This window comes from Zootoca vivipara, chromosome 14 (genome assembly GCF_963506605.1).
Source record: "Zootoca vivipara chromosome 14, rZooViv1.1, whole genome shotgun sequence".
In the NCBI taxonomy this organism is placed as follows: Eukaryota; Metazoa; Chordata; class Lepidosauria; order Squamata; family Lacertidae; genus Zootoca; species Zootoca vivipara.
This window is the reverse complement of record NC_083289.1, coordinates 12818983-13088887: the sequence shown is the minus strand read 5'-3', so window position 1 is coordinate 13088887 and position 269905 is coordinate 12818983. Positions and strand designations below refer to the sequence as shown.

Below are 269905 nucleotides of genomic sequence, written 5' to 3'. Positions count from 1 at the left end.
CTTCTTCTGAGGCATCCCTATTTTCTCTTGACAAATATTAATTTGAAACTGTGAAAAAATAATGCTAGGTGGCAGAACCCAAGGAGGAAATTATCTGTCGTTCCTATTCAGAACTACACATTTCATGCCAAATTGAAACCCGAGGTTCAGTTGAGCTGTTTTTGACGCTTCTCTGTGGCAGAAATGAAAAGAACCGGCCTCGCTCAAGGGTGGGTCTGTGACACTTAAGCGTGTCTCACAGCTACTGCGCTCATCCCAGATGTTCACATTGTCACAGCTGCTACCCATAGTGAGCTGGAGGGAGGGAAACCACACTCTTCTAGGCATATAACACAAAAGACATCTCACTTTCTTCCGTGCTCAGATGGGATTGCTTGTGACTCTCACTGAGCGGAAGCTACACAGAGAAGTGTTAACAGACTTGTGTTATCTTACATTTCTCCTACAATCTGATCCTTATATTATACAATTGCCTGCTTCCCATCTGTTTCTGGGGCCAATTCAAACTGCAGGTATTTACCATGAAAGTAGGGATTGGCAAACTCAGGCCCAGGGGCCAAATGTGCCCCCCACCTCCTTCTCTGGCCCCTTGGACTCTCCCAGATGCTCCAAATGTTCCTATTTTCCAGGGACAACCCCAGATTTACAAAAGCAGTCCCAGATTTTTTATTTGATCCTGGAATACCTCACTTTTCCGTAGGCCAATAAGGATGGTCTGGAAGCTCAGTCAGAACAGAATATGGTTGCCAGGTTGGGGAGTGGGGCATTCTGTGTATGTTTGCTTTTTTTGGTGCAGAAAGCATTGGTGTGATGTGTAGAGAACTATCCTATTCTAATTAATTCAAGAGGGTTCTGGAAGCTGCTCTGTGTGAAAGAAACAAGCAGAAGGTTCATGATGTTTGGGTTATTCCTTCAGAGAAGCAGAGTACAGCTGGCTTAAACTGGTTCTGTTATCTCTTCTGTCAAAGTCATGCTGACTATAATACAGGGGTACCTCGGGTTAAGAACTTAATTTGTTCCGGAGGTCCGTTCTTAACCTGAAACTGTTCTTAACCTGAGGTACCACTTTAGCTAATGAGCTCTCCCGCTGCCGCCACACTGCCGCCGCGTGATTTCCATTCTCATCCTGAGGTAAAGTTCTCAACCCGAGGTACTACTTCCAGGTTAGCAGAGTCTGTAACCTGGAAGTGTCTGTAACACGAGGTATCTGTAACTCGATGTACCACTGTAATAGGCCAGAAGGAGCCTAGGTTTCACTTTCTCTTTCTATCTCTTTTCCTTCTGGTGTGATGTTCCGTATATAGTGTTAAGGTTTAGTCTTATTATAAGTTATTGTAAGTTTAACTTAAGTCTGCTGCAACTGGATTTCTTATGGACAGTGCCAATCCTGAATGCATTGGATTTGCGACCGTTATGCTCATTTGCCTTCAGCAGCAGTAAAGCTGTGCTGGATGAAATACAATTGCCTCTGGTCTATTTTTTGGGGGGGAATCCTGCAATGTGTTTACGTTTTTACTCTGCTAACTACACACTGGAATCTGCTCTGGATCAATATTGAGTAGACTTCCATGACATTCTGACGGGATCATGCACCACTGGTCTTGAAAGTGCTGCACGGGCCAGCATAGAAATCCTTAAAAATCACCTTTCCAAGTCTAAAGCATATTGGGGCTTATGATTGCCTGGGGGAACCCTGCTGCTGGTGGTGATGGTGCTACTGTGTGTCGCCTGGCTGATGCTGACCCATAGCAGGGTCTTCTTCATAATGGCCCTCCACTTACGGAACACCATGTCTATTGTGCTGCATCTGTTCCCTTCATTATCAATGTTTCAGGTGAAATTTTAAAGCATTCCCATTCATCCAAGCATTTGGTGGCTTGATGGCAGTGAACTTTGAAATTAATGGATATGAGGATAAGATTTGGTTTGTTTTAAAAGTTTCTTTTTTAAAAAATAAATATTATAGTGGTACCTAGACTTATGAATGACTTGACCTACGAATGTTTCGAGTTACGAACAGAGTTCCGTCTGCCATTTTGGATGCGGTTTAGATAGGATTTTTTTGACTTACGAATTTTTAGAGAGGATTTTTTCAATTTACGATTTTTTAAAATTTTCCCCCCATTGGCTTCGACTTACGAATACAGAGGTACCACTGAATTATTATTATTGTTGTTATTATTATTATTCCCATTTGCCTGAGAAAATGCTCAATTGAATTCAATGGGATTTCCTTCTAAGCAGACACGTGCGGGACTGCCTTGTAAAAGTAAACTTTTACGTCAAGTGGAAACAATATAAAGTACATTTTTCAAATGAGATGGTCTTGTTTATGAGTTAAGTTCAACAAATACCTTCTTGAAGAACACAGAAACAAACTCAGTCCCACTAAGATAAATGAAAGCTGGCCTTTGGGGAGCTTTCAACCTGCTGCTTGAAGGATCCTGTTCCTGGATCCGAATCTCCCTCCCTCCCTCCTAATGCAATTGCTTCCTTCAGCACAGGTGTGGCTTCAAAGGCATCGATGGTTACTTTAGATGCTACACAGGAAGCAGAGCTGGTGGTTGTCTAGTGTATCAAACATCTGTGTGGAGCCTCTCTACCCCCACCTGCTTTCCTGGGGTGTATCCAAAGTGCTTTGAAATGAATCAGGAATCACATTATCTCAGATATAGTTGCCAGGTAATTTCGCCACTTTCCCAAATTATCCTCAGTTGTAGTGTAACTTTCAGCATTCCAGCTCTGTGGGACACCTCGTTCCCTTCAACATCTGACAGAAGAAAATAGGCCCATTTACTTGGCTTTAAGTAAAGTAATTATGATGGATGAGTGTCCCTCTTCTCATCTTGCATTTAATGTCACCTGCCCCATGCAAAGCTTTCTTCCACATATTGGGAGATGGGGGGGGGGAGCAGAGGTCTTTCTGAAGAAGTGCTGAATAGGGAAAGGCTATAGCAGGCATCCCCAAACTGCGGCCCTCCAGATGTTTTGGCCTACAACTCCCATGATCCCTAGTTAACAGGACCAGTTGTTGGGGAAGATGGGAATTGTAGTCCAAAACATCTGGAGGGCCGAAGTTTGGGGGTGCCTGGGCTATAGCCAAGTAACTTCTGCTCAAAGTAGACCCATTGCATTCAATGGACCCAAACTGGAAAAAATGAGGAACACTAAGGCTGGGTAGGCAGTATAACTTTAAAATACTACAGAAGCGTATTCTTTTCCTAAAAAAATAAAATAAAAATCATGAGCATGGAAGTTCACAGTTATAATTCCCAACAACTCTTAAACAAGCTACAGTACCCAGAATTCTTTGAGCGGGGAAATGTGTTTTGAATGTGTTTAAATGTATAACGGTAGTCTGTATGCAGCCTTAAATAGTAAATGACACATGAAAAGGGCAAATGCTCAGATAGATCAGTTTCTTCCCCCACACAACATACTCTAAGCATTCTATGACTACTGAGGATGCTTGGTCACGACTTTTCTTGGTACAGGTTTTTCTTTTCTTTCTTTCTACAGAATCCCTCCACTGAAGAAGATGATCTTTTTATATAGTACAGCTCTATGCATAGTTGAAATTGCACATGTGGTGTTCAGGGGGCAAGAGCAGCCAGCAAAATCCTGTCCCGCCCCCCAAAAAACATGTTCACTGAACATTTATTTACTTATTAGAAGATATATAAACTGCTTGTTTAAACAGCCCTCCAAGTGGTGTGCAAATAAGACTGAATAAAACACAGCTGAAATTAGAAACCTATTCAACATTTATATATTAAAACATCATCACTGAAGACAAAGATAAGACCGACATAACTTTTAATAACTAAATTATATATCTGGGCAAGACTTGCAGAAACAAAAAGGGTTTTCAACAGGTATCTAAAAACATACAGCAAGAGAGCCTGCCTAATTTATCTTATTTATTTTACATATGTATAAGCTGCTTCAGAACCTCAGGCCATCAAATTGGTGTGCAACAGAATCAAAATAATATAAAAGAAAAGAAATACAAATTATAACAACTGAAATCATTTATACCAACTCCAAAAAACAAAAACAAAAAAATCCCCACCATGTAAACCTTTCCTACAAGCTCTAAAGAGAATCAAACAATTCCTACAGATGTTAAATTAATATGCAGTTAATGACTGGGCCATACCTTAAACAAGAAATGTCAGCACATGTCTATCCACAATTATATGGGTTGTGAGCCTAATTTTGGCTTGTGACTTATTTCAGAGGGTTGGAGCTGCAACACCAAAAAAAGTCTGGTTTCTAGTACGAATTAAGAACACCTCTGGGGTACTCTCAGTGTTCCCAGAGGAGAGCAGGTGCTGATCAGGGACATGGGAGACAAGGCAGCCCCACCCCCCACCCCCGAAAAAAAAATCAATAGGCAGCCACAGGTGCTGCCCCACTGAAGGATCAACTGCTCACAATGTAGAACAGGTATGATGTACCTACCAATTTTTGTCAAATAGCTACGTAGGGGGAAAGGTAACCTTAAGTAAGCTGGCCCCAAACAAAAATGGCTCTTCTCTTAAGGTCATGGGATTGCAGAGACGGTAAAAAAGTAAAGGACCCCTGGAAAGTTAAGTCCAGTCAAAGGCGACTATGGGGTTGGGGCGCTCATCTTGCTTTCAGGCCAAGGGATCTGGCATTTGTCCACAGACAGCTTTCCAGGTCACGTGGCCAGCATGACTAAACCACTTCTGGCGCAACGGGACACCGCGATGGAAGCCAGAGCGCACGGAAACGCCATTTACCTTCCCATCGCAGCAATACCTATTTATCTACTTGCACTGGCATGCTTGCGAACTGCTAGGTTGGCAGGAGCTGGGACCGAGCAATGGGAGCTCACCCCGTTGTGGGGATTCGAACCACCGACCTTCTGATTCGCAAGCCCAAGAGGCTCAGTGGTTTAGACCACAGCACCACCTGCTGACCTGCAGAGATGGTAAGGGAGGGGGTATGTACCTTGTCCTCAGAGGCCCCTGTTTGCCTGGAAGCCTTGTGGCAGGACTCAGCCCTTCCCAAGACCAATGCAAACTCATCCGATCCCAGCTCCACTTTGAAGGAAGCCGCAATTCCATTTTGCGCACACAGAGATCAGGTTTGTGTTTAAGCTTCTAAATGCCGCCATAATATATATCTCACCCACTTTATCTTAATCATGGTATTTTGTGGAACAAAGGGGGAAAATGAATAAGTGGCACCATTTTCCCCATGCATCTTGAATTATCCCTTGTCAAAGGAAGTCTGCTTTCCCAGCCAGAGCTAATTTAAATCAATCTGTCATTAGACATGATAAATAATACTTACTGGGGGTGGGGTGGGGACTACAATGGTGGCTTAGAGAATTCTGCTTTCTTTCTTAAAAGTTCTCAAACAAGTACTCTGATGTAATTGCTGAAAGCCAACTTCAAACGGCTCCATTTTAATGCAGCTGCTGGCAAAATGTATAGCTCTCACCATCTTAATTATCTGCTCCCCCCCCCCGCCCCACTCCAATCTGTACTACAAGGCTTATATATGAATAGAGATAGTATTGTGAGGCAGATTTTGCGCTTTAACTGTAATAACTTAGAAGCAGGACAATCATTACAGAATAGGTTGAAGCCTGCTCAGCGGTGGGTTTAAGTCAAGTAGAACTGCAGGTGTTTCTGTTTTCCAAGTTCGATGATTAACTTTGCTTTAAACCCAAGCCCTCTGTGTGTGTTGATGGGAGGAAATACCTCTGGGGGCACAAATTACTTAATAGCAACACTTGGCATGTTCACTTCAGGCAAGAATCAAACACAACTGGGGTGGAGGATAACCGAGCACTGTTGAGAAGCTGCCTTTCTTGCCCACGGTAATATTTCACATTCATCTTTGTGCCGTGATGATTTCATCCCACTGAAGAATTAAGCTTCCATCGTTTAGAGATAGGTAAATCTGTTGATTTCAGATGCTTCCCAATTTATTTCAGTTCTCCACATTTCCAAAATCAGTATGCAATTTTTAAAGTCCCCTTGAACACCCAACAGCGTTGTACAGTCATACCTCGGTTTAAGTACGCCTCGGTTTGAGTATTTTCAGTTTAAGTACTCTGTGGACCTGTCAGGAACGGATTAATCCACTTTCCATTACTTTCCATGGGAAAGTTCGCTTCAGGTTAAGTACGCTTCAGGTTAAGTACAGACCTCCGGAACCAATTGTGTTTGTCAACCGAGGTACCACTGTAGTGCAAATTTCACCTTGTACACGTATTTGCTTTGTGCCTAATATATTTTGCTCTTGCCTAATATACACATTTTTGTAAAGAGATTTCCCCTAATAAAATGCTCCTTTACATGTTGTTTTCCCCTGCATTTTTATGCCCACTTCACTCCTGCACAAGCATTTTCTGTTACATGTTACTTGGCACTGCACGATTCTGAGAAGCATGGCTTTCTAAGGATGTCTGCATTTCGGTTCCAGTCCTGTTCCAGGAACTTCATATTCCATAGGTTCACCTTTTAATGAGAACTGAATCAAATTTCTTCCCCTCCCCATCCCCACTATTAAGGTTATAGTTCTAATCCCCTTGGCGCTATGCAGACTCCATTCAAGTCAATGACACAGACGCTGGTAATTTCATACACTTCGGGAATGATATCTCTAGAAATTAGGGATGGAAAATGTGGCCTTCATTTTTTTTAAGGAAAAACATCCAAATTATCATCATCTGGACTAATGCATGGATTGGAATGCAACATTGCAACAATCCTTTGGGTTTCATACTGTTCTGGATATTGTGGTATAAATTTCAGCCCCGAAATTCTAATAGAATGTGTAAAGAACTGCACCATACATCGAAAGCTCTTTTATACCACATGTTGAGGTGTGGCTTATCCAAAAGAAACACGGGAACCATAGTTTGTTAAGGGTGGCGGGAGAAATGTTAGGGTGCTGCTGTATTCTCCTCACAAAGCTATACTGTTCAGAGTGGTTTGGCAGTCCATCTCTCTTCTTACGGAACAGCTGTAGTTCTGTGAAGGTTGTAAGGCAGGCACCCCCAAACTCGGCCCTCCAGATGTTTTGGGACTACAACTCCCATCATCCCTAGCTAACAGGACCAGTGGTCAGGGATGATGGGAGTTGTAGTCCCAAAACATCTGGAGGGCCGAGTTTGGGGGTGCCTGTTGTAAGGGGTCTCCCGACAACTCCAAGCACCTTTAACAAACTACACCTCCCAGGATTCTTTGAGGGAAGTCATGACTGTTTAAAGTGGCATGCGATGGGGCCATTAATGCAAAAACAGAACAGACTTATGATTCACGTCAATTTGACACTGTCTGGAAATGGACAGATCCATGCATCCCTACGTAAAACTTTATTTTTTTTCCCCAGCAGTGCCAACCCCCCCCCCAACCCATTCTTTGAGGGGATATTTTGGGAGCTCTTCAAACAACCACAACAAAACCCACCTATCTATTTAAATAATTCTCATTTTCAGTTTCTCTTCCTGGTATGATGCAACCCTGTCTGTCTACATAGGGTCATGATATCATTACATTCACTTTGTGATCCTTAATTGGGTGGAATAACCCACATGACTGATTTAGGGGAAAGGAAGTAGCTACCCATATTTAAAAAGAAAGAAAAAAGGAGAGTGCTGAAGATGCATCAGGTTGGGGAGGCAATGGCACTGAATTGGACTGACAGGAGGGGCACAGTTGGCTGGGTTTTTTAACCTTGGAATAGGAAGTAAAGGAAATTGTAAGTGAAAGTGACATGCAATTTCCCCTACTTCCTATTTTCGGGTTTCAAAACCCAGCCAACAAAGTTCTGGTTGGCTCCCAACATTTTTATTTTTTAAATGGATCAGAATTCTTAGCACTTTTACTTAGAACTACCATAGAATGATCTGGCATTTTCAAAATCTTAAAGCAGAATGCTAAATTTGGAACCCTCTCTTTAAAAATGGCAGAAAGCAACTTTGCCATGTCTGCTAATTAGCAGTGTTGCACTTTCTGTTATCTCCAGCCCAGTCAAATACGTTATTTTATTCTTCTGTGCAGCCCAGAACTTCATTTTAGACAGAGATCAGGACACTGTGCCCTTTTGCGTGACCTGATTCTAATCATACACAATGAATTAATAATAAAAAAGAGATTTATATTGCCCAAGGAAACCCAATTTTCCCCAGAACATGACCACAGCCTAATTATACCACTCTTCCTCATTTCTCTCTGGTCATCTTGAAAAAGCCTTTTTCTCCAACCCTCCCTCCCAATCCCACCTCCTACTATTAAAAGATTTTTGTTTCGAGATGTGAACGATTTTTAAAAGCAAGGTAAGGCCATGACTTTTAAAGTCAGGATTAAACGTGTGGATACCGAAGTGTTTCTGAAAGTTTGACATGCATCTGGGATGAGGGGCAGAATATAAGAAGAGGGAAGGAACAAAAGTTATTCGGTTGGAACGAGGACAATGGGCTCAAAGGTATCAGCAATGCAAGGCAGTCGTCTGTAGTGTAGGGGTGAGGGACAAAATCAGGCCAGCTTGCATTTAAAGACAAGCATATGTAGTTTTCCCTTCCTGAAACCAAAACACACCCATCCTTTGAAAGCCAGCTTTCTCCGAATTTTGCTAATAATAATAATAATAATAATAATAATAATAATAATAATAAATTTATATACCACCCTATACCCGAAGGTCTCAGGGCAGTTCACAGAAAAGATCACAATATACTGTATAAAATAAAAACAATAACAATAACCTAATACCAACACCCCAGAAAAGAGCCACATTTTAAAAGGGTATAGGATGTCAATCAGGTCAACCAAAGACCTGGTTTAAAAGGAACATTTCCGCCTGGTGCCTAAAAGTATAAAATGAAGTGCCAGGCAAACTTCCCTGGGGAGAGCATTCCACAGATAGGGAGCCACTGCAGAGAAGGCCCATTCTTGTATTGCCACCCTCTGGACCTTTCGAGGAGGAGGCACACAAAGAAGGGCCTCAGAAGATAATAATAATAATAATAATAATAATAATAATAATAATAATAATAATAATATATTTATACCCTGCCCATCTGGCTGGGTTTCCACACCCACTCTTGGCGGCTTCCAACAGAAGTATTAAAATACAATAATCTATTAAACATTAAAAGCTTCCCTAAACAGGGCTGCCTTCAGATGTCCTCTAAAAGTCTGGTAGTTGTTTTTCTCTTTGACATCTGGTGGGAGGGCGTTCCACAAGGCGGGTGCCACTACCGATAAGGCCCTCTGCCTGGTTCCCTGCAACTTGGCTTCTCGCAGCGAGGGAACCACCAGAAGACCCTCGACACTGGACCTCAGTGTCCGGGCAGAACGATGGAGGTGGAGATGCTCCTTCAGGTATACTGGACCGAGGCCATTTAGGGCTTTAAAGGTCAGTACCAACACTTTGAATTGTGCTCGGAAATGTACTGGGAGCTAATGTAGATCTTTCAAGACCGGTGTTATGTGGCCTCGGCAGCCACTCCCAGTCACCAGTCTAGCTGTCACATTCTGGATTAGTTGTAGTTTCCGGGTCACCTTCAAAGGTAGCCCCACATAGAGCGCATTGCAGTAGTCCAAGCGAGAGATAAGGTAGCGCATGCACCACTCTGGCAAGACAGTCCACGGGCAGGTAGGGTCTCAGCCTGCGTACCAGATGGAGCTGATAAACAGCTGCCCTGTATTAACCTGCACCTCCATGGACAGCTGTGAGTCCAAAATGACTCCCAGGCTGCGCACCTGGTCCTTCAAGGGCACAGTTACCCCATTCAGGACCAGGGAGTCCTCCACACCTGCCCACCTCCTGTCCCCCACAAACAGTACTTCTGTCTTGTCAGTGTCCTGGTAGGCTCATATGAAAAAAGGCGGTCCTTGAGGTATCGCGGTCCTGAGCCGTTTAAGGATTTATAGGTCAAAGCCAGCACTTTGAATTGGTCCCGGAAACTAATTGGTAGCCAGTGCAGTCAGACCAGGATCGGTGTCATATGCTCAAACCTAGAAGGGCTCATCTTAGGCATTTAAGTGAATGTGCTCAAAGGAGGAGAGGCACCAGCAGGCTCCCTCCCTGATCTGTGAACATTCAGAGGAATATGTGAAGCGGCCCTTCGTGCATAAAAAATGGCATGCGTGGGTTTATCTACATAATTGCAGATCCTGCTCTCTTTAAAATTTTGGGTTGCAAAGCAGTTTGCACTTGCCCAGGGCCTACTCACAGTCTACTGAATGTGCACAATTCTGGGACACAGCCAACAGCTGCAATCTATCTCCCCTCCCCAGATCACTCACGGTACATTGGTTGTCTGAAAAGGGATAATGATCTCTTTGGCGAACACCAACACAGTTCTGTTCTGCTGTGCAAAAGACAAGTTCAGACTTCAACTGCCATCAGCGGGGTTAAAATGGGATCATACAGGTTTAATGTGCTTTTAGAGATAGGCCAGAGGTACGGCTAATGCAACTCAATATTATCTCTGCAAATATTAATTTAGCCCAACTCGTTACGCCACGGGAAAATCATGTACACATGCTGCACCCATCAATCTGATCCCACTATCGGGAAACACTCCCCACTCCCCACCGAAAAAAGACTCCCTCCTCAACAAAAAAAAATTCTATGGAAAAATAAATACGCCCAAGTTTGCTCTGTTTATGTGTTTAGTGAATTCATTGCTTTTTTCCTGCTCCAGTTTTATCAGCGTAAATAATCCATACAGTTTTCCTGGCTCAATTGCTTGACTGCATGCTGAGTTTCTAATAGCAAAAAACCTTTCTTCCACTTGAAGGAAATCTAAGCGCCAATCATTCAGGGATTCAGGCGGCAATCCTATACCCACTCACCTGGGAGTGAACCCTATTAAAACTCAATGGGATTTACTTTGCGCTGTGGATGTGCAAAATATTCAGCTCAGTCGGTAGACCACGAGACTCTTAATCTCAGGGTGGTGGGTTCGAGCCCCGCGTTGTACAAAAGATTCCTGCATTGCAGGGAGTTGATTAGATGACCAACTCTCATGGGAGTCTATGATTCTAGGAGGAACCTCTGGCCCATGGACCTAATTAGGTCCAGCAGTGGGGTCCTATTTGGACCTGAGGCAATTTCCCAGACACCACACCCATCTGCAACATCAGCTGTAGGTCAGGCAAGAACATGGCTGCAAAAGAACAGGGGCCTAAAGTGCTCTTCCAATTATTCCTCGGCAAGCAAACACTTGCCGACAGCTCTGACTGGCTGCGCTAGGGAGCTCCCCATTGGTTACAGCGTGGAGTCTGAACCCCTTTGAAGTTGCAGCCTTATTCATAATGGCGCCAGGTGGTTGGCAGGTGGGTATCCTTACCCACCTGTCAAAGTTGGCCCCATATTCAGTGTTTTCAGAGAGCGAACAGCATGTGGACCCTACATTCTCTCCCCCCCTTTTTATTAAGGATTTTCTCGATTTACAGAAATATGTGCAATGTCTCTCGTAACATTTTTACAGATCAGTTTCATTTCTTGAGACATTGGGAAGGAAAGGGGGGAAAGAGGTAGATGGGAGAAAGGTGAGTGGGGGTGAGTTCGGGTGACGGTGTTTCTATTTTACTTAATATATGTGGGGGGGGATTGTCAGCATCGCTTGTGCAGGTTCTCTGTTGTTCGCTTGTGTTCCTTTGGTGGTGAGAGATGGGGTTGGGCTACGGTATGATTATGCATTTGAGGTTGGCTGTGGTGGTTTTTGTTTCATGTGTGAGTGGGGTGGGTGTTTTGGATCAAGTTAGCCATATTGATTTGTACGCTGTTGGTGGATTTTGGTCACTGTCTTGTTGGGCTGTGTATGTGATAAAAGGGAGCCATACCGGGGTGAAGCCATCTTCTTCTATTTGTCCCCGTGTCAGTTTCAGCTTATTGGTTAATTTGTCTAGTAAGGCTGTTTCCCATATTATTTGGTACCATTGGTCCATGCTTACTCCTGACAGATCTTTCCAGTGTCTTGTTATGGTGTTTCTGTCTGCTGAGAGTAAGTGGGTTATGAGTTCTTTGTGGTGTAAGTGGGCATTGTTGTCTTGGAAGATGTTTAGTAAGGCCAATTCTGGGGTTATTTCTATTACTTGTTTGGTTATTTTACATATTTCTTGTATGGTTGTTGTCCAGAGTGATTTGATTTTGGGGCACTCCCACCACATGTGGAAATATGTGCCTGTTGGACCCTACATTCTTCTTCCTGGAAGAGGGCAATTCTTACAGATGTTGAGACTAGCCTGTTCTGCTTGCTTTAAAATACCCATGGAGAAAGCAGAGTCCCTCTGAGCAGCAACTGGAACATGTAGAGAAGAATGGACAGGGAAACCTCAGACCTGTTGTTACCTGTTGCGTTTCCCCAGGAGAAGTTGCTCCCAGTCACACACTGCTCTCTTGTCTATCATACTGCTTTAAATGTATAGCGCAGAAGGGCCCAAGGTTTCCCCATAAATGTTGCGCATAATGTTTCTGCGGAACCTCAGCTTTTACAGTATATAAAAAAGAAACTTTGCTATTATCTAAATGTGAGGGACAGGGGATATCGCGAAGTCCCTCCCCTCCTGAGTTCAAGCCCGTCCCCGAGCAAAGGGGAAAGCAGGGAGAGTTCCGATTCCAGTGGGGAAGCAGGAAGTCGTGTCCGAGGCTCAGGCAAGGTAGAGGAGCCAGGGTCCCAGGTGGGACAGGAAGGGGCAAGTAAGGGGGGAAGACCCATCCCCCCAACTCCAGAATTACGCAGGAAGAGGAGGGGCAAGAGGATGGGTCTGCCAAAGCTTTTGTGTTGGAGAAAGACGCGCCAAAAGCCATTAGGAGGTTCTGAAACCGACTGACAACGTCGCTCCGTGTAAATAGCAATGACTTGAGCACTGTAAATACGCAGCACCAATAAAAGAATAAAATGCAGAGCTGCGTAGCGTCGTTACTCTGAAGTAGTCCACTCCGGCCACTGTGACAGCAACCTCCTAATCATTTTTGGGCTACTTTGGAGTTGCCGGGATGAGCGTGTCAGAGGCGGAGAAGTGGCGGCAGATCGCTGAGCAAGCCCAGCTAGAACTGCAACAGCTGTCGCTGCAGGCGCAGGGAGAATTGAAGGCAGCTAAAGAGGAGACTAAGAAGGTCCAGGACGACCGGCTACAACTTGCGGAACAGGTGAGAGAGCTCCAGGAAAAAGAGCAGCATTTAAGGGCGGTGGCGGTAGACCTCCAAAACAAGCTGGATGCAGAGAAAAACAAGGCGGGAGGGGCACCCCAAGTCCAAGTGCTGCCAGGAAGGAGAGCCGGGACCCTAGTAAGCAAGTTCAATGGAGACCCGAAGGAGTTTCAGGGCTTTGAGACTGAGATTGTGTATGCTCTTGAGCTGCACCACGATGAGTTCCCTGATGATGAGCACAGAGTAGCGTTTATTGTGGAGCACCTTACAGGGGCGGCCAGGGAGTGGCTAAGACCGTTAATTGCAACAAGGAATCCTTGCATGAAGAATGTCAAACTATTTCTAGAAGGTTTGAAAACGATGTATTCGTCCGATAGTCATATGGACCAGACTAAGGAGGAACTTCATAATTTACGCCAAGGAAATATGACAGTTCGCGCGTATTGGGCGAAATTCACCATGCTGGTGCACAGATTGGGGTGGGATCTGGAGTCTGCCCCAATGCAAGCGGCGTTTTACTTGGGGTTGCATGAGGAGGTGAAGGATGAGCTCTCGAGAGGTCCAAAGCCCAGTAATATGGATCAACTGAGCAAAGCGGCTCTGGCGGTGGGGGTGAGGCAGGAATCCAGATGGAGCGACAAGCAAGCAACGCGCGCAAAGCGGGCTTGGTTCCCACGGTCGCAGGAGAAGCCACTCCCTCAACAACCCTTTCAAGCCACGCCTGGGGCCAGTCAGGACCAGGAACCCATGCAGATTGATAGCGCGCGCGCGCGGGCTTTTCAAACCCCAGCGGCGCCAAGACGCAAGGAGGGAAGGGGTGGGAATTGCTTTCTCTGCAACTCCCCCCAGCATCTCGTCAGAGACTGCCCACATCGCAGGGAGTGGCAAGGAAAGGCGGGAACGGTTGTGCCCTCCCCCACTGACGCAGCACCACAGCAGGGAAACGGGAAAGCCTGGCTGCAGGAGACAAGGGGCGGCAGCCAGGCACAGTCAGCAGACAACAGCCCCAGCCCACCCACCCGCACAGAGAGGAGCAGAGCCAGCCCACCCCTCCCAGAGCAGGAGTGGTTCTAGAAGTGACGCTCACGCTCCCAAATGGCTATCCATTGACGGTCCTCGCCCTAATTGACAGTGGTGCCTCAGCCAACTTCTTCTCGAGAAACTTTGCAGAAGAGCACCAGATCCAGCTTCTGCAGCTGGATTTTCCTCTGCACGTGGCAACCATTGACGGCAGAGAGCTGCTGGGAGGGGCCATCACTCATCAAACCCCCCCCATGAGAATGACGGTTGGAAGGCACTCAGAGACACTGGCATTCAACGTCACCACCATCTCAGACCCCCCAATCGTTTTGGGAATGAGCTGGCTGGCGCGCCACGACCCCTCCATAAGTTGGCATCAGAGATGCATCACTTTTGGATCGGACTTTTGCCTGGAACATTGCATGCAGCACCAACCAGGGGAGGGGCCTCCGATAGCCACGGTGGCCACCATGCACGTCAAAGGGGGTGAGGCGATACCCAAACCATACTGGGACCTGCAGGAGGTCTTCAGTGAAGCGGAGTCCGACCACCTGCCCCCACACAGGCCTTTTGACTGCCAGATCAACCTGGTGCCTGGGGCAACTATACCCCCAGCCAAGCTGTACGCCATGTCAGACCAGGAACTGGAGGATCTGCGCGCTTTTATCGACAAGAACCTCAAGCGGGGGTTCATCAGAGAAAGCAAGGCAGCAGGGGGCAGCCCGGTCTTCTGGGTGGACAAGAAAGACACGCAACAGCGCCGTCTTGTGGTGGATTTTAGACGGCTGAATTCGGTGACAGAGCCAGTGGCTTTCCCCATGCCCAGAGTGGATGATCTCCTGACAGCGGCACGCAGAGGCAAGATTTTCACCAAGCTAGACCTGAGGGGGGCGTACAACTTGATCAGGATCCGGGAAGGCGATGAGTGGAAAACCACGATGTTCACGCCTCTGGGCTCTTTTGAATATCTGGTGATGCCCTTCGGGTTGCAAGGGGGCTCAGCATGCTTCCAGGCCTTCATGCACCACGTCCTGGGGTCCCTACTCTTCAGGAAATGCTTGGTCTTTCTGGATGACATCCTTATTTACTCCAACGACCCAGTGCAGCACGTGAAGGACGTCAGGGAGGTGTTACAGCGCCTGAAGGAGAACCACCTGTATGTGAAGCTGGAGAAGTGCAAGTTTCACACCAAGGAGGTGGACTTCCTGGGCTACAAGCTGTCAGACAAGGGGCTGGCAATGGACAAGGACAAGGTGCAGACCATCCTGGACTGGCACAGCCCCAGGACGCGCAAAGATGCCCAACGCCTACTAGGCTTTGCCAACTTCTACAGGAAGTTCATCAAGAACTTCTCTCGAGTTACGGCTCCCATCACTGACTGCCTGAGAGGCAAGCAGAAGTTCAGGTGGACACCAGAGGCGCAAGCAGCGTTCGAAAGCCTCAAGAGGGTGTTCGCCTCAGACCAGAACCTGTTCCACGTGGTTCAGGACGCGCCCCTACGCATTGAAACAGATGCTTCTGATAAGGCTGTGGGCGCCATTTTGTTGCAACTGGACGCCAACAGAGAGTGGAGACCCTGTGCCTTCTTCTCCAGGAAGTTGACCCAGCCCGAGCGAAACTACACAGTTTTTGATCGGGAACTTCTTGCGATCCACGCGGCGTTCCAGCACTGGAGACACTTCCTGGTGGGCGCCAAGCACCCCATCCAGGTGTGCACAGACCACAAGAACCTGGAGTTCTGGAGAACTGCCAGGGTGCTCAACCAGCGGCAGATACGGTGGGCGGAGTTCTTCTCGAACTTCAACTTCTCCATACACTACATCCCAGGAGAGCAGAATGTCAGGGCGGATGCCCTCTCCCGCAAGCCAGAGTACATGGAGGAGGAGGCGCCACCAGCCCCAAGGCACATTTTCCCCCCGTCGGCATGGTCCTGCGGAGCAGCAGTGGTGAGCGAGGCAGAACTCACAGCACTGACGGCAGCGGATGAATTTGCCAACCGCATCTTCAGAGAACTGAGAGGGGGGAGGGAGCAGGCAAAAGACTTTGCAGAACGCAGAGGGCTGCTTTTCTACAAGGGTGCGCTGTACCTACCCACCACCCAGCTTCGACGTACGGTCCTCAAGCAGATGCACGACAACCCTACAGCGGGGCATTTTGGAAGGGACAAGACCACTCACCTAGTCATGAGACACTTCTGGTGGCCAGGGGTGAGGGAAGATGTTCGAGACTATGTAAGGGGCTGTACCACCTGCCAGCGGGCGAAGGTGGTCAGAGCAGCGCCAGCAGGGTTGCTGGAGCCCTTAGCCACACCACACAGGCCGTGGGAAGTGGTGTCCATGGACTTCATCACAGATCTGCCTTCGTCCAGGGGTAAGACTGCAGTGTTGGTGGTGGTGGACCTCATGTCCAAAATGTGTCACTTTATACCGTGTGCCAGGGCAGTCTCGGCAGAAGAGACAGCCAAACTGTTTGTTGATCACATTTTCAGACTGCATGGATTACCTTTAAGGGTTATTTCGGATCGTGGCCGCCAATTTGTTTCCAGGTTCTGGCGGCGGCTCATGAACCTCCTGCAGGTGGAGGTCAGCTTGTCGACGGCTAGACACCCGCAGACCAACGGACAAGCGGAGAGGGTCAACGCCATTCTGCAGCAGTACCTGAGATGCTACGTCAGCCAGCGGCAAACGGACTGGGTGGATCGCTTGCCACTAGCAGAATTTGCCTACAACAATGCGGTGCACGTCTCCACAGGGGTGTCGCCCTTTAAGGCCAATTACGGGCGCGACCTCAGATCTTTCCCAGAGAGGGAGAGGGAGGAGGAGGAGGAGGGCCCACAGGCTGAGGATTGGGCAGAGGAACTGGAGACGGTGCACCAGCAGCTCAGAGAACACTTGGAGAGGGCCAAGGAAGCGTACAAAAAGGGGGCAGATCGCCACAGGCGACAAGGGGAGGTCATCAGGGTGGGGGACAAGGTGTGGTTGTCCTCGGAGGGCCTTCCCACCAGAGGGAGGTGCAAAAAGCTGGCACCCAAATGGCTGGGCCCCTTCACGGTCACGCAACAGGTCAACCCGGTGGCATACAGGCTGGCACTGCCAGAGGACATGAGGGTGCATCCAGTGTTTCATAGATCGCTGCTGTCGCCGTACAGGGAAAGCAGCAGGCTCAGAGACAGCGAACAAACCCCCGAGGGAGGGGGGGAGAGGGAAAGCAGGGAGCAACTCAATGAGGCCACGGCCATCCTGGATTCAAGGTGGGGGGTGGGGGGCCTGGAGTACCTCATGGCATGGGAGGATGCTCCACCGTCCCAGAATGAATGGGTTCCCGCCACTCAGATACAGGAGGAATTCTTGGTGGAAGAATTTCACGCCCTCTTTCCCCACAGACCCAAGCCCTGGCACATGGAAAGGGAGGGGGAGGAGGAGGAGGCACGGGAGAACAGCTCACCATGGCGCTGGGAAGCGGAGTTTGAGGAACCAGAGGATGAGGTATGGGTGTCGCCAAGATCCACCCAGTCAGAGGAAGGAGCAGATTGGCAAAACATTTTTACCCCCACCAGCTCTGACGCCACGGACTTTTTGGGATTCCCGTCCTCCCAGGCGGAAGGGGGGGGCTCGCAGGACTGGGGGGAGGTGTTCACACCAACGGGCTCGGAGAGCACCGAGTTTTTAGGCTTCCAGTCGTCACCGACACATGGGGGGGGCCTGGGGAGGGGTGAAGGAGAGCTTGGGAGGGGGGTGGATGTGAGGGACAGGGGATATCGCGAAGTCCCTCCCCTCCTGAGTTCAAGCCCGTCCCCGAGCAAAGGGGAAAGCAGGGAGAGTTCCGATTCCAGTGGGGAAGCAGGAAGTCGTGTCCGAGGCTCAGGCAAGGTAGAGGAGCCAGGGTCCCAGGTGGGACAGGAAGGGGCAAGTAAGGGGGGAAGACCCATCCCCCCAACTCCAGAATTACGCAGGAAGAGGAGGGGCAAGAGGATGGGTCTGCCAAAGCTTTTGTGTTGGAGAAAGACGCGCCAAAAGCCATTAGGAGGTTCTGAAACCGACTGACAACGTCGCTCCGTGTAAATAGCAATGACTTGAGCACTGTAAATACGCAGCACCAATAAAAGAATAAAATGCAGAGCTGCGTAGCGTCGTTACTCTGAAGTAGTCCACTCCGGCCACTGTGACACTAAACAAATACGAATTCAAACAATTGCCATGTCAACAATTTCCATTTTTTTGTGTCGTCGTAGCGTAACTTGCTTCTTACACAGCTGTTCGACAATTTCCATTCACTCCCTGGCTCTGTAAAACTGCATTAACAAAAAATTGAAGTATTCATTTAAGAGGAGAGCAAGCTTTCACCCAATTAAGCTGTGTTCTGATTATTTTTCTTCCTTAAATTCTTGCCACGAGGTAGTTACATCAATTGCTTTGCTGATTATATTGTACCACAAAATGGAATTTAATAACATATTTCTGTTCTTTCCTTCCAAAACCAGATCTGGTTTTATAAACAGCAAAATAACTCTCTTTGGAAGTATCCAAGTGCTAAGGATATGTTTGCAGTAAATTTAATATCACTGTATAATTTGTATTAACTGGAAGGAAGAGGTAGTGGCATAATCATTTTTAGAGTGTTTAAATAGCGCTGGATATTGATTCTAGTTGGGCCAAACTTCTAGGCTTTAATGGCAAAGCACATAAGCGCATGCAGCCATACCTATGAAACCCGGTTCAATTATTACTATACAGTGGTACCTCGGTTTATGAACACAATTGGTTCCGAAAGTCTGTTCATAAACTGAAGTGTTCATAAACTGAAGCGAACTTTCCCATTGAAAGTAATGGAAAGTAGATTAATCTGTTCCAGACGGTCCGCGGAGTACTTAAACTGAAGCGTTCATAAACTGAAGCGAACTTTCCCATTGAAAGTAATGGAAAGTGGATTAATCTGTTCCAGATGGGTCCGCAGAGTACTCAACCTGAAGCGTACTTAACCCGAAGTATGCGTGTAATTGGTTCCGGAAGTCTGTTCATAAACTGAAGGGTTCATAAACTGAAGCGAACTTTCCCATTGAAAGTAATGGAAAGTGAATTAATCCGTTCCAGATGGGTCCGCGGCGTTCGTAAACCGAAAATTCATAAACCGAGGTGTTCATAAACCGAGGTTCCACTGTACTATATTTACTTAAAATATGTATATCTATACACTGCCTCTTTTCCTAAGAATGAATCTCCAAAATGGCTGGCAGTAAGAGAAAATTTAGACACACACACACACACACACACACACACACACACACACACACATATATATATATATATATATATATATATATATATATATATATATATATAAACAAGATTTTTTTTTAAAAAAAATAATAATAATAGAAGAAATGCAGTGATGACTTATGAAGGCACTGGACATTGATGGGGACTGGTGGGTAGGGGGGTGAGTGGAGTCAATCTGTGGGGAAGACACCTTGTCCAGGTCCCTCTCAAACCTGGTGGTGCCTCTGATAGCAATATCCCATGGAGCTGCTTTGAGCTCTATGGAGGGAAGAGGAAGGGTATAAATTAAAAACACTGGACAGGGGAGACCCAGGTTCAAATCTGCACTCACGACATGATGCTCAGTATGTGGCCTTAGCTAGCCTATTTTACAGGGTTGTTGTGAAGATATGGCAGAGGACGGGCAGGGCAAGGACTGTGCATGCCACCTTGAAAGGGTTATAAATATGAATAACCCATAGTGATTTATCATTGATATTATTTTGCAAATATTACTTTATACTTCCTTACAAGTCAGATTTCCGCCTTTAAGCCTCAGTGTCGAAGACTGCATTGATCAATCGGCCGAATATACATTTTATGCCCCAGGACTTCACTGGGAGCCTTAATGACAACAGACTGATGTTATATTTGGGGTACATTATTCATTGCATCATTCGCAGATTAAACACTTGGTATCAGCTCCACTCTCGAGAAGTGAAGGCATAAAGCGAACGTATTACACAAAGCAATAATCCTCTATTGAGACATCGCACAATAGCGTGGGTAACATTAGTAGGGAATATTTATTATAAACAAAAGCCACTATTGAGGTTTTCAACTCATTAGAGGGAGGTCCGGGCAGATGACTGCATTATGGGAAATCTAAAGGGTTATGAAAGGAAAGATCTGTTTATCCACAAATGCATCCTCATAGATAAATTTGGAAGATCATTAGGCTTTTTTTTTTAAGCAGCTGAGATATATATTTGTGTTCTTTATTGGTGATGCTGGATTTTTAGCAGGGGAACAGGGAATAAACACTGAAAAATAAGAAATGGTTTTTAGCTTGATGACACTGTGTAAACCACCGATTTCCAAACTGTTTCTGAGGTTTCCTGAGCAGCTTTAAAGGCAGCAGAGGAGAATCTGGGGCCCACTAGATGCTGTTGGGCTCCAACTCTCATTCGCCCCAGTCTGCATGGCCAAGGATGATGGGAGTAGAATCTGTCAAGTCCGGTCTCTATTTCCCCCATCTTAAATTCAGGTCTAATATGCATTTTGCTTGAAATGCACATTTTTGCAAAGCAATATTTGCTAGCATGATGCATTTTTTTGTACATTGTTTTCAGTAATATATGCCTTTCTACGCACTCTTTACGCCAGTATATGCATTTTGGCTAGAGAACTGTATTGCAAAATTTGGGGAAACACGGGCGACTGTTTCAGTTTGCCTATTGCTTTGGGAAGTGTGAGTTAGGTAGGTTTCCCTTTAATTGCAAACTGAATCAAATTTCTCCTCCATCTCTAAGTAGTCAACAAGCAAGAGTTAGAGGGCTGCAGACTGACCACTCCATTCACAAGTCTCCCTGTTTGTGATCTATGAATGGGGCCAAGAAATGGGTGGATTCCCTGTGATGCACTGCTGCAGAGGAATGTTGACGATGTAGTCTGGGGTTCACCCAAGAAAATGAAGTGGCCCTATAGGGGCTAGCTAACACGGTGTACGAATTGGCTGCACACCCTCAAAAAGACTTCAGAAGCGTTAAGCAAATCTATTATTTCTGCCTTTCAAGTCATGCTAGGCAAATTCATTTCCCAGGAGGTGGAGGATTAACTAGCAGACTGGGTTTTTCTTCATCTTCCTTTCAACACTGACTGCGCTGGAAGACATGTAATGAACTAATTATATAAATCAAGATTTTGGGGGCAGTCTACTTACTTTGTGTCTGGTTTACAGATACAGGAAATCTGGTGATGGAATGGCTTTGCCACTTCAAATACAGCTGGGGCTATGGGATACACTTTGAATGACTCCCTCCATGAAAAAAAAAACTCTCCCAAAAAGAAAAAAGTAGTCCAACAAGGAATGAGCTGGGCTGGGACAGATCCCCCAATATTCCTTTTTTTAAAAAAAAAACAAAAAACATGTTTACATTGTGAAATGTTCAAAATGGATCCAAAATGACAGGACAAGTATGACAGCCTCAGGATTCTGACCACCTCATTCTGCCACAGGTGGAGACTAGGGGTGCATTCAGAAATGGGCACTGTAGCATTCACGTTCCTGATTATAATGTCATTGCTTTCTTCCCAGATCCCAGTGCTCCCTTTTCACTTTATTTATGTGTTGTGCTGTGTTAACTGTGGCTCTTTGATCAATATACCACCATGTTACGCTAAAGTTCAAATGGTGGGAGGAAACTGCATGCCGGAATACAACCCCAGATTTTGTCGTATGAAATTACAATGCAAAACCTCTATGATTTTCCAGGTTTAACGGGTTTGCAAATGGATCTTTTTTTTAAATGGAAGCAAACAATACAGAAAGGAGCACTAAACTTCCTTTACATTCTACTAGGTTTCCAGGAGTAGCATTTACATTGTGTGAAAGATGACACAAACTGTGGGAATTGCCAGGTAAGGAAACATCAGGAAAACAGAATGAAGTGTTGCCTGCAAGCACCCTATGCCTTGACCCTCAAGAGCAGGAATGTACCATATCAGCAAGTACTACCTCCAACATGTTGTTGTTGTTGTTTAGTCGTTTAGTCGTGTCCGACTCTTCGTGACCCCATGGACCATAGCACGCCAGGCACTCCTGTCTTGCACTGCCTCCCGCAGTTTGGTCAAACTCCAACATAGGTTTTACCAATCAGATAGGACAAGGTTTCGCATTTCAAAGGCAGACAATAGCCTTCTTTAGTCATTCAACTTCCATGGAATGAGTGGGAGAACAGGGATAAGCTCAGTGGCCTTCTCCATTCTGTCAGTCTCCATGTGTATGCAAACGTGTGTTGGTGAGCAAAAGCAAAGATGTTTATTCGGCTGTACGCCCATCATAAAACACAACACAACACAACAAATCAAATAAAAACCGCAGACTCGTACAAACCACAGATAATATAACACAATTCACAGCTCACAAGGACAAATATTAACAATTCAAAAAACATATCTTGAAGGTTTAAGATTAGGATTAAAAATTTAGGCGCCTAACTAAAATCAATATCTGATGTCATTTTTTTAAAAAAAAAATATTATAACTATCAATAATCAGCTAACATTCCATTCCGTCTCTTGTACGAGAGGACGGCTGTTAGGAATTTAGCAACCTGTAGAGTAATATAAGGGTCCACATCTTGAAGAACCCAAACTAGCTGAAGGTCAACTGGATTGTCAGCCATAGGCTGGATTGACGTGTGTTGGTGTGCATGCTGAACTGAGTCTCTGACCCGAGTGAATGAAAGTCTAGTTTTGCTCTTGCCTGGGGGCCAGATAGAAAGGCTTAGAGGGCCACATTTGACCCCTGGACTTGATGTTTTCCAACCTTGGCATTGCTACAGTTAAGAAGAACCATCTCTGATTGGGAAGGCCGGTCATCTAAACTCATCACAAGTGCACCTAAATTCTAGTTTTGAACCAACTGTTAACTTCCAGAAAGTTCTAACACCACTCATTAATTTCAAACAACACACACCACATTCTAAGAGAATCCAGGATCCACCCTCCCCCCACTCCCATTAATGACAGAATAACCCACTACTGATTTGGCTTGGGACTGGAGCTCCAGTTGTTAACTTTTGCAAGTGGGCAAATATTAGAAAAGTTAAGATAAGAAAGTAGGGCTTGGAAGCCAATTTTCTTCTCATTTCTGCATTGCATGTGGCATAAAAATAGATTCCTTTTGTTTCCGTAATGGATTTTACAAAGCAATCGCAGTGGGCTGGGAGCTCTGCAATCTGACAAAACAAATATTTCTTTTCACAGAAAAGTACATATGAGTTCCCACCACCCCCATCACCCAAAAAATCTCGTGAAGCTTTTCAGAACCCAGCACACGTCCTTTCCTCTCCGCAACTCATTTTCCCCTCTTTTTGTGACAACCGAGGCAATAATTCACAGCTCACTGGGTCTCCTAAATAACCCCCTTTATATTTACATGGTAGGCATCCCCCCATTACCCAGCAGGGATCAGCTGTACTGGCAGTCAGTCATTACGCATTCTTAAGATGCTGGAAGTTTAACATACCCCTTCCCTAGTTAGCATCTCTCTTTTCTTTTCTTTTCTTTCTTTCTAATAGTAATAATAATAATAAAATCCCCCTCACGTGGTTACTGTCTTAAAACCAAACAACAACCTAACTGTGCCATTTTGCAATTTTCAAGTGCTTCCTTCTCTGGGCCTCATCCAGACTCCCACATTAAAGCTCAGATGTGTTTCATCATGCCAAGGACTGCTACTTTCCTTCCCTCTCTCCTCCCCCCCTTATAGGAGATTAAATGAGGCACTTGAGTTTCTTTGCGAAACTTTTCTAAGTGTCGACTTGCTCAGCCTTACGCACTGCAGTTAATTTAATCCAGAGGCATTCAGGAGTCTGGGAAAGAACAACACTTTCACCCGTCGCTAAATAACGAGAGCTTTCTTGAGAGGCCAAAAATGAACTTGAAAAGGAAAGGGGGGGAGGATATCTATCTGTATATACAGTAAATGAAAGATACATTGTTTGGTTCCAGAAGAGAGTTCTTTAAAAACCAATTTAGCAATTGGTATGGAGGATTAACTACTAAGATTCCTGGGTTCAGACAGATTTCTTATCAACCCTAATTTTGCCCTGGGTTTTTAAAAGGACCATAATTTAAACTGTATCTTGGTGTCTCCATATGTCTGCCAGCGTCAACTACCTGCCTCCTACATCTTGTATCAGCTGCACCAGGTGTCTAAAGCCACGTAATCCTCAGATCTTGGGGTGCAGCTCTACCCACTGAACCTGCACCCACTCCAGTGTCCATAAAAAGCCACTCGAAGGAAAGCATATTCTTTACTCCTCTCCCCACACCCTCCAATCAACTTAAGTGACTCCTATGAACCCATCTATCTGTAAGTTTGGAAGTTTTGTACCTAAGCGCCCCTTTCTCAGGCCTGGTATACCCATACCCACAAAACACAAGGGGGGGTTAAGGGTGTGTTAAAAAAACAAACAACCCTGTAATTGCTGCTGGGGGAGAACAAATGCAGCTATCATTCTGCAATTTGCTTCAATGCCTCAATAAGGACAACCATGCCTGAAAATTTCATCCACTTCTGCCAGAAAATTGAAAATCTTAAAGACACCCAACTGAAGAGCTCCTAGATGCATTTTCCTGTAATATGATAATCTACTATGGAGGGGCTACTATGCCTGCAAATTTCATCCATTTCTGTCCAAAGGGGGAAAAGAGACCTATTTTATTAGTGAACAGGGTGGGAACTGGAGCTTTGTTTTTCTTGAAGCGGAATTGACCCTGAGTCAAATTGAGCAGAATACAAAGCACCTGGGGAAGAGGCGAGCTGCTTCCCAAAGTGCAGATTCTAGGTCTGAAATGAATCTTGAGGTTGGTGTACAGTCACTCTTATTGAACAGTCCTCCGAGATACTAATTGCTTGAGTTACTAGTCATCCATGAAGCATATGCCGAGCACATTCAAAATGGTTCAGAATTATCTCCCCAAGTCATAAATCTTTCATAGGTACAATTATGAGTGAACAGTGGTAGAAAAAGCACATTCAACAGTTGAAGTCAGGTTGGTTTACTGAAATAAAATTGCAAAATTAAATTTAGATGAACTTAATTAAAAGGGGGAATTAATTTAATATGGACATTCATCACATGCCCATTGAAGCCCTTTCTTGTGTCAAGAAAATATATTGAAGCGTGAATTCAAAAGCCACATAAATGGTGAAGTGAAGTGTGAATGGATGGACAAATAATGTAGTCTTGCAACGAGCGCATGATGTGGGTGCCACTACCCCCAGTCAAGTTACTGAAGAAATAATGCCTTTTTAAAGAGACTGTGTGTGGTGGCTGGTGCCCATTGAGGGTGCTGCGGCAGAAGGCAGGGACACCAAACAGTAGGTGGAACCAGAGCCAATGAGAGGCAGAACCAACTCATTCTAGTTTTGTCCCCATCCTCCTTCCTGCTGAATACTACAAAGGCAACACTGAGACTAAGGAAAAGGAAGATGACACCCCCTGAGACTGATGGTAAGTAGGAAGGCAGGCAGGTGGGGGCTGGCTGATTGCAGAGTGAGGTCTTTGATACAAGCCTCCATTGATCTCAGTGGATGAGTTGCTAGGGAACATGGTGAAAGGCTAATTTTAAAAGTTAAAAACTGAAATGGTACAGTCCTTCCAAAATGGTACCATGCCAGTTTTCACTTGAAATCTTTTCATTGTTTGGAATGCCCATCCCGTGTTAATATCTACCGACTAAGAGAGAAGAGGTCCCCCACCACCACTTTACTTTCAGTTGTTAAGGTTTAACCTGGGTAGGAGAGGCCAGCATGGAGGGGATGGTGCAGCAGAACTGCAGCGGAAACGGGGCAGGACAGCAGTGGCATCGGGGTTGCAAAGATGCACCAGGGGAAGCAACGGATTAGCTCTGCTGGTGCCCCTGTACAGTCCTGACCTCACTGGTTCCCTACTGCCTGACTCTTGCACCATCCTGTTAAGTGGGAGTAATGCCAGAGTCAGGAGGGCGGCTCTGTAGCATCAAACCATTACACTGGCTGCTCCTGAACATGGGACATGATTCTCATAAGAGAGTGACCAATCACTCCATTTTTTCCCTTTATTCCAGCAGGGCTGTGGGTGTGGGTGTGAAGGGGAGGGGAGGGGGTTGTTGCCTCTTAAACAACTGGAAATGAGGTTGTTCCCCGCCTGTTAAATCTACTTAAGGTGACCACATACACACTTAGGGCGGACACATGGAAAAAAGGGGAATGTATCACACACACACACACCCAAAAAAGGGGAGTGCAGAATATGTTTTTGATTAGCATCCACTTTGCACATGCCAATTTACAGGTATATATTCAGGCACAGAACTACTGCTATAATTTAAATAGAAATAAAAGGCCCCTCACCCTAGAGGGGAAGACTGTGACTAGGCGAGCTGCTGAACTGGTGCTAACCAGCAGTTAAGACAACTTCAAGGCCCCTCCAGCAATCCCATCTTGGAGTTCCTGATCTCCAAACCAGAGAGCCAGAGAGCCCTTCAAACAGAGGACTCATTCAAACAGAGAATGCTCTCTGCACAGCAGGCCCCCTTGGATCTACTGCAACTCATCCAGAAACCTGCCAGCAGATCCTGATCTATCTTCTGTTGCTTGCCTCCAACTCAAGGTATATCCCGATAGACTTGGACCTCTTTTCAAAGTAAGGAAACGGGCAACTGAACTTCAATATTTTTATACTGTAAACCAGCCTGTGATCTTTAGATGAGTGGCGGTGTATAATTTGCATAAATAATAAGAATATTGGGGCTCAGACCTTAAAGAATTAGCAACAGATCAGCGCTGCAATGAAGGCATGCCATCTCGATCTGTCAAGGGGGAACATCGAATTTTCCATGTGTCTTTACTTCCCACAAGCACCAGGCATATATCTCTAATCTTACCACTGATCCTTAAGCGATTGGCGTTGATGCTCCCATACGGGCTGACCTTGGCTCAGATGCAGGCAAACCTGTTGAAGAGAGAGGAGAGAAGGTTGTTAATGAAATAGATGCTTGTTTTCAAACTTCAACAGGCTAGGTACACATGGGAAGTGTGGCCTGTCAATGGCTGGAAGGAAGTTTAATGATGAAACCAGGGCTGTCTAAAGCATATGCGTTGCTGGGGATCGGCCCAGCGCCCCCACCCAGGTTGCCTAGTCCCAGGCGCACAGGAGGGCGGAGCTGGCTGGCTGCCTCAGCGTCTTGCTGGCTCAGTCACCCCCGAACTCACGGCACAGAGCTGCCTGCAGAAGAAGAGCCCGTCACGGCGCTCCAATCGATGGATGGGCTCTTCCCCGGACTCAACTCTCGGGCCCCGGACTCTCGGCCTGGTGCCCCTAAGAGCCCGCCGCCCAGGTGCCCCGCACCGCAAGTGCCTATCGGTAAGTTGGCTCTGGATGAACTCACTAAAAGAGGGAAAGGAACACCTACAACACTCACACGCCAACTACAGAACCTGGCTACTGATTTCCCAGAGACAATTTTGATTAGAGGCATTGTGTCCTGATGATACAGTCACCAGCACTCAACCAGGAAGGAACAACAGAGCACGACATGGTTAGTTTTAATAAAGAGCACAAACACACATATAATTAAAGGTCAGCACAGGGAGGGACAATAAAGTACCAATTATTTCATTAAAATCCCCAAGATGCCTCCAAGTTCAGAGACATTTCATTCCTCTCAGTTCTCCTTCGGGAATCTTTCTTCAAATATCAGAAAACAAGGATAAAGATCTGGCATTTTGCATCTTTTAAAAACAAAAGCAAGGAGCATGCACTAAGCCAGATGCACATTCTAATAAAAGGATGTTTTGACATCTATAATTATGATCGTGTTATGTGGGGCCTACACACAGGCTGAGGGGTGCTGCTCATCCAACTAAGGTCACATCTGCACCATTTTTAAAGCACTCTCGCACCACTTTAACAGTCCTGGTTCCCGCTCGTGAGAATCTTGGGAACTGCACTTGGTTAAGGGTGTTGAGAGCTGTTAGGATAGCCCTCACAGAGCTACAGTTTCCAGCACCTTGGGGGAAGCTTACCTTCCAAGTCCCGGACTGCAGAATCCGGGACCGGCAGCTGTGTGACACCGGAAGTTGCGTCGACATAACTTCCGGTGTTGCTTTGCCCTTCTATGGGCACCAAAAATGTCCGCCGCTGGCCTCGAAAGTCGCTTGTATGCATGTCAGGAAGTGCGTCACGCAACTTCCGGTGTTGCTCTGCCCATCTATGGGCACCAAAAATAGCCGCCGCCTACACCAGAAGTCACGTCTATGCACTTCCGGACATGCGTAGATGTGACTTTTGAAGCCGGCGGCAGCCATTTTTGGTGCCCATAGAAGGGCGGAGCGACACCGGAAAGAAAAAAAATGGTCGCCGGCAGGAGAAAATAACGGAGAAAAATGGGAGACGAAGTGATACGGGGGTCCACCGGGAAAAGGTAAGTAAAAACGGGGGTTTCCCGAGGGAAATGGGGTACTTGGCAGCTATGGGGGGAAGTGCATTCTGTGGGTGTGATGTGGGTTCTCTGGGCATTCCACATAAACAATAAAACTCAATTCACAATAAAAGCGAACATGAAATAAACCACAAAAGCAAAAAAACCAGCAACTCGCCCACCCTTACCAGCTAAAATCAGCATAAATTCCTGCAGATAAAAGGATAAAACCAGCATGAAGCTGAGCCAAGGGACAACTGTGCAAAAAACCCGACGCAACCAGATTCTAATTCAAAGAGCAGTGGTTCTCTTCACCTGCTGCCTAAACAGGGTGCCACCACTCAAAAGGGCTTGTCCTTGGGAGCAATCCGCCTCACTTTATTAGACGGGGGGAACCTTAGACAGGCCTCCAAAGAAGATATCAAGATATCTGCACTATGAATCAATAGCTATAGCACAACAACTTTAAACAGTCAGGACTCCCCCCAAAGAATTCTGGGATCTAAAGGTTGTTATCCCTCCCCATTAGAAAAAAGTTAGTCTTAGAAAAGTTTCTACTGGTAGGATACAGTTGCTTACTGTTATTCGGAGCATGAGTCTTAGAGGCACAGACCTGCCTTTGGGTAGGAGTGAGAGTGAATATCCCCTTCATGGATCAATGCCTTGTCGTGGCGAAGGGGCTTGAATAACTCAGAGAAGCTATGAGCTATGCCATGCAGGGCCACCCAAGATGGACAGGTCATAGTGGAGAGTTTTGACTAAACGTGATCCACCTGGAGAAGGAACTGGCAAGCCACTCCAGTATCCCTGCCAAGAAAACTCCATGGACAAAGACAACAGGCATATAAAAGTTATGACGCTGGAAGATGAGCCCCTCAGGTCGGAAGGCGTCCAACATGCTACTGAGGAAGAGCGGAGGACAAGTACAAGTAGATTCAGAGCTGATGAAGCGGCTGGGCCAAAGCCGAAAGGACGCTCAGTTGCGGATATGCCTGGAAGCGAAAGGAAAGTCCGATGCTGTAAAGAAAAATATTGCATAGGAACCTGGAATGTAAGAACCATGAGTGGAGGTAAGCTGGATGTGGTCAAAAATGAGATGACAAGAATAAATATCGACATCCTGGGCATCAGTGAACTAAAATGGAAGGGAATGGGCGAATTCAGTTCGGGTGACTATCATATCTACTACTGTGGGCAAGAATCCTGTAGCAGAAATGGAGTGGCCCTCATAGTCAACAAAAGAGTGGCAAAAGCTGTAATGGGATGCAATCTCAAAAATGACAGAATGATCTCGATACGAATCCAAGGCAGACCTTTTAACATCACAGTAATCCAAGTTTATGCACCAACTACCAGTGCTGAAGAAAGTGAAATTGACCAATTCTATGAAGACCTACAACAACTTCTAGAAATGACACCAAAGAAGGATGTTCTTCTCATTACAGGGGATTGGAATGCTAAAGTAGGGAATCAAGAGATAAAAGGAACAACTGGCAAGTTTGGCCTTGGAGTTCAAAATGAAGCAGGGCAAAGGCTAATAGAGTTCTGTCAAGAGAACAAGCTGGTCATCACAAACACTCTCTTCCAACAACACAAGAGACGACTCTACATATGGATATCACCAAATGGGCAGCATCGAAATCAGATTGATTATATTCTCTGCAGCCAAAGATGGAGAAGCTCTATACAGTCAGCAAAAACAAGACCTGGAGCTGACTGTAACTCAGATCATCAGCTTCTTATAGCAAAATTCCAGCTTAAACTGAAGAAAGTAGGAAAAACCACTGGGCCAGTAAGATACAATCTGAATCAAATCCCTTATGAATACACAGTGGAAGTGAGGAACAGGTTTAAGGATTTAGATTTGGTGGACAGAGTGCCTGAAGAACTATGGATGGAGGCTCGTAACATTATACAGGAGGCAGCAACGAAAACCATCCCAAGGAAAAGGAAATGCAAGAAAGCAAAATGGCTATCCAACGAGGCCTTACAAATAGCGGAGGAGAGGAGGCAAGCAAAATGCAAGGGAGATAGGGAAAGATACAGGAAACTGAATACAGATTTCCAAAAAACAGCAAGGAGAGACAAGAGGGTCTTCTTAAATGAGCAATGCAAAGAAATAGAGGAAAACAATAGAATGGGGAAAACCAGAGATCTGTTCAAGAAAATTGGAGATATGAAAGGAACATTTCGTACAAAGATTACCATAATCAAGGACAAAAGTGGTAAGGACCTAACAGAAGCAGAAGACATCAAGAAGAGGTGGCAAGAATACACAGAGGAATTATACCAGAAAGATATGGAGGTCTCATACACCCCAGGTAGTGTGGTTGCTGACCTTGAGCCAGACATCTTGGAGAGTGAAGTCAAATGGGCCTTAGAAAGCATTGCTAATAACAAGGCCAGTGGAAGTGATGATATTCCAGCTGAACTATTTAAAATTTTAAAAGATGATGCTGTTAAGGTGCTACACCCAATATGCCAGCAAGTTTGGAAAACTCAGCAATGGCCAGAGGATTGGAAAAGATCAGTCTACATCCCAATTCCAAAGAAGGGCAGTGCCAAAGAATGCTCTAACTACCGCACAATTGCGCTCATTTCACACGCTAGCAAGGTTATGCTTAAAATTCTACAAGGCAGGCTTAGGCAGTATGTGGACCGAGAACTCCCAGAAGTGCAAGCTGGATTTCGAAAGGGCAGAGGAACCAGAGACCAAATAGCAAACATGCGCTGGATTATGGAGAAAGCTAGAGAGTTCCAGAAAAACGTCTACTTCTGCTTCATTGACTATGCAAAAGCCTTTGACTGTGTCGACCACAGCAAACTATGGCAAGTTCTTAAAGAAATGGGAGTGCCTGATCACCTCATCTGTCTCCTGAGAAATCTCTATGTGGGACAAGAAGCTACAGTTAGAACTGGATATGGAACAACTGATTGGTTCAAAATTGGGAAAGGAGTACGACAAGGTTGTATATTGTCTCCCTGCTTATTTAACTTATATGCAGAATTCATCATGCGAAAGGCTGGACTAGATGAATCCCAAGCCGGAATTAAGATTGCCGGAAGAAATATCAACAACCTCAGATATGCAGATGACACAACCTTGATGGCAGAAAGCGAGGAGGAATTAAAGAACCTTTTAATGAGGGTGAAAGAGGAGAGTGCAAAATATGGTCTGAAGCTCAACATCAAAAAAACTAAGATCATGGCCACTGGTCCCATCACCTCCTGGCAAATAGAAGGGGAAGAAATGGAGGCAGTGAGAGATTTTACTTTCTTGGGCTCCTTGATCACTGCAGATGGTGACAGCAGTCACGAAATTAAAAGACGCCTGCTTCTTGGGAGAAAAGCAATGACAAACCTAGACAGCATCTTAAAAAGCAGAGACATCACTTTGCCGACAAAGGTCCGTATAGTTAAAGCTATGGTTTTCCCAGTAGTGATGTATGGAAGTGAGAGCTGGACCATAAAGAAGGCTGATCGTCGAAGAATTGATGCTTTTGAATTATGGTGCTGGAGGAGACTCTTGAGAGTCCCATGGACTGCTAGAAGATCAAACCTATCCATTCTTAAGGAAATCAGCCCTGAGTGCTCCCTGGAAGGACAGATCGTGAAGCTGAGGCTCCAATACTTTGGCCACCTCATGAGAAGAGAAGAATCCTTGGAAAAGACCCTGATGTTGGGAAAGATTGAGGGCACTAGGAGAAGGGGACGACAGAGGACAAGATGGTTGGACAGTGTTCTCGAAGCTACGAACATGAGTTTGACCAAACTGCGGGAGGCAGTGCAAGACAGGAGTGCCTGGCGTGCTATGGTCCATGGGGTCACGAAGAGTCGGACACGACTAAACGACTAAATGACGACGACGAGAGTGAATATATCACTGGTTTATTTCTACTTCAATTCCAAGGCTACCTGGTCAGCTGTGCTTTGTTTTACAAAATGATTGGCTAGGATTTTGGAAGTGTTACTCATTCAATAGTAGAACGTCATTTTTTAAAAAGATTGGATTTTAATGTCAATGTTTGTACTGTATTTGATTTTTATTCTGTGTACTGTTCTGAAATTATTAATTTTGTTGTCTTTGAGTTCAGTTTGGTATATTGCTAGATCTGTTTTGTTTTGAATTGTATTCGACCTGCACTTTGTATGTTGCTTTGAGATTCCTTCCTACTGTGTTTTATTTTTATATTGTATATTGATTTGAGTTTTTGTTCGTTTGAAAATCGATCTTTGTATTGTATTGTATTGCATTGTATGTAGTTTTGATATTCTTTCGTACGGTACTTGTCCTCTGCTTTGTGCAATGTTCTGAAACTCTGTTATACTGTATTTGGTTTTGATTTTCTGTACATCACTTTGAGAGTCTTTTGAATATAAAGCAGTTAAGAAATTTACTAAATTTTACACACACACACACACACACACACACACACACACACACACACACCTTTTTCCATCCCTTGGTTTCCAAATACTGTAATGCCTTCAGCCAATCTGGAAGGAAAGTATAAAGAGATTCCTTATGCCGAGTGTGCATGTGTTTGTGATACTGAGGAGGTGGGAAATGTAGTAGCTCATATATATTTTTTGGAAGATCATTTGAGTGCAAGAGCTGGCTGGACCCTGACTGATTTTTGTGATCTGTTAACAGACCACAATGAAACATTTACAAACAAGGTGGCCCCCTTTATAGCAGCAGCTCAAGAAATTTGCCAGGATTTCCCAAAGATGTCTGCCATGGACTGCAAAGAGGGCCATCTGCAATAGTATTTTGATGCTGTAGTCAATCTTGGTTTGCACTGATAATTATGAGGGTTGCATGCTCTTGGTGTAATTATTAGTGCAATGTTTTGCCCCTGCTTTCCTGTTGCTTGTCCTGCTAGGAGTTCAGATTTGCTACCGATTTGTGATTGCTGGTACCTGCACTATCCCCATGTTTTGTGATGGCCACTGTGCCACAGTCAGCATCCCTGCCATCACGTCATCATAGCTTTTGAATAAAACCACCTGCAAAAATGGGGGGGGGGCAACCATAACCACTCAATCACCTGCCTTGCATGCAGAAGTTTGCAGGTTCATTCTCTAGCATCTCCACGTTGAGCTGGACTCATGCAGACACAGAAAGAAATTAATACCTTTTTAAAAATAAATAAATAAAAGCATTATTATACCGGTATGTGTGCTCTCAAAATCTGATATGACAAGAGCGGAGAGGAGCTGCACAGTCACAGTAAGAGAACTCTGCAATTTAAAACTTTCATGTGCCAGGGTGGTCGGGGAGCGAACTATGTTTAACATTGGATTGCTTTTAATGCTGTAATATATATAGCAGCTTTGAGGGCTTTGCTATCAAGAAGACATACATACAAGTGTAGAGGGTCATGTAAATCTCTGCAAGATCTGGTACGACGATGAGAGCCCTCCAACGAACAGCAATTTAAGCAAATGAACCAGGAGCTGTGGTCTGGTTTCATCAGCAGAGTGGTATATTTTGCCAGGGAACGGCATAGGAAGAGGAGGCAGCCGCAAGGGAACATTTTTGTAGACGAGTTCATCTTCATGCTCAAAAGACAGCAATATGGCCCACCAGTACAATTAGTGTTCCAGTGATCCGAATCTGCTTCTGCATCTCTGGAGATAACAGCTGACTCATCCCAGGCAAATGCAGGCAAAATGTGGGGCAAGTGAATTTACTTGCTTTACTTTGTCGTTGTAAGGCATATGTCGAAATAGATTCAATGCCAGTCCTGCTCAGAGAAGACTCATGGGAGTGAATGGATATGACAAGCTTAGGTTCATTACATGTATAAGTCGGTCTACTCTATTCTGGGTAGGATTTAGCTGCGGGAAAAAAACCTATTGTCCCTTCCTTTAGGAGATTCTTTTCAATTCTGAATATGCAGCTAGAGTAGATGTTGGCCTCCAGTTGTCTGCAGTGTCTGACTCTCATCAACCCCAACCAGCATGGCCAATGGTCACCACGACAGCTGTAGTCCTACATTGGAGGGGTACAGGTTAGCCAACACAATCTACATTGCATTACTAAGGGTTTTTATTGTTCTGGGGAAAGGGATTCAATAATATGGCTATAGCTCAAAGGATTTGTACCCCTGCACAAAGAGAATAATGTATTTGCTTGCTCTTTTAAAAAAAGTTATATTTTATTGAATTTCAATACATAGTAAATTTATCTTTTGTTTTTGTCGACTCCTCACCCCATTTTCCATTGTGTTTTTAGTTCTCCCTCCTTTGCTGTATCTTACTTTCTAACTCTTATATCATAACAACAATACTATAATCTCTAATTCCTTCTGTTGCTCATAGTTCAAATCCTACTTGCAAGTTCATCATACTGTAGTGTTTCTTTAAGTAATCCGAAAAAGGCTTCCTTTCTTCCACAAAGCAATCACCATTCAGTTCTCTTAATTTTGCTAGTAGCTTTGCAAATTCTGCATAGTTCATCACCTTATCATAGCTGCCAAGTTTTCCCTTTTCTCGCGAGGAAGCCTATTCAGCATAAGGGAAAATCCCTTAAAAAAGGGATAACTTGGCAGCTATGCACCTTATTTATCCATTTTTCTATGTGGGGAACTTCTTCCTTCCACTTCTGTGTGTAAACAATCCTAGCTGCTGTTGTTACATACACATTTGCTTACTATTTATATAGTCATTTTAGGAGAAGATTTCTTTGCATGCATTCTGTAATCACTTGCAAACAGGGTCAATTCCAGATTGGATATGTTTCCTCCTTTAAGGCAATCAATTGCAAAATCTGCTCTACTAGTTACAAAAACCCAGGCTCAACATATAAAAGTCAAGGAGGCACCTTGTATTTCTGGTCATCTTATTTGCTAGTCACCATCTTAGTCACATGTATGTATGAGTATTTTAAAATCCCTATTAATCTTTTTTATTGCTTTCCTTTTTAACTTTAGAGGAGCAAATGGGTGGTAGAGAAATTTGCTTTGCATTTCAATGTGAACCCACCTAATTCGCACTTTCTGAAACAACATGCAAACCAAAACACAGCCATCCTCTGAAATTTGCACTTCTTTAAATTTTGCAACTTAGTTCTCCAACCAGGTAACGTATCTAAAAATGCATATACTAGGGGAAAGTGTGCATATGAATGCAAATATTAGTGAAAATAACATACAAAAATGCATTATACTAAGGAAAATGTAACCAGAACCTTTAAGTGGTTTACACAAAACCCCAAACATTAGCGTTGTAATAAAAAGCAGCAGCTGAAAATAGGCGAAAATTCAAAAACCAATAATTAAGCTAACAGATTAAAACACATGCTAACTTCTACAGTCTAGATAGGCTTGTCTGTTTTATTTGGGAATAAAAGGTAAAGGGACCCCTGACCATTAGGTCCAGTCGTGACTGACTTGAGGTTGCGGCACTCACCTCGCATTATTGGCCAAGGGAGCTGGCGTACAGCTTCCAGGTCATGTGGCCAGCATGACAAAGCCGCTTCTGGCGAACCAGAGCAACACACGGAAACGCCATTTACCTTCCCGCTGGAGTGGTACCTATTTATCTACTTGCACTTTGACATGCTTTCGAACTGCTAGGTTGGCAGGAGCTGGGACCGAGCAATGGGAGCTCACCCCGTCGCGGGGATTCGAACCGCTGACCTTCTGATCAGCAAGCCCTAGGTTCTGTGGTTTAACCCACAGCACCACCCTGTTTTATTTAGGAATAAAATACCATAATTATGGGTTACAAACATTTGTGGGCCCTTCAACATTTCTCTCATGAAAATAGGGCCTCCTACCAAACCCTCCAATATTTCTCCAATGAAAATAGGGATGTCCTAAGGAAAAGTGGGACATTCCAGGATCAAATCAGAAACTGGGACAGCTTCTGTAGATATGGAACTGTCCCTGGGAAATAGGGACTCTTGGGAGGGTCTGCATACTGAATTTTGAGAAAGCGATGTGGGCACCAGGCAGAAAATGGCTGCTGTAGCACAAGATGGCTGTATTGTGCATGTAGCAAAATACAACATACCATAGCAGGAAAAGAGACAAGAGCATTATATGGTGCAGAAACGCCTCCCGGTTCTCTCCCCCCCCCATTAAAGGGAATAAAGACACCTATATCAGCCACTGCCAAGTTCAGTCACAGAGAGAAACTGGTATTCAGAAAGGAAAGTTGAATGGGTGGTCACTTTTGTCTTCCAATGAAATTGGGTATGTTTAAGGGAGCGTGTTCAATGCAAGAGACACAGCTAGTACAAACAGGAAGAGTCAGGAAGAGCAAACAGTCTCTGTGGATTTCTGAAGTGATGTTTACTGAGATCTTTCACAGGTGCCATGAGAGGAACTGGTGGTCATTCTCCTGGGCAGAACAGTGCCAGTCCCTGAAGTAAATAAATAGCACTCAGACCCAGCTATTTCCTTCTCATTTGATCTCAGAGCTGCTTAGCATGTTTTTCTAAACCTGTAAAAAGTTTTCATGGTCAGGGGTGGAGGTTTTCCCCACTGAGCTGAAGATTTGATTAACCTAAGTAAGATTTTATGTGGTATTAAATTAAAACCCTAGTGAGTTTTTAATACCCAATCTAGAAATTCTCTCTAGAGAGGGTTGAAGAATCTGATTATGTTACACATAAAAGGAGTTTATCACCCTGCTAGTGAAATCATATTATGTTATTCTTTCATTAGGGTGCAAATGAAGTGTCCTGTGCAAGTGGCCACAAGGTCAGGATGATTTAAGAATCTTGTGTTTGACAGCAGAAGGCAAATGAGCGGAGAAACTGAATTTAAGCAAGGGCCAATTTAAGGAAGCACATTCTATGTAGAATCGTTGGGGAGGTGGGGTAGAGAAGTAGTAGTAATGCAGTAGGAAAACAGGACACATCATGTGACAGGCTGAGGGAAGAGAACATAACTTGGTCAACTTCATGATGAATAAGGGATAAATAAGGGAGGAGTTAAAAATCAGAGGATACGGCCCCAAATTCTAAAGTATTTATTATGTGTAGGGGGACAGAAAGGGAGGTGGAAAGCAGTAGGGATGGGGAGAAATTCAACTGGGGACACATTTAAAGGTGAACCTACCTAATTCACACTTCCCAAAAGAATGCATTAACCACAACACAGTCATCCCTTAAAATTTGCCATTCTCCAAATTTTGCAGCCCAAAAATGCACATACAGTCGTACCTCGGAAGTCAAACAGAATCCGTTCCAGAAGACCGTTTGACTTCCAAAACGTTCAGGAACCAAGGCATGGCTTCCAATCGGAAGCCATGGCGGACGTTTGGGTTCCAAAGAACATTCGCAAATTGGAACAATCACTTCCAGGTTTGCGGCGTTCGGGAGCCAAAACATTCATCTCGCAAGGCGTTCGACTTCCAGGGTTTGAATGTACCAGGTACAGGCTGCACACAAAATGCACATATTAGTTTAAAAAAAAGCATACAGAAATGCATTATCTTAGGAACACAGCAAAGTGCCTTATACATACCAAGTCAGAGCATTGCTCCATCTAGCACAGTACTATATTCACTGCCTGCAGCTAGAGTCCAGGATTTCAGGCAGGACTCTCTCCCAACTCTACCTGGCAATGTTGGATTTTGAACCTGGGACCTACTGCATGCAAAGCAGATTCTCTAGCACTAGCTATGGCCCTTCCCCTTTCCCCCTTTAGGGAAAACCACTTTGCAAAAATGTGTATACTAGGATAAATATGCACTGAAACGATATGAAGAAAACAATTTGCAATCATATGTTTGCAATGTGGAGAGCAGGACTTAAGATGGGGAAAATGAGAAACCTGGAGAAACTGAAAAGGACAGATATGCTCATCCCTAAGTAAGAGTTGTATCGGGACGCGGGTGGCGCTGTGGTCTAAACCAGTGAACCTCTTGGGCAGGGGTCAGCAACCTTTTTCAGCCATGGGCCGGTCCACTGTCCCTCAGACCATGGGGTGGGCTGGACTATGTTTTTTTTTGGGGGGGGGAAACCTGAACAAATTCCTATGCCCCACAAATAACCCAGAGATGCATTTTAAATAAAAGGACACGTTCTACTCATGTAAAAACACGCTGGTTCCTGGACAGTCCGTGGGCCAGATTGAGAAGGTGATTGGGCCGCATCCGGCCCACAGGCCTTAGGTTGCCTACCCCTGCTCTTGGGCTTGCCGATCAGAAGGCTGGCGGTTCGAATCCCTGCAACGGGGTGAGCTCCCGTTGCTCGGACCCTGCTGCTGCCAACCTAGCAGTACGAAAGCACGCCAAAAAGTTCAAGTAGATAAATAGGTACAGCTCCAGCGGGAAGGTAAAAGGTTTCTGTGTGTTGCTCTGGTTTCAGTGTTCCGTTGCACCGGAAGTGGCTTAGTCATGCTGGCCACATGACCCGGAAAAACTGTCTGCGGACAAACGCCGGCTCCCTTGGCCTGTAAAGCGAGATGAGCATCGCAACCCCAGAGTCATCTGTGACTGGACTTAACTGTCAGGGGTCCTTTACCTTTACCTTTTTAAGCAAGAGTTGTAGGCTCAAGAAGAAAGCTGAAAATGTAGCTTCATTGGCCCCAATCCCTGCCTATGGACACAAGACACTTATGATTTCTTAAAAGCCAAAAAAACCCTCCCACTTCTTAACAAAGCTATGATTGCATATCATGAAATATAAACTGCTTTTGTGGACTATGGGAGAGAAGGGAACTGGGTATTTTGAGAACAATTTCAGGCCCTTGAAGCCCAGTCTTGATGGGTCTTAGAGAGGCAATTTCAATTTAATATGCTGCTGTTGTCAAAGGTAGCTAGCTTTGAGTTGTCTTTGAACCAGGCACACAATAATTCTTCAACAGTTGCAATTCCCCAAATTTTCTGATGCACTTTTACGATTGAACAGTATGTACAAAAATGCACATGTTAATGGGGAAATGTGAATAAATATTGCTGGCCCAGAGGGAAAAAAACATCCATGTGCTTTGTGCCCGCAGACTTTACCCACAAATGCTACACATGCAATCTGGGACTTCTGCGTTTTTTTCCAGGTCTCAGATCATGCAGGAAGAGTCTACAATTTCAGTGCATTCAGACTCTATGCACAAGGAATCATCAGGCATGAAATCCAAGAACGGGGACTTCTGCTGTAATCCCACTCCCCTCATTTGTTTATTTACACTAAAATCCTGTCTTTCTTTCCTCCAAGGATCTCCAGGTGGTTTGCATGACTCTTTCCTTCCCATTTCATCCTTTCAGCAGCCCAATAAGGCAGATTAAGCTGGACAATGGTGACTTTCCCAAGATTAGCATGGCTGAATGTGGATTTGAGCTTCAATCTCCCCAGTCTTTGTCTGACACTCTGACCACTGCACCACACTGCTTTCATGTCCAGCCCCCTGTTTTATCAGTGCATTCTGTTTCCGATTGTTGGAACAGGGTTTGTTGGAACACACCTGAAACCCACAGATGATGTTTCATCAAACCCACTTGAAAGCAATGATACATGACATGGAATAATAGAATCACAGAACTGTAGAACTGGATGAGATCTCGAGGGTCATCTAGCCCCTTCCCTTACATGGTCCTCAATCCAATTTGAAACCATAGCGGACCCCTGCTTCGCTTTGCAAATATGCTAGCAGAAAAGCATACAATGACTAACTATCCACAATTGGGAAAACCGCTCAAAATTATTATGGGCATTGCACATTAATGGTGCATTACTAATTTATGAAACCGTTATTGCTGTATGAGATTATACCCCATAAGTTATATTTTAATGCAATACTAAAATGGAACATCTTTCTTTTATCACTTCCATGTGAAAACGTACACACACACCCCACTTAAAAATGTATGGAGATATTATGCTCTCTTTTCTTTCTGCCAGATATGCAATGACAAAATATATACATAACGTTGAGACCGCAGCTCAGAAGTGGAGCAGGTGATCTGCTATCTGAAGGCCCATCCCTGGGAATTCTATGTAGGGCTAAGATGCTAAAGCCCTGGAGAAATGGTTGCTGGACCATGGGTCTGGCTCAGTGTGAGGCAGTTTCATATGGAGAACGTATGCAGTTAACCAGGAGCTATGTAATGTTTATGTGTTTGCTTCCTTTATGCATGCATGCGCCTCAATCCATGTGTGTACTCAGTCCAAGAGTACAAAAGGCTGATATGCAAACAGCACAACATATTGGCTTAAGAACCAGGTAAACATTTAATTTCCATTTGTCCCGCTCGCGTGCTAACACAAACACTGCACAAATCCTTCACTGCAAACAAAACAACCCTTAAATGTTTATATGCTGCACCCAATTCTCAGAGTGGTTTAACACTTCTCTTCTCAGGGAGCTCTGGGAATTGTAGCTCTCTCGGGGGGGGGGGGGGGTCCTAACAACTCTCAGCACCCTTAATATACTACAGTTCCCATGATTAGGGAAGATGTGACGGGTTTAAAGCAGCACGTCCATTAGAGCTGCCTCATCCTCTTTCTTCTCCACCAAAGCATATTGCATGTATCTCCAAATTAAAAACAAACCCTCAGCTTAATGCTAGACCTGAAGGAGTTTAACAGCAGGCTCTCACAGAAAACATCCCACTGAAGTGTGTGTGTAGGGAAGAAAGCTCATTCAGTGCTTGCCAGCTCTTTAATTGGGTAATGTTGTTGTGGATGTTCTGTGTGATGAGCTGTGTGTGGGTTTCTAAACATGTCATGGACTGAAATAATTTTCTTCTCCTCATAAAAATCCAAACCAGCATGGAGCAAAAACGGTCGCTTTTGGCGAGCGGGAGGCGATGCTGATCTGTAGAGATGGCCGGCTGAGGAGGAGGTGTCATTATCTTTCGGTCGGACCCAGCTTGGCAGTCGTGCCAAATGCAGTTTGCTTTTGCTTTAGACACAGCTGCCGACTTATCGAAAAGAGACGCACCGGTTCAGCACGTACCACAAAGGAGTCAGCCTGGAACAGGGTAGGCAAGGGGACAGACTTGAACCGAAAACATTCTTTTAAAGGAAGAACTAAGAGTTACAAGTGCTCCTGAGACCTCCTTTGAGAATGTAAAAGAGCTGAAGATTATTTCCAGTGGAAATGCAGAAATATATGAAAGCTAAGGGGGCTTATTTATTTTAATTATTCCTTGCCTTCTCTCACTAAGCCCCCAAGTCAGCTGGCAGAAATAAAACTCCAATAGAGTAGGGGAGCAAGTGAAGAAAGGTCACAGCCCAGTGGTCAATCAGCTGTCCGGCATGCAGAACGCCCCAGGTTCAATCCCTGTTATCTCCAAGTAGGGGAACCTGGAAAGCCACCGCCAATCCGTGCAAACAAGACTGAACTAGATGGACCTATTTTCTGGTTCGGTATAAGGCAGCTTCCTGTGTTCCTATGGACCTAACTAGTTTGTATTTAATTTATTTTGTCTCAGTCCCACAATTGTTAAGCCTAGTGCCTAACTACACCTACACTTTGCAACTCCCTGCTTCTTGACACCAGGCAGGCGTCCTTGCTGTACTCTTTCCGGTGCCTACTTAGAACATTTTTGATTGGGCAAATCTTTCCAGATGTGTAGAAGTTATACATTTTAACCTTTTTCTAGCTTATTGTTGATTTTAATCTGCTTTGACTTTTGCAAATAATGGTCTTTAAGTGTCTTTTATTGGATTTCTTTAAAAAAACAACAACCATAAACTACTTAGAGGTTTTATTACAATCAAGTGGTAGATCATTTTTGTGAAAGAAAGAAAAAAATATTGATTCTCAGGTGCAAACTTGGTTGCTAGTCTCTCTCTCTCTCTCTCTCTCTCTCTCTCTCGTTTAAGATATGGGCACATAAAGCAAAGCTGGCTTCATTCTTTCCTCCTAAGTGTTGACATTCACAATCCCAAACTGCAAAGAAGAAGCCAACCAAACTCTACATACTTGGAAGATGATCTCGATCTCGATCGCTTCCCCAGTAAACGAAGAAATTGGCCTTCAGCTGTTGTCTTTCTTTCTTTTTTAACATCAAGGCGGCATTTAAGCTCACCAGCTCCCAAAATAAAACATTGAATTTCTGAAAATGTTGCCAGCTGTTTCCTTATGTTGGACTTGGCAACTGCTTCTAGAACACAGTTAAGTACAATTTCTGGGCAAGAAAGGAAAGCATGAATTAAAACACACACACGCTCTCTCTCACTCTCTCCCTTTTGCTCCTTCTCCCAAGTAAAAAAGATGTGGCAGGAGTGGCAGCACTGAAAATGGCCCCAGATGAGGCGATGAGTCATGCAGGCGCTGGTATGCTAAGCTAACACCATGCAGGCACACCAGCTAGCACAGAGGCAGGATCCCATAGGCCGCCACATGTATTTCACTGTAGAGGGTAGTTCTCTCTTTCAAGAGCTGCCCAATCCAAGCCTGGTTTAAAGATAAGGAATGGCAGGACAGTGCCCAACGAGAGCCAGTTGTGGTATAGTGGTTAAGAGTATCGGAATAGACTTGGGAAACCAGGGTTCAAATCCCCACTCGGCCATGAAGCTCACTGGGTGTGACCCTGGGCCAGTCACTGCCTCTCAGACTAGCCTACCTCACAGGGGTGTTGGAACCTTGTGGTCCTTGGAGGAAAAGGAGGGACATAAATGCATCAAATAAATAAATAATGTCCTCTCTCCACTAGTGCAAGGGCTCTTTGCACCAGCAGGCTGCAACCCAACATCACAGCTGCAGCTGAAACAGACTGGGCAATCTATTGTGCAGCAAAATTACAAGCACAGCCACTTATGCATTCTGCCCGCACAAAACATCTCACCAGTGGAACAGGTATACCACTAAGTGCCTTTAACTTAGTGCTCCATTGGCAGATGGGAGTCATCAACCCGGGAAGGTAGCCCACCCAGCAGCAGGAAAACTCTGGTCCTAAACCTCCACTGCCTTGTGAGAAAGGCTTCGGGAGCAAACCCTGATAAAAAACCTGTACCCGCTGCCTTTTTGGACATTTTTTTTTTAAAAAAATAATATTTATTGAATTTTCCAACGTTACAAATCAATATACCTTCACATCAACTTTATATCTTCAGCAAAAAGAGAGAGAGAAAAAGAGCAAAACATACAAAAAAACAAAAACAAAGAATATCAAAGAAAAAAGATTTTTTTAAAAAAATTAAACATCTAATATATAGACCATTGTAATAGACTTTGACTTCCCCGTTCCATCCTTCCCAAGTCTTATTATATCCCATTTTGGCAATTTTCCTAATTCTTTACATTAATCCAAATATCTCAAATAAATTCTTATAATATCAAATTACATAAAATCCCATCAATTATACTCCCCACACTTTAATTCTATAATAATCCCCTTTAGCCTCCTGTTTTCCCTAAAAATCTCCTCAAATCTCTATTTCTAACAATTTCTAACAGAAAAGAACATTTATTATTTTAAATCAATACAGAAGATCACCCTCCTTCACCCGGGTGCCCTTCTCTGGACGACCCGACCAGCATCTTTAAACAGTCCGATTCGAAACCGTATTATCCGTCTCTTAGTTGTAATGTCCTCTGGCAATCAACTTACTCCGTCTCTTGCCCACTCCAACCCCATCTCTTCTTCCCAGCAACCCTTCTGTCGCCCCCATTGTTCATATCCTTCGCCTGGACCTACCCTCCCCTCTCTCACTGAGGAGGTTCGACTCCGGGCCATCACTTGATTGTTTTCCCCTGGAACCAGCTCTCCTCCTCTCACTAGGAGAGACAGCTCCTGGATTTCTTTGCACATTGGAGCTCCTTGGTAACAATCTAGGTCCTGCGCAACCTCTCTCACCGCTTGCGCTTCGATCCAAAACTTCTCCTCCTCTTGTTCTGTCACTTTTGTATCAGTATTCTTGTCATCCTCTAATTCGCCCTCTTGTTTTTCCTCATTGTCAATGGAGAGAAGTCGTTGCTGTGTCTCAAGGCATGACTTTGTAATCCTTTTGTATTCTTTTACTCCTTCAAAGATTTCGTAGATTTTTCCCCAGACTCTTAGTATCCCATTCTCTCCCATCTTGTGATGTTGTTTAGTCTAGGGATTTCCTTTGTCCTCTCCAATTTCAATATGGCGACCAGGCAGAAGTGTCGGAGACGTGTCTTAAACTTCACTAGCCGGGGCTCCAGATTCCCGCCACCCGGTTTCCGAAGGGGTCGTCAATTAGAAAAATAGAACCAGTTTTGCAGAAATCCAATCTTATAAAATAAAATCGTCTCCCCTTGGCTTTGCTAACCACAGGGGAGAGCTCCTGCTTGCTATTTTTAGGGAGATTCCAAGTCCCGTTCCAGCTTGATAGCTGCAGGCTCGGTAATTGCATCTAGGAAGTCTCAGTGAAGGGGGGGGGAACGACCTCCGTCTTCTTTAAATTCCACCCCCAAGTCCGAATTTTTCCCAAATTAAATATAGAATCTTACTTGTAAATCCAATTCTGATTTTGGAGGCATCTGGTGCTCAATTGGTGTCGGCTCGGAGCTTTGCGCCACAGAGTGAGCGTATCGTCCCGAGGCTCCGTCGCGCGCCGCCTGCTGACTTCACCCCCTAAAAAGGGGGGGTTACTCGCAGCGGCCGAGATTTTAAGGAGCTCTGTCGGGTGCCACATCCCTGGACAGCCCAGTCCAGGGGTTCTCCGGGGGGCCACCTCGCTCAGGTGGCATTCCCCCCCCCTCTGCAATGCCCGGGGATCTCGGAGATCGAGAATCCCCCGCCGATCCCAATGGCCGCCAGACCGGAAGTTTCGCCTTTTTGGACATCTTCAAGAGAAGAAAGGGCTAAGGAGTAAACCCTACACAAATCCAGAATGAAGTCCCTAAGGCAGTTGGACGGTGCCTGCTTCGGGGAACTCCCGCAGCTAGGTTGGTGCTGAACATATTGCTCTGCTTTCCTTTGGACCACATCAGCAAGCCTGAGAGAGCGGTCTTGTCGTCTGGCCAGCCCGGGATCTCCCTACACACTGCCCCGATTTGCGCATAGCAATGAAGCTCACTTGGAGACCTTGCCCCAGTCCCCTACTCTCAGCCTAACCCATGTCACAGGGTTGTTGTGGGGATGCGGGGAGGAGGAGAACTAGGTATGGAGAACTAGGTATGCCACCTAGAGTTCCTTAGAGGAAAGGTGCAACAACAACAACAACAACAACAAACGAACAACTTATTTATACCCCAGCCACTTTGGGCCGCTCCCAACAGAATATTAAAAACATGATAAAACATCAAACATTAAAAACTTCCCTAAACAGGGCTGCCTTCAGATGTCTTCTATAAGTCAGATAGTTGTTTATTTCCTTGACATCTGATGGGAGGGTGTTCCACAGGGAGGACACCACTATCAAGAAGGCCCTCTGCCTGGTTCCCTGTAACCTCACTTCTCGCAGTGAGGGAACCACCAAAAGGCCCTCAGTGGGTGTACTCTTGACCATGTCCAACACTGGATAAAACCCTAGGTGTCTGAAAGAGGAGGTCATGACCAACAGAGCCCATAAGAAAGCTAAGTGGTGTGAGATAACCTCAGGCAAAGGAGTCCTTTCCGGATTTTGAGGTGACAATTGAGGGGGAACGAGTAGAGAAGTGGAAGGAGGCCTCCTCATTGACCTATTTCAGCCCTCGTAAAGGAGGGGGTGAGTTGAGGTGGTGGTGGGGAAAGCCCTCCCTGCACTATACAGGGATGCATCCTGGAGGAGGTGGAGACATGCTGCAACATTTTTTTGCAGCTCCCCCCTTCCCAACACACGTACCTTGATGGACCCTACCTTGAAAAAACAGACTGGGGAAATTGCAGCTGCTTACCCAACAATATTAAGTTTGGAATTCTTTATCTCAAAGCCTGTTTTCTAATGCAAAATTACATTATTAATGATTTGAAAAATACTCATTGTGCCTTTAAAAAAAAACTTTGAAAAATATTCAGACAGCTCGCTAAATGATTGTATAGGAACCTGGACACTGACTCATGAGTTCTGCAGAGAAATATATTACCATCTGGTTCTATGAATGTAATTATGCTGTCGCTTAGACCTGACTGATCACCTTTCTGGAGCAAAAGAACCATGTGACCCGTCCTGCTATATAATCACTCTTAAAGCGTTTTTAAAATGCACGAAGGGAACGCGAGAGGCAAAAGAACAAATTATCTGACACGGAAGGCAGGAAACACACATTTAAAAATGAAAGTGGCTTTCTTAACAGATTGTTATTCAGAACTAGATAAACGGGGAAGGCAGCCACACTCTTTTATATGCTACGGGTGTTCTAATTATGTTATGTTTCTACCACCACCTGGGACTTGCGGTGGTTTCTTTCGCCCTTGTGAAGAGTGCCCCAATTCAACATTACAAGGAAGCAATGAATGAAGACAAGTCAGAGGTCAGTAGAAAAACAAACAAACAAAATCCCTGACTACATATTTTAATGATTTACTTTAGGGTCTTTTGGCAGGTATTAATACAACCTTTCAAAAGCCTCAGTGCATAGGAGAGGCATTGCACGACCACAGGTACAGGCCATTTCCCAGGAATCTGTACATTCCACCATGATTTATTTCAATGGTGGGAAGCCTCAGGCTCATGGGCTGAATTTGGCCCTCCTGGCCTCTCTATGTGGCCCCTGGGACTCTCCCCAGGCCAAACCCCTCTTTTGCTCTATTTCCCACCATCCTTTAATGGTTTTTTCCTGGCTAGAATATCTCCTTGCTCTCTGATCATGCCTCTTGCTTGCCCAGATCATAGCTGTCAAGTTTTCCCTTTTCTCACGAGGAAGCCTATTCAGCATAAGGGAATTTCCCTTAAAAAAGGGGAGAACTTGGCAGCTATGCCAGATGGAGGATAGAGGTGAGTGTTTGGTTGGGTGTAGAAACAAGCCTTCTATACTTAGGCAAAATTTACATATGTTGTCCCGCCCACTTTTGCCTCTGACCCTGCCTACTAAGATCATGTGACCCCCTGGAAGGTTAATGTAAAGGGAATGTGTTCCTTGGGCGGCTGGAAAAGTTTACTTGTTCCTGCTTTATTACTTACTCATAACTTGATTTATAGACCACCTTTCTGGGCACAGAAGATTTCATAAATATACAGAGTAATAATCATTATGAAACTGAACAAAGTAACAATCCATTTAATCGTGTCCTCCCTCAAAGAGGGCACGTCTTGCGGTGCGACCAAACCCTGTGTTGTGGGTGGGTACGATTGGATAGCCACAACACCCTATTGGTAGTCCCTTGATGCTGGATTGAATCAGGCAAATGGGGCGCAATCCAAACAGATCAAGGGACCTATATATGCCCATGCACATGACTCAGAGCTTCCTCTATTGGTCAATGCATTGGAACACCCACCCACCTCTCCCTACTTTTAGGGCTTGCATGCTTGACTTTGCTATGCCGTTGTTTGTCGTCTGTCATTGGGACAGGGGCACGGCAGGAATTTTCCCACTTGGCTGATTGGCTGGTGCCACTTGGGTTTTGCCTGCCGCGTAGCAAATCGTCACAACTTGTAAGGTTGTGGATAGGCTCTGGTTCAGGTGATAGGGATGGGGGAACCCTCTCGCCATCCCTATGTGAAGGGTATTCTGTTAAAGGATTCCAGGGACTCAATGGTTTGGTCAACCCTGCGAGGGGTTGTGCCCATGCCTGAGTCCAGGAGGACATATGGGTGGTGGACATAGCATGTCCCCGGCTTTCCGCCATTCCAGGTGTTCACCCTAGGCTGACCTATGGTAGAGCCCTGGGTCAGCGCTACCTGCAACGGTGCAGGGAGCTAGTTGAACCAGAGCCTATGCAACCACTCACCTGATGAATAAAGTTGTGGCCTAAATTCTGCCAAAAACCAAACCAAAAATTTGAGTCTTGTCTGAATTTATTTAAGGGGAGAGGTTTAAAGGTCTAAACATGCAAAAACTACATTACACCTCCCTTAAAACAGAGCAATTAATACCAACAGCAATTAATAAAAAACAGACTGGAATGAAAATATTTTGTAGGTTTCTTTCTTTCCTTAAAAGCTTCCAAAGATGGGGCCACTTGTACATCATCTCAAGGTTTATGAAAGCCCCTAAGCTGGTGAATTTGTGGTTGATACCCAACACCTATCTCTATTGGGTAACACCAGCAAACAGCTGTCTAATACTTTGTACACTGATAGGGTTATTCACATGTGACATGCAATGAGTATGCAGTTTGTGCACCTGTTGTGTACTAGGGCCGGACAATATATAAATACATCACCCCAAACCGGTTTGAAATCCATATCTTGATATTGGTTTCATTGACCTGGCAATATATTGCAAATCATGATATGTGTGTGTGTGGTATGCACACTCTATGCAAAAATCACAATACGGGAAAAACTGTGAAGCCAGCCAATGCCTCTACATAACTCCATCCATATTTCATAAGGTAAAGGTAAAGGGACCCCTGACCATTAGGTCCAGTCGTGATCGACTCTGGGGTCACGGCACTCATCTCGCGTTATTAGCCGAGGGAGCCGGCTTACAGCTTCCGGGTCATGTGGCCAGCATGACAAAGCCGCTTCTGGCGAACCAGAGCAGCTCATGGAAACGCCGTTTACCTTCCCGCTGTAGCGGTACCTATTTATCTACTTGCACTTTGATGTGCTTTCGAACTGCTAGGTGGGCAGGAGCTGGGATCGAGCAACGGGAGCTCACCCTGTCGCGGGGATTTGAACCGCCGACCTTCTGATCAGCAAGCCCTAGGCTCTGTGGTTTAACCCACAGCGCCACCCGCGTCCCCAAGCCACCCGCACCCCCAAGCCACCCACATCCCCAATTTCATACATTGTGATATATCAGTATATCACAATGTTTAGCTGGTGATATATCACAAAGTTGGAAATCAGGTATCGTTCAGCCCTACTGTGTACACAGCAAGTTTAGCTGTGGTTGCTGTGCTGTGACATAGTGGTTAGAGTTGTGGACTAGGGCCTGTGAGAGCAGAGTTCAACTACCTGCTCAGGCACAAAGCTCACTTGGTGACCATGGGCCTGTCACAGTCTCCCAACCGAACCTACCTCAAAGGGTTGTTGTGAGGATAAAAAATGGAGAGGTGGAAAAACCATGTGCAGCAACTAGAGTTCCTTGGAGGAAAGGAGGGGGGTATAAATGTTATAATAAGTAATAAAGGAAGCTAAAAGTGTATGCTGTCTTGCACAAACTCTTGTCCATCTGTAGAGACACCCTGAACCTTTGTTCAATGTAACATGTGAACAAGCTATCTACCACCCAGGAGCAGTAGCCTTCTGAATAAGATCTAACACTAGGTCTGATGTTCCTTGGAGGTTTTTAAGCAGGGATTGGATGGCCATCTGTCATGGATGCTTTCGCTGAGATTCCTGCATTGCAGGGGGTTGGACTTCCAACTCTACAATTCTATTATTATCAGCCACTCAGTATTTTGAAGACGGCCCTGGAAAGTTACTAGGAAAAAATGAAGCTCTCTCAGTGCTGACATTAGACATCATCCATAACTGGCTCTAGAAAGGCTGCCACATTCTTACTTGATTTGCATTTTCCAAATAGTCTGCAAGGACAGTCCCATATTGAACAGAGTAAAATAATCCCATCAGGACATTACCATCGCAGTTATGATTGTCACCAGAGCACATATGGAGCTCTGCATCAGGCTGATTTACTTCAGTGGAATTAATATACATTATTATGGGCACATTCTAGTGTTCAATCAGTGAGCGCTGTATGGCAACTTTATGCATTGTCAAGCCACTTTACAACTCGCAACACACTTACGACAATACTGTATCACGTGACTGCTCAGAATGCTTTCCGAACCATCTCGCTCAGTGTACTGTATAGCTGGGATGCTCTCGGCAGGCGGATAACTTAGTATTTCAATGCAGTTGCGATTTATTTTGCTAAAATATTTAAATCTGTGCTTAATAAAGCAAGGGATGTGTATGAACCAGAGAATCCAGGATTGTAATTTTAAATTTATGCTCTGAATAGAATAAATTATTAAGGCCACTGTAAGCTATTCTGCATGACAAGGGGTTGGGGTGTGTGAATAAGTTGCACTAAAAGTAGATCTCTCTCTCTCCCCCCCCCTTCTTGTAGGTCTTTCTATAAGCCATTTGACAATATAGAAGGGTTGAGCATTCCAGCCCCATGTAATGAGGATACATTTTTAATAGCTGCAATACAGAAGTCTCATTCTCATGCTAAATCAAGGTTAAAGTGTAACTGAGAAAAATCTGCTTATCTAATTAACTCTCTTTTGCCTAGAAAGTTATTGCAAGACCGCAGCATTAAAAATTATCATAACGTTCTTTAAATCATGTATTAATTAAGCCTTGGATTATATATGACTAAGAAACAGGGGAAAGAAACCATGTATATAGTAGTTCTATTAACTTCCTATTTGCGTAAATGCCAAACTACTGCCTAATGACTCTTCTCTCCCTTCCATTATACATCTGATTTCATTGCGTCACGTGAATTAATTTTCCAGGATTTATAAATGAAATATGGTCCCTTTATTTTGCTTTTGTTTGTCCTAGATGAGGGGTGAGGAACACGTGGCTCTCCAGATGTTCTCCAGTTGTGGAACTGGCACTTTTAGAAGTTCCACATAATGTTCATCCCACACTTACAAGGAATCAATCCTGAACCTACACGTTGGAACTCCCTGCCCCTTGACACCAGGCAGGCACCTGTGCTGTACTGTACAATAAAATTATGGAATTTTATTTCATAATGTATATGTTTGAAACTACTGGTTTTGTTTTGAAATTTTTTTAGGCTAACGCGTTTTCAATATCAGATTTTGTTAGTATTTTAATGTATGTTTTGTGTAAACCACTTTGAGGTTTTGATGATTAAGTTGTATATAAATTCTAAAAATAGATAAAAATGTTTGTTGGACTACAATTCTATGTCAGAGAGGGCTGATGGGAGATAGAGTCCAGTATTACCCAGAGTGCCCTGATTTGCTATCCCTGTCCTAGATGCGTAGCATCATCATTTTAGAAACAAGACATGTCCAATACCTAACATCATTTAACTTTAGCCTGAATTAGAAGCAAATGTCTGCCTGCTTGAACTCTATCCTGCCCCTGCGTACATATGCTCAGAATTGCATGGTTGAGTCATCACAGGCAAACCATGGTTTTGCTGCTGGGAATGTGTTGAAGACTCCTTTGTCCTTCATACACACTGATGTTCCCCTCTGCTTCCATGTTTAACCCAAGCTACAATTTGCTGTAAAAAGCAGAGACATCACCTTGCCAACAAAGGTCCATATAGTTAAAGCTATGGTTTTCCCAGTAGTGATGTATGGAAGTGAGAGCTGGACCATAAAGAAGGCTGATAGCCGAAGACTAGATGCTTTTGAATTATGGTGCTGGAGGAGACTCTTGAGAGTCCCATGGACTGCAAGAAGATCAAATCTATCCATTCTGAAGGAAGTCAGCCCTGAGTGCTCACTGGAAGGACAGATCGAGAAGCTGAGGCTCCAATACCTTGGCCACCTCATGAGAAGAAAAGACTCCCTGGAAAAGACCCTGATGTTGGGAAAGATGGAGGGCACAAGGAGAAGGGGATGACAGAAGACGAGGTGGTTAGACAGTGTTCTCGAAGCTATGAACATGAGTCTGACCAAACTGTGGGAGGCAGTGGAAGACATGGGGTCACGAAGAGTTGGACACGACTAAACGACTAAACAACAACAACAGTTTGCTTTAATCCAGTGGTTGCTGCTGTCCACTGGAGCTGGCAGGGTGGAAGGCAGGGAGCCCCAACAGTAGGCAGAGAAAGAGCCAATGATAGGCTGTGTAATTCCAGCTTCGTCACCATCCTCTCCCATGCTGAAATCAACTAGGGCGACACTGATACACAGAGGAAGAAGGTGACAGGTGGTGTCTCCTCACATATGACATCAGGGTTGAGACAGGTAGATGGGATTTTGGAAAAACAGCCCAGTGGAAGGCCTGGTGAACCAAGCTTGGCTCATGGCTTGAAGGCACATTAACCCCTAGTGTAAGGGAAGTTGAACACACCCTACAGGTATATTTTTTTACCTGCATGCATTTCCTCCTGTCCTGCATGAAATGGGCAGCTCTTGTATAGCCTAGTATAGTGGGTTTGAGCCTCACCATTTCCAGTTAAAAGCTTCCTTGGCAGCAGGGCTGGAAACCACAATAATCAGAGCAGGCAAATGATGAGGTGAAACTGTGGCCCTTCAGTATAAAGCCGATTCATATATTTCCTTAAGTTTACATTGACAAGGTTTTAGAGCATCACCTATTGGAAACTCTCCTCCTCCCCCTATACAACCCAATTACATATTTGAAATACATTTAAAATTGTTTGTAATTTGTGAATGCTGTTCCTAATTTGCAATGTCTTTCTGGCTCTGGACCAAATTAGCAAGATACTGCTGTGACTTCTCCTGTTAATTATATTCCCTAACATTTATAATTAAGGAAACAACAGCAGCAGCCGCCTCATTCCTTGCACATCTTCAGCAAAAGGTACGATGCAGATTTATTCCCCACTTCTTGCCCAAAGATTCAGCAAAATTCATTGCCTGTTTTGCATTACTGCAAGCCTCTGTTTTCCCTTACATAGGCAGGTTTGCTTGAGATAAGGCTTCACTATTTAGAGCTATAGATTCCTCTGCTTCTTGGCTTCAAAAAAATAAGTCTTGCCTTTTTAGAACAAGCATCTCTAAACCATCACCAGAAAATAATTATATGCTGGCTGGGAGGTAAATTAAATCAGAATTAGCACATGCTAAATATAAAATTGGTTTCTTACCCTGAATTCATTAATCTAGCATAAAAAAAAGGACAAGAAAAAAAAGTACATGAACACATATCTCTCCAGGGCAATGGAACTGCAATGGAAAGAGTAACTCATGAAATAAATGGAAGGTTTGTGGATTTCCAATACCATTTTGGAGAAACGGTTGCAATAATGCTATTATACAAATCTTTGGTGCAATCACACTTGGAATACTGTGTACAGTTCTGTTCGCCTCACCTAAAAAAGGATATCCTAGAGTTAGAGAAGAGTTTCAGAAAAGGGCAAGCAAAAGGATGGGGAAAGATCACAGCTTTTAGGACTTTTTAGTTTAGAGAAAAGATGATTATGAGTTGACATGGCATAAGTTTATAAAATTATGCATGGCATGCAGAAAGCAAATGGAGATTTCTCCCCTCCCTCTCTCATAGCAGTAGAACTCACGGAATTCCAATGAAGCTGAAATGTTGGGGGATTCAGGAAAGATAAAAGGAAGCCCTTCTTCACACAACACATAGTTTAAGCTATGGAATTTGATCCCTCCAGTGGGAGTGATGGCCACCAACTTGGGCGGCTTTAAAAGAAGATTAGACTAATTCATGCTCGATAAGGCTATCAATAGCTACTAACCATGTGGACTATGTTCTACTTCCGCTGTCAGAGGAAATACACTTCTGAATACCACTTGCTGGAAAATCGCAAGAGGGGCGAGTGTTGTTGCAGGGTACCCACAGGTTGGCCACTGTGAGAGCAGAATACTGAAACAGATGGGTTATGAGATTGATCTATGTTAGGTTCTTATGTTAGGAACATGGGAGCAGCCTGCTGGATTAAGCCAATGGTCCATCTACCCACCAGACACGCATGTGAAACCCAGAAACAGGATCTAAGCATTCTCCCTTCGTGCAGTTTTTAGATATGTTTATATAGTTAAACTAGTGGAATTCAGCCCGTTTAAAAACGGGCGCTAGAACGCTGCTGTCGTGCAGCGCCGGCATGGGACGGAGCTTCGGAGGTCTCCGAAGCCCCGTCTCATGCGGGAGGTGCGCGGCGAGGCGGCGGGGGGGGGGGGAGAGAGAAGCACTTCTCCCGCCCCCCCCCGCTGCGCACCTCCAGCATGAGACGGGGCTTCGGAGACCTTCTCCGAAACTCCGTCCCATGCCGGCGCTGCGTGCCGAGGCGGCGGGGGGGGAGGAGCGCTTCTCCCCCCCGCCACCGCCTCGCCGGACACCTCCCGCATGAGACGGGGCTTCGGAGAAGGTCTCTGAAGCCCCGTCCCATGTCGGCGCTGCGTGGTGAGGCGGCGGGGGGGAGGAGCGCTTCCCCCCCCGCCGCCTCGCCGCGCACCTCCCGCATGAGACGGGGCTTCGGAGAAGGTCTCCGAAGCCCCGTCCCATGTCGGCGCTGCGTGCCGAGTCGGCGGGGGGGAGCGCTTCTCCTCCCCCCCCGCCACCTCGCCGCGCACGCCAAGCCAGTCCCTGAGCCGAAGTGCGGCGCGGCGGGTGCTTTTCGCTGTTTGCCTCCCCCTTCGCTCCGGGAAGGCAAACGGCGAAAAGCCCCCGCCGCGCCGCACTTCGGCTCGGGGACTGGCTTGGCGGCGGCGGAAAAAAGGGGAGGAATTCCTCCCCTTCTTCCCGCCGCCGCCAAGTGAAAGCTGGCTTCCCTCGGCGCCCGCTGCCGCTTCGGCTTCCTCGGGGAAGCAAGCAGGCGGGCTGTCTGCCTGCTTGTGTTTGCCGAGGAAGCGCCGTCCCATGCCGGCGGTGCGCGGCAAGGCTGCCGGGGGAGCGCTTCTTTCCCCCGCCGCCTCCAGCATGAGACTGGGCTTCGGAGCGGCGGTTGGCGGAGCGGCGGTTGGCGGAGCGGCGGTTGGCTGTTGTCTCTCCGTCCAATCCCTGTGTCCCTGGGGCCCATGCGCAGTACCCCAGGGACACACGGGACAACTGGACGCAGGGACAACTTGGACATTATTATATAGGATTGGGAAGGGATCAAAATTATTGGGGGGAAAGGCAAAGCTCATTAACCCCATGAAGGGGAAATGAGGGTTGCTGAAGGGCTGGAAGAAATCCTCTTGGTGTTTAAGGGGTCGGGTTAGGAGTGACTGAGCCTGAGCGATTGGGGGTTGTGTGTTGCTGGGAGAAAAAGCATGTATCAATTTTTTGATTGGCAGGTCGAGTCACTTAAAATCTTAGCGTCCCTCCATTTTAGTTTCACTCCTGCAAGGTGTTCGAATCTCCCTCCTGCCCACCGCTATTTCTTAAGGTTTAGAGTGACATTGCTTTGCCTTTCATGGGGTCGCCTTTTGCAGGCGCCCAGTAGGAATTTGGCCATCTGGCTGATTGGCTGTTGCCATTTGGTTTTTGCCTACTGCTTAGCAAATCGTCACAACTTTGTTAGGATGGTGGTTAAGCTTTGGTTAATAAATTTGTTTGGTGGAGGGGTATGGCATGGGCGTGCCTGCCCCTCAATGCTGCTCCTTATAGGAGTATTCCGTTAAGGAATCCTGGGGCTCCGGGGCTCTAGTCCATACACCTCCGCAATGGTGCGGGGCTGGGGCCATTACAGAGCACGAGCCTTGGGGAACATTTCTGGTCGAGGGGAGACTGCCTGGGCACAGCTATCTCCTCTCCCATGGGGTGTTTACTTGACTTCCCTATTTAGTTAGGGAAGTCAGAGCTGGTCCTGTCCCAAACGGGGGACAGAAGATTAACCAAAGCCTAAGCCAACACTCAAATTTAAATTGTAATTTAAATAAAGTTGTGGCCAAATTAATGCCAAAAACCCAAACCAAAAATGATGTGTGTGGTGTGAGTTATTGGGGGGATTTCTGGTACCCTCAGCACGCAAATATATGTAATGTACGGCCTCTTCAACTTTCTTTTCTTTTTTTGCAAATCTTAAACAGCAAAGTATCAAACCCACAGTGCCACTAAGACCCAGACACAAAAACTTAAACATCACCCAGTAAACCTGTAATTGTTGTGCCAGAGAATAAGCTATTGTTTACCAGAAGGCATTTCATTTCCTTCAATTGCCAGCAAAGAGCTGGGCTCCATTCAGCATGCTTAAGGTCCATGTTCAGAAATAAAGTATATTGGGGAGAAGAGCAGCAGAGAGCAACAGATAGGCTCTCTCTCTCTCTCTCTCTCTCTCTCTCTCTCTCTCTCTCTCTCTCTCTCTCTCCTTCTCTCCCCCTCCCTTTCTCTCTCACACACACACAGCATAAGGCTGAGCATTATCAAGAATTGCCAGCTGTTCAGTGACTCGTGAGCCTGATAGGGATTAACAAGTGAGATCACTGCTTTGCAACTCTACCTTGTTGACTCCTGAAAAGCAAAACACAAACGTTTACAAATTTCATCCTCCAGAATCCTGAAGCATTCAGGATTTGGCAAAAAGTAGTCATCTTATTTGGATGAAAACAAAAGAAAAGAAAGAGTTGTGGATGGTGGGCGAGTCCTCAAGAGCACTGAATGAATGTCCACCACTAGAGCAATGCATTTAAAATGAATCAATCATTTTATTGTGGACAGAAGTCTTCAGGTTACGAACTAAGAACTGGTCCATTGAATCTGATGTTTCAGAGGAATGCCTGTCTTGTATGGTCTGCTTTGTAATCATGGAGGAGGGGTGGAGAAAGCCACCAGCCACATGCCCAGCAGTTCTGTAACCAAACCGCTGAAACTCTAATGATGGGGGTAGGCAACCTGTGGCCTTCCTGATGTTGGGGCTAAAGCTCCTATCATCCTTGACCATTGGGCATGCTGGCTGGTGGAGCTAGGGACAAAGGCCATGGGGTCTTCACCCCTGTCCTAATGAAAACAGTTCTTCAGAGGCAGAGAGCTAAGTGGTGTTGCTGCCACCATAACTGTGCCATTAGGGAAAATGTGTCTATATCTGACGCACTATGTTATGGGTGTGACGCCTATCAGTGGTATCATATGGAAGCCCCCATAAAACCTGGCACCATCCCTGGATCCAAGGTTCGGAGGTGCGGCAGAATTGATCAAAGCATTTAGGTGCCTGTAAAATTGCCAAACAGTCCCAAAGCTCTTAATTCACAAGCACTGGCAATTTAACTTCTGCTCATTAGGAACTCAACAGGTGTTCTCTTTCCGTTCTGTTGGGGATGAATGACAGGACGCGGAACAGCAAATGCAATTACTGGACTGGGGAGGGCGAGGGGAGTCGGGAAAGGCTCTTTCTGTACTCTTTCTACATCTCCTGTCAAATCTCCACTCCACTCCCACCCAAGTTAAGGTGGCTGGCTGTGCTTGCTTCTTCATGAGCCAAGAGAAAGGCAAAGGGTCTCCTCTGGTTTGCACACTGTGAGTCTGCAGAAAAGGGAGGAAGAAAACATGGCTATTCTCCACATTGCATGCTTCCATTATACACAGAGGGCCAGAGGAAGACAAAGTCTGCAAACCAGTGGAGAATAACGTTTAATGAGAAAATGACATCATTACTGGAATCATTGCACGGTTTCGCCCTGAATAAGTAACTTCCTTAAAAAACAGAACAAGCAAAAAGAAGAGAGAGGGGGAAAAATCCAGAGCTGGCACAGCTTTGCTCATTTCTATATTGTCTGCACACATTTGCTTACTGTCCCTTGACAAACTGTCCATACAGAGGCATAATAGCCTCCGCTCGAGTCAAACAATGATTTGGGTTTTGCAGATTAACATTTGTGTTTTCCTAAAAGCAGTAATTTTGCAAAGGACCAAGGACCAAGTTAGGAATTGGATAGGAATTAGCTGAGCACAAGCTAAAAACATGCATTCATATAAAGACTGGGTGGATGGTGTTTTCGGGCCAATGGCTGTTGCTGCCCATCCCTCTACTATGCAATTTTGTCAGGCTGTTTTCGTCAGAGGGCACGGCCTGAGTTTCTGTCGAAGGTACTGACAAACTGTTTGTTGCAGATCCAGCTGAATGTTTTGTTAAAATATAGGTCGCAAAACAACTCAGCATGACAAAATTAACACCTACCATGGGGAAAAGAGTGTCTGGGTTTTAATAGGAATTAATGAAAATAGAATAAAGAACTATGATTAGATAGAGAGGGAGGGAGATGGTGGGAATCTTCTTGGGAATACAAACCTTCTCATCTCATAGGTATGGTCTGTGATCATCCATTGGCAGAAGAAAGGCACTGTGCAAATCAATAAATGGTAGGAAATGAAGAAAAATGCTAAGGTAGCTAAGAAAATTGAGCTCTTAATGGGTTGACTTAGAACCCCAAGCATCAAGGATGTGAGAGGGTTGGCCCCTCATTCTATGTAGGATATTCAGTGTGGACCCTGCCTGCCCAACCAGGGTGAGAAGCTATCCTAGACTAAGTAACTGTTCCAACCAGCTTTGTCCAAAGTCAAGACCAATGAAAACTGTAGTCCAAGGGCATCTAGAGGGCCACAGGTTCCCTAACCCCTTCAAAGGCAGTCTCTAGTCCTCTGACTCTCAACTGATTTCCTTGACAATATGAAATGTTTGTATTGGCAGGGCTTTTTTCAGATGGAACTCGGCAGAACTCAGTTCCAGCACCTCACAGGTGGGCACCATTGCCATTTTTAAGAGATCACTGCACTGGGGGAAAGAAATCCCATTAACTTCCATGGGAGCTCCCCCCTCAAAAGCAAGCAGAAGGTGGAATGAGACACAGAGGAGGGCAAAAGGTTAAAGCCTCTTTACCTCCCATGCGAGAATTTCAACCCAAATTGATCCTGCCAGCCCTGTGACTGCTATTCGTAGAAGAAATGCACAGAAGTCCCAAATATTCTTCATCAAGCACCCAGACAATTGAGCTAACTCTGCACAGCTCTCATATGTCAGGAGCAGGGAAGTTCCTACTTCAGAAGGAAGACAGAATGAGAAGCTGTCTAACCCTGCGGAAGAAAGAGTTAGACAGAGCCCCTTGGGTGCTATGGACTTGCCAACTTCCAGAGCAATATGGCTGTCCAAGTCACATACCTGGCATAATTTCTACCAATTTCCAACCCTGTTAAAAGATTCTCCCTCATGGGAAACGCCGGTTCTTATGCAGAAAATGGTTTGGACAAAGTTACAAGTAAAAGAGTGGGGGAATAAAAATAGTGGTGGTGTTGGGTTAGATGGAATCATGGCTCTGGAAAGTGTGAATTCTGCCAATCACAATTTATCCTCACATGAATCTTTAGACATAGGCCATTTGTTATTCTATTTTACTGACAACAGGGGTTGTAACCGACTCTGAGAAATAATGAGTTGCCCAAAGCATATTGCCTTGACTCACCACCTATAGATTAAACCACTGTAACGATTCTTAAAATCATAGCAAACTGCACCAAAGTAGTGAAGAAGAAAAAAATACTATGCTAACAGAAAGATTTTGCGTTGAAAGAAACTGGGTGCCTTAATGGGTTCTATTGACTCAACCAATATATTAAATCACTGTAAAGATTTTTTTAAACCATAAAAAACACAACAAAGTAGGATAAAAACAGTATGCTAACAGAAGGGTTTTACTTCCAAAGAAAATGGGTGCCTTTCCATCCCTGTTTTAAAATAGGCATATAGGAAGCTGTGTTATACAGAGTCAGACCATTGGTCCATCTTGTTCAGTATTGTCTACACCAGGGTTTGGCAAACTTCAGCTGTTTTTGGACTACATCTCCCATCATCCCTGACCACTGGTCCTGCCAGCTAGAGATGATGGGAGTTGTAGTCTTGGTCTATACTGACAGGAGTTTCTCCTAGTCCTTTCAGGAGATGTTGGGGACTGAACCTGGGACCTTCTGTCAACAAAGCAGATGCTCTGCTGCCACTGAGCTACAGCCTTACTGAACCCCACTGACACTTTGCCAAGCCTGGCCATCATACATCTATGAGATAACTCTGCAGAATGCCCCAGCATGAATGAATTGCTTGCAGCGTTAAAGAGATGTCGCTGTTGGCAGCTTAAAATATGGGGGAGGCATTATTGTTTTCCTGAGATACAAGACATATTAACTACCACAGAAATTGCGACAGAGTTCTGGATTAGTGATTAGGGCTTAGTGATTTCATTCTAGAGAGATTTCCATTTTCCCTTCATTTCAAAAAAGCATAATGTGAAAAATCAGAAAATCGGCTTGAGGAAGCTGTCAATATCAGGAGAGAAATGGTGTTGGTGAGTATCTGGTGGTGGTAGAGATAGTCTACTTAAGACTTATCTCCTCCCTCTTAAAATTGCCCACAAGAGAAAAGATGGAGAGAGGGGGATCTGCTTCTTCTCCTGGTAGAAAAGCATTTCAGGGAAAAAGCAATTTTGGCCAAATATCCAAGAGGGGGCAGGATCCATCAGGCTTCTTGCCTTGGGATTTATCTGCCTTTCTGCTCTCAAATGCAGCCTTTTTGAGGGTGGTTTTCAGTTAAAAAAGCGTTTTTCTTCTTATTTTCTTTTGCGGGGGGCATATGGGCTGTTGAAACATATCATTCCCATTTGATCTAGCTAAGACCCAAATCCATATCCAGTGTGATTGTTGTGATTTTGCTTGAACTTTTGCTGTATCTTCCTTTTGGATTAATAACAATAATCCATTGGTTTGGGGGCCCTTTAGGCCAAAAAGCAGTATGTAAACAAACCATAACAGAACTCATTGAATGCAAGAGGAACAACATGCCTGCTACCGAAGCAGAACAGGGCTGTTGTTAAGAGTGTTCGGATGATGCATGTGGCTATCGTCAACGCAACACCTGCCCAATCTGGAGAGTCAACCAGAGACCTATCTCCCCCTCTAAGAAAGTGGGTAGATTTGTGTCTATAAAGATGAACGAGATGGTATTAAAAAAAAAAAAGGTGGCAAGAAACTTGCACTCTTTTTCTTGACTCTTCATTGCCCCCAAGGTTGAAAGATGTCAGCCTTTGCTAATGCTAGTTAAGGCGGGGGAAATCTGCAGAAGTGCTAATGACATGAAGCTTGTTTTAATTCTCACCCAACTTTCTCCCCCTCCTGCCTTTCATTTCCTTTTCATCTCCTTGCTTTCCACCTTCTCAGTTGCTGCTGCTTGATGGATGCTGGGGAGATAAAGAAAGGATAATTTCTTGCCTGCAACGCTTTCCGTGTGCTCTTCTGTGGTTTTATTTTTATACTAAAGCGTGAAATATTCCTACTGTGCTGCCAGATGTTCCATAATCCTATTTTTATACAGCCCAAAGGGCACGAATCTCAGGTAATGTCTGTCCTGCAATGCCTTGAATGATGGGCATAGTTGGTGCTAAGACACACAGGAGAGGAGGGCAGAGAGCAGCCAGGTTTCTGCTAACAAAAAAACAAACGCCTTGTCTCATGTTGTGTTAATGCAAACAATATATTTCAACCACAAACACTAGGTTCAGATTGGCTTACGCCTGCCAAAAAAAAGCTAAGCTGGCATGATAAAAGCACAATGACCCAGTATAGCAGACAATAGACTGTATCCTGCTAAATTATACTCGGAGTAGACTTATGGAAATGATGTGCTCTATATAGAGCTAACTTTGAAGGTGACTTGACAACTACTGTACAACTAATCCAGAATGCGGCAGCTACAATGGTGACTGGAAGTGGACGCCGGAACCACATAGCACTGGTCCTAAAAGATCTACATTGGCTCCCAGTACATTTCCGAGTACAATTCAAAGTGTTGGTGTTGACCTTTAAAGCCCTAAATGGCTTTGGCCCTGTATGCCTGAAGGAGCATCTCTCTCCCCCCCCCCCAATTACTGAGGTCCAGCTCTGAGGACCTTCTGGTTGTTCTTTATTGTGAGAAGTGAGGCGGCAGGGAAGCAGACAGAGGGCCTTTTTCACAATGGTGCCCTCCCATCAGATGTCAAAAAGATAAACAACTATATAACTTTCCATAGACATCTGAAGGCTACCCTGTTTCAGGAAGCTTTTGGTGTTTGATTCTTTCTTTCTTTCCCTCTGTATTTTTTTTGGAAACTGCTGAGAGTGGCTGGGGTAACCCAGTCTGATGGGTGGGGTATAAGAAATTAACTACTACTACTACAATTGGCCTATGGTAGTCATCAATGAGTCCTACTTTTTGAGTAGGACTAGCATTGGATACAACCCAATGTATTAATATCAATATTTTTTATAAAAAAAATTCCCCCTTTTTTTACGGGGAGAGCGCTATGTTTTCCATGTCAAGTTCTGCCCTGCTTTTTAAATATTTGAGGTGGTGTATTTAAGAACTACTGTGAAGCTGCCAAATACATACAAAATAACTCACCTGGAGATGCAAGTTTATTTCAGAAATGAAGTGCTAGGACAGAATAGCCAATGAAATACAAATGCTTCCCCAGATGACTATTGTCACCTTTTCACATACCGTGAGATTGGCTTTCAAATTTCCAAGAAATAAAATGTAAAATAACAACACAGGAAGTTGGTTTCTAAGTGTCCAAAGACAGAAGCGTATATTATCCCAAAGATTAGAAAGTTAAATGGTGCAGAGAAAGTAGACAGAGAGGTTTTCTTTGTTTCTTCCCTGTTTCCCCTATTTTAAGACATAGTCATAAAATAAGCCACAGCAGGATTTTTAAGCATTCAAGGAATATAAGCCATACCCCCAAAATAAGACATAGTGATAAGCAGCAGCAATGCCGGCCGCAGCAGCAGCAGGAGGAAAAAAACAAGACATCCCTTGAAAATAAGCCATAGTTGTTGTTTTTTTGAGGAAAAATAAATATAAGATGGTGTCTTATTTTCGGAGAAACACGGTTGTAACACTAGACTAGACAGGACACCCATTGAAGCTGAATGTTGGAAGATTCAGGAAAGAGAGCACTTTTTCACAAAGCACACAGTTAAACTAGGGAATTTGCAGTGATGGGCATCAACTTGGGTATCTTTAAAAGAATAGACAAATTAATGGAGGAAGCAATCGTTTTTTGCCTAAGTTTGGATACAACTGGATCTCATTGGGATTCAAGATGGTTGACTGAACACTTATTTTAACCACGGATTTCAAAAGTGCACTTTTTTGGGGGGGTCTTGAAATTCCTGAGCAATGCTGTGTACGAGGCTGCTAATTAAATGTGAAGTACGGTTATAAGATTTCTCAATGTAGTATGTAAAGGCGGAGCAGCTGTGAGGTCTTACATGTACCTTAATGCCATTTTGGAGAAAGTGTAACATTGATGGCACTAAGCACCTTTAAAATTTCACTTCTGTTCTATGCCATGTCAGACAGGTGGAATCTGTCATTAAATATGGCAACTTAATAATACTTAATTTAATATATTTCAGACTGCACTCATAATCTATCTATCTATCTATCTATCATCTATCTATCATCTATCTATCTATGTAAAAATCATGAAAGTGTGGGCTCCACTTTTCTCCGTAACCGCTTGACCGATCGTCCTGAAATTTTGACACAATGATGCAGACCACTCCCCGAGTGTTCTTAGAAAAAAAAAAACCCACACATCTCACACCTCCACAGGTACAAACCTCTTTTTCAGCTGAAATATTTTTTTTATTAATTTTACAGATTACAAAAAAGATATATACTGTATAAAAAAGACGCTTACATAGACAGATTTTCCACCTTCTTTCCACCCCCCTCCCATGGGCCCTCCCCTGCCACAGGAGAATCCCATGCAGGCGGGCAGTTGAAGATGGTCCATTTTGTGGTTGAGTTTATGTCCCCCCCCCCAGAGTTCCCTCCTGCCACCAGAGAGCTCCAGGGGCAGAAAGTAGAGAGACAACCACCCAGCTATCCAGAAAAAAAAGCAAAACTATAACTAAAAAAAAAAGAAAAAATTCCAGAAAAAATGATAAAAAAGAAAAAAGACAGAAAACAATAATAAAAACACTCTTTTTCAAATTTACATTAATAAACCATATTTTGTGGGCTTCCCCTACCTCCCCCCTTTCCCGGTTTTCATCCCTTTACTATCCTCTTTAACAGTTTCCTTATCTGTAAACTGCTTACTTTTCCTCTTCATAAAATTTTTAAACTTAGCTAATACCATTTTCACTAAATCTCTTAATCCCTATAATTCATAATCCAATTTTTCTTCCCTTGCCTAATTTTTCCCCCTCAATAGACTTCTTAGAATTTTTAAATCCCTAGACTTCTTTTATTTTAACTTTTCCCATAATCAACTCTTGCACTCTAACAAATCCCAATATAACCTTTCTTCCCCAAATTCCGGCTACCTCCCTCCACTCCAGCAAGTTCCGTAATCGACAATCCTAATTTGATCTTAATAATCCATCCTAATAATTACACTCCCATTCTTCCTTCACCCCACCCCCTTTTTCCAATGTTTTACCCCCCAAATATCCATGAGGGCCCCCTGAGTTTCTCCCCTTCTTAAGTTGTTCATGTCCTTCTCCTTGTGGGAAATCTGTAATTCCATTGGTTCCTGTCATTCCCTCCTCAAAGGAGGGGTACTCCGCTTCTCTTTTTGTAAAACAATGTCAACTTTTCCCTTGTGGTGTGCTTTATTTTGTGTTGTATTGTCCCAATCATCATCATTGTTACCTTCATGCTGCAAATCAGAATCCACCTCATTGTCAAAATCATCCAAATTGCTGTCGCTGTCATTGTCACTATCTTCCTCTTCCATTTCCATTTCTGTATCTTCATCATCTGGAAAATCATATTCAGCAATCACCATCTGAAATTGCTGCTTTAGTTCTTGCTGTTGAATCTCATCTCGGCATAGTCCTATTTTTAGTTCCCACATGGCTGTCAAAACAATCCGCTGGAACTCAGGCGAGTACCTTTTTGTTGACATAGTTCCGTCTTGTCAAGGTCACTACTTATCGTGTGGGGTGGAAAATGGTCGCTGCTTATTTTCCCAGTCTCAGCAAAGTAGTTGCATTTTCCAATTCCAAATTCACAAAGATCCAAACCAACATTTCACAATCCAAACATTTCAAAAGCATATACTTCTAACTTCTTAAAAGTCTAAATGAAATAAAGCTCATTTATAAATCCTCGTCAGCTCACTGGGTTGTCTGGGCTGCCAGCTCCCGGGGAAACAAAAGGCTTTCCTCATTCTTTTTCATCTTTCTGCAGGGAATCGTCCTTCTCCCCTTTTACCCTGCATCCAGGGGAGAACTTTTTTATGTCTTTGAGGATGAGGATACCTTTTAACCATTCAGTTCGTGGCTTCGGGTATTTATTTTACTGTTCCTTAGCTACCGGTGGGAGGGGGTGGCTTCCGTTTTGTCTCCTTCTCTCCCAAATCCAAATTAATCCAAATTAATGTTCAATATCCAATCCAAATTTGAGAGCTTACTTACAGTCTTGATTTCTAATTCTTTCTTTTGGAAGAATCCAGCGCTCTCCGCCTCCGGCTCGGAGCTTCTCTCCACTAGAGCGACGATGGTGCTCAAAATGGCCCCCGCGACTTCGACCCTTCTCACTCCGGCGCTCTTACTAGGGCAGCCGGATAGTTGGGGAGTCCGGTTTGGGGCTCTGCCGAGCAGTTTTGCCCCCGGGACGCTCGACCCGGGGTTCTATGGGGTGCAGCGTTGCTCTCGCTGCCCTCCCTCCTCTAGCAGAGACGGGCTGTCTCGGAGCGAGACAAAGACCCCGCCGATCGGTGCTGGCGCTGGACCGGAAGCCCCCAAACCTCTTTTTCAACAAAGTAAAACAGTGCCCTCAAGTGCATTTCCTCCCACAGTACACGCCCTCCCTTCCTGTGAAATCTACACCACACCCACAAACCCCGCCTCCACCATGAGATCCACCACTCACATACATCCATCCGGCAGAGGTGTTGAAGACCTCAACAGAACTGAAAACAGGCCTTTTGCAGCAACAAGGCCCAACATTGCCAAGTGGAGGTAGGGGCCTGCCTGGGGGGGGGCGAATAAAGGGCAGGGATAGGTAATGGATCAGAACAGGGTGTGGGGAGACACAGGGATGAAACCTGCTGTGACAAATTGACGCAGTTTTGAAATGTTTATTCCTACCTGGCTGGCAAAGAGTTAATCCACCTCCAGCCTGACTGACATAGAATTCTGATGGGGGCGGGACTGTTCCCAGTTTAAAAGGAGGGAGTGTCGGTTTGGTCAGTTAGGGGAGAGGGAGGAGGGTGTGGTGTGATGTGAAGAAAGTGGAGAGGTCAGGAGAGTGTGAATTTAGATAAGGTTTAGGGAAGCTTGAAGTTAAATGTTTGACAGAGTTATTGTACAACTGAAACAAAGCGGATAAACACATGAAACGTTAATGAAACACTTATGCTTTTAAGACAATAAAATTTCATCTCTGTTTTGCCAAGAAGGTTCGTCTTTATTGTTCCAGCGGGGTATCAGGACTCACAGCCGTGGTGGCTCAAGAGAGGGCAAAACTCACCTCAGGCAGAGAGGTGGCAGTTTGTGTCCTGGAGTTACACGGAGGAGGCTTAGTAGGATAAACCTGGGGTGCCACGAAGTTGCCAGAGTGGAAAGGGCAAGCTTTTACAGTGGGGAATCAAACTGAGTGAGACCCTTTACTGTAGGCAAGAGGTTATTCCGTTTAACAGCCTAGAGTTCCTTAAGATACCAGGCCACGTAAGCTGGAAGACACTCTTTACTAAGAAACCCACAAGTAAAAAGGGATTTATTTTAAGGCGGCAGGAGAAGAGGGTGGGTGGTTTCACCTCTAGTGTCCTGTACCGCATTTTTGTAGTAGAGAGTGAGACACTTCGTCACACCTGCCGTCTCCACAGTATCTCGCCTTGGCTCAGGGGGACTCTGAGGCTCAGGGGGATCTGAAGGGGGGCTAATACCCTCCATTTGACAGACTAACGCACAGCAACGCGTGCAGGGCAGGTAGTAGTTTATAAAACATTCTGATTTCTTTACTAACTTAATAGTAGCAACAACAACAACAACAACGAAAACACACAGATGTTGCAAGCGCCTAAGGGAAGTGGAAGAATAGGTTGCTGGGTTTTTAAAAATGTATTTAGAGTTATGTTTTCTAAAATAAAAAACTGGCTTTGATTTCACTTCTGAACATAGGATGATTCACTGCTTAGTTGAGCAATACAGCCTATGTTTCTAATTAATTCATTTTTAATTATATTCTGCCTCTTCCTTGGAAAACCCAAAGTGGCTTGCATGACTCTATCCAATGACCTTCCATGGTAAACGAACACTGTTTCAGTAATACAGGACTCCAAGAAGAGCCCCAAAATGCAGACAGCTCTGTTGTTATATTATTATATACATATGTATAAATATGGACATGTACATGCATACACACATACAGTGGTACCTCTACTTACAAATAATAATTCGTACAAACTTACGAATAATTCGTACAAACTTACGAATGTTTCTACTTACGAATAGAGCTCTGTCCGCCATCTTGGATGCGGTTTAGATAGGATTTTTTCTACTTACGAATTTTTAGATAGGGTTGCTTCTACTTACGAATTTTTTCTCCCAATGCATTCCTATGGGATTCGACTTACAATTTTTTTCTACTTACAAATGTGCGTTCGGAACGCATTAAATTCGTAAGTAGAGGTACCACTGTATAAAAGATCGTCAGTAGAGGGCATTATATGAGGCTGCCCTTGGGCTTCTTTTGGAAGTTGCAGCTGATGCAGAATGCGTCGGCCAGACTGCTGATGGAGGCACACAGCCGACGACATGTGACTCCATTGTTAAAACATTTGTACTGGCTGCCCATCTACTACTGAGCCAGATTCAAGGTCCTCGTATTAACATACAAAGCCCTGAACAACTTAGAGCCAAGTACCTTAGGGACTGGCTGATCACTTACTGTATACATATTCCAGCTTGATCACTGAGATCATCTGCCAAAGCAGCGCTGGTTGTTCCTTGAGTTGGTGAGGCTCGCTTGACATCTGCATGAAACTGAGCCTTTAGTCTAATTGGCCCAGCCCTGTGGGATGCTCTTCCAAGAGAAATTCAGCAGGTGTCATCTTATTAACCTTTAAATGCTTTTCTTTGCTGCCAGGTTTATATGGACCATTATGAAAAACTTTTTCCCCCTCGTAGTAGTTAGCATCTACTCCATTTTAACTTTTTATGTGGATGAATTTGTTGTAAACCACTGTGGTATTTCTTATGGAATTGCAATATACAAATTATAATAATAATAAATAAATAAAACTCAGCTTAACAGGCTCAAGATGAATGCAATCATATGCAGTTTCCTGGGAGTAAGCTTCACTGAACTCAGAGGGCTTACTTCTGACAGTATAGGTTAAAACACCCTGTGCTTTAGCAAAAGACCTTCAGCCAGCTGAAATGTAGTCTTCAACTCTTGATGAGAAATGGAACACAATTTTGCAAAGAAGTGTCATATTTAAGCCAGAGCTTTCCAAACTTTTCATGTTGGTGACACACTTTTTAGATATGCATCATTTCATGACACAGTAATTCAGTTTTACTAGCAAACCACAGGTTAAACTAACACCTTTCCAGCCCCGGAAGGAGCACAGGGAGCATTCTTATGACATACCTACACACAGCAGCCGACACACTAATGTGTCGCGACACACAGTTTGGAAAGCTCTGATTTAAGCTGATACAAAGGAAAAGAAAGTATCCAACTTCTGCTTGATCATTTCCCTCATTCTGACTTCTTCTGTGCTAACCCTCCACAAATAAACATGAAAGCTTCATTATCACTTGCCACAGGAGGAGGATCTGTCAATTGCCCAGCATTTTATCAGACAATGTAATCACTTCCATTCTGAGAAAGTCCTGGAGCAGCATTCCTTTGTGCTAGCTCCTGCTACACCGCCGACTAGGACCAGTGGAAGCCCCAGAGCCCCAAGAGGAACTCTCAGTCCAGGAAGATGACCCGATTCAAAGATCCTGGAGAAATGGGGTATCTATTGTGCCCTAACTGGACTCATTCCGCCCACTCTGGACCCCCTGATTCAGGACATCAAGAACAGGTTCCCAGGACATCAACAGCAGAGGTAGCAAACAACTGGAGCTGATGCTCAGACTAAAACAAACATTTGGCAGCATATAGCATCACATTTGAGAGCCCAACATCAAACCTAATAAAATGGGTCTTTTCTCCCTCCGGAGCACCACCACCTTAGAGTTCAGGTAAGAGGACGGCTCTGTTTTGTTTTGTTTTGTTTTGTTTCTTAAGACCTTCTTGCAATCATGGCACCTCGGAGAAGAGGCCCCTTTCTATGGTAATAAGAGGGTTTCCCTCTCCCTCTTTTCCCACCCCATCACAGTGCTATGGTGAGGAAGAAACCACCACTAGCCCAGCACTCTGCTGATTGACAGAAGTGTATTAATGTGTGTGTGTTATTGTGTGTGTGTGTGTGCGCGCGCATGCCTGCCTGCCTGCCTATTTGTGTGTTGTATGTGTGCATGCATGCTGCGGGCTTGCAGAGTGTGAATGTGGGTTTCTGTGCGCACACAAGGCATGTGGTCCTTGGTGGGATAGCCAACTCTCAGCTCTTGAAAAATATTAGCCACCCCTGCCCTAGAGGGTCCTTGAGAAGTGAGCATTCTGCTGCCACCACCTCCCCCTTCCTCAAGTCATAGACCATTACCTTAAGTAAATCTGAATAGACTTTGGGGGGCCCCCACCCCAATGATTCCCTGGAGATCAGAGCATAAGAATGAAAGAAGAGCCCTAAGGGATCAAACCAAACACACATCTGGTCTAACACCTTGTTTTCACACTGGCATATGAGATGACTCCAGGATATGCACAATGGGAACATGAGCACAGCAGCCCCGTCTCCGCCTACAATTCCCAGCACCTGGCATTCAGAGGCATGCTTGGGGAAAAGGTCCCATTTGGGGCTTGGGGCTCACAAAGTTCCCAACTGCTTCTTTTCTTGCCCCAGGTTCTATGGAGTTTGGGGGCAAGGAAAAGGGGGAGATCTTGGATTGCAGGACAACGGCAGCCCTACTTTGGAATGCTTTTGCAAGCATCCTACTGCTAGCAAAATCCCTTGAGGAGACGTGGGCTGGGCCTTGAGTTTCATTTATTTCAATTGTGAATCACTTCTGAAACATTTCAAAGCAATTTAACAATAAAAAACTACATATGATAGCAATTGCAACCTCAATGGAAAACGGATTTATAATTAATTTTGTGATTGCAGGATTCTTTATTTTGCTTTTGCCTTTAAGAGTTGAACGTGTCCTAAACCAGTAAGCCAAAGCTGTCCTACTGAAAGAAGGGTAGGATATACATATTTTTAAATAAACGGGTCAGTGGCATTTGTGAGATACTTCATAATTAGTGTCTGCAAAGTCTTTTTGAAAGGAAAAGCAGGGAACATGAAACTCTGTTGGCATCTTGGACTATGATCTGGGACAGTTCATGGGAACACCAGAACCTTTGCCACCTCTAATCAAATACTCAAACTTTGCTTTCATGTCCCCCATTGGCCTACTAAACAGACACTAAAGGATGTGCTCAAATATCTGACGATAAACTTATTTTGAAGAATCAAGAACCTTGTTCCCTGGTTGTTGTTGTTGTTTAACATTCCTGGGGATGGATAGTTGCATATGCAAATTTTAGACAGATTAGGCTGTTAAGTAAAATCCACTCTGTCAGTCTCTTCTATATGTCCCCTGCCAGCAAACAGAAGGACAATGTGGATTTAAAGCCCTTTTGAAAGCCACACAAAATTTTCTTTTAAACAGGATGGCAAACCGCCATTTCTAACCATCGCACCCGGCCTTTATCTTGAATGACAACCATGCAAGTCCTGTTCTGCCACCACAACACACAATTTCAAGTGTTGATGGCTACGTGTTTTCAGCAAAAATGTCACGTTTAAAGGAAACATTTCTCCAGACTCGTTTTGTGTGTGTGTGTGTGTGTGTAAAGTGGAAATAGTTTTCTGAGTGGAAAATCATGAAAAGACTTCACAAGAATAATTGCATGCCCACATGCACAAAAGCACACAGGATTATTAAATCTAACAAAATGGGTCTAAATGGAAGTGGAATTGAATGTGAAAGTGTAAGGAGTGCTATGAGGTGGTCTGTTTACATACACATTTGCAAAATCCCTTTTTCACCCTGCTGTTCAGTTATTTTGCACAGTGAATGCAAGGGTTTGGACTAGCCTACTAAAGGTGAAACCCCCAAAGGGAATTGCTACAATAGGGTTTCGCTTTTGGTTCTTGGAAATCCAGCTGCCCCTGAAGCTCCAGCCTTGTGTCAGTTCTACTGACAATGTGCTCAGCTATGTCTTGTTTAAAGCAAAAGGACAAGGCATGAACAGCAAGTTCTTGGAGGTAGGAGAAAGGAATAGGGGCGCAAAGCAGTTTTCCTTCATCCCTCTTCTTCCCACCCCCAAACAAACCACAAGATTGGATATCTGCAAACATTGGGCCACTGTGCAGACCTCCCAAATGTTATTTTGTGAACTGTGCCAAATCAGCCTATTGTAACTTTGCAGAATGTAGTGGATTATACTGATTAGCAAACACAGCAGTAAAGTGTTCTGGGGAAATAGGAACTACAGTCCAATACTTCAAATAGTTATAAAAAAAAAGATAGGATTTTGTTCTTGTTGTTTTAAAGTTGAACTTGACAAGCAGAGGAATGGGTAAATCATCAGCCGATTACTGATACATACCGTTTTTGCCTGTGTTTACTCATAAGCAGCAGTGGGGGGAGATAGTTTGGGCCCAACTTTTAATGTGAACCTACCAAATTCAATGGGAATGAATCTATACATGAACCAAAATGGGAGTCCGCCTCTGAAATTAGTACTTCTATGAATTTTGTGATACATGTCTCTGACACATTAACATGTACAAAAGTACAAGTATTGTTGTCACTATTATTATTGCTATTATCCTGCCTTTTCCCCATACTAGAACTCAAGGCAGCTTAATAAAATACAGAAACACAGATAAAATACAATAAGCTAAAAACATATCAAATGTAATAGTGTAAATGTAATTAAACTGTAATAGAATTAAAACATTGTAAGAATGGAATTATAAAAATGCAGATAATAAAAACAGCACAGCACGTTTGTGAGCCATTTACTTTAAAAACAGCCACTCCCCAAAGCCTAAAACAATATTCAACTTCTGGTAGAAGGAAAACAAGGAGGGAGCCAGTCTAGCTTCTCTGGGGAGTTCCAAAGTCTGGGAGCAGCCACCAAGAAGGCCCTCTCCTGTGTCCTAATCAAGGGTACCTATGTGGGTGGTGGGGCTGAGAGAAAGGCCTCCTCCAAAAATCCCAGAGCCTGGGCAGGTTTGTACGGGAGAATATAATCCTTCTCACAGCCTCAGTCTAAACTAGGCATCCCCAAACTTCGGCCCTCCAGATGTTTTGGACTACAATTCCCATCTTCCCCAACCCCTAGTCCTGTTAGCTAGGGATCATGGGAGTTGTAGGCCAAAACATCTGGAGGGCCGCAGTTTGGGGATGCCTGGTCTAAACTATATGCTGAAAGTATTCTGAAAAATGCATGCAATGCATTAGTCAGGGAAATGTGCTTGCAAAAACGTGTATGTGAGAAAAATTTCATATAAAAGAATGCATATTAGGAAATGAAATCTACACTAAAATGCTGGTGAATTTTCATGAGAGCTATAACAGCAGCAGCAGCAGCAGCAGCAGCAGCAGCAGCAAACTGGTTAAGAAATGAAGAGAACTAAAGACTGGAAAAAACTGAGCAAGTGAGAAAACCAGAAACTGGCAGATTCACACATCCAAACTAACAAGCCTGTTTCGTCCCATTTTTTGCATTTATCTGTGAATCCACAGAAACCTTCACATTTAAATGCTATTTGTAAACATATTTTCTCTCAACACATACATGTTTCTGTATGTATCTTTATAGCTTTTAGAGCCAAGAACTGTGTCAGAACATTTGGGAAGTTCAAAAGCCAAGACACAATTCTGTTCTGATCCATGCATTCATCCAAGGAGTGCGGATCAAGTCAGTTCATATCAGAACTGATGAAGATGAGATTCCTCAGCCGTCACTAAACAAGCAAGCTTTTATTAAGGCTCAAAGACATGGCATCGTATGTAGGGAGATGCAAACATTTCAACGTTTGGAGGGTTCCCCCCACCGAAAGGAAGTTTCCTACAAAGAAGCTTGTTTTAAAACGAGATCACAAAGAGGGAGTGGAAGAACTCTAGGAAGGCTAAAGCCGTCTTAGAAACCGTAAACAAAGAAGAGTTCTATCAGGAAGAAATACTTCAAGAATCCCATGGAAACAAGCCAATTGATAGTTTATGAATTGGCTCCTTTAACCTACATTCTGTAGGGCGGTCCAGCAGGCCTCTGCAATAACATGTTCTCGAGTTCTCCGATTCATAATAGTCAGCTTAACCTTTTCTCACTATGCTAATAGCCCAAATTAAGAGGAGCAAATTTGAATGCCTTTGTCTCAAGATGAACTCGCACAATGTCACACATGAGTTGCTCCACTTTGGTTTCATGGGATTTAAAATTCATTTTACCCGAATCCAATTTGCTTGCTCTTGCTCAGTTCTCAGAGTGAGCAGGGTTTCTAAGAGGGCTTGATCTGAACCCCCTCCCCTTCCAATTTAGCCCATTTGCCATTCAGAAACAGGGGCCTGTAGGCTCAGGGTAAAAAAGCAAGGGAATGTTATGCCTCTAGATAACCAACAGTGTCAGTAGGATGATTATCATCAAGGATATAGTAAACCACCTTGCTGAATCAGACCTTGGTGCTCTTGGAAAGCTCACAAACGTGGCACGGTGGGGATAGCCACAGCCTGACATTTGTCCCTTCCATGTGATAGCAGTAACTGGTGGAGAGCGGCCGTGCTGTGTGGACACAAAAGTATGCATGCTGCATTTGGCTCTGCTGGTGCACCCACACAGCACCAGCATGCCTGCCACCTCTCCCATCTCCATCCTACTTTGTTGTTGTTGACATCAGGCATTCCTGTCTTCCACTGCCTCCCGCAGTTTGGTCAAACTCATGTTTGTAGCTTCACACTGTCCAACCATCTCATCCTCTGTTGTCCCCTTGTCCTTGTGCCCTCAGTCTTTGCCAACATCAGGGTCTTTTCCAGGGAGTCTTCTCTTCTCATGAGGTGGCCAAAGTATTGGAGCCTCAGCTTCACGATCTGTCCTTCCAATGAGCACTCAAGGCTGATTTCCTTCAGAATGGATAGGTTTGATCTTCTTGCAGTCCATGGGTCTCTCAAGAGTCTCCTCCAGCACCATAATTCAAAAGCATCTAGTCTTCGGCGATCAGCCTTCTTTATGGTCCAGCTCTCACTTCCATACATCACTACTGGGAAAACCATAGCTTTAACTATACGGACCTTTGTCGGCAAGGTGATGTCTCTGCTTTTTAAGATGCTGTCTAGGTTTGTCATTGCTTTTCTCCCAAGAGGCAGGCGTCTTTTAATTTCGTGACTGCTGTTACCATCTGCAGTGATCATAGAGCCCAAGAAAGTAAAATCCATCCTACTAAATAGCACCAATTCTGCTGGTGGGAGGTCAGGTGCATAGCGGCTCCCCAACCTGGCAGCTGCTACCATCCCATAGTCAGAGATATGCTGCTTCTGAATCTGAAGCTTCCATTTAGCATGAGACCAGCAAAGGCAGGTTTAGGGCAGCACGACTGGTTCCCCTGCACAGGACGCTGAGCTGAGGGGGTGCCTTCCTGCCTCTTTCCCAAAGCCTTCTTAGCACATGCCTGGCTTTGGGAAGGAGATGGGGTGGGCTCTAGGACCTTGCCAGAGCCCCCGTGCATCCTTTCCCATGCCCAACACCTCACTTTGGGAAGGTGGCATGAGGGCTGGGTTGTCAAATTGCCATGGTCTTTTCCTGAGACTAGAAGAGGCTAATAGACCATGGATATGTATCACAAGTAGGGATGGGGGAGAAAATTTATTCAATTTGCATTTAAAGCCATGTCTATCAAATCCACTTTCTTGAAACAAACTGAGATTCGAAACATAGCCATCCTGCTACACCTGCACTGATCCAAACATTGTGATGAAGTTCTCGAACCATGCAGTGTTGACAAAAATAGAAAAATTGGGGGAGATTCCAGGGATTATACCTGAGACTTTCTGTGTGCAAAGCTGGTGCTCTACCCCTGAGCCTACATCCCTTCTCCCAAACTCATTATTTGACTGCCAGTTCCTATTTAGCCAAAATGGCACCACTGATGCACTAATGGGACCTATACAGCAGATGACCCCAAAGGTTTGTAGAAGCTCACAAAATCTTTAGGAGGGAAGTATCTGAAGGGGGAAGGGGAAGCCAGCAACAGTTCAATGAGGACTGAGCATGCTCAGTGGTCCTGTAAAGTTGGCTGAGTGTTGGAGGGGCAGGGAAAATGGGAGGTATGGAGGGAGGGTGTAATGGAGTATCCTGATAGAAGCCAAGACTGGTTGGTGGGAACCCTGAATAGGAGCACTCAATACTGTTGCAAGGCCTACTTATTTGGATCGATTTCTGAAGTTGTTGTAAAAATGAGCAGGGCCAGATTTAGGTTTGATGAAATACTAGGTTACTGAACGTAATGGGGCCCTTTATATGTCCAGCTGTCCATTGTCAACAACAAATTGGCGCCAATTTTTTTGTTGAATATATGCTATATGGTAATTTATGGACCTAATAGGTATCTAAAGCCATTTGCACATGCAGAATGTAGGCACCCTATATACAGAAATGAGCAAACCAGTGATATTTTAGTGAGCAGGCTAGCAGGCGGGGCCCATTACTTACATCATAGGAGCCTACACTACACTACACAACACAAAACAAAACAAAACACTGTTGCTGTGTGTAGGCTTTATTTTATTTGTTTTTTATCTTATATTTTGGAAATGTACATCCAGGTTTTTTTCCTTTAATTTTTTTGGGGGGTGGGTTGGGCAAGAGAGTGGGGCCCTAAGCTATAGCTTGTTTAGCTTATACTGTATGTAAACCTGGCTCTGATTATACCTCCCTGTTCACTTTTTGTTGTGGTTCTTCAACCACAGATACATTTCCCCATTATATGTTTAGCTACAGTTGTCTTGGATATCTGACAAACGCTTCTTCTTTCCTTTCCTTTTACATTTCTGCCCTAGCAATTACACAATGATTTTATTGTGAATGCTCACAATTATTTATGATAATGTGAACAACCCTATTTACGTGGGTACACATTCAGCGGCTACCAGGAAGATATCTAAAATACTTACATTTTTTAAATAATTGAATTAACAATCTGTCCCTTTCTTTATTCCCAGCCTGTAGGAGAAATCCCTTTAAAGTCTTTTCATTTCTTTGTTGGGAAAAGCAAGTGTCTGCATAAAAGAAATACTGAAGGAATGCTCAACCCACAGATGAAGCTCACTTACACTCAGCTAATCGTCAGTTTTCTCGTCATACTTCTCTCTTGTGGGAGTCAAGCTGTAGTCTTGGTCCAGATTCCAAACAATTTCTCAGGATGCTTAACCCCCTCGCTATTGATGGCAGCTGTGATAATAAAAACAAAAAGGAGTCTTGTGGCACCTTGAAGGCTAACGGATTTACAAATATGACCTACAACAAAAAGCTGCAATGTTGATTGTTCCTCTTCAGGAGTCTGGGAAGACAGTGATGCCCTTTTTCAGAATACTGCACTCTATTCTCCCCCATTATTTGTCTCCCCCACCCAACTGTCAAATGACATTCCATACCCACTGAACATGCTCAGTCCTCACCAAGTTTTTTTTGCTGCCCCCCCAATTTGGGCGCCCCTCCTGCTATTCTTATTTTTTTGTACCTATAGTATATAAACTTTGGGGTTCTCATAAGCCTGTTGATACCTCTGCCTTGTGCATTTTGTGTTCTATGTTTTGCTACAGGAAGATCAACACTTAGGAGAATGAGCTCACTATACATATATAAGATTGTAGTGTAAGCATGCATAGACTGGAGCCTACTGAAACAGGTGCATAAAGTATTACGCAAGTTAGCAGGCCAAGGCACTTAGATATGAGATTATTTTTCCCTCCTCCTCTTTTGCATAAATTTCATCTTCCATTCCAACCTGCAGATCTAACCTCAAATGGGATTTCAGCTGCAAAAATGGGATCGCTAATATCCGCAACCTGTGGCTCAACACCTACCATGGTTAGTGAAATGTCAGCATAGACATAAAGCTAACCTGGAATAACTCAGAAAATGGGTATCATTCATATCCAAGAAAAGAGGAAGTTGAGCAGTCCACAAGCCATTTCCTGTCCTTCAACCATGCAAAGACTGGAGTACTGCTGGAGTAAACTCGTCAGTCAGTGGAGCATGAGACTCTTAATCTCAATGTTGTGGGTTCGAGCCCCACATTGGGCAAAAGATCCTTGCATTGCAGGGGGTTGGACTAGATGATCCTCGTGGTCCTTCCCAACTCTACAATTCTATCATTCCATGATTCTTAGAAAAAGCTAACTATTTCCCATAACACAAAATAAAAAGTCTGGTGATACCAAAGCCAGTTTTTCGTGTCCTGCCACGTGTTGTCATGTGGAATGTGACAGGGTGTGTGATCCTTCCCACAACCACACTGGTGAGCCTCGACCACCCCTAGTCACCCACTGCCCTCCCTCCAAGCTTTCTTCCAACTTATCTTGCTTTCTGCTTCAGTGGAATAGGAAAAGACCCCTCTCCCTGCTTCTCTAACACCTGGAACACAGCTGCAGGTGTGCACACAGACATCAGGACCATAGGGATTTGTTTCCAAATCTATATTCTAAATCCACACTCTTGGTGCTTGGACCACAGCATGCCATGCACTGAAGAAGGGAGGGAAGAAGAAAGATCTCCCCATGGCCAGCACGTGGGCGAGATAGAGAGAGGGTGGAAGTTTTTCTCTGTCTTGCAAAAACATCTGAGCTGAAGAACTTTTGGGCCCATAATGTTCACCTTGTATTTGATTTGAGAATTACGAACCATTTCAATTCATTATCTCCAAGTCTGGGTATATTAACCTGATCAACCACTGGTAGCTAGACTGGGCTGCTTTACATCTGTGCCAGTCTCTATGTCACAGCTTACCTTCCAAGTCCTGGACTGCAGAATCCGGGACTGGCAGCCGTGTGACACTGGAAGTTGCATCGACATAACTTCCGGTGTCGCTTTGCCCTTCTATGGGCACAAAAAAATGGTCGCCGCCGGCTTCGAAAGTCGCTTGTACGCATGTCAGGAAGTGCATCGACGCAACTTTCGGTGTCGCTCCGCCCATCTATGGGCACCAAAAATGGCCGCCGCCGACAGAGAAAAACGGGAGACGAAGTGATACGGGGGACCACCGGGAAAAGGTAAGTAAAATCAGGGTTTTCCCGGAAAAAACGGGGTACTTGGCAGCTATGTGTCACAGCAACCTCTTTGATCTCTTGCACATATTTTGGCGCATTAGTGACATGAGCTTCTTTAGCTGCCAGCTTACATGCCACATAGCTTATGGGAACATGAAGTTCCTGAGACCTCCTGGCAGCCCCAACATGGCACACAAATTTGTCCTTGCCCCTTCTGTGTTTCCATCAAATCCTCGGCTTCCTTGCAACTACACTGGCGGAGGATGTCCTGGAAATATGTTATCAAAATAAACCAACATCACATCCCATGCCGGTATTTTTCCTGCTTGTTCTTTGCATTTCCAGATGAATGGTTTTTCAGAGCACAGCCAAGGAAGACGCCAGATTTTCCACCTGACCAACTCAATACAGACTTAATATCTCAATGGACTCCAGGCATACCTGTATATCATTTTAAGCTGAAATGTACTGCAACCCATCATGCTCTTTAGAACTCTCATCTCCGCTTTTTTGCCTTTCATTTTCCCCCAGTGAATTCTTATAAAACAGATGTTGCTATGCACGCAATAACCTAGTGTTTTCCCCCGCATAACCCTTTCCTCACCAATCTATTTTTCTGTTTTTAAAATTAAAACATCTTACTTGCCCACTGTTCTTACTCACCAGAGACAACACCTATTTCCTGGTCCCTGACCATGGAAAATCAGGCCCCTTAGTTTTGCATGTGTGTTCATTAATTAAAATATTGTCAGTGTTAGTTGCTAGTGCTGTCATTCTTCAAGGGTAGGAATGGAAGTGTGGGATCAGCCCAGCTGGGCCATCCAGTCCTGTTTGATGGATAAAAGCCACAACTAGAACTTCCACAACCAATGGTGGCTGATGCCCACTGGACTGGCAGAAGGCAGGGAGCTCAACAGTAGGTGGAGCCTCAGCCAATGATGGGCGGAGCCAACCAATTCTACCTTTGCTCCTATCCTCCTCTCTGCTCATTTCTATAATGGCAGCGCAAAGATTAAAGAAGAGGAAGATGGCAGGCAATGCCACCCCTTGAACTGGTTGTAAATAAAAGACCATATTTTCCACTGTCCTCCTTTGAATATTTCTATCCTTCTTAAGGTGTGAGAGAATAAAAATATCAGCGGCTACTAGGCATGATGTCCATATCCTTCTTAAGGTGTGATAGGAGAATAAAAATATCAGTGGCTACTAGGCATGATGTCTAAGTTCTACCTCCACTGAATACCAGCTGCAAGTGGGGAATCACAAGTGTTGCACTCGTCATGTCCTGTTTGCAGGCTTTCCATAGGCACCTGGTAGGGCACTGCGAGAACAGGATGCTGAACCAGATGGGCCACTGGCCTGATCAAGCAGGCTCTTCTTAAGTTCTTAGGTTATCCCTCCAAGTTATCCCCACTCCCCCACTTTGCGTGAGGGATTAGAACACCTAGATAGGGCTCCACTTGACCTTTAAAGTACTACTGGACTCATTCAGTAGTACTTTATCTACTGTTTAGGATCCAACCCACTCCTGTGATGTGGGGACTAACAGGTGGATAACGAAAGTGGATCCTACAAGCCCTTATGGTTGCAAAGGGTTGGAAGGATACTCCAAGGTTGGAAGGATAAACACCTACCATCCGTTGCTCAGTGGTCTGAAAACATCTTCCTGTCCTTCTCCTTTGATGGTGTTTCCTGCCTGGCAGGGGGTTGGACTGGATGGCCCTTGTGGTCTCTTCCAACTCTATGATTCTACGATTCTCTACATTTGAACATATAGCTCATAATCAACAATCTCAATATCTATTGGAAGATGTGGACTACTTAATATATATTCAATTTGGGATCAATGGATTATACTTATTGCTGATGTGAGTTGACATTGTTTCTATCTATCATCTATCTATCTATCTATCTATCTATCTATCATCTATTGTCTATCTGTATTATACACCTATATTAACACACACACACACACACACACACACACACACACACACAAATCTGGATTCAAACTAACTGCAAAAATTAAATCCTTTGGGTTTCATTGTCACCCACCAGCTCCTTATTAACTCACCCGATATATCCTTCACCCACTCTCTTCCATTTCGAGTTGTGCTCTCCAAAATTACTATTTTGTTAACATGCTGTTACATATCAGGCCACATTTTGCTCTTTCCTCTTTGCCATTCATGCGTCATTGCCAATCATCATTCCTCTCAATACCATACTAAAAACACACACCCAACTCTGTAGGATACAAGATATAGTGTGTTAAAAGCAGGCCATTATGATTTATTGTAGCAATAACACACCTTTTAATAATACAATTAGAGACATATTTCCTTAATGCCTTAGGATAACAGGATTTAGCCTCTTTTTAGTGAGCAAATGCTGTGTCTATTTGAAAAGTAGGGTGTGCAATTCGGCACCTAATAGATTCATATGGCTTTTCAGTAGCACTCAGGTGGGAAATGCAAATTTCTAATAATATATATTACCAATCGTTTTCTAGGAAAAACAGGCCACCTAAAACCCCTAATCTCCCAACCCTGATTTTCAAGCTCAATTCTTCTCTTATAGCTCTTCAAAGCTACAGTTAAAACGTAAGTGGGGGAAAAATATCTTCAGCCCATTATAAACAACAATAAAAGGCCACAGCACAGAGCAAGTTGATAGCAGTATATCACTCTCGGGACTCTGCTTTTGAACATAAACAACTCAAAACATTCTCATTGTAGGCAGAGCCCCTAGAGGGACTTGGAATTTGCTATTTGCGGTGACTATCCATTTTCCTATATATTTTAAAATGATGAAATTTACACCACACAGAGATCTCCCCCCCCCGTCCCCCCCTTCTTATTTCCGGAGGAGATGTTCAATGTCTTAGGGCAGCAACCACCATCGCTTTTAGTGGCATATATTGCTAAATCTTTTGGCTCCAACTTAGGAATTTACTGTCCTCTGTTTACTTGTGCGAAGCCACTGTTCCCCCATGAATATCCAGATGCATGGCTCACGCTACTCTGTGCTTCCAGAAACAAGTGCAATATAGTTGAGAAACACAGTGCTACAGCACATCAAAGCACATTGCAGCCACATGCTTACACCAGAAGAGAACCCACAGATGTCCCCACTAGGCAGCAGCAATTAAAGATAAGAATGTAGCAAAACATTTGCTCCCTTGGCTGCATAGAACCTCTTGAAACCTTCAAAATACGAGGTGCAAAAGGTGGCCTGCAATTCCAATGGAAAAATGGGGGTGGGGGACACACAGCAGAAGCCATTCGACTTCCGAGGCACATTCGAAAATGGAAGCATTTACTTCCAGGTTTTCGGCATTCGAAAACCCGAAACGTTCAGCTTCTGAGACGTTCGAAAACCAAGGTACCACTGTACATTTAAAGTACACCCCTCCCCCCCCCAAAAAAAATCATGGGAACTGTAGTCTGTTCTTGGAAGGGAGCTGGGAATTGTAGCTGTGTGGGGTGAACTACAGTTCCCAGGATTCTTGGGAGTGGGGAATGAGCTTTAAATACACGGTGTGTACACAATTCAACGCTAAACGGTGATCAGTTTAGCGGGCTGAGATTAGCACATCCGAGAACAGAAACCCACCAAATGCGATTCAACTGCCTTACCCAGAAACACATACATGTAATTAAGTCACCAGCCCTGTGTTTGTATGGTGAAAGGCAGTTTAAACATACACATAGTAAATGAACCTTTGCGCCAAGCGTGGGAAGCATGCACTGACAGGACTGCAACTGTGGTGGTCTCAGAAGTTCTCGAGGCAACGGTGACATTTCAGAAGTGACATTTGTATCCTCTCCAGCTCAAGCAAGAGTAATGCTGAGGAGCTATAAGACTCTCTCTAAAGAATATGTCTTTGGAGCAAGGCTGGCTCGAGATACTGTACTGCCTGAAGCAGGAGAGCAAATGGCACCTCTCTGCACTTAAGGATGCATAGTAGACTTGAACACAGGGAGAATGGGCTTCTGTCTATGGGAAGGACTGTAGCACAGTCCAGGAGTACTTCCATTGCAGGTCTCCGGTTAAATCCCTGGCATCTCCAGGTAGTTCTGGGAATGCCCCTTGCCTGAAACCCTGCACAGCCACTGCCAGTCAGAGTAGATAATACTGAACTAGATGGATCAATGGTCTGACTCAATAAGAAGGAGGTTGCTATGTTTAAAGGAGCATGTTATCTAAGATCCATACTATTATGCCATCTGCTTTCCTATACTAGCCCTCTTCCCATAAGATCTGGGGTGGGGGAGGCAAACCCAAAGAAATGAATAGGGATATATATAGATATAAAGATGCACACACACACACACACACACACACACACACACACACACACACACACATTTGTATATATGCTATGAATTTATGTGCCCTTTGAACCCTCCACTTTTTTGCTAGATCTACCCATTAACATTCTTGTGCAGCTTGCTTGTTGCTTGCTTGCTTATTTGTTTGTTTCCTTGTTTGATTTATCTTGCTCAGGGCAACCCAAAGTGACTTACAACCAAAGCTTATCTTACTTTATTCCATGTCAGGAGACATGGAGCGGGAATGCTGCTGCTGCTGCCACCAACTGCTGCCTGAGGCAAATGAGTCACTTTGCCTAATGGCAGGGCCAGTCCTGCTGAAGGAAGGGAACTCTAAAGCAAAGATGCACAACCCTCTTTCTGTTCCCCATCCAGGTAAGCAAGAGGCATCATCAGAGTTCAAGGACACATTTCAGCCAGACAAAGCAGGACTAATGCTAATACATCACCTGGTGAAGGGGTGTGTTTTGTGGCCAGGGGAGTGACCTGAGGGCTAGATACATAGGTCTGGAAGGCCACATTTGGCCCCCTGGTTGGAAGTTCCAACCATCACCCCTTTTAAGATTTCAGATGAGCCACTTAAGATCTTCTAGATGAGCTTATACACTCTCAGCTCAACAAAATGTTATCACCTTCCCACTTTTGTTTCTAAGGCTCCATATGTGCTACAAATTTAAAGCAGCAGCATGCCCACTTTAAACAGTCCAGAGTCCCCTCAAAGTCTGGGATGTGCAGTTTGTTAAAATTGAGGAGAGCTGCTAGGAGACCCCTATTTTCCTCACAGAGCTGCCATTCTCTGAGTCATTTAACAATCAATTCCTCTTATCAGGGACCCCTGGTAACTGTAGCTCACGGAGGCGAATAGGGGGTCTCCTAATTCTCCGTACCCATAATGAGATACCCTTCCCAGGATTCTTTGGTGGAAGGCATGGCTGTTTAGAGCGGCATGGCACTGCTTTCAATATATAGTGCAGATGGGACCTATGTCTCAGAGGCCCGAAGAGGTAACAAGTGGCTGAACTGAATAAACAAAAAGGGTACAGACCGCAAGAGGCAGCTGGACCACACATGCACTAACAGAGAAAGAGAGAAAGAGACAGACAGAGAGAGAAGTGAAAGCAAGAGTTCATGGACTCAATACTTCCCCCTCCGACCCATTCATTTTACAGATTCACCTATGCTTCAAAATAATGGATAAAAAGCACCAACAATTCAGGCGGAGGGGGATAAAGAGCTTCAGTATTAAAGAGCCTGACCTATACATAAAAGGACCCTGGGAATATGTCCAAAAAAAGTGGGGGCAGGAAGAAGAACAGCCATTTTAATAATTAACCGAAGTCAGTCGGTCTTCACAGATGAGTGGTTCTTTGCCTGCCAACTAAAACACTCACTCTCTGCTATAGAACTACATGGAACCTTGCCCGATGTAAAGCCACAGCATTTTGCCGAGTGAAAAACTAGGACAGTTTGTTAATGAGTGTAATAACATATCTGGAATGTACATGTTGCTTACACCACGTTAGCTACTTGTTGAAAAGGTTCCCAACTTCAGTGACTAGAGTCCGGCCATACTTCTCACCAGCCATCATTTTGCCTGGCAGTCTTCCCCAATTCAAATTCCACCTTGACACCATATCCCTCAAAGAGCTGATAGTGTCACTGGAGAGAGAGAGGGTGAAATAGTACAGTGGTGCCTCGCTTAACGAATGCCCTGATTAATGAAATTTCCGCTTAACGAAAGGATTTTTCGAGCGGAGCTTGCCTCGCTAGACGAATGCATTTTACGAAAAATTCGTCTAGCAAATCGCGGTTTCCCATAGGAATGCATTGAAATTCAATTAATGTGTTCCTATGGGCAAAAAAAAAAAAATCAAAAAAAAATATCAATGCATTCCTATGGGATTCGCTAGACGAATTTTTCGCTATAAGAAAAGACCCGTGGAACGAATTAATTTCGTCTAGCGAGGCACCACTGTACAATATACATCATACCACTTTCCTCTGAATGAGGCCATAGCCATCTTGTTTAGCAGGGGAGGGGGGCAATTTTGAGCAGTAATTCTGAGCCATGAAAGCTCTGAAAGAGATGTTGGGAACCCCAAACTTAGATCTCCCAGCGTCTCAGTATAGTACAGTCCCCCTCAAAAAACAGCTGTAAGCACATTCAAAACAATTCTATTTGCTCTAATGACATATTGTGAAACAGTTCCGCTCAGGTGTATGCAGCAGATTACATACTGGGTCTTTTTCACGAGATCAGATGAACAGCTGCACCAATTTGGGTGCCTAATGCTCAGAGTAATTTAACACCAATGAAATAAAAAATTCTAGCATGTCCCAGTTCAATTAACCTAGTAGGAGGCAGGGCAGCAGCTGCGAGCCTCGGAGAGCATGGAAGTGGCTGCAGAAGGTACAGCAGGGTCCCTGCCAGTTCCCAGAGGGCCGAGGATACTTCTCTGGTGGGAATAGCAATCATGGCAGTGGTGATTTGATCATTAGGAACATAGATAGTTGGGTTTGCAAAGGGCACACAGACCACAAGCTGAATTGCCTCCCCGGTGCAAAGACTGCAGGTGTTGCTCATCGCCTAGATACCCTGGTAGACAGTGAGAGAAATCAGTGGTTGTGGTGCATGTCAGTACCAATGACATGGGAAAATGTAGTCCAAAGGACCTGGAAGTCAAATTTAGGCTCCTAGGTAGGATGCTGAAAACGGGGACCTCTAAGATAAGACCACATAACACCGGTCTTGAAAGATCTACATTGGCTCCCAGTACGTTTCTGAGCACAATTCAAAGTGTTGGTGCTTACCTTTAAAGCCCTAAATGGCCTCGGTCCAGTATACCTGAAGGAGCATCTCCACCTCCATCATTCTGCCCGGACACTGAGGTCCAGCACTGAGGGCCTTCTGGCGGTTCCCTCGTTGCGAGAAGCCAAGTTGCAGGGAACTAGGCAGAGGGCCTTCTCGGTGGTGGCGCCTGCCCTGTGGAACGCCCTCCCAACAGATGTCAAAGAGGAAAACAACTACCAGACTTTTAGAAGACATCTGAAGGCCGCCCTGTTCAGGGAGGCTTTTAATGTTTAATAGATTATTGTGTTTTATTTTTCTGTTGGAAGCCACCCAGAGTGGCTGGGGAAACCCAGCCAGATGGGTGGGGTATACATAATAAATTATTATATTATTATTATTATTATTATTCTCTGATATGCTACTAGTTCCACATGCAAGGCCAGCCAGTCAGGTGCAGCTTTGTGCTCTCAATGGGTTTGGATTTGTTACACTGGGAAACATTATGGTAAAGGTAAAGGATCCCTGGATGGTTAAGTCCAATCAAAGACGACTATAGGGTTGCAGCACTCATCTTGCTTTTCAGGCTGAGGAAGCTGGCATTTGTCCACAGACAGTTTTCTGGGTCATGTGGCCAGCATGACTAAACCACTTTTGGTGCAATGGGACACTGTGATGGAAGCCAGGGTGCACAGAAACACAGTTTACCTTCCCGCCACAGTGGTACCTATCTATCTACTTGCACTGGCATGCTTTTGAACTTCTAGGTTGGCAGGAGCTGGGACAGAGCAACAGGAGCTCACCCTGCCGCACGGATTCAAACCATCAACCTTCCGATCGGCAAGCCCAAGAGGCTCAGTGGTTTAGACCACAGTGCCACCTGTGACCCTACAGGGAAACAATATGGGGCAAGCTGGGCCTATATAAATAGGATGGCATCCACTTGAACCAGATAGAACCAGAGGGTGGGCACTTAAAATCGATAAATCAGCTTTTAAGCTGATTGAGGGAGGGAAGCCAACAGGAGCTGAAAAGGCTCTAGTTTGGAACAAACCCCCCCCCCCCCCCCGGGATGTGGATGATAAAATTTGTGAACATTTCAATGGGAGTGGCAGAGAACTAGGCACCACGAGTGCTGGGGCACAAGAGAGGGCAAAGGACAACATGACCAAATGCAAATGCCAAAGACACTTGAAGAGAGATGGTCTACAAGTGAGTATACTAGGAGCCTCTTAGATAAGGACATTCATATAGTGAGCATCACAGAAACCTGGTGGAATGGAGAGAACCAGTGGGACATGGTTAATTCTGGATGTAAACTCTATAGGAAGGAAAGGGCATGTAGAGGTGGTGTCACTCTATACCTCAAAGACAGAATTATTATTATTATTATTATTATTATTATTATTATTATTATTATTATTTATACCCCGCCCATCTGGCGGGGTTTCCCCAGCCACTCTGGGTGGCTTCCAACAAAATATTAAAATAGTCCTTCAGATATTAAAAGCTTCCCTAAACAGGGCTGCCTTCAGATGTCTTCTAAAAGTCTGGTAGTTGTTTTTTTTCCCTTTGACATCTGGTGGGAGGGTGTTCCACAGGACGGGCACCACTACCAAGAAGGCCCTTTGAGTCCAGCAGGCTAGACATCCCAAAAAAGCAAGGAATCCTCCACAGATTCACTGTGGGCCCCAAAGCTAATTTAGTACTGGGGACATGCTCTCATACCCCTGATCAAAATGCTCAATAAGACCTTGAAATGATAAATGAAATCAAGGAAGCATCTAAAAGAGGAGACACTGTAGTAATGGGTAACTTCAACTACCATTCCCTGCTATGACAAAGATGTAAACTTTCTAGGTATCCTAAATGATTGTGCTCTAGAACAGTTGGTGTTGGAATTGACCAGAGGGGTGGCAACTCTGCACTTAATCTTGAGCAGCATCCAGGGCCTAGTGTGAGATGTAAGCATAACAAAATGATCAAGGGAATGGAGCAACTCCCCTATGAAGAAAGGATTAGACCAGGCATCCCCAAACTGCGGCCCTCCAGATGTTTTGGCCTACAACTCCCATGATCCCTAGCTAACAGGACCAGTGGTCGGGGAAGATGGGAATTGTAGTCCAAAACATCTGGAGGGCCGAAGTTTGGGGATGCCTAGATTGGACAAATTTATGGAGGAGAGGGCTATCAATGGCTACCAGGATGCTGGACTAGGTGGGCCACTGGCCTGATCCAGCAGGCTCTTCTTATGTTCTTACATCCTTCCTATGTTCTTGTTGTTGTTGTTTAGTCGTTTAGTCGTGTCCGACTCTTCGTGACCCCATGGACCATAGCACGCGAGGCACTCCTGTCTTGCACTGCCTCCCGCAGTTTGGTCAAACTCATGTCCGTAGCTTCGAGAACACTGTCCAACCATCTCGTCCTCTGTCATCCCCATCTCCTTGTGCCCTCCATCTTTCCCAACATCAGGGTCTTTTCCAAGGATTCTTCTCTTCTCATGAGGTGGCCAAAGTATTGGAGCCTCAGCTTCACGATCTGTCCTTCCAGTGAGCACTCAGGGCTGATTTCCTTAAGAATGGATAGGTTTGATCTTCTTGCAGTCCATGGGACTCTCAAGAGTCTCCTCCAGCACCATATGTTCTTATGATCTGGCTAAAAATCAATAGGAGTTTGGCTTGTGGATTTCATTAAGGATTGTGGATTTCAACATCTATACCCACAAACGAAGCAGTAATTATACCCCATGATGAGTCTGCGTACAATTATCACCTCAATATTACAGATAGGATTTCAAGAGTACATCATCCAGAAACCTTATAGCTGAGCTTTCTATATAGCTGAACCTAGCTTATGCTTTTAACCACTCCATTTGCACTAGTAGATAAAAGAAAAAATACAAATGGGAAGCAAAAGCAAGGCAGGCGGCTGAGGGGGAAGCAAATGTTGGATCAGGCACCATTTGTCATTGTCCAAGCTCATCAACAATATAGGAATATAGGACAGCACCGTTGGAAGAATAAAAGCTTTTGCGGAACATTTGTGAATCATATTAGAGTCGGATTTGTAGTAATACACTTAAAAGAAAATAAATCGTCTCCTCCACTTCCTGCCGCAGCACAGCTAGAGATTCAGATGCCATTTAATATCACAGCCATCTGAAGAGCTTAAATGCCTCCCGCACAAAGTCATCGTCTTCAGGGAACATCCCTTTCACCCCAGAGTTGCACTCGCTTTCAGTAGCCAACATAAATGTGAGACGGGGGCAGGGGGAGAGAATGGGAAAGACATTTCTAAATGGTCTTTTAAAATACAGGATTTATAAATGCCAAAAAAATGGTGTGTGTTTTTTTTTAAGTGTTTGGATTTGAGCTTTTTAGTTTGTTGTTTGGGGTAGGTGGCAAACAAGACGCAGCGTTTCCTTCTATTTCAGTGGAGGCAGGTTCATTTGGGCAAATGGTGCAATGCTGCAGGGAGCCCCAGGGGAACCTTGAAGGAGGCAAAATAGTAACCAAAATAACCCAATGAAGATGCTCAGGGGTAGGGCTGGGTAGTGATGTGAGCTGAGAATATTGTACATGGAATATTCTCAAAAATGAGAATATTCTCGAGAATATTATCTGCCGGAACGGGAGCTCATCCCGTCACAACACCACAACACCACCCGCTTCCCTTTTTCTATATTAGGCAGACCAAAAAATATATATCTTCAAGCAGTATACAGATCTCAGGCCCTCACAAACACATTTTAATGGAAAGTTTAGCTGCAATTGAAGTTAAAATTAGGGGGGTTGTACCAGCTGAGTTTTCAAAGGAAAGCTTAATGCTTTAGCATCACAAAGTTATTTGTATTTCAGCACAAGATTCCCTCCCGCTTTATTTCACAAAAGCATTCAACAAGAGAAATTCTCTTTCTTCGCCAATATATCCTCTGGGTTTAACACTAAAGATTTGAGCCCTGCAGGCCGCTCACGCATAGGAGTCTCAAGTTCATACTTTTCAAGCACTCGAGAGGATAAGGAGCTTGGAGGATATTTTCGCAAACCTACAGGAAATATTTAATCTCTCTGCATGATTTTTTTTTAAAAGAAAGCTTTCCCCGGAGATTCAATTGATCTTGTCTATTTATAAGAACAGCCTTGCTGGACCAGGACAACCACACGTCTATTGCAGATTTTGCCAACATGGTATCCTCAAAAGCCCATCTAGTCTAGCATCCTGTTCTCTCAATGGCCAATGGGATGCCTGTGGGCAACCTGCAAGCAAGGCTTGAGCACAAGAGCCCTCTCCCCTCCTGCCATGTATCACGGCTAGTAGTCATCACCAGTAGCCTTCTCCTCCATTAATTTGTCTAATCATCTTTTAAAGCCATCCAATCATTGCTTCCTATGGGAGTTCCATAGTTTAACTGTGCGCTGTGTGAATAAGTACTTTCGTTTATCTGTCCTGACTCTTCAAGCATTCATACTTCATTGGATGCCCATGAGCTGAGAGAGGAACATACACTTTCCTCTATCTACTGTCACCTTTATAAACTTCTATTGCAGGCTTCCTCAACCTTGGCCCTCCAGATGTTTTTGGCCTACAACTCCCATGAACCCTAGCTAGCAGGACAATTGGTCAGGGATGATGGGAATTGTAGTCTCAAAACATCTGGAGGGCCAAGGTTGAGGAAGCCTGTTCTATCATGTCAACTGTCACCCCTCTCTTTTCTTTTAACTAAAAAGTCCCTTTCCTCCTAGCAGAATTGCTCCATTCCCAAGACGGTGGCGTGTTTCTGAACCTATCTTGCAGACATTTGGACCACAACTTCCATCATCCCCAGCCTGGTGTAGTCGAAAACATCTAGAAGGCATCACATTGGTGAGGGATGATCTATTTCATCCAGTTTTGTATATCTTGTATATAGTACATTAGGGGAAACCACTTTGCAAAAATATGTCTATTAGGGAAAACTACACACAAACATGTATAAATTAAGAGAAAGTTGCACTAAAATGATGAATGTTCATAAGGGCTTTTTCTCCTTCAAAAACAAAAATGGCAAATTGCTGTGGAAATGTGGAGGTGGGAATTTAAGATTGGAAACCTGAGAAAACAAGAGAGAAAAAAATTAATGGGCTATCCCACCTCTAGTGCTGTGTAAAGAAATACTTTGTACCAAATTGCTCATCATTCAGCTTCTTCTAATGGCCCCTGAGGTTCTACTACCATGAGATAGGGAGAATAACCTCTCTGTGTCCACTTTCTTCACATTGTCTATTTTTAAAAATATTGTCTTCATATAAGTCAGCAGGGAAGAGGATGGGAACAACATGAGAATTAGTTGGCTCCATCTTTCATAGGCTCTAGCTCTGTTGACCACCACCACCAACAACAACAACAACAAATTATTTATACCCCGCCCATCTGGCTGGGTTTCCCCAGCCACTCTGGGCAGCTTCCATCAGAATATTAAAATACAATGATTCATCAAATCTTAAAAGCTTCCCTAAATAGGGCTGCCTTCAGATGTCTTCTAAAGTCAGATAGTTGTTTATTTCTTTGATATCTGATGGGAGGGTATTCCACAGGGCAGGCACCACCACCAAGAAGGCCCTCTGCCTGGTTACATTGGCTCTGGCTCCACCTACTGTTGGCCTCACCAACATCCACCCTACCAATCTCAATGGACATCAATCTTCACTGGTGTATGAGAACAAGAATGACATTCTCCTCAGAAACAATGGCCTGAAAGCACATGATGCAGCCACTTTGTTGAGGTTAAGCAAAGTTTTTTGTAGTCGGTGCCTGAATGGGAGACCATTGCTATACCACCCGGTGCCATATTATATATTTATTTATTTCATAAAATTCATATGGCGTTTGATTGTAATAACCAATCAACCTCAAAGATCTTTACAAAACTTAAAACAGTAAAACCAAGAAAAATCCACATGTTTTTGCCAGTTTGCATTTCTTAGTACAGATAGTATTGATCTGATGTGTAGAGATCTTTCCTGTTCTGCTTAGTTCAGGTTGAAAAAGCAAATCTTGTAGCAGGATTATGAAGGGTGTAAAAATAAAGAAAAGAAAAAGATAGAATAAAGTGTGCACAAAAATAAAGGAAGTAAAATCAGTTTATAGGAAAGGCTGGAAGTCACAAGTGGTGGAGGGGGGAGGAGAAAGGGTTAGTATTATATTTATGTTTAAATTATGGTGGAATTTGTGTTTGTTATTGTTTGGGTTTATGTTATTGGTGTATTATGATTTGAATGTTGTAGGTTATGATTTTGTTTTTATGTATTTTTAAAGAAAAAATAAATAAAGCTTTTAAATATTTTTTTTAAAAAGAGGGTTCTGGAAGCTTCTCTGTGTGACAGAAAGTTCATGATGTTTGGGTTATTGTTTGGGTTGTACCTTCAGAGAATCTGAGTACAGCTGGTTTAAACTGGTTCTCTTCATTCTTTCTGTCAAGGTCATGCTGAATAAAAATGTAGGGCCAGAAGGAGCCTGGGTTTCACTTTTTCTTTCTATCTCTTTGTTCTAGTGTGGTGTTCTGTTCTGTATGCTATAGTGTTAAGGTTTAGTTGTTAAATTTAACTTAAGTCTGCTGCAACTGGATTTCTAATAGACTGTGCCAATCCTGGATGTATTGGATTTGTGACCATTATGCTCATTTGCCTTCAGTAGCAGTAAAGCTCTGTTGGTTAAAGTACAATTGCCTCTGGTCTGTTTTGGGGAACTCTGCAACATATTTAAGTTTTTTCCTGCTACGGACGAGAGTTTTATGATGCAAGAAAAGGCAGGGCAGTAAGAGCTGTATTCCACTAAATTCTACTCAAGAGTACATCCACTTAAATGACTGGTCACAACTTATTCATGTCTATTAATGTCCATGGGTCTACTCTGAGTATAACTAATATTGGATACAACCCTGTGCGTACTGAACAAACAATGTATTTCTAAGCAATTTAGTGAGATGTGGAGGAGGTGAAAAGTGGAAGTGACACACAGAGTTTCTTTTACACTTCTACCCATGATGCCCTGTATGCAGAAAAACATTGTGCTCAGTTAGCTGCAAAATTGCTTCCCAGGTTTCTTGAGTCCCTTCTGTTGCTTAATCAGCACTCCTAGAAGCAATATTTTCTGTCAATTGATTGACAAGAAGGCACTGCTTTCAGAAATGCTGAATCCACAATGCAGAGAAACTTGGTAAGACTCGCTGTGACTATGACAAATATAAATGGCACAAAAGGGTTGCGCTGATGAGTTCCAGAGGCACGCTGCTTTCAAAAGAACGGTATCGGGTAGGGAGGCTTCTCGAAATCTGTTGGCAGGAGAGCTGAACTAGATCAGAGTATGGATCAACTGGTGCCCCTGGCTATGGCAGAAAAATAAAAATTGCCCAAAGGTCAGATGGAATTCCCAGGTTGCATCTACACAAACCATTCAAATACGAAGTAAGATGGAATTTGTAGAGAGGCTGCACTCACATATCCAGAGACAGGGGACATCGTTCAGGTGTTACTGCTGGGGTCAATGTTTAGTTTTGAAGGGCTATTATTTTTGCTGTCACTTGAATCATATTCTTGTATTTTAAGGTTGGACCTTATTTTGAATAATATGCATAATCGGTATATTATGTATGATTAGTGGAAAACATCTCATATTAATAAACATGCAATACAATCATTGTATATTACTAACCCAATATGTTTTCGTTAGGTTGCTGCTTATTAGGATTTGAATTGTGCTACATCTTGCAACTGCTAGCAAATTGTGTACATTTTTTTTTATCTTGTAAGTAGCTTTGAGCATGGATTACTATGGAGAAGTGGCATACAAATAAATGGTGATGAACTTAAATGACCTCATGAGTCCTCCTAGCAGTTACAGAAGGCTCTGCTTCAAATTTCATCAGATAGGAGCCCCACGAATCTTTACCTGGAGATGATGGGGACTGAACCTGGGACCTTCTGCATGCAAAGCATGTGGGCTACCTAAGGCCCTTGACCTCAATGAGAAACATGGCATTTTCAGCTGCAGCCCCAATGCTTTGAAATATTCTCTCCCACATCATCTGTGGATTGAAGTGCAACAACATCAGAGGATTCAAGGTTAGTGAAAGCTGCTATAGTCCTTAGGGACCAAATGGAGAATCTGCTCCATAGCGAGACTGTGTGTAAACCTACCAAAGCAATGTATTCTTTATGCTTCAGTGGAATATATTTCAGAGGTGTTTAGTATATTGTGTAGTAGCTTAGCAAACGAAGATTATCCCATGGGCCTCAAGTTCTTCAAGAAGCTTTCGTAAATCTAAGCGCCAGTAAGAAATGGGGATCTCCAGACAAAACTTATTGAACTGGATTTGTATTAGAATGATTATGGGTTGAAAATATTGTTGTCCTTTTGCAAACAACAAGAAACAGAAACACAACCCCATCTACTCTCCATTTGGGAAAATGTATTTGGACTTCAACTCCAATCACCCTCAAACTGAATAGTGCATAGGGTCAAGAATGATCGGAGTTGGAGTCTAAAACATCTGGACAGCATTGGATTGGGGAAGGTTGCTCAAAACATTTCCTAGCCTAAATCAACCCCCACTCCCCACGCAAAATATATAAACTAATATAGTGCTATATTCGCTGCAGTGTTGAGTGGCTTGTTCTGCCGGCACAATACTTCCTCCTTGTACAATGAAAAAAAAAATCTCCCCCTCTCTTTCCTTGACACCCCCCTTAATCTCTTATGGATTTCCCCCAATCCTCTGGAGCAGATTTAGGGATGGCATGGAGCACACACGTGGGGAGGAGAGGGGAGAAATCCCATTGCACTAGCTAGCACAGCTACTTAGTTGAATATCACCCCACATCACTAAAAATACCAGTATGTCTTCCTCTACAGCAGTGGCTCTCAAAGGGTGTGGCATGCCACAGTGCTGTGACACATATGATGGAAAGATTCAAACCCAACACAAGAAAGTTTTAAACATTTCAGTTTAGTATAGTAGTAGTAGTAGTAGTAGTAGTAATAATAATTTATTTATACCCCACCCATCTGGCCAGGTTCCCCCAGCCACTCTGGACGGCTTCCAACAAAATATTAAAATACAGAAATCCATCAAACATTAAAAGCTTCCCTAAACAGGGCTGCCTTAAGATGCCTTCTAAAGGTCTGGTAATTGTTGTTCTCTTTGACCTCTGGTGGGAAGGTATTCCACAGGGTGGGTGCCACTACCGAGAAGGCCCTCTGCCTGGTTCCCTGTAACTTGGCTTCTCGTAGCGAGGGAACCGCCAGAAGGCCCTTGGCGCTGGACCTCAGTGTCCGGGCAGAATGATGGGGGTGGAGACGCTCCTTCAGGTATACTGGACCGAGGCCATTTAGGGCTTTAAAGGTCAGCACCAACACTTTGAATTGTGCTTGGAAACGTCCTGGGAGCCAATGTAGGTCTCATTAGTATCTCAATAGTATCATTTTTATTTTATTTTTGCAGAAATATAGATACCTGTATTATCAAAACCAAACAATACTAGGAGTTGTTTCTTTTTGTTTTCCAATGTATTTCTTATCAATAAAAAAAAATTCAGTGTGGCACAAGCAATTTTTTATTCTGTAAAGTGTGGCTCAGAGAAAAAAGTTTGAGAACCACTGATCTACAGAGCTAATAGCAGAGAAGAAGGAAACCTTCCCTGGCGAGTCCACTGAGTGATGCTCCTGTAGTATCTCCCTCCGTTTTAAAGGGCCCTTGGTAAAAGCACAGTCGGCACCCCTAGGCAACAGGGCAAGATCTGAGAACGTAAGAACTGCCAGGCTGAAGAAATAGTCCATCTATCACCCAACAACTGATAATGGCCAGTACCAGCTTTCTCAAAGGAATGAAGCAGGGTAGGGCGATCCCACTCTAGCCTGAAGGATAAAGTTTCTTTCTATATACCTACAGTGAGCAGCTGTCTTATGCCCTGAAGCTATAGAATATCTATATCCCATAATTTATTTATTTATTTTACTCTGCTCATTGTAAGTGTGGAAGTTGTCATTCTACAAAGAAATGCTTAATCCGCTTTGGAATCCTGCTAAGCCTTTTTATAGAGCTCAGTGATATCATATGTCATTGAATGCTACCCACAGTTTATTTCACTGCCTCCCTGTATTTAGCCAGGTAATGTAGCCTCCGTTTATCAGTCTACTGGCAGGTAAGAGAGCACAGTGTTGGGCTCTATTCCCTGCTCATGCTATATGCCGAAATGAAAATGAACCTTTAATGGATTCCTTTACTACGTGGCATGGGTAGAATTTTGTCCGATTTGCATTATTAAGCAAATCAGCTAATTTGCAACTCCCAGGTGGGTAAAACACAGATTGGAATGTAATCATCCTTTGGGTTCTGCACTTTTCCAAGTTTTGCAATACTTTTCATGTCTCAGAAAATATATACCAAAATGCATATTTTATCCAAGAAGTGTGCGCATTGAGATAAAATATGTTAAAAGGTGAAATACATATACATATATATGAGATTTTCATTTTTAATTTTTCACTTCCTGCTGTTTATAGGACATATTTTGCTTACTTTTTAATGGCTTTTCTTTGCTTACTTTTTAATGTATTTTCTTTGTATTTTTGTAGCTGAGTTTTATATTGCATTGTTTATTTTCATATTAAATATGATATTTTAACTAGTTATTAGTTGCATTTTATAAACCATGGAAATTCTTGGGGGGAGGGGGTTGTATTTGCTTATTATTTCAGATTTTTCAAAACATGTTGTAGAACACTCAAACAGTTTTGCTTAAATGCAACCAATGCAGAAAGGTCCAAACAAACATTTTCTGATGAAATAGGTCATTGCAGAGTTGGAAGGGGTCCAAGGGTCATCTAGTCCAACCCCTCACAATGCAGACATCTCAACTGAAGCATACATGTCAAATGGCCATCCAACCTCTGCTTAAAAACTTCCAGCGAAGGAGAGTTCAGCACCATCTGAGGGAGTCCACTGCTGAACAGCTCTTACCATCAGAACGTCCTTCCTGATATTTAGTCAGAATCTCCTTTCTTGTAACCAGAACCAAGCTTGCTCCATCTTCCATGTGAAAGCCCTTTAGATATTTGAAGTTGGCCATCATTTTTCCTCTCAGTCTCCTCTTTCCCAGGCTGTCATTCCCAACTCCCTCAACTGTTCCTCATAAGTCTTGGTTTGCAGACCCAGATCATCTTGGTCACCCTCCTCTGCAGGCATTCCAGCTTGTCAATATCCTTCCTAAATTATGGTGCCCAGAACTGGGCACAGTACTCTAGGTGTGGCCAACTTGAAGGAATCGAGAGGATGATCATCAAATTTACCGATGACATTAAACTGGGAGGTGTAGCTAATGCCACAGAAGACAAAGTTGGGATTCAATATGACGCTAACAAATTGGGTAACTAGGCCAAAACTAACAAGATGAATTTCAATAGCGACTAATGTACAGTTCTGCACTTAGGCAGGAAGAACCAGCTGCACAAATGGGGAACACAGGTGAAAAGGATCCAAGCTAAAAATGAGTCAACAATGTGATGCAACTGCAAAAAAAAAAAGAACTAATGCTATTCTACGTTGCATCAGCAGAAGCATAGTTGCCAGATCAAGGGAAGTAATAGCACCACTCTATTCTGGCTTGGTGGGGAAAAAAAATCTATGGATTTTTTAAAAACACGCACACACACAGGGGGGGGGGGGCTAATGCAGAAACAGAATGCAACAAACGTATACTGTACATAAAAGTATCCAAACTAACACAGAACAGAAACAAACTAATCTATCCCAACCCTAATGAACACTACTAAGATTTAAGAATTTTTCTTAAGTGCCTGTCAAGCCATGTTTAAGATAATTTGGGGTACGGTGGGGTCTTTGGTCAGAATATGAATAACAGTGGACAAGCTTACCTAAAATAGAAGGCGTGGAGAGTATGTGTATGAATTTAATATTGCTTGGTTTATTTTTGGGTTGCTATTCTGTTAATGTTATTAATATTGTTTTCTATAGATTATAAATGCTGCATTGACTTATTAATCATATAACACAACTTTTGCTTTAATTGTGATCTTTAGCTTATTTTTTTGGTTTTCACTTTGTTAGCAGTGTTTTATAGATGTCACTGATGGTTTGCTAATTATTTTGTATGATTTATGCTGTTTTTTGTGATGTTCTATTATGTTCTGTCATGTAATTATGATTTATTGTTTGTTAGCCACTTTGGGATCCATTTGAATGAAAAGTGGCACAGAAATATAATAAATCAAAAGGCAACTTGGCTAGCATTTATCTTCTCATGCCATGCACAGTCCCTAAGAAGTGATGGGCAGTTTTCTATGTGACTCTCTCAGGTTGTGGCAGGCAAGGATGGAGGCCTGGTTTCTACAGGATGCATGCCAGAGGGGAAAAAATATTTACTGCACAAACATTTGGTACATGCTGGCCATGTTTAAACACACTTACCATACACTGGTCCAGTTGCACATTAATTTAGGAAAATAGGAAGCTGTTATATGCAGAGCCAGAAGATTAGTCCACCTAGCTTAGTATACAGTGTATACTGCTCTCAACAGAAACTAGGACATTTCGCTAAGCTATAGCTCCCAACCTAGAATTCCAAGTTAATGGCCTATGAGTGTGCAGTGGTAGCATGCTAATGATGCACGGTGCAAGTGGCAAGTGCAACTTTAAACATGTCCACATATTGGTGTCTTACACACATTAGGTCTAAGTCTAACAGACTGGACAAATCAATAATTCCTTTGAAACCAAGTACCTAAATCTTTTACAATGACACAGAGATTCCTTGGCAGACGAATCAGTACAGAAAAGGTTCCCAGAAGATTGGAAGCGTGAAACCCTAGTGGCCTAAAAAACTGAATATTCTAAAGTCATTTGCACATTTGAAACAGACAACCAGTCCAGTTCAAATCTCTGCAGGCACAGGCTGTATTCAGATGTGGGGTTTATTGCATTATTTTACTAGCTATTTTACTACAGCACTTCATTCACAATTTCTAGCACTCCTTTCACATTGCAGTACTTGTTGCATTGTGGAACTGTGATTTGATTTTTAAATCAATATGCCACCATGTTGCCTTAATTTCACACCATTGGCATGACATAACAATGAACATAGGACATGCTGCCACTCTCCCACCCTCTGTGTGCATGCACACTTCTGTTCCATAGTTTTGACCCAAACACCACCCAAAATTTCATTACATAAGTGATTGGGGTGTTCTCCATGAAAACGTACAACACAAAATTCCTATGATATTCTGGGTTTCCAGGACTGCAATCCCCCCCCCCCCCGGTAAACAATGAACACAGAAAAAAAATCACTAAACCCCTCTTACATTTCCAGAAGTGGATTTTATGTTGTGTGAAAGATAACATAACATGTAAAAATTAACAGATAAGCAAACTTCCGGAAAATTCCTCTGCTACATCTCACCACCCTGACAGCTACTAAAGCGCTTCAGGCACTTACAATGAGTTGCCTAAAAAACAGAATCAGGCAGTTTTACAGGATGGGGTACAATTAATTGAGACGCCAACAGTGTTTGCCGAAAAACATCCCTTCTAATCCAATTAGTGTTAGTTAATGCCAAAATGTCATCCGTCACTTTGCTGATCCTTTATTTTTTTATTTTTTGTCAGTTGTCTTTGAAGTTCCTTGTAGTCTTCCCCAGGACATTCCTAAATTCCTTGTCATTTGCAAAGTTTCACTAGCTCATTGTCCACTCAAGCTTTCATTCAAAACATGAAAAAATGTTTCGTCCCAATGTGCTGTGGTCAGAACTGCTAAAACCAAGAGGAATGATGGGAGGGGTGGGGAGAATAAAGCCAGTAATTAATTTAAAATATAGAACTTGTCCCCCCACCCAAACAGCCTCTGATCTGATTCGATGCAAAACCATTCTACGGAAGTGTTAATTAAATTTGGAGTGGGCAGGTATGTTTGCATGCGCTTGCACACCCATATATCAGGCTACATATTATAATTAGAATGTGCAACAAAATCTGACAGTGTTCCAGCCAACCAAACCTTCTTTCAGGATAAAAAAGGTAAAGGTCCCCTGACAGTTAAGTCCAGTTGCAGACGACTCTGGGGTTGCGGCGCTCATCTCACTTTACAGGCTGAGGGAGCTGGCATTTGTCCGCAGACAGTTTTTCCAAGTCATGTGGCCAGCATGACTAAGCCGCTTCTGGTGCAACGGAACACCGAAACCAGAGCAGCGCACAGAAATGCTATTTACATTCCTGCCGGAGCGGTACCTATTTATCTACTTGCACTTGTGTGTGTGTGTGTGTGTGTGTGTGTGCTTTCGAACTGCTACCGGTAGGTTGGCAGGAGCTGGGACCGAGCAACGGGAGCTCACCCCGTCGTGGGGATTCAAACCACCAACCTTCTGATTGGCAAGCCCAAGAAGCTCAGTGGTTTAGACCACAGCGCCACCCGCGCCCCTCTTTCAGGATATTCCACCCCATTTCTTGTTCCCCTGGGTTTTCACCCCCCACAGGACAGCATTATGTGACCAGTGAGCACACTCAGTCCTCATTATGTGTCTTTGCTGCTTTCTTAAGTTTTTGTTTATAAATATATATTTTTCTACATCTGCAAACTTTGAGGGTGCACTTGATGATGCACAGTTTTCAAACATTGTGGTCATTACAACTTAACACTTAAGTTCACTACTTAGGCTACATGAGGTTATTCCTCAGGAGCACCTGTGTTCCTGGCCATCTCACTAGCTCTATACACTGGGACTACCATTTCAGTTAAATGAGTCTGTGTATTAGACATGCATGCATGCCAAGATGGGCTCTCTTTGTATCATCAGCGAAGGTGGAGCATGGAGGAACTTAGGTGATTGATTCTTTATCAGTTTCAGTGTACTAAAGGCACACAGCTGATCTCAACTGATACAGGGACACAATGGAACATTCTTAGGACACCAGTCAACTGCATTTAAAAGTATATGCACAATATTTTCCACTCTGATTGTTGTTGGCATCTGTCTGTCTCAAGAGACAATGGAGTGTGCCTCCAGGGGGGAAGTCAACCCGCTACATTAGCAGCACCAAAGTGGGGGTGCTGTCAGAGACTGGGCAGATTTTGAGGAGTGGCTTAGAGAGGGGGGGGTAAGAGGAAGGGAGTATGGAACCAGGATCATGGTGGCTTGAGATGCACCCCAGAAGAAGAAAGGAGTTGGGAAATAATGGCTGATGAAGAACAAGAGCGAAATAGCAGGTGCACCAGCCCTGGAGTCAGATGTATGAGAAACAGTACAGCAGCCAAGAGACACGTTGTCTCCTGAGAGTATGCTAGAGCCCGCTCCTTCCCCTAGAACCAGGCATGCCCTTTGTGTCTCAGAGCAGAAAGCAAAACAGAGACAGAGGGATTTCCTTAGAAGACACCGTAGACAGTAGGAGGAGTCTGAGGGTTAGGAAGTAACTGCCGGGGGGTGGGGAGCATCATTCTGAGCAACGTCAGTTCAAGCATTGAGGTGTACATTCTATCTCTCTCTGTGTATTGATTGATTGAAATAAAAGCATTGAAAGATGCTCTCAGAGTCTCTGATTTTACCAGGCAGCTAGCCAGTGAGCTGCTGAAGGTGCAAGCCTGGCCATTGCGTATAGAAATCCTGGGCTGCCCAGACCACAAAACTTCCCCTCTTTGCCTCACTGATGAGGTCCAAAGGAAAGGAAAGCAATGTATTTGGCACCAGCTTGGCTGCAGGAGTTGCTGGAAGGAGGCGTACAAGTCACCACCCAACTGTCTTAGGGACTCCACTCCAGATTTGTATTGGGTTCACTCCGTAGCCTTTTTCTCTCCCAAAGATATCCCACAAGACAACAGAGGTTTAGGGTCAGGTGGGCTACCTTCCCAGGTTGATGAGCCCCATCTCCCCCTCACTTCCCTCTACAGCATGTGCAGAAATCACCTACTTGACTGTTGGGCCCACTATTGGTCTCATCCGCTCAATCCACTGGAGCCTGACTTCACATTCAGAGGAAAACCCTAACTCATCAAGGGTTTGAGAGCCATTAACTACTCTCACCTAGAGAGCCGAGTTTCTCAACACTCCCTTTTCCCTCACTGTCCTTCCCCTCATTTGTCCTGCTATTTCATCTGATTGGCAATTCATGTACTTGCCAATGATGTCACATTCTGATGGGATGATGTCATCTAGGCACAAAACCACCCCAGTGGATATGTTCAGATTAGACAGCCGTCATGGGTGAAGTGATGGATGGACAGTGAGGTCAGAGAGCAGCAGCAGCCGGGGCATCATGCAACACAGAAGCCATGCAAACATTTGACCAGCAGAGTATTTCAGGTAATTGGTTCAGCTGCATTGAATATACTAATTTGAAACAAATATCAGTATTAGTGAATATCTGGCACAGTCATTCAGTCTTCAGTGCCAAGCTGGGCATCACATAACAGCTGCGACTCAGCTGGCAAAAGGCTGAGCAGCGTCGTTACTACCTATGTATTGATATTACACTTCTTTACACAGATATTTTATTTGGCTTAGTTTCCAGGGGATCCTAAAATAATATGTACAGCATTTAACAAGCTGATTGAGGAACGGCACAGCATATTAATGATATTACTTCATTTATTTAGATTCCCCACCCCCACCCCTGCCCTGTGAGCTTACTTTATTCTCTGAAAAACTCTTGGAGGTAGGTACCAGGGCTGGTTCAAATGCAGGTCAGCACTCAAGATGCAGAGCCAAGCATAAAGGTTAGCTCTTCATTCAAGAAAATAGCATATCAGGCAGCAATGCCTACAAACAGGACTGGCCCCCATGAAACAGTTGCCAGGACTGAAGGTCTTTGCCTTCTACTTCCCACTCAGTCTTCTCTCCAGCCAGATGTCTCCCAAGCAGCCTTAAACTACATCAGGGAGGGGCCACCTCTGCTCTTTGTTCTGCTACACACAAAGTGCTCTGTGACCTTGGAGATAAGGGGGGAGAGGAGCTTACTACAGTAGGAAAGGCAAGCTCCACGGATGCTTCTGCAGCCTCTGCCCCCTCCTTCTCTGCTTCACATCCCGAGTCTGAATTGCTTTCTGCTTCTGGCTCTTCTCTCACACTCAAGCCTGTTGCTTCTTCAGCAACCATTCTGCACCCCTCCCTTCATCCTCTGGCCTGTCCTCAGTGTCCCACCAACCAGGCTTCCCTAAGGGGTTCCCTGGCTGGTGCCTCCCTGACAGTAGTTTGCTCAAGGGACCATCACCACACCCACACCCACACTTAATGCTTTTTGAAAACCGTGCACTGCTCTGGTTTGCCAGAAGCGGCTTAGTCATGCTGGCCAAATGACCCAGAAGCTGTACGCCAGCTCCCTTGGACAGTAAAGAGAGATGAGTGCTGCAACCCCAGAGTCATCCACGGCTGGACCTAACGGTCAGGGGTCCTTTTACCTTTACCTATACAAATGAAAACTATTATATTTTTTTAAGACTTAATGTCTGTACATGGATTTGCCCAGGAGGCTAAGGACGGAGTACACCTTTCACCCCAAGGAAACAACATTTGGTTAGGTGACATAATTAGGGGGTTGGAGCATTGGTTGCGGGTGTGAGGGTATTGGCGGCGAGCCTTTGGGGCTCGAGTGGCGGTTAGGCATTGGAAATTTGCATAAATAAAGAATGGGGGGCAGATTACGTCATCCTCTGCCCGAAATTGGAGATTTAATCCCGTTAAAGGGGTTCCGGGGGCGGTAGCTTTGTCCTGGGCCTACGGAGGTCAGGGCCTTATGGCACCCCCCAACGGTGGCCACAGGAGGTGTCTCAGTAGATGCATATCACTGGGCTCCTTTCTGGTGGTTAATTTCTCCCAGACTGTAACACACGGGTTACAGTCGGATATAGTCGGTTAGGGTCCAATGCCTAAGCCAATACCGCTCAACATCCTTAACCAATAAAGTTGTGGCCTTTTCACCCACTTAAACTTACTTCACTGTGTCTTGTTCCTTATTTCTGGGGAGGGAGGGACATTGCCACACAACACTTTGTGTTTAGTAATTATTTGTAAAAAAATAAATAAATCAATGGAGTTTATAAATAAAATAGCAACATTCCTGTGCAAAAGTTTTTCTCATGCTGAGAATGTGAAATCACTCCCTCTATTTCCGATCTTCAGAGATGAGTAGCACTGCCAATGGAGCCAAAACAGAAACCACACACACACAAAGGAAAAGGCATGGCCGTCTTAAGCATATCTGGCGCCCTGGCGCCGTGGTGCGGAGATCCCTCCGGCGCGCCCCCGCCACGTTTCCCTGCGCCACCCAGCCTTGCCATAGGGCCGGCCCTGGGAAAAGGGCATCAGCAGCCTTGAGAAAACTGTAAGATTTTCAGAGTTACATACATAGAAACTTTAGCAGGGGAACTAAGCAGGGGGAACAGAACCCCCCCCCCCAATACCACAAACATGAAGTCGGGTGTGGGGCAGGTAAGAGCAGTATTTCAAATGAATAATTGGGAGCTTAAAGTGGAAGAGAGAGAAAATGGGGCAGAGGGAATGGGAAAGTGGGCTCCTGGTTGTTCCTTTGCTGCAGCGAGTTACCAGAAAGGATGGTAATAACACATTTTATCCAAGGAGGAGTATGCAGTTTTCATTCACTGCCATTGCAAGCCTCCATAGCTGTCCGTTTAAACTTCTGGCATCAGGATTTTAAAGGAGCAGCATGAGAAGCCTTGCAACCCATATGGCTGGCCAAGCCCCTCATCCCTGTCCAAGGGCCCAACAGTCAGCTGATTGGGTACCACTCACAAGGGATTTTGATGAGTGTGATAGTACAATGACAGGCCACCTGTTAAACTGAGCCTCCTGCTGTATATTTTCCTCTAGGAGGTTTAGTTTGGTCAGAATCGAGTACCTGTATACACTTCCAGAGTTAATGCTAAACACATTACTTCTGGTAAATGAGCTGCCAGAGCCACTAAAGGGCCATGAAAATCTGTGTCCTGGGCTTGTTAGATTCATCTACCCATGTACTATTTGAAACCAAAGGGGTGCACTTGTTGCCAGCTCTCCTACTCGACTACAGTAGGTCAGGGACGACCGAGTTTCCTGGAGGGTTAAAAATCAGCCTTTGGAACTTTTACACAGCCCTACAATTCATGTTCAGACCCTGTGTGGGGCAGGGGAACAGATGAAATTTTTGAAGTGCGATTGAAAAAAATGCATATGCTACTTAAAACGTTACTTCCCATATTTATTACAGTACAGTGGTACCTCGGTTTATGAACACAATTGGTTCCGGAAGTCTGTTCATAAACTGAAGCGTTCATAAACTGAAGCGAACTTTCCCATTGAAAGTAATGGAAAGTGAATTAATCCGTTCCAGACGGTCCACAGAGTAAGCGTTCATAAACTGAAGCAAACTTTCCCATTGAAAGTAATGGAAAGTGGATTAATCCGTTCCAGACGGGTCCGCGGAGTACTTAAACTGAAGCGTTCATAAACTGAAGCATGGGTGTAATTGGTTCCGGAAGTCTGTTCATAAACTGAAGCGTTCATAAACTGAAGCAAACTTTCCCATTGAAAGTAATGGAAAATGAATTAATCCGTTCCAGATGGGTCCGCGACGTTCATAAACCGAAAATTCATAAACCGAGGTGTTCATAAACCGAGGTTCCACTGTATTTAGTTTTTCATTTAGAAAAAGTTTGAGTAAGAGATAATATGGTAGAGGGATACAAATTTATGTACAGAGCCAAGAAAGTGGAAAGAGGGAGAAGTTTGTTCTCCTCTTCCATCACAACTAGGGGACATTTAATGATGAAGAACAGAGCTCTACAAACTGTGTGTTGTGACACGTTAGTGTGTCAGCTGCAATGTGCAGGTGTTGCGCGAACGCTCCCCGTGCTCTTCTCGGGGCTGGAAAAGGGTTAGTTTAAACTCTGGTTTGCTAGTAAAATTAAATTCCGTGTCACGAAATGATGCATGTCTAAAAAGTGTGTCACGAACATGAAAAGTTTGTACGTAAAGCTCTGGTGTAGAATGTTGGAAGATTCGGGACAGACGAAAGGAAGTGTTCTTTAAACTCTGAAATTTGCTCCCATAAGTGGTATACATAGCCACCAATTGAAAAGAAGATTCAACAAATTCATGGAGGATAAGGCTATGATGGCTCTGTTCTACATCTGTTGCTGAAGGCAATATGCCTTTGAGAACAGGATGCTAGACTATTGCCCTGATCCAGCACCCAGGTTGTTCTTATAAGTAGTATGAGAAGAAGTAGTGGTAGTAGTAGTATTGTTCAGTACTCAATGTAGATTTGTAGTGGGTTGGGGGAGGGGAGGATATGCAAAGCTCTTGGAGATTTCTGCTGAAATGTAGAGGGATATACAAGTCAAACAAACAAACAGCAGAATTAAAGAGCACTTTTTAAACAAACAAAGCCAACTGTGCCAGCTTTGCGAGCTGGGAGAGAAAACAGAAGGGTCTTTTCCAAACACTTGCTGAGAATGGATGAGCCAATTCTGAAAGGCGCTGATGGGGATTTGCTCATCGCTGATACCAGCAGCTCCCACATGTGTAGGCTTGTGTACAGAGAGACACATGAAACTATTAACACATGAAACATCTTGCAGGGGTGAGGACAGAACCCAACACTTTCCTTAATAATTTCATTGTTATAACCCTAATTTGCCTGCAGGGAGACATCAATACAGATGCATATTATAAAAGCTTTCCAGCATTCCATTTTTTTTTTCTGGCAGGGAAATGCCACAATGATCTCACAAACAGTAGCACAGCAGTGTGATCATCGCATAAAGATCTATTTGTCCTCCCAGAAGTGCTCTGGAAAAGGGGGCACCGGGAGGGGCAAAGAGAGAGAGGGACCAGTGTTGTCTTTAATATATCTTCAGGCGCATGAGTCGCGTAGAAACTCATTAGAGCATCTCTCCTTATCATAAGAATTCCGATTAAGCTGAAAAACACGAAGTGCTTCAGGCCAAACAAGCAAGTGTGTCATCATGTATAGATCTCTTTTATGTAATTCTTGTAAATCATCTCCAGGAAGATGATTTTAAGTGGTGAAGTGTAATTAGGATAATTGCTGCTTTGCCGAAGTAGCAATAAGTTATACCCAGTAGGGACAGACAAAGGGAGCAGGGAATGCAGAAGGTGGCGCTTAAACCAATGCTGAGTTATTTCAACTTGAGCTTTGTTGGAATTATAGAGTCAGAGGGTGCCCCCAAAGGGTTATCTAGAACAACCCCCTGCAATGCAGGAATCTCAACTAAAGCATCCATGGATTCTAAAATGCAAAAGGTTTGTTGTACAACACTACTTGCTATACACCACAAAGACCGTCTGTCTGTCTGTCTGTCTGTCTGTCCATCATCTATTTTTATGTCTCCACTTTCTTCCAAGAACCTCAAAGCAGTGTATAATGATTTCCCCCCTACATTTTATCTTCACAGGATGGGCTGAGACATAATGAGAACATTCAGAAGCGCCCTGCGAGGTGAGACCAAAGGTCTATCTAATCCCACATCCTGTTTCCTACAGTGCACAACCAGATGCATCTGGGAAGCTCCCAATCAGGGGCACCAGCTCCTAGGGGCCGAGCCCTTTTGAGCCCCCCCCCAATATTTAGGGGTGGGGGCCAAGTCCCCCTCACATCAAAAAAGTATGGAGCTGATTTTGACGTTGCACAGGGCGCCATTGAAATTTGAGATGCCAAGGTCTACCACGGATATGAATGATAAAATATAAATCTCTTAATTCAATTGAATAAAAAAATGGCAAAATTTGAGGGTTCTTGGGGGCCATATGTGAATTATAGGTTGGCCACCCCTGCTTTAAAATGCAACGGTTCTTGATTGCCCTATGACATGTTTGGACTAAATTCCACCAACAAAGAACTGTAGCATACAGAAACCATAGAGGCCTTTTCAGCTGCAACTCCTCTCTTCAGAAACATGGGGCCTTTTTGTGAGGCTCTGATAATGGGGGGATTTGATAATGTACAAACACAGCATACAGCAGCCTAAAGATTCTGGTCTTGCGACTGCATACCAAAAAGCTGCTTATTCCACCACTACATTCTGCAGTTCTTTAACACTCCTCCGTTCTAATTTCCTGCTTCTCTCATACCATTACAACCTGAGGAGATTGGTTAGCTACCATTACTAATCACTGCTAAATACAGAACTAATGGGAAAATATCTCTGATCAGTTTCAGCGCTGATGTATCACACACACACCCAGCATATCTGCACATAATAGAAGAGCATCGAAGCCAGCACCGAGGTAGTTCATTTTGCGCATCGTTGCTTATCTTAAATAATACGTCAGAAAATAATATTATTATTCAAAGGAAGGGAAATGTTTGCATGTGGTTTGAGCATCCCAGGAGACCGGCATTTCTAATTATCCTTGATTTACTGCAGTCTCACTAAATATCACTTCACCTACCCTCAGCTTCCCAGATTAACCCCTGTCTCCCTAGATGTAGCTTTAATCATTTATCCACACCAAAGCACTCCTGAAAGTACAACAGAAACAACTGTTGCTTTTTTGCTGGGCTGATCAGCTTCCGTCTTAATGCCAAAGTTAAATATCCCAGAGCAGTCTAAAAATTACCCAGCATGAAAATCTGGATGTGCTTCATTTGCTCTTTAATTCGGGTAAATGTCCCCCCCCCCAATTTGCTTATCTGTCAGCAGTAGCCAGCAATAAGCTACTTTATGTTTTCCACTCCATCAGTATATTGTTGCATCTTCCTCACTAAGGAGATCAGCTTTCTTTCATTTCTCTCTCTCCCTACCCAATAAGAAATCTAGTTGAGAAGGTTTCTTTTAAGTTGCACAGATGGCTTAGAAGATGCTTGCTCAGATGAGTACTTGTAGCTACCTACCTACTTTGGTGTAAAAGTAGAGGGGGAAGAGGGGGAACCTGTTGCTTTTGAGATGTTGGTGGGCTAGAACCCTCCCCATTGTCCCTGAACACTAGCCATGCTGGCTGGGGCAGATGAGAGCTGATATCCAACAACATCTGGAGGGCCACTGGCTAGCCACACCTGCTCTAGAGGGAAAAAATCAATTGGGAGACTGGCCGATACTGTATAATCTGCCAAGGAAACAGAAGCCTGAGTTCTGCAGCTAAATGGCCAGAAGGATACCTGAGGCATTCCAGGAACGTGCTGTTTGTCTCTGGGAGCATAAATGGCGCCCCAAAGACTAGGATTGTGTCTCAGCTGACTGTCTGCTCCCCTATGCTCAGTTACAAATTCCTCAATAGCAGTGATCAGAATTTGGAAGCCAACAAACCCATTCATAACAAACATTTTTAAAGCCCCATCTGCCCTATAAGTTTAAAGCACTATTATAGCACTTTAAGCAGATAGGGTCTGCACCAAAGCATCCTGGGAATTATAGCTTCTGCTATAATTCCATAGTTCTCCAGAGTTCCATAGGGAAAGGGACTGACTGTTAAATTACTATGGGAACTGTAGCTCTGTGAGAGGAATATGGGTCTCCTAGCAACCCTCACCATCTTCCCATAATTCTTTGGGGAAAGCCACAATTGTTAAAAGAGGTATGATACTGCTTTAAATGCATATGGGGCCTAAATCTTTAGCACTTACTTGTTCCAAAGAGAGTCACTATGAACATTTCTACCATTTAAGGAAGTGGGGGAGTATGACACCTTATTTGTCCTTTCTTGTGGTCGTACACAACATTCCTACTTCAAAGGAAATGGGAAGAATGCCCCTCCCCCCCCAAACTGGATCAGATTGCAAGGATAGCCAGAGAGTGGCTTTAACCATTTCCCGCTGCTGCATTCCCAATGACAGAGCTCCACACACCAGCTCTTTGCATTTTGCATTTGGGGGGAGACAAATGGAAGCTTTTCTTTCAGAGCAATCAGCAGGGTTTACCGCCCATAGCAGTGAAAACATTTCAAGAACATATTCACATAGGAAACTGTCTTATCCTGAATCAAGTCACTCTAGCTTAGTATCGTCCAATGTGGATTGGAGCAGAGCAAAGTGTGAAATTGCCAAACACGCATCCAAGAGTTGGGTAATGGTAATAACAATAACAATAACAATATGGCACCTATCTGATGGGGTTTCCCCAGCCACTCTGGGTAGCTCCCCCCCAAAAAAATATTAAAACACAATAAAACATTAACAAAAACCTCCCAGAACAGATCTGCCTTCAGATGTCTTCTAAAAGTCAAATAGTTGTTTATCTGTTTGACATCTGATGGGAGGGCGTTCTACAGGAAGGGCACCGCTACCAAGAAGGCCCTCTGTTTTTAGGACCAGTGTTATATGGTCCCAATGGCTGCTCCCAATCACCAGCATAGCTGCAGCATTCAGAATTATTTGCAGTTTCCGAGTCACCTTCAAAGGTAGCCTCATGCGGAGCGCATTGCACTAATCCAATCAGGAGACAACCAGAGTATGGACGACTCTGTTGAGACAGTGTGCAGGCAGGTAGGGTTTCAGCCTATGCCTGCTTTCACTTTATAAAAGCTGTTCACATCATAGCTCATTATGTGAATAGTGACTCTACTAGTTTGGCCCTTAGAGGCTAGGCCAGCCTAGCTTCCATGACTTACTAATAAAAAACCACTTCATGCTAGAAGTAAATGGGGCTAAGTGCAATTTAAACAAGACACTGATCTGAAGTATCCAGCTCCTTGTAACTGACTTTTCCCAACTGAGATGGAATGGGGGTATTATGAGGGGAGGTTGGTGTGGGTGAGAAAACAGGTGTTTCAAAAAGAGGAGGAAGATATTTTGCAATACGTTTAAAAATTGCACCTGGTTCTCTGTGAGGACATGTACAGCACAATTTGCTCATTTATTATACAAAACGAAGCCTCCCTTGCCACCACAGTCCAGAATCATGATGATGAAATTTGGCCACTGCAATATATTATTTCTTTCTTAAAGAAACAGGCTTGTTGAAATACAGCACACAGGTCTGCAGCTTTTACACCGTTAAAACCCATAAATCCCATTTCCAATTAACATCTCTCCATTTATTTTGTTTCAGCTACAGAAAGCATCAATATATATTTGCATAAGGGGTTGGCTGATATCAGGCTGCTTTAGTCAGATTCACAAAGGTTGTGGGAATCCATCCCAAGAGAGGTTATTTAGACTGGCTCCCTCTCTGTTATCCTTCCACCAGCAGGAAAAGACCTACTGTACTTATTCAGACAGGCTTTGAAAACTAAGGTGCAGATACTGCTGGGCACTGGGCTGTTGTCAGGGCAAACTACCGGTATACTTTAAGGCTGGTTTTAAATATGTTTTAATATATCCCACCTATTTGTTTTTAAGTAGTCTGTTTCTATTACTGTGCATTTTGTAATGGTGTTTTTAAATGCTGTAAGTGGCCCTTGAATCTCCAGTTGGAAGAGAGGGGATATGAATACATTAAATAAATAGCACCCTTCTTTTTGTCAAGCCATAATCTGTCTTTGTACTCTGATAATGCCCCTTGCTTGAGTTGACGGAGGAGAAGGATTAGTGAGTAATTGATCCACCCACTTTTGATCCTGGCCCTGCCCACCACTGTCATATGGCCATAAGGAAGTGGGTTGGAAATTAATATGGCCCTCAGGCAAGTTCCTCACCCTTGCCTTGAGGGATTTCCGTCCCGTAAGGCACAACTAAGCAAATGTCATGGACTCTCTGGACACAGGAATGGTGGGAGGACCAGCTGGGGAACTCCCAAGATCAGAAGAAGGCTCAAACCCCAGGGAGTGGCGATGGGACAACAATGAGTGTTCAGAGGGAGAAGACCAGGAGGAGGAGGTGTTGGAAACTGAAGGGGTAACAGGGGTTTGTGAGCTGGGAGAATCTGTGGCAGAGAGAAGCCCAGAATCAGAGGGAGAAGCAGAAGAGTAGGATGAGGGAGGCCAAAAGGCTGAGATGAGTCAGACTGGTGTAGAGTCACTGGTGTCTCCTCCTGCTGCTGTGAAAAGCTCTCCTCCCTCCCGATCTCCCAGAAGCAGAAGAGGCATGAAAAGGGCAGGTGAGAGATTGGCTGAACACAGGTGCCATCTCCAATTGCTTGGGGAAAGCCCTGGTGAGAAGGTGAGAACTGTCACATCACAGCAAAACTCTGCTCTCAAACTCCTGCTTTTTCCTACTACCTGAGAGCTGGAACAATGCCCCTATTCCTTTGCTCTCTTAATGCACCATCACTTTTCCTTTGTTCTTCTTAATGGCCCATCACCCAGGCTGGCTTGGCTATTCCATCAATTGGATCCAGTGCTGGATCCAGGAATTAGAAAGGGGCCCAGGCCTTCAGCCGACCTTTCCCAATAACAATATATTTTTAAATAAACATAAATTCAAGTAAGGTCAGAGAACAAAACAGCATGGCACCTGCCATTAAAAATCAGGAGTGGTGGTGAGGGAACTGCATTTACCATCTTTATTTTCAATCACGCCAGCTTAAAATAGAAAGCAGGAGAGCTGCCAAAGTTTCCTTAAAGAAAGAAAGGAAAGAAAGAAAGAAACCTTGTGTGCAACTTATTTCATTTGCTGTACCTTAACTTGGCAGCTGTAAGGCAAAGTTTAATAAGCCTGTGTTTTATGAAGAACCATGAAATGGTGGAAAGGCAATTCTTTTATATGGCCAATAGGTGTTAAACCAACATGCCGCCACTGTAATTGACATTTACGTGGTCTGCGTCTGCTCTGATGGGACAATAACTTTACACTTCGCTTCGCTTCCCCCTTTTTTAAAAGAAAGAAAGAAAGAAATATAATTAGTTACTTATTATTGGAGCTAGATGTCTGTATGGCATCAGAAAAATCTCTAAAATGTTTTCATGATCAGAAGCTTTTTCAAAAAATTATTCATACAGATACAAAAATTACAGGCGTAAATCCACGTACAAAAACATAAAATCTCTAAATTGATTTAACAAATAGAGAAAGGAGAACAAAAGAGTGAGAGCTCAATAAAAACATAATTATCATCATGTTGTTTCAGTGTTCCCAACAGAATCTGGGGTTCAGCATTGTCCTGTATTTTATTACACGTCGCCATAAAATGACTCCACCCCTCGGCAAAAGCACCGTCCATCTACCTGCCTACACTTACTCTTACAACACTTGTTAATTTTACCAAATGAACATTACCTCATGCTTTTATAATCCCTTTGCCTAATGGGGGGGCATTTACATTTCTCCAATAACTGACAAGAGAGTTGAGCTGCTGTTAAACAAACAAACAAACAAACAAACAAACAAACAAACACGTTGCCATTTCTATTATTGGAAACTTACCAAACACAAACACACACTTGAGAGACCACCGGGCACATCCCTTCACACACACACTGACCCAGTTCACAACACAATAATACAATATGAGAGCACAAAATGCATAACAAAAACAAACCAATACCCTCCCCAAACACATTTGAAATGCCATAGATAGAACAAGCAAGTGGTAGGTCCTCTGCGTGGAGAAGATAGAGAAATACTATTGGGTGATAGAGACGAGGCAGAACTGCTCAGCACTTACTTTGCCTCTGTATTCACCCAAAAGGAAAGCGGTGAAAAAGGAAACCTGGTGATAACAGAATAAACAATGTCAGGAGGGATCTGCAGCGCAAGATCGGAAAGAAGGTGGTAAGGGAACACCTTGCTACTTTAAATGAATTCAAATCTCCGGGGCCTAATGAGTTGCACCCAAAGGCACTATAGGAGCTTGTGGGTGTCATCTCAGAGCCTCTGGCTATAATTCTTTGAGAATTCTTGCAGAACAGGTGATGTCCCTGCAGACTGTTGTCCCCATCTTCAAGGGAGGGGGGTGGAGGAAGAGAACCAGGTAACTACCAACCGGTGAGCTATAACAAACTTCTGAGAAGTGTTAGTTACAGGTAGGTAGTCATGTTGGTCTGACACAGTCAAAACAAAATACAATGGTACCTCTACTTATGAATAACTCTGCTTACGAATGTTTCTACTTACGAATGGAGCTCCGTCCACCATCTTGGGTGCGGTTTAGATAGGATTTTTTCTACTTACGAATTTTTAGATAGGGTTGCTTTGACTTACAATTTTTTTCTCCCAATGCATTCCTATGGGATTCGACATACAATTTTTTTTGACTTACGAACACATTAAAATTCGTAAGTAGAGGTACCACTGTAAAAAAAAAATCCTTCCAGTAGCACCTTAGAGACCAACTAAGTTTGTCATGGGGTCACGAAGAGTCGGACACGACTAAACAACTAAACAACAACAACAAGTTTGTCATAGGTATGAGCTTTCGTGTGCATGCACACTTCTTCAGATACCTGGCCTTCCATTTCATGTGGCTCAATGTAGTGCCTTCCATAGTACTAGTTACAGGTAGGTAGCTGTGTTGGTCTGACGCAGTCAAAACAAAATTTAAAAAATCATTCCAGTAGCACCAGACCAACTAAGTTTGTCATACGTATGAGCTTTCGTGTGCATGCACACTTCTTCAGATACACTGAAACAGAAGTCACCAGACCCTTATGTATAGTGGGAGGGTGGGGAGGGTTATTACTCAGAAGGGTGGTGGAAATGGGTGATTGGCTGATAGGTTTACCACTCCTATCAGCCAATCACACATTCCCACCACCCTTCTGAGTAAGACCCCTCCCCACCCTCTGACTATACATAAGGGTCTGGTGACTTCTGTTTCAGTGTATCTGAAGAAGTGTGCATGCACACGAAAGCTCAAAAGTATGACAAACTTAGTTGATCTCTAAGGTGCTACTGGAGGGATTTTTTTATTTTGTTTTTTCTGAGAAGTGTGTTTTTCAAAACTAAGCTGCATTTCGGTTTATATTTTTTGGGGGTGGGGAAGCACAAAGTATGTAGGTCAGGCTTCCTCAAACTCGGCCCTCCAGATGTTTTGAGACTACAATCCCCATCATCCCTGACCACTGGTCCTGCTAGCTAGGGATCATGGGAGTTGTAGGCCAAAAACATCTGGAGGGCTGAGTTTGAGGAAGCCTGATGTAGGTCGACATGAACATGGGAAGTGACCTGAATTTGTCTCCCACCCCTACTTAAAGTGTTCATGTGGGAAGGAGGTGACCATCCAGGTAACCTAGTCTCAATACTGAGCACAGGTGCCTGCACTTACTTCTGGTTTTAAAGTCTTTTTACACACATTTATTAGAAAAGGGGCAGGCAAGATGCAAAACGATGGATAACCTTCATCTGCAGAGATCTAGTGGCTGATATCCTTTGACATCCAGTCAGTTTAATTTCATTCCTTCCCTCCCTGAACAAACAAACAAACACTAGCTACAGAGGCTAAGATAGGCAGTCTGCAGGATTAGACATCGAGCCATCATTATAGTAATTAAAATGTCCAAGTTTTAACAATGTTCAAATGCCCAGTGGTTCGTGGCCCTGTTATAAGCCTCCAGTTTTACACAAACCCACCACATAAAGTCAATCAGATCACAGCCAGATAAACCAAATGAACTGGAAGAACTTTAAAATTAGTTGCTGCAGACTCTAAACATAGTATCAGATGGTATTTAATTGACGTGGGTGTTTTTTGAAATGATTTACTAAAGCAGCCACGGACAGTATCCCATAGCTCTCCAACCACAGCTCTTCAAAAGCCATACTTTACATTGGTCCTGACAGCTAACAAGGGAAAGATCACTATTTTAAAGCAGGCATATAAATGCCCATCTGCGGCTAGAATGAACTGCATCTATGTGCTCCCAGGAGGCAAACTCTCCCTGCTTTGTTTGCAGGGAGATTGGATGGTCTGGGCTTTTTAGTGAGCATTCAATCTGATCTGCTTGTGGGTGAGGGGAGAGGATGTTGCAGCAAAGCACCTGTTATCTGTCATGGCACTGTCAGTCAAGGAACATCCAGAGAAAGGAATTAACACATTGTTATCAAAAAGTACCCTTACAAGTTAGGAAAAGGCATGTCCACCAGTCCTACATCTCTCAGTACTCCTCGGTGTGCACATGATGAGGCAAAACCACTTCCACGCCTGCATCGGAGGTGGAGCTGTGGGCATCACAACCCGAACATGCGCGCAGGGGCTGAGAGCTCAGCCCCTGAGCAATTGGAGGGTTCCCGCCTGCATCATTAGAGGGCCAACCCATCCGGTCGGCCAGGGGGCATGTCCTGCTTTCTTTACGCAGGCATAAGGCGGGAACCTGCTCTCTTTCTCCCTGCTCACCAGCTGCATGGCCTGTTCGCCCATTTTAATCTATCACATGTGTCAAGTGTCTTCATTTTCACTGGGAGGGAGGGACATTGCCACACAATTCCAGCAACAGAGAGGCCCCGCCCAGACCTTGGTTTATGTATCTCACCCACCTGAGCTGCGTGCAAGCAGGTGAAGGCTCTACTTGTGTGTAACCCACTTCTGCTCCTCCCACTTCAATCCTCTTCTGGTCCTGGGAGGCAGCGGAGCAGGAGAAGGAGGTGTGCACTCTGTCTCCGTCCTCCTGCACGTGTTCTTTGCTTTCCAATCCTGCAGCTTCTGCTTCTGCCTCTCATCTCCCCCAGATCACTGATCCCTTCTTCCAAGTCAGTCTCCAACCGCTCTTTCCCCTGGTCCTCAGTCATCAGTATTCAGCCACCACTCCTCATAGTGTCCAGACACTCCCTGACATTATCCTACACTTTCCAGTGCATTTCCTTGTCATTTTTCTTATCGCAAAAAGGTTCAGTCTTTAGGGGAAGGGGATTTGCTGACCAAAGCCGTCCAACCGTTGATGACTGTGCAACATGAAGTTGCCAGCATGTGGCTGAATCCCACCCCAAAATAGCTGCAGCCTGAAAGCACCCTAGGCTTCCTAGACTGTGCCACTTCAGCCTACAGGAGGCATTGGAGAGGAATGTATGTTGGTATATTCCCCAGCCCACCCTTGGGAGAACCTCCCTGTAGGCCCTGGGTGGTACAGTGCACAGAAGGGATTGCTCCATGTTGAATGCTTCCACACCATACATTTAAAGTGCTATGATACCACTTTAAATAATCATGGCTTCCTGCAAAGAATTCTGAGAGCTGTCCTTTCTTAAGGGTGCTGAGAGTTGTTAGGAGATCCCTAGTTTCTTCATAGAGTGACATTTCTCAGAGTGGTTTAACAATCAACTCTTCTTCACAGCTCTGGGAAGGGAATAGGGGTCTCCGAACAACCCTCAGCACTCTTAAATTACAGCTTCTTTTACTGTTCAGGGTGGTATCACGGTGCTTGAAATGTATGGTATGAAGATGGCCTAGTTCTCATCCAGAAGAAGACAACCAGCTTGATGCTGAAAACTGCATGTAGTCAAGGTAGCTCAATTGCAAAGAGAATTCAAAAGCAGTAACTGTTTTAGAGCCAACTAAAATCTCACAAATTAATGAGCACGCTTTTGGCTCCACTGGAATGTTTAAGCAACAACAACAACAAACCACCAAAAAACCACAAATGTAGGTGGGTAGAAGGAGAATAGGTGTTGGGCAAAATAGAAGAGCCCGCACCTGTCAGCTTCAAATGTCCTAATGGAAGGATTTCTTTATTTGATTAAATATCTGTCACATCCTCCATCCAGGGCAGCAAACTTGAAAGCAGCAAAGCAATACAACAACAACAACCACTTAAGACATTAAGGACATTTAAAAACATTTTAAACCAGCTAATTATTTCTTGCAGCTAATTATTTCTGAATTGCTGGAAACAGTATCTTTCAGCCATCAAATGCCTGGGTGAACAGGAATGTTTTTGAATCCCTCCTGAAAGTCAATAATGAGGGAGACAGAAGACGCAGTTTACCAGAGGGGTGATTCCAGAAGAGCTGCCAAACATCAGACGCAACCCTACCAATCACAGGTCTTCGGATGGCTGATATTGGGGCAGATCCTCCCTTGGTTCCCAAGCTGTTTAGAGCTTTGTATGCTAGTACTAACACAACGCAGCACTTTCCAGGCCCAGTGACAGGATGAAATTTACAGTCAAGCAGTGCAACTCTATGCATGTCTTCTCAGATGTTAAGTTGAGTAGGATTTACTCCCAAGTAAGTGCATACAGGGACCCAGGTGAGGAATGTATGTTGGTATATTCACCCAGGTGGCGCTGTGGTTAAACCACTGAGCCTAGGGCTTGCTGATCAGAAGGTCGGCAGTTCGAATCCCTGTGACGGGGTGAGCTCCCGTTGCTTGGTCCCAGCTCCTGCCAACCTAGCAGTTTGAAAGCACGTCAAAATGCAAGTAGATAAATAGGAACCCCTACAGCGGGAAGGTAAACGGCGTTTCCATGTGCTGCTCTGGTTTGCCAGAAGCAGCTTTGTCATGCTGGCCACATGACCTGGAAGCTATACGCCGGCTCCCTTGGCTAATAATGTGAGATGAGCGCGCAACCCCAGAGTCGGTCACGACTGGACCTAATGGTCAGGGGTCCTTTACCTTTACCTTAAGTGCATACAGAACTGTAGCCTTGCAACACAATCTGATGCATGTTTACTCCACTGTGATTAGTAGGACTTTCTCCTAGGTAATCCTAGATATGTCTACGCAACGGTAAGACCAGTTGAGTTCAATGGGATTTACTCCTCGCTAAGTGTGTATAGGACTGCAGCCTCAGTGTGCTTAAAATTTCAACTTTACTCAGAGTAGACCATGCATAGTGCAAATCAGTTTTCAGTAGAAGTATGGCACGCTAGAATGCAGCAGCAATTGAAGTTTTTGCTCTGAAAATATAAAAGCTAAGGGTATTTCAGGTGTGGTTTGCAGCAATTCTGATGTTGTTGAAGGTACACAATGGGCCTAGTCCTTTCCATGCAAATGTTCCTGATACGTTTGAAGCAAACAACACAACAACAACAAGAAATCAAATCTGTGACGCACAAAAATATTATAGGCGAACCACAACAGCGGCCATCTTCCAGCTTACACAAGAAATCTCCTCTGTTGGTGAATGCATAACTCCTTTTGACAACAGCACGGAAAGGTCAATATGCTCTCCTCCTTTCAAATGATCTTTCTGATTAACTTGAAACAATGAGACACAAGCCAAGAATCAATCGCAGAACAATGCCAACCACCTGCTGTCATTGTTTCAGCTGAAATTTTCAGGTCACACTAAACAGAGCAATCGAACATCTTGAAACACTTGCTGCTCTGGATATCATCAAGTGAAAGTGAAGTGATTTTCACTGACATCATCGATCAGGAAGATGCTCTTATTAAACTTCAAGCTAGACTTGGATGTTTTGCAGAAAAAGAAAAATGAAACTTGGTCAGAAGTATTTGACTATACATTGCTCATAGTGGCTCCACACACCTGATTCCCTCAAAATGATCTGATCCTACCACAACAGTTTGCTTCGCTTGGAACCAACCTTCCATAACAATAATTATTGATTAGTTATATGCCGCCCATCAGATTGGGTTGCCCCAGCCACTCTGGTCAGCTTCTAACAAATTATAAAGCCACAGTAAAACATCAGACATTAAAAGCAGCACATATCCAACACGTAATCACCCCAATTGGGCCAGGCCTTATTGACACGACTGAATCTAATCATGATACTGCTTACAGTTCATGTATCAACACAGCTGCTATGGGTGGACAGATCTATTGACTTCAACTTCTCTTGTTACCAATGCTAAATTGGGTTCTCCACATTTCCATATCAGTTTATTTATTTTAAAAAGTCCTCATGAAAATTAATCAGCATTTGGGTGCAAATTTCACCTCATACAGGTAACTCTCGTCTTACGCTTATAATATGATTGCAGCTTTTCACAGGTGGGGGAAAAATAAATTTCAAATTGGAGAGAAGCGGAAGCCCACTCTCCATTTATTTATTTCCCCAGCCCACCTGTGCATAGCTGCGATCACAGGCTTCTCTGGCTGGGGGTGTGAGGCTCTGCCAGAGCCTGCACGCCCCCTTCCCAAAGCCAGGTAAGCAGCCCTTCACATTGTAGGGTGGGGGTGCTGGGGGTTCCTAGCATAGCTGTCAAGTTCTCCCTTTTTTTAAGGGAAATTCCCTTGTGCTGAATAGGCTTCCTCGTGAGAAAAGGGAAAACTTGACAGCTATGGTTCCTAGCTTTATGCAATTTTGTGTTTACGCATGGACCCCTGGAACTGAGCGCTTGTGTAAGGTGCAAGTTACCTGCATACACATTTTTTTGCACATTTAATACATCACTGTATGCTATTTTTTACTAACATATGCAGTTATATGCATAGTTTACCCCAGCATATCATTCCTGCACACAGAAGTTGGCTGGAGAACTGCACTGCGAAAGTTGGAGGTGTACAAATTTCAAACAACGTCTGTGTTTCGGTTCGTGTACTGTTTGGTTAAGTGTAAATTGGGTCAGCTCATCTTTAAATGCAAACAAAATCTATTTTCTCCCCTAACCGCAGCACCCCCACATTCTAAGGCTTGAGCTGCAACCATTTCTTTCTTTCCTTTCCTTTTTTTTTCAAAGCACCATTTCCCTTACTTTAAATTCAGTTAATGACACACAGAGTAATCATTCGTCAATCAGTGCAGTGTTTCTGAGTTAATGGTAATGCTGGCGACCATCCATTTCATTCACTCAGTAGCTGTGGGTGGGGAAGGATATATATATATATATATATATATATATATATATATATATATATATATATATATATACCATCAAGAATACATAATTCATATTTATTTAACCTCTCCATTGCCTGCAAAGCATGCCTTGTGACTCAAAATGGCTCGCAGTCTCCATATGAGAAATTGATGGTTATCATTTATTTAATACGCATTGCCACAGCCTGCGGAGGGAAAGTTTAAGAAGTAATGTCAACAGACAAAGGATCATTCTCAGAGCCATCTACCTAGGCTCGTGTTCCTCCCCGAGGCAAAAGCCTATGCGAATTCATTCAAGGCCCTTCTATTATTCATGCAAGAAAGTGCCGATCATAACTGCAATATGAAAACGGGGTGGTTCTGAACATGTGGTTTGAAATATCACGAAATTAAAACCACGGGTTATTAGCTGAGGTTTCTGGGATTCTCATTTAAAAGCACCTGGAGCAAAAAAAAAAGTCTAAAATGAGGGGGAGGGGAATGTGATAAAGGAAGTAATTGATGCCACAAGTTTGGAAAGCAAACCTTTACTTCAGCAAGAAAGAGAAATAAACTATGCCAGTCTGATAATATGGGGAATGATGGGAGATCAAAGCAGAACCAACAACACAATGGCAAAGAAGAACATCCCCAAGGAGACACATTCTACATGAGCTCACAGTTCCCTAGTCTTAAAAAAAAACCAGTCCACAGTCATTGTTGTTGTTTAGTCGTTTAGTCGTGTCCGACTCTTCGTGACCCCATGGACCATAGCACGCCAGGCACTCCTGTCTTCCACTGCCTCCCGCAGTTTGGTCAAACTCATGTTCGTAGCTTCGAGAACACTGCCCAAGATATCATCCTCTGTCGTCCCCTTCTCCTTGTGCCCTCCATCTTTCCCAACATCAGTGTCTTTTCTAGGGAGTCTTCTCTTCTCTTGAGGTGGCCAAAGTATTGGAGCCTCAGCTTCATGATCTGTCCTTCCAGTGAGCACTCAGGGCTGATTTCCTTCAGAATGGATAGGTTTGATCTTCTTGCAGTCCATGGGACTCTCAAGAGTCTCCTCCAGCACCATAATTCAAAAGCATCAATTCTTCGGCGATCAGCCAAAGTCCACAATCACACACTGCAGTAAATTAAATAGCAGGGATGTGAAACCTGTGGCCACTGGTAGATGGCCACTTGGGGTGAATGGGCCACTGTGAGTCCCTGCCTGGGGAAAAGTTGGGGTATAAATAAATGTAATGATGATAATATTAATAATGGGGCACTGCCCCACCACCCTCAGTCTGCCATTTGCCTGACTTCTTACTTTCAACTAGTTCAGGAGCAGAGGAAAGGAAGGGAGGGAGGGAGGGAGCCTGGTGTGATCAAGTATGTCATTCTTGTTTTGAAATTTTTGAAGACTGGTGAGTCCTCATGACTCACCGATATAGGAGAAGGTGATCTCAGTGTTGTGTTGTTGTTTTTAAACTTAAACATTAGTGGGGATTGATGAAGAGTTTTCTGAAGATCCAAGTATTTATTACCTCGCAGCTCTCAGAGCCAAGCTACCTGTTATGCTATTCTCATCCCTGGCCCAGATCTTCCAACGTTACACACTGCCAAAACTGCAGGCCAAAGCTCGTGTGCCAAAAGCAGCTGAAGAGAGACACTGTATATAAGTGTTTATATGGTTATGTTAGATGCCTCTGAGAGTCAAGATGGACAAGCTGGGGAGCTTGGTATTAAGAGGACAGCACTGATATAGGACCCAGGTGGCGCTGTGGGTTAAACCACTGAGCCTAGGGCTTGCTGATCAGAAGGTCGGCAGTTCAAATCCCTGTGACGGGGTGAGCTCTCGTTGCTTGGTCCCAGCTCCTGCCAACCTAGCAGTTCGAAAGCACGTCAAAATGCAAGTAGATAAATAGGAACCGCTACAGCGGGAAGGTAAACGGCGTTTCCATGTGCTGCTCTGGTTTGCCAGAAGCGGCTTTGTCATGCTGGCCACATGACCTGGAAGCTATACGCCGGCTCCCTCGGCCAATAATGCGAGATGAGCGCGCAACCCCAGAGTCGGTCACAACTGGACCTAATGGTCAGGGGTCCCTTTACCTTTACCTAGTAGGCATAATGGAAAACCTGGTGGGATCGAGAGAACCATGTCAGGGCAAAAAATAATAATCTTAATTTCACATTTTCACTCATGGAGGCTGGACTCGTGATGACCGACTAGCGATGAGACCTTGAGGTTGTAGTGGAAAGCTTGATGGAGATGTTGGTCCTGCAGTTGTGGAAAAGACAAATTCCATGCTCAGGATCCATTAGGAAAGGAATCATAAATAAAACTGTGAATACCACAATGCCATTGCGCAAATCTATGGCTTTCTGCTTTGGAATACTGCATTTGGAATTCTGGCTGCCTCACCTTGAAAATGATACTGCAGTGTTGGACAAATCCAAGGGCAGCCAAAAATTAACAAGGGGATGGAGCAACACCCTTAAAAGGAAAGGTTGGAGCAACATTTTGAGGCTTTTAAGTTTAGAGAAAAGGCAAGCCTGAGGAGAAATTATAGAAGTGTATTAAATTATGCATGGTATGAAGAAAGTGTATAGAGAAAAGGTTTTCTCCCTCTCTCATAACATGGACATTCAATGAAGCTGAATGCTGGGTGATTCAGGATGGAGAAAAGAAAGGACTTCTTCAAACAGTACATGGGTGAATTAAGAAAAAGCAGAAAAAGGAGCCACCAGTTTCCTGCTAAAAATGGCCCTGTTCTGTCTTCAGGGACAACCAACAACTGGGGGCAGGGGTGCGATTTTCAGCTGTAAATTGGCATGGACTGAATCATAGAATCATAGAGTTGGAAGGGACCCAAGGGTCATCTAGTCCAACCCCCTGCAATGCAGGAATCTCAACTAAAGCATCCATGACAGATGGCCATCCAATCTCTGCTAAAAAAAACCAAGGAAGGAGAGTCTAGCATTTCTCACGGGAGTCTGTTCCACTGCTGAACAGCTCTTACTATCAGAAAGTTTTTCCAAATGTTGAGTCAGAATCTCCTTTCTTGTAATTTGAAGCCATTGGTTCAAGTCCTACCCTCCAGAGCAGGAGAAAACAAGCATGCTCCCTCTTCCATGTGACAGCCCTTAAGATATTTGAAGATGGCTATTGTATCTCCTCTTGGTCTCCTCTTTTCCAAGCTAAACATACCCAGCTCTTAACTCCTTGTTAGGCTAAGTTTCCAGACATCTGATCATCTTTGTTGCCCTCCTCTGCACATGTTACAGCTTGTCAACATCCTTCTTAAATTGTGGTGCCCAGAATTCGACACAGTATTCCAGGTGTGGTCTGACGAAGGCAGAATGCAGTGGTACTATTACTTCCCTTGATGTGGACACTATACTTCTGTTGAAGTTGGGGCATGTTCTGGATCAGGCCTCCATAGCAAAGCATGAACATCGTAACATGAGAGGTGCTAAGTAAGATCTCCAGACATCTCCCTTCAATCCCCTGAAACCAGCATTTCAATTAACACACAGACACAAAATCACATTCTGTTTATCAGTGGTTCACAGGATTCACCAATCTTCCCTCTCAAGCCTGGTTCAAGATCAAAATTTCAAAAAATAAAAAAAAATTCAAACAAGAAGGACATCTCACATCATACCCCAAGAAAGCTTGGGCTCTTCTCTCTCTAGCAGAGATGTGGAAGTTATGGCCTTCAAGGTTTTGGTAGACTCCAACGCCCATCAACTACAACTAACCCAGAATGCGGCAGCTAGACTGGTGACTGGGAGTGGCCGCCGAGTCCACATAACACCGGTCCTGAAAGATCTACATTGGCTCCCAGTACGTTTCCGAGCACAATTCAAAGTGTTGGTGCTGACCTTTAAAGCCCTAAACAGCCTCGGTCCAGTATACCTGAAGGAGCATCTCCACCCCTATCATTCTGTCCGGACACTGAGGTCCAGCGCTGAGGGCCTTCTGGCGGTTCCCTCGCAATGAGAAGCCAAGTTACAGGCAACCAGGCAGAGGGCCTTCTCGGTAGTGGCATCCCACCCTGTGGAATACCCTCCCACCAGAGGTCAAAGAGAACAACAATTACCAGACCTTTAGAAGGCATCTCAAGGCAGCCCTGTTTAGGGAAGCTTTTAATGTTTGATGGATTTCTGTATGTTAATATTTTGTTGGAAGCCGCCCAGAGTGGCTGTGGGAACCTGGCCAGATGGGCGGGGTATAAATAATAAATTATTATTATTATTATTATTATTATTATTATTATTATTATTATTACCCCAGCCAGCATAGTCAGGGATGGTGGGAGTTGGAGTCCATCAGCATCATTTGCAGCATTTTCCCCTCCCTGTTCTAGAATATGGAGTTGTAAAAATTTTAATGGCCAAGACAGAAGGCGGCAGAGGAGATGATGTCAGAGGGCACAGACCCTGTGAATTCCTTTTTTAAGAAATCTGTCCCAGGATTGCAGCAGTACTTGTCTTTCCTCCAACAGATGCGTACCTCTTTAAAATCTTTACATTTGGGGCTTTCCTGCTTTATTAAAAGTAATGTGTATAATTAAGAACCCTTCTGGTCCGCTGGATAAATGTGGTACTTAATTATATGGAGTACTTAAATGACTAATTTTCTCAGCATACTACGAGTGCATCTATTATGCATGTGCCTATGTGCAAACCATTAAAAAAAAAGTTGGAGGAGCAACTTGGAGGGCAGGGAGGGAATATATAAATAGGAACATGAGGCTCTTTCTTTAGGTTATCTGCAACTCCTTCTTAATTGTACCCCCTCCCCAAATGTTCAATTGCCTGTGCCAACTCTGTGCCAATTCCAGCAGGATGCATATATACAGTGTGGGTCTATCAACTCACATCAGCTTCATACAAAAAAGTTCCGGCTCCTCCCCAACCTTCTTCTTTCCCACACGACGCGGGAGGAAACTGGAACCCCATCTTCCGGGGCTGCACTCCCACGTGACTGACATGACACATGTGAGATTGCAGCCTTGTGGGGGAAAGCACATTTTTCAGGGTGAGGACATGTCACAAAATCATGCAAGGGCATGGCTCCCAAAATGACCGCCAAGCTCTCACCAGGGGGACGGGACGAGACGGGATGTCCCGTTTTTTCCAGGACAGTTGCAAGATATTATATATCCAAAAGAAGCAGGGACAATGAAGGAGGTGAGAAATGATATTAGACATCTATGGCTGCCACCCTATTTAACAGGTGTGGGAAACCTGTGTCCCTCCAGATGTTGTTTGCCCCATCATTCCTAACCATTGTGCTGGCTGGGGCCGACGGGAGTTGGATCCAACAACATCCAGAAGACCGCAAGGTCCCCATAAATGATACAGACACACGTCCCTGGGAGTAACTCTGAACTCAGTGGGGCTTACTTCAGAGTAGACTCAGTAGCAGGATCACACCAAATAAGGTATTTTTTATGGTGCAACTCTATGCCTACCTAATCAGAGGCTCAACTGAACAGCAGGGAAGGGAAACCTATGGCCCTCCAGATATTGTTGCCACCCAACTCCTATCATCCCTGGCCACTGGCCAAGCCCCCTGGAGGTGATGGGTGCCCACAACATCCGGAGGCCCACAGGTTCCCCACGTAAGGCAGTCCTATCCATAATGGCAAAGGTGTTTCATTTCATTTTGAGAGCAGTTTGCACAGAGGAGAATGCAGGAAATGAAAGTGAATGTTCAATCAAGGCTCACTAAAATAACGGTTTCCCCCCACACAATAGGGCTGTGAATTATCTGCCATTACTACTATGGCTCCTGATAGCAGCTGTGATTAGGAAAAAAAGTACTTGCACTAATTTGCACTTGACTAATATGCAGAGCGCTTTGATAAATGTTTTGATAATATTATACGGTTCCATTTTAACCCCCCCCCGGCAATAATTATTCCTGCTTCACCAGGAGAAGACCTGGGGTTGGTAACAAGCAGGCAGGCATGGTAAAAAGGGGTTGCCTCTTTCATGAAATCATACAAAGCACAGACAAGCAAACCAGACTTTTAGTTTATTTCTGAAGGTGTTCAAATCCACTCCTAATAAATATATATAGCTGAACTAGACCACATCAACGATCCAGAATAAAATAGCAGGCACCTAGTAGAAGGCAAGATATATATATCAAGAAAAGTTATTCGTGAACATGCATGATAAATCATATTGGGTCATAAGAGACAGAGCTTCAGCTATGCTGCTGAATGGGTATAATAGCCTTTTTGCTACTGGTTAGGATTTCCTTCCATTTCGAAGAAACAACCGTGATTTGTGGTTTGAGAACAATATTTCAAGCAAATATGGCTAACTGCCTGACTCAAGCTGAATTCTTTCAAGTAGCATTAGGTAGTATAACCATCAGAAATATTATTGCAACCTCCCAGCGTATAAGTTCACTGCCTGCGTAAAAAAAGGTTCCGTAAGTGGGAGAATATACTGGCTTCAGTGTCAACCAACTGAAAGCAGCTGTGACTGAAGCAGTTGCATATTGAACGGAACTGAACAGCTTAGGCAGACCATAAGTGGTGTAGTAGGTTAATGAGTTGGGCTTGGAGACTACAAAGCCAGGTTCAGTTTTCACACCATATTCCCTTTACAGTCATACCAGTTACAGATAGGGTTGCCAGACTCTATAGAGGGCAGGACTTCTATGCCTTTAATTGCCCTGCTCTCTTTTGAGTCTGGAAACCTTAAAGCAGGGTGGATATGATTTAAATCAAACTGATTTAAATCACGATTTAAATCACTAGTCAGTAAGGCTTGATTTAAATCATAGTTTTCTACATAAAGACTAATTCTTGCTGGTATAACTTTAATATGCAAGTAGATGAAGATTTTTAGAAAAACAACTTTTCATTTTAGTTTTTTTATCCCCAGTTTAATAGGTTAATCATTCATATTTGGACAACTTTACTGTTGTACTTAGGAAGGAGAAAAATAATCACTACCTTAATAATAACAATTTAAATAGATTTATTCAACTGAAACAATAACATTACAGCATATGTTATTTGCTTCAACAAACATCCATGTTTGTTAACTAATTTAGCTAAACATAAACATAGATAGATAGATAGATAGATAGATAGAAAGATAGATAGATAGAAACTTAGACTGTCAGCCCAGCCTACACATGAAAAACTTAAATACTGTCCACTCCAAACAATCAGAAATATATTGTTTCTATTCTATTCACTGAACTTCTTGAAACTTAGCACTGAAGGGGTTGTTTCTGTATTCATAGGTTTGTAGAACAATAGGATTAAGGTCTTTTTCTCAACTGTTCATGTTATAACATTTTTGCTGTGAAGTAGAGGCATGTGGTCATATTAGGCAGAGAAACTGCCCAATAATCTTGCAAAAACCTCTGGAAGAGCATGACATTGTGAATGGATTAATGGAATTTATTTACCCCAAAAATTAAACATATAATAATAATAATAATAATAATAATAATAATAATAATAATAATAATAATTTATTATTTATACCCCGCCCATCTGGCCGGGTTCCCCCAGCCACTCTGGGCGGCTTCCAACAAAACAGAAATTCTAAAATACAAAAATCCATCAAACATTAAAATACAGAAATCCATCAAACATTAAAAGCTTCCCTAAACAGGGCTGCCTTGAGATGCCTTCTAAAGGTCTGGTAATTGTTGTTCTCTTTGACCTCTAGTGGGAGGGCATTCCACAGGGTGGGTGCCACTACCGAGAAGGCCCTCTGCCTGGTTCCCTGTAACTTGGCTTCTCGTAGTGAGGGAACCGCCAGAAGGCCCTCGGAGCTGGACCTCAGTGTCCGGGCAGTATGATGGGGGTGGAGACGCTCCTTCAGGTATACCGGACCGAGGCCGTTTAGGGCTTTAAAGGTCAACACCAACACTTTGAATTGTGCTCGGAAACGTACTGGGAGCCAATGTAGGTCTTTCAGGACCGGTGTTATGTGGTCTCGGCGGCCGCTCCCAGTCACCAGTCTAGCTGCCGCATTCTGGATTAGTTGTAGTTTCCGGGTCACCTTCAAAGGTAGCCCCACGTAGAGCGCATTGCAGTAGTCCAAGCGAGAGATAACTAGAGCATGCACCACTCTGGAGAGACAGTCAGCGGGCAGGTAGGGACTCAGCCTGCGTACCAGATGGAGCTGATAAACAGCTGCCTTGGACACAGAGTTGACCTGTGCCTCCATGGACAGCTGTGAGTCTAAGATGACTCCCAGGCTGCGCACCTGGTCTTTCAGGGGCACAGTTACCCCATTCAGGACCAGGGAGTCCTCCACACCCGCCCGCCTCCTGTCCCCCACAAACAGTACTTCTGTCTTGTCAGGATTCAATCTCAATCTGTTAGCCGCCATCCATCCTCCAACCGCCTCCAAGCACTCACACAGGACCTTCACCGCCTTCTCTGGTTCTGATTTAAAAGAGAGGTAGAGCTGGGTATCATCAGCATACTGATGGACACCCAGCCCAAACCCCCTGATGATCTCTCCCAGCGGCTGCATATAGATGTTAAAAAGCATGGGGGAGAGGACAGAACCCTGAGGCACCCCACAAGTGAGAGCCCAGGGGTCTGAACACTCATCCCCCACCACCACTTTCTGAACACGGCCCAGGAGGAAGGAGCGGAACCACTGCATGACAGTGCCCCCAGCTCCCAAGCCCTCTAGACGGTCCAGAAGGATGTTATGGTCGATGGTGTCAAAAGCTGCTGAGAGATCCAGCAGAACAAGGAAACAGCTGTTACCTTTGTCCCTAGCCCGCCGGAGATCATCGACCAGTGCGACCAAGGCAGTTTCAGTCCCATGATGAGGCCTGAATCCTGACTGGAAGGGATCCAAATGGTCCGCTTCATCCAGGCGTGCCTGAAGTTGTTCGGCAACCACTCGCTCAATCACCTTGCCCAAGAATGGAAGATTTGAAACTGGGCGATAGTTGGCCATATTGGCCGGATCTAAAGATGGTTTTTTAAGAAGCGGTTTAATAACCGCCTCTTTCAGCGGGTCTGGGAAGGCTCCTTCATGGAGAGAAGCATTTACCAACCCGCGAAGCCCATCGCCCAGCCCTTCCCGGCTAGCTTTTATAAGCCAGGATGGGCAAGGATCAAGGAGACAGGTGGTTGGTTTCACTCATCGAAGCAGCCTGTCCACATCCTCGGAGGTAACAGATTGAAATTGATCCCACAAAACTTGACTAGACAGGACTCTAGCACTCCCCCGCCCCGGCCCTGCTCCCACGGTGGAGTCTACCTCTTCCCGAATCTGAGCGACTTTATCTGCAAAAAACTTTGCAAAATCATTGCAGGAGATCATGTGGCCCGTACTGGGCCCGGATGGAGCAGGTGGTTCCGCTAAATTGCGAACCACCTGGAAGAGTCTCCTGCTGCTGTTTTCTGCAGATGCGATGGAGACGGCGAAGAAGGTCCTCTTCGCCGTCGCCATTGCCACTTGGTAGGCTCGAAGTTGAGCTCTAGCCTGTGTCCGGTCTGATTCAAAATGAGTTTTCCACCACCGGCGCTCTAGCCGTCTCAACGACTGTTTCATACAACCTTATTCTACATAATTAAAAAACTAATCTTTATATCATGATGGAATAACCTTTGGATAGTAATATATTTTCCTCAAAAAGCATTTTATTTATAAAAAATCCAATTAAAATAAAAAAATTTGATTTAAATCAAAAAAATCCAATTTAAATTAAAAAATCCGATTTTTTTATTTTTTTAAAAAAAATCATTGATTTTTATCCACCCTGCCTTAAAGTGAAACCAGCAGACCCTTTGCTTGGAAATTAAAGAAAGGGTCTGCTGGTTTCTCTTTAAGGCTTCCAGACTCAAAAGAGAGCATGGCAATTAAAGGCACAAAAGTCCTGTCCTCTAGTTACAGACGCTTCAGGTTGCGCATTTTCGGGTTGCGCACCACACCGAACCTAGAAGTACCGGAACAGGTTACTTCCGTGTTTTGGTGCTCATGCTTCCAATGTGCATTTTTCTTTCCGTTTTTCATTGAACTTGCTGACAGCCCTTTGAGTCACAGTTTTCGAACGTTTCGGAAATCAAACGGACTTCCGGAATGGATTACGATAAAAAAACTGAGGTTCCACTGTAAAGGGGTAGCAGACTGAGTGGGCACTCAGGGCACAGTATGATAAGATATGCTGTCTTTCTATTTAAATTACAGTGGCGATTTGTAAAATTTGCTTCCCTACATTACACACACACACACACACACACCCCAAATCTACCTTCTCTTGTTTGGTGATGCATTTTACTTCTTTTGACAATGAATAAGTGATTGCCCTACATGGAAATCAAATTATATATGTGGGGTGTGTGTGTGTGTGTGTGTGTCCGCACACACACTATTGGTGACATTCGGGATATTACAAGTGAGAACAAAATGAATGATGTTTCTCATACTATAATTAGACCACAGCTGAATCTTCTCAGCTAGGTTAATTAACACCCAACACATTTCACTATTCAAATAAGTTGAATCTGAATATAAAATCTGCTTTAATTCTGTAAGACCTGAGAGAGTTGTGGTATTTACCAAACAATCTCTCCTTGTGTGATGTGCACAAAATATTTGGTGCGCCCAAATATGTGCCATCAGCAGAAATTTCTTAAGGATAGAAACTGTTTCTATTTCAGGCCTGGCTTTCAGCTGGAACCTATTGGCTGTGATTTTTATCTTTGAAGGATATATTTCTCACTTGTTATATTTAGTGGGGAAAGGCGCTTCTATGAGCAGTGGGAGAATATTGCATTTCTGGCATATCTGTAAAATATGTCCCGCCTTGGGAAATAAGAAGGTGAAATCTGTTTTATTCCAATGGGCAAAGATACTGGGCCATAGCCCATGCTAGTCCTACTCAGTAAATTCACAAAAATTAATAAAGATAATGAACTCCATTAATTTCACTAGGCCTACTCTCAGTAGGACTTACGGTAGTTGGAATACAGCCTACTGATGATCAGACCTTTGCAACATCTGACCAGAAGATTTGTTCACCATTACATTTTTTAGGATTTATTATGGACCCACAAGGAAGCTGGGATGGTTCCTTGCAGTCATCATTTGTTTCAAAATGTAAGGAAGCATTTTCAATAATGACAGACAGCAAAACAAAGAAACAAAGAAACTCAGGACCCAGATTCTGCCACATTGGAATTGGACATGAAGCAGTGTTCTAACAGGGTTTACATACTATTCAATAATAAAAAATCGATAAGCAGTTTACATAAAATTCACATTAAAGTTAAAATAATTTGTCAAAAACAGCTTAACTGAACAATTTCCATAATATAAAAAATAGCAGTTTAAAAAATATGTACCATATATTTTGGAAAGTTGTTTGTTCACAATGCATTTGAACCCCTCTTAAGATATCAAAACCTGAGATCAAGGAACAAGTTTTTGTCTAAGTTAGGATACAATTGGACACCGCAGGGAATCAAGATGGCGGGCTGAAGCTTTCAAAACTGCACTGATTTTTGTCTCTGATTTCCATGGGTGCACTGCTGTGGTTGTGGCTTAGGGTTGCCAGACTCAATAGAGGACAGGACTTCTGTGCCTTTAATTGCCCTGCTCTCTTTTGAGTCTGGAAACCTTAAAGAGAAACCAGCAGACCCTTTGCTTGGAAATTAAACAAAGGGCCTGCTGGTTTCTCTTTAAGGTTTCCAGACTCAAAAGAGAGCAGGGCAATTAAAGGCACAGAAGTCCTGTCCTCTAATAGAGTCTGGCAGCCCTATTGTGGCTTAGAATTCCAGAGCAATGCCAAGTATGAAGCTGCTAGTACATTATAAAACAAAATTACATACTAAAGTACACGTCCAATTTACATGCCTGGTCAGGCTTCCTCTCACACATGAAGGCTTTCAGCAAGTGCTGGCAATAGTACAGCCAAGTGTGGGCGCTGCCCTACATCGTTGCATTATTGGATAGCTATCGCTGGATATTGTATTATACAAGGAGCTGTGGGCTTGTGAGCTCGGAGGGACTGAGATAGTTAAACACTGCCTTTACTGCAGCATAATGGGGGCCCAGGTGGCGCTGTGGGTTAAACCACAGAGCCTAGGGCTTGCTGATCAAAAGGTTGGCGGTTCGAATCCCTGCAATGGGGTGAGCTCCCATTGCTTGGTCCCAGCTCCTGCCCACCTAGCAGTTCGAAAGCACATCAAAATGCAAGTAGATAAATAGGGACCGCTCCGGCGGGAAGGTAAACGGCGTTTCCGTTCGCTGCTCTGGTTTGACGGAAGCAGCTTTGTCATGCTGGCCACATGACCCGGAAGCTGTCTGCAGACAAACGCTGGCTCCCTCGGCCTATAGAGCGAGATGAGTTGGACACGACTGGACCTGATGGTCAGGGGCCCCTTTACCTTTAATGTACATTCATATATACCATATGCCAAGAGTTTCCAAGCAGTGGTCAACGGTCCACCAGGGGTCCTTGAGCTTCACTGAGGCAGTCCGTGGCATGTCAGTGGGTTTGTGGTTGAAGATGGGAGGGTGGCACATTCCTTGCATTAAAAATCCATATTGAATTTTAATTGTACTTTCATTGCTTCTTTTATTTCATCGTGTTGCCATTTGATTTCTATAGCATTCAAATGGCAACACAGTGGAAAGCATTGTATATTGCAATTGCTACAAAAAGTAGAAAAATCATTAAGCAGTCCAGCAATAACCTAAAGCGGTCCATGGGGGTGGGGGGAGTTGGGAAATTACTGTCATTATGTATTAAGTGTTTGTGTGTGTGTGTGTGTGTGTGTGTGTGTGTGTGTGTGTGTGTACACATACAAAAACACATAAATATACAGTGGTACCTCGGTTTATGAACACAATTGGTTCCAGAAGTCTATTCATAAACTGATGTGAACTTTCCCATTGAAAATAATGGAAAGTGGATTAATCCGTTCCAGACGGGTCCGTGGAGTACTTAAACTGAAGCGAACTTTCCCATTGAAAGTAATGGAAAGTGGATTAATCCGTTCCAGACGGGTCCACGGAGTACTCAACCTGAAGCGTACTTAACCCAAAGCATGGATGTAATTGGTTTCGGAAGTCTGTTCATAAACTGAAGCGAACTTTCCCATTGAAAGTAATGGAAAGTGAATTAATCTGTTCCAGATGGGTTCGCGGCATTCGTAAACCAAAAATTCGTAAACCGAGGTGTTCATAAACCGAGGTTCCACTGTATACGCATATATAAAGGTAAAGGGACCCCTGACCATTAGCTCCAGTCGTGGATGACTCTGGGGTTGCGACGCTCATCTCATTTTATTGGCCGAGGGAGCTGGCGTACAGCTTCCGGGTCATGTGGCCAGCATGACTAAGCCACTTCTGGCGAACCAGAGCAGCACACGGAAATGCCGTTTACCTTCCTGCCAGAGCGGTACCTATTTATCTACTTGCACTTTGACATGCTTTCAAACTGCTAGGTTGGCAGGAGCAGGGACAGAGCAACGGGAGCTCACCCCGTCATGGGGATTCGAACTGCCAGCCTTCTGATCGGCAAGCCCTAGGCTCTGTGGTTTAACCCACAGCGCCACAGACTTCCCAGCACATACATATACATTGGAATCAAATCCCACTTTTAAAACTTGAACACTGCATCAGGTCCTGTAGAAAATTTTAGCTCTGAAGCCATACATTTGGCACGTGTGCCTAAACGCAGGTATGAGAAGGATTTTCAGGGCAGCGTAGAGCCATTAGAAAAGCTACTTCCAGATAATGCTCTTTGAGAACCTTGTCCGTGTATTCACTTAAAGAAAACGCCACTGCCGCCACATGTTGCTGTGACAATCCTCCTTGGAGGGCAGCTTTTGCCACAACCTGCCCTAATCTTCAGGGATTACGTCCCCCTTCTTCTTTTCCCAATTCTCCTTTCTTTTAAAATGCTCCCTGCTCGACCCAACCAAAAAGCCCTCTTAGCACCTCATGCACTTAACAGCATGCGAGTCCCTCCCAAGCTCCATGGAGGAGGGATGCCACCATTTGTTCTGTAAATGAATTAGAAGAAGTAGCTGAGGCAAAGCAGAGAACCAGCATGATGCACGGCACCTAATTATGCTCTGTCCATTACAAGCTCTTAACCATTTCTTCACTCCCCAAGAGGTGACGTGATTCAGAAACGATGGAGCAATTCTTAAGGGCCGCTGGCAAACCTCTAAGCATCAAACATTGCCTATTAAATGCACAACCCTGTGCCTGCTTACTGAGAAGCAAGTCTGTGCTTAGCAGGGGTGGGGAGAGAAGTCAAGTTACAGAACATATATTTATAAATTCAAATAGGGGGAAAAAATCAACCACAGGCTAGCTGACATAGAGCTGGCTCCCTCTTCTAACATCAGCAGAAAGAGAAATGCTGGCGGTGAGCAACAGAGGTGACTCCTCTTCTCCAGCCTTCTTGAAATCCTAACTGCTAATCCAGGTTTTATAGTACACCTTGCCTGGCCTTGCTACCTAAGCCAAAATTCTCTGCCTTACCTGCTTGGGGACATAGGAAACTGCCTCATACAGAGTCCCATTACTGGTCCACGCAGCTCAGTAAGGTTGATATTGATTGGAACTGGCTCTCCAGATTTTTTTATCAACTGTACCTGGAGAGTCTGGGGATTAAAACTGGTGGTGGTGGGGTGAACCACTTTGAGCTACTTGGAGGAAAGGTGGGATATAATTGTAGTAATTAATAAATGAATAAAATACTTGCCACGGGGCAATGCCACCCTGGCCAAGTATGGAAACAGGAAGGAAGACTTGCTCTTCTTTGCAAAATAAAAAAATTCCTTCAGTAGCACCTTAAACTAAGTTTTTATTTTGGTATGAGCTTTCGTGTGCATGCACACTTCTTCAGATACACTGAAACAGAAGAGCCAGACCCTTATGTATATTCAGAGGGTGGTGGGGGTGGGTGGGAATGGGTGATGGGCTGATAGGAGTGGTAAACCTGTTGATGGCTGTTAACGACTGCTGATAACTGCAATAGGTCCTGGGGAAAAGCAAGGGCTGAGGCACTAAAGAAAGCTTGGTCATGCATAATGAGATAAGAATCCTATCACCCATTCCCACCCATCTGAAGAAGTGTGCATGCACACGAAAGCTCATACCAAAATAAAAACTTAGTAGGTCTTTAAGGCTGAAGGAATTTTTTTATTTTGCTTCGACTCAGACCAACACGGCTACCTACCTGTAACTTGCTCTTCTTTGTCGTTTAACCTTGGGCAGACTTTTTTGTCTGATCAACCCCAGGGGCAGTCACTCTTGGGCGGGTAGGTCTCTAGCCTCCTCTGTTCCCCGTCCCCCCAATGCTACCACCTCTGACTTGCAATTGTGCAAACAACAACAACCTATTGCTTGGTTTTGCCAATTATGTTAGCTGGCTGTATCTGAAACTGGTCACATTTTTAATCAGAAAAAATGCAAGGTGAAATATACTTGTTATTTGAACTGGTCATGTGAACTCATCACGTGATTGTACAGAAAGATTGACACTCGTCATACTTGCAAGCATGGTGCTGCAGTTAGTTTGTTGGATTAGGAACTGGGAGACCAGAGTCCAAATACAAACTTAGCCATGAAGTTCACCAGGGTGGTTAGGGTCAGTCACTGTCTCTCAGTCTAAACTAACTCATAGGGTGGTTGTAAGGATAATACTGTACGGGGAAGAAGAGAACTATGCATGTTACCTTGAACTCCTTGGAGGACAGGAAGGATGCAAATGAAATGAAATGAGAATAATACCTTAATCACAAGAGTGTTCACCCTTTTCTCAAAATATCCTCGTTTGTTTGTTTTACAAAAAGCACTGAAATGCTCTCTTAAGAAAGTACCAGAAGTGTTTCACCCCCTCTAATCTTCTAAGGGCAAAGGAGTGAAAGAACTCGTATTATGAACCTCAATTATATACACTTTGAATTTAAAAAGGAGCACACAAGCATGACTACAATTTAAAGAAAAAAACACTTTGCTCAGCTAAACTCCTACGTAGCTAATCCTAATTTGCCACAGACATGATGGTTTATATCAATTAAAAAAGAAGTATGGAGGGGCTATTCATTCTTTTCTTTTGTGCTGCAAACAAACGGCAGGGTGCCCAAATCGTTACATCTCCAGGTACAACTACTGAACACACATAATTTAAGCAATACCAAGGCAATGAAGCTATGCAGAGGTAGAGAACGCTGTGGCAATCTGGCAGGTTGACTTGCCACTGCAGATATTGGAAAGAAGTTATTCAGCAAAGGGTCACAGTGTAGCAGCAGAGCATCTGCTTTGCATGCAGAACATCCCAGAGTCTATCCCTGGCATCTCCAGGTAGGGCTGGGAAAAATTCCTCTCTGAAGCCCCAGAGAGCCACTGCTGGTCACTGATGACAGGGCTGAGTTAGATGGATGAGTGGTCTGATTCAAAATAAAGGCAGCTTCCTGTGTCCCTGTATTGCAGTCCTGTTGGTGCATAGAAGTATCCCAGATCCTCCTTTCATTCAGTTCTAATCAATTTAATTTTCAAGTTCAATCTTTGGCATCTCCAGTTTTAAAAGGATATGGTGGTAGGTGATAGGAAAATCCTTCCTCCCCCCAAGACTCCACCATTGCCTGTTGCCAGGGACCAGCAAAGGTTTTGGATATACTACTAGTAAGCCAAGTGCCCCCACCCCCACCACATATTACATTTGTGCAGCTGGTTCTTCCAGCCTAAGTGGAGAACCTTAGATTTGTCCCTAGTTAAATTCATTTTTGCTAGTTTGGGCTCGGTTCTCCAATCTGTTAAGGTCGTTTTGGACCTTTATTCTGTCTTGCACCCCTCCCAGTTTGGTGTTATCTGCAAATTTGATGATCATCCCCTCAATTCCTTCATCCAATACATTTATAAAGACATTGAACAACCACTGGCACAGGGCAGAACCCTGCAGCACCCCACTTGTAACTTTTTCCTAGGATGACGAGGAACCATTAATGAGTTTTCTTTGGGTTCAGTCAGTCAACCAGCTACAAATCCACCTAACAGTTATTTGTCCAGCCCACATTTTACCAGCTTCCTCACAAGAATATCATGGTGACTTTGTCAAAAGCCGTGCTGAAATCAAGATACACTATGTCCACAGCATTCCCCTGATCCACCAAGCTTTATGTGGTTACACTCCCTCTGAAGGAGCGGGCATGTAGTTTGGGGTTACTTCTGGATCCTTTGCTGTCACTTGAGGCTCAGGTGGCCCTGGTAGCATGGACTGCTTTCCAACAGCTATTTGGACAGGGATAGCCTAACTTCTGTTGTCTATTCTCTTGTAACCTCTAGGCTAGCTTACTGCAAGGCACTATACACAGCGCTGCCTCTGAAGACAGTTTGGAAACTTCAGCTGGTGCAAATTCAGCAGCCAGGTTATTCACTGGGGCTAAGATGGTTTGAGCATATGACTCCAATCTTGGCCCAACTACAGTGGCTGCCAGTTAGTTTCCAGGCCCAGTGTAGGGCCAGGGGGGCAAATAATCTAACCTGATACAAGACAATTCCCAGGTTTGGCCTGGTATAAAGGAATTTCCCAAGTTCCTTTATATATATATATATATATATATATATATATATATATATATATATATATATATATACACACACACACACACACACACACACACACATAATCTTTATTTGTTTTCCTTTAAAATACTAAACATACAAAACAAAATCATGAAGTACAAAACAAAAACAAAATCATAAAAAGAAATCATAGAGAAAAAACAAAATAACAAAATCATAACAAAATCATAACCTACCATATTCAAATCATAACATAACATAACTTAATCCAATTAAAAAAAAATCTTAACATAAATACATACCTTAAAATAGCCACGAAAAGATACATAAATAAATATATACACACCAGAATAAACGAAAATAAACCGCCTTTAAACATACATAATAATAAAATCTTTATCTTCTTCCCCCCCACCACCACCTGTGACTTCCAGCCTTTCCTATAAACTGATTTTACTTCGTTTTGTGCACCCTTTATTCTATATTATTCCTTTTTATTTTATTTTATTTGCACCCTTCATAATTCTGCTATAAGAGTCGCTTTTTCAATCCACTTTCTTAAATATTGGTTGACTGGTTCCCATTCTTTTTCTATCCTTTTTTTTACCTAAATTTTTTGGGACCCCTTCTTTTATTGCCAAATTTTTATATGTAATTAATTTCCCAAGTTCCTATGTACCCAAGCCCGTGTCCCATAAACCCAAGATCAAATGTGTCTCTTGTCATTGTTATGAAGCTGTATTAGAGGCACATGTCGAAGCCACAGATTCCTTTGTTTTATAAAGCATTTGTGTGAATAAGAGAGAGTTTGGCAAAAGACCATGTCTTGCAGTTTGCGTGAGACATACCGTAGAAGAGAAGATAACAGCAAATCCTTTTAGCACATGCTGCTTTTCTTCCCCTTTGCTTGTAATTTAAAGATTCGAAAGAGGGCCTCTGCTCTGGACTTTGTGCATTCCACTCCACTCCATCCCCCAAATGCAACTAAATAACAAAACAAAAAAACAAAAAAGGCTTTCTAGTCTGCAGCAAAAACACAGGGAGGCTATTTTTAGCACTTACTGTAATTGTCACACTTCTGTCAAAGCCTACAATAAATACAAGAAAGGTGGTTGTTTCGGGATATATATTTTGAAAAAAAGACCCCATTACATCTCTTAAGAGCAATAAGGCACCCCATGTAATGCCTCTGAGAACAGATTATCCTTCTTTTCTGGTGGAGTTGTTCAACCCAACATTACCGATAATATACCCGAGGCAGATCTTAATCCACCTGAAAGAGACTTCATAGTGTGTGTCAATACTTAAAGATGTACACCGACTGGAGATATACAAATACCCCCTCAGACATTGCATGTACAGTCAGCTATTACGTCTGAAACCACCATTATTTAACTTTTACAAACCTCTACAATTTTGCAGCACCTTAATTTCCTTTAGAAAGGGTGGTGTATCATTGACAGAGAGGATGTTTAAGAAGAATTAACTTCAGCAATAATAATCCTCTTAAACAGAGTTGTGCTACTATAAAAAAAAGGATAAAATAAGTGGTTACAGGGCAGGGTGGGAGAGAACAAGTGATTTATTGCCTGGGGATTTGAATACTGTAATTCCTTATAACTAATGTGGAATCCTAATATCAGACGACAATAAGCCTGCAGCGTGCCTGTTACCAACGCACAATGGAAGAAGACGGGAGAGAAAGAGTAATGGTGGAAAGTTTATCTTTATTTTAAAATAACAGCAGAATAACCAAGGCAGGTGGGATTGAATTGACATATACGACAGAAGCACTCTTTGGGGCATGTAAATAGCTGCATTCCATGGCTCCTCAGAGACAGCATTTGGGGAAAATGTATCCCTCCCTTCTACAGGAGCCTTGGGTATGTGAACTCAACATGCAAACACAGGCAATTATGTCCACCAAGGTGAACACACCAGCCTCGCTCAGGGCATCATATTACCATAGTCCACCCCTGTTGTAGTCTAAGGCACCAGGTCGGGATATCATTTTTTATGCTAAAGTCAAGCCTATGAAGATAGGCCAAGTGTGAAGGAGACATGAACTAAGGCAACCCAGGAAGCTTCGTGCTGAAACAAGGTCCATCGGTTCCTAGGTCTATCAACGAAGAAGCATCTCAAATGCTCTGCCTAGGAGACTGTTTTGAATTATGGTGCTGGAGGAGACTCTTGAGAGTCCCATGGACTGCAAGAAGATCAAACCTATCCAATCTTAAGGAAATCAGCCCTGAGTGCTCGCTGGAAGGACAGATCCTGAAGCTGAAGCTCCAATACTTTGGCCACCTCATGAGAAGAGAAGACTCCCTGGAAAAGACCCTGATGTTGGGAAAGATTGAGGGCACAAGGAGGAGGGGACGACAGAGGACGAGATGGTTGGACAGTGTTCTCGAAGCTACGAACATGAGTTTGACCAAACTGTGGGACTCAGTGGAAGACAGGAGTGCCTGGCGTGCTATGGTCCATGGGGTCATGAAGAGTCAGACATGACTAAACAACAACAACAACAACAACAGTTTTAAGCCAGTGCCCTTGGGAAAGCTGAGCAGGGGTGAAGGTGACTCCTGCAAGTGAGCTTTTGTGGAGGGATGGTATTTTTGTCTCCCATTAACAGTTATCTAAGGACCAGTTCCAAGCCTGAGCTCAGTCTACGTAGACTTTCCTGGCTCCTTTTGTTTTTATTTTATGAGCGATTAAAACAACATTTTAATAAAAAATTATAGCAAAGACCAGTGGTGCCAACTTGAATAAAATATTGGGGGGGGGCAGGGAAGCCCCGCCCCACATAATCAATCACATGATGTGGCGCACACACCCCATTTGAATGTCAATGCCCAACAATGGGGGGAGAGGGGCTCAAATATTTTATTGGGGGGGGGGTTGAAGGCCCCTTGGCCCCTTGGAGATGGTGTTGAACTACAAATCCTATCATCCGTGACCACTGGACGTGATGTCTGGGGCTGATAGAACTTGGGAGTCCAGTAACATCAGGAGAGTGACAGGAACCCCCCGCCACTCGCCTTTAGTTATTTATACCCCATGTTTCTGTGAAAAAAAAAATCAAATTCAAGGTGGCCTATAACTGATATATCACAAGAGGCGAAAGAGGGACCTAAGTTTTGCCTGTGGTCTCTCTCTCTCTCTCTCTCTCTCTCTCTCTCTCTCTCTCTCTCTCTCTCTCTCTCTCTCTGTTTGTGTGTGTAGGGGACAAGCCTAACTGACACCCCCCTTGATGTTTATGCCCACCTTTGCCCCACACCTGCCTTGGATGATAATAACTGTATAATTATAATAAAGTTTCAGCAGAAAACCAGTGCTTACATCAGGAGCATGTCCTAGATCAGGGCCAGATGGGGGCATTGCTGACTTTTTTCCAAAATGAAAGTTAGCCTTGGATATCACACATAATTTGGCCCACCGTAATCCAGAAAGTGCCTTTAAAAACCAAGGTCAGGGTGAACTCTCGCAAACACTCCAGGCTGGTTTGGCCATCAGTCTGGTGGAGAGAGAAGCACTTCTCTGCCCGCCCCAGTCTCTCACACACAGACCCTTGCAAATATCCTTTCACCCAGAAAAAAATTAAGTCTACAGGACAATACTAAACATCTTTTGTTATAGCTTGCACACTCCAGGCATAGGAGAGAAATTGATATTAATACACGTTTCTCACCTTCACTATTTATTCCTATGAAACTTCCTGTGTAATACATAATGCTCTTTTTTTAAAAAAAAAAGGTGAAGGAAGAAAACCTGAAGTATCGTTCCAAAGGAGACAGAGACACTTAAACATTGTTTGGATATAAATCATAAAACAGTGGCAAATCGTATGCACTTCCAACAAAACAGATGGGGCAGATAAGGGAAGATGGAGAATATTCTCGGCGTAAAGAGGCATTGTCTTGAGGACACGCTGCGTACCAGCAGGAACCATTTCCACCCGCTAGTCACTCAGATCTGTCTCATTGCAACAATGATTTAAGCAGCTGCTTAAAATGGCTGTAGTGCAAAGATATATGCTGCAATTCAAGACCTAAATGGCCCAGGTGAATCCTGGGTCAAGCATTACTTTGGAGTTGCACTCCTTGAACAGCAGCACCCCACTCCCCTTACACGATACATGACTGCACAAAATGTAAAAGTGTCACACACAGAGGCATCAGGTCACATAATTAACATCTCCACACCACACCAGAGAGTTTAAATGAATAGCCTGTACATGTTCCCCTAAAGGTCAATGTCTGCATGAACTAGCTTTATGCAGGCTGTTTGTGGAGGTCTAATTCTGCCTGCTATCCTTTGTTGTTGTTTGTTGTTGTTTAGTCATTTAGTCGTGTCCGACTCTTCATGACTCCATGGACCAGAGCATGCCAGGCACTCCTGTCTTCCACTGCCTACTGCAAGATCTGTTTAATTCAGGAGAGAAAGTGCTATTAGGACTTAGCACTCGATCCTCAAAGACAGCAGCACTCACACAGTGTGGTTCTATGCCTCCTACACAGTTGGCTTGATCCACATACCCTCCAAAATTTCTCTGATGAAAATAGGAATGTCCTATTTCATAAACGTCATCAACATCATAATTTTATTATTCACCGTATATTTTCGTGTATAAGGCGAAAATAGAACCCAAAATTAAGACAACAATATTTTAAACTAGGGTTGCCAAAACACTGGTTGGCTGATGAGAGCAGCAGCAGCAGTGCTTGGGTTGGTGAAAGATTTTGCTCCTCATACTTCTCCTCCTGCTGCTGCCTGGGGTTTGAATGGTGGCACTGAGCATCTCGCTGCTGCCACAGTGGTAGCTGTTGAACAGTGACAGCTACTGGGCAAGCGCCATCTTTGGGGGTGATCAGCGGCAGCAGCAGAATGTTATTGAGCTTTTGGGGGGCAATTGCCCTCAAGGTTGTTAAGCTTTTTTGTCCAAACCACAACCCCCGATTGCCCCGCGGAATGCAGGGTCCAGCCTGCCCAACCCTGTGTATTAAACAACCATCTGTGTATGAGACAACCCCCAATTTTTTCCTATTGTTTTTTTCTTAGCAAAAAGCATAATCTGATACATGTAAAAATACGGTATACCTCACCCATATGACTGGGTTGCCCCAGCCAGTGTGGGTGGCTTCTAACATATAAAAACATGAAACATTACAGAACTTCCCTATACAGGGCTGCCTTCAGATGGCTTGGGGGTCAGGTAACTCCATATCCACCAACATTTCTCTGATGAAAATAGGGACATCCTAAGGAAAAGTGGGACATTCCTGGGTCAAATCAGAAGCTGGAATGGCTTCTGTCAATCCAGAACTGTCCCTGGAAAATAGGGACACTTGGAGAGTCTGCTCTCCATAGAACTGGGAAGGGGAATCTGTGGCCCTCCAAACATTGCTGAACTACAACTCCCATCATCCCTGGCTATTGACTATGTTGGCTTGACTGATGGGTGTGTGAGATCAACATCATCTGGAGGGCCATAAAGACAAGGACTTCCCTACCATAGAAAGACAAAAGCTGCATTTACAAAATGCATTTAAAGCACACGAATCCTGGGGACTGTAGTTTGGCAAGGGTGCTAGGAACTATAGTTCTGTGTGTGAAACCACCATTCCCAAAATTCTTCGGGAGAAGCGATGTGCTATCAATGTATGGTGTGTATGCTGCCAAAAGTTGCATCCAGGTGACCGTGGATGATGATCACCACTCACCTAAAGAAGTAGAAACTTGTTTCATCGCACTAAGCGATTGCATTGCCTTGAAACAAAGCAGTGCAGTGAGACCTTTTGATGGTGTGGCACGAAGTGTCAGCTGAATCAAGTTTTAAGAGCAAAGTGGTTGCCGTGCTACACTCACATACAGGCATATGCCCCCAGCTTGTAAGCCAGCAAAGGGTGAAGGGCCAAGAAGATCCACAGAGAGCACAGGAATGATACAGACACACATCAAACTTATGCACTCCTAGGCTCCCAGAGACTGTCAGTTTGAATCTATTTACATTTTCCCTTCTGGTGTTTTGAGGATTAATCCAAAGCTTCAAGCACTGTTCATAGATCCTTCTTTTTCTTTTTAAGGGCATCTGGGAAACCTAAAATAAAAAAATGACCAAAGGTCAGCTGAGTGAAGGGGTCGTTATTTCCCCCCTACACTTCACCCATGGGTGCGGTGTAGCTTAAGAGCTTCCAATCTGTTCTATCTTTACTAAAAAGACTATCATAGCTCTGCTGATCCAGAGACACTGTAGGACTACAGCTCAGCCAGCGCTAAAACCCAAGCCAACCTAGGCAAACAAAAAGTTTCATGGGATGGAGAATGAATGGGTGCTTGGGTGGGTGGATGGATTTATTATGGTCACAGACCAGAAATCATGGGATAGAGAGGATATGATACAAGGATAAGGAACCTGTGGCCCTCTAGATGTTGCTGGACTACAACTCCCATCATCCCTGGCTGTTGGTCATGCTGGCTGGGGCTTGAGAAAGTGGAGTCCCCCCCTTCCCTGAGGCAATGGTTCTTAGCCATAGGGCACATGTGTCAGGATCCCCACCCTTCCTAGTGTACAAGTGGCACTCAGGAACACCCAAGAACACCTGATGAAGTATTTCCTTCCTGGAGTTTACTACAGCCACTGAGATAGGCTAGTCCAGGCATCCCCAAACTGCAGCCCTCCAGATGTTTTGGCCTACAACTCCCATGATCCCTAGCTAAGAGGACCAGTGGTAAAGGATGAATGGAATTGTAGTCCAAAACATCTGGAGGGCAGAAGTTTAGGGGTGCCTGGGCTTAGTCTGAGACTGTGATTAGCCCCTTCACTTGGAGCAGGAATCCGAACACAGGTTTCTTACAAGGCAGGCTGTGCTGTGTCAGACAAAAGGCCCTTGTAGTTCAGCATGCTGCTGCTGGGAAACTCAGATGCAGGACAGAAGGGCAGTAGCCCTCATCTCAGGGACGTCTTACCCACAGGCGCTAGGGTTGCGGGGCACCCAGGCGCTGGGCTCTCAGGGGCACCAGTCCAGGGCCTGAGAGTTGAGTCTGGGGAAGAGCCTGCCCATCAGTTGGAGAGCCGCGTGTTCGGGGGCGACTGAGCCAGCAAGACGCTGAGGTGGCCGGCCAGCTCCACCTTCCTGCGTGCTTGGGACTGGGCAACCTGGGGGGAGCGGATCTTTGCACCCCAGCACTGCATGTGCTTAAGACAGCACTGCCTCATCTGTTTTGCCTCCTTTGTCTGGTATTCAGAGGTATACTGCCTTCGAGTTTGGAGGTTCTATTTAACCACCATTGCTAAAAGTTGCTGGTAGGTCTATCTTCCCTGGATTTCTCCAATACTTTCCTCACCCCAGGAACTGCTGGACCCATGTGCAGCTCCCCATGTGGTGAACCAGTGAACTGCAGGTGACATTGTCTCAATAAAAGCACCTTCAGGCCCTGGACCGATTCCACACACCCTGGCTGCCCATTGGATCCTCCTGGGCGGCCAGAAAAATAAAAGAGCTTCCTGTTTCAGTTGACCCTCGTCTAAGCAAAAGAGAGAGAGAAAGGGAAAGGAAAGGTCTTCTTGCACTTTGGTGTGTAGCTATATCATGATTGTTCTTCATATGCTCAAACTGTCTCATCCCACCTGGTGCTGATTTCTGCACCAGCTGAAGTTTCTGAACTGACTTCAGAGGCAGCCCCACGTATAACGTGTTGCGGTAATCTAACTTAGAGCTTACCAGAGCATAGATGACAGAAGTTAGGCTATCCTGGTCCAGATAGGGGTGTAGCTGGGCCCCGAGCCCAAGCTGATGCCATGGTATTCCATGCCATTGAGGCCACCTGAGCCTTAAGTGACAGCAATGGATCCAGAACTTCATCCTAGCTGTGTGTGTAGCTTGGATGGGAGGTGTAGCCCCATCAAGAGCAGTCAACTTTCCAACCATCTGGTCAAGGGTGTCTCAGTCTTATCTGGATTGAACTTCAGCTTGTTGGTTCTCATCCAGTCCATTAGTGAAGAAAGACATAGGATGATGAACTACATGGACCACTGGCCTGGCCCAACGGGGCTCTTTATACATATCTGTCTGATAGGAGTGATTTATACAAGTGTAGAACACGAAAACTTAATAAGAAAGCTTTGCAAATACTACAACAAATCCGTGCTTTCCACTGGTTACACTCAGAACTGGATATGAAGCTTAAAATCCATAACATTAGATCTATAATAGTTATAACTCCTTATGATCCTACCTAGTATAATTGATTTATATATGACTATTGACTTAACTGTAATAAGATTTGCTAAAATTGCAGAAAAGCCACCCAACGTTTCATGCAACAGCAAGGTCTGTTGATTAAAAATAAAGGAACTCGAAACATTTACGAATAGCGATGTACCAAAATAAACATTTGCAGAATGTTTAGAGACCAATGCCAGAAAATCCAGTAGACGGCACTATTAAAAAAAAGATGCCCCATTGAATGACTTTTGGCAGGTCAAGAAGAAAAGCGGTATTAAAGCAGAGAAATATACTATGTTATAAACCAAAGAGCCAAAATAGAAAGTGAAATCATTCCAGATTTCACACTTCTTTTATTAGGTATTTTTCATTTCACAAAGAACATAAAAACTTCCATCAGATATTGTAAAGCTATATAAAGAGACAGCCTTCTGAAAGACATTTTGTTGTTGTTGATGCCACTGCAAAGAGAGCAGCTTTTATATTTTATGAATCCTAACATTGACAAAAAGGACATTAGGCAGGCATTAGCAGTGTCGCAGACACCGCCAAGGACTGAATCGGAGACACTCCCTTGCTCCAGACTCGCTATAAATCCTGGGAAGACAGTGCCCCTGTTTGCACAGAATGCAAAGTCAAAAATCCTGGCTTGTGGCAGACTATGCATGAGAGCTCTGCATCAGCACTCAAACATGCCGTTCCTCCCTTTGCATGAGCAACTGATCAAGAACTGAATCCTAAGCAATTATTATGATATATTTATGCCCCACCTTTTTTTTCCCCTGACAGGGACTCGAGGCAGCTTACAAATGACATAAGAGCAGCTAAAAGCATAAGGGGGGTCATTTGAAAACAATTAAACATAAACAGAATTTAAAACGATCTGTTAAAAACATAAAGACACTCACAACACAAACAGCATGGCACTAGCCTCCTCATTAAAAGCAGTCAGTTTCCAAAAGCATGTTGGAACAAGAAGGTCTTCACCTGTCAGCAGAAGGACAAGGAGGGAGCAGCCACCAGGAAAGCCCTCTCCCACGTCCCTACCAAGAACACCTGTGAGGGTGGCAGGACCGAGAGAAGAGCCTCCCCGCAAAATCTCAGGACCCGGGCACCATCCAGCACTTAACTCTAGCTTCTGATTATGCCTTAGTCCTTAAATTATGGTTAATGGCTTCCAAACAAGTCAGTATATGAACCATTGTTTCCTTGTTCATATGGGGAAACTTCAGCTTAATTTGCCATCTTGGCTGTTTCAGCCAAGGTTTGAAGGGACTTCCAGACCATGGTTTGCAGAAGCAGCTTTCCAGATGCAGTGGAACAGCTACACTACTTTCTTAGAAGGTGAGTCACTGTTACATAACAGGTGGGTAGGTCATGCACTGCGCAAACCTCCTCACCACTACACCTCTCCCAGTAAGCAACTAGGACCCACCAGCCTGGAACCTAGCGTAGCAGCTGGCTTGTGTTACCCATTGTTGAGCTTTTTCTGCAGGAGCTAGGCAGTCTGATCATATCACACCATTCCTGCATCAGTTCCATTTAACCCATTTACAGGTTAAAATACAAGTGATAATCTTTGAAGCCTGAACAGCTTATTTGAAGGACCATCTGCACTGATATGCATATGCCCAGGTCCAAAAATCAGGCTCTGCTCTTAAGCTCACCACTAAAGTTAGTAAGGGACAAGGCCGTTACAGTGGTGGTACCACAACTTCGTAATCCCCTTCCCTGCGAACTTCACGTGGCCACCTCTCTTGTGGTCTTAAAGCACTCCCTAATAATGTCTTCATTTGTTTGGGGAGGATGAGACATCCTCACAACCACCAGGGAAGCCATCAGAGACTCTTTCGTTGCAAGGTCTGGTAAGTGGTCGCTCACTCACCTGGCCTAATGGAGTCAATACAACTCTTTGTTCTCTAGTCCCACCGGAGCCAGCATGCTCTCACACCACTGCAATGGAAGTTCCCCCTAGGATGTACTGGAATATTGAACGAACTTCAAAAGAGTTTTAGCAACACATGTCCAAATAATGACTCTCTGCAACACATCACAGTCCACCTTTCAGCATGGTGTTTTTGAAGCTTTTGCAAGTTGAATGTGTTAGCAGAGTCACTTGAATAATGCAGAGTCCAGAGATAAAAGGACTCCTAATAACAACTTTGTTGAGGAAATCTGAACAAAAACAGCATATAATTTGAGGAGAAAGGAACAGAGAAGTTTTGTCCGTCTAACTTAAAGCCTTATACATAGCAGGGAGACATCCTGTGTAAGCTGAGGAAAACACCCTCAGAACTACACAGCCAATCAGGGCACATACTACCTCAGCAAGCATCATGTTGCTCTACATGCTTGCTAAGCACCACCTCCACCAACCCCCTTGGTTAGCTGACTTACTGACAACGTAATTAACCCTTAAGTTACAAACCGAATGATCCCTTCTGTAGCGCTTCCAGCAGAAACTGAAGTTTGTTGTCACTCTTGTTCCTCTCTTAAGCAAGGATGTTTGGGCCCATTCTCCAGACACATGCATCCAACTGACACCACTCTTCTTGCAATCGTTCATCCCCTTTGGTTGTGCTGAAACTGCCACCACAAATACAGATATCTTAGTGTGGAGCTAGCTAGAGATTACATTGGACACCAGATGCCAAAAAAGGTGCAACAACGTTGCATTCTCTCTAGGTGTGCAAGGACGAAAGAAACAAAATTGAGGCACACTTTAGAATGGTAAAGTACTAGAAAATTATGAGGAACTCCCTCCCTGCTTGACCACACCTATTGCAGCAGGGATTTTAAGTTAATACAGTCATACCTCGGTATAAGTACACTTCGGTTTGAGTACTTTCAATTTAAGTACTCCGCGGACCCGCCTGGAACGGATTAATCCACTTTCCATTACTTTCAATGGGAAAGTTTGCTTCAGGTTAATTACACTTTAGGTTAAGTACAGACTTCCGGAACCAATTGTGTACTTATTCCAAGGTACCAGTTTAGTATTCTACTATGTTTATTTGCTGAATATATGTCTCTGCTGGCGGCTCCTGTTTGTTTTAAACCTGGTTTTATTTTGATTGTTCTATTATTTTATTTCTTATGTTTACAACACTCAATAACACAAACACACACACACACACACTCAATCCCAATGTGTTTCAGGGAAAAATCTTCCCACAGGGTACTCAAAGAACAAATTATAATTCAAAGTTTTAAATCTCATAAAATTCTCATCACATGCTGTATATAATAAGCAATTACGTAGTGACTTTGCATATTGCATACGTTTTGCATTATGATTTACCTTTTAAAAAACATATTGTCGCTTTCAATGTGCACAAGGAAGGTTTCAGTACCATTTTGAGGCTTGCCCTGGGTTTTTTCTCCCATTCTTTCTCTTTCGGTGCATACACACCATACATTTAAAGCACCATACAATTCCCCAAAAGAATTCTGGGAACTATAGTTTGTTGAGGGTCCTAGGAACTGTACCTCTTCATGGGGTTAACTACAGTTCCCAATATTCTTGGGGAGGAAGCCAGGTCCTTTAAAAAGTATGGTTTATATGCAGCCTCTCTTTGTATCTGATGCTCTCCTCTCTTTCTTCTTTATCTGCTCTTTCTGTGTAATGTTCAGGCATAACTACACGTAAATGTTGCATGCATCACCACCTTATGAGTTTTTGTACATCCCATTCCACACAACTGCCTGCTCTTTAGGGGGACAGGGAGAAGACAATTACAGTGCTACCTCGGTTTAGGAACAGCCCCGTTTACAAACTATTCGGTTTACGAACTCTGCAAAACCGGAAGTAGTGTCCTGGTTTGCAAACTTTACCTCGGTCTAAGAACGGAATCCGAACGGTGGAAGGGCACCACCGGCGGGAGGCCTTATTAGGGGAAGCGTGCCTCGGTTTAAGAACAGTTTCAGTTTAAGAACGGACTTCCGGAACGGATTAAGTTCGTAAACCGAGGTACCACTGTACAACAAATGGGGGAAGATAATAGAACATAAGGCTACTTTTCTCAGTGTCAGTCACATGCTTGTGTTAGTATCTTGTTCTGCCCTCACCAAATAGCAATAGAGAGCCTACCCAAAGAGGTATGTTTATTAGAAATGTAATAAACTCATGATCACCACCATTTCAGCTGATTGTGCAAGCGGGATCTCATTCTCTGAGACCTCCCTGCTATTAAATACTTTTAGAAAAACTACTTGTGTGTATATTTCAGGGTGGAGCGGAGGTGACATTTGCTGAACCACCAGAACAGCAAATGATGGAAAATGCAGTTCTCATCACAGCATTAGCTATTTTGTCTCTCAAGTTCCGACTGAACTGCAGTGACACCTCCTGGTAAGAGACAGAGGCTTAATAATGTTTTCATTCCCTCCTTGTGAACTTTCTTGTCCATTCGTGTGTGTTCCCCACCCACCCAAAGCAGGCAAGGGATCTTCTTCAGCCTTCTGGTGGAGACCAAAAAAGGGTTTTCTGCTGACTTTTAAAACAACAACAACAACAACAACAACAACTCACAATTTGTGTAGGAACTTGGGAATGTTCCAAAGCAAATAATCAACAGTAATAAAAAGCGCCCTAAACAAAATTAAAGCAGCAGTAGCAATAAACTAAACTTTTATGAAAGGCACAATTTCTAACACACGGCATCGGGAAATCCATGATGAACACTCCCACTTTTAAAGAAAAATAATACAGATTACAGAACAAAAAATTACAGTCGTGACCCATCAAACAAATTGATCCAATGTCTTTACAAAGAGTTGCATTTACCTTACACACACACACACACACACACACACAAACACACACACACAGTGTTACTAGTTTGATAGAACTTCAGGCCTAAAAATGTAACAGAAAGTCTTCAATTTCTTCTTGATAACAAGAAGAATTAGGGATATTTATATAGGCGGGGTCTGATCCTACAACAAACTGATTTGACCTTCTCTGTCCATCCATACACAACAACCCTAGGGATAGGTTCATCTGTCAATTTTGGTTTCTCTCTGTTTTTCACTTTTCAAATCTTAACTTCAGTTCTCCATAAGTTTCTGATTATTATTTTTTAAAGTCCTCATGAAAATGCATAAGCATCTTAGTACAAATTTCTCCTACCACACACACACACACACACACACACACACACACACACACACTGCTCTACGTAATTTTGGCTATGTATACAACTTTGCAAAGCAATTTTCTTTAATATAATGCATATGTGTATATGTCATTTTCACTAAATAATGCATTTATTTGCACACTTTAGTGCAGTGGTTTGCAAAGTGGGCGGTAAATGACTGCCAGACATTGAAAAGCCGGTATCACTGGATCAAGTTAATCCATTTTGCTGAATTAATTAAACTAAATAGTTTTAATTGGATTTTGAATAAATGTGCAATTAATTGTCACTGTTTTGAATTATCTTCCTTAGTAGGTCATGCAAACTGCTATTCCGAGTAATCCTCTTTACAGGGTTGGGGGAACTGGGGATGAGTTTATGGAACCAAGGGGCCAGCGACCAGAAAAAGTTTGGTAACCACTGCCCTGGTCTAAGCTTCTTTGTACATATGACTTGGCTGGAGAACTCACCTTCAAAATTCAGAGGAGTGCACATTTCAAAGGATGGTTGTGCTTTGGTTTGTGTATGGTTTGGGAGAGGATAGATTAGCCAAGTTTGCCTTTAAATGCACACTAAATTGAATCTCTCCCCCCTGTATCCCTGGAAAGAACTGAAGCAAAGCCATAACTCAAGGACTTAAACCAGTGGCACTTTCCTATTGCTGACGAGGAATTTCTGTAAATCATCAGAATGATTGCAAGATGGAAGAGGGGAAAGCACTGGTTAGAGTTTTATAGACATGAACCTGGCTCCAGGGTAGGGGTAACATAGCAAATTTATTTATTTGCTTTATACCCCACCCCTCTAGCACCAAAGCACAACTCATGGAGGCTTGCAACATTTTAAAATTACAGCTTCACAAAACACTACTGTAAAACAATAAGTGAATGAGACAGACAAGTTGTAAAAGCAGTCTGCCTGATAAAGAAGCCTGCCAGAATAAAAAGGCCTTTAGCAAACAGCAAAAAAGGAAAAGAAAAAGAGGAGGGAGGGAGGGAGGGAGGGAGGGAGGGAGGGAGGGAGGAAGGAAGGAAGGAAGGAAGGAAGGAAGGAAAACAGTGATGGAGGAGACCAATTGTACTTTGCAGGGCAAGATGTTTCATAATCTGGGTGAAGGCCCTGTCTCTTGTCCTACCGTAGGACAAGAGACAGGGCCTTCATGCCATCTCTCTAGGCAGGGAGGCAAAGAAAGAGGTTTCACCTTCTGATCTTAGGTAGCAGGTTGGATGATAAGAAACAGGTGGATCCTAAAGTATTTTGGACCTAAGCCATTTAGGGCATTAAAGGTAATCTGCCTGGTTTGATTTCCATTTCCCTGGATCTCCCTTATGGTCACTTCTATCAAAGTCAATAGTTCAGTGTCAAGCGACTGCATGCAGAAGGTCCCCAATGCATTCCTGGTATGTGTGCAGTTGGGAGCATCATATAGCAGGCAATAGGAATGGCACTTCTCTGCCAGAGACCCTGGAGAGACACTGCCAATCGGTTTTGAGATAGATGTGAAAGAGAGTTTCTTGTGTTCCTAATTTTCAGCATAGGAGGTGAGCAGGGGGCTGTCATTGGTATTGTCATTCTTCATCAATAAAAAGAAGCACTTTCACTGCAGAGGTGAAACTGATAAAGAACCAGAAACTCCCTTGTAAATTTCGCCTCTACAATGAAGGGACTTCTCTAATTTTGTTACCAGGAATGGAGAGATCCCTCTAATTCCACTCCCATCTCAGCTTCACATGTGACTGATTTCTGCATGCATCAAAAAAGGATATAACTTGTGCACATCTCCCCAAAACACCTTTCTGTATATATTTTTAAGCAGAGTACTGCACTGCAAAATTCAAAGATTTCAACCTACTAATTCATAAAAGGCAAATTGTTTCAGTTTGCTTAAAAGTGGAGACCAGACAAAATTTCTGCCATTCCTTCTTGCGGCAGACGCGGAGGGGAAAGCTTGATCATTTTACACCTATTCAGTCTTTGTAGTCTCCATAGGGGAAGCAGATAACACAAAACTAGTAATGAACATGTAAACCAGGCTTCCTACAACTCCCATGATCCCTAGCTAGCAGGACCCGTGGTCAGGGAGGATGGGAATTGTAATCTGAAAACATCTGGAGGGCCAAGGTTGAGGAAGCGACTAGTGATAGCAAGCAGAAGAGTCTCACAGCTGAGGTGGAGCTACTATACTAGCTTTCAAGCAGATGGAGAGCTTTCAGTTACTGGGAGGAAGAATGGGAAAGGTAAGACAGCGAGGAGATTAGCATCGTGCATATACATTAGTTGAGTCAAGCCAGTATTCCTGCTGGTGTGTTAAAAGGTAAAGGGACCCCTGACATTTTTCGGTCCAGTCGTGACCGACTCTGGGGTTGCGGCGCTCACCTCGCATTATTGGCCGAGGGAGCCGGTGTACAGATTGCAGGTCATGTGGCCAGCATGACAAAGCCGCTTCTGGCAAACCAGAGCAGCGCACGGAAACACCGTTTACCTTCCTACCTTACTTATTTATCTACTTGCACTTTGACGTGCTTTTGAACTTCTAGGTTGGCAGGAGCTGGGACCGAGCAACGAGAGCTCACCCCGTCGCAGGGATTCGAACCGCCGACCTTCTGATAAGCAAGCCCTAGGTTTAACCCGCTGGTGTGTTAGCACCATGCTAAACTCCCTCCCAACTTGTCCCTCTCCTTCCTGGTAAGCAACAGAGACCCACCTGCTAGGGAGATAGCTTGGTGGCTCCACCCTACTTGACAAACTGTTCTGGTATCAGGTTTGCATTTCTGCATATAGCCATACCTTGGTTTTCAAACAGCTTAGTTCACGAACAACTCAGAACTCAACCATCGCAAACCCGGAAGTAGGTGTTATGGTTTGCGAACTTTGCCTTGGAAGCCGAACGTCCAATCGGAAGCCACACCTTGGTTTCTGAACGTTTCGGAAGCTGAACGGACTTCCGGAACACATTCTGTTTGAAAACCAAGGTACGACTGCATAAGGTATCAAAATGCACAAGCCAACTCCACACTCTAATGCACGTTCATGTGCACAAATGCATTTTCTGGATTCTCTTATTTATCTATAGCTATCTATGCACAGACGTTGTTCACTATAAATTACAGCTCAGTGGTAGAGCATCCGTCTTGCATGCAGAAAGTCCCACGTTCAATCCCTGGCATCTCCAGGTAGGATTGGGAGGCACTCCTGCCTGAAACCCCAGAGTGTCATTGTAGACCAGTGTTTCCCAAACTTGGGTCTTCAGCTGGTTTTGGACTACAACTCCCATCACCCCTAGCTAGCAGGACTGGTGGTCAGGGATGATAGGAATTGTAGTTCAAAAACACCTTAAGACCCAAGTTTGTGAAACACCAGTGTAGACAATACTGAGCTAGATGGACCAGTTGTCTGACTAACTATAAAGCAGTTTCCTGTGCCCAGAAAACCAGTGATATGCAAGACACTCCCTGAGTATCCAAGAATTTAAGATGGATGCCCAGAAAGCTTTGTAAAAATAAAGGGGCTGGTTTTCCACAGCGATACAGCAGGTTTTGCTACCTGTCCAAGCATGCATGATGAGAGGAGAGGGATGCACTGGGGTAGAAAATACTTCCTTTTTTTAGAGGGGAGGGCTTTAATTAAAATCAACCAGTGGCAAGAATATGCTGACATGCACTTGTGGAAGGAACATCATGCCCCCAAACTCACTGATTTAAATTTGAGGTATGCCATAAGGTTCGGAGTTACTAACTCTGTGATGAACCTTTGGCAGCTTTGATTTCCCGGTCAAAACTAATTCTTTCAGCAGGAAGGAAATCATTTCACTGGGCAAACATTCACTGTTCTATGTAGTGTCTACTGTTTCAGTTCCTCCTCCTCCACCCCTCTCCCAGGTGCTGATCTTTTCTGGATTAGTGCCCTGGCTGATCCTCCCTTTTCAAGTGTCTGAGTAAATGGGATTTCATAATGCTCCAGAGTCAAATCTGATTCGGCTAGATGGCAATGCCACTGAGGGACATCTGTAGTGAGACCAGCCTGAAGAAGCAAGTCAACATTTCCGCACGAATTAAAAATAAAGGAAGGTGCTTTTCAGAACTGCCAAAAAGTCTGTTGACCACCTTAACCTGAAGCTGAAAATGACCTTTTCTTATGCATATTCATCTTCGTAAACTGCAGGCTGCTGAGATTAAAACTACTGCTCAGCATTTTCTAAATTCTGTTTGTTGCTAGGGCTGCAGTCTTTAATCAGCTTGGGCCATCAATCAAAAACAGTTTTAATAAACTAAAAAAGGAATCCCAGATTAACAGGGTGCTAACACTTTGCCTTTAAAATGTTGGTTGTTTTTTAATATTAGTACATTTAAACCAGGATTTCCTAAACTTCTGCATTCATTGTCCTCTTGATGAGTTTATAATGTGGTCGTTGACCCCCACACCCAAATTCTTAGCAATGTAAATGATATTAACTCGAGAAAAATCAATATATAATCAACATATATAATTACCTTAAAAACTGAAACTCTGCACTATATACAATTGCTTAACAATAAAGCAGTATGGCCTGAGAATTCTATTGTGGATTTTGTCTTATTAAATACATTGTGTCCTGGTTCTAGGGGAAAGATGGAAAATTAATGAAAATAAAAAGACATTGGTTCATCACAGGCAAAGGAGATGCACTCTGTACCTGTCCATGCTCTTGAATTCTGACTCATTTCATGAACCTCTTTTCCACCACAGGGCTATTTTTGACCCCCAGGGGGTCATCACCAACCACTTTGTGAAACCCTGGATTAGATAAACATTAATCAGATAAATTTTAAATCAAGTTGATAGCCTTACTTATTAGAGGATTTCATTTCTGCAAACATGCCAGCTAACTTTATATATTTCTCTTCTACACAAATGAAAATGAGGGGAGGGGAGATTATTGGCTTTTCTCCTCCTCTTCTTTAGAGAGGTAATTATGACATTTTAAAAACTACTTTGCACATCCGGCAAAGCAATCAAGAAAATTCATTTGACAGCCACTGTTTTTCCCCAGTGTCGAACTGTCTGCCAGAGTGTAGAAACGGTGGCAATACGTTCAGCAGAGCTCCTAGAGCAGGCACATCTGTTGAGCGACATGCTGCTGCACATTAAAAGCAATGCAAGAGGAGCAAGGGAGACGCACCATTTCACTTAAGAAGCAAGCAGAAAGCCAAACGAGCCGCGTTCCTCCTTCTGTTGCATGCAGAAATTAAAGAGTCTAATTGGAAAGCCATTTCTGCAGGTTTTAAGCACAGATAAAATGCGGGAGAAAGAACCACCACCACCCCAATTTGGGGACAAATAGAACCAAGTAAATTTTCAGAGGCAGCAAGGGGGGTTGGACTAGATGACCCTTGTGGTACCTTCCAACTCTAGAATGCTATGATTCTGGAAACTGCAAGAGAGCTGTTTTACTCAAGTCCTCTTTGAAGGCATCTCACAGGCATCTGGCTGGTCACTGTAAGAACAGGATGTTGCAGTAGGTGAGCCCCTGGTGTGATCCAGCAGGCTCTTCTTATCTTCACAACAAGCAGCAGCCCGGAAGTAGCCATCCCCCTATATCGCTTCCTAGATGGGACATTATGAGCCCCTCCAGACTAGTGGGGGGTTTCGCGGGTGGATTCTGCACCACGCCACAATAGTGGGGGACTGATACTGGATTGTCCACACATCACTCTGCTTTAGTTGTTCTGCAATGCTTCCCAGTATTGGCACATTATTGCCATCTGGATGGGAGCTCTTGCACTAGAGTGCAACAAAAGCAGGACAAAAACCCAACAACAACAAATCAGTTGTATGAGAAGCCAAAGGGTTTCAGCAGGAACCTACAGGACATGCGCCAGTTGAAAACCAAGCAGTATGTCCACCCACAGACTTTTGCAGGTGTAAACAGTATTGAAAAGAGGGATTGCCATGATGGGCACAAATAATCATGATTGCACAATAAAAGGAACATATGTCTTCTTGCAACACTGCTCCCAGGGTAAATTATGGGGACCTGAAGACCCACACTGACTTGCAGCTCGGTACAATTTTTGTTTACTTTTTAAAGGGGGAATTACTACACCTGCTTATTTCAGGAAACCGGTGCCCTCACTTGAAGAAAATTAGGAGCTTTCTCCCTCCCCCAATCAATTTATTTACCCTTCCTTTCACCTGACCCCTTCCAAAACCTTTTCCAGAGAAAACCACTGGTGAGATGAAAATTTCAGGCCACCTTTACTTGAGATACTAAACCTATTTGTTCCAGTGTTCACAGTAGCTTCCCTATCACACCATCAGCTTGATGCTCATGTGTGCCCTAAGTTTATAGTCTCAAAATCCCACCCCCACCATCTTAATACTGGCCTTGCCAAGAAACCAGTAATTAGGAACAGTCCCATCCAAAAGCAATGTGGAAGACGGCGTCCTTGCAACACCAACAGGACATTGCAAAAGCGTTTTTGGGTAAATTCAACAGCTGAAAATGCTGAGGATTAGGATGTTTATTCCTATACCTGGCAGGAACAGGATGGAACACCAGGATCCTTTCCGGCTGGTTGCCCACATCCATTACGGCCAGATGTTCATCTTTCCACGAGTTTGGGGCTGGAAGACAGATCAATTTCCCTGGAGCTTTTCCACCACTTAAAAACTAAACATGCAGCCGGCAGGAGAAGCCACAATATGGGAAGCAGCCTCAGGATGACTTCCAATTTTTAAATGACAAAAAAAAACCACACACACCTAATGATGGAGACAACTGAAAACTTTTTTAGAGAGGGGTGAAGGTAGCATGACAGAGGCATCATTGGTCAAGGAGTGCATGTGCATTCATGTGCATGCACACACACCCCCACAAGCACACCAGTTGCTCAGCCTGAAAAAGAAATAGCGTACCTCAATGGCAGAGCACACAAACTGCATACAGAAAGTCCCGGATTCAGTTCCTGACATTTCCTTTCAAAAGGACAATGACTGGTTGACTTAATTACATGCTTGTCCTGCCCCTTCTTCCAAGGATCTCAGTGCAGGTGTGTGTGTGTGTGTTTGTGTGTTTTAACCCTCACATTTTATCCAATGACACCTGCCTTTAAATAAGATATAAAGGGTGTGTGCACGTACACCAAGCCACACCATCACCTTCTCATTTTAGAAATGCACGCAAGCACCAAACTCACCCTTTCCCACTCACTGCCTATGTGTACATTTTAAAGAGGGAAAGGCAGTGATTTTAAGGATCCTCATGACATTCTCCCCCTCCCTAATTCCCTGAGGACTTCAGGGGATTTTTTTTTTTTTACAAATAAAATAAATTACCTGATGTCGTTTCCAGAGTGACACCAACCCTTTAGCTATCCGCCATTTTTCGTTTTCAAGTGCTGAACTTTGTTCAGGCTGTTCTGTGCATGCAGTTTTCAGCAATCACATCAAGGTGCCTTTTTTGGGGGGGGGGGTACTGTTTCGTTCAATGTCTGTTGGGTGCTCGTGGATGCATCAGTAGCCTGTGAGGAGAAAGGGGGAGGGAATGAAAGATGAAAACTGCAGGTAAATTGTGCATATGCACACCAGTGTTGAAATTATGTTAAGATGTTCTCCGAGTTAAACAAGAAGGCGAGCAAAGCAGAATTTAGGGACCATAGGTCAAGGGTAGAGCATCTGCCTTGCAAGCAGAAGGCCTCCGGTTCAATCCCTGGCATCTCCAGGTAGTGCTGAGTCTCCTGCCCCAAACCCTGGAAAGCCACTGCCCATCAGATGACACTTAGCTAGATAAACCAATGGTCTGGCTCATATTAAGACAGCTTCCCGTGTTCCTTTATTCCTATACTCCTGTAACAATAACGGGACAGAGAACGTACACTCAACCCTACATGATTTAAGCATGTGCCCTTTTTATCTGGCACAAGAATCATCTCAGCTATCATCTTTTTCAATTCTGTTTGTATTTTTCAGGGCACTGACGTGACATTTTAGCAAAGCACGGCTTGAATTATGTGACAAGATCCATAGAGGCACCAACTGGCATTGTTTTACTGCAGCTTGCAATATCTACTTAGTATAAAATGAAACTCCGTGCTCCTTATTCACTACAATGAGGAATATAAAGGGTAAGAAATTCACTACAGTGCACCCTCCAGATACGAATTAAATTCGTTCTGGGGGTCCGCCCACAAGCCGAAAAGTCCATAGGCGGAAGCGCTGCTTCTGCACACATGCGCAGCACCATTGAGCTCTTCTGCGCATGCATGCACGGCGAACCCCGGAAGTATCCACTTCTGGGTTTGCCACATTCGTAACCCGAAAGTTACGTATCCTGAGCAGTACGTAACTAGAGGGTCCACTGTACAATGAAGAAAACAAAGGCCATAACCTTTTTAACTTTTGGCCAAAGCAGATGGAATCCTCTAGATCAGGGATCCCCAAACTAAGGCCCGGGGGCCAGATGCGGCCCAATCGCCTTCTAAATCCGACCTGCGGACGGTCCGGGAATCAGCATGTTTTTACATGAGTAGAATGTGTCCTTTTATTTAAAATGCATCTCTGGGTTATTTGTGGGGCCTGCCTGGTGTTTTTACATGAGTAGAATGTGTCCTTTTATTTAAAAGGCATCTCTGGGTTATTTGTGGGGCATAGGAATTCGTTCATTTCCCACCCCAAAAAATATAGTCCCCCCACAAGGTCTGAGGGACAGTGGACCAGCCCCCTGCTGAAAAAGTTTGCTGACCCCTGATCTAGATGGATTACGTATGCTATATTTTCCAGATAGAGGAGCTACAGGGCAGAATACACCAGTGAGAGTGATACTAACTCAGGAAGCAACATGGTCCCCAGAGATATTATTGTGGGGAAAGATTGGTGCCCATTGGCCAATGAAGGCAACCATCTCCCTCCTCCCCCAAGAATACCCCAGGGAAGCCAGAGCTGCTGGGAGCAGCCAAGTTATACTGAAGTGATAAGGTGCTTTTCTGATAAAAGAGAGGGGGAAATGGGGAGAGAGAGGGAGAGGGGGAGAGGGAGGGAGGGAGGGAAAGAACCTTAGTCACCCACCTTTAAAAGTAATCCAGTGTTCCCTGTCTGCACAAGGGCTCTCACACTAATGGACAGGTGAGTTATAATGTTGTACAATGGGCGGATGTAATGCACCAGCAAGCAAAAACTCATTGTGCAAGTGAATGTGCAATTTGTTGTGCAACGAAGTTGCCAGCAACCTGCTAAACCAACAACATTTCACTGGCACAAAATGTTTTGCCGTCAGTATACTGCTTAGCACTACTTTGGATATATCCATTACAACTTCTCCTAAGATCAATCCAATCTTTGGGGTACCCCCCAATCCTTTGCCTTTAAAAAAAATTAAAGTCTGAACACTTCTTCCCAGCACTAGATGCAACATAAACAAGACAGACTAGTACTAATACCAACAGAAAAGATGTTTTGACACAATATGAAAGCCCGAGATTTCCCGATACAGTACATAGATTATTCACTTAGCTAAATCAGCTCTTATTATTTATTACTATTACCACTATACTACCAATGGGAGGCAGGCTGTGTGCACGTGCAAAGACAAGATTCAACTAAGGATTTCCCAATACATTGATCAATCTCTCAGCCATTATGCCAAATCAGCAATTATTACTGCTTATTATTAGCATCATGCTGCAAATGGGAGGGAGTCCAAGAGAATGCACAGAGAAAAGACTCAAACCAGGGATTTTCCGACACATAATTTTAGTCTTAGCAATTGTAGTAAATCAGCTAATAACAATATCAGCCACTGGCAGTTTACTGCCATTTCGTGTTTATCTCACACTAAGTAGCATTAGGGCCAGTGCTGCCTGGCTGCTGGGACATTAGGATGACATTTCTGCCATCTCACCTCTACTCCTTGCCAAGCTTGGGAGCCATGCCATGCACAGGACCCCAGCCAGTCGTTGCTACAGAGAAGCTCAGTTCAGCTGGAATTCTGCACATCCCCTGGACCCATGTGATGCTTTTGGCTTTGTTCTGAGCAATAAGCATGACACTATTGCAAAGAATCAGAGAAAGCTCAAGCCTTGAAGGCATCCTTTCTTTGGAGGAAGCACTACTGGTTTGTTCCAGATATCCTCTCCCTAGTAGCTGCTGCACAGATAAATTTCCCTGCGACAACATATATGCATAGTGGATCACCTCAGTGCAAAACTAATTAGTCAGTCCCTTGAACCTCTGCCATATTGAATGCAAGAAGATGGCTTTACTTAACATTCATTAACCCTGGACAGTAGCAATAAGGCATCCTTCAGAAAGCACTTCTCCCAGTGATTGGACCAAGTCTAAATCTACATTTTTTGGGGGAAATGCCTCCACTATTCTCTGTGAAAGACCCTTCAGTCACCTGGCTGTGAGTTCTTGTTGGCCAGACAACCCTCATGACTCCTCTGCCACTATGCAGCATGAAGGCTGTACTGGCATGACTGTAAAAACAGTACTTTGGATACATTACCATGAAATGTCCCTGTCACCCAGCCCTGTCCTTAAGGATATTGCCTTCTGTGTTAGAGCTAATACCCAACAGAATAAATCAGGCATGGCCAAACTTGGCCCTCCCTAGCTAACAGGACCAGTGGTCAGGGATGATGGGAATTGTAGTCCCAAAACAGCTGGAGGACCAAGTTTGACCATGCCTGCTATAAATGGATATCTCTCAGTACCTGGGAGAAGGTATTGTTTTTGTTTGTTACTATGTTACTATGTTATGTATTTTTTGTGTTTTATATGGTAAACCACCCTGTGATCACTGGATGAAGGGTAGTATGGAAATTAAATAAACAAATAGTACAATCTTTTCCACTCAGGCTGTTCCACGGCCCATCCTTCTTTCCAGAAGACAGCTCTGCATGATTCTTTTCCAAGCTTGCTCCAACCTTGTGGACAGAAAACCATTTTTCCTTCTGCCTAGCTATACCCCCTTATTCCAGTTCCACATCTCCTTGCTTCACATACTTGTTTTTTGTTTTTGTTTTTCCTTTTTTTGGATAGGCAGGATCCTTGCAAGGAAGCATAAGCCAGAGTCTCCTGAAAGGAATCTTCCCACTTCAAGAAACCCAGGATGGAACCAAGTATAGGTAGGATAACTCTGAGCCTTTCTGGCAAAGGAAGTCTGAAGGCCAGTTGGATCTGCATGGCAGGAAGCAGAAACAGATTCTTTCTAACTTTCAGAGATTCCACCACTCAAAACCATCACTAGGTCTTGGTCCCAACTTTGCCCATGTTGCCATAGATCAGAGGGACAAATCAAGGAACTGCTTCCTTTTGCTCCTCCTCAGTCAAGAGAGGTAACTATTGCATGCCAGACCCCTTGCTCACCTACAGTTCTAATGAGGCCCAAACCTCCACTATTTGCATGTGATACCCCCTCCCTTCCTGGTGTGCTGCAATTTCCCCATAGTCCTACTGAACTCCCAAGGGTCAACCTATATACAATACCTACCTGTATCCCTATTGGGAACTGTTTAAGCTTACGGTCAAGACAATGTGGTTTACATGTGTAATTTCTTAAAAAACTCGCCATTTTACTCCCCTACATTCCTGTAACTGGCACTCCGAGCCACTCACACTTATTTCACACCATTTTATGTACCACAGTATTTTTTAACATAAAAAGTATACTGTGCTGTTCTTGCTAATCCCCCAAAGCAAGCAAGATAGTATCAGCATTAATTAGTTTTCACCCATTTCCCCGAATTAAGCAAAGTCATATTGTTGTTTATAAAGCAACTGTCCCCATTGCAATAATGTTTTTGTGCTGGTTTATCGTAAAGATACATGCAAGGCATGCCCAAGGCAACATGGTGTTATAGGATATTATCTGCTGACACAGGGGTGTGGAACCTCTGGTTTTAGGGCTGCCTGGCCCTCGCGATTCACCCCTGAGCATATCCCTCACAAGCCCTGCTCCACAGCCTCCTTGAGTGCTTTAGCCTGCCTGGAATATGTCACTGAACTGTGACGCTGCCTCTTGTTTGACCAGATGGAAGGAGGTGTCTTTCCGCCTGCACAGCAGGCTTCATTCCAGCCATGCAAAGGGAAGTTTGCATTGGTTCTTCACTCACTTTTGCCTCTGCCCACACTAACATGCAGACTCCAAAAGGATGTCCATAAGGGAATGTGACCCTCATGCTTGAGAAGTATTGCCCACCCCTGGACGAACACAACCAATCATAAATAAGCACCAAATGTCGAAAATAACTATGAAGCTGTCCATAGCATCAACGCAACTCAAGTCACCATCACACCAAAGCACCCTTTGTTCAGTCCCATCACGGCACTAACTTAATTGTGCACGGTGGGAAAGTCACAGTGAGGAATGGTTGGCTATATTGGATACGGTTCCTATGTAATTAATGTTGTTCAAGGACTGAAAGGATGACCCAAGGCATGATTGATTGAGCAACGGAAGAAAGAATTGATCAAGTTAGCTATGGGAACTTGGGAGCAAATGGAACATTGGATTTGGAATTGATTAGATTGAAAATGAAATAATGATCAGTAGGAATAATATATTCAGAACGTCCAGGAATTGGCCTGATGCACCAAGGAGGAATCATAATGTAGGGCAAACTAGAAGATGACATTAAAAGGGGCAGTAAATAAAGAGGAGAGAGAAGAGGAGAGAGAAGAAAATATTATGATCTCTGAGATACTAAGAGAAAAGGGGGAGGGGGCAGAGAGGAGGATATTAAAAGCAAAGGGGAGATACAAGCATTGCACAACAACCCCAATGCTTTTATAAAATGTATTTGCAAGTTGGAATTAATAGCGTTATTTATTTATCTGATGTCCAGCTGACCTCTCAATCCTGAAAAATCATCCAGCACAACTTAGATAAAAATAATAATGCAACACAGAGGGCCCTTTGATGCCCCCCATGGGATAACAAATTCTCCCTCCCACACCCAAAACTGCAGGTCCTTTTAAGCACCCAAAAGCTGAGAGAGAGATGCAAGCTGTAACAGCTTGATACCAGGAGGTGGGTGTTTGGGTCTTCTACTGCCACCTCCGACCCCTCCCACTCTCCTCTTGGACACTAAAAGGACCCATAGCCCTGGGGCATAGGGAGTAAGGTACACAGAGCCAGGAAACAGAAAAGCCGGGCAATAAGATTAATCAGCAAAGCAAGGTGGTGTAGCACTGATAGAGGAAGGATCATAGCTCAGTGGTAGCACCCGTATTGACAACACTGAGCACAATTGACCAATAGCTTGACTCTGTAGAAAAAAGCTCCCCGTATTTCTGTGTTCTCAATGGTTCAAAAAATAAGCTGGAAGTAAAGGAGTCCCTAGTTCAAATATCGCTCAGCCATTGGTAACCTTAAGCATCTTACCACCTTAGCCCGGGTGGCCATCAAAATTTCATTTGTAACAATGGTATGAGCTTTGCTACTTGACAGGGGATTTGGTTTGATATTGTAACCTGCTCTAAGCCTTTCTGATCAGACAGAAAAAAGACCTAGTGTGTAAGCCAGAATAGGTGCATGTTACTGGTTCTACATGGACTAAAGATGAGCATTCTATCTTTAATGGTCACTGGGAATCTGGGCCTGGACATGGTGCAAATGGACACCAGTAGGTAAAACCCGACAATATAGCAACCCTGTGTTTATCTGCTGTTTGTTTGATTTATTTTGCATTTCATTGCAAGGTCCCACAAAGCTACAACATCGTAAGATACAATTAAAAAAACAAACCAGATAAAACTGTTACAATTATAAAACAAGGAAAATGGTTACAAGTGGAACCAAACCGTTAGCTGCCTTTCCTTGCTCTATCATTGCATTGTATGACATCTGTGGCTATGGCACTAAGCAAGTAACAAATTCCATCAAGAACATATTGCAAATGGGAGGGAAGCACTTTTGCTGGAAACGCATAAATTGAACTGTATTTCAAAAGGCTGAATATACTTTAACTATAAGTGACAGGGATTAATCTCAGTTGGTAAAGCAGAAGACTCTTGATCTCAGGGTTGTGGGTTCAAGCCCCATGTTGCACAAAAGATTCATACATTGCAGGGGGTTGGACTAGATGGCCCTCACAGTCCCTTCCAACTCTACAATTCTAGGATTCTATCATATAAATCATGCAGTCTACTACTGAGCCAAGGTGCATGCTCTTAGAATGTTTTAAGGAAACATATGGTATATGACAGCCTTTCTTAACCTGGTGTCTCCCCAACGGTGTTAGGACTCTAGTTCCTATCCTTCTTGACCTCTGGTAACCACCCTCAGAAGTTCAGGATATGGAAGCCCAAGAGAGGGCCTTCTTTGTGGCAGCCCCTAAGCTGTGGAATCCCTTCCCCACAGAAGGCACCTTCACTATGCAGTTTCTGCCATATGATGAATACACAGCTCATTACCCAGTCCTTTAAAAACTATATATTAGAGCCCACCATACTCACTGGACTAGAATTTATTTTAACCAACTGTATTTTTAAATTGTTGAAATTAGTCGGGGTCAGGGTGGATAAAAATCAATGATTTTTTTAAAAAAATCAAAAAAATCGGATTTTTTTGATTTAAATCGGATTTTTTTGATTTAAATCGGATTTTTTTGATTTAAATCGATTTTTTTGCTTTAAATTGGATTTTTTTAAATAAAATGCTTTTTGAGGAAAGAATATTACCATCCAAAGGTTATTCCATCATGAAATAAAGATTAGTTTTTTTTAATTATGTAGTATAAGGTTGTATATGTTTAATTTATGGGGTAAATAAATTCCATTAATCCATTCACCTCTTCCAGAGGTTTTTGTAAGATTATTGGGCAGTTTCTCTGCCTACAAGATATTATCACAGGTGCTTGGTTTACTTTTGCAGTTCTCAAAACTGAATTTGACTCAACAGAGATCACATGCCTCTTCTTCACAGCAAAAATGTTATAACATGAACAGAGTTGAGAAAAAGACCTTAATCCTATTGTTCTACAAACCTATGAATACAGAAGCAACCCCTTCAGTGCTAAGTTTCAAGAAGTTCAGTGAATAGAATAGAAACAATATTTTTCTGATTGTTTGGACAGTATTTAAGTTTTTCATGTGTAGGCTGGGCTGACAGTCTAAGTTTCTTAATATATATATATTTTGTTTTTGTTTAGCCAAATTAGTTAACAAACATGGATGTTTGTTTAAGCAAATAACATTTGCTGAAATGTTATTGTTTCAGTTGAATAAATCTATTTAAATTGTTATTATTAAGGTAATGATTATTTTTCTCCTTCCTAAGTACAACAGTAAAGTTGTCCAAATATGAATGATTAACCTATTAAACTAGGGATAAAAAAAGTAATATGAAAAGTTGTTATTCTAAAAATCTTCATCTACTTGCATAATAAAGTTATACCAGCAAGAATTAGTCTTTATGATTTAAATCAACTATGATTTAAATCAAGCCTTACTGACTAGTGATTTAAATTGTGATTTAAATCGTGATTTAAATCAGTTTGATTTAAATCAAATCCACCCTGGTCGGGGTTAGGATTAGGATTAGTGGTCCATCAGGATGACAGGTGGGAAAGAAGTCTATATAATTGACAACAACAACAACAACAACAACAAAATATCCCATTTACTTACTACATGGGAATTTAAAGATTATTAGCTCGCCCACGAGAACAGGCTGCTATGAGGAAGCTGTTGCACTTGTGGAGAAGCATTTCTACCCTAGGGATGGAAGTATCTGTCAATTTTGGTTCTCTTGGGTTCTAATTTTTTCAATCTTAAATTCAGTTCTCCACATTTTGCAGTTATTTGCATTAAAAAGTCCTCGTGAACATTCACCAGCATTTCAGTGCGAATTTCTCTTAATAGGCACGTTTTGTAGACAGCTCTGACTAATGCACATGCTTTTGCAAATAATGTTCCATAATATGAACTTTTGTCTGTCATTTTCACCAACATCTTCATTTATATGGACAACTACCCTTAAATTATGCATTTCTGTAAACAACGATTGGAGAACAGCATCGCAAAATTCAGATAAAGTGCAAATTTTGAAGGACAGTTGTGCTTCTGTTTCACATATTGTTTTGGGAAGTATGAATTTGACAGATTTGGCTTTATATGTGTGCTGAATCTAATTTCTCCACCAATCCTAACCTACCCATTGCCAGGCATGCATATATTGTTCACACTGTATAGTGCTACCCAGCGGGACCTTTAGATCAGAAGGATTATGTTTTACACAAATAAAAGCAGATGATTATTATTATTATTATTTTAAGAATACCTGCAAGTTAAAATGAAGCATTAAATAAATTGCTTTAACAATCCATTTCATAAAGAATTCTACCACCTTTACAATCCTGGCAACCGGCTCACTTAAGTTTTTCTCAGGTGCCCTTGAAAATCAGCACCTCACCGGATTTTGCAAGGTCAAAAGAAACAGGCAGCATTCTCATTTAGTTAATCCCAACCTCTCTTTGTGTATGTGACATGCCCTCTGCTCTTAAGCAGATTTAATCAGCACCAGAGCTCTTTCTCCACGCCCTGGTGCATGAGTCTCGGCATGCTCAACAGAAAGCTTCCAAACCCGAACTGCTTGGAAATGAATGCAAGACTTGCTCACATTCATTTTCTTATTAGTCTGACCTCTGATTCAAGGTTGCTAGTGGCTGGGGAGGAGAGGGGGAGAGTTTTGTGGTTTGTTTTGCTTATATAAACCAGTACCGTGGGTTGCATCCAATCCTAGTCCTAGACCCATTATCAACTTAACAACTCTGTATTTATATAAATGAGAATGGAGACCAGGTCTAGCTTTGGCTTATTGACATCCCATGCCCTTTTAAATATGTTATGGGAGGGGGTGAGGGTTAGTGATTTGTTTTTTGTACTTATTTTTATTATGTCTTTTGTGTTTTTTTATATTGTCATGTTATATTGTGAACCTTCCCGAGATCTACAGATGAAGGGTGGTATACCAATTTAAATAAATAAATAATAAATAAAATGTTTTGCCCATAGGCTGAGAGGGAGGGTGTGTCAGAAGGAAAATGAATTTATATTGATTTATATATACTAGCAATTACGTCTCAATGAAACATTTTTTATATGCAACTGTGTATTTTTAAAAGTTGTCTGCTGTTGCTTCAGTTTTTTGTATGCCACTCAAGAGTTATTTTTTTTTAATATACTAAGCAGTAAAGAAATTAAATAATCAATGAATCATCCTCAGTCACCCAAAAGTCTCTTGCCCTGTGTGTTTGGGGCTGCTTCCCAAAACACCTGTGGAACATCACGTCTCTTACTTTCCTCACACCCCTTCTCAAAACCCAACATTTCAATGAAAAATTAGCACCAGGGGCGGAGGAAGGGGGTGGGGTGCCCTGGGTGTCACCACTGCGGGGGGTGACAAAATGGTGGGCAGCACTCACCGCAGGGCCTGCAGCGCACCCGAGCCACGCGTCTCTCCTGGGAGTGATGTGGGGGCTTGGGCATCCGCAGGCTCCGCGGTGCCCCAAATGGTCCGCCCACCGCCTCCTCCTCAGCTGTAGGGTGGTTGAGTGGGAGGAGGCAGGCAGACTCCTCTGAGGCCCCGCAGAGCACCCTGCCCCACCCCTGGGTGCAGGGCATGCACACCGCCCCAGGCGCCCGATCGGCTTGCTCCACCGCTAGTTAGCACCAGACCTTAGTTCCTTCATAGAATCATAGAGTTGGAAGAGACCACAAGGGCCACCCAGTCCAACCCCCTGCCGAGCAGGAAACACCATCAAAGCATTCTTGACATATGCCTGTCAAGCCTCTGCTTAAATACCTCCAAAGAAGGAGACTCCACCACACTCCTTGGTAGCAAATTCCACTGCCGAACAGCTCTTACTGTCAGGAAGTTCTTTCTAATGTTTAGGTGGAATCTTCTTTCTTGTAGTTTGAATCCATTGCTCCGTGTCCGCTTCTCTGGAGCAGCAGAAAACAACCTTTCTCCCTCCTCTATATGACATCCTTTTATATATTTGAACATGGCTATCATATCACCCCTTAACCTTCTCTTCAGTCTACTGTAGGCTCAGATCACCTCCACAAATATACTTTTACAGCACTCTGAAAATAGTATAACAGTCATGGTTTCCCTCCCAAGAATCTTGGTAACTAGTTTGTCAAGGGGGCTGGCAACTGTAGCTATGTGAGGGGTCTGCTAACAACTCTCAGCTTCCTTAACCAATTATAGTTCCCAGGACACTTTTGACAAAGCCATAACCATTAAGTGATATAACAGTGCTTTAAATGTATGGTGCAGATGAGGCCAAAGTCACTGGGTGATTCCATCAGTCCAGGCAGGAACAGAAACAAGCATATATTGCTTCCCTATCTGATCTCTCCCAATATTTCCCGCCGTTGTTTCCTTTGTGCTGAATTTCAGGTTGTAAACTCTTTAGGGCAAGGACTCAGCAAAGCACTATACACAGTGGCAGAGGAGTTTTGTTTTGTTTACAAAACAAAGCACCCCAGAAATCTGCCTCCAGTGATCTGTGTAAGGTCGTGAGTTTAGACAAGAGCTGGGAGCTGAGCGGTGGGAGAAATGCCAAGGTGCTATGAAGGCAGACTGCTGGAGACTATGGAGTGTGTGATGTACATGGGTGAATCACCGAGTCGCCACCGTCGCAGCAAGATCAAGCACAAGAAAATATTCCCGTCCCTTTTGCACGTTTGTAAAATTTGCGCATTTTGCACAATTTGTGCATTTTTTTCGCCCTTCCTCACCCTCACTCTGAATGCTTCCAAGTAATTACTGTAGGTCGTGTAAAATGTATTAGTTTGCAATGTGGCTATTGTGGTAAAATGATTGGGGGGGGGAGGCAGAGATACAGTTCATGCCAAGGGCTTCCAAGGGCACAGCAGTCTCTCCAGTTATGGCTCTGACACCATACAAGTATACAAGCTGACCAGCTTATGTTGGGCCAGTCACGGTCCCTCAGCCTAATCTCCCTCACAGGGTTCCTGTGAGGATAAAATGGGGATGGGGAGAAGCATCCTTGAACTTCTTGGAGCAAAGGTGGGACATAAAGAATAAGCAAACAGCCAAGTAAAGTTTGACCAGGGATTCCAGCCTCTGCTATTAAGATATAAGAGACAGAATCTGCTTTATTTTTAGTTCCAGGTATGATAACCAGGCTATTCACCAAGAAAGAAGCAGCTTAGGAAATTCTCACAGACTGTAGTGGTTCAAGTATTACCTATTTACCAGGGAGTAAGCCTCAATGGCCACCTCATGAGAAGAGAAGACTCCCTGGAAAAGACCCTGATGTTGGGAAATATTGAGGGCACAAGGAGAAGGGGACGATAGAGGACGAGATGGTTGGACAGTGAATTATCGAAGCTACCTACATGGGTTTGACCAAACTGCGGGAGGCAGTGGAAGACAGGAGTGCCTGGCATTCTCTGGTCCATGGGCTCATGAAGAGTTGGACACCACTAAACACCAACAACAAATCCTCAATGAACCCAATGGCTTAGTTCAAAATAGACATATATAGGTCTACACTGTGAAGCATTTTGAACCCTGATGCACTTTCTTAGCCTTGCCCACCTTGCAGGTTGATGCAAGGATAGAATGGTTGGGTAGAGGAACCAGGAGTGTTTTTATCATTATTATTATTACAATAAAAATATAGTGAGGTACTTATGGAGGCATACATTCTTTTCCACTTTCCATCCTCACAAGAACCCAACAAATTAGGTTAGGCTGTGAGACTATGGATTCCTCAAGATCTCCCAGTGAGCTTCATGGCTGAGTGGGGTTTGAATCATGGCCTCCCACATTGGCCCAGGGTCATAGCTGCCAAGTTCTCCCTTTTTTTAAGGGAAATTCCCTCATGCTGAATAGGCTTCCTCGCGAGAAAAGGGAAAACTTGGCAGCTATGCCCAGGGTGAAATCAACAACTTCCTTGCTATCCACAAAAGCAGGCTGTCTTTCATACTATGTCCCAGGAAAAGCAGGAAGAAGAGAATATTCACAGGCTTACCTGCTTGAATTGTGCAATGGTTTGTTTGTTTTTAAGTGTCAATTGACCATATGAATAGCAGAAAATGTGATTGCCTGGGATCTGCTAATTATCTCAGTGAGTTCAATTGGGAGCAGACAACATAATGGCCAAAAAATGAACACTTTTGTGTATATAATTTAATAAGTAATAAAACTATCTCCTGCCCAAATTCTTTATGGATTGGCAATTTGTAACCTGTCAATCTCCCCATGGCTGCTAGATAATGAAAGTCAACAATGGTTCCTCTCTTCAAACAGAAGCACAAATCCAGTAACTGTTTCAGCAAAGGCACTTTTCCTACTTTCAACATGAGAACATTGTCAGAGTTAAGACAGAAATCCTAAATACACGTAGTAGGGAGCAAGCTCCACAGGCACGGAACAGCTTATTTCTGAGGAAACATGCATAGAATATCCTGGAAATATCTGGGAGCAGAGTTCAAATATCTCTTCAGCCGTGAAATCACTAGGTGGCCCTTATGCCAGTCACTATTCTCTCAGGTTCAGACACTTTCCCCCATCCTGTAGTCTGAAGGGAACAATATTGGCTGAAATTGCAGGGTGCAATGATAGCAAAAGTGCTTCAGAAACCTGAAGTGCACAGCTATGGATGGTGTAAGAACATTCAATTCTGCAATGTTTCTAAAGCCAAGCAGGTACTATATATATATATATATATATATATATATATATATATATATCCACGAGTGCCTTGATAGAACATGAAAGTAGAGTCCTACTGGATCAGACCAGCATATTGCATTCTATTTATGTTTCTATTTATCACTCCACCTGCTTCTGCCTCTGGCCCTGCTCTCTACTGGCATGTGGCTCCAAAAGCTTGCCCAGCAGTGAGTGCAGCCATTGGACGCGGAAAGGTTCTCCACAGAGGTTCCAGATAGCCTCTGAAGAACCTGTTGATAAAGATGTGATCCTATGCAATTAAGGCTGCTTTCCGCACTATACACTTAAAGCAGTACCATGCCACTTCAAACATTCCCGGCTTTCCCCAAAGAATCCTGGGAGCTGTCATTATTTAAGGTGCTGAGAGAGTTGTTGGGACACCCCTTTTAGCCTCACAGAGCTACCATTCCTGGAGCTTCTTAAAAAGAAGGATTGGTTGTTAAAACACTTTGGGAACTGTAACTCTGTGGTGGGAATGGGGGTCTCTGAAGAACTCTTGGCACCGTTAACAACCTACAGTTCCCAGAATTCTTTGTCAGGTGTCGAGGGGGAGCCATGGTTGTTTAAAGTGGTATACGACTGCTTGCAATGGAAAGTGCAGATGAGGTCAGAGTCACAGTGTGCTCGACTTCTGTCTGCTGCAGCGAAACAGCAAACAATATTTTCATTTCATTTCACTTTTAATTTGTATCCCGCCTTTCTATATTACTATACAAAAGGCAGTTTACAAACAACAAAATAGACAGCAAAAAGCTCACACCTAATAACAATCTGATCCAATACAGTAAATCTTAATAAAAAAAATAACTTTTAAATAAACAACTTGTATCAAAGAAAGCGATATTCAACAATCCATTAGAATAAACAGTAAAATAAAATATCAGCAAACAATAAACAGTATACACTTAACAATTACAAAAAAAAGAATTACTAAACAATAATCAATAAAAATAACAACCAGTCACAATGCATAAAATACCACAAAGCATGCAAAACCATCTAAAAGGATCAAATTGAGAAACGGGGGGGGGGGCACAATTTATAAAAATCATTTTTAAAAAATATCCCTGAACTCCACTTCTCTCTTCACAACTGCTTCTGCTGTTCTCAAAGTCATGGTCTGGGAAAGGCTCCTAGGGCAGGAGGGCGGGGGAAGGACAGGTGGAAAAAGCCATTGCCTGATGGCTGGCAAAGTCTCTCTCCTCTCACAGTTCTTCATCTGGAAACATCTCTCTTATGAAGACTCCTAGGGCCAAATTTCTTCCAGTTCAGTCTACTGATATACAGAATTTCTTCATTTTCACAAGACTAGTCGAACGCATTCAACTTGGGTGTAAGCTTCCACAGACTATCCCAGTGGAGGTTACTACCACTGACCTGTTCAATGCATTCATTCAGTGGTGCTCACTCCCAGGTCAGTATGCAGGGAAATGCTCCCCTAGCCTCTTTCATAAGTTGGGCCAACCACCTTTCACAGCTGCCTAAGCTAGCTGCCATCACATCATTTATAAACCCATTACAAATGACTTTCATCTGCCCAGATCTACTGCCAATCAATTTGGACAACCACTCAGCATTCTAGTATTATGAGAGAGGGGCGGAACATCTCTTTATCTAGATTTCCCAACAAGACCCATCATTTTATAAGCCTCTACATGTCTTTCTGTGCAATGCAATCCCAAACTCATCTACACCAAAGTACAACTCACTGAGTCCCATTGTAAAGATATCCTTATCAGTATGCAATGAACTGCAGTTTTTACAGTGGAATCGACCGGGGGGGGGGGGATAATCTCTATTAAATTCAATGGGGATTTCTCCAAGGGAAAAGGATTGCAGCAACCTAACATATACATAAATATGGAAATATCTGCAATGACTGGATTAAAGTAAAATGAATACTTTCTTTAAAACGTAGTTTATAACACAAGTACTAAGCACTGTTAGTTGACAAGTCTAAACATTTTGATCAGGTGCAGCTACACCACATTCTCGAAAGACGTACAGAACTTGCTGACTGAATTTTCCTATTTTAAAAAGCAAGAGAGAGACAGCAAACAGAAATAAAAGCTAGAAAAGTCCATTTTGCATTTCAAGCTGGAAATTCGGAAGTCAAAAGGTCATTCAGGCTGGGTAGTCATATGCATTTATGTCCCAGTTTCTCTCCTAATCAAAATCCACTTGAAAAAGAATCCATGTTATCGTTACATTCAAGCAGTGTGAATGCAGGGCCCAGACAGACACCGAAAAAAGATCAATAGCAAGTCAACCAAACGCTGTGATTTTAAAGTAAGAATGGCAGTGAAAATGGAAACCACCCAAATGCATACGATTTCAAACCAGTTTTAAGCGGTACTCAGCTTGGACAGTTAAGAAATCAGAGGACGATAGTAGGGGAGGTTTTACAGAACAGTCACCGCAAAAGAATCAAAGTGTGCATATATGCAAGCTTTGAAAAAATAAAATAAAAGAAGCTTTAACTCCTGTGAAATACTTCAAAAGGTATGGTGAACATCCAAAAGACTAAACACATTCATTATGGCATCAGCATTCAGGTACTAGAATCTACTTCACCAACCCTACAAAAAGGCTTCTGCCAACATAAATCGCTTGGGTCTTTACTCTTTAAGGTGAACAAAATCACGCATCTGCAAATTGTAACGTATTTATTTCCCATGTTAAGGGCAACCTCCAGCGGTGTTCTCCCCCACCCCCATTCTCCTTATAAAGTTAACAGCTCACTTGCAGCTTGCGCACGCACGCACACACACAAACAAGCTAAATTTCCCCTTTGAAATCAAGCTGGGACGTTCAACAGACATGTTCTGATGTACTATATCTCTCTAGGGAGGAAGGCCGGCTTAGGAACTCTCCGCCTCAGTAGACCAGCGAGCTTAGCAACTCCATCCACAACTGTCAAACTCAATATATATATATATGTCCCAGAAGGGCAGTTTGGTTGGATTTGAAGTCCTATGGCAGTCACAGACACTGTCACTTCTTGCAGACATGCTGGCTGAGCTGGGTTGCGTAATCATTTCCGCAATATTTTGGTCCAATACCATGTTCGGCTGAATACAAAGGCAAAGTAACAGAGGCAATAGAATTGTGGGTTAACAGCAAGGGAACACTGTCCAATGGGTGTTCTCAGTCACACCCTATTTGGAATGGTTGAACATGTGATGCAAAGGCAGTATTGATTATGTCTGAACTACCATAAGAGCTTTTCTCCCTTTAAGCTTTGGGGGATGGGGGCAGCCAGGGGAGAGAAGAGACCTTAAACAGCTCATCTCCAGGGTTCTTGGAAGGGATGGGGAATGTGAGAAGTGAAAAACCACCAGAGGAGGTGGGGGGGGAGCTTTGCATGAAGAAGGGAGAATAAGAGTTCTTCAGCCTATCAACCATACAGCTGCCGAGTACCCAGCTGGGAGAGTAATTGGAAAGTGGAAACATCCTTAAAAGAATTGCAAGAAAGGAGGCAGAAAGCACAGAAGATTTATTGGAACGAACTGCCTGGCTGAGAACAGTGCAGAGACATGGAAGGCAGCAATATACAGCATTAAAGAGGGTGGAGGTTTTGTAATTAGAGATGCTATAATACGATGTGGGGGGGAAACACACAAGGGGAAAAAACACCTCGCCCCCCACAAGGGGAGACACTTCTTTTTCTTGCCTCCCCACTTAAAAATAAGCTGGAAGTTTCCCCACTGCAAGTCAATTACTAGCAGATATTCTGGTATATACTATGCAACGTGTTCTATATGCAGCGTCCTATAGTTTCCAGATGCAGCGGAGAGGAAGGGAAGGTTAAGAAGCCACAGCTACCCCCCCACCCCTCTCCACGCAAGATGCACAAATCATGGCTGGTGAAGTCTGGAAAGAAGACAAAACGTCTCCCAACAGCTTCTGGAAGGGCAAGAATAACGCGACTGCGAAAAGAGAGAGCGAAACAATCACAAAGGAGAAAAGAAATAGGGCGGGGGAAGAGGGTCGCGCCGAGGAAAGAGCCGAGGGATGGGGTGGCGGTGGTGTCGTCTTATTAAAATCGCGCGTGGGTTCAGTTTTGCGGCAAATGGGACCGAAGCTTACGCGGCGGGAGGCAGTCCCATTGGACTTACTTCCGAGTAGACCCGGGCGTGTTCGCCTCGATATGGAGGCGCCGCCCAGCCCGAGTCCGGCGTGGAGACACTTTGGCCCTTTTCGTGCGGGCGGCTGCGTTGCGTTTAGAGAAGACTCCCCTCCCCGCCCGCCCGCGTTCAAACGCTTCTAGCGAGCATTCCCACGTAAGAATAGACCCAGGTGGGTGCCAAGCCAACCCCGCCTTTCGTGGTCCCCCCCGCCGGCCACACCCACAGCGCTGCCTCACCGGCTGGCCAGGTCCGCCTCGAAGCCCCGACGGCAGCGAGGGAAGAAAAGCAGCGGCAGCCGCGACGGGCAACCGGCCTCGCTCTCTCTCTCTCTGTTCCCCGGCGTCGTTGGGCTTTTCCCCGACCGCCCGGCGAGGTCTGTCTCCGCTGGCGACGAAGAGGCTCTCCGCCCGCGCCAAACTCCCCTCGCGGTTTCACTTCAGCCGAGCCCGCCTCCTCGGCCCTCCCACAGCCATTCGCGGCTGCCTCGCGGCTCCCGGCGAGGAGGGAGGCAGGCGAGCGGGCGCGCGGGCAGGAGACCCCTACCCCGCATGCGCTCTCCCTCGCCTGCCCGCCCGCGCGCTCCTAAGGTTGCCCGAGTTAGGCGCGCGCCTCAAGCTCTGGACTCCGGTGGACTTGATTCGGATCCGGCTGCGAAACGTGCGAGAGAGAGACATGCAAGAACATACACAGTGAGGGGCGATTTGAAGTCCTCTTGTTGCAGCTGCGGGGGACGCGTGGCCCTCCAGATACCGGAAGGCAGCCTGCTGCCTTATCCTGAGCATTGGTCACAAAACGTAACTCTAGAATTGTAAGGTTGGAAGGGACCCTGAGGAGCACCAATCCAGTGGTCCCCAACCACCACCACCTCCTCCTCCTCCTCCTCCTCCTCCTTTGCCATGCCCCACCTAAGCAGCTCTAAAATCCTGATCCCCCCCATATAATTCTTATTGTTAAAAAAGTGAACTCCTATTCCTGTGGAGGAAACCTAAAAGCTTCCAAATTGCCCCCCTTAAAAATCAAATTGCCCCCTCCCTGTGGGGCATGTGCCCCACTTTGGAAACCACAGATCTAATCCAACCCCCTGCAATGCAGGAATATGCAGCTGTCCCATATGGGGATCGAACCTGCAACCTTGGTGTCATCAGCACCATGAGCTGTCCAGGGGTCCATCTAGGAGGTCTGTGTAGACTGGCAGTGGCTCTCCAGGGTTTCAGGCAGGAATCTCTCCCACCTGGGAGCTTCTGTGTGCAAAACAGAAGCTCTAACCCAAGCCAAGTCCCTTCAAAGTGAAGAGACTTAATTTGTGCCTCCCAGGCTGATGCCAGTGAACCATGATTCATTCCTATGTCTGCCACCATCGTCAGCCATTGGCTATGCTGGCTGGGGCTGATGGAGGCAAAGTTAGGAGGCAAAGTGATGGAGGCAAAGTTAGGAGTGCCTACAGGCAGAAAAGGAGAGCAGCAGGAGCAGCCCACCTATGAGGCAAGGTGAGACACTGCTTCAGGCAGCAGGATCCACAGGGGCTTCACTGCAGGTCCCAATGTAGATCTTTATTCTGTCCTTGTTACCAATGTAAATCTTCACTCTTCACCCTTCACTCTTCAGATCTTCACCCTTGCGGGAAGCGGGGATGCCATTTTGTGGTTCACCTCAGGTGCCAAAATGTCTTGGGCCAGCCCTGAAGAAGAGACAATCAAGCCTTTGGAAATCCATGGGCTCACAATGCAATGCTGCTCATGCCTACTCAGAAGTAAGTCCCATTGGTGTTTAAATGGACCCCCCTCCAAAATAGAAAAGGTGTGTCTAAGCAGATTGCAATCTTAAAACCTGTGGACTTCAGAGAACCTGACTCATTCAAAACATAAGGATTTTTGCATGAACAACACAAGTGTAAATCGAGCCTGATGAAAAATCCATGGGCTGTCATCTTCTTTCAAAATTGTACTTCTGGGTTCTAGATGGGCCTTCCAGGCTGTTAAATCATCTTGTGTTTTGCAACAAGTACAGTATTCAGACTCTCAACAGAAATGGATGCATCTGAGCTAAATGGAGCTTGATGCTGCCCATTATTTCATTAAGATTTTTTATTTGCAAACATAACAAAGAGAAATGGTTGGAGAGATAAAGGCATTGCTAGCTGGCATTGTCAATAAGAAGATGCTATCATTCCTAATTTAAATGTCTAGATTAATATATGCAGTCCGTATGCCTAATGATGATGATTATCAGAAGTCTTCAGACCACTGGAGATGCAGGGATTGAACCTGGGACCTTCTGCATCCAAGGCAGAAGCTCTGCCACTGAGCCACAGCCCTCCCCCAGAGAAGCCCACAAGTTCCTCTTCAGGAGCCTGCAAATTCAGCCTTGGCATGCCATAGTGTGGCTTACCTTGTCTTCATATCAGACTGGCATCTATTTCCTATTGAACTGCACTATCTTCCCCTTAGATCCATGGGGAACCTTTATCTCCTTGTTCTCTCTTTACCTTTAATTTCTTTTCTAATCTTTTAGAAGCCTTTGTCCTCCAGATGTTCTTCTGAGAAGCACCACATGCCCTAAGATCCCTTCAATCGCTCCTTCCTCCTTCCTGTGCCCCCCAGAGTTTAATCTCACCTATTGTTTGCTTTCCTTGCCCTCCTCTCCTCATATATGAGGGTGTGTGGAAGGGTTTTTTTGCTTCTTCAAATCCTTGCAGTTCCCCTGAGCCTCCTCCCCTTCCTTTGTCTTTTCCAGTCCTCCCGTGTCTCTTTTGCCCTCCCTGTAATGCAATCCAATTCACTCTGCTTTTTTATTCATCTGAGGCTTAGGGACACCATCCATAATGAGGGTGCATTGACTTACTGCCTCCTCCCATCTCGGGATATTCAACAGTCTCTTGACTCCAAGCAACCCTCCCTCCCCCCCCCCTTTTCCCCAGTTCCCATCCCCAGCTGACACTGCAAATGCTCTTCAGCAATCAATAAAGAAGTGGTTTGCCTTAGCTGTGGGGGAAAGGTATCAAGCAGAGATTTTCCTCTTTAAAAATGAATTGTTTTGCTCGCTTTGCTCTGTGCTGTGCTAAGCTTCCTGTTCAGTTTAAACTTGGGAGGCTTCCCCTTTCTCCCCACCCCCTTCCTTGTTCTCATGGGCAAATGTGGGGTGGGGGAAGAATGACAGATTCCAGCTGGATTTGTGTTTTGGTGTGTAAAATGTATTACTTTATTGCAAAGTACAAAGGCAATTGGGACTCAAGGCTGCTGGGTTACAGCTGCTTTGTAGTACGCACTGCCAGAAAATCCACATGTGGGTTCAGAAGCAGTAGATGATAAGATCTGGATTGAAAGCAGCATTTGTGGATGGAGGAAGCAGGGGAGGAGGGGGGGGGGAGAAGAGAGGTATTGTATTTTCCAGGTTTGTAGAAAGGACAAAAGTCCAAGGAGAGGGCTAAGATTCATAGCACAAAGTTCCAAAGTCTGTTTCTTAGACACGTTCAAAACTAACCCAGCAAAGTAGAGATGGTATTTCAAGAGCACGTGAAATGATTCTCCCCCACCCTGTCTCAATCTGAGGAATAAGGGCCCTGAGGAATAACCACATTTTTTATTTAGGGACACAAGAAACCAGTTTATACTGAATCAGACCATTGGTCCCTCTACCTCAGCACACTAACTGGCAGAGGCTCTCCAGGGTCCCAGGCAGGAGACTATCCCAGCCCTGCCTGGAGATGCCAAGGATTGAATCTGGGCCTTCTGCATGCAAGGCAGATGTCCTAACCACTGAACCACAGCCCTTATTTATTTAGATGCCACTTGCTGCCAGAATAACCTTCTAAGCAGTTTGCAAGTATAAAAACCAGTTGCATTCACATATCAACAACCACAATTAAAATGCATAATAAAAGAATACCAGTCTGGGATGTGGGAATAAAAGCAACACCCATATCTCTAAATATTGTGTGTGTGTGTGTGTGTGAGAGAGAGAGAGAGAGAGGGAGAGAGAGAGAGAGAGAGAGAGAGAGAGAGAGAGAGAGAGAGAGGGAGCGCAATGGTGGAAAGCCACAGTTGTTGAATTTCTGAAAGGCTTGACTGGTTGTGACACTCTGGTGTATAGAGATCTGTGTCAGGCTATTACTGAGCTGGCCCCTATTCTAATCCCATCAGTCCTAAAGCTCATTGAGCCCATCATGAACTCTCAACCCAACCTTCCCCATCAGGTTGTTACAATGAAAAAAAAAATTATGCATGCTGCCTCGAGCTCCTTGGAAGAAAGGCAAGCAGCTAAAAACTCAGCAATTACTGTTGATTAGAATCCAGGTCATTAAAAATTCTAAACTTGGTACCTAAAGTGCTACAGTCAAACCTCGGTTCCCAAACATCTCTGTTTTGGAACATTTCGGCTCCCAAACACCAAAAACCCGGAAGTGTTCTGGTTTTCGAACGTTTTTCGGAACTCGCATGGCTTCCAAGGCGCGTTTCTCCTCCCTCCCCCCCATTGAAATTGCAGGCAGCCCTTTGATTTTCGGTTTTCAAATGTTTTGGAAGTTGAACAGTCTTCCGGAAAGGATTACATTCAAAAACCGAGGTTCTACTGTATATGGATTGTGCTCAGTAATTGCCTTAGAAAAAATATTGGTTGCTACTTGATTGACTTCAGATAATGTGGTTGAGTGATACCCAGAGAAGGGCACCTGATGGGAGATCTCAAGGTGTGGGCAGCTTTGCCTGGGGTGGCTGTCTTAATTGAAGGGCCATCAGCATTGGTGGGGTGTGTTGTTAAACCGAAATGTTTTAGGACCAAGGCCACTGGCTGGTACATTTTCTGCCATGAGAAACTGCAAGTGCTAATGTTTCACACATTTGCTTTGCCAGAGTCAAGCACATGACAAAATGCCTCCACTGATAAAGAAGTAAACACTGACAATTGTATTTTGGGTTGTTTAACAGCTGAGCAGCCCAGGGGCCTGATCTCCAAAACCGTTCAAGCAGAGTGCTTGGATTTAAACCACCCTCAACCCAATCTTATCAGGCTTATTAGGCAGCAAGTCCCACAGTGCTCACTGGTGCTTCCTCCCCAGTATCTGTGCACAGCAAGCTATATCCCATTTAAGTCTGTTGGATTATGCTGGCTTAGATCCAAAATGTATTTGGGGAGATATATAGATATATAACATAATGTTCTATTCATTCTCGCAACAGCCATGTGGGGTTGGCTGTAATCATTCTGAATTCACAGATTGGGGTGGGGGGAGAGACTAAGAACTGATAGCTCACTGAAAGTAACCGAAGGAATTCACAGCTGATCCAGATCCCCAAGCCCCTAGCCTTCCAGATGCCAGCCCGAAACTCTGGTCCAATGCCTGACTCAATTGTAATTTTCATATGTAGCAAAAAGACTCTGTTTCACTCCCCTAGCACCGACTGCCAAACTACACGTTAAATGTGTAACTGGGTATTGCATAGAGCTGTTTTCTCTTTTAAAATGTGCCAAATGCAGGTGTGTGATCAGGATGAGTTCCCCTGTTAGAGGGCTTTTAACTCTTTCCAGCCATGCTGCAACCCCCAGTGAAAATGCGTCTGCTATTGGAAACATGATGCTGGCTGAGACTGGCCCTAGGTTTGATCCGCCAGGCCTTTTCTTAAGGTTATAAGAAGAGCCCTTCTGGATCAGGCAAATGTCCATCATTTTGTCCCTTCATCCTGTTCTCACAGTGGCAATATGGAAAGTCTGCAAGCGGGCCATGAGTGCAGCAGCCCTCTCTCCTCTTGTGATTCCCAGCAACTGGTGTTCAGAAGCATACTGCTTCTGTCAGTGGAGGTAGGCTATAGCTGTCTTATGGCTGTGTGTTCCCCAAAAGCCTTCTGTACACTATACATGTCATGTACCTTGGTTCTCAAAACTCTCCTCTGGGCAACTCTTACCAGCTCTGCTCCACCTCCTATTGGAGGGCTTTCGCTGGGCTGGAAGGCAACCTTGGGTTCTGGTAAATGTCTTTCTTGCAGAAGAAGCTGCTCCTACTGGGAGCTGTCTCTGGTCCTGCAGAACTCACCCCCTCTTTTTTTTGCTGTGTAGCTCTCATTCCCAGGACCTTGCAATCCAGTCCTTGTACAATGCCGACTGTGGATCATGCTTTGATTCAGAAAGGAGATTGCCAAATGAAAAAGATTATTTTAAGCGTTACCTCTCTGCAGACATGTAACACGGGGCTTGTGGTTATAGCTCTGCTTTGGAACCCCTTTTCAAAACTGGAGTTCATGTGAACAGATCTGAAACAAAATGTTGCACCATGGAGTACTCCTGTGCAGGATACAGTATTCCTCCCCCCCCTCCGTCCCTCCTGGTTTTCCATTTGACCCTCCTAACCAGATTGTGTATGCTCAATCAGTTTTGGGACTGTGTGTGTGCACACATTATGGGGTGTTATCAATTTATTTTGCACTTCTACAAACCCTGGTGTTTTCCTGAGCCTGGTGATACCTTTTTGTGTGTGTGGACAGTGCTGTTTTGGCTGCATTACAGTGGCACTCACTTCTGAACATCGTAAAGAGAGAGAGAGATGTTGCAAGAAATGCACATATTACAAGGAACTAGTCCTTGCTTCCTCTCTGCATCACCTCCCTGCATTTCCTTAGGATGCAAATTCAGTTGAAGAGTACTTTGGTGCTTTGGCACTTGAGCTGATTCCTCACAAGTAGGTGTTTGTACTAGCTTATAAAGGCCTGAACTGCTTGGGACCGCAAGTACCTAAAAGAGCCCCTTCCTCAATATCAACTATATTGGACCCAACCAGTGACAGGTGAAACCTTTGTGGTGGTGATGCCAACAATGGGGCCTGGCTAGGTGGAATTGGCCCATGATGGGGTCTTCACATGGTGGTTCTCCATTTGTGAGATTCCCTCCCTGGAGAGGTGTCTTGCCTCCCTCTCATTATTGGCTTCCAGGAGGACTCTAAAAAGCAATCCTGCTTACCCAGGCATTTGATGGCTAAAAGAAACTGTTCCTTTTTTTAAAATAATTTTTATTAATTTTTAGAAAAAGAAAACACATACAAAGTATACAACATAAACTCTGTCCCTTCATTTTCCCTCCACCCACAAGCCCACCTCTGCCACCAGTGAGACCCATGGGTATTGGGGAACAAAGGGGTCCATTTTAAGCTGGGTTTGACCTCCCCCCTCCTTCCTCCCCCCTCATCCCCCCCCCCTGCCACTGAGAGGACAAAGGCGGAGGATCTCTGGGGATTGGCTTATCCCCCAGCTATTTCTTCACTGTACTGAAAAAAAGAAAAACAAGGAAAAAAGGAGAGAGAGAAAAGCAAAAATATAAAAAGGGAAAAAAAAGGAAAGAAAAAAAAAGGGAAAAGGAAAAATATTAATGGCTTCCACGACTCTCCTCCTCCTTGATTTCCCAACCTCTTTACATAGTTATGGCGGGTTTTCTAATCCAATTCAGAATCTTATTCTTATAATATTAACACAATCCTCCTCCTTCTTCATGCTGTCCCCCTCTGAGCCCCCCCCCTGCCACTGGGGTAGCCCGAGGAGTCCAGCAGTCAAAAGGTTCCATTTTTGTGTCTGGGTTTCCCTCCACCCTTCCCTCTCCCCTCAAGGCACCCCCTGCCACTGGGTACCAAGAGTAAGAAGGGGGAGACAGGCAGTTTTCCACCCAAACACCTCCTGATCACCAAAATTATTCAAAAACAAACTCTAAGCATATTTCCTCAGCCATTCTTTTTACTCCCTCCAGAAAGCTCTTAACCTCAAACTATAAAAATCTCTCCTTCCCCCCCCATGTCCCTCCTCCCAATTGGATCAGCATATCCTTTAACAGGCCAAGATTCCGACACCGTTGTTCATAAACCAAAAAAAGTACCTTAAACTAAAATTTTTACCCCACACCAATTCTTTCCCACATCCACTTCCAGACCTCTGCTCCTCCCTCTTTCTGCCTTTCCCTCCCTTCACTAACACCATTCAACATTTCAGTCTCTCCAGGATTTTCACTTCCATCAATCTTCTCTTCACTTTGCTTCTCCTTGTCGGCCTCATCTCTTTGTTCTGATCTTTGTTTTTCATCATCCAACACATATTTTTTATGGTCTGAATCAGTCTCCAAATTGCCCTCAAATTGTTGCTCCTCACACACAATCTCATAATCAAAATTGTCCTCTAAATCTTGCTCTTGCACCTCATTCTCCTTTTCTGTTGGATTGAAGCATTGCCTTTCCTTGTAGATATCTTCCCATGTTTGTAGATAGCCCAGCACAGCCTCCTGGAAAGCTCGAGAGAATTTTGTTTTCATAGTTCACTTGACCACAGGCAGACCAGAGATAAGGGCAGAAGGGTACTGGAAAATTCCTCTCTACCACGTTGTCGGCTCCATCTTGGCTGTTCTTATCCTTTGTCTTTAACCTCATCAGATTTCAAATTTACAGTCCACTTAAATCCTTTTAAAACCTTTTGAATCAATTTTTCCAATTCACAGGAATAAAATCGTCTTTCTTAGTCCTTTAACAATTTGACAGCTTTTGACAGCTGTCAAAGCGTCCTCCCCCTTGTTGCTGCTGAACCTCAAGGGGCAACGACACCGGGGGCTGGGGAGGTTTGGAAAAGTCTTTCTTTCTCTCGGGTCCGCAATCTTGAAAGAAGTTTTCCCTTTTCGGCTTGGGAATATTTAATGCGCCTCCCGATTGTCCATTTGGAAGAGATCGGCTTCCGTTACTTTAGAGTCTCTTCCTATCTTCAAATTTAAAATTTTTAAGATCCGAATGGAGATTTGACTTACTTTGAAGAAGTCTTTTATTTCCTTGGAAGAATCCGCCGCTTGCAGGCTGAGGACTCGGAGCTTCACTTCAAGGAGGTAAGATGAAACCCAAAAATGGCTCCCGCGACTCCACTCCGCTGGCTCTCGATTGCTCTACTGAGCTCTCGGGCAGCAGAGGATTCACGTCCGGAGCAAACAGCTGGGCACTATGTCACCGGGACTCTCTACCCGGTGTTTTTTCGGGGAGTCCGCTCGCTCTGCGGACTTCCCCCCCCTCCACGAAGCCAGGGACTTCGGAGCACGAAGTCCCTGCGTCCAACTTCACCAGCGCGACGAATCGGAAGCCAAAAAGAAACTGTTCCTAGCAACCCTGAAATTGCTGGTTGAGAGAATTTAAAAAAAACAAAACAAAAACTGTTTTCAGAATGTTTTTATGTTGTTGTTGTTGTTGTTGTTGTTGTTATTTATTTATTTATAACCCGCCCATCTGGCCGGGCTTCCCCCACCACTCTGGGCGGTTTCCAACAAATAGCAAAATACATTAAAATATCACAGATTAAAAACTTCCCTAAACAGGGCTGCCTTTGGGTGTTTTCTAAATGTCAGGTAGTTTTTTATCTCCTTCACCTCTGTTGGGAGGGCGTTCCACAGGGCAGGCGCCACCACCGAAAAGGCCCTCTGCCTGGTTCCCTGTAGCTTTGCTTCTCGCAGTGATGGAACCGCCGGAAGGCCCTCGGCGCTAGATCTCAGTGTCGGGCTAAACAATGGGGTGGAGACGCTCTTTCAGGTATACAGGACCGAGGCTGTTTAGGTATTGGTATTAGAGTATTTACTGCCCTGGATACATTTGGGAGGAAAGGTGGGATATAAACTAAATAAATACTGTTGTTACCACCACTGCTATTGATAATATTAATAATAGTAAACAGGCTCAATCTACAAGCCAGTGGTATACACAGCAGTAACGGGCTTCACAGTTGGGGCAGCAATTCCAGATATCTTTCTGATATCCAGGTCCTTCCATTGTTCCTTTTCAAATTTCCCTTCCTCCTTTCCTCTTCTTTCTTTTTCTGACTATTCTGTCGCCCATTCTGGTGTTCCTTTTTCAAGAATATTCCTCCCAACTCCCTATCTTACAATGAAATTCAGAGGCTCCTTTTGAATACATAGTGAGCCTAAAGGGAGATCGGCGGGACACTGCCTGCTTCAGGCCAACGACCCACTGTTTATTTTGTTTTGTTTTCAAAGCACCTGTTTATCTGCTCAAACTCTAATTATGGACATTAACTTGAATCATAGATTCATAGAGTTGAAGGAACCCTGAGGATCATCTAGTCCAACCTCTTGCAAGGCAGGGGCATGCAGCTGTCTCTTATGGGGATCAAACCTGCTACCTTGGCATCACCAGCACCACATTCTAACCAACCAACCATCTAAGCTCTTGCAGTGAACTTGAAAAGCCAAAGCTTCTGACCTGTGCCTTTGTAGGGCTTTTTGCATTAGATTTTCTGCTTGTTTGACCCCACCAGGATTTCCTCTCTGACTTCCTTGCCAGTTTTTTTTTTTTTTTGCAAATGCAAGATGCAGAGTCCTGATGAGAAAAAATAAAATAAAATCTGGTCCGTTTTGAGTGTCCAGCAAATCAGATGTGTGGCTGAGCATCGCTGAAAGCCAGGCATCCTTCCATCCATTTGAAAAAAAAGGATAATACTCTGTAATGTAATATCATCCTGAATATAATTTTGAACAGTACAGATAAGGAAAGTATATAGAAGAATCAGGCGAAGCCTGTTTCCCTGCTCAAGATGTTAAATGCCATTGAAAGATCAAGTAACCGCAAAATCCTGTTTTAAAATTCAGTAACCAGTAATAAATTTCAGGTTGTAAATGCTGATATATACCACCTTTGCGCTCTCTCTCGGTCTCTCTAGCTCTCTCTCAAGCAACTGGCTGGATATGAAGTTAGTTTATATGAAGGCGTTTTCTGGGGATGACATAAAATTGCAAAGGCATGACAGGAGATTCCACCTATGTTTTATGAAGGCCAAGATGGCTGAAAGCAGACTATCATGCACCCGTTAAAAGTAGAGAACCCACTAGCTGGGAAACTAGATACCAAGACGAAATTCAATTTCCCCTTGCAGATAAAAAGTGAAAAACATTAGTGTGATAATATGGAAAAGCTGGGGATATATTTATAAAGCAGAACAGCCTGTGGACTGGTTTAGCACTATGTCTGTAATTGAAAAGCCAAGCAAAGTACGGATATACATTCATCCTTGTGATTTAAATAAAGCCATAGAATGTGTCTGTGCACACACACACACACACACACACACACACACACACACACACAAGATTTCAGGTGGAAATAACTTTCTTTTAAATCTAAAATATAGGAGAATCTGAGCAAATATATATACAGTCATACCTCGGTTTAAGTATGCTTCGGTTTGAGTACTTTCAGTTGAAGTACTCCGTGGACCTGTCTGGAACGGATTAATCCACTTTCCATTACTTTAAATGGGAAAGTTCGCTTCCGGTTAAGTACGCTTCAGGTTAAGTACAGACTTCCGGAACCAATTACACTCATACTTCGGGTTAAGTATGCTTCAGGTTGGGTACTCCACGGACCCATCTGGAACGGATTAATCCACTTTCCATTACTTTCAATGGGAACGTTCACTTCAGGTTAAGTACGTTTCAGTTAAGTACAGACTTCCAGAACCAATTGTGTACTTAAACCAAGGGTGGTTTGGAGGCCACTGGAAGGAGGATGTGGACCTTCCTGTCCACAGTCACGAAGAGAGGGTTCTGCAGTCAGAAAGGTACAAGGTCTTCCTGGGACACTGATGGAAAGCCTTGCCAGCATTGCCAATCTGCCCTTGGTGTTCTGAGGATAGTAAGTCCCCAAATTCCTCATTCAAGAACAAGGGACAAGCTATATTGGCCCTGGATCTTGGCATACAGCAGCAGCAGCAGCAGCAGCAGTAGTTTTTTAGGAGCAACCAATGAGGAAAAAGAAGAAAAAAACTGATAACAAGCTCTCCCCTCACCTTCTGCCCTGGCTCATTGAAGTCCAGGAAGGGTGCTTTTCTAAAGGATAATAGCAAACATGTTCATACATCTCTGTTGGGATGGAGCTCCTAAACAGAGGCACAGAAACATCAAATATATCTACGAGCAGACCTCTGCCAACCTTACATGTTGACATCCATTCTAATGATCTCCCTCTCCCAATTTCATATCTTTTTTTAATTTTGGGCTGTGCCCCATGTTCTCTTTCCACTAGCACAAGGCCTCTTATGCTAGTGGACAAGTACCGTAAGTTTTAATGTTGCCCAACAGAGGACTTCAGTGCAACAGTTGCACTAATGGGAATTTATTGTGCAACAGATTGCACAATCTCTTGCAAAGCAAAGTTATGAGCAACTTGCTTACGTATTCACTTGTGCAACAAACTTCTGCTGGTGCAAAAAAATCGCCAACAAGACAAGTATACCACTAAGTGACTTGGATACAACTGTGTTGGATACAACTCTTTATTTTATTTATATTCTACTTTTCTTGCGGGTAACGCAAGGTGGTGTACATGGTTTCTCCTTCCTCATTTTATTCACGCAGGGTCAACCAGTTAGTTTCATGACTGAGTGGGGATTCGAACCCTGGTTTCCCATGACCTAGCCCAGTACTCTAACCATAGCTCTGCACAGGAACTACAACACACAAGTTCCTAGGCACTGTTATCTGCATGAGATATCCTGCTGACTCCACGATGCTGTTGTGAAACAGTGAGTACAGGACATAATAAATAAACCTGGAGCTGAGCTGAAGCAATCTTTTTAGTTTAGTTTGTGTCATTGTGGAAAAGTACCTCCATTTTTTGCTGAGCTTTCAACTGCTCCTTGACATTACATCTGTTTAGACAGAGCTGTGCCTACAGACAGTTTGTTTTTATATAAGCCTGTGGCATACTCATTACCTTGTGTAAGGAGCGGGAAAGTTTTTTCAGTCTAAAAGCCACATTCCCTTCTGGGCAACCTTCTGGAGGTCACATGCGAGAGTCATAGAATCATAGAATTGTAGAGCTGGAAGGGACCCCAAGGGTCATCTAGTCCAACCCCCTGCAACGCAGGAAACTCAGCAAAAGCATCCACGACAGAGGGCCATCCAACCTCTGCTGAAAAACCTGCAAGGAAAGAGAGTCCACAACCTCCCAAGGGAGACCGTTCCACTGTTGAACAGCTCTTACTATCAGAAAGTTTTTCTGTATGTTTAGTCGGAGTCAAAAGTGTGCAGCACAATTTATTTAATGCTACATTTGTACAGTAGGCTAGTTTCTTCACACACATACCCTCTCTGTCTTCCATCTAGGCTAGGGTTTCCCAAACTTGGGTCTCCAGCTGTTTTTGGACTACTATTCCCATCATCCCTGACCACTGGTCCTGCTAGCTAGGGATGATGGGAGTTGTAGTCCAAAAACAGCTTTCCAAGCTTTCCAAACCCTGACTTGGGCAATTCAGAGATATTGGGCTTGTAGCAAAATGTGAACCCTGCTCCAATGGAACCTTCTACCTTTAAAGGTTTTTTTTTTTAATCCTAGCAATTTCAAACTTTCCAAGGATTTTAAAATTCCACATTTAAAGGGAAAGAGGTCTGGGACAACCATTGGCAGGGGAGGATGCCATGTGGACGTCCCTGCATTAATGGGGGGACAAGTCGGTGTGAATCCACATTTTGCTCCGGTGTTGGCAAATCCCATTATCAGAGTTCAAGGACAGGTAACAGTCAGGCTAAAACACTCAAGGAGGATGAGAAGCAATGCCAGCGCCGGGTGTAGCTGGGCAGGGTGTGTGGCCTGGGGAAGGATTCTAAGGGTCAGACAGAAAGGCACGGAGGGCCATGGTCTGAGGTTCCCCACCACGGGTGGGTTGATCCTAGAAGATGAGATGAGTAAAGGAGGTCTAACCTGTCAACCTCATGCAACAGGGCCCCATCAGAAGGTAGCTGGCTGTACTACCGTACACACATTTCATCCAGCCCCACAAGCAAGCTGGCTCTAGATGGATTGGTAGTTCTGGTACTCCTGGTTTTGGGCTGTGGGATCAAGAAGGAGATTTGCGGTACTTGGAGTCTTCATGTTACCGTCAGAAAGCTTGTAATTATTCTCCCCCAATGGGGTGTGTGTGTGTAACACTTGTACTGTATACAAATAAATGGGGGGGGGGAATAGAGCCAATTAAAAAGGCTGTATTCCTGAAGTTCTCCCATCAGCAAGAAACAATTAGGTGCTTGCAAAATGACTCGCAATGGCAGCACGATAACAGGAAGGGACTATATTTCACCAGGGCTGACAGGTCTGCAATAACTATGTGGGTAAGTGCACTATAGCATTGGACTCCAGGGAGATTAGGGTCCCTCTATGGTTTCTTAGAGGCTCTGCTTAGAGGATATGATTCTTCTGGTCCCTCCACTGGGCTCTTTTAAAGCTGCCTTGCATTTCCGTTAAGAACCTACAATATTGGTTCTAATGCTTGTGAGATCTATGCATGGACCTAAATATTTAACTGTTAGATCACAACCATTATGAATCATGAGACGCATCTGAGTTGTTTACAACCATCCCGTTTAAAGTGCTCCACACTGTAAAGCACTTAGCTTTTATTTATTTATTTGTCAATTAAGCAGCATATAGATCTTGACAAATAAATCAGCACAAGGGTGGGAAACCTGACACAAAACCCCACACATATATTAAGTAAAACAGAAACATTGCCACCTGACCCCACCCCCACTCACCTTTCCTCCCTCCACCTCTTTCCCCCTTTTCTTCCTAATAGAACACTAATGTCTCAACAAATGAAACTGATCTGTAAAAATGTTACTTGGAAGAGAGAGAGAGAGAGAGAGAGAGAGAGAGAGAGAGAGAGAGAGAGAGAGAGAGAGAGAGAGAGAGAGATTGCTCATACTTTTGTAAACCAATAACATCTTCAACAACAACAACAACAGCAGCAGAAGCAACAAAAACAGCAGCAGCAGAAGCAACAAAAACAGCAGCAGCAGAAGCAGCAGCAGCAGCAGCAGCAACAACAACAACAAACACCTGGAGTGCCATGGCTTTCCTGCCCCTGCTTTAGCGTGCTCCATTTATAGACATCTTTAGTCACGTTGCAGTTGCTGTCTCACAATGCCATCTCATGTTTTGCGGCACTTGGGGCTCCTCCAGACAGGTGTCCCCACCCCCACCCTGAGGAATCTTCTGCAACATGTCATTGAGGCTGCATTCACGTGGCAGTTTATTCCGTTTTCATGACTTCCCCAACTGCTAAGTTCTGATTTTGGTATGAGCTTTCGTGTGCATGCACACTTCTTCAGATACACTGAAACAGAAGCCACCAGACCCTTATGTATATTCAGAGGGTGGGGGCCCTTGCTCCCCCCCCCCCGCAAGACCAATTACAGTCATTAACTGTCGTCAATTACAGTCATCAACAGGTTTACCACTCCTATCAGCCCATCACCCATTCCCATCACCCCACCCTCTGAATATACATAAGGGTCTGGTGGCTTCTGTTTCAGTGTATCTGAAGAAGTGTGCATGCACATGAAAGCTCATACCAAAATAAAAACTTAGTTGGTCTTTAAGGTGCTACTGAAGGAATCTTTTTATTTTGTTTTGACTCAGACCAACACAGCTACCTACCTGCTAAGTTCTGCATTACAGTATTTTTGAGCTCTCACATGACATAAAAGCCACTTCTGTAACTGTAGTGGAATATCGTGCAAGTTTGGTGCTGATTTCTCTGTTAGCTTCCGGGGTGGGGGTGGGGGTGGGGAGAATCACAGCTCACAGGGTGGTGATACATACCATAATATATCACAAGACAACTTAAGTGTAATATGGAAATGAGCAGTTAGGGAAATGTCGTGAAAATGGAATAAACTGCCTTGTGAATGCATCCTGCCTCAATAATAGTGCAATAAAGGTAAAGGACCCCTGACAGTTAAGTCCAGTTGCGAACGACTCTGGGGTTGCTGCGCTCATCTCGCTTTACAGGCCAAGGGAGCCAGCGTTTGTCCACTCCGAAGACAGTTTTTCTGGGTCATGTGGCCAGCATGACTAAGCCACTTTTGGCACAACGGAACACTGACACCAGAGCAGTGCACGGAAAGGCCATTTACCTTCCCGCTGGAGCGGTACCTAATAATCCTCTTGCACTTTTGGCGTGCTTTTGAACTGCAAGTTTGGCAGGAGTTGGGACCGAGCAACGGGAGTTCATGCCGTCATGGGGATTCGAACCACCAACCTTTTGATCGGCAAGCCCAAAGGCTCAGTGGTTTAGACCACAGCGCCACCTGCATCCCTAATAGTACAATAGCAGTGGATTAATACTAATATTTATTATTATTAATAATAATAATGATAATAATACCCCGCCCATCTGGCTGGGTTTCTCCAGCCACTCTGGGCAGCTCCCAATAAAATATTAAAAACACGATAAATACGTACATCAAACATAAAAAACTTCCCTAAACAGGGCTGCCTTCAGATGTTTTCTAAAAGTAAGGTAGTTTATTTCCTTGACATCTGATGGGAGGGTGTTCCACAGGGCGGGTGCCACCACCGAGAAGGATCATCCACGCATCCCTCTGTTTTATGAGTTGCTTGCTCTGCAATGATTCTGCATTATTGCCATCAGAAGGGACAATATTGCACCATAGTGGTACCAAAAAATGGTGTGTGTGTGGGGGGGACGGACCCAAACTCAGAAACATTCATTTAAGTATTTCTGTACTTAGGGAAGTATACAATGATAAACTCCCAAACCCCATTATTAAACAATGCAAATAAATCATTACAGTGAGTGGCTGTATTGGGGGGAGGGGGGTGGGGTAAATGGCTGCAAAGGCATGTTGGCATAAGAAAGTCTTCAAGAGACACCTGAAAATGAAAAGTAACAATGCCTGCACCATCTCTGCTGGAAGAGTGTTCCAATGCATGTGGTAACTGTCATTTAAATGGCTGACAACAGGGGACAACTTATACCACTTCTCCAGATTGTGGTATAAAAAGTTGCAGAATTTCTGCAGGAAGTTATGGGATGTGCACTAATTGGAAACATAGCAATATGAACCCCTCCACCAGAAAAAAAAGCCCTTTGCAGGAGAAAAGGATATTGAAAGTGTGATTGTGTAGTACAACTGGCCTGAGTGCCAATCATCATGAATACATGATAAAACAGATGTCTGGATGGGCTGTTAGAGGCTAAATCATCAAACTAGCTTTCTCTAAGTTGGCAAGCTTAGTTCTCTTGCTGTTCTTTATAGCATGGCTTAGTCAAATATTAATCTGCTGTTCATAAATGGTTAAAGGTATTGAATAGTGGGGATTCGGCTTGCCTTTTCAGATTTCCTAATGCGTGCCAGACAAAGATTTATAGCAAACGTAACACTTAAAGCACATGCTTTTTTGCGTGTGCTGCTTGCATTTAAGAATTGATCCGCAAAAGAGCAATCAGGCCAAGAGATAGATGGTCTGCAGTGCTTTCTGTCTATTCCCTGTGTTTGCCACCTCTAACCCTCCTCTAAGTAGACAATGGGGTTTTCACTTTGGTTACATGAATGATTATATGTAGTAATGGTTCTTCAGCGTTTTAACCTTCACACTGAATTATTTAAAATTATGTGTGTGTGTGTGAGAGAGAGAGTAGATGGGTGTATGGAAACTACTTCCGGAAGAGCTTTTTTTCCAGCCTTCCATTATGTAAATCATTGTTGAGTTTTCAGAAGGAGAAAGATGGCTCATTATTCCTCTCCCTCCACCTGTTAAAAATAAAAACCCTGAAAGCGGACAGACTTTAATAGCACCTCCATCAATGAAATGTTGTAAAGATCCAGAAAGATAATGATTGTGAACCACTTTGCACATTTTAAAGGACAGTGTCAATTATCCTCACCATCCAGCTCGATTGATCTTGCTTAAAGTCTAGAGGATGGATCGTAAGGGAGTTGATACCGGCTTATGTGCTGTGTATCTTTTGTTGACCAGTCTTTTTTTTGGGGGGGGGGGTGGAATCTGGGAAGAAAAAGAACATTTTTGTTTTTGTTTTGGAAAATCAAGTCTAGAAATGGAAAGAAGATAAAAGTCCCAACCAGAGACGAATAGCTGATGAAGATGATGGACTACGCCAAAATGGCGAAAATGACCAGGAAAATCAGAGACCAGGAAGAGAGGAACTTTAATAAGGAATGGGAACAATTTATAACTTATTTAAGAGAACATTGTAAACAACTAAAAACTTTGGCAGGATTTGAGTAATGCATGTAATGTGCTAAAAACTAAGGTAAAAATGGATTATTTGAGGGAAAATAGAGAAAATAGGTGATGCAGTCGAAAAAGATTGAAAATGGAAACCATGGAAGGGTGGAGGGGAGTCTAAGGATTTAGGGGATCCTAAATGAGGATGAGGATGTTTATTGTTTGAATTTAAATCTGTAGTGTAAAACTGAATAAAAAAGACTGCAAAAAAAGAAAAAGAAAAATCAAGTCTAGGCCCTCATGACTGCTGAGTTTTGGTTGGAAGTGTGATGCTGATGCTGGGACTCAAGGTGGCTTACATTTGAACAACACAGATAAAATAAAAAAGGGGTGGAGATCATTATTAAAATGTAATAGAATTGTAATAGAATTAAAGCAATATATATAAAAAATCAAATCTATTAAAATACAGATAAAAAAGCAATAAAAACAGCACTGCATCATTAAAAGCATTCTAAAAACAACAACAACCAGTCAGTTCCCAAAGGCCTGCCAGTTCCCAAAGGCTTGTCCAGTGAAAGGACAAACAAAGAGCCAGTATAGCTCATCTCTAGGAAGGGAGTTCCAAAATCTAGGAGCAGCCACAGAGATGGAAGAAGGTGTTGAAAAACTAGAAATCACGAGACATTGATGTAAGCAGTTGGTGCCAGGTTGCATGAAGGAACACTTTTGCCCACATCAACCAATCTACACACTGCAGTCATCCTCTAAGATGTGTCTCCTTGCCCTGTTGCCTTCAGATGTTCAGTTAACAGAACTGAACAGTTGACAGAACTGGGTTTCCCCCCCAGTTTGGTCAGCATCTAGTAGAACTCTCACTCCTGGGAAGCCTGATCTGCCGCAGCCATACTGATGTGCTGTCAAATCAGGAAAACATTTTAATTTCACTAAGCATATTGGACTAGGTGGTCCTTTAGATCTATTGGTGATGGACTCCTAGTGTTGCAGCAATAAAACTGCTAGAACATTTGCAAGGCGAAGCAGGGTCCGGTATGCTTTCAAATTGGACAGGAGAGCACATGTTGATATTCCTGCACTGTAGGGGGTTGGACTAGATGACCCTCGGTTCCCCTTCCAACTGAATAGGGCAGTGAAATGGGTTGCTATTGATATGATTTATTGATAAGGGTTAAGGCCAATATTCCCTTTTAATGGAGAAATGAGAGGAAGAATGAAAGGCAGTACAGAATGAATGGACAAATTTGTCACATCTGTATCCCATCCACTTTCCAAAGGAGCTCAGGGTAGTGTTATAAAAAGAAAGAAAAAAGAACAAGCAAAGACTTTCTAGCTGGTCAAGAATGAGAGTCAGAAAACGAGAGGAATCAAGAGGCAGAATATTCAGGACCCTGGACAGGTCAAAAAGGAAGAGACAATTCCCTCAACCTGACAAACTCTCTCAAATCATTAAATGGTGGCAACAGCTACTCCATCACCTCTATGCAAATCCTTATAATTTTAATAATAATAATAATAATAATAATAATAATAATAATAATAATAATAATAATACCCCGGCCATATGGCTGGGTTTCTCCAGCCACTCTGGACGGCTCCCAACAGAATATAAAAAACACGATAAAACATCAAACATTTAAAACTTACCTAAACAGGGCTGCTTTCAGATGCCTTCTAAAGATCAGATAGTTGTTCATTTCCTTGACATCTGATGGGAGGGCATTCTACAGGGTGGGTGCCACCAACTGAGAAGGCCCTCTGCCTGGTTCCCTGTAACTTTGCTTCTCACAGGGAGGGAACCACCAGAAGGCCCTTGGAGCTGGACCTCAGTGTCCGGGCTGGATGATGTGGGTGGAGATGCTCCTTCAGGTATATTGGGCCGAGGCCATTTAAGGCTTTAAAGGTCAACACCAGCACTTTGAATTGTGCTCGGAAACGTACTGGGAGCCAATGAAGGTCTTTCAGGACCGGCTGCCTACAGCCATGCACACTGGTACATGAGGTCCTTGGGATCAAGTGGTGGTATCTTGCAGGGATTTGACTCTTGATTTGGGATGCTTGAATTTGGAAGTTGTCTGTGTGCTGAATTTGGATCCAAACAGTGAACACCACACACAACTGTGAGCTTGTCACAGCCGTTTGTCCTGTGTTGCAACTCTTATTTGACTTACAGAAAATAAATTGAATTAACATCCCACCCTTCAGCCCAAAGGAACCCGGGGCAGCAAGATCCACAAGTTGACCCGTTTTATAGGGGTTCAGTGACTTTTTCGTAGCTCTTCTGATGGAGGGGGAAAGCCCCCTATTTGGGGGAGGAACAGAAGCAGCCACTAACCTTACGATTGATGGCCAGATGACAGCCTCCATTCTAAGCTCTGGCTTCCCTTCTGCAACAATAGAGGCCGGCAGCACAGGGAGAGGGAGTGGGACCGGAAGGGGGCCAGTGATCGACTGTGATCTACAAAAACCTCACAGGGATCGACCTGTGGACATCCCTGCTTTATATGATAAAACTAACATATTGAATTTGACCTAGTAGCTCACTGGCAGCTATTGCAGTGCTTTTAGGACTAGTGACATACAGTATAGTCCCATGACAAACTGAGCAGCTACGTTCCACACTAGCTACAATCTCTGGGCCATCTTCAAGTGTAGCTCCACGTAGACCATGGGTAGCCAAACTAAGGCCCGGGGGGGGGGGGGCGGATCTGGCCCAATCGCCTTCAAAATCTGGCCCATGGACGGTCTGGGAATCAGCGTGTTTTTACATGAGTAGAATGTGTCCTTTTATTTAAAATGCATCTCTGGGTTATTTGTGGGTCTGCCTGGCGTTTTTACATGAGTAGAAGGTGTGCTTTTATTTAAAATGCATTTCTGGGTTATTTCTGGGGGGCATAGGAATTCATTCATATTTCCCCCCCAAAATATAGTCCACCCCCCCCCAAGGTCTGAGGGACAGTGATGAAAAAGTTTGCTGACCCCCGACATAGAGTGCATTAGTTTAGTCCAAGCATAATATGTGGTGCAAAATATAGCAAACAATGGAGACAAACTTGTGTTGCTGCGAGTGATGTTTACTGCAGTGACGATTCCAACTCCATCATCTGGAATAAGGGGGAAGTTGAAGACTGATGTAAGGATTGCATGACTGAAGAAAACTGCTAGACAAGCAATTAAGCAATGCGTGCATGGTTAAGCAACATTGCTTTTAAATGGCACACCCCTCACTTCTTTCTAAAATAAGGCAACAGTTATGCTACAGCGTATGCTGAAGCATTCATATATGCAAATTTGACAAGAAGTTTTGATTTGAATTGAATTGTCCTTCTCTAGGTAGCATGGCAGAATGAATCAAAACTTGATTGCATCATTTACATTCCAAGTTTGGTCTTCAAGCCTCGCTGATTTGACTTAAATGAGAATCCCGTAGCTGTTCATTAATTAGGACCGATAGTTCCTGGAGTTCAGAATTGGTTCCTAAACAGGTGTTTTCTTTCTGTCTTTGAAAGGGAAAAACAAATCCACCCACAACCAGAACACCTAGGTATTTTTGCAACATTTGGATACAGAATGTTCCTAAAGGTGTGAAACACACAAAAGAAATGAAGATATTTTAGAGCAGGCATGTATTTTAGTCTACCTGTCTACTCCTTTCCTATCTTTATACAGTCATACCTCGGTTTAAGTACGCTTCGGTTTGAGTACTTTCAGTTTATGTACTCCACGGACCCGTCTGGAATGGATTAATCCACTTTCCATTACTTTCAATGGGAAAGTTTGCTTCAGGTTAAGTACATACTTTGGTTTACATACTCCACGGACTGTCTGGAACGGATTAATCCACTTTCAATTACTTTGAATGGGAAAGTTCGCTTCAGGTTAAGTATGCTTCAGGTTAAGTACAGACTTCCGGAACCAATTGTGTACTTAAACCGAGGTACCACTGTATCCCACTCTTCAACTCTGAGAGGTTCTCAGAGTGGCTAATCATTTAAAACTGATCCATTTGGGCTATGATCCTAAGCACACTTACATAAAAGTCAGCCTCGTTGAATTTAGTGGGACTTCTTCCACTCAGTGCAATAAGCTTTAAATCAGGGGTGTGAAACTTTTTGCAGCCCAGAAGCAACAATCCAGGGACCACATGCTAGAATGGAAAGGCCCAGATCCAAATGAGACTCATTGCACTGTACATAGCTGCCAAGTTTTCCCTTTTCTCACGAGGAAGCCTATTCAGCATAATGGAAAATCCCTTTAAAAAAGGGATAACTTGGCAGCTATGGCACTGTAGGCTACAGTGGTAGAGACTGATGGACCAGTAGGATGTATAGCAGGGAGCCCAATGCTAGGTGGAGTCAGCGCAGATGACAAGAAGCCAACAACTTTCCCCTCACCCTCCTGAGTTCTACAGTGCAAAGCTGAGCCTAATGGGGAGGAAGCTGACAGCCAGTGCCATCTCTTGGCCGGGGGCTGGCTAAGAGGTTGGTGGGGCAGTGCCCCATTTGCCCTAATGCACTCCCCTCCACTGGTAGGTTGCATGCAAAAGCCAAAAGCATCTGCACCCTTAGATGCACACAAATGCAAACATGCCCTCCATCCTCTGTCTAGGCAAGCAAGAAGCATGATCACAGCCGAAGAACAAATTCTTGTCAGGCAAAAGCAGCTGTGGAGGTTGCAGAACAGGGTCAGAGAGGAGCATGGCCTCGAGGGAGGGGACATGACATTGAGAGCGCAGTCATGGCCCGAGGAAAGTGCTGAGGGCTGCCTGGAGGGCTGCATTTGGCCTGCAGGCCAGAGGTGCCTCACCTCTGACTTAAACAGATGGAGATCCCATTACACAGAGGAGTAGCACCATACCTTTCTTTAGCAAGAGGCTTCTTTGTTGAAATGAGTGTGTTCCGTTCCTCTTAGATATGTTCCAGGCCTAGTTTGGAAAACAGGCAGTGGGTCACACCCATCAAAATGGATCCAGCTTGCAACATCCCCCAGCTTCAAGTCGCACTTAGCAGTCGCTTACCATATTTGATTGTTCTCCGATGACTTTAAACACAAGCAACTTCATTTTCCTCATCAGCGCAGGTACATTCTTTTACTTAAAAGCATCAGGTATAAGATCCAGTAAGAAAAGGAATGGCGGTGGTAGGTGGGGAAAACCTTTTTGGCACTAATAGCTTTTTCCTTGCATTTAATCTAACCCGTCTCTTGGATGCTATGACAAAAGTGACACTGCTATTATACATCCTAAATACCCACTTTGAATGGCGACAATGTCTGTTCTTCACAATGGGTTTGCATAATGCAATCTACCACTCCTATTTATGACGAACTCCAGGGTGCTATTGGGGAGGGGGGGGAGAGAATATACGTTTAAATCTACATAGCTCTTTTTCTGGAAACACATAATTAACTGGTTATTCTGCCAGAGTCATTCAAAGGGGGGTTGGGTTATTTTGGGATGTGACGGATACAGCATTTCCATCATCTTATAGGGTGCCTGCTTTAAACTTTTTCTTGTAATTAGTTGGAGAGAGTGTGTGTAGGTGAGAGAGCACACTAATGGAAATTATCTGCACAACTTTCAGAAATTAGAACTTTGCCTCCTGGGTGAAGCGTTACTCGCTCTGCAATGCCATTGGGAAAGGCGGGGAGGGGTGGGAAGCAAACTCAATTAATGGTCAGATTCAGGGAAAGTTATACTGCTGCCTCTAATGTGAAACACTGACCCACACAGGAACACATTTTGGGGAAGGGCCACAGCTCAGTGGTAGAGCACCTCTTTTCAAAAAACAACATTTCAGCTTCAATCCCCGGCTTTTTCAGGTCAGTGGTGTGCGGTGAAATTTTTCATTGGGGAACAGTTAGAGCCAGAGGCGCCAGTTTGCGAGGGCGATTGAGGAGGGTGGTGACATCACACATGTGACTTCCTGACATCCTGTCATCATGTGCTGAGCATCGTGTCTCTTTCCCTAAGCTGGGCTGAAGCTGGGCTTTGGGAAGGAGGCTCCGGGGAACATTTAGAGCAGGCACCCCCAAACTTCGGCCCTCCAGATGTTTTGGACTACAATTCCCATCATCCCTGGCCACTGGTCCTCTTAGCTAGGGATCATGGGAGTTGCAGGCCAAAACATCTGGAGGGCCGCAGTTTGGGGATGCCTGATTTAGAGGACTAGCCTAGTTCCTCTAGTCCACTGACTGCACTCTACTGCTGCAGGTAGACCTGGGAGAGGCCCCCATCAGAAAGCCTTGAGACATAGCTGCCAAGTTATCCCTTTTTTAAAGGGAAATTCCCTTATGCAGAATAGGCTTCCTCGTGAGAAAAGGGAAAACTTGGCAGCTATGCCTTGAGAGACACTGCCAGCCACTGCTGACAGTACTGATCTGGATGGAGCAAGGCCCTAACTCAATATAGCTGTGCGTCCTATGCAGTGCTTGTTTTCCTTAAAAAATGTTTGGGGTACTCTTATTTTCCTACTCATATTGAAATACTGCCCCTGAATGAGGCCAAACTTAGATTCACAAAATGTTTAGGGGTATGTGTCTTCCCAGGAAAAAAAGCACTGGTCCTATGTTCCTCAAGGGGCAAAGAGATGCCACCAACCATCCTTCCTAGCTGCCCTTAATATGTAGCTGCAGGGAGGTATTATTATTATTATTATTTATTTATTTATTTATTTATTTATACCCCGCCCATCTGGCTGGGTTTCCCCAGCCACTCTGGGCGGCTTCCTACAAAAATATTAGAATACACCAATTTCTTAAAGATTAAAAGCTTCCCTAAACAGGGCTGCCTTCAGATGTCCTCTGAAAGTCTGGTAGTTATTTTTCTTTTTGACATCTGGTGGGAGGGCGTTCCACAGGGTGGGGGTCACTACCGAGAAGGGCCTCAGCCTGGTTCCCTGTAACGTGGCTTCTCGCAGCGAGGGAACCACCAGAAGGCCCTTGGCACTGGACCTCAGTGTCCGGGCAGAGTGATGGAGGTGGAGACGCTCCTTCAGGTATACTGGACCGAGGCCGTTTAGGGCTTTAAAGGTCAGCACCAACACTTTGAACTGTGCTCGGAAATGTACTGGGAGCCAATGCAGGTAGCCATACTTAGGAAGAAACTAGACATGAAATGTGACTTGGCACTTAATGTTTCATTTTTGTATATATGTATATATTGGTGTATATAAAAAAGCAACTAGCACCAGCTGATAATTAATGAGATCAAAGCAGGCATGGAGTGGGGAAATCTTTCTGATAGGAAAAACCTTCCTCTGAAGGTGCTATTTGTTAATTTACTGAAATGGGAATGGCTGTGTATTAATGAAGGGTTGCCAACATGGGTATTTCCCATGAGGCTGCATTGAAATCAAGTAAAGTTATTTCTAAGTCCCTAACGAATTAATAAATGTTAATTGTTGTCTGATAGCTCACATGTGAGCATTGTAACCTTAGATCATGTGATGAAGGTACTGAGTTACAAATCTCCATTTTGAAGGGAGTTGCCTGGTTTCAGTCTCTCTGAGAACCACAGGGAGAACAATGCATGAAACTGGCTCTCCAAGAGTTGCAATAGCCCGAGGCTGGAGGCAGGCTAAAGCAGGCTGGAATAGGAGAGACACACAGTTTGGATTTTTGGGATCTTTTATTTCTAAGATACTGAGCCTGTGCTGGACAGCACGAGATATTGTATTGATATTTTTGGATGTGTATTTGATGCTTATTTTTTTTTTCTGTTTTATTTTGAAGAGTTCTGCTAGTAAAATTTGAATAGTATCTTTATGGGTCTGGACAATGATTTATTCCCAAAGGAGTAAGAACTTACGCTTCCAGTAGCTTCAAACTGTGCAATATTCATATCTGCAACATTATTTGCATTGGCAATGTGGATTATCAGGGTAGGTGGGGATGGAGGTTCAAGCAGCACATATTTAAGGGAATTTGGGACCAGTAAAAGCTAGCCTATCTTTCTAAGACACTTTGTAGTTTGGCCCAATGGCTAAATAAGCCCCATCTAAAGTTCAGAGAACTCTTTGCCCAACCCAAAGTTTACCAAGAGGCTAGTTCCACTTTCCTAATAATTCTGAATTACGTTTCAGAAGGCCTGCCCCACCGTGATATATACTTTTTGCTAGTTTCCCACAAGATCACACATGCTTTTAGTGCAGGCATGGGAGCCTTGGGGCCTCCAAAGGTTGCTGAACTACAACTCCCATCAGCTCCAGCAAGCAGGAGATGGCCAGAGATAAAAGGAGTTGCAGTTTAGCAGGATCTGGGAGCCACACCTGATTTAGTGGAAATAGTTTGGCATAACTAATTTCGACTGAAATAGAGGGGCAACTGTGGGGCAGCCAAATCTGTACAGTTCTAACCCATGCTACTTTCACCTTTTCTACCCTCCATAATTTTATGCAGGTACATTTCTTCATTAATGAATTTTTTAAAATCCTTTTGTACAATTTAGATCTGTATTTCTTCAGAAAATACATATTAAATCCACATTTTGATATGATTACACCTCTGAGACCTCACCGCAGACAGAGAAGCGCAAAAATCGGTTTGATAGCTAATTTCCAACCTACGTGTTAACCCAAGAGGTGAAGATCAGGGTATTATTTTATAGGGATTTTCAAAAGATAAAATTGCTGAAGTGTCCCTAGGAAAACCATTCTAAGTTCCTTTCCACTCCAATGTCACATGCAGCAAGCAGAGGAACATTTGAAAAAGGTATTGACTTTTACAATAGTTCTTCCTTTAACTCGGGTTGACTCCACAGCAGAGACCGTCATTTAACATTCAACTATTCATAATGCTGCAAATTATGTTCATCTGAATTCATCAAAGTATAGAGAGGTGTTTAAAAACTCTTCAAGATATATTCATGACTGTGCATTTTACTATCATACATGAAACACAAAAATTAACCACAACACTTAGCCAGCTCGGATAGAGCTGAGGAAATTAAGAAGGAGGCGAAAGTGAGAGAGATAATTAGGATGCTTAGAAATTGCCATTACTACTAATTTGTTATTTATGGAATTGAAGATTTGAGCTTGCAAAAGTACTAAACATTCTCAAGGAGCATTGGATTGAAGCAGCAAATGTTGGCCTCCTTGTTTATGCTCAACAAATCTGGAAAGTCACCCACAATTTCAGTGGAAACATTCTAAATAAGAATCCTCATATGGACCCTGGTTCTTTACCAGAAGATATAAGTTGCACTACTGATAAATTATAACGTATGTTCAGCATGTCTTGATAGGAATAGTTGACAGGTTCTATCAGTACAATTTTTCTATAAAAAGAGGTGCCAGAGCTCACCATGAAAGCTTCCCTTGTTCTCTTATAATGGCAATGGTACCTGTAAGGGTGACTCCCTACAGGGAGCCAGCCCCCATCATCCTGACGTCCATCTCACCAAGCACAGGGAGCAGCAGTGGGTCTGAAGCAGCCGGGGGGGGAGAGACTCGGAGGAAGAGGGAAGCCAACATGTGGAATGATGGGAAGGCTCAGGGGAGGAGAGATGTAGGCAAGGGCTCAAGGATGCTGGAGAGCCCTTCAAACCGCCTTGACAGGGAGGAGGCTGAGAGGGCATCGCTCCTTCCGGTGCAAGAGTTAAGGAGAGCACTGCGACGCAGGTCAAGGGGGAGGCGTTTCGGGGTGCCCCGACTACTTTGCTGGCGTAGGAACAGATGTACGCCATTGGCGGATTCTGATTCTGAATGAGAGGTCATGTTTAAAGCTGTCTCTGCACTGTAAATACTTTGTACAATAAAAGTCTTTAAAGACAAACCGGACTCAAGCGGAGTTACTCTAGAGTAGCCACGACGACCCTCTGACAGTACCCATCTGAGAGCTGCCAGAACTGAGTTCTGGTTTGTTCCAACGGAAAAAAAAAAAGCTCTGGTTTCCATCTTTCTGGAAACTCTGTTGAAAGTTATTTTAATGACAAATCAGAGATTACCCTACACTCCCAGTGCTTCTCTCTGCCCCCTCCCTTCTCTCCCCCGCCTCTCTCTTTCTTCGATTCTTGTGTTTCCCTTGAATACTTCATATGGGAAAAGAGAAGCAAACAGAATATCAGTTTGTAATAGAGAGGAGACTGAACAGTGCTTATATCCATCACCGTATGTGTGCACACATATAGGACCTCCTCACATTCCAGATGTTCAGACATATGGGAAGAAGAGAGTCAATGAATTGGAACCTCTTGATATAATCATTCTTATGACAAATCCTCTCGCTTTGCAGTTCATTGAACATTTTCCAGCCTTGTCAGACTAGTTACAGTTGCCGTTCACAGCTGTGGCCACACCTGCAGATTTCTCTGCAACATTCCTTTCATTATGGGAAGATGAGAATAATATATCTAAGATATGCAGCATATGCCAGATGTGATCTTTCCATTCTACATACAATGGAAAGTTATGTGAGTAACACCAATGTCAGACGTGTCAGGGTGCAACTCAGCTTGCGCTGTAAAAGGCAGATAAAGAGGAACCTCCAAGCTCCTTAGACTGCCCTTTATTCTTGTGCTGACGTATTGATCTTCCTTCAGAGTGATATTCTTTGAGTTTCTGACCTGACCTCTCCTCCTCCTCCTCCTCCTCCTCCTCCTCCTCCTCCTCCATTTGGAAAGCTCTCTCAGATGCAAAAGCAAGTATGGTTGCATCTCCACCTTAGTCAGACAGAACTAGGGATCGTTCCTATGAACCGTGTATTTCCTATAATGAGGTTAGCTTTCTTAATTTCCAAACCCAGAGTCTCCATGTGTTTATATTCGGGATAAAGTGTGCTCCTTGAACAAGGATTCTGTATTCAGTTCAACTTCTGTTGAGCATTTAACTCCAAATGCCATTAATCAATGGGCACCACGTGGTCTGTGCACTGAAATCTAGATTTTTGATGGGGCCAGGCTAAAGTTGAACTATGCTGGGATCATGGCAGATAAGAGCTCAGTGCTGGGTGTCTTCAGCCCCTCGGAACAAGAAATGCACCAAGGAGGACCTAGACTGGGGTAATAATAATAATAATAATAATAATAATAATAATAATAATAATAATTTATTATTTATACCCCGCCCATCTGGCTGGGTTTCCCCAGCCACTCTGGGTGGCTTCCAACAGAAAAATGAAATGAAATAATCTTTCAAACACTAAAAGCCTCCCTAAACAGGGCTGTCTTCAGATGTCTTCTAAAAATCTGGTAGCTGTTTTTCTCTTTGACATCTGATGGGAGGGCGTTCCACAGGGCGGGCACCACCACCGAGAAGGCCCTCTGTCTGGTTCCCTGTAGTGCCCTCCAGCTGTTGTTGGACTACAACTCCTAGCCAGAATGGCCAGTGGTCAAGGATGATGGGAGTTGTAACCTCTGGAAGGCACCAGAGTAGCTATCCTTGACATAGACAGTGTGGTCATACTCTAGACAGAATTTAGCAGCCAGGTTGCTCACTGGGGCAAGATCAGTATATTACACCAATCCTAGCCTGACTGCACTGGCTGCCAATTAGTTTATGGGCCCAATTAAAAGTGCTAGTATTGACCTATAAAGCCTTAAATAGCTTAGGACTGCAATACCTCAAGGACCATCTCTCCCCATATGAACCGACCTGGGCCCTGCAATCATCACCTGAGGCCCTTCTTTATGTGCTCCATCCATTAGAGGTCTGGAGGATGGCGACATGAGAGTGGACCTTTTCTGTAGTGTTTCCCCACATCTGGAATGCTCTCCCAAGGGAGGTTTGTCTGGCACCTTCATTACATATCTTTCGGTGCCAGGTAAAAATGTTTCTCTATTATTATTATTATTATTATTATTATTATTATTATTATTATTATTATTAATTTATTTAAAACCACAAAATACCTAATAAAATTAAAACCAACATTAAAAAGCATTTTAAAAGGGCATCGGATGTAAATTGGATCAACCAAAGGCCTGGTTAAAAAGGAACGTTTTTGCTTGGTGCCTAAAGGTGTATAATGAAGGCGCCAGGTGAACTTCCCTGGGCATAGCTGCCAAGTTATCCCTTATTTTAAGGGATTTTCCCTTATGCTGAATAGGCTTCCTCGCGAGAAAAGGGAAAACTTGGCAGCTATGCCTGGGGAGAGCATTCCACAGATGGGGAGCCACTGCAGAGAAGGCTTGCTCTCGTGTTGCGACCCTCCAGACCTCCCGAGGAGGATGCATATGAAGAAAGGCCTAAGAAGATGATCTCAGAGCCCAAGTAGGTTCATATGGAAAGAGGCGGTCCTTGAGGTATTGCGGTCCTGAGCCATTTTAGGCTTTATAGGTGAAAACCAGCACTTTGAATTGGGCCCGGAAACGAATTGGTAGCCAGTGCAGTCGGACCAGGATCGGTGTCATTTGCTCAAACTGTCTTGCTCCGGTGAGAAACCTGGCCACTGAATTCTGCACTAGCTGAAGTTTCCGAATCGTCTTCAGAGGCAGCCCTACGTATAACCAGCCTTTGCTTAATTAACATTCTATGACCTTTTAAATGTTTTTGTGGGAGTGGGATTATTGGTTTGTTTTTGTTTTATTATTTTGTGGTCCCTTCCAATTCTATGACTCTATGAAGGCTACTTACTGGAGATCACAAGTAGGGAGAGTGTTTTTGCATTCAGGTCTTCTTTGTGGCCTTCATCTGGGCATCTGATTGGCCACTGTGCGAACAGGATGCTGGACCAGACGGGCCACTGGCCTGATTCTGCAGAGCTCTTCTTCTTCTTCTGCAGAGCTCTTCTTCTAATGGCTCTTTACACAAGCTGAGCCCCCCCAATACAATATCAGCAAAAACCATCCAGTTTGTAAGATGCACCTGTTCTCATGATGATTTGAACCTCAATCCTGCCTTAAACAAGCAAAGCTGACGAAATGGTCTGGAATTCCTCTGCAGAGCATTTCAAAAATTTAATTTTGTGCCACCGTCTTTACTGAATGCATCCCTGGCAAGCAAATGGATAGCGCAGGTAAGTTTCTTTATTAACACACTCTTCCCCCTCCTCTCTCCTCTACCAGGTGGAAATATTGCTTTGACCCCATTTTGCCCAAAGTAAAATACTGCTGTAGATTGCGGGAAAGTTTCATCTGTATTTCCTCTCCACTTGATTGCTTTTTGTTCCTCCTTATTGGTGAGGATTCCAGCTCCCACCCTTCAGCACTGTCATTAAGCGCCAAACGCATCAGGTACCGAAAATAGCTTTGCCGGATCAAATTCCTGCCATCACATTACTGCTCACTGGAAAAAGAGCCTAATTGGCCTACGGTGATAATAGGTTTGACTCTAAAGTACTGATACCAATTTACAAAGCTTTACATGTCTTGGTTCTGTCTTCTGGAAAGACTTAATCGAGAGCCTTTGTTCAACTTCTAAATGGCCTTTATCTGTTCTCCTGTGTACCTAATAGATCATATCCATTTACTCCGCTAGCTATGAAATGTGATTCCTTTGTTTCACAACACAAAGCGCCATCTATTTTTAGGCTTGAAACCCACCCCCCTCCTCTCTCTCACCCCTTCCCCCATCCACTTGCCTCGTTTAGCTTTCTAAATATTAATTTTGCCACATTTTGCATTCTTTGTACTTTTCCCTTGGGGCATTGGTACAAAAATGCACCACTGAAACATTGCAGGCAATTGATTTTATTTTATTTTTAAGGCCGCATGACCAAGGTTTAGGTTTCACTCGCTCAAATAAGATTAGGAGCAGAACAAGCATGTGGGTAGAAAGAAAATGCCCACCGTCAGAGAGAAATCAAAGAAGGATCCTAAAATGGAACCCCGGGAAGCTGCTGCCAGCCCGTGTAAGCAATACTGAGCTAGATGGACCAGTGCTTTGACTTGGTAGCCCCTGATGTTCTGTCTTGTACTGTTTTCCTCAGGCCCTTGCTCATATAGGAAAATTCAATTTGTGGGCCAGCAGCACATGAATGTTTCGGCAATTGTTGCAGTCCCATTTCCTGGTTTAGAGAAGGGCCTGCGAACGAGTGGTAGAGCCCATGCTTTGCATATGGAGCAAAGCAGGTGGAGCTGTGTGTCTTTAGGTGTTCTTGAATTCCAGTTACATCCACTTCAGTCAGCATGGCCTGTGGTCAGGGATTATGGCAGTACAACAACATTGGGTTGTGTGAAGCAGCTGCTACAGGCAGCAGCTGCTAGGTGATGGGGAGTACCAGTGAGATGATGAAGGACAGAACACTGTGTGGCATATAGCCTGCCATTTTCACCCACGGCTAACCCCCTTAAGGTGAGCTAGAGGATTCTGTCTTATCAACAGTGTTGAAGTAAGATACAACAGATGACTAATGGGGCCTCCTGCCGCCGCCGCCGCACAATTTCTGTTCTGATCCTGAAGCAAAGTTCTTAACCCGAGGTACTATTTCTGGGTTAGCGGAGTCTGTAACCTGAAGCGTCTGTAACCCAAGGTACCACTGTATCTCATTGCCTGCATGAATACATGTTCCCCAATGCTTCTATACTAAGCATGGCAGGTAAAACAAACAGGCTCATTGTCTGTTTAATATTCATCTATTAATGCGCACTTTATGTTCTTGTTGTTATATTTCATTTATAAATTGCTGCCTATGATACAACGTGAAGTGATTTCACAGTAATGTCAAGACTGTGTGCAGAACAATTGCATATATAATTATTATTTTTTTAAAAAAACTTTACATATCTAAAAGCAACTGTGCAGATAAAAACAATTTCAGGTAAGTTCAGAAACTGACTGAATAAAACTCTACTCCCAGAAGGCTTGTTGAAAGAGGGAAGTCTTCTATGGGTGCCAAAAGGACAATAAATATGCCCAATGTCTGATATATAATGTGCACAGACATGTACATGGATATCTATTTTCCAGACTACATGAAGCTATGTGATCATGTGAGAGTACAAATCAAAATGGCTGTTTGCAACATTTCCTCACAAACTTGCTACTGAACTGAAATAAAGGGTGCCTGGGTAATTGACCAAGTAAGGGGAGCTCAAGAACATTAACAATGCCCTGGGTACTATTTGCCTTTGTGCAAATATTCTTCAGTGTTATGGATTATATATGTGATGTTACTTTGTTGGTAAGTGATCTAAATGAAAAGCAAATGCTTTGCTGATTTTTAATTACAGACTGGATGAGTTTATATAAGTAAATCTCTGTTCTGATTAATCAGGGATTCCCTCATCCCAGGAGGCAACAGCTCAGGTGAGAGAAAATGAGATAATGCCATTAGCCGGGAACGAGAGCAGGACAAGTTCAGAACCTCAGACAGCACTACAGGTCATGCTTCATGGCATGAATTCAGGACCATGACTAGCAACCTTGCAAGCAACCTTGCAACCTTACTTCAACACGAGTTTGAAGTCGGTTTTGTAACCCTAGCTAGGAGAGTACTCCAGGAAGCTCCAAACCCCCACCCACCCAGCTAACATTGGGCTATTTTAAAGGGCTTGTGTCTTGTTCTGCAGCTGCAACATATTGGGAAGGCCTGTAGCTCAGTAGTACAGTATCAGCTTTGCACGCAGAAAGTCCCAGGTTTGATCCTTGCTGTTTCAAAGTAGGGCTGGGGGAGACCAGTGCCTGAAACCTGGAGAGCCACTGCCAGTTGGTATAAAAAATATTGATCTAGGTCAGCAGTGGGGAACCATTGGCCCTCCACATGTTGTTGACCTGCAACTGCCATCAATCTCAGCAAGTATGATCCATGGCCAGAGATGATGGGAGTTGTAGTTCAGCAACATCTGGAAGGCCAAAGGTTCCTCATCCCTGATCTAGATGGATCAATGGTTGGACTCATTCTAAAACAACTTCCTCTGTTCCTACATCTACTACAGTGATCAAGGCAAACTCATAAGATTTAACTGTGCATTTTCATTCTTTCTAGGCTGTGTTGTTGTTGTTGTTTTGGTACGTAGGTAGATCCAATGTGATATTTTACAATAACTGATTGGACTCAGAAAAAGAGAGTTCTGATGACCTGCATAATGTGATTGTTACCATAGTTTAACACTCACAAGTGATGTCTATTAGATAATAAGCCTTATATAAACTACAGTACAGGGGAAACAATATACAATAGGTAACTGGCAGTGTCAATCATTTTATATCTAGATATATAGGCAAGACCTGGAGGCTAGTATGACTATAAACCTGGGTTTCCAATAGGAAGCTTACAGCCCTAAAAACAAATATCTTGTCCAGCGGGCCTTTATAGCATAATTCTTCCTAGATAATGAATCCGACCGTCTAAAGGAAAAGTCAATATTTGATACTCAGTGTGCTTGAGTTTATACAACATCCTCTGTTAAAATAATAAGAATTTAGAAGAAATTAATTTAATGCAACCATAAAAAGGAAAAGGAAAAAGAAACAGAGTTTATGATGCCTGTCGAAAAACAGGGTTGGCAAAGCCATATCCCCAACAATAAGACCAGCAGACTTAAGTAAGCCCAATAAATCCAACCCTTGTAAGTTAGATAATTGGGTCCATTTTTCAAACAAGCACAACAATAAAAAGCCACCATTTTATGTCATAAAAAGCCTCCTGTTGGCTGGCAATCAGAGGAAAGATTTTATGCTAATGGGAGAGTGAGTGAGCTTTCATGACAGCAGTTCTCACTGGAGCCCAAAGCCCATTTCAAAAGGCAGGTAGGGTGATTTCATCCACCATTTTTGAAATTAAAACAACATTTTATTTTAATTTTTTTAATGGTGTGCGTGTAGTACTAAATCTGAATGTCTCTTGTCTGCTGTGATGTCATGGTCACTATGCTGCTAGAAAGTTTTGTGTCTTTTTTCAGGGATGAACAGCATTCAGACAGCTTTCAAAGCATTTTATATACATTAGCCTCCCAAGCTTTACATCTCCTAAAGTAGCAAGCTGTTCTAATACGAAGTGACCTGATCTGCAGCTCCCAGATTAATGTGCAGATCAGACTGTAGTTATCCTTTGGATTTTGTACTTCTCTGAATTTTGTGGTGCAGTTCATGCATATAAAATCATGTGCCTTAGGATGCAATACATAGAGAACAGTGTGCCTTGAGGGAATATACCTTTAGGAAAGCATATTTTTTTCTGGGGGGGGGGGGAAATACACATTTAAATTCATATTTAAATATGATATTTCATGCATGTTTTTTTAAATTGCATATTAATTTTTAGACTTATGAAGAACATGTGCAAAACAGATATGGACTGGGAATGGAATGACCTGTCCATTCCTTCTTGAAACTATCTTAAACTATGGACTTTGCTCAGATGGGCATCTGGCCTGATCCAACTGCCTTTTCTTATGCTCTTATGTTCTTAAGATATCAATACTCTATTATGCCACATAGATAAATTATTTGGGCTGAAAGGCAAGGATGGTTACATTTGACTGAAGCAAAAAATCCCCACCACCAGCTTTTGTCACACTCACCTTATGTTTCTAAAAGTGACGAGGCTATTGTGGCCAGTTTTGGGTGGCGGCGGCTATATTTTGATTTAATTTGGGAGACTTCCTGTTCAAATACAGAGTTACAGTACGTTTCCAAGCACAATTCAAAGTGTTGGTGCTGACCTTTAAAACCCTAAATGGCCTCAGTCCAGTATACCTGAAGGAGCGTCTCCACCCCCTTTGTTCTGCCCGGACACTGAGGTCCAGTACCCAGGGCCTTCTGGTGGTTCCCTTGTTGCGAGAAGCCAAGTTGCAAGGAACCAGGCAGAGGGCCTTCTCGGTAGTGGCGCCCGCCCTGTGGAATGCCCTCACGTCAGATGTCAAAGAGAAAAACAGCTACCAGATTTTTAGAAGACATCTGAAGGCAGCCCTGTTTAGGGAGGCTTTTAATGTTAAATTGATTGTTTTATTTTTCTGTTGGAAGCTGCCCAAATAAATATTTATTTATTTATTATTACAGTGATAGCCTTCTGGTGGTTCCCTCACTGTGAGAAGTGATGTTACTGGAACCAGGCAGAGGGCCTTCTTGGTAGTGGCGTCTACCCTGTGGAATGCCCTTCCATCAGATGTAAAGGAGATGAGAAACTATGCAACCTTTAGAAGACATCTGAAGGCAGCCCTGTATTGGGAAGTTTTTAATATTTAATGTTTTCATATGTTTTTGTATATGCTGGAAGCTGCCCAGAGTGGCCGAGGCAGATTTACAAGGTACAAATAATATTTTTTTTTATTCTTGCATGGGCACTTCCCCTCTTTTTTCTTTTAGATTTTGCCTCAGAGCTACAGCTCTTTCCCAACAAGGGGAAGAAGCCTGCATCAATTTTAAATTGGGAAAATAAGGATCTGAGGCAAAGGTTTTGTAGTGAGGCACAGCAAGGCATTGGACCTGATGGAGAAGAGATAGCCAGATATATGAGCACGGATGAAAGATGTAAAATATTAGGCAAGCAAGTGAACTGTAAGAGCACACGTTCTCCTGAGCAATGCTTACTAATGTTTCTCATGCTGTTCTTCTGACTAATGTAAATCATTCCACACTTCAGCCATGGATGTAATTACCTGCCAGAGTACTAAAAAAATGATTAAAATATAATGACATTGGCTAGCCAAATACTAAAAGCATCTTAACACGTGGTTGCAAGTATGTAGCAATAGACAACAAGAGATTTTTGAGATTATATCTGGAGCTTCTACTACTGAACCAGGTTGTTATGTTAATTTTCAAAGCCCCGAACAAGTTAGGTTCTGGGTACCTCAGAGAGCGCCTGAACCCTGACATCCTATTGGTCATTGGTCATTCATTGAGTTGGTGATGCTTGTTTGACAGCAGCAGGAAACTGAGCTTTAGTCTCCTTGCCCAGTCCCATGGAATGCTCTGCCGATAAAGTTTCAACAAGCACCCTCTCTTTGTCAACTTTAAAAGGCCAGTTGAAAACTTTTCTATTCCCCCAGAGCTAAGCAGACAATCAAGAATACACCATCCCAAATGGTTACCTATAATATATATCCACCTGCCAGGAAGTTTAGTGCCGTGGCTCTGCCCCACACAGTGTTTATGCATTCAGGAGTTTAGTTACAAGGTGGCAGGAAGGCCTGTGCAGTGCAAACACATTGGTGGAGCCAGGCTGACCCCTCTGTTGGTGTGCTTGCACTGCACTGACCTATTTGATACTTTGTTTTTTTAAGGGTAAAGAATGGGGAGAGGCACAGAGCCCTACCTGCCAGGAAGCTAGAGTAGCAGCTCCCTGCCACTTCTGGCAAACACATTATAGGAAGCATAAGAATGGTGTGTGTGTGTGTGTGTGTGTGTGTGTGTGTGTGTGTGTTTTGACTTTTCCCACACTGTTGCCAACTGCTTACATGGGATTAGCAGTTAGTGCTATTGGACCACCATTAAATGGCAAAAAAAAAAATAGAGACAAGGTGTATGTGTTCGTAATTCATATGCGCACCACAGCCCCATTGGCCAACATTCACCCTGACAGGCCCAAACACCACTCTGGCTCCAATATTAGTGGAGTGGGATTAAATCACCTGGTCTCCACTTCTCCCCTATAGGGCAAATCACCCCAAGTGGTTGCCCACATCACCCCTGCGCAAGAGTCCATTTCTGCTGTTCTTTCAGGGGAGAAGAATGTGGGAAATTCATCCCTCCCCCACACGGAGAAGGAGCAGAATTGTTGGAAGTATCAACCTTTGGATAACTAAAGAGTTGGCCAAGTACAAGTGACTTGTTGCCATTGTAGCTAACAGTCAAATATGTAGCTTGGCAGTAGTAACACAGGTATGTTGCCGCAGTGATGTTTAACCTGCTGAGAGACATGAACCTCATTTTTCTTTTCTTTTTTTAAAAAACATGTATCCACAACCCCTCTTCCAGCCCTACGATGCTGTAGCTGTAAGATTTGAGTTTGCAGAGGAGGAAGATTGCAAACATTTTCACACACACACACACACACACACACACACACACACACACAGACTTTGATATGCCTGTTGTCTTTGTCCATGGAGTTTTCTTGGCAGGGATACTGGAGTGGCTTGTCAGTTCCTGCTCCAGGTGGATCACTCTCCACTATCACCTGTCCATCTTGGGTAGCCCTGCACTGCATAGCTCATAGCTTCTCTGAGTTATTCAAGCCCCTTCACCATGACAAGGCAGTGATCCATGAAGCTGAGGCTCCAATACTTTGGCCACCTCATGGGAAGAGAAGAATCCTTGGAAAAGACCCTGATGTTGGGAAAGATGGAGGGCACAAGGAGATGGGGACGACAGAGGACGAGATGGTTGGACAGTGTTCTCGAAGCTACGAACTTGAGTTTGACCAAACTGTGGGAGGCAGTGGAAGACAGGAGTGCCTGGCGTGCTCTGGTCCATGGGGTCATGAAGAGTCTGACATGACTGAATGACTAAACAACCATACATTTTTATTAGTTTTTACATATATTTTCCAAACAGAACAAATCATCTCATCTTATACAACATTTTGGCTATTTTAGCCTGAGAATTCCATCAACCACATCTAATGATTTTCAAACCCCATCTCTTAATCTTACATTTGTTATCCTAACTATTACTTAGGATTGCAAACATTTTCAAGCCAGTTTCTTTCATTAAGTAAATAAGTCATCACATTCCATTTTCTTGGGAGACCGCGCCTTCTTTGCATAAGCAAAGGGTTGTCCAAGTACAGGTGATAAGTTGTCATAGTAGCTAATGGTGAGAGATGTCATTTGACAGAACCAAAACCTATAAGTTATCTGCCATGAAAACTGACACAACATGTAAGATTGGGAGTGGGTAGCTCTGGGGTGGACCATAACACTCTAAATACATGCATAAATGTCAATTGGGAGAATGTATTCATCATCCCTTGCTAGGAGATTAGGCAGCACTAAGACCACAGTGGGCAAATGTGCTGTACTGTCTGCTTTGAGCTATTTCCGTGACCTAATCAGGCACTGAAAGTTATCTAGTGGGTCAGGGTGTAACTGTAATGGCTAACCAGTGATTAAAACCACATGACTAGTGTAGCGATCAGCTTAAAAGTTAGCCAGGTTGTAGAGGGTTAATCTTAGTAGAACTCTGAGAACCCAGGGGGGAGGGCTCTGGGAGAGTATAAAACCCCCACCCCTGGAGTCAGAGGGGTTGTTGAGTTGGTGTTAAGTTAGGAGTTGGTTGGTTATTCGCAGAGAGAGAGCTGGTTTAATATTGAGGTGGATAATAGATAGTGATTATAGGCAGACAGGATACAGAGCTGTGGGATTATTTAAAAATATTTATTTAGCTGACTTTAGCGGTAATAGGCCGGTAATTTATATTTAGAGGTAATAGGCCGGTATAGGAACCACCTGTAATTTGGAACATCTAAGATTTGTACTGCAAACATTAAGCTTATGAATACAATAAATCATCTTGTTTTATTTTACCTTATCTTTGTCTGAGGTGTGTGAGTGTCTGAAGGTATTTATTTTGTCGTTGGCACATCATCAATAGACCGTGAAACGTCCGGGGGTCAGAGTGACCGCAACAACTAGGATTGTAACTGAAACTTATCAGTTTGTATCAGTTTGTTTATTGATGTACGCTGCTTTATTCAAAGCATATTATTATCTCCAGATGGAAAATGATATTCTGAACTTCAAATCAAAACATAGCAAGGTAAGATAACAATACTGTAATTAGAAAACAATATAGATTAACAGAAACCTGAATGAGCATATCATTGTAATTGCATTGACAAAGTAATCAGAGTCATTTGAATGAGAAGTTGAGGCTTTCTGTTTCCTACTCTGACAGTTGGCCCTTTTAACTTCCTTTAGTCCATCAAGTAAATAAACAGCAAATGCGTGGCAAAGTCCAAGATCATTCTGAGTAGATGGCCCGTATTGCCCACATCACTGATAATTCACACAGGGGAAAAAAACAACAGCAGCAGAACCTAAAATAGTTAACAGAGATTTTGTTTTAAAAGCCGAACGCCACTGTTTCAACGGTGAATGATCAGCATCAGAAGCAGAGTATCAGAAAGCCTTTGAATGGAAAGTCATGATTTCAATAGAAGCTTGATTATATTCTACCTGCTCATTTTAAGAGGAATTTGAAGATATCCAAGAATGAATATCACACAGGAAAAATTATGCAAAAAGATCAACCACTTTATATGCCATCTGCAGGGACCGGGAAAGTATATGGTAGTATTTTCTGCATACCAATGATGTTCCAAACAAGGAGAATGAATAATGTTACCCAAGGGAAGAGAGTAAAATGCAAACGTTGGATGTGGGTGGGAGTGAGGGCTGCAGGCGGCATATTTGGAGTGTGTCAACTCTTTGCGACAACAATTCCACAAATAAATGGTGGGAGATAAACAGTACGAGAAAGCAGATAAACAAGACTAACAAAACTAGTATTAGCCTCCCCAAAGAGCAGGTAAGCCCAGGCAAGCAGTAGACAGCTACATTAATTAACAGTAAAGAGAAGACATATACATACATACAGATACATCTGTATCATGGTGGATAGCTACCTCGAGTCCAATGATAATGTTTTTAAGATGTCCACAACCACTAATTTAGTTCTTTGAATTTTCAGCTGTTGGCAGGTGGATTGCTCCAGTGAGTGGCTAATGTGTGGTGGGCCCAATAACTCCTGCAGGCTTGAACCAGAAAAGATGGCAGCTAATCTCTGAACTACGAGGACGGCTTATTAGGTTAAACAGGGATGTGGAATTTTTTCTGGTTGGTAGGCCAGATCTGGACCTTCCCTATGGCAGGTGGGTGGAGCAGTCCACCTCTCAATCACCTGACATTATGATGATGCAGATGAGCTGCTTTGCAGGCATGCTTTCAGTGCCAATCAGCTTTCAGAGAATGCTGCAACCCTTGCTTTGTCCAATTGTAGGTGCAGCAAGCTGTCTGCAGAATCCCAAGTCTGCTTGCATATGGATAAGCCCTGAGCCCTTTTGAATGTGCACCATCGGTGGCAGTCAGGTGTTAGGAAAGAGATAGTACCTCTGGTGGGGGACATGTTGTGCTCCTTCTGCGGTAGTTTGTCCACCTTTGGTCCTCACCCTGCACTCAACTCTCACCTGTGGCTCCTAGAAGCTGTCAGCATGTGACAGCGGTCACACACAGGGAATGGCTTTGACCAGTGGGTCTCAAACCCTCAGTGAGTTAGGGATTTCACCTGCATGCAAAGACAGGCTCCAGCAGATTGAACAGACAAAACCAATAGTGGGTCTAATGGTCAAGAAGGTGGCTTCTGCACATGCTGTAGAGCAGGCATGCCCAAAGTCCATTTTGGGGGCCTAATTCAGCCCCCCAGCTGGTTTTATCTGGCCCCTGTGGCAGTTTATTTATTGGGGTAAAATTGTAAAAAATCCAGCTCAACAACCTAAATCCTAATAAAGCTCAACAACTTTGGTCGGCCCTCACGCATGTTCATTTCATCAAATCTGGCCCTCTTTGAAAAAAGTTTGGGCACTCCTGCAGGGCAGATGGAGCTCGTCAAGCTGGGAAGGTAGCCTGTCTAGGAGAAGGAAAACTGTCCCTAAACCTTCTCTGCCTGCAGGACATTTTGGGAGAAGAAAGGGCTAGTAAACCCTGCACAAATCTGGAATGGAGTCCCTAAGATGGTTGGATGATTCCTTGTACACCTCCTTCTGGCAAATTCCCGCAGCCAAGCTGGTGCCAAACATATTGCTCTGCTTTCCTTTGGGCCATTTCAATGAAGCCAAGAGTGGGATATTGTCTTCTGGGCATCCCCCCCCACTTGCACCCCAAGGAGATCACTTTGGTGCTGCTAACTCATAGTTTAACTTCACCCCTGGAAGTGCACTCCATTGTCTCTCAAGACAGATGGATGCCAATGACAACAGTAGCAGTCAGCTGATTGGCACTGGGGTACACCTTCTGTGGACTTGCTTTTATCGCCCACCAATCTGGGAGGGGAGTATTTAGCCCTAGGAGCTAAATAGAGCAGCCTGGAGACCCACATTTGCCTTTGGGCCTGAGTTTCCACACCCCTCCGACTTTTTTTGTAGCATGTGAAAGTGATCCAGAAAGGGGCTTTGTATGGACATTTAATTCTAGAATCAACAGAGACCGGATACATTTTTTCCTATGCAGTCTACCCACAAATTAGACCAACTGTATATTTTTTTTGTCCCTGCAAAGAACTTCATGGCAACTGGTTTCATTCTGGATAGAAAAGCTCATTGAAGCTGGACTCTAACTTACTGTGTGTCCATTTGAAAATGGTGGGGTGGGGTGGGGAGTGCTGTATCAGGGACCCAAGGGGAAGATTTTCAAGCACATATCAAGTCACCATTCCCACTACAATCAATCTAGATCAGTGGTTTCTAAAGTGGGTGGTACCGCCCCCAAGTGGGTGGGTGTTAGGTTTGTCGTACTCACGTGTAGGACCCTGGCAGAGACACATGCCCGACTGGCATGTTCTCTCCCTCATGGTCGTTTTTTCGGGAGCTTCAAAATTTTCTCCAGCCCAAACATCACAGCGACTGATACCAAGAGGCATCAGCACACTTTCGGACTAGTAGAGCGTTGGCAGTTCGCGTGGCAGACTCAGTAGCGCAGCATTTTGGCTAATCTACTTTATTTACATATAATACACTCAGAGCATTCTGACTCAGCTGCTTCCTCTTTCTCATCAGACAGCAAAGAGAGAGAACAAAGGAAAATAGTCCCACATCACGGAATATCTGATGAAGTGTGCATGCACACGAAAGCTCATACCAAAATAAAAACTTAGTTGGTCTTTAAGGTGCTACTGAAGGAATTTTTTTTATTTTGTTTCGACTCAGACCAACACAGCTACCTACCTGTAAACAAAACATCCTGTCTCCGTCACTTCCCACTCTGTGGAATGAAAACATACACCGTCGTGTGATAAAACAACAATCCCATAACTGCAAGCACGGAGCAAGAATCCTAACAGGGATTACCTAAGAAGTAAGCAAGTGGCCGGGGAGGGGCCACTGGAGGTATGAATGACTATCAGACTTTGAAAAGCTGGTATCACTGGATCAAGCTAATCAATTTTGTTGAATTAATTAATCTAAATATTTTTAATTTGATTTTGAATAAGTGTGCAATTAATTGTTACTGCTTTTAATTTTATTGTATTCTTACATTCCTTAGCGGGTTATGCAAACCACTATTACAAATGATGCTTTTTATAGGGTAGGGGGCACTGGGGATGAATTTATGGAACTAAGACAGTGGTAGCTCAAAAAAGTTTGGGAACCACTGTGACAGAAAGCAGCATGTTGAGGATCAACATGAATGATTCCGTATTGAGAAAAAAAAATACATTTTTGTGCAACAAATGTGTACATTTGTACAATGCCATCATTTCCCAATGAGCTCAGAAAACAAATAGTAGCATGAGGTGGAATAAAAAGGAACCATAGCTGCCAAGTTTTCCCTTTTCTCGCGAGGAAGCCTATTCAGCATAAGGGAAAATCCCTTAAAAAAGGGGATAACTTGGCAGCTATGAAAGGAACACTGAAGAACTTGCCAGAAGAAGAGGTTATAAAATATATTGAAAAACTGCAAACGCTCAGCTTGTAAGAGTATCAAGGCTTTGGCATAATAAAAGGCTTCCTAAGAGGACTTTAATTGAAACTTTATATGTGTTGTTTGCATCTCTCTTAAATGTGATGTTCTTGCTCCAAATCATTTCCCCCCCCCAAAAAATCTTCATTTTGGAGTTGAATATTGGGTACGTCGTCTGCCTTATTATGCTAAAGAAAGACAAAGTGAGCTATTAGCATGCGGAAGAGGCGACGAGATGTTATGATATAGAATGTCATTCATTTTTATGAGTCGCTGTCAGAGTCTGCTGCAATAAACTTATTATTCCACACCGACTGTGTGTGATGTTCCAGAATCTCTGCACAATCCTTATTAAAATTTCAATAATTGTATATCAAACAAATCAAGGCTGACTTTTATGAAATGGTTGTTCCTTCAAGTCATTGAGTACAGATCTTGTGGAGGAAAGCCAAACCTCCTTGTATAATTCCATATTATCATTATTTAACAGTAATTCTATCCCTTTTTGGACTCCCCCCCCCCACCATCCTGGTTTTCATTCTGTGAGTAAGCTACGTAGCTTCCATTGTGGTTTGCTGTTGCTACTGGCAGAACGAGTCCTGTACTGTTACAAGAAAGATTTCCAGGTACTCCTTTTGCTGAATGTTTTTATGTCTCTGTGGAATTGAAGAGACTACTACCATATCAGTCTTCCTCAACCTGGGACCCTCCATGGGCTGGAGAGGAGAAGGAATGAGGTGACAGAGAGTCCATTGTGCTGTACTGTGTCAACAGTGTACTAGTAACAGTGAACTAGCTGCCAGGAAGCTGCCTTGCAGCTGTGCCCCATCCAGCAAGCCACTTCTAGTTGGACTCCAACCCCTATCAGCTCCAGCCAGCATGGACAACTATCATGGATGATAGCCGGAGGTTTGGAGACTCTAGCAAGCCACTGAGCTCCCACCATAAGACAGCTTTCTATGTACCTAAGCTCAGCTGGGTCTCCTTATTTATGACAAGTATTTTTCCCATTCTTTAAATGGCTTTTACTTGGTTTAATGGCTGCAGCATTTCATACGGCCCTTTCTCTACAGCTTGGCGCTCCTCCGTTACTGTTCCATGTACCTTGGGGCTGGCAGAAATATTGCCATGACATACATACATAAATCTCTGACAAAGACCCGAAATCAGTCTTTTATATCATCGTTTAATACTTCAGTATTTTGGGGCCAGCCCAAGGGTAGGCCCATTTGTCATCCCTGCAGGCGAGAAAGGCACCATTTGTAAGAAATCTGGTCGGTGAAACTGTAAGGTGGTAGCTGACAAGGCTACTTAGGCCCAGCGCTTGTCAAACTCCAGGATCTAAAAGGCTGCGATGACTGTGCATGTGAGAAAAGAAATGCAATCCTGTCAGTCCTGACAGAGTGAACAAAAGGCAATTGAATGGGGGAAATTCTCCGGTTTTACATAGGAAACTGCCTTACACTGAGTCCAGGCATTGTGGACCATGAGCATGCATAATGTGACTTGTAATCCAAAATATCTGGAGGTTGGGGAAGGATGTCTTATACTGTCTGCCGTATTCTACTGCCCACTGTACGTAGGTTCAAACTGAAATTATTGCTAGATTTAAGAAATTATTGAATGAACTAATTGGATGCTTAATTTCTGTATATAACAAATGTCAGAATGTGTCAAAATAAGTTGCTGAACTTGATAGGGCTTTGGTCTGATCCAGTCAGGCTCTTCTGATGTCCCTCATCTTTTTCTTTAAAAAAATATCAGCGGCAAAACATTAAAGCAAACCAACAGATATAAAACCATCAAAATGTTGCAAATATCATGTTGAGAGGGAGGGAAAACGCATGTAAGTGAACTCACTACATACTTTCGAAATAATATATCTATAAATAACAGACATATAGGGTCGATTACAACAGCAAACTTGCAAAGTTAACAACCTTGGAGAGAGTCGGTTACATGATATTTAAATAAGGAAAATCCAGGATATTGAGATAAAAGTTCACTGAACAGAAGGTGATCTAGGTTATTTTTGTAAGGAATAGGTGAAATAAATCTAGTAGTAGTAGTAGTAGTAGTAGTAGTATTTCCATTTATAAATAAATTAAGGGACACAAGTCATCATAAAATTTAGTTCTGAGTACGCTGCAATGTTGTGTTAGTTTGTCCACAAGCACAACCTCTCAAACCCCCAAAATACCAGTTTTGCATAGTTTACAATCACTTCTCCGTAAAAATGTGGTCTCCATTTGGGCTGCTGCCAGATGTTCTTCATCTTTTTCTTTTAAAAAAGTTTTTATTAAAGAGTTTCTTAGTTTACAAAAGTGCATTGTCTATTTTCTCAGGCTGTAAAGCCTTTTCTATATATCAGGTACATCTGATGTGAGACATTGGGGTTGTATACAGAACAAGGTTCTTCATCTTTTGATTGAACCAAAGTTCAACCCTGTATTATTATTTAATACAAAAGTAGTTACAAAAAATATGGTTGGCAGGTGCCATCTTGGAAGAGGTATCCATTCCATCTCTCTGTTTCTAAAGCAGTGACAGATGCCAAAACTCCATGTTTCCATCACTTAAAATCACAAGCAGAAGGTCATATCCAACATAGTTGTTTTGTTCACACAAGGACCTATGGTCGCTCAATTCCCATCCAAATCTGCTCTGAAGAGCTGGGGGAAACCCCAGGACATATTGCTGGGAGATCACAGGGGGGAGGATGTTCCACTGAACAAGCAGAAGTTGTGAGAACAGAATGACTTATTTGGATACAATCCATAATATTTCTGTCTCTCACCATCCAAACTGTTATTTTGCTTGCAGGCAAATTTATGCAGATTTATTGACTGAAGCGATTAAAGCTCACACAACGAATCATTTCACATTTATCCCATCGGGCGAGAGACCTGAACTGAGGATGGAGCACGGTCTGAAAGATGGAATATCAATGCAGCCCATCGCCCCTCCGTCTTGGTTTCTGTATTGCTGGCTGGGTACTTCTGCAACTCCATAAATAAAGCTTTCTGTAGCTCCTGCTGAAATCATTTGCAAAATTTCCATTGACCATCAAGTGGATGCAGGCCACGCTTAATGAATCTCCTTAATGCGTGTGTGTGCAGTCTCATTTAGAGCTATTAGACTCTGCTGGCAAAGATGCCTTGAAGATCACAGCTGGTGTCTCTTAAGAATAATGGGATTTGCCATTCGAGCTAGCAGTGCCCTGTCATTTGCTGCAGTGTAGCTACACTTACACTTCCATGCAGGGTGGACATCAGGGTTTGGCCTCCCTGGGCACCTGCCAAGGCCCATGCAGCTGACCTTCAGAGACTCCTTCTCCTCCCCTTTGCTGTTGCTGCCTTCTCACTTACCTTCTCCATGCATGCAAACCAGGACAAGAACACACAGCAAACAGCCATGTCCTCCTTCATCATTTGTTCATTAAATTTATTGGTTGCTTTTTTGCCACAACAGCTCAAAGCAACTTACAATACTGTAAACAAACACATAATACATTAAAACCAGAATTTAAAATATAAATAAATCTTAAAGGCAATTATGTTTTTCAAAACCTAGATTAAAACTTCCCACTCAACTTCGTTGGACTGGTCATGTCCTTCAGATGCCTGATTATTGTCTGCCAAAGGAATTACTCTATTCCCAACTTAAGAATGGAAAGTGAAATACCGGTGGGCAACAAAAGAGGTTTAAAGCATAAGCACTGATCATTGGCCTGTGAGTGCTCCAATTGGAGAACAGCCTTTCCCAAAGGTGTCATGGACTTTGAAGAAGCATGAACTCAGGACGAAAGGGAGAAATGAGCTAAGAGGAAGGCAGGCTTGGCAAACCCTCACCATGATCAACTCCCGTCCGGAAACCTATGTCCCCACTGTGGAAGGATGTGTGGATCTAGAATTGGCCTCCAGAATCACATACGGACTCACTGTAAAAACCGTGTTTATGGAAGACAATCTCACTTGCTACGAGGGATCGCCAAAGAAGAAGATTTTTTTAAAATGTTTTTGTGTTGTAAACTGCCCTTTAACCCTTGGATAAAGGGGTGTTATATATTTAATAAATAAATACATAAATCATTGACAAGCAAAGAATAAAGAAAGGAGAACCCAAGTGACTAGGCAGTGATGGCCAACATGGGGATACCCTGGTGCAGAAGCTTCAGCGGGTGCTAAACTGTTGATAGGGACAGACTGCCTCTGGCGTGTTACTCTGGTGCTCAGCAGGTTGAACTGGCTGCACTGAGCCACGTTCAAGGTTTTTTTATATTAGTTCACAAGGCCCTTAACAACTTGGGTCCAGGATACCTTAAGACCATCTGATTCCTAAAATCACTGCTCTTTTCAGGGAAATCTCTGCTATTGGTCCCACCTGGTTCGCATGGATGACTTGTAACTATCAGAAGCTTTGCATTCAGTACTGTGGGTGCAATCCTGTGCCAACCCCCTTGGGGCTGATTAGGCACAATGCGTAATTTTCTACATCTCTCTCTTTTTTTAAAAAAATATTTTTATTAAATTTCTGTTTTACATTTTAGAATATTCACTTAAAACAACCTTAAAATATCACCGACTTCCCTTCCTCTCTTTCCATGGTTCATTTTGCACAACATAAATCCCTGCATATTTAACATAAACTAAACCATTCAGGATTCCATTATTACATCCATCGAGACTTATTTACACTGTTGAATTTATCTTAATGCTGCCCACGTTTTCAAATATACACAATTTTCCTCCATATATTCAATAAACATTTTCCAATCTTTAAACGTATGTTCTTCTTGTTCTCTTATTCTATATGTTAGGTCCGCAAGCTGTGCATATTCCATCGGTTTAAGTCGCCATTCTTCTTTGGTTGCGACCTTGCTCATTTTCGGTTGTATAGCTACTCATCTCCTTGACATCTGATGGGAAGGCATTCCACAGGGCGGGCGCCATTACTGAGATGAGAAGGCCCTCTGCCTGGTTCCCTGAAGCTTCACTTCTTGCAGTGAAGTAACCACCAGAAAGGCCCTCGGAGCTGGACCTCAGTGTCTGGGCTGAACGATGGGGGTGGAGATGCTCCTTCAGGTATACTGGGCCAAGGCTGTTTAGGGCTTTAAAGCTCTGCACCAACAGAATGCAAGCCTGCCAGTCATAACTGTCTAAAATTAGAACGGATTTGTTTAAATATGAATGTGATGCGGCTGCAAAAAGCCCAGGTGAGTGAAGCCTAATAGGACTTATTAAGGATATATGCCTTTTATGTTTCCTAAGTTCTTTAGCAGCAATGAGTGTTTTATGAGATTCAATCACATCATTAAGTTCAGTCCCTGAACGGCAAAGACCAAATCCTTCTGTGGGCCACAACGATGCTTAGAATTATCAAAAAGGTTGTGTGCGAGAAACTGCCAGATTCTGTAGGATTGCAGGGGTTCGTATGTTCTAATTTAGCAGCGAGTCCTGAAGCTTTCCATTTAAAAGAGAGAGAGAGAGAGTGAGAGTAATTCTGCTAATTAGCTGATCTTGCTCTAACATGTAACCACCTTTGGGAAATATAAAAATGGTTTTATTAAATCAAAAGATAGGGTTTCTCTTCCAACTCATAGGCGGGCATTAGTGATCAGATATTCCCCACAGGTTCGTCCTGGTGGCATTAAGGGCTGATTTGACTTGCCGACATCGCATTAGTGAGGCATCTAATCCAATTTAGGTCAAAGCAGGGATGCTACATCCATTACAGCATTTGGAGCATCATTAGAAGCAGATTGATGGGGAGGGGAGGGGGAAGCATCCCTGAATCGGCCTGCAACATGCTGGCAAATTGCTGCAATTTTTTTTTTAAAAAAAATAGTGATCTCCCTGCTCCTCCTCCTCCCCTTTTAAAAGCAACCAACCTTTAAAGCAACCAAACTCTGCAGAGATTGCTTTAATTTCAGGAGTATCTATTCAACTATTGAAGCAAAAAACAAAACAAAACCCTAATGCTTCAGCTCTCTTTAGAATATAATTTTATTGAAAGTAGTGGTAGCAAAGCAGTTTGGTGATGAAATGATCAAATAATGTAGATAGAATGTGCACACTTTCAAAAGCATAGCTAGGACCAACATGTCACATGGCAACCTTGAGCATTAATTAGGACCTATTTGGACCCTAACTTCCTTGCTTGTCCTCACCAGGAACTGGTATTCCGAACCATACTTGTTCAGCCCATGACATCCTCTCTTGACCCTTGCTTGGGGGGGGTGGTGGCCAGGGGGGTCCAGGGACTGATTAATGACTCTTGGTGCAAGGGTGTGTGACTGACACGTGTCAGGATGGTACAATGTGGCAGAGGTGTAGTGCCTCAGTGGTGCCACAGGGGGCACTGCAACTATGATGAGGAATGGAAAGTGCGAGGTGGTGGGGCGCACCAAATTTTGGCATTGCAAGGAGCCACTGAAACTGGAGACCCCAAGTTCCACCACTGAACATGGGCACTGCTTACAAAAAGCCTTCCTTGGACCTGGATGATTGACATCCATCGCCTGGTCCCAAGGATCCCAGCTACAGACACTCTTAGAGGAAAGTAATTATTACCTTTTCAGTCTGGGTTTATGAGTGGTTTTTGGACGGAATTTGCCTCGGTCTTGTTGCTCATGTTTAATCTACTGGTAGCTGTCGATATCATTAACCATAGTGCTCTGTCTTCATGAAACTGGGAGCTGCTGGGACTGGTTTTTTTTGGTTTTTTTTTTATGGTAGTTCCAATCCTGATTGTGGCTTCAGGTCTGGAAAACAAGATTGGGGAATGATGTGTCTGCAGCTTGGCAGTTGTACTGTAGAGTGTCACAGGAAAATAACAGACGCAAATACACTTTATTGTTTTGAAAATTGCACATATCAGGCAAAATGGCAGACAAAAATTCTCACTAAAATGCCGACTTAAGGTTAGATAGATAAGATACTGAAACTGAAACTGACAGATTTGTCTATCTGATTTTGCTGCCTGAAGCAAACCCCCCCAAAGCTGTAACACCCAATCTACTTTCCTGCTAGAGTCGGTGCTTTTAAAAAGTCTTGTGCTATTCAGGCACCAGCTCCTGGCTTCATCCCTTCATCCACAATGGGTTATATGGAGCAGGTTGCTTCACCCCTGCTACAAAGTAAGGCTGGTCCCTTTTAAGTGAGGAGCTGCATAAGAACATGGTCCATGTAGCTTAATGTCTATCTATAGTGACGGCCAGCACTTCTCCAGGATTTCAGGCAGAGACCTCTCCCAGCCTTACTGGGTGATGCCAGAGATTGAACCTTGGGCCTTCTGCGTGGAATGCAGATGTGCCATGGCTGATCTCTTCATCTCCATCAAAGAGATACATCAAAGGGCTGTTATACCAGCAACTCGGCAGCCAGAGACTGCTGACTTTCATACTGAGTCTGATGGCCCCATGCCTTCCTGGAACTGCTTGCGCCCAGATTCGGAGCTTGTGTGGGGAACCGTAACAGTTCCTAGCCAATGAAAAATAAAAAGAGGTGTTGCAAGGAATAATGATTAGGTGTTCCTGGCAATCTGGGTCCCTGATCAGTGGATGGCTATGTAACACAGACACAGCAAATCTGGCATTTGTTTGGAACAGGCCCTTGTGATTTGGCCAATCCAGATCACTAGATATTTTCTCATTTCTTTTTAATTTGCCTGCTGCGTTTCTGGCACAGGTTCCTCCCCAGCAGCAATGAACGTAGAAGACTTATGTGGTATGGATGGGTGCAATTAGCCAAAGCTTTGCTCTCTGTTTGCCTTACATAACAAGCATTGTTATGGTTCAGCTCAGAGGGCAGCCTTAAAACTATCTCCTCCAAGAGTCACCTGCTTGTCAGTTGCTTTCAGCAGTGCCAGTAGTGAAGGATGTACCTAGCTACTCCAGATCAAAAAGTGATACAGAATCACAGAATCATGGAATCTTAGAATTACTTGGAGGAAAGTATCCCAATCCAATGGGGACAACTTGTTCCTATATACAAAGTGTGGCCGGAAAGTTCAGTGAATGGTCACAGAAATAGGACGGCGAGAAATATTCGAACATACAGCCCTACAGACATTCAAAGTAGGCCCCCTTTGATACAATGCACCCTTGACAACATTTCGTAGAACTGTTGGAAACTGTTGGAACTGTTGCAAACTGAAGTCCTCTTTTTGTACTGCTTTCCAGTTCCCTTGTCACAGCAGCTTGGACATGTGAAATGTTGGAAAATCTGTGCCCTTTCAGTGCAGATGTCAGTTTTGGAAAAAGAAAGAAATCCAGTGGGGCCAGATCAGGAGAATATGAAGGGTGGGAGAACTTATTGATCTCATTCATGACTTCACGTGGAATATGCAATTCTTCCGCCATCATTCGGATGGACAAACACCAATCCCACATCAATAACTCAGAAACTCTGTCGATGTTTGCTGCCATTCTGCTCTTCGGCGGTCTGCCAGACCGAGGGACATCTTTGATAGTTTGCTGCCCATGGAAATGAAAGACACTGTCTTTCAAGTTACAGCTTCATCTCCGTACACAATTGTGAGCATTTCATGGGTTTCCAATGCCGATTTACCCAATTTGAAACAGAATTTCATATTGACACTCTGCTTCATTTTCAATCACAATGTACTGCACTATTAACAGCTACTAAACACTACCGCATGAACATAGGCCTGTCAACAAATGCTGAGACACATGAGCATATGTCAGCTGAGATACAGACGAACGCCTCCCACATGTCTCCGCGAATCCGGCAGTTCCCATTATCGCATACAGTGGTGATTCGCCCTACTATCCGGTTACACCTTGTAGATCTGCCCATTGCTCAAGATCAGCTTGGGAGGTTTTGCTTTCAGTGTCATCACATGCGATCATTGGACGCAGGGCCTTTTCAGGGCTGCTCCTCTCCAGCTCTTAGTTTTTTACCTGTTTTAGCTGCATAAGAGCCTTCGCCATCTTTGGGCCCTCCAGACATTTGGGTCAGCCCCAGCCAGCATAGCTGCTGGGTGAAATGTGATGATTAAGGATGCCAGGGTTCAGCTGAAAATATGCTGATCTGTGCGCAAGGCAAGCATTCCTTTTTGAGGGGTGACAGCTTTTATAGTTCACTATCAAGATCACAAAGGTGCTCCCCCATCCAGTACTAGTGAGCCTGTCAGAGCCGGCCCACCAATGAGGCAGAGTGAAGCAGCTGCCTCAGGTGGCGGAAACACAAGAGGCGGTGCCCCCCCCCCAGTGCTTCCACCACCGCCAGAACACCTTCCACTCACCAAGCTTTGTGGAATGTTCCCCCTCTTGCCAAAAGGAGGGGTGTTCCGTTGTGTTGCAGAAGTGGTGGAGCAGGAGATGGCTCATTCCTGTTTCGCCTTAGGTGGTAAAACAGGCTGGGCCACCCCTGGAGTACGTCAGTGGTCACTGCAATAAACTGAGTATGATCTGTATTGCTCATTTTATCCAAGCTAACTATTGCTTCAAAAGAGGGCACCCCAAATATTCTGATTGATACATTGTGTTAATGGGATTGTCTTATTGCATATTTCAATTATGACTGTTTCTTTTATGTTACAATTTGATTGTTTTATTGCGAATTTTAATCATGGAGGTTTATACATTAATCTTTGTGTAACTTTTCTTTTCTTTTCTTTGTAAACTTCTTAGATGCCTATTCTGGTATGAAGTGGCATAAGGTAAAGGTAAAGGGGCCCCTGACCATCAGGTCCAGTCGTGTCCGACTCTGGGGTTGCGGCGCTCATCTCGCTCTATAGGCCGAGGGAGCCGGCGTTTGTCCACAGACAGCTTCCGGGTCATGTGGCCAGCATGACAAAGCTGCTTCTGGCGAACCAGAGCAGCGCACGGAAACGCCGTATACCTTCCCGCCGGAGCGGTCCCTATTTATCTACTTTGATGTGCTTTCGAACTGCTAGGTGGGCAGGAGCTGGGACCAAGCAGCGGGAGCTCACGCCGTTGCAGGGATTCAAACCGCCGACCTTCTGATCAGCAAGCCCTAGACTCTGTGGTTTAACCCACAGCGCCACCTGGGTCCCTTATGAAGTGGCATACAAATAATAAATAATATTAAGAATGCGCATGAGAATTGCATTGTGAGCTGCAAGGCTACACTTCCAGAAAACCGATTACTCGGTGCATAACTCTGGGACAAAGGTGTTGCAGCTGCTAAACACTTCGTTTGATATCCAAAATTGTGACAAAGTTATTGTGTATTCTGCAGAAGGTCTGTTCTGCTCTGGGACTTTCTCCCTGCACAGAAGCAAAAGAAGGCTGTAGCAGTTTCTGCATGCAGTTGGTAACTTCCAAGTACATTTGGGAAATCAACCAGGACTTCAGTAGTTTCTGCTGACTATCATGGAGAGGCAGGGGGGAAACCCTGTATGAATACTTACATTAAAAGTTAAAAATGCAAGGGCAGGGGGGCATCACACTTCAGAATGCACCACTGCATTTGCAGTGTCCGGTATGGTATTTTAATCCTTATTCCCCCTGCAGTTACACACATGCATATCAGAAATCAGATGCACCCTTAACCCACCCCACCCCCCAGGGCTGTATCCCACATAGCAGTAAGTTAAATTCACTTAGTGATAAACTTGTCATGGTGGAAGAAATTTTTTTGCACATGGAAAAACCAGTACATAGACAATAAAATGTTGCTTAATGGATTGCTCAGTAACCAGCTGTTTCACACAAGCTTCCGCTAGCACAATCACTGCATTGGATTCCTACCAGAGGAACTCTGGAGCAGGTGGGCAGAGAACGTTGGGTATGGCACACTGATTTCTAAAGGACCTATGGAGGAAGATGGACTCTGCAGAATAGCATCTCCAGCAACTGATGCTAAGAATGTTTGAGCAAGACTGCCATGCCCCAAAGGCAAGAGCAGAGTCTCAGAGTCAGAAGGGATCTCAAAGGCCAATTAATCTAACTCCCATGGTAATGCAGAAAATATTGTACTATAGCTCTCCTAATAGGTGGGTCATCTATCCCCTGTTCCACTGGGGAGTTATTTAGCGGAAATGCCCTTTCTTGTCCCCCCTCCTCTGGAGCAACAGAGAGAAACATTTGCACCATCATCAATGTGTCAGTTCTCCAAATGGTTTACAATAGCTGTGATCTAACTTCCCAGGTGGCGCTGTGGTTAAACCACTGAGCCTAGGGCTTGCTGATCAGAAGGTCGGCGGTTCGAATCCCTGTGACAGGGTGAGCTCCCGTTGCTTGGTCCCAGCTCCTGCCAACCTAGCAGTTCGAAAGCACGTCAAAAATGCAAGTAGATAAATAGGAACCGCTACAGCGGGAAGGTAAACGGCGTTTCCATGTGCTGCTCTGGTTTGCCAGAAGTGGCTTTCTCATGCTACCCACATGACCTGGAAGCTATACGCCGGCTCCCTCGGCCAATAATGCGAGATGAGCGCACAACCCCAGAGTCGGTCACGACTGGACCTAATGGTCAGGGGTCCCTTTACTTTTTTAACTTCTTAAGAATTTGCATGCCCAGGCACAGGAAGCATGCAGCTTGGTGTGGGAAAGAGGCAACATAAAAAAAAAAAAAGATTACAGATGTAAATAGCTTTTGGTGAAGACACTGGGTATGTGCCCAGGATCACCTGCTGGTAGGATTGTTTTTTTTACACACACACACCTGCCATATATCCAGGTTTTCCCAGACATTTTGCTGAATCAGCAAAAATCCACCTGGGAAAATCCAGACATATGGCAGCCCTAGTGCTAGTTGATCATAAAATGTGGGTGGGTCAACCCTGGGTTGTGGGAAGCCCCTTGGCATGCATCAAGTGAATCAACCCAACAGGGCCACTCATCTAATAATAATAATAATAATAATAATAATATATTATTATTATTATTATTATTATTATTTATACCCCACCCATCTGGCTGGGTTTCCCCAGCCACTCTGGGCAGCTTACAACAGAAAAATGAAATAAAATAATCTATTAAACATTAAAAGCCTCCCTAAACAGGGCTGCCTTCAGATGTCTTCTAAAAATCTGGTAGCTGTTTTTCTCTTTGACATATGATGGGAGGGCGTTCCACAGGGCGGGTGCCACCACTGAGAAGGCCCTCTGCTTGGTTCCCTGTAGCCTCACTTCTCGCAGGGAGGGAACCGCCAGAAGGCCCTCGGCACTGGACCTCAGTGTCCGGGCAGAATGATGGGGGTGGAGACACTCCTTCAGGTATACTGGACCAAGGCCATTTAGGGCTTTAAAGGTCAGCACCAACACTTTGAATTGTGCTCGGAAACGTACTGGGAGCCAATGTAGGTCTTTCAAGACCGGTGTTATATGGTCTTGGCGGCCGCTCCCAGTCACCAGTCTAGCTGCTGCATTCTGGATGAATTGCAGTTTCCGGGTCACCTTCAAAGACAGCCCCACGTAGAGAGCATTGCAGTAGTCCGAGCGGGAGATAACTAATGGAGTGCTGTGGCCCATGGGCCAGCATTTGGGCTCCTAAACAATGTTACTCCTTCCTGGACTTCTTTAACCGGGTACCTGAATGGCTAAAGATCCAACCCAATGCCAAAAACTGCAGACAGGCCAATTTCTCTGCAGGGAAGATGACTCCTTGGCAAAGAATGATCCATAGCAAGGGCCTCACCCTGGCCTGCCTGCTCATCTTCAGGCAGGATCACATTTAAACAGGGTGGGCAGGTAGGGAATCCCACATTCACTGAGTAGATGGAGCCCAGGTTCAGCTCAAATTTATAAAGATTGGTTGAGCCCAGTTGACTCCAGATTTCGGTGCCAGCTGCTCCCTATAGCTGTCTTCTGATTGGTCCCTTGAAATGGACCATTTCGCACCAATTCATGTATGAGGATGCCCCTCTCAGTGAGGATGCACTGGGAAGCAAACAGCCACTTCACTTGAACCCCGGGTAAGTGGCTATTTTTCTCCAGTGCATTGAATCCTTTTTCATAGGCAGGACAGTGGTGTGTTGACCAAAGAGGCTACAGTTTGGCTTCCCCACTGACTGGGGCCACCCAGGATCCCTCTGTGGTTTTCCACGTTGGGCAGGATACAGAGCAAAATCAATCCCACTATGAACTGGAGGAGTAGCGTGGTGTAGGGGAAAATGCTAGCGTCAACATTTTCTATGACCTTCTGATCTTTATTCATTTACCTTTTTAATACCCTTCTTCACACACACACACACACACACACACACACACACACACACACACTTTCCATCAAGAAGAAAAGCTGTAAAATATAAAGAACATAACTGCAGGCAAGGGATTTAGGAAAACAAATACAACGCTAGAACAAGGCGGCTGAGGTCTCTTCCTGAATCTGCTGATTTCAACAGGCTTAGAATAGAGTCCATGTATGTGAGGAAGTTGCTTAAGGCAACTTTTATAGCTGAGTAAGAAATCCCACCAGTGTGAGGTCTCATCATAAAATCTGACAGGCATTTTATTAGAGGAAAGCTTTAAGGAGATGCTGTTATAAATACATTGATTGCCTCATCTTGTCCTTCAAACCATCTGCTGGAGGTGAGGGGGGAGAATACCCTTGTTTGTTCAAAATATGCATGGATGTGAACTTCTGGGTAGGTGGAGTGGGATCATGCCCACTTTCCCTAATGTTTGCAGATGAAAAACTGAAAGAAGACTCAGAACGTAAGAGTGTAAGAAGAGGCTTGCTTGGATCTGGTTTAAGGTCCATCTATTCCAGTTTCCCATTTCTTGATGCCTGCCAGGAGTCCCAGAGCAGGATCTGAGTGCAACAATGCTCTCCCAACTTGTGATTATCAGCAACTAGTATTCAAGGCACACTGCATCTGAAGGTAAAGGTAGGACATAGTCATTGCATACCATCAAAGTGTCCCAATTTTCCAGGGCCAGTCCCGGAATAACAAAAGCCACCTTGGCTTCTGATTTGATCCTAGAATGTCCCCATTTCCCTTGCCACTGCTGCTGCTACTGAACTCAGGGAGGAGGAGGTGCTTGTCCCAAGCTTGTCCCGATACCCATGGCCTCTCCATGGCTGCTGCTGCCAGCCTCCTCCCTTGGGCAGTTCATAGTGGCTGCTGGAGAAAAGGGGCAGGCAGAGGGCAGGGCCACCCTACTCAGGAAGAAAGCAGGAGCAGAACACTGTGCAAGGAGTCCCGATTTTTTTAAACAAAAATATCTGTGTGTCTTCATCTAATCTGGTCCCTTTCCTTCAGTATACCTGAAGGAGCGTCTCCAGCCCCATTGAGGTCCAGCTCCGAGGGCCTTCTGGCGGTTCCCTCACTGCAATAAGTGAGGTTACAGGGAACCAGGCAGGGGGCCTTCTTGGTGGTGGCACCTGCCCTGTGGAATGCCCTCCCATCAGATGTCAAGAAAATAAACAACTATCTGACTTTTGGAAGACATCGGAAGGCAGGCCTGTTTAGGGACGTTTTTAATGTTTGATGTTTTACCATGTTTTAATATTCTGTTGGGAGCCTTCCAGAGTGTCTGGGGCAACCCAGTCAGATGGGTGGGGTATAAATTATTATTATTATTATTATTATTATTATTATTATTATTATTATTTCCAAAAATTATTTATTGGTGTGTGTTTTTCTTTCTGTGAATCTGCCAAACGACAAAATAAAATAAAATAAAATTGGGGTTAAGGGGTTTTCTCAGGATGGTGGAGGGTGTGTGTGCTGTGTCCCATTGGTGAAGTGGTGGTGGCACTCATAGGAAATGCTTTGTGGTGAGGACCACGAAAAATTGGGGGTCAAGGAGGGTCAGTTGTGGGGAGTGAGAAATGTCACCTGAACATTTCATCTGAGGAATGTTGGAGAGTATGTCATTGAGCCTGCCAGCCATTGATAGCCCTATCCTCCAGAAATTTGTCTAATACTCTTTTAAAGTCATTTGGGGCCATTGCTACATCTTACGGGAGCCAAGTTCATAGTTTAACTATGTACTATGTGGAGAAATAGTGGACGTGGGTGGCGCTGTGGTCTAAACCACTGAGCCTCTGGGCTTGCTGATCAGAAGGTCGCCGGTTTGAATCCCTGCGACAGGGTGAGCTGCCGTTGCTCAGTCCCAGCTCCTGCCAACCTAGCAGTTCGAAAGCACGTCAAAATGCAAGTAGATACAGTAAATAGGTACCGCTCCGGCAGGAAGGTAAATGGTGTTTATGTGCGCTGCTCTGGTTTTGCCAGAAGCGGCTTAGTCATGCCGGCCACATGATCAGGAAAAACTGTCTGCGGAAAAACGCCAGCTCAATCGGCCTGTAAAGTGAGATGAGCGCCGCAACCCCAGAGTTGTTCATGACCGGACGTAACTGTCAGGGGTCCTTTACCTTTACCTTTTTATGTGGAGAAATACTTGTTTTGTCTTTCCATAATCTTCTGATATGTAATCTCATTAGCTGTCCCTGAATTCTTGTATTATAATCCACTTTCTCCAAACCATGCCTAATCATCCTGTCCCCTCTATCATGTTGCCTCCCTTACTCATATTCTTTTTACCTAAACAAAAACCTTTCCTCACTGGAAGTTAATCCTCCATATTATATATATTCACATATATTTTCTTTGTTACATATTTTAAGGTATGCTGAGTGGTTAATGGGCGCAACAACCGGCCATTTTTCACATTAACCAGATCTCATGGCGATTGTGCACATAATCCTCCCATGAAGAGAAAATTATGCACATTTTCTGGTCATTATGCATAAACGCCACCCCTCTGGATTCTGGTCATTAGTATGCATGGAACTTTACAGAGTACAAGAGGAGAGTTTCCAATCAACACATTGGGCTTCCCCCCTTGGTGAGCTGCTTCTGCAAAAGTGTGTTTCCAAAATCTCCTGTGAAAGACCAGAATAGGGAGAAGTCCGGGGAAATATGGACACACTCCCCCCCCCCCCCCGTAAGTAGAAAAACCTGGGAATCTACAGTTTGTCTTCTCTTGGGGAGGTTGGGGCACACAAAAACCCTGAGAAGACAAGCATGCCAGGGATTCATCAGAAACATTACATTCTTCAACAGGATTTCACATGCAAAGCAGCTTCAAAGTCAGTGGATTAATGTAATGCGACCAACCTCATATAAATGAGCATGACAGGGCCCACAGCATGAGGCCTCAGCAACTGACATTTTACATGTTTCGGAACACAAAGGCTTCCATTGCACTTACAAAGCAAGTGCCAGCAGATCATGCTCCCATCTCAGTGACTAAAATTACACAGAAGAACAGGAGGCTATATCCTGCCCCTCACTGCCTCTGTGGTCACCAGATGATTGGCAGCTGTGCTCCACAGCACTTCCAGAGTTGAGGCAGTGTGGCAAAGTGCATAGAGTCTCCAGACTAGGGGTGATGTCAGGGGCTGGGCAGAGGAAGAGGAGTGGTGGAGACCACCTCCCCATCCTGACCCTTCTAGGCAGGAGGAAGAGGAAGACAGTATAGATTTACAACAGGGGTTTGTGGGAGGTCACAGCTCATAGGCAGATGAGGGGGAAAGTTGGGAAATACAGTGCTACCCATAGCTGCCAAGTCTCCCGTTTTCCCCGGGAAATCCCCGTTTTCCATCTGTTCCTAGCTGAAAAAACGGATTTTTTTTGTTTTTTCCCGGTTTATTCTGGCGCGACGGCCATTTTGGAACTGGGCGGAGCATGCTCAGAAGCGACTTTTGATGCTGCTCTGCCCAGTTCCAAAATGGCTGCAGTGAGACCTCTGGCGTGGCAGCCATTTTGGAACTGGGAAAAGCAGCATCAAAAGTCACTTCTGAGCATGCTCCGCCCAGTTCCAAAATGGCGGCAGCGCTACTTCCGGCCTGCTATTTCCGGCCCGGTCCCTTATTTCTCTGACAGCAACTTGGCAGGTATGGTGGTACCTTGGTTCTCAAACACCTTGGTACTCAAACAACTTGGAACCCAAACACTGCGAACCCCAAAGTAAGTGTTCCGGTTTGCGAACTTTTTTTGGAAACCAAACATGCTCCGTTTTGAGTGCCACACTTCCGTTTTGAGTATTACACTGAAGTCTGTCTGGTTTTGCTATTTATTTTGTGTTTTTGTTTTTGCGGCTTTTTTGTTTTGTTTTTGTGACTGTGACCCAGTTCAGCTACTGATTGATTGATTGTGTGACTGCAGTACATTGTTTATTGCTTTCATTTTATGGATCAATGGTCTCGTTAGACAGTAAAATTCATGTTAAATTGCTGTTTTAGGGGTTGTTTTTAAAAATCTGGAACGGATTAATCTGTTTTGCATTACTTTCTATCGGAAGGCGCGCCTTGGTTTCGGAACGGACTTCCGGAACGAATTAAGTTTGAGAACCAAGGTACCACTGTAATCGGAGAGGAGGAGCAGGCAGAGCCAGAGCAGCAGCTGGCTGACATGTTGTCATTAGAAAGCATTCCAGACCCCCCCCATCTCCCAGGACCCGGCAAGCCTTAAAAGTGGGAGAGCAAAGAGCTCAAAGACAGAGGGCACTTAATGACATCCATAGAGGAGATGATGATGATGATGTATGAGGAAGTGGGAGAGATGGGTGGGGTGGAGATTCACTCAGAACAACACCATTATCCAGGAGGCTAGGTTCCATAGCCTCTCTCTGTAAAGTTTGAAATAAAAAAGAACCATAAGAAACTTTTCCTGGTCTTTATAATTTCCTGGGCAACCAGCCAGGAGTTGCTGACAACATCCTTGTCGTGACACAAAGGTTCTTGAGAGCAGAAGAAGCAGTAAGGCCTACAAGACCTACACAATCATTCAAGCCTAAGCCTGCTAACTACTGTTAACAGCAAACTGCTAAGTCACTGTGACTTGTGACTCATCTTGGATGAGGACTCATTCTCCCTAGACAGTGGTACCTCGGTTTAGGAACACAATTGGTTCCGGAAGTCTGTTCATAAACTGAAGCGTTCATAAACTGAAGCGAACTTTCCCATTGAAAGTAATGGAAAGTGGATTAATCCGTTCCAGACGGTCCGCAGAGTACTTAAACTGAAGTGTTCATAAACTGAAGCGAACTTTCCCATTGAAAGTAATGGAAAGTGAATTAATCTGTTCCAGATGGGTCCGCGGCGTTCATAAACCGAAAATTCGTAAACCGAGGTGTTCATAAACCGAGGTTCCACTGTAAAAGTAGCCAGCCTCTCTATAGGCTTCAGTGAGAGACCTAGATGGATTGTGTATGGAGTAGTCTGTGGAATAGTGCTATTGTTGCTGCTAAGGCAGAAAGAGTGGCTCCAGGACTCTACTAAATCAGTAACTAAGACTATGCCTCTGTGAAGTGTCAGATAGCTGCTATGAGCACTCTGTGTAGGCTCTTTAACTATGCGGTTTATCAACAACTTTTTTTTCTCAAGTAATTTTTTTCTGTTTATGAAGAAGACTCTGCTTTGATTAATTTACCGCGGTGCGACAATCCTGGCAGGTGGTGGCTTTGGAAACTCAGGCCCAATGACCTGCACTAAGAGACAGCTGATACGTTCTCTGGTCTCTTCAGCAGTCTCAGCTTTTGTAGCTGGAGTCAGTCGGGTGGGAAATGGCCTGCAAGGCAGAGAGCAGATCTTCCAGAACTCACAACCAAGATGGTCAAAATCTCAATGGTTAAATATATTGCGTAGGAAAAAATATCACATTCTCCTTTGTGGATAAATTTCACGAATTTGTGAAGTCAGCATGTGGGAAGGCAGAAATGCACACCCTCTCACATACAAGCTTTCATGCATCCTGGATACTAATGTCTTTTCTGGTTTTCTCTCTCCCTCCAAATGACAGAAATCAAGACACTTTCTGCTTTTAAGATGAGTAGCTGAAACACGCAAGCACTGAATAATGTACTGGAGTCTGACTTGCAAAAGAGATGGGGCCCAGCCTCCTTCCGACCCCAGGCAGAGGATCTCTTTGAGGAATAAAGATGGCATCCTTAAATAGGTTTCACATAACAATACAATAAAACCATATCTTGAGCACACCCTCGCGGTGAGGAGGGATGGAGGTAAACACCTCCTGTCTAAATTTTCTAGGCAGCAGGGAAGCTTCTATTACATTGGCAAGTTTATAGAAGGACCTAATTATATAATCTGTTCCTCGTGCTCTATGCCTTGGTGATTCTTCATGCCATTATCTACAGCTCTGGCAGAAAGTAGCTTCCAGCTATAGCTAAAATAGCAAGTGGGAATTCGGCTCACATTCGGGCAAGTTTTCCCCTGCTGACAACTTACAGGTTTGGGGGACAGTCATTTGAGAGGGGGAAGCCCAAAAATCTCTGCCCAAAAAAGATTCTCATTGCATTAGCTCTCCTACCGATTAATCTATACAACAAAGCAGTTGTAAATCTATCTCATCCGAAGGGCTCTGGAAACATTATTATTTATCTGTTCCTAATTTGTTATGTGTTAAGTTTCTTGTTGATAAGTCATCAGGCTACCTAATTTTCACCTTCTAAAGCAAAATGTGAATCAAAACACTTAACTTCTCCAAATGTTGTGGTCTGGTTCTCCAACCAAGAGCTTATTCACAGTTAGATTTTGTCCTGCATTTTCCAGGCACAGGTCTACACTTTAAAGCTTTGTGTCTGAGTGCTTTTTTTGTTTTATGTTTTGCTCTTGATATTTCCATGTGAAACCCGGCTCTTTAAAGCTGAAGTGCAACAAATGGCTTGCTCTGATTCAGTGGTAAAGGTTTTCATGGGGAAAGCTCCAAAGCAAAAAAAAAAAAAAAAAAGAGTAGGCCTACTTGGACACAAGAGTTTTAAAGTGTGGACTGTTCCTGGAAAGAGTAGATGAAAGGTAAGCAGGGGCGCCAAGTATGGGGGCCAGGGGGCCAGGTGCCCCCCAAATTGCAAATCAAAGCCCCCCCCCAAGCAGACTTCAGACATAGTCTAAAAACTATGTATGTGCATTTCCAGGTGTCAAAAAAGGTTATTTATGTATGCCACTACTGTGGCCGGTGTTTTGTTAGCCCCAAAATGGAAAATGAGTCAAGTCCCACTAAATAAGAATGACAACTTAAGCTGGCGGAATATGCACAGCTTGCAGGCTTAACATATAGACTAAGAGAACAAGAAGAACATATGTTTAAAGAAGATTGGAAAATGTTTATTGAATATATGGGGGAAATTGTATACTTTCGAAAACGTTGGCAGCATTAAGATAAGTTCAACAGTGTAGATAAGTTTTGATGGATGTAACAATGGAATCCTGAATGGTTTAGTTTATGTAAAATATGCAGGGATTTGTGGTATGTAAATTGAACCACAGAAATAGAAGAAGGGAAGTCATTGATATTTTAAGGATGTTTAAATGAGTATACAAAATTGTAAAACAGAAATTTAAATTGAATTTTTTTAAAAAATTGTTTTAAGTTCTGCAATGGCCATGTGTACATGGTTGCGGGGCGGGGCAGCCGCATGGCATGTCAGCATGCCCCGTGATTGCCAGGAGACAATCTGGTGAAGAAGTTGAAGCAGAACAGGAATGTGTTACCTGCAGTTTGTGGGATGTGAACAGGTGCAGTCAAGTCACAACAAGTTCCTAGAGTGTCCACATGGAGGACCACATGGAGGAACACCTGACCAGGTCAGTTTCCTGTTCCTCCACACATGCAAATGAGATGGTGGCAGATAAATTCACTGGTCAGTAGCCATTTTTCCTCTCTTGGACCACGCACTTCAAGCAAGCAACATCTTAGTGAGGAGACTCTCTCTAGGCTTGCAGCCAAGAGAGAGAGGAAATGGAGTCTCACTTCATAGAAGTGAACTTCACATGTTTGTACTACTTTTATCTAAGCTAGTCTACCTCTTGAGTTGTGCTGTATCTCAGGAAGCTTGTAAGTAAACTCTTTTTATACTTTTAAAAGAGCACTGTGTCGTGTCTTTTCTTTTAAAAGGGATAAAGGGGAAAAATTACCAGGAAATATATACTTTATTCTAGAGGTTTAGACAAAACTGTACGACCGTTTTCTGCTGTGCATTGAAAGAAAATGTTACTCTGCTAAGTTTGGAGCTTGTTAACACAAGCTGGGAGAGGATATATTTAATAATATTTCCTCATCCACATTCCTGAACATTCCCACACAGGGAAGCCCCCATACTCATACAGAGCTTCTGGACTGGGACAGTGAGGTAAGATTTCAAGAAAGCATTTAGGATCGCCAAGTGGTTTAACTCGATCTATTTAAATACTTAGTTAGACCATATCCTAGCAGGATGAACCTCCTGGTTCCACTGTCTTTCCTGAAAAAGATGGTGGCTGCCAGCTTCCTGACACAGGCCATGAAACATGGCTGGTGGACTAAATTCACCCTGATAAGTCCTACCTTGTGCCACCCAGTACCAAATGCATCACCCCTGCCAGGATATTCAAATTTGCTTGCGACTCTTGTAACGAGTCATGAATTATTTTGTACCAAACATTAATTCTGCTCCAGCGCCAGGCTAAGCAAAGCCCTCTGCTGCCATTTATTGCTCATTTCTGATCTAGAGGAACGAAATCCGCTGCCACTTATCAAGCGATAAGCAAGTTATAGACTGAATCCTTAAGCACATTGTTGCTTATATTGACGGAAATTATCCCAACCTGGTCCCAAATTGAATTTTAATCCTCTTTTGCAATATCCAAATCTAAATCCTCATTCTCTTTATCTCTGCATTTTGTATAATCCACTGAACGACTCACAAGTTAAGCACTACACATATTGGGGAAATTGTCGGGAGGGGTAAATGGGAGGGGGGGTGACAACTTAGTTTCCAAAATATTAATTCTCATTTTTCCCCCCGCTGAGCTCATTGCAATGCAAGACAAGCAGCTCACTTCCTTAGAAACAGATGTTGGCCAAATTCTCTTTCTTTGTGCGTGTCTGTGTAGCATCACAAGAAAGGAAAACAAAAGACATGTGCTCTATTTTTGCCAGGACAATTTGCAGGTGGGTTACACGGTCTCTATGTTTACAAAATGATGCCTTGCATCAGGGGGTAGGGAACCTGTTATTGTTATTATTGTTATATATTTATTTATTTATACCCTTTTCCTAATGGAAATCATGAATTGGTGAACTTTGACAGAATTTTAAAAGCCTTAAACGTCTCAGGACCGCACTACCTCAAGGACCACCTCTTTCCATATGAACCTACCCAGACCCTGAGGTCACCTTTTGAGGCCTTCCTTTGTGTGCCTCCTTGAGAGATTTGGAGGCTGGCAACATGAGAACGGGGCCTTCTCTGCAGTGGCTCCCAGTCTGTGAAATGCTCTTCCCAGGGAAGTTTGCCCGACGCCTTCATTATACAACTTTAGGCACCAGGCCCGGCTCTAGGTAGACCCCCGGTGGCGCAGGGCACCATGGCGCCGGCCCGCCAGAAAGGCGCCGCGAGCTGCACCCGCCCGCTGGCCGGCCGATCCGCCGGTCCGCCGCGCAGCTGCGCCTGTGGGAGCCGCGCTGCGTGCTGCACCCACCCGCCCACCGCGCTGGGAAACGGGGCGGGAGGGCGCCAGAGAGATCGCGCTGTGCCTGCCCGCCCGCCGCTGCGCCCACCCGCCCACCACGCTGGGAAACGGGGCGGGAGGGCGCCGGAGAGATCCGGCGCACCACAGCGGCAGGGGCGTTTAAGACGGCCCTGTTAGGCACCAGGCAAAAACATTCCTTTTTAGCCATGCCTTTGGTTGATTTGATTGACATCCTAAGCCCTTTTAAAATGTGGTTGGGTGTTGTTGTTTTTTGAGGGGGGGTGCTTTTATTTTGATTATGCATTTTGTGGTTTTATATTTTGATTTTATTCTGTGAACCACCCTGAGATCTCTGGGTATAGGGCAGTATATAAATTCAATAAATAAAATAAAATAAAACCAGTGCTTTTTCTGGGGGGGGGGGGGACGCAGTGAATTGTCAGTTCCATTGCTACTCCCGATGGTGGCCTCATTTCCTGTCATGGTGTTCCCTAAGTATCAGACGGAAGTGAGCGTTTAATGTGTGAAGCAGTGTGGAATGTGGATGTGTGGTATTTTACTGATGAAAGTTTGGCCTCATTGAGGGGCAGTATTTTAATATGAGTAGGAAAATTACTAACTGTGAGCTGTCAGCTGTGTAATATGAGGTAATGCATGTTCTTTGTACTTTTGTCCATTTACTGTATTTATTTCCCCCGATTTAAACTATAAAATGGTGATTTTCTTGAGTCAAAATGAGAGTACCCCTAAACATTTTTTTAGAAAAAGCACTGAATAAAACTACATACATACATACATACATACATACATACATACATACATACAGTACAATCTTTTTTTTTAAAGTTACAGACAATTACACACAGAGACACACACAAAGCACAGTACCAGCCCTTTGATTAAGAGCAGTCAACTCCCCAAAGCCTGTTGGACCAAGAAAGAGGGTTCACCTGCTGGTTGAAGGACAGCGAGGATGGAGCCAGTCTGGCTTTTCTAGGGAGGGAGTTCAGCCTGAGGGCCTCATTCCCTTCTAAATAACCTTGAAGATACAAGTGGTGAGCAGTGCTACTGACAAAAGGGGCAGAACCATGAATGTAAATTTAGGGTAGTGTAGGGCAGTGGTTAGAGTGGGGCTCAACCCCCCCACTCTAGAAGGAAAACTCTGATCCTAAACCTCCGCTGTCTTTGCAGGATATCTCTGCAGGAAGAAAAGACTCTAGGTGGCTCTCAACAAAATATTAAAAAACACAATAAAACATTAAAAAACTAAACCAAAAGATACAAGTACAAGTACAAAATATGGATAATAATAATAATAATAATAATAATAATAATAATAATAATAAATAATTTTTATTCTTCTTATGTTTTTATACCCTCCTTCACATTTCCTCTCTTTTTAAAATAAAGAATAATGCCAAAGAGCATTTAATAGATGCCGCAACTCACCCATGGTCATGACAGAGTTTGTCAGTGGGTCTTGACCCACCCATTGGAGGACAATGGCCCATCTCATACTACATAAGTTCAAGAGATGAGCAAAGTCCCTCTGAGAAACCACCACCTTGTTATATGTCAGCACCTATTTTCAACTCTCTTCTGTTTCCTGAGGAAGAGACATTCTAAACTTTCCCCATTGGAGAGATAACCTTCAGAATGTAAATCAGCACCCTCCTGCCCCGATAGCCCAGCAATGCAGAGAAGCCTGTCTCCGGCTAAACAATCACAGCAGCAAAGGAAGGTAGCGGGCGGGGGGGGGGGAGCATCTGCTGCCCAGCTCGCTGTTCGTCTCGATAATGTGATTGCTTAGATCTGAGCTGTGATCATTTAAATGTTAATAACACCATTAAGGCAAAGATGGGCAAAGAAACAAACCATCAGCTGCAGAGATGAGGCTAGATTTTGCTCCTCTCTGCTATTACAGCATAAATCAGGACCCTGGACCAGGTACATAGCAAGCAAGCCACACAAAACTTGAGCGCTAACTAGGTGTCAAGCCCAGATTTTTCTCTGCAGGTAGCAAAGATCCCTACTACCAGGATGTGTGTGTTTTGCCGGGGTGTTTGGATAATGGGAAATTGCTTTATACCAATGCTCCACCTAGCACAGTATTGTCTAAACTGACTGGCATTGACCCTCCAGGGTTTCATAGTGAAGTCTTTTCCAGCCCTACCTGGAGATGCTGAATCTGAAACCATCTTCATGCATCTACCACTGTGAACCTTGAACTGTAAACTCTTCTTTTCCTGGTTGGAGATGTGTCTTGCTATACAAAAGTTGGCATTCATTGCCCTGCCCACTGTTTGCCTCTGGCTTCCTCCTCTGGTTGCCTTTGAAGGAATGTGACCCTCAAGCTGAAAAGGGCTCCTTACCCCATACCAACATCAATCCTGTCATGTGGGAATCCCTTGCAGATGGCCTGGAGGCAGGTAGTCAAGTTGTGTATTCATAGCAGTGACCAGAGGTGAAATGACTGCTGGGAGTTGCACAGAGAGAACCATCTGCAGCAGCACCACTGGACAACTTCATCTGCCCCACCTGAAATGAAACATGTCTCTCCTGCATCGGTCTGTTGACCAACAGCTTGACCTCACCCCCAGAGGCGCGCTCCTCCATTGTCTCCTGAGACAGATGGATGCCAACCTAACCCCATGTTTTGAGGGAGCGTCTCCCCCCCATTGTAACTGAATGACCCAGTGTGTTCTAGTATCCTGTGGAGAATGATTTCTCTCATTCACGCTTTTCATAATATTGCAACATCTGATCACATCCATTTAATTTTCTGAGCAAAACTCCAGCTATTTCGGGCCCTTTCTTCATGGAGAACCTGATCCATCCCTGTGATTGTTTCGGGTGGGGGCCTGGCTGGCTGCTGTTGATGAGTCACCCTTCCCTACTGTGTGTGAAGGTACAATTAATTACTAAACCTTGTGGCTCACTTGACACTCCATGCTCTACTTGTGCAGGGAGGACTGTGCTGTGGCAATCTGCTTCTCAGTTACGGTTGGGGGCTTAACAGAGCCAGCATTGCACCAGCTGCCACGCTTTGGCACCCTGCGAAGGGGAAAAATTGTTACTTTTGATATTTCCCCTTTGAGAGAAGAAACTGGAGATGAGTCTCCAGCTCTGAAACAACAACAACTCCATGCAAATGAGTGCAGTTTCTAAAAGTGGCATCATGTGAATCTTGAACCAGGCATAGAGGTGATCCTGAGGTCAACAAAGGAAGCTGATTTAGTCAGATCATTGGTCCATCTAGCTCACTATTGTCTTCACTGACTGTCAGCTGCTCTCCAGGATTCCAGACAGGGGACATTCTCCATAGCTGCCAAGTCTCCCGTTTTCCCCGGGAAATCCCCGTTTTTCCAGCTGTTCCTAGCTGAAAAAACAGATTTTCCCCCCGGTTTATTCTGGCACGGTGGCCATTTTGGAACTGGGTGGAGCATGCTCAGAAGTGACTTTTGATGCTGCTCTGCCCAGTTCCAAAATGGCTGCAGTGCGACTTCCGGTCTGCTATTTCCGGCCTGGTCCCTTATTTCTCTGACAGCAACTTGGCAGGTATGAACATTCTCTGCTCTGTCTGGAGATGCTGAGGAATGTAGCCTTGGACCTTTGGCATGCAAGGCAGATGTGCTAGCACTGAGCTATGGCTCTTCCCTAAGAGGAAAGAAACCCATTTAGCTCAGTAGCTTCTCTGCAGCTCTCCGGGATTTCATAAAGGGGGATTTCCCTGCTCTACTTGCAAATTTCAAGGACTGAACTGGGGACCTTCTTCATGCTAAAAGAGATACTCTACCACTGAGTTATGTCCCTGTCCTAAAGGCTTAGAACACAGGAAGCTTCCTTAAACTGATCCAGACTATCAGATTATGAGAGGCAACATCTTGCACCTAAGATTGAGGGGGCCCAGCATGCAAGACACATGTGTGACGTCATGTGGATGACGCATGACATGCATGCAACATTGCAACCTCGGGAGGAGGTAGAGCATGGAGCCCAGAGCAGTGCAGCTTCCTCTCTTGCATTCAGGAGGAGCCAGCCACTGAACCATGCCACACTCGGCTCTGCACTTGGCCTCCGCCACCCCTTCTGCCAGCCGATATTGAGGGGGCTGAAGACACCTCTGCCCCTAGGAGTTGGCATGCCTGCAGCCCAGTTTTCTGCATTGACTGATAGCCCCACTGCAGCATTTCATACAGGTCTCCTGATCCTCCTAACCTGATGGTGTCAGGAATTGAACTTGGAACATCTCCATGCAAAGCAGCTGTTTTACATCTAAGTTACGGCTCTACAAAAAAGTCCACAGGGAAGCATAAATATATTAACTTGAGGCCGTCACCTCCTGCTTAAGATCCCCCTGCCCGTCATGATGCTATCAATCCATTTCTAGCATTTTACTTGGCTATGAACTTCTCAGAATGACAAGAGGGTGATTTGGGAGATATAGTAAGGCTTCTAGGAAGCTTTTTCATTTTGGAGTTACAGAGTAAAGTGAATCAGCCTCCTGCTTTCTCCCAGGAACTACTTATCTCCAATCTTTCAATTAAAGGTCAAAAAATGAAAGGAGACGGACCAGTCATCTATTATGTTTCCCCACACCAACCATGCCTGTTGTAAGAGCACATATCTCTTCCCTTTTTCAGAGACAACCCCCCCCCTTTTACATCACTGTGTCTAAACTGGTTTGAGATGAGGTCTTCTGGTGCTTTAAAAATAATCTCCCCGGAATTGCCATTTTGTAGCATAAAAGGATGTCTTTGATGGAAATGTTGGCCTGTCTCAGCCACCTCCTCCTCATGGCCACAGCTCCCTTCTCCACCAACAAACAAATCAAAAATCAATATTTTTGATTTACAGCATCCATATTTTATCATTCATTTGGGACTGAATAGAGACAATTGCTTCCTGTCCTGTTACAGGTGCTCATGAATTCAGCATCACCAAGTCCATTGTTTTGTTACCTTTCGTTGTTGTGAAGGGTCACCCATACCCTGGACCCTAAACTACCGTATGTATTTTGTCTATTTTTCATTAAAGCCGTACACTCGAAAAGTGTAAGAAGTTGCTTCACACTATATGCTAGACAACTGGTTCAAGAAAGTTATGTTCATTGCTATTAGCTGCTTGTCCATAGTTTCCCCTTTTTAAAAGGGAAATTCCCTTATGCTGAATGGGCTTCCTCACGAGAAAAGGGAAAACTTGACAGCTATGTGCTTGTCAGTAGCCCTTGAAGCTCTGTGCAAAGCAGGGTCCCAGTGCTAAGCTGGATCTGTCATTGAATTCTACTCAATATTGATCCAGAGTAGAGCAGAGTAAAAACTTGAACATGTTGCAGGATTCCCAAAAAATAGACCAGACGCAATTGTATTTCATCCAGCAGAGCTTTACTGCTACTGAAGGCAAATGAGCATGATGGTCACAAATCCAATACATTCAGGATTGGCACTGTCCATAAGAAATCCAGTTGCAGCAGACTTAACTTAAACTTACAATAACTTATAATAAATCCAAACCTTAACACTATCAGGACCCCACACGAGAAGGAAAAGAGATAGAAAGAGAAAGTGAAACCCAGGCTCCTTCTGGCCTCTTATTATAGTCAGCATGACCTTGATAGAAAGAGATAACAGAAGCAGTTTAAGCCAGCTGTACTCTGCTTCTCTGAAGGAATAACCCAAACATCATGACATTTCTGCTTTTTTCTTTCACACAGAGAAGCTTCCAGAAGCGTCCATAACCCTCTTGAATTAATTAGAATAGGAAAGATCCCTACACATCAGATCAGTTGATGTGAAGGGAAAGCAATCCTGCTTGGTGTGGGTGTTTTCTGCCTTTCCTTTCATTTTATCTGCTCCCTTACTATGTGACTGTTAATCAATTAATCATAAGAACGTTACTCCTGCTGGACCAGGCGAAAGGCCCATCTAGTCAAGTACATAGCTGTCAAGTTCTCCCCTTTTTAAAGGGAAATTCCCTTATGCTGAATAGGCTTCCTCGCGAGAAAAGGGAAAACTTGACAGCTATGGTCAAGTATCGTGTTCTCACAGTGGACTACCGAATGCCATATCTTTTACGAACGTGCCTCCTCTTCCTTTACAGTTATCCAAGTTGACTTGAAGAGACTTCAGGGCCAGTGCCAAGAGGTCCCTCCTCCTGCAAACACTCCCTTCAAACACCTGCAATCTCCAGCTCCTGTGGTCCATTTACCTGCCCTCCCTAAGAAAGTAGACAGCAAGAACAGAGAGGCCATGAAGAGGTATCGTCCCGTTGCCTTGTGATCTCTCTCTACTTGGGTAGCCCTAGATGGAGAGCGCAGTAGCAGCACTGACAGTGATGAGTAGGAGATGGTCATACTGAGAGTAGACCCCTAGCCTTCCCCTAAAGACAATTTGCCCAAGCCATACCCCACCAAAAACAAAAACACCCCACCATTTAATCTGTTATTGAGAATTTCCTGATAAACATGGGCTTGAACATAGAACGCTGAGTCGGCCAAAACTGGTCCACCAAACTTAGTATAGTGTATACTGGTGTGTAGCAGCTTTGCAGGGTTTTCAGACAGAGCGTTCTTCCCAGCCCTGCTTGGAGATGGCAGAGGATTGAAGCTGGGACTTTCTGTATGAAGGACAGATACTTCCCCACAGAGCTACGCCCCATCCTGGCTAACAACTTGTGCAAGCAGAAATCTCACTGTGTCCATGTGCCAATGAGAGTCTTCAGCCTTCTTCTCATCACTGCACATACAGATGGCCTGGGCCTCTCTCATCAACCTCTGCGACGGTTTTTGTCTGCTCTAGAGAGGCAGTGCAGTCCTTCAGACCATCAGCCTCCTTTTATTGGAAAGGCACTTGGCAGTGGCTTTTCTTTCCTCATCTTAAAGAAGAGGCCTATCAGCTGGGAAAGATCTTCAAGAACATGGAGTGAATCGAAAGATTGCTCTAACGCGCTTAGCTATTCCGAGCTTGACTGCCATTAAGTCCTCTTCAGAGCACGTCTCTCAATGCTGCAGGTGGCTTTGTTGCTGAATAAAGAGCCCATTGCAGTATTGACGGTGAATGAGTCACCTTCCTAAAAATGAAACTTGAAAACTCTTTGAACAGACATTTCCTGCTTTAGCATTCCGTTTTGAGAACAAAGCGGGGAACTATTTGCGGCGAGGATGTGAGCAACCGAGATTTACACCGAGTTCTGATGAATTAACATATTTGTTCAGCAGCTGTCGGGATCCTTAACACACGCACACACATGCACAGAACACTCACTCTGGGTGGGAATGCACAGGAATGACAATAACAAGCAAAACACAAAGCCCCCCTTTGTTGTTGAAAATCTTCAATATCTGTATATTTGTTGCGGCGGCAAGAAAAAATGGTACAGAGAGGGAGCAGAATGTGTTTCCTTTTTCAAGCTGAGGCTCACGGAGCTGCTGCTGCCTCTAGGCTGTGGAGATCTGGGCTGAGGCCGAGTTTGGTCAAAGGATTTAAAAAAGCATGCTGTCCAAATTGGGAACCTGGGGCGGCAGGCAAGGCTAGGCTTCAGGACCTTGGATAGAGCACAGTGGAGCTGGATATGAGATGCTGGGTGAGCAAGCGAGATAACTGAGGGCTCATCCAGACTTTTTGCCCCATTGCTTTCCTTGTGAAAACTGGCTCTTTACCACAGAATCAGAGCAAATGGCAATCTCAGGAAAACCCAAATTGCCATATGTTCTGATTCAGCGTTAAAGAGTGGGTTTTCCTGGGCAAAGCAGGGGTGGGTGGGGGGAGCAGTGGGTGGGTGGGAAGCACTTGGGCACAGCGTTTTAAAAATGAGGATCTGAGCCTTGAAAGCATAGGGCAAAAGGTAAGCATGGAAGAGCCATGGGTGTTGCTCCAGGACTGCCGAAAAAGCTAGTGGAAGTAGGGAAGTAACGGATTTTAGCCCCATCTCCCTGGCAAAGATCACATCCAAGTTATAGAGCTGTGGTTTGGCACTGTAGGGTCTCTGTTCCCTGCCAAGTATTCTGGGAGCTGTCATTTGTCAAGGGTGCTGAGAGTTGTAGGTGGTCCCTGTATCCCTCCCAGTGCTACAGTTATCAAAGTTCCTGTGATTTGACTAAGGCGAATCAAGATATGAGTATGGACATCTCCACCCCTCTCTTAACAACAACAACAAAAGCACTAATACAACACTGATCACCTTAGTTTGAGAAGGATAATAAAAATTTATTTGCACTAGCAACCAGCTGTTGCAACTTGTGTACAAAAATACAAGCATAAACAATGGCCAAACAAAATTTAAAACAAGCACCAACCACTGTAATTTGTGTCTAAAGTACAAACATAGACAAACACAAATGATAAGACCAAATCAAAAAAACCAAAATACTGTATACAATTTCAAGCAACTGTTAGATAATTTTAAAATATACAATTTTGAGCAACTGTTTCTCCTCTCCCCCAGCTAACATCTGACAATATGTACAGTATTTCGTTCATAGGGTTTCCCCCACCCCGCTTTTTTGTATTGAAGTCCTGAGCCAAATTCACACGTGCAAATAGGTATAAGGGTGGCTGCTAACTCAATTCTTCCCCAGCTGCATCATACAGCAAATAATTTGCGCGAGGAGCTTTTCAAATAGCATTCATTTTTTCTTATTTTTCATTGCAAATATAACAAAATTGGGGGGGAGGGTCAGCTCCCATTAGCAATAAGAGTAATCCATCAACCCATCAAAAAAGATAATAATCCACCAAGCCTAATTTTTAACAACAACAACATTTATACCCCTCACATCTGGCTGGGTTTTCCCAGCCACCCTGGGCAGCTCCCAACAGAATACAGTATTAAAAACACAATAAAACATCAGACATTAAAAATTTTCTAATACCGGGCTGCCTAAAGATGTCTTCTAAACAGTCGAATACAGTAGTTGTTTATTTCCTTGACACCTGATGAGAGAGCGTTCCACAGGGCTGGTGCCACTGCTAAGAAGGCCCTCTGCCTGGTTCCCTGTAACCTCACTTCTCGCAGTTATTTTAATAAACATTAACATAAGCCATCCATATATCCAAATAGGCAACATGCTTTGCCATTTTTCAACACCCCAGTGCAAATGGTCTAGGTGGAGTGATTCACTTAGGCCTGAACCTAGCCCCTAGCTTTCGAGTCCCAGACATGAATTGATTAGGAATGACAAATGCCAACATTTGCAGAAGATTTATCACAGCTGGTCAATATGCTCCAGCTCATACCTGCTTTACTATTTTATGCTTCATAATTATATGGCTGCCACAGTGTAGACATTCAACAATGTTATAATTGGAGAGTAATTAACTAAAGCATTTCATGAGGAATTGATAGCACAGAGATAGGCAAACTGTCTCCATGATGCTTTTCTGTTTTTACCATGAAAAGTCCATATTTTTACCATCTGTCAATTCTGAAGATTCTGAAGAGAAGCATTGACATGTTTTTGCAAAAACTGGCATACTATTTAGTGTAATGATCTATATGTTTTAATAGCACACAAACACACACATTCTATTAATGCATACATTTCTCTTACAAAATGTGTTTTAGCTGTTTCTATTATAGCTGTAAGTCACATGGAGTCCCTGTCAGGGAAAAAGGTGGCTGATGATCATAAAGGCATTTTATTTTATTCTATTTTTATTCTATTTATTGTCTGTTGGTTAGTATTTATTTTAGATATTTGTAGCCCCCCCAGGGCTACAGCGAGAGGGAACTTAGTCTACAAGTGGAACGGGTGGTTGCCACTTGTAGTTTTTCATTTTTCTAGTCTTAAGTTGCCCAAGCTCTCCACATTTCCACATCAGTTTCTTATCTTTTAAAGTTCTCGTGAAAATTAATCAGGATTTTAGTTCACACTCCTCCTAATAACCATGTGTAGAGAAATGTTTCTCTACATTCTATCTTCCATGAAGTATCATGTTCAAATCCAGGTGTTTTCATGAAGGTGAATAACGAATCCTTTACTTTATTGAATAGGTTTGATCAAAGCTCCTTATGGCGGATAATGTACGCCACCCTTCGCATACTTTCCTGCATTTTTTAATCCATATGGAAAATGGAAGTTGTATTAATTAATTAATATCAAATACATCTTGCATTCCCATTACAAATATGTTCAAAGCAGCTCAAGATAGAAATGTTAGTTCTGCTCAGAGCAGATGCATTCAAATCAATAAACACAAGTTCGTTTATTTTACTGGGTCTACTCTGAGAAGACCTCTTTCAGAGGCAACCTTGTTCTGAAGTGGGAAAGGTCCAGAATCCCACCAATGTGCCCCTCAAATCCTCAAAGAGCTGTTGCCAGGCAGTGTACCGAGATCGATTGATCAATTGTCTGACTCAATGTAGGGCAGTTTCTTATGTTCCTATGTAAGTAAAAACTTGACCTCTAAAAAAGCGAAGGCATTATGCATGCATTATGCATGGCCCCATCGGAACTGTACATTCAAAGGAGTACTATACCACTTTAAACAGCATAGCTGCCAAGTTCCGGCCTGAGAAATAAGGGACTGGACTGGAAGTAGCAGACCGGAAGCAGTGCTGCCGCCATTTTGGAACTGGGCGGAGCATGCTCAGAAGCTACTTTTGATGCTGCTCTGCCCTGTTCCAAAATGGCCGCCGCACCAGAAGTCACGCTGCAGCCATGTTGGAACTGGGCAAAGCAGCATCAAAAGTCGCTTCTGAGCATGCTCTGCCCAGTTCCAAAATGGCCGTCGCGCCAGAATAAACGGGGGGAAAACAAAAAAAAATCCGTTTTTTCAGCTGGGGACAGCTGGAAAAATGGGGGTTTCCCGGGGAATACGGGAGACTTGGCAGCTATGTTAAGCAGGCATCGCTTCCCCCAAAGAACCCTAGGAAGTATAGCATGCCAAGGATGCTGAGAGTTGTTAAGAGACTCCTATTGCCATCACCAGACTACAATTCCCAGAATTCCCTTAGAAGAATGATTGATTGGTAAAGCACTCTGGGAAAGCAGATGGGGCCTATACGAGACCCTCCAAGTGTCCCTATTTTCCAGGGACAGTCCCAGATTTACAGAAGCCATCTTGGTTTCTGGTTTGATCCTGGAATGTCCTGCTTTTCCTTAGGATGTCCCTGTTTTCACTGAAGAAATGTTGGAGGGTGTGGAGTTATGCAGCTCCCGAGCCAAGGTGGTAAGTAACTATTCAACTTTTAGAAGACATCTGAAGGCAGCCTTGTATGGAGAAGTTTTTTTAAAAAAAATGTTTAATGTTAGTAGGTTCCCAGAGTGGTTGGGGCAACCCAGTCGGATGGGTGGGGAGTAATTATATCATCATCAACAACAACATCATCATCAACAACAACAAAGGCATCCCTATTTTCATTGGAGAAATGTTGGAGGGTATGCTATACTTCATAGATCCAGATTCTTCCCAAGTCGTTGAAGAAATATTAACAAAGTACTAGAAGAGAGTTTGGGTTAATTCACTTGAATGCTCCTTGGAAAGTTAAAAAAAACAACTGCAGTGAAATATATATGCAATAGTCTTGGAGCATTTACACTTCGCTTGAGGTGATTTTGTGCAAAAGGCCCACTCAGCACTTTGGAGCAGGCAAGTGTGAAGCCATTTTCAGCTCTGTTTTCTTTCACAGCCCGGGCCAGAGAACTCTGTAAAAATCCATCTGCTCGTCCAAATTTCAGGCAGTTCTCTGGTGTTGCTTCTTCTTTACTTCTATTGCTCCGGCAGAGTCACTTTTGCACTTAAGGGCCCTCTTTACGCACATGTACATTTCCGTGCACTCATGACAGATCACAGATTTTGAAGCCTTAAGGCTGCATAAAAAAAAAGACTCACTAAATGCTGGTGGTTTGGTGTGAGAGGACCAAAATATCACGAAACAGGGGATTTGATTCAAAGAAATACACACATTTTAAATAATGCAGATATCCCAAGAATGCATAAAGATATTAACAGAGCTTACACATTTATGCACAATGGCTTTGGAGTGGATTCTAACATTTTGGGCTAAGGGTTCAGAATTGATGGTGCTACAATATTCAACATGATTTGAATCTCTCTCTCTGTGTGTGTGTGTGTGTGTGTGTGTGTGTGTGTGTTTGTTTGTGTGTGTGTGTGTGTGTATCCTCTAGAATACAGCAACAAGGCTCCTTCTAAGGACTTGCGATGTTTTCTCGATTTAGTACTGAAGAACGGGACAAGGGAAACTGCTCGTACCCTTGCCTAGAAAGTGAGGATCAATCGCAAAACCTCTCGAACCATATGTTCTAGGCAGAGGACTAGTGGAAACATGGAGGCACTCTAAGATGTTAAAAGGTTCATATGTTATGTTCTAGCGAGATGCTGGATCCCATAGACAAAGCTGCAAGGCTGCTCAAAGGCTGCCAGCCGATGGAGAACTCCAAGTGAGGAACTTGGCCCAACAACGGTTGAGAGCAGACAGGGACCTTTTAAGTCTCTGTCTCCAGGCTCCGCCTGCTTATAGAGAAATTCAGAATCTGAAAGGGTGAACCCCCTGGGCTGAAAATGGGTCTTTTACCCCATCTGCATTATATATTTAAAGCAGTGTGATAGCACTTTATAAACAGCAGTGGCTCCCCCCCCCCAAAGAACCCTGGGCACTCTAGTTTGTTAAAGGTGCTGAGAGTTGTTAGGAAACACACAACCCCATTCCCCTCACAGAGCTGAGAGTCATGGCTTTCCCCCAAAGAATTATGGGAGGTGTAGTTCATTAGGGGTGACAAGAGCTGTTATTCCCTTTACAGAGTTACAATTCTCAGAGTGGTTTAAAAGTCAACCCTTCTTCCCAGAAACTCTGGAAAGTTTAGCTATGTGAGGATACAGAGGTCTCCTAACAATTCCTAGCACACTTTGGTCTTCCAGGGGAACTCGTGGCTGCCTAAAGTGATAAACTGATTTAAATGTAAAATACAGAAGGGGCCTGAGTCTACAAAATGACTTCATGGCTATCATACCGTACTTTAAAAAAACAACCAAACCCCTTAAACTCCCTGCATGCACTCAAAAGCTTGCCACAATTTTGTGACAATTTGGCTGGTCCTAATAAACGTATTGCCCAGTGGTGGATTGCAGAAATTTTCCTTATGGACAAACACAGCTACTTTTTGCTTTTAAGATGCATACAACGTTGCTGTGCCAGATCTCACCCACAAGATGAATGTCAGCACTGAAGAAGCCCTACCCAAAACTATTGTCAAAACTCTTTCACTGTTTCTTGACGTCCCTCCTAGGCATTCACCTTGAAATTTCACTTTCAGTGAAATTCAGAGGCAATTTTAGCTCCCGCAAATAAACATTGCACTGGAGTCTTTCATTTCCAACTAAATAAGGAATGATGGTGTTGATGGACTGCAGGACTTTTATTATAGGGTTACCCCTTCCACAAATCACGTTATGAGTTTGCCATTATAGCCTAGGATTCAAGCAAGCACACTCTGCAGCTGTTCATCCAAAGCATTTTACCACAAAATCCAATAAACTTTTTCTAACTTTTAATTAAAAAATAGAGAGAGAGACGAGAGAGATTGTAGAACTTGTGTTAAAAGTCTATCCAATAAAACCCACTTTCTAACCTGATAAAGTGTTAGAACAGGACTTCTCCCCTACAAGTATTATTTAATAGTAATGAAGACTGTGTAGACAAGCAATATTGGAAAAGCAATAAAAGCTAGGTTGCCGTACATGACAGCTAATTTCTGGATCAATTGATTCACCTGCTATTGATGTGGTACAGTATTTATGAAGCCTGACCCCCCCCCAAAAAAAACCATTATGCCCAGCAAACCATTCTTCATTGCTGAATCCCAGACTACTTAGTGTCCTGACTTTTTTCTCTGATTTGCATACTAATAGAATTGTCCAAACCAAATTTTCCCCGTTGATGAAAACTTGACTTTGCCATCACACTTTTAAGAAGCCCCGGGACTCAAACATATGGGAGAAAGTTACAGGTAGGTAGCCATGTTGGTCTGATGTAGTCGATTTTTTTTTAAAAAAAAAATCCTTCCAGTAGCACCTTAGAGACCAACTAAGTTTGCCACTGGTATGAGCTTTCGGATGGGAGAAAGGTTATATTCATTAAAATATAACAACTCTCGGGCTCTGCAAAAAAATAGTAATCAAATTAACCAAATCAAAATCTAGTCCAGGCAGGGAAGCCTGTTTACAGACATTGCCTGCAATCCCAGAAACAGGGATTGGAAGAAATCCTCCCTCTTATTTCTGAGCACCTTGGGTATGGCTTTGACAAGTGCATTGTGGCCGCATCAGCTTGTGATTCACCTCAGTGTGTGTGGCACCCCCAATAACCCCAAGCAAAGTCAGGTAGGGCAACAAGGAGTGCCCTTAACCCAATAATACGTCCTTGGATTACCCCATAACTCTTAAACTGTCTTTCCTGCCCAGACGAAAACTCCCAACAGTATGAAGTAGGCAAAAAATGAGAGTCCTGTTTCAAATAATGGGCTCAACAAATAAATTCCTACTCAACCCCCTAACAGGCCACTAGCAAAGTTCAAACGGCATAGGGAGGGAGGGAAAGAGGACACTGCGAGGAGCAGACTGAAGCATTTGGGTACAGCAGGCATCAGTGGTCATGTTCTCCACCCAACTGGCTCAAAAGAGCTACATGTCCTACACAAATTTCTACCCTGAACCCAACCAACTGAGACTCCATGGGAGAGGAGCTAGCTGGGGTGTGGCCACTAACAGGCGAGAGCAGAATTCTGTTGGTATGATACAAATGTGAGTGTGTATTACAAGTAAGGTGACTGGGAAATAACAATTAGCTCATTGTACATATTCAGCATGCCTCATGGAGAAGGCACATATAAGAGACACGGGTGGTGCTGTGGTCTAAACCACTGAGCCTCTTGGACTTGCCAATCGGAAGGTCGGCAGAGTGTTTGCTAATAGAAATGCTCTCCTCAACTCTTTTGGACTCTGTCTGGTGATGTATTGCTGCATAAAGTCTGACTAAGTGAGAATTTGGTGTGAGCCTCAGGGACTGGGCAGAGGAGGAAAGGTGGAGTCCACCTCCCCAGCCTGACCCTTCCAGAAAAGAAGACAGTTCTGAATTACAAAAGGGGTTTGAGGGAGGTCCCAGCTCAGAGGCAGAGGAGGGGGAACGCTGGTAAATAATGGGAGAGGAGGAGGAGGAGGCGGAGCTAGAGCAGCTGGCTGACACGTTATCACTAGAAAGCATTCCAGACCCACCATCTCCCAGAACCTGGTGAGCCTTGAAAGTAGTAGAGCAAAGGGCTCAGAAGCAAAGGGCCCTTGGCACTACCCATAGAAGAGATGATGAATGAGGAAGTGGGAGAAAAAGGGGGTGGAGAGTCACTTAGGACAATGCCCTTATTCTGAGAGGCTGCATTCTCAAGCCTCCCTCTGTGAATATTGAAGGACTTTCCCTTGTCTTGTCCATTCTTGGCAACTTGCCGTGGGGGTTGATTCCTCTGCTGCCTGGCAGTACTGAACCCACAAAGGGGTATCTTCTCCCACAGAGCCTGCAAAAGATAAATAATTGGGTGCTTCCCCCCACCCCCAATTTGCATTGTGTTTCCCTTGCACTGAAATGAATGGGGTGGACTAACGTAATGACAGCATCATTTACACAATTAATTACACAAATTGCATTAATTTCACCACAGCGGACAGTGAGGTGATTGATGGTGTTTTTGGTGGAAGGTGGGTTGCTGCAGAATAGAAAAAGGTGCTGAGTGCGATGAAAGAAAAAAAATGATGCCTTCTTACACCCCTCCTTTAGAGGTAGCCTTTCCCAGCTAATTTCTCGGAGACAGAATGAATGGGACCTGAGACTTTCTGGAGCACAGAAAGCATGTGTTCTACCCCTGAGCTGCTGCTCCTGCTCAATCTCTGTTCCCAATATGGTGGCTTGCAATAAATTTCTCCCAAAAATGGGGGGAGGGAGAAAAAATATTGGAATGCAAGTAAATAATAATTAGAGAGCCAAGATGTGGCTTGAAAGGGAAGATGTGTCAGTGAGCATTTTCATGTGCTGCACAAACAGGCATTTTACTAATCCGTATGCTACTTACTTAATCAAATTTAGCAGGCCAGGCAAAAGGTCAAATGCTGATCACACTTTCCTGATCATGACAGCTGCTGATGCCTCCTGTGACTTTAATGCCACATACTAATAAAGCCTGCTTTGCTATTACCATGCTTGGGGGATTCAGCACAATCATGTTTGGAAAGCGTAATAAAATGTTTCGTTGTCGGGAATGTGTGCGTGGCAGAGCAGGAGGCAGAGAACGCTACATTTGCCATTCCGTATGTGCAACAAATAGCTGCGTTAGGTATGTTACAGCTAAAATGTGAAATGTCAGTACTTATTAATGAAAGGAGCAGCACCGGAAAGCCTGATGGAGGCTGACTGATGGGCTTGCTCATTTCAGCCAAGCCCATTTGTGGCTAGGTACAGCCAGACGTGCTTCTCGGCAGAAAACAATGCCTATCGTTCAAATGCCTTTGCAAAAGAAATCCATGGTCATATTTTTACTGGTATGGGTGCCCACAGGCATCTATGCCAATCGTTTTAATGGTAAATCACTTCCAGTTTATTTATTTCCATTTATGAATCACTGCCTGTGAAACATCAGCAATGAAAACCTATATAAACCAATTTCAGATATAATTTCAGATCCAGTACAGATACAGGGGTGCATGAGATGTCAGGGGAGTGGTAGTATCTCTGGTGGAGGGACACGTTGTGCTCCTTCCCTGGTAGTTTGTCCACCTTTGGTCTCCAGCTGCAGCTCCTGGAAGCTATCAGCATTTGGAAGCTTACCTTCCAAGTCCCGGACTGCAGAATACGGGACCGGCAGCCGTGTGACACCGGAAGTTGCATCGACATAACTTCCGGTGTCGCTTTGCCCTTCTATGGGCACAAAAATGGCCGCCACCGGCTTCGAAAGTCGCTCGTACGCATGTCAGGAAGTGCGTTGACGCAACTTCCGGTGTCGCTCCGCCCATCTATGGGCACCAAAAATGGCCGCCGCCAATACCGGAAGTTGCATCTATGCACTTCCGGACATGCGTAGATGTGACTTTTGAAGCCGCCGGCGGCCATTTTTGGTGCCCATAGAAGGACAAATCAGAAAGAAAAAAATGGCCGCCGGCAGGAGAAAATAACAGAGAAAAACGGGAGATGAAGTGATACGGGGGAACACCGGGAAAAGGTAAGTAAAATCGGGGTTTTCCCGAAGAAAACGGGGTACTTGGCAGCTATGACCCCAGGAAGCAGCTTTAACTAGCCATCTAAACCAGGTGAGGGTAGCCATTGGGACTCAAACCCTTGGTGAGTTAGGGCCTTCCCTTGCATGTGAAGAAAGGCTTTGGCAGACTGAGCAGACGAAACCAACGGTGAGTTCAATAATCAAGAAGGCAGTTTCTGCACATGCTGTCGAGGGAAGTAAGGGGCAGATGGGGCTCATCAACCTAAGAAAAGGAAAACTCTGGTCCTAAACCTCCTCTGCCTCGGACGACACCTTTGGGAGAAGAAAAAGCTAAGGAGTAAACCCTACACAAATCCAGAGTGGAGTCCCTAAGACGGTTGGATGATTCCTTGTACATCTCCTGCAGCTAAGCTGGTGCCAAACATACTGGCCACTGTGAGAACAGACTGTGGAACTAGATGGACCTTTGCTCTGATCTAGCAGGTCTCCTAGCACAGGCAGATGCTCTTACATAGAGCTCTTTGTGAGAGTGGAAAGTATTTCTGCTCCTTTGAGGGAGTCCCTCCAGGCTGTAGCTCCTGGGCTGTACCATATGCTGTTCCATAGAGTTCTCTGGTCCTCACCAGGGATCCTTGCCTGTGGCCCTCTAGTTGTTGTTGGGTTCCCATGAGCCAAAGCCAGCTTGGTCAAGGGCCTAGGACAGACATCCCCAGACTCTTTTATCCTACCCGCGACAATCCCCGCCGCCCGCTGCCGCCGCCCGCTCTTAGCTGCTCAATTCTGGGTCGGAGGAGCGCCGGAAACAGCTTGCGTGCATGCGCAAGCATAATTTCTGGCACACGGCCCATGTGCATGCGCACAAGCTATTTCCGGCGCTCCTCCGACCCGGAAGTGCGCCAGAAATAGCATGTGTGCACGCGTATGGGCGCACACTCTCCTGTGCTCCCCCGCCCTCCGGCCCGCCACACGATCGGCATGGCGGGCACCAGCCTGATGCCGGATAAGTTTGGGGACCCCTTGCCTAGGATGATGCGAGTTGTATTTCAACAACATAGGGAAGGTCACAGACTCCCCATTCCTACCCTCAATAGTGTTCTGTGTTTGTGATACAGTGAGATTCAAAAGGGCTACTGTAGACAGTGCTAGGTGGGAATTCTCCACTGTATAACTCAGCCTGCTATTTCAAGACTATTTAAACTAGCAAACGCAAACAATGAAATTGCAAATTGCCTGTCAAATGCCAAATACTGTCAAATATCAAGCACCAGTGAATGTTGAATGCTGACACCAAATATTGAATGTCTTCCATTTGACCGATATTTCGGCATCAACATTTGCAAAGGAAGGAAGTTTGCTTCAGTTGTAGAGCTTTTTAAAAACAGCAAGACATAACACCAGAATAAACATATCTGTTTGTCATGTTTGTAAGCCAAGGCTGTGCATTCAAAAATAAGAACAGTAAACAGGGTAGCCATTCCCCGGAAGTGAAGGAAGAAAGATTCAGAGATCACTAGGGAGATATAAATAGAGAAAGAAGTATTTTTCGTTTACAAGTACAGTAGGCCTGCAAATCTCATTATTTGCTGATAGGATTTCATATATCCCTCCCACCTCACCACTTTGAAACTAATTTAAAGTGCCCACACACTTCTTGGAGTGTGTATGAAATCTTCTTTGGCGCCTCCATCTGCTTTACTTCAATGCTCAGAAGTTTAGCACAAATGATCAGGGGAGAATGTATTTGCCATTCAGCAGGAATCAATTTTTTAATTTAGTTCATGAAGTTAAAGGATTATCACATCAAAAGCGTCAGTTGACAAAGTATTAAATCAGAGCAGCTCATCCATGGGTCGCAAGTCTCCATGTGCTTTTACTCTGGAGCAGGTCAACTGGTTTAAATAGCACTTCTTTGGGGTAGCAGGATTGTGCTTTTGTTCCATTTCTCTGTAATGAAATAAAAGAAGAGATTCTGCTTCAGGAGAGCTGCAGGCAATATAGACTTTCCTCCCACCTCAACTCAGGTGTTGTCTTCACTTATTCCCAGAGTGTATGGACGGAGGTAAAGGTAAAGGTACCCCTGTCCATTAGGTCCAGTCATGGACGACTCTGGGGTTGCAGCGATTGCGCACTTGACCTTGCTATGCCGTTGTGTGTCGTCTCTTGTTGGGACAGGCGCATGGCAGGAATTTTCCCCACTTGGCTGGTGCCATTTGGGTTTCGCCTGCCGTGTAGCAAATCGCCACAACTTCTAAGGTTGCGGATAGGCTCTGGTTCAGGTGATAGGGATGGGGGAACCCTCTCGCCATCCCTTTGTGAAGGCTATTCCGTTAAAGGAACCCAGGGACTCAATGGTTTGGTCAACCCTGTGAGGGGGTTGTGCCTGTACCTGAGTCCAGGAGGATATATGGGTGGTGGACATAGCATGTCCCCGGCTTTCCGCCATTCCGGGTGTTCACCCTAGGCTGACCTATGCTGAAACCCTGGGTCAGCGCTACCTGCAACGGTGCAGGGAGTTAGTCAAACCAGAGCCTATGCAACCACTCACTTGCTGTAATCAATATAGTTGCGGCCTAAATTCTGCTACAAACCAAACCAAAATTTGAGTCTTGTCTGAATTTATTTAAGGGGGAGGTTTAAAGGTCTTCACACACACACACCCAAAAGGACTAGCCAATTGTACAAACTTCAGATTCACATTAATTGCCCCCCCTCTTTGTTTCTGGCTATCCACACCATTGGCATGAGGCCCCCAGAAAGTTGCTCAGGATGAAATGCGGAAAAGGTCCCCCACCCCTGAAAATTATACAGTTGGGTTGCCAATCCATTGGCATTCCCTCAGAAAATTGCAGGATAAAGTCATACCATTAAAGTCAGTGTTGCACCTTGAAGATTTCCTACTTCTCCTAGTCTCATTTCCCCCCTTCCTGGTTTAAAAACCGGCCGCAAACAGCCGGATACAATTAGCTGGGAATCTCACTGTACGCTATTTTTACTCCTCAGAAAATCGCTCCCAAGTTGTGTCTCAAGTTTCTCTCCTGAGTGGCAAAAATGAATTCAGTCCCTTCCATCTTTTGACAGACCAGAGTCTCTTCCACTGAGGACGCAGCCTTGTCGTGTGTCAGCTTTGCATCCTCAGGCGGACCCAGACAAAGTGTCTCTGCAGCCGCATCATTCCTAGGATAAGAGAGCTGACCTTTCAGAACACAAATGGGCCTCACTCGGGGGGGGGGGGACACACAACAACAATGCAACCCTTTCTTTGTGCAGGCCCGGTAAAAATTTAGATCTAGAATTTCCCGAGAGAGTTCAAATGTTTTCATTTAGTGTTGTTTAAATTAAGTTATGTATCGTTCTGCTTCTTCCATCTGGGCTTTTTCAAGCCTCCTCCACTGCCAGGATAATGCAATTCATTTCCTTCCATCCATGTTGTTTACCATTGGTGGGCACTTATTTTTAAAATTACATCTGCTTGAATCAGATCTGTTTTGCTCCAGATTCCATATGCTCTGGGCGTAAGCTGTTTCTCTGTTGAGCAGAAGTTTAAAAGGGGACTGAGAACCTCCGTCACCATTGCAGAGGCTGAGCAATTGCCTCACTGATGTATGTTTACATTAAATAAGCTTATAGAATGTTTTGGAGAACCTGTGACGTCTACCTCTTTCTCTCCCCGGTCACCGTACGTATGAAGTAATCATCCACATTGGACACCTTTGGAGCCCAAAGTTGGCAATGGTGCCCCTGTATAAGCTGCCCAGCATCTTGGCTCGGGGACTGTAGGGGCCATTGTCGCCATCTCCTGGGGGCTGTGGGGGCTGCAGCCCATCAATAATACATTTGTGGTGGCTGAGCCCCCACAAAGTCAAGGAGAAAAGTTTAAGCCTCTCTCTCTGACCCTACCTTCCGGCAGCTGGCTGAGAGGCAAAACAGCCCCCCCCTGTCAGGAGTATGGGCAGGAGTCAGGCTCTGGGGCTTGTAGTGCTTTGCAGGACTGGGGCCTGCCTCAGCTTGTGCTGAAGAAGCAAGGAGTGGTCACTCAGGTGAGGCCACTTGATACCTCACTGCAACTGGTGGCAGGAGCTGGGAGGGATAAAAGCTCAGCATTTCCCTTCAGCTCTTTGCCACAGCAATGCTACCCCTGCCTGGTTGCCTCTGGCCTCTCGCTCCAGGGAGGGAGGGAGAGAGAGAAAGAGAAACAGTGTCTCTTTCCAGCTGACAGCAATTCATCACTGTTCTTTCAGGGGGGAGAGGCAAGATGGTATCAGCATCACTTAGGTAGGAAGGAAGGAAAAGGGGGAGAAAGGGAGGGGATGGAGGGAATATTGGGAGAGATGGGGTCATGGTTATGGAAGTGTCTCCTCCCCCATCGTTCTGCCCAGACACTGAGGTCCAGCTCTGAGGGCCTTCTGGCAGTTCCCTCACTGTGAGAAGTGAGGTTACAGGGAGCCAGGCAGAGGGCCTTCTTGGTGGTGGCGCCTGCCCTGTGGAACACCCTCCCATCCATCAGATGTCAAGGAAATAAACAACTATCTGACTTTTAGAAGACATCTGAAGGCAGTCCTGCTTAGGGAAGTTTTTAATGTTTGATGTTTTATTGTTTTCTATATATATTCTGTTGGAAGCTGCCCAGAGTAGCTGGGGATGCCCGGCCAGATGGGGGAGGGGTATAATTAATAAATTAATATATGATGATGATGATGGCAGAAGCAGATTGCTGCTGCAGGCTTGAAGCAGCTGGAGATGCGCTGCGCTGGGAAGGAGGGCAAGGAGGGAGGATTGGGAGAGAGAGAATCACAGTCCCCGCTTTTCCTCTGGTGCGGCGCCAAGGTGGTGACTTGGACCAGGGCCTGAGCCTCCAGCGCAAGACCCTGTGGTCAAGGCACAGGACTTGCTACACTGTCATGACATTGCTATGTGACGTCATGAGGTTGCAGCGCTGGGCATAGTGCTCTGGGCACCCACAGTGTTTGGAGGTTTGGGGCTGGTGAGGAGGATTTCTTTGGGTTGGGGGACTGGGATTTTTTTTTCCTTGGAAGCTCTTGGTCTGGCTCAGAAAAAAATGGTCCAGGGTCTTCTGCATTTGGGGGTAGGATGTTGGATCAGAAAGTCCCTCTAATGTTATATATGCAGTTTATTTCAGTGCCCTCTTACTGGGAACACACACACCAGACACTCTTCAAGTAACAATACATTGTGATTTTTCAAGTACCAATTTGAGATCCAAGTCATATGTGACCCAACAGAGCTGTGATTGGGGAGCTCCCGCAGTTTTGGTTTTGCTAATTAGCAGCCCCCGTCAGGGGCTGCTTTGAAGATCAAGGGCACAGTTTTCTCTGTTCAAAAGGTACAGAAGCTGTTTCCCTGTGGCACAAATAGCAGCCTTCAGCAGGTGATTTACACTAGGAATTTGAGGAAAGAGTTAAACACCACTCCCTAATTAGCAAAAGTAAAACCATGGGAGATCCTAATCATACTCTCCCCACTTCAGCATCTGGCTTGCGCTGCCTCTCTTTTTGGTATTTTCACTGTGTGTTCTTTGTTTGTTTGTTTTTGCTGCTCCAGTGCTCCGAGAAGGGCCTCTTCAGTGGTAGCACCCTCTGTGGGCCCTTCCTTCCTAGGATTGCTTCCCTTTTCTAAGGAAGCAATCCTAATCTTCCCAGCAGGGCTTTGTGGACCAGCGGGGCAACAGCTTCATCTGCACCCCTGCTGGGGTGAAAGATGGAGAACAGCACAAGTCTGGTGCAGTGATAGGGCCAGGATTTGACCCAGTGCTGTCATGGAATCTGGTGCATATCACCTCATCCTCGCCACCAGGAAGCCCCATTTCAGGGCTTTTTGTTGGTTGCATTGCGTGTTGAGGTCCCCTGACCACCCCCTCAAATAACTCACACCACAGACAGCATTTTGTTTTGGGCATGAATTTGGCCACAACTTTATTAAAATACAAAATATGTGAGTGATTGCGTCGGCATTGGTTCCACCAACTGTCCCCTAAGGACAGAACCAGGTATCCCCAAACTTCGGCCCTCCAGATGTTTTGGACTACAATTCCCATCATCCCTGACCATTGGTCCTGTTAGCTAGGGATCATGGGAGTTGTAGGCCAAAACATCTGGAGGGCCGCAGTTTGGGGATGCCTGGACAGAACTGACATCTAAGTCAGTCAGAGGAAAACCCTCTGGGGAGAGACAGGGGGTCGGGTGTGTCTGACCCTCCCCTCTCCCCTCAGGCTCCCAGGGGCTCTTGCGAGGCCCTGGCCCCCGACCGGGGGATATGGACAAAAGCATGTCGAGCCCCTGGATTCCTTACCAATTGGAGGGGTGGCCACAGTCAACAATACCCCTCCATTACCAACAAACTAACCAATGCCTAACCGCCAACCTTACAAGTTGTGACAATTTGCTATGCAGTAGGCAAAAACCAAAGGGACCCAGGTGGCGCTGTGGGCTAAACCACTGAGCCTAGGGCTTGCTGATCAGAAGGTCGGCGGTTCGAATCCCTGTGACGGGGTGAGCTCCCATTGCTTGGTCCCAGCTCCTGCCAACCTAGCAGTTCGAAAGCACATCAAAATGCAAGTAGATAAATAGGAACCGCTATAGCGGGAAGGTAAACGGTGTTTCCATGTGCTGCTCTGGTTTGCCAGAAGCGGCTTTGTCATGATGGCCACATGACCTGGAAGCTATACGCCAGCTCTCTCGGCCAATAATGCGAGATGAGTGCGCAACCCCAGAGTCGGTCACAACTGGACCTAAAGGGGTCCCTTTACCTTTACCTTTAGGCAAAAACCAGATGGCACCAGCCAATCAGCCAAATGGAAAAATTCCTACTGGGCCCACGCATCAATGCGGACAACCCCATGACAGGCACAGCAAGGTCAACACAGGAGCCTAAAAATAGGGAGGGAGGGAGGGAGGGAGGACGGGAGATCCAAAGTACGCAGACAAAGAGGGGGATCCGAACACGTGCTTGCCTATTTATACCCTAGCGCTGTCAATCAAATCATGGCAACATGTCTTTTACACCAGCAACAACTTGTGGTCCAATCACCACAGCGGTTATCCAAACAATCCCGCCCCAACAGCAAAGGGGGTAGTTTGTTGGCCCCCACCGCAACACGTGCTCTCCTGGAAGGAGAACCGGCATTTCCACCCACCCACCTACATGTTTGGTGGGTGGAAGTTGTGCTCTGTCACAGAGGACTCCTCAGGCGGTGGATAATGGGAGATTGGCAGGGCAGACGGACATCTCTAACCAATTCCATGCCTGCAGCACTGGGGGGGGGGTGTTTCGATTGCTCCAGCCATTAGTTGCACAGTTCCCACTGAAATCAATGAGGCTTAAATTAAATCATGACTAACTCAGTCTGGATCCAGTGCAAAGTCTGTTTACAGCATCTACATGTAAATGTCATTCTCACAGTACGGCTGGCTCAATTTGAGTCCCCACCCCACTCACATTGATTAATTCATTCTTTTTTTGATTCATTGTTTCTTCAACAAAGCAGTAAAATAAATAGGAATGCCTTGCAAAGTGTCCTACCAGCTCTCAGCACCCTTAACAAACTGAAGTTCCCTGCATTCTTTGTCAGAAGCCGTGATTGTTTGAAGTGGTATTATATTGCTTTAAACCCATAGTGCAGGTGGGGCTTTAGGTAAAACTCTCTAAAAACAGATTATTCCCCCCCCCCCGGCAGCGGAACATGATATTTATAAAAGCTGTTCGCCTTTTGTAAGCAATCCATTCTCATAGAAGTCAAAATTACCCTTCTTACCACCTGTATATCCTTGGGTTAAAACTAAAAAAAACCTTTTTAAGTAAAGAAACTAAAAACGATGTTGAGACTTGAAAAATGCCTCTGAAAATGATGCAGAGTTTAATACAGGAAAATCTGAATTTACATGCCATTTCAAAGTAGAAAAAGAAAGAACATTTCTAAAAATAGCAAAAAGCTGTCTTAGCTGTTTCCCTTTGCCATCTCAGGTTGTGTTAAACTAGTCAGGATCTCTTAATCTTATGTGGTTCTGAAAGACCCTTTGCTGATCACAGTAGTGTTTTGTTTTTTTATCAAGATGGAGACTTATTGCCCCATAGTGTTCTCAAATAAAAAAAAATGCAGGGAATCATCTCATACAAGAACTTCCCTAGCCCAGCTTTTAATACCCATGTAGCTTACAGATGTTTTTCAATATTTGCCCCAAACATCCCTTATATCAATGAACATGCTGACTGGAGTTTATGGTTCAAAATATCTGAAGGGTGCTAGGGCTGTAGAAGGCAACTCTAGATGAAGAGGATTTACACATCCACACACTTACTTTCCCAGCTCTACCTTCAATTGCTAGAAGCAATCTCCATAGGTAGAATGGAGGACAAACTCATTTGGGGCTTGAGACAACCCAAGCCTGTCAGAGTATGGTTGGGACGCAGGTGGCGCTGTGGTCTAAACCACTGAGCCTCTTGGGCTTGCTGATCAGAAGGCTGGTGGTTTGAATCCCCACAATGGGGTGAGCTCCTGTCAGGGCTGTCTTAAGCATACCTGGCGCCCTGGTGGCCTCGCTGCCGGTGCGGGGCATCTCGCTCGTGGGGCTCTACTGCGGCACCGGCAGCAGCGCAGCCAGAGCCGCCGCCGCCGCGACAGGAGCCAGAGCCGGAGCTGGGCCGGGCGTGCAGCTGGCCGCCTTTTACGTGCGCTTCCAGCTGGCCCAAGGCAAAGCCGGAGCCAGAGCGGTGCCGCACCAGGCAGCAGCAACAGCGGCAAGCGGCAAGCGCCGGAAGGTGGGTGCTGCAGAGCGGAAAAGGGAGGCCGCCGCGCAGCTCCCCCACTTGCTAGGGTGCCCCTCAGCGCCCCCAGTGCCCCCTCAGCGCCCTGGCGCCACTAGAATCAATGGGCGAGCCGGCCCTGGCTCCTGTTGCTCTGTCCCAGCTCCTGCCAACCTAGCACTTTGAAAGCACACCAGTGGCAGGAAGGTAAATTGCATTTCCATGCACTCTGGTTTCCGTCACGGTGTTCCATTGCACCAGAAGCGGTTTAGTCATGCTGGCCACATGACCCAGAAAGCTGTCTGTGGACAAACGCTGCATCCCTCGGCCTGAAGCGAGATGAGCACCACAACCCCATAGTCGCCTTTAACTGGACTTAACCATCCAGGGGTCCTTTACCTTTTTAAGCTTGGGTCAAGGCCACAATCAAGCTCTGCTTGCTTAACAATGGAAGCTAAAGAAACACTCTTTAAGTGTTGGGCCATTTAGGGACTTTACAGCTAGTCTGCTAGGAAGGAAGGAATGCCATTAGCCTAGGGAGGAGGACTGTGAGACCAGTAGTAGACTTTAGAATTTCAGCGGTATCCTATGTGAGGCCAAAATCCAACACCACCTGACTTCTGTTCAATTCATAATGTTATCGTTACGAAACCCTGCAGCGCCCTCTGGTGTTGGCTCCCAGTGCAGCAGAGCCAGTCACACTGCCCCAAATCCACTTCCGCTGAGACTCTCCAGATGCCGCTGGCCTCCAACTTGTGTCAGACCTAGCCAGCATGGCCAAGGGTCAGGGTAGCTGAAGTCCGGCATTCAGTATGAGCTGTCACATGTACAAGTTTTGGTGCGAGAAATCACTTGTTGATTTGTACTGCTCAGTGTACACAGACTGTACGCTCATTGAATGTAGGTTGTGAACAGAGTAAAGAATGGAGAACCTTTGGATGACTATTACTGATCCAGAATGAAATTACATGCTGTGAATCAACTAGTCTGTTTCCAATATGGTGTTAGGTTCCAGCACTATAGTGTTGGTCAAGTTAATTGCCCGAATGTTCACTGGTGGGATTTTTTTAAACCACTTGACTCCCCCCCCCCACATTTTTAAGAAGGGGTGAAATTTGCACCACAGTGTCAAGCAAGACTGAGCACTGTCATGATGGCTCCCCACCACTGTGATTTTTCAAGTGTACCTTTATTTGGTTTCCTCCACTCCCAAAACTCTCCCTCCTACTGCCATCAGCTGACTGCTCCTGAACTGATTTGATTGTGTGTTTGGACCAAAACAATCTTTGTTTTGCCTTCTCTCACTACTTCTAAATCCATGCATGACATTTAAAGAGTGAGGCTAATGAGGAATGATTACGCTCTTCCAGCAATGTTACACCGAAACAACACCAAAGTCCAAATTACCGCCTGGGAAGAACAATAATTGCCTGTGATAATACATGACATTATTTAAAGAGTAATTTGGGAGGAAGAGCGGGATATAAATCAAATAAAGAACAATAATACAGTGGTACCTCAGGTTAAGAACTTAATTCGTTCTGGAGGTCCATTCTTAACCTGAAACTGTTCTTAACCTGAGGTACAACTTTAGCTAATGGGCCCTCCCGCTGCCGCCGCCGCACGATTTCTGTTCTCATCCTGAAGCAAAGCTCTTAACCCGAGGTAATATTTTTGGGTTAGCGGAGTCTGTAACCTGAAGCGTCTGTAACCTGAGGTACCACTGTAGTAGTAGTAGTAGTAGTAGTAGTAGTAGTAGTAGTAATAGTTGTTTTAGTGCCCTAATCTAATTCACCCTCATAATATTCCAGTGAGGTCTGCAAATGTCATCAGAGGAGGAAATAAAGAGCCAATTTAAGCATTTGGAAACTATCGGGCAGTAACAGTTTTTCTGGCTCTGCACCTTCTAAGAATTTAGTGCAATTGTGGGGAACCTTTGCCCCCCCCAAGATGTTACTGAACTACAACTCTCATCAGCTTCAGCAAGTAAGGGCAATGACCAGGGAAGATGGGGGTTGTAGTCTGG

General features: G+C 44.1%; 1 long non-coding RNA gene across 1 annotated transcript; it reads right to left on the bottom strand.

The window, feature by feature from the left end:
* Positions 1-26732: 26732 nt before the first annotated feature.
* On the bottom strand, positions 26733-176440 carry LOC132593168 (uncharacterized). Its single transcript, XR_009558535.1, has 4 exons — positions 176225-176440; positions 158481-158665; positions 76630-76747; positions 26733-27151 (listed from the first exon to the last, which is right to left on the bottom strand). It is a non-coding gene; the product is annotated as an uncharacterized LOC132593168 (long non-coding RNA).
* Between the last annotated feature and the right edge of the window lie 93465 nt (positions 176441-269905).